Source organism: Ochotona princeps, chromosome 26, assembly GCF_030435755.1.
Source record: "Ochotona princeps isolate mOchPri1 chromosome 26, mOchPri1.hap1, whole genome shotgun sequence".
NCBI lineage: Eukaryota > Metazoa > Chordata > Mammalia > Lagomorpha > Ochotonidae > Ochotona > Ochotona princeps.
Genome location: NC_080857.1, coordinates 21670729 through 21885068, shown reverse-complemented (window position 1 = coordinate 21885068; position 214340 = coordinate 21670729). Strand labels below are relative to the sequence as shown.

General features: G+C 43.7%; 2 protein-coding genes and 1 pseudogene across 2 annotated transcripts; 1 reads left to right on the top strand and 2 right to left on the bottom strand.

Annotated features, from left to right (window-relative positions):
- Positions 1-673: 673 nt before the first annotated feature.
- Positions 674-122556, bottom strand: SLC8A3 (solute carrier family 8 member A3). Its single transcript, XM_058655231.1, has 7 exons — positions 120711-122556; positions 16097-16200; positions 15044-15136; positions 7137-7261; positions 6560-6659; positions 4295-4570; positions 674-2393 (listed from the first exon to the last, which is right to left on the bottom strand). Exons 1-7 carry the CDS (start codon positions 122492-122494, stop codon positions 2017-2019), a joined length of 2859 nt encoding a protein of 952 aa, XP_058511214.1. The 5' UTR covers positions 122495-122556; the 3' UTR covers positions 674-2016.
- Positions 122557-127161: 4605 nt separating this feature from the next.
- LOC101516418 (small ribosomal subunit protein eS25-like) lies at positions 127162-127539 on the top strand (annotated as a pseudogene).
- A 69753-nt stretch (positions 127540-197292) lies between these two features.
- LOC101519431 (cytochrome c oxidase assembly protein COX16 homolog, mitochondrial) lies at positions 197293-208446 on the bottom strand. The gene is made up of 4 exons (XM_012926805.2): positions 208363-208446; positions 205133-205204; positions 199256-199318; positions 197293-197429 (listed from the first exon to the last, which is right to left on the bottom strand). Exons 1-4 carry the CDS (start codon positions 208420-208422, stop codon positions 197319-197321), a joined length of 306 nt encoding a protein of 101 aa, XP_012782259.1. The 5' UTR covers positions 208423-208446; the 3' UTR covers positions 197293-197318.
- Between the last annotated feature and the right edge of the window lie 5894 nt (positions 208447-214340).

Genomic DNA, 214340 nt, shown 5'->3' with positions numbered 1-214340 from the left:
CATCTTCCATAGCTTTCCCAGGCACATTAGTAGGGTGCTGGATCAGAAGCAGAGCAGCTGGGACTCCAACCTGCACTCATATGGGATAAGCAGGTGGTGGATTAACTGGCTGTGCCGCAACTCAGGTCCATATGCTCCATCTTTCTAACATTAAAACATTCTTCCCATTAAAACATCTTGTTCTTTTGGTCCCTCTGCTTCTTGTAAGTTCGTGTTTTGACAGGTGACAATTTCATGAAGGGTTTTGCTTAGGATCTGGCATACTGGCACCTGAACGTGATGCAAGCAGACACCTTCCCCTCAGCTGCAGCTGCTTCAGGAAAAACCCAAGGTGACCCCCAGACCTTGTGCTGAAGAAACACAGAGCTGCAAGCTGTGGATAGGAGATATAAGTAGAGCTTTTATTTTTTTTTTTAAACCAACCCAACATTTCCACTGGCAACTGTCAACATAGCTTATGACACAAGCACTGTTTCTTTTTTAGTTATTTTTTTCTTAAAAAAGTGTTTAAAATTAAACAGATGTTTTCTTAATTTATTTCCCCCCTTATAAAATGTATGTATGTCGATGCAGAAAAGCTGAAGATCCGTGGGCAGTGTAGTGTCGTATGTGTGTAAATGTGTGTGTGCATGTGCTATATGAGTGTGAGTGTGTGTGTTTTAAAGCCAAGTCCTTTCAAGACCTCTTGGGCAAAGCTCTGTAGGGCATGGTAACCTCTCTTTTTATAAACCCAGGACCCCCTGGGGTTATGGCATGAGATTCCTCTTGTGGGGGCAAGGAAACACCCCACAGGTTGGATAGAGGTTCATGAAGTTTAAAATCAAGCAGGAAGATGGAAGAGATAAGGAAGTTTGGTTCCCACCTTGGGAAGATGCTTGCAAACACGACCCTGGGAGAGGTCATGTGGGTGTTTGTATCCCTTCGAGAAACACAGCCAGCTTTCTTAGAAAATGGCACATGAGGGCGTGAGGGAGCAGCCAGCCTGTCATGCTTAGAAACATGGGTGTTTCACATGGAACATTACCCCTTTTGGAAGATCTCCCTGGCTGAACACGTCTTCTCTCTTGCCTTGGAGACAACTAGAAGGCCTGTGTCCTTTCTTTTCTCGGCTGCCCTCTCTCTGTTATCATGTGCCTTCCCTATTTTTGTCCTATCTCTCCCACGGGGCGGGTATTCCTGCAGAAGAATACACATACAGACACGGAACCCAAGGAGACAGACAGAATTAGCAAGGCTTGGGCAGGGAGAAGGTTCAGTGCTGTTAGCTTTTGGCTTGATTTCCGCGCAAGCATATAGGGCTCCTTCTTACGTCCCCCTCTACGGGGGTGCACCTGCTGACATCTAGCCAGTCACCACAGTTCCCAAGGAACTCAGAGATAAAGAGGCAGGGCGGGGCAGGACCTCACCTGAGCCAGGGGACAGCTTGGGAGAGTCGGAAGGCGTGTATTTGCAAATCCGTGCCCCTCTCGGCTAGCTCAGAGCAGCAGCCCCTCCACGATGCCTTGGACACTAACATGAGAAAGACAACATGGAAGGAAATGACAAGCCACACCGGATATAGACAAAAAGCAACCACGAGAGTGATTCCAAGGACGAGAGAACTGTCAACCAGCCGCACGGCCCTGACTTATGCCCATGTCTGGTCAGCGCAGTGCCAGAATCATGATGAATGGAATGGGCTCAGTGCCCTCAAATGAATGACAGGCCAAGGGATAACCAGGTGGAAGAGGAGGCGGTGAAAGGGTGTGGGTGGGAGGATGAGGTGCAGGTGGCTCTGTTGCTGCTGTGGGCTTGTGTTTAATCAACTGCTTTGGAGAGTGGGTGCTGCCTTCCTTGGCGGAATAAGACTTGGCCCTCTTGGTGCACTGCCAGGGCTTAGGTCGGGTGGATTCCGGGGCTCAGGGCCAGCTGCTGCCTCCCCAGGGCTGCTCATCCTGGAGAGGGCACGGGTCGGGCCATGCCCTTCCCTTTGGAGAAGTTCTAGGCCTGCCCTGCCGGGAGGCCTTGCCATGTGGCTCAGAACCCCTTGATGTAGCAATAGGCCTCCAGCGTGGCGAAGAGTACGTACAGCAGCCACAGGCTCACAAAGAGCCACGTCGTGGCCAGCTTGCAGCTGCGGGGGCCCCCGAGCTCCCCGCCCAGGTGGGGCCGCCGCCGGTACAGGAGCACGCTGATGCAGACGAACGCGAAGATGGTGAAGAGGGTGACAGAGAAAGCCAGCGTGCCAGCCGACACGTGGAACTCCTGTCCCTGCATGGCCCAGTAGATGGCGGCCACGGACCAGGCCAGGCCAATGCCCAGGAAGACGTTGACGGCGTTGCTGCCCGTGACGTTGCCGATGGAAGCATCTGCGTACACGTCCTGGAGGGCGGCAGCTTTGCTGGCAAAGGTGTCTACAAAAGCACACATGGAGACGAGAAGGAGCGCTGAGAGGTGGAGGGAGAGCCACCGGTGTGCACCCCCAAACCCCCTGCCAGGCAGGGCGAAGCTCCGCCCAGGGTCGAGAAGGAAGGGCTTGGGGAAGGAAGCTACTTCCAGCTGTGCCCAGGCAAGTGCCATCAGTGCTCTGGGCTTCACCTGTCCTTCTTACTGAGTTTCTTGTCCTCTGACAGGAAGAGGGCTTGGCCATCCCATGCTATCCCCCCAGAGGGCCTGGGCATCCCCGGGAAGTTGCCTGGAGGAGGGACCTGATTGTGACCGTCACCAGGGGTCAGTGCTGAGCAATACCAATGGATTCTGCATTGGAGCAGGCTCTGGATGATTGAGAACAGAGGTCACGCTGTGGACCTCGATGCCCACGTGGGGAGTGAACCGGGGACTCAGGGAAGAGCCCCTGGATCTCTCTCGGATTAGCTTGTCCTCATTTGCTACTCTGTTGCTAATTTCTCTGATCTCCCAGAGAAAACCTCCAGCCCCTTTTAGCCTACAACCTTGCTGTTTGATCTCTGACCGGCCTGTTGCTCCATCTTCCCACATCTGTTTTTTCCACATATCTGTTCCCTTCCCTTTGATAACTCAGGTCCCTTAAGACTTGGAGGACAGACACTGCAGGGCGTTGCGTGTACAAAGACTTCCCTGAGTGCTCCGGTGCCTTTCCTACTACCCAGTGAGCTTCCAGGATGGCTGATCTTGTATTATTAATGTCCAAACCACACCACTGGTCTGTGCTAGCATTTGCAGAAACGGTTTTCTTGGAGTATGATGAAGTTACACTCCAGAAGAGTATGTTTCTTGGTATAGGAAGGGTCCCTTGCCAGTTCAACCAGCAGAATCCTGTTGGGTAAGAGTCAGCCTAACCTTCTGGGAGGAAGACGTGGTTTCTGTTTCTTTGCAGGATAACTGGGATAGCAGGAGTTTGGGGTTCATGTTATGGAAAACTCAGCCAAATTAAGTAATGACCCAGGGCAAAGGCAGACTCTCCTCTGCACCTGCCAATTACTCCTAGTATGTCAGGTCCAGCTCCTACACAACTTCTCCAGGCCCCAGACTCCAGGCCCAGATGACCGAGGTCCACTGTTTTGTTTTTGATACAGCATCTTTTCTTCATAGAACTCACCAAAGTGGTTTTCATTTTAGTACTGGGCACCCATACTCACAGTAGGGAAGGAAGCACGTTTGTCTCACCTCATGATAAGCCCAAGAAACAGCACCAATCCTGTGTCAGGCATCATAGGTGCTCAGTAAACACTTACCTACTGAATGAATCAACAAATGCCTATTCTAGTTTGACTCTTGGCATTGCCAAAGGAAAACCGACTGTGAGAGGACAGAATCTTGTGAAACTCCCTGAGTTTGTCTGGGATATGTCGCACACTTACACATGCTCTTTCCAGCAGAGGAGGGGGAGAATGCTTGCGGGAAAGTCTGTTGTGACATCTCAAGCCCCTCTGAGACCACCAAAGCAGACAGGAGGAGACAGAAACCTGTTTTCCTTGTGGCCCATTTCTGTAACATGGAGGTTAAGAAATTGGCCACTTAGGCAGGTAGCTTCACTCTCTGGTTCTCAGTTTCCTCATCTGTCATGGAGGAGCAATAACTTCCCTACTTACTGGAGTTCTGGTGCACACTGCCAGGACACTGAGCACATGTAGCACCTGCTGCATTAGAAGTATTTAAGAAACGCCAACTATCATTACTACTACTATTTGTCCAGTTGGAGTGGAGGGCATGCATTAAAGGGCAGGAGCACATCTAGAAGCTCCATTAAGGCCAGATCTAAGCTGGTGAGGAAGGCAAGGCAGAGAGGTCATTAAAACCAGGCAAGAACCTCTTTGCAAGCCCTTTTCATGCTCACCTGGCACAGAGGTGCCAAATGCCACAAACACAACAGCTGTGACTGAGTCCTTGAGACCAATGGTGCAGCCAAAGTGGGAGGCCAGGTCCCCAATGATGGCGGTCAGCATGCCGATGATGAGGATGGAGACGACGAAGCAAGCCCATCCGTTGCAGTACTCCGTGGGGGGCACGCAGGCAAACAGCACCTTCCAGAAGACTGTCAGGAAGTGCATGACATAGTCAAAGCAGGAGGGTAGTCTCTCCTCCCCAGATTCGTCATCATCATCATCCCCTGCTGCAGACAAAACAGACACGCCCAGAAGGGCAGAGAGGTCACTCAGGAAAAGGTCAAATCCAACCTTCACGGCAGGCATCCCTTTGTGTTCTGTATAGCCCATCAGGGCCATGATGTCTGCACCAGCAAAGAGCTAAAACAAGGAAACACTGTGGCCACTATGATTATAGACAGCCCAGTCACTGGTCAGTGTGGATTCAGAGTGCTAAAGGAGAATGGACCAGAGCAGGCAGAAAGAGGAGAAGCAGAAGAAGGAGAAGGAGAAGAAGGATAAGGGGAGAGAGAGAGAGAGACTAGAACGCAGAGCAGGAGGATAGGAGGATATGACATGTTGGAGAGAAGAGAATGGAGTCAGCTGCATAGGCAAAAAAAATCAGCTGTGTGTGCCCCTCTTTTCACTGGGCCTTTTCCTCAATTTTCTGGTCTGATTGCTGAGACAACTGTCATAATTCTGGCTATGAGCCATTCCCAGGGGGACAGCTGTCACTCTCGATCATGGAGGTATACCAGAGGGCTGGTGCTAGCCTGCAGACATCCCACAGGACAGAGCAGGGAGTGATGCTCGTTGTCCTTGCCACACCAGGTGGGCAGGGTTGCCCCTTCAGCCATCAGGTGGAAGAGGATGCACTGACACAGGGCAGCCTCTGTCATGTTTGTGCAGAACTGGAAGGAGCTGGGCTTTGAAAGAGTCAGGTCACTTGGATTCTAACTCCAGCTTTGTTGTGAAGAAAATCTGCACCCTGGAGTGCACCACCTCTTGTTTCTGAACCACAGGTCCTTCCCTCTGTGGCCTACCTTCTGCTTAGTGTCTCGTCAGGGGTGCAACCAGGTCATCAGAGTGGAATGAGAAAGATCGATCTAAGAAGTGGGGCAGCAGCGGTGCCAACAAACCTCCCCCGCTGGCTGTGCTTGCACTCTGGCTCTGGGGCCTTGGGGACGTGACCCTGTGGGTTGCTATGACAACGAAGCCTCATTGAAAAAAAAAAAAGACAAGGCCAGTAGTGCTTGGCAGTGCAGAGGGCTCCTTGGTACTGACGGCCAACAGAGCTGGTGCTTGGAGAACTTTTCTACTCTCACTCCAAACCCATCTTTAGGCCTCAGGGACTCCCAGATGTGCTGTGGGGACCCCTTAAGGGACCTGTCAGCAAATTCCAAAGGGGAAATCCAGAATTATCCAGGGTGGAGGTTTGTCTGAGAGTCAATGTAAAGCACTTTATAAATGCCTGGCCATCTCATCCTTAAATCAGAGTGGTTCCCCACTTGACAGTAAAAGGAGGGCCAGGGTAATGACAGGAGGGAATGAGGGAAACTAGAATTCATAGAGCTGTCTCTTGTAACCAATCCCACACCTTTCTGCATTCCCCAGAAATAGTATCCTTTTGGGATGAAGAGCCTGAGGTCGGAGAAGGCACTTGTCCTCATTCACCCAGCAGGAGCAGGATTTTAAGCCAGAGACAGCCACAGTCGTCTTGTTATTCTATGGTTCTTCTCAAAGTGACCCAATGAAGCAGGCATATATCTGGGACTTGAGCCAGGAAGATTGGATGCACAGACTTCCAGGAATGGGCAGGTTCTTCCTTCTTAAGGGCTATCTGCTTCTCCCAGTCAGGTCACATTGAGGCCTCCACCCTCCTTGAAGAAAGGTTATTTACTTGTTTATTTATTTGAAAGGTAGAGTGGCAAAAAGGAAAAGAAAAATAGAACTTACATCTACTGGTTCACCCTCCCTGCCCGTACCCTCCCCACCACCGCCAAATGCCTACAACAACAAAGGCGAGACCAGGAAAGGCCAAGAGCCAGGAATCCCACCTGGGTCTCCCTTGTGAGTTGTCAGTAACCCAAGCACTGAGACCATCATCTGCCACCTCCCAAGTGCATTGCCAGGAAGCTGAATTGAAAGTGCAGAGTAGCAGGTTTTGGGACGCAGGTTTTATCAGTAGTGGCTTAACCCACTGTTCCACAAGGCCCACTCCTTGAGGCCCTTCTTACCTGCACTGACGGTGATAGCCTCCATGAACTGATCCCGCCAGGAATGGGTTCCCACAACCAAGGCCAAGTTTGTCTTCCTGATCAATTTATCCACTGTAGTCTGTCAGGGAGAGGAAAACTGGGAACCATGAGTTTAGAATGCTTGGAACCAGTCAGGAGATGCCATGTATTCAAGGGAATTCTAGAATCATGCATGGAATAGTCTTAGGTGGTATCTTCAGGGACAACCCTGTTCCCAATTTCTTTGGTATGACTTTACTTTGGATGTTTAGACTAATACAGTAGAGAGTAATGATAAGATGTCAGTAAACTTTGTTCTGTAGTAGCAAGGTTTAGTAATACAACTAAGCAATATTGATGACTCTTTTTATTTCCAGCCCACTTATCCAACATTCTATTGTATTTCCTTACAATATGCCTAGCAAACAAATAGCTAACATGGTTATAAATTGGGAAACCGAGTTTTGGGGTAGGTAAGTGATTTGTTCAGTTTTAGTTTTACATATTCCTTGGTGAAACTCCAGATCTTCTGCCTCCCACCCTAATTAATCTAGTATTAACATCACTGATGCCTGACCTTGAACTCATAGGATTCTTCAATGATGACCTCTAGTTTAGGGTGTTCACCCAACACTGGCTTTCCCATCTCTGCTATCCTCTTGGCCTCCTCTTCTTCCATAGTCAGCTTCCTGTCTGTCACCTCTGGGGGGGAAAAAAAACAGATGCATTTTAACACCTTTTCTATTCCCTTGGGAGTTCTATACCTCAGGACATTAGGCATGGGCAGTGTGTATTAAACAAATAACTTTTGAGAATGAAGATTTTATGCATTTTTAGTGTCTCCTCCTATGAAGTGTCAGGCTAGTTTATGACCAGACCATTTCATGAAGATTTCCTGCTGGCCTGGGGGTAAGCTTTATTCCTTGTTTTATACCTGAGTGGCTAACCTATTCTAAAGACATTCCAGGAAGTAGTACCAAGTGAAGATCCCCAGTCATTCAGTGGGATGCTAGGGAACTGGGGCTAAAAACCAAACCAAACCAAAACAAAATAAAACAGTACTGACTTTAACTATTTTAAACTTTTGGTCCTATTTGTTCAACTCCTTTAATGCAAGTGTTCTGGGAGGTCTAGAAGCACATATATCCAAAGGGAATGTCTACTGGTTCACATTAACATCTGTTTCTAACACGTTGGCACTATCTTCTCTCCAAGCAGAGATAGGGGATGTTTCAAGGAATAATGACATTTCATACAAGTGAATATGAGCCTCACAATCAGAAACCTGGAAGAGTTCTCAAAAATATTTCATGTGCTCCAATGAAAAATTCCCAAATTTTCTATATGAGCCAGGCACATTTCTTCTGGAACACAAATATGTATCCAAGAAATTTTTTAAGCAGGTTTCTTCCTTTATTTGAGACCTTCTCTGTGTCCCTTGGCATCTTGACTCATTTACCAAGGGTTGGTTCTCATGTTGAGCAGTTGGAAATTCTTTCTGCTTCAGCTGGTGAGTCCATTTTAACACCACTTCACCACGAAGACATGTTTTCTGGATTAGAGTGAAATAGAGATTGAATCTTTTTATTCCCCTTTGATTAGAAAATTGCTCTTGGCAGCCTGTTTCTTTCAGAGCTCATTTAAACATCTTCCCATCCAAGTCCACATCCTCACATGCAATTAATTCTTTTATTCGGCTCCTTAATTACTTTCATTCCATACAGTAAGCCTCCCAGGGGAATCCTCTAGTCCTCAGATAATCTCAAGGACAAAATGGGTCAGAGGCCAAGAAGTTCTTTTCTCTCCAGCTGGAGAACTGGTGAAGTGAGAGAAGGCATAAGACTCAAGCTTTTGACGTTGCAAGGAAAGCAATTCAATGAAAAAACTAGAAGATAATGGTATATGTTACCAAGCAGGCTTATTCTTCATAGAAGGATCACCCAGTTGACCTCAACACAGATGTTATGTGAATGTTTGAAGTATTCCTGAGCTGGTTGTTTAACTCAATGTCTTGGCACCAAATACAGAAGCAATCTTAAAATGCTTGGGAGCTGTCCATGGTGCTGTCCTCTTTCCTGTGCTGGTTGCCATTTTTGGAAACTATTTCTCAAGGATTTTTGCCCTTCTGTGCATTTCCAAACAGTAGCCTTTAGTAGCCTGTATTCATGATAAACAAAATCTGGAAGCAAATATGGATGTATCCAGGGTTCTGAGTCCAACTAGAAACCAGACTGCAAGCCATCCTGGGAAAGTCCCATAGAAAAAGCACATGGATCTCTTAAAAGAATTGCACCCTCTCATTTTACCTGTCTTGGAAGTGTCAATATTATTTCACTCCCCTCTTAATTCCCCCATGTCATAGTTTACATGTGCCACAAGCACTTTACCAATTTAATGAGCTCTCCTGTGACATAAAAATGTACCTGTCTAATCCCTTATCCAGCTATCAATATAGCACTATATCCATCTGGCAGGATATTGATCTGCCTAGTGACCTGTTCACCTCTGTGGTGACAGTTGGTTTTTCTGATTTTCTACAAAAATCTCTTTGACAAACAACCAATCCTCTTATCTTTGGGGTCTCCCATGACCTCACAGAGGCACTCTGCATGTTTCTGCTAACTGATTGACTCATGTACCTTAAAATCAACTCTGATTTATTGTCTTGGTTTGCAAACCATTCCTGCCTTTGTCCCTTTTTGCCACACACATGGCTTTAAAATAAAATCCAGCTAATTTTTGGAGAGAATAATACGTCTTGAACTTAAAATAAACCACAGTAATTCTGAACATTTGTTTATGTGACTCCTCAGAATTTCAAGTAAAGAGAGTAAATAACAGGCAATCTTGATGTTAAGATGGAAGAAACATGTTCTCAGCTCTAGGAATAGGAAGTAAGGGAGAGGACAGAGTATGAATGGGATAGAAGGCTGAATAAATGTTGGAAGAACAAAGAGCATGCCAGGCCAGACAAGAATAGTTTCCCGTGAATGTTTTTTGCAGATATCATCAGAAAGAAATGGATAATGCTCACTCCAAGGGCCCTAACTTGGTGGGGTATCTCAGAATGAACATATTTACTCTTCTCTTGTCCCCAGCAGGCATTGTTAATTATGTTTGTCTGCTCATCCAGGAAAACTAGAGGAATGATTTGAGGTTTCCAGTGGATTTAAAAGCCTAATCAAAGACTCTTAAATGAAAGACTTACAGATTGAAAGATCTAGGAACAAGTACTGTTCCTCCACATCCATTTTAGCTTCTACCGGGATTTGCAAATATATTAAAAAGCCTAAAGAAGAATAAATTAAATCACAGTCTTCATTGTGTGTAGATATGTGTGTGAGATGGAGGTAGCAGTTGGAGCAAAAATTACTAAGTAACAGCTCAGGCAAGAGGACAAGTAAAGTGAAGAAGAAAGGCTATGTAATGAAATAAAGACCCTGGGAGAAGAATGAAGCATAGAGGGCTGGAGGTAGCTTGATCCTGCTGATATAAAAAGGAAGATGAAATAAATGAACAGTAAGAGTTGTCTACATTTCTTTTTAAGGCCTCCAGGAAGCAAATGCGCCCCCCACGCCCCACTCATCAACCCTTCTGAGGTTCACAGAGGAGACAACAGAAGAGCCTGAATACAATGTTTTGCCTCTTAAGGGATCTTAACTTTTTTCTACATTTCAAGAGTTATAAAGTATGTTGAAATTGTCTTGTGTAGCCCACTCCACCAACATCAAGAGTTATAGTTTTACCATATGTGCTGGGCATGCTTTCCTAACTGCACACACAGCTGGATACCATGTACAATTGGTTTCCACCCATGGAAGTATGCTCTCAAAGTAAGTGTATATTCTACACTGGACCTAGATATCCATGAGGCTTTCTCTAGAATGAATCCTATGCAATATTTAGTTCCAGCCAGAACATTGCCTCCAGTTCCCGTAGCATTCTAATTCTTCTTCTTGGCCATAGAACATATGCTTTTAAAGGCCAATGAAAAATAATTCAAAATTATAACTATTTCAGTCTTAGCTGTGAGAAGGGATAGATCTCCCAGGTCTATCCAGATTCTTTGAAAAATGCTTTTTGTGTTTTCACAGTTCTCAAATTATTTTCTCCTAGACCACTCAGGGTTAAAACATTTTCTTTCAATTTCTATCACAATATTATTAGGAGAATACAGTTCTGACTGACCTTCTTGGCTTCAACAACAGGTGATGGCAGGTGAGCTATGATGTAGGAGAAGTCTACAATCCACCATCTCCTTGGAAAATTTCACTTCTCTTTCTGATCTCAGAAAGGATCAGCTATGCCTTTGTAACCACATTCACCAACAGAAATTATATTCAAGGAATTGCCCAATTCTGCATCATTACTTCATGTGGAGAAGTAAACTCTTACTTGTTGGAAGAGCATGCTAAATTAGCTTGAGCCTGAAATTCCTAACAAATAAAGGACAGCGGCCTTAAGCCAATCAATGGGATTGGCAAGAACTGAAAAAGAGGAGGAAGGCACCTCTTACCTGAAGATAACAGGAGTGCTGCTTGCAAATGGATATCAGAAAAAAAAAAAAAAGGAAAAGAGAGAAAAGAAGAGAGCATTAAGGTCCAATCTTGACACATCCTCACTGTGGCTGCTGGCAGTGAGAGGAAACCAGTGAGCTCAGCAGATGAAGCTCAGCCGCCACATGCAAAAGAGCAGCGTTGGAAGCGTGCGTAGCAGCAGCAGCAAGAGGCATGGCAGCTGAAGAGGCTGGCAGGCACCAAAGCCTGCAGTTACGAGTTTACCCTGTGTCTTCCCTGTAACCTGAGGGTTAAGGGTGGAGGAACAAGGATTGGGGGAATCAAGTGGATGAGGCCAAAAGCAAGTTGTTTACTTGTGATCTGTAGTTGGTAACCCTGCTAGAGCAGCTGGTTTATCATGGCAAATATCACCATGGAGCTTCCATGGGAACTTGGGTAATGGGTTGCAATGTGCAAGACTGGGACAGTGCTCAGTTCTGTGCTTTCTATCATTGACCTCATAGTCAGATCTTGCTCATGGGCAATAGTGCCCACAAGGCTTTCATGGCCACTAATGCCTTCCTGGCTACCATGCTGGCTAGAACTTGAATTCTCTGTAAAAGAAAAGTTTAGTGACATATAATTCCTGCAGAATATTTTATCTGAATTGTTGGCATCTTCTGGAGTTTAGGGCCAAGAACTTTTACCATTTTTGTGTCACCTGAGTCTAACATAGTCCTCATGCTTACTAGCACACAATAAATATTTGTTCTTCAATGTTTATTTTGGAAACTGCCTTTCCAAAGAACCTATGGTGCTGCATTTCTGAATAATGGTCTTTTTGTTCCAGAAAAGATAAGCTAAGTTAGAATCCAGATATTACAGAACAAAAAAGTTGTCATATTAAGATCTGTACGTAGGATGAAGATTAAAAATGTAAGACTCCTAAATGGAATTGGAAATTGAGCCAGACACACTCAACACAGGTTGTCCTGAGTGTGTACTTCAGTTAAACTCTCCTAGAATTCAAGGTCTAAATATAAAAGCAAAAATTATTATGACATACTACCTTTTCATCTGAAGGATATCTTGGTACAGTCCCTCATTTCTTGGCTCTTGTCAGATTAAGATCTATAAACACCCTTCTATGCACTCCCAGTGCAGGTGGTGACTGACTGAGATTGATGAGGAAGATGTGTGTGCGTGTGTATAGGGTGTGTGAGTTGTTTCTTCTAAGACTCTCTAGGAATGCAACTCAGGCCTGCGGTCCATCATTCCATATCCACAGCCATTGAAGTCACATGTAGACCTGGAATCCATGTGGAAGAGTAAGCACAAAACAGTTGACTTTTTCTGATGTTTCTCATCAAAAAATTCCAAGAAAGATAATAAGTCCAACAATCTCCTCACTACATTGAAACAGATAGATAGATGATAGACAGGTAAACATAAAGACAGCTTGTTTCTTCTGGTCCTTTTATGGGCTACATGAAAGAGCCCAGAGTTTTGGCCCTCAAGTTCTGGTGGGGATCAGAGGCTCCTAGGCAGACCAGATAAGGTCTGTATCAAGGCACCTAGGCAGATCAGATAAGGATGTCTTTTACCAAAAGGTGCCTGATAGTCTGGTTTTCACTCAGAGGTTCCTCGCAATGCCTGGATCATCCCTGAAGCAGTGAGAGATCCTGAAAGTAGCTGGCGTAGTATCATTCTCTGGTCATTGCATCCGTGAATCCAAGTCTCCCCCCTCAGCCATTGTAGATGGATCAGCAACTTCCAGGCAGCCCAACTCTAAGTGATGTGATAGCTTGAGGGGTTTCTTCTGCTGCTTCTTTGAATATTTGAAGCTGCACCTTCTGCTGTATTGGTCCTCAGGGCCAGGTGAGAATCTTTTATCCCTTCTCAGACACTCCAGAGGTGAGTACAAATGAACGTAGTTCTTGTTAGTCAGCAAACATCTGGGCAGCATGTCCAGGTAAGCACATGGAGGTAGCAAGAAGAGAAACAACCAGGCCCCATTTTGGGGATGAGATTTTCCTGTCTCATTTGAGAGTCTTTCAGTGTTCAGCTCCATCTCCAGAAGCCTTGGATAAATTGCTCAATGTTGTTCTCAGAAGTTTGTGTCTCAATTTCAGGCCAACTGGGTTGCCCTTTCATCCCTCCAGTATTCCCTTCCCTGGCTTATTTGGAGTTCTTAAGCTCACCTCTGAAGTCTGCACTGTTTGCCAAGAATATAATCTCCTATTTCAAGTCTTTTTTTTTTTTTTCCTTCTTCCAATGCAATCGTCATTTCACCATGCAGAGTTTATGTCACTTTGACTTCCCAAGACTCTCCCAGGCAGCAGAGATAATGAAAGGTAATTTCCGCTGTACCATCTCTTACTCAGAGAACAGCAGGGCATTCTGGAAATCTGGAAAAGCTATTCATTTGCTTTTGAGTCTAGACAATCTGGTTTGACACCCAAATCTGGAAAGAACTGAAGAAGGTGAAAATTAACCTTCCGGAAACAGAACAGGAGGCTGTGACATTGAGAAATTTATTGGCACCTTCCATCCTAGTATCTTGGTCACTGGGAAGAGCTGGGTGCATACCAGAGAGCTTATTGGAATCTTTGTCTTCTCTCCTCTACTTACCTTGCCTTCTCAAAATAAGGCTTCACCAAGGCATGCTGATACTTCCTTGGACAAAGAATAAAATCAATAAAGCAGTATATCCTCAAATGGGGAGTGACTGTAGACATTTCATCTCATTAGGCCTCTTCAAAAGCACCCGTCTTTATCTCTGTCCCTCAGCTGCTGGTAGAAGACATTATGGAAGGCACAAGAGTCTCCTTACTGGTGGAACAAAGGTATGGATGAGGATGACTGCTTGGCAGAGCAGTTAGATGTCACTTGGGACGACCAAATCCTACTTCAGAGTGCCTGGATTTGAGTTCAGTCTTCATTTCCAACTCCAACTTCCGGCAACCTATGTTGAGGATCTGAATTGAGTTCCTGTCTCCTGGCTTTGGTCTGTCCTTTTCACACCAACTCCTGGCATTTGGGTCATAAACCAGTGAATCAGAGACCTCTGTTGGTGTCCCTGTTTCTCTATGACTTCAAAAATAAGTAAATGTTTGAAATAAAGGCATGGGTGCTTTCCTTCCAGCTGCCCTACTTGTGCTACTTGCATTAGCACCTGAGTAGCTGGAACTGTGAGAACTGATGAAGCTGCTCTACAATGGCCTTGGAGAGTTTCTGCTTCTTAGCAATCATGGAGTTAATCCACAATGAATGTGGAAATGAAGTAGAGCAAGTGCTGAGACACCTTCTGAGAATATTCTTGGCGACAAGACCTGGAAGATTGGCAGGAAGACAATGGAGGAAATGGAGACTTTCTTTGGCAGGCAGACTGATGGCAGGAGAGAGAGCACTGGAGGAAGGAGAGGACTTCTGCCTCCAGGTATGTCCAAGCCACTATGGGCAGAGAACAGGCCAGCTCTGCAGAGTGGCCCAGCAGACAGAGATAGCCAAGTGGTCAGGTGGATCTGTGAAGAAGGCCCATAAAAGAGCCCTTTGGAGCATTGTTGCTGAATTCCTTCCATGTGGCTTTGAGTGACAGGCTTTTTGCTGCTCCTTGTCACATGACCAGAAAGTAGTTACAGGATGACCATTGTTTTGGGACCAATAGGTGAATTTCACCACCCCAGTCTCTCTAAGACTCTCATCACATTCTGTGAATGTCCTTCTCTTGGTATTTCTCAGGAGCACTCTTTCTCCACCCCACATCTATACACCACAGTGACCCCTGCAACATTTCCAATGTAAGGGTTTCTGATCATTTTCTTTAAGGAAAGAAATCCTTCCTTACATGTGCTCTGGCTGCAGCATGGTCAGCCTCTCAGGGACAACCAATGGCAGGTAATCTGAGGTGTGTGTCTCAGTGAAAGGAGGTGAAGCTGTTCTCTAGTGTGGGATAAGGGTGATTGTGGGGTCTGGGTGACATGCTCACTTGTAGATGTCAAGCAAAAGCAGGTGTCCTTGAACCGTCCAGCGCCTGTCTCTCGGGTGTCAGCACCAACTACACCATTTAAAGTTCTTTCTCCTGTTGGAAAACCCACAAGTCAACGTGTCAGCATGCACACTGTTTTTCCTTTTCCAGGGCTCACTGGCTAGGGGAATTACCATGCCTACGGTTACTTCTTCCCATTGCAGACTCAGTTTTCTGCTTTAGAGGCTGCATGATCCTAAGGCACTCTACTCTGGGCTAGGGACAGAGGAAGAGTGGGAGTATTTAGGGTAAGGGAGATGTAAGGCAAGGGTAATTCAGGATTCCAGACTGCACGGCTACCCCAGAATCCAGCTGCCTCATTGTCTCTGACAACTGCTATATCTCTGCATGTCAGTCTACCCAATTGTGAAATACTCATGTAATGCACTTACCTCCACAAAGGGCAGAGGGACCTGCAGGCTGCCCTGCAGGAGAATAACCTGCTAAGCATTCAGTGGAGGATAGGGAATACAGCAGATGACTGGCAAAGCATCATCCAGTCCCCAACCCCAACACCCCCACCTTCAATCCAGGCCACAGGGCACAGGGTGGCAGGGCAGGAAGGCAAGACAGGGCACAGACATGCACAACATCTCATTCCTTTTGTTTTCTTATCCTCTCCACCCACCAAGGAGTTTTCACATTTATAAGTGACAGTATAAGGGTGGGGTGCTAGGGTGGGGGTGCAGAAGACAGTAGTGGTGAGGACATAGGATAACTACAGCAAAACATGAAAGTAACTCATGAGGGCGATAAGGAATTTAGGCTGCAGTGCTGCCTGGAAGGCGGGAAAGGAGGAATTTAGAAATAAACTGAAGTTCAAAAGGCAGAGATGATACCGAAACAGGGTGAGAGCAAGAATACAGGAAGGAAAAGACCCAAAATATCTGTTGGTCAGGAGAAAGCAGAAGGGAAGAAAAGGGGGAAGAGCGAGAGGTAGTGGCTTTTTTTTTCCTTCCGGTTTGTTTAAATTGCTTGCTTTTCTTTTTGTTTGGTTTTTAAAGAATCTCACACCTGATATTCCACGTTCCATCCATTTCGGTTCACCAAGGGCAATGAAGAAATTCTCTTGCCTTTCGTATTCCTCCTCATCTACTATTTTAACCCTTATGGTCTTCCTGTAGGGACAACAAAAGAGAGAGTATGTCGAGTGGGTCGGTAGATTGCTCATTTACCTGGAGCACAGCCTTTCAAATCATTCCCCATCGTTCTTGGCACATGCAGCCTGGTCCCGCCATGGAGGCTGTTGATAGGGTAATGGTGGATTACGCTGTTCTGGTGTAAAAAAAATGGGCTTAGCTTTTCTTGTCTCCTTGGTCATAGTTGTTCTTATGGCAATAGGGGTAGGAATCCAAGAGGCAGGGAAATGTGGGCAAAGAAAGGGCGTTGGAATGGCCAGGAAGGAAATGGGAAGACTGGAGGGAAGGAGGAAGGTGATGGTGGGGAGGAGGAGTTGGTTTAGATCCTGCTGAAGGTTAGGAGGAAGTGAGCTGGAAAGCACATTCCATCAGGTGTCACATGGTAGCAGTGGCATTTTTTTGGGCAATAGATAGACCAGCTCTCTATTGGGAATCACCCAGGTTCCTTCCATAACAGGAAACTGAGCAGCAAAACCCAGGGCTTGTGTCCCTTATTTTTTATGTGAGTGTCATAACTAAAAATGTCAAAATGTTTATGAAGAAAAGATACCAGAGTTACAGAGTGAGAGAGAGGGGAAAAGAAAAGAGATGGCATCATCTTTCTCATTGTTTATTTCATAGGGAGTGTCAGTAGTGGGAACCAATATAAAATACAAGTATGTGTGAGAGTGTTTGAAAAAGTTCATGGAACAGGGAGTTTAAAGATATGTTTACTTTGGTGCAAAAGTTATTATGAAAATTCATACATAGTATTTTCCCCTGCCATGTGCATTTTTGATGAACTTCTGGGCAATCCCTTGTATGCATGGATTTCAAAATCTGGGGTAAACTTATTTTTACTGCATTTTCCACCAACTTTTTCAAACGCACTACTAACCACACCATGATATAGGATAGGACTATCCTTTACCATTTACACATGAGGTACTCTTGGGAAAAAATGTAGAGAAAATCATGCAGGTCATCAAGTTCTGAATCATCTTTGGATTTATATCATGGGGGGGGGTTGGTATTCCAGAGGCTGGTTTCCTAAATGCTGAGAACCATGAGTGTAGGCCACAAGCTGTTGAAGGTTTCTGCTCAGTTCTGGATGTCTCAAAGCACAGGTGTTTTACAGCTAAGCCACCCTGCCAATCAAAAGACTACCCGGAGAGCATGACTTGTCTTCAAAGACTGGCTCACGGCTGGCCCAGGCCCACTGCCATGTGGACAGGCTGCTGGGTAGGCCTGGCTTGCCTGGCTCTTCCTGGAACCACAGTGGTATCCATGGTCCTAGGAACAGTCTGGGATTATTTTCTGTTTCCTATTTGCCTAATTGCCTACAATGTTAATGGTTTCAAAAATAACAAGGAGGTGCTGATGGCCAGCAGCCTGAATGTGCTCTCAGCAGACCCTTAAAGGTTTTATGTTTTGAAGATGCACTTGGATTTTCTACCCATAGAACAACAGATTGATTAGAGGTAGTTTGCAGGGCTCAGGACTCTGTGTATTTTGCAAGTCCATTTTGGGGTTATCTTTCAGATACTTTATTGGCATCTTTCACACCGCTCAGTGGATCAAAGACCATTGCTCTAGGGGAAATTTGGGGACTTTCTCTCTGGGCCCTATACAGAGGATCTTGAGGGTGGCTACAAATGATGAACCTGTTTTTTTGCCGATAAAGACCCCACTGTGGGTGAGCTGAGCATTCATGGGCCTGGCCTGGAGGGGCAGGATAGGGAAGGGGCATGGTCCCAGAGGATTTCCTGATATGACAACTAGATGCTAGGGGGTATTTGGGGTCATGTAAGGTGAAAGTTAAAACATTGTTCCTTCCAGTCTGAGAAGTCCCACAGACTCTTGGTGGAACTTCCACTCATATCAGAACCCCCATTACCACTATTTTAACTCCCTGCCTCTACACCTACATGCTGTTAATAAGGATGGCAGAGTTAAGATCTGCAACTCAAACCTGTGCTCTGAGCATTTTCGTGGTCAGAGCAAGAAACCAGCTTTGACATTCAGGGTGTGACCGATAAGATGGCACCTCAACAGACTTGCTTTGGAGAGTGGGAAAAACCATCATGCAATTACACTTCCTGGACTACAAACTCAGTGTTGAATGTAACTGCCACGTGGACACTGATGGGAATCCATGCCAAGGGTGTGTTTCCCACTGCTGTCCTCCTGCCTGGTACTGTGCTAATTAGTTATCTTCTTCCTGTGCACTAAGCCATTCAGGAGAAATGACAGCCTCAAACACAACAGTCCTAGGAATCTAGGTTTATCTCTGTTTCTCTCTCTCTCTCTCTCTCTCTCTCTCTCTCTCTCTCTGTGTGTGTGTGTGTGTGCCCCCCCTCCCCAGCACCACCCTCACTCCTCATACTCATTTTCTCATCCCAGAAAAAATAACCATTAGTCTCCAACATCCTTATTGTGCATACCATGTGACAGGCTGGTAGGTGTTAGGATTGAGCTGGGAGCATAGAGGAGAGGAAGAAGTGAAAAGATAGCAAGCGAGAAAAAAGGGATTGTGAATCAGAGAGGTAAAAGACAAGAGGAGAAGGAGACACACAGATTGGAGAGAGGAAGAAAGAGAAGAATGTTAATGTTAGTGTGGAGGACAGGGTACTACACCTTTCTGAAAACTCATATCCACCATGCGGGGGCCCAGCATCTCAATGAAGTAATTCTTGTTTTTCTCATACGCCTCACCATCAATTACCTTGATGTGAATTGTTTTGCTGTGGATGGAAAAAGAAGTATCATAAGCAATGAACAGAGAGGGGGATGAGCCAGCAGAAGACACAGGAAGAACAGGAAATAGCAAAGAGATCCAGAAAGGTTCAAGTTATCCCAATACCACCTAGGCCCTGGAGGTGAGGGGCTATCCCGGGCCCTCCCACCTCGCTGGGCTCCTCTGGGCTTCGTATGGCTTCGTGGTGTGTTCGCACTTGAATACTGGAAAGAAAACTCAGATTTCATGGTCCAAAGCTCCATGATTTCTCACTATGGATTGCTGTGTGACCTTGGACAAATGCTTTCACTGATGTACAAATGAGACAAATAACGCTTCTATCATCTCAGGACAATTGTAAGAGCAATGGCAAAATAATAACACAATCATTTCCCCTTGTCTGCTGGGGCTATGTTCTAAGATTCCCAATGGATGCTTAAAACCCCTGATAATACTGAATCCTATTACTACACTTAACATTTTTTATTTTTTTTCACGTGTACATCCAAGAGTACTTGAAAAATTCATGAGAACAGGCTTATTTTGGTGCAACAACTTTACAAATCTATGCATAGTTTTTATTTAAAGATTTATCTTTTTTTATTTGAAAGGCAGATTGATAAACAGGAGACAGAAAGATCTTCCATCTGCTAGTTCACTCCCCAGATGGCCACAACAGTAGAAATTGAGTCAATTTGAAGCCAGGAGCTTCTTCTTCCAGATCTCCCACGTGGGGGCAAGAGGCCAAGAATTTGAGCCAGCGTCTGCTGCATTCCCACGCCATAACCAGGGAGCTGGATGGGCAATGGATCAGCTGGAACACAAACTGGCACCCATATGGAACGTCGGTGCTGCAAGGTGGAGGACTAGCTTGTTGAGCCTCCATGCTGCCCCTCCCCCAACCCCAACTACAGAAATCTAGGCATAGTTTTTTTCATGAACTTTTGGAAGACTCTTCCCATGGTCTGGATTTTGAAACTCTTTTTGCACCAAAATAAACTGGTTTGTAAATTCCACTTCTCGTGACCTTTTGGAAATACTCTCATATGTATCTATGACAAGGATTAATTTATAAATTAGGCATAGTAAGAGATTAATAGCAATAACTACTAATAATATAGACTAGTTATCACAATATTCTGTAATGAAAATTTTGAAGACTTAGGAAATGCATTTCCGTAATTTTCCATGCCATGCCTTTGGAATGAGGCTGGCTGTAGGTAGCAAACCACAGAAAATGAAATAAAGAACAAAGACCACTGTTTGCTTGTACAGGCTTGGGCATTTAATCCTCTCAAAATGCATAGCTTTCTTATCCCTCCTGCTTTAGGGACAAGGCAGGGGTGTTTGTCTTTTTGAAATCAGTGGACATTGACCCACAAGTTTTATTTTACAGCAAGGAAGGGGCACACCGGCCTTACCAGTGTGAATCTTACCAACATTTTTCTTTTTCAGTATAGCAGCGATTTTGCCAGGGAGCCAGGATGGCTGTTTGATCCATGTTGCACATTCTGCTAATTTACAACAGACCTCAAAATCCAAAGAAGCTTGCGCAGCCACGTAGACCCAGTAGCTAGACTCACTAGTGCTAGGCACTCAATTACACTTAGTTTCTAAGCCTTAACAAGAACCTCAGGACTAGCAATACATGCTGAGCTATATGGTTAATGTAAACATTAAAACACTTTTAGTGTTTCTTTCTTTTAAAAAATGTTTCTGGGGGTCTGGTACAATAGCCTAGCAGCTAAAGTCCTTGCTTTGAACACACCGGGATCTCATAGGCACATCAGTTCTAATCCTGACGGCCCCGCTTCCCGTCCAGCTCCCTGCTTATGGCCTGGGAAAGCAGGAGAGGATGGCTCAAAACCTTGGGACTCTGCACCTGCATGGAAGACCTGGAAGAAGCTCATGGCTCCTGGCTTTGGAAAGCCAGCTCTGGCCGTTTCAGTCACTTGGTGAGTGAACCATCAGGCAGAAGACCTTCCTCTCTGTCTCTCCTCCTCTCTGTATATCTGACTTAAAAATTAAAAAAGAAATATATCTTAAAAAAAATGCTACTGGGCCTGGTGTGATGGCTCAGTGACTAAATCCTTGCCTTGCAACTGTTGGAATTCCATATGGGTGCCAGTTCATGTCTCAGCTGCTCCACTTCCCATCCAGTTCCCTGCTGATGGCCTGGAGACAGAAAGCAATAAAGAAATAGCACAATTCCATGGGACCCTAAACTCATGTAGGACACCTGGAAGAAGCTCCTTGGCTTCGAAACAGTCCAGCTCCAGCCACTGTGGCCACTTGGGATGTAAACCAGAGGACAGAAGATCTTCCACTGCTTGCCTGGACTTCCTCAAGTCACCACTAGAGCTTTGAGACTTCACAGAGCCTCTGTTGTCCATACAGCTGATGCTGCAGAGTCAAACCTGGGTCTTCAGCTCCTGACATGAACGCAACAGCAGTGACTAATGGGCTGCACTGTCTGGCACTCCACTATTCACATCAACAGACTCCAAACCTTTATCACTTGCCACATTCACCTGGTCACTGAGAAATCTGGCTCATTACCATGGAGAGCAAGACTATATATCACCTCTGAGAGGACACACTTGCCTCAGTATTCCATCTGCAAGGTAATGGAGACCCTGATCTGGGTTGGGATTGCATCTCTACCTCTCATGAGCTGGGAGCTGATGGGCAACCTGCTAACACTTGGCGAGTTCATGTGTAAAGCGGATTAAGAGTAACACCTACTTTGTCATGTTCCTAAATGACATCATGCAAGTAAAGCACTTTGGTAGGATGTGTATTCCACTGCAAACACTTCATAAACAGCGGCCATTATTAGGAAGAGTAACAATGACCTGGAATGGTGGTTTGAGAGGAATATGGAAAGAAATATCACCAACTTCAGCCAGTGTGATCCCAGATAGGACAGTCAGGTCAAGAAAAGCTTGAGTAAAACAAGATGCTAGATCCCCAAGGGGCTCTTAGAGGGGCCTGACGTGCCAAGAATGGTAACACTGAGACACTCTTACATTTTTTCAAAATCTGGTCTGTGTTGTCAGCAACAAGCTCTGCACTGGACCAACATGTGCTATGAAATAACCTAGCTTGGTTTGAGCTTTGGTGAGCACAGAAACAGCAAAGGAGATGTCACCAGCACGTTAACTGAGGCCACGAAAAATGAGGACTGGCACTAAGGAGCCACAAGAGGGATGTACGCTGGCTGGAGCAAGGAAGAAGGTGGATGAATGGAGGCTGGGGATAGGATTCCCCTACTGCAATGGCTCCTAAGGAATATACCACATCTGTTGGAACTGAAGGTGTCACCATGCCTGGAAGAAAAGGAATGTCTACTACCTTTTGAAAAAAAAAAAAAAACAAGGAAATTCTCACGTCTGTTCACATTGCAGGGAGGCCACAAGCACATTTAGCAAGTGCGTCCAGCAGTGTTGCCTTCTCTTCCCAAATGGGTTCTCTCAGTCATTGGCGACATCATTTACCAAAGGGCTCAGATCCTAACCCCAGTGTTGCCACTTCTCTCCGATTCTGTTCTTCCCCCCCCCTCCCAGTGAGCCTGTCCTACCTCCAGGAAATAGTCTGTGGTCAAGAGCACCATGGCCAATCCCTTGTACTTTGTCACCACCTCACTGTTTCAAGTCCTTATGGCCCCACTTCCGATTCAGCTCTCTATTAATGTGCCTGGGAAAGCTGCAGAATACGGCCCAAGTCTTTGGATCCCTACCACCCACATGAGCGATCCAAATAAAGTTCCAGGCTCCTGGCTTTGGCCTGGCCTCATTCCAGTCATTTGAGGAATGAACCAGTGGATGGAAGTTCTTTCTCCCTTCCTTTCTCTCTCTCTCCCTCCCTTTCTTCCTTCCCTTCCCTTCTCCCTTTCTCTGTAATTCTACTTTTCAAACAAAAAAGTCTTTAAAAGATAGTTTCATGATTCTGCCTTTGCCCTATTTCATCAGTCCTCCTCCTACCTTATGGCCAGGCATAGCTATTAAAAGTGAAATCCAGGTCCTAGCACAGTCCCTGTTCTGGAATATCCACAGAGCCTTTAGGATGGCCTGTAGGATCCCATATGGTCCAGCTGGCATTGATCTTTGGACCACGTACCCAGACCCCTGTGCTCTGGGTGCTAGCCATGCTACTCCTCTTCTTCATGTTAAGTTCTTTCCTCATGCTGGTCCCTCTGCCTGGGATAGTCTTCACCCATGTTTGTGCTTATCTTCATCCTTTGGGTTTCCATGTAAGTGTTACACTCCCAAAGAGGTCTTTAGTGGTCACTTTATCTAGAAGATATCTCCTCTACCATATGGATCACATTCCATCATGTTGAACTGCTGGCTTCCTGAGTGTAGCTAATGAGTTACTTGTTCATAGCCTGTCTGTCCACGAGGAGGGGGAGCTATCTGTCTTATTCATTACTGTCATCCTGGCACCTGGCATTGTGCGTGGCACATGGGAGTCCCCAGTCATGCCTTGCTCAGCAACTGATGGAATTTCTGTCATACCTGGGTCTTCCTGAAACAACTCTAGCTTTTTATAATAAAAGAAAAATGTCATTAGGGACAAAAATGTCATTAGGTTACATGGTGGATGCTGAAGGCTTCTTGTTGGGACAAAGATATTCAAGTCCAGGATCACCAAACAGAGACCCTCAGCTCATGATAACTAATGTATTTATTACACTAGTGATGGATCTAATTTGTTGGTTCAGGTGGACTAACTTGCTTGCTTTCTGAGAGTCAGAGTAAGAGCTCCTATTCTGCAATGGCTCAAAGCCCTGAGTCTCAATCCAGATCTCCCATGTGAGCAACAGGAACAAATTTCTTGAGTCCTCACTGCTGCCTTCCAGTCAGCAGTAAGTTGATGGCAGCCGCCAGAGGTGAGCATTGAACCCAGGCTCTGATAAAGGACATGGGTGCCTTAACAACTTGGCCCCAGGTGAGGGCTTTTGAGACCACTCCTGAGTCCTAGTTCTTCCTCCTGGCTTGGTGGTGATAACTGAAGGATTGTGACAACAGATTATCCCAAGCTGTTACTCCTAGACGCAAGGCTGCTCTTAGAGGTTCTAGGTCTGAACCTACCACTTTGCTGAGCCTCTTGCTGATGGAGGTGCCGGAACATGCAGTGCTCCCAGCTGTGCTGCTTGGGAAAGAGGCCCCAAACAGATTCCCACTAACAGTTCAGAAGGGATCAGGAAATGTATTTCTGAGCTGCCTGGCTGACCTCTTGGAAAATTGTTTTTGAATTGAGGACACACAATTCCAAATCAGTCCTCTGATGCTTGGGTACAGCAAAGGGAGGTGTTCTCTTCAGTACCCTTGAGTTCTTTTAGCGTGAACCAGGGAAAAAGCAGCATTGATTAGTTAGAGTACATAACACATTGTAGATGGACCCTGTGAATTTCACTTTACACAGAAAATAGGAATCTAAGTCAATTTAAGTATCTGAGGGAATCTCAATAAACTTGTGAGAAAAGAAAATTAAAATGTTTATTTTGCTGCAAAAAATTGGAAATCTCTGTAATTTTTCATAATATGCATTTTCCATGATCATAAATAATTTTTAAAATTTATATTCACTCTCCTTGAAAGGCAGAGAGAGAGAGAGAGAGAGAAAGAGAGAGAAAGAGATCTACCGATTCACTCTCCAAATGTCAACAATGGGCAAAGTAAAAGCCAGGAGGCCTGAATCCAACCTGGGACTCCCATTTAAGTGCCAGGACTCCAACTACCTGAGCCATCACCTCCTGCTTCCCAGGATGTGTATTAGCATATGAACTTGAACCAGGTAATTTGACATTGGGATGTAGGTATCTTATGGGAAGTTTTAACAAGTGAACCCAACTCTCGCCCCTCCATGAATTTATTTTTGAAGAGCCCTCATACATGTTTTCATTGTGTCTGGTACCACAAGAAGGATGTTTTCATATCCTTCTTCCACTGTGTTCATAAAGGTGTTATTTTTATAGTATGCCCATTTTAAAAAATGAGAACTAGGTATCCACAGATATTAATGAATTTTCTCAGAGTCATTCAGCTAATCAGCAGCAGAACTTGGATTTCAGTTTATGTCCCTTATTACCCCTAGAGTTTATTTCCTACGAGCAGGTGGGTGAGCTCTTGGTGCCACTGCAGCTGCAATGCAGGCAGCATGAACAGGTAATACGTGAATCTGCCTCTGCATCATTGCTGGCTTCCTAACCCTTTGTCCTACCCATGCTAGAAATAACCCTAAATGGAGTTTGGGCTTCTGGATTGGTGCCGGACTCTTCCCTCCTGGTTCATACTCAATGGCTCTTCAATGTATCAAGAAGGGCTCCTTTTGTAAAGCCAGCTCCAGCTTACACAGCTTCTTGGAGCCAGGGCAGTAGGACAGGGCCTGGGGAGGAGCTGTAAGCCTTTATGTGAGAGTTCTCAGATGTCTCACATCTCCTTGTTGGCGTCTAGTTTTAGTATCCTTCATCATTCTCCACAGGTTTCAGTTACTCTAACCACTTCCCTGGCCAGATTTCTGACTCCGTGATCTTGGACAGAAATGCTCCCATCCTGATCACACCCTGAGAGCCCAATGCAGACACTTTAGTGAGCATGTGAACCACTCTGGCATACTACCAAGGTGTAGATCCTGACACTGGGGTGGAAGCTGAAATTCTGCATTTCTAACAAGGTCCTGGGGTGTACACATGCTGGGCTATGGCCCAAGACGCCTTGGAGAAATCTCTGTTAAAAACAGACCAAGGCGGGGGTAGGGAGAGCCAGTGCAGTGGCCTAGCAGCTAAAGCACACGCTTTGAACACGCCGGGATCCCATATGGGCACCGGTTCTAATCCCGGCAGCCCTGCTTCCCATCCAGCTCCCTGCTTGTGGCCTGGGAAAGCAGTTGAGGACGGCCCAAAGCCTTGGGACTCTGCACCGTGTGGGAGACCCGGAAGAGTTTCTGGCTCCTGGCTTCTCATCAGTGAAGCTCTGGCTGTTGTGGTCACTTGGGGCGTGAACCATTGGATGGAAGATTTTCCTCTCTATCTCGCCTCCTCTCTCTCTATATATATATCTGACTTTGCAGTAAAAATAAATAAATTAAAAAAAACCAGACTAAGGGATCTAGAGGCTGGGCTAATTAGGTTAATTCTAACACTGCATTTTAGGGGGACACTGAAGTAAATATACCCTGAAAAGGATGATTAGCATGGTGAGGTGTTTAGAAACCAGATTTCAAATTGATTTACTGGCACGTGCAATGTGTCCTTGGTGCTAGGCACGGGCCTTAGAATTTGACTTGCATTAAGAAACTGAATCCTTACAAGAAAGCTGTGATACAGATACCTAAGTGCCTTAGGAGGGCAAATAGAGACCTTCCAAAGGGTTACCTCCAGTGCTGAGCTGGCCAACCAGCTTCCTGTGAAAAAAAAGAACCCTCGATTTTAAAGCTGGCTTTCAGTGGTTGGAAATATTCCCATTAATATCAATTTCAAGCTGCTAATAATGTTAACAATCAACTTGCGAAATTATTAAGCATTCAACAACCAGCTCTTGGGAATAGGAAGGCAACTGTTTCAGTATACCACTGACACTGCCAGACTCTACCAAAGTGTCTGAATGAGGTTATGATGGGAAAAGGTAGCTCTGATGAACTTGGGGTGGGTGAGGGTTGCAAGCATTTCCCCATACGTTAGAGGGAGACTCAACTCAGTAGGGGATCTTGCTTACTTATTCTCAAAGGGGAATTCAATCTCCAATCTCCATCACATTGGTCCTGCACAGCTTTCAGCTGGGCATGTGACTTGGTTATTTGCAGCCCTGTTTGGGCCTCAAATTTGTTCTGACTCACCCCAGGAGAATGGAGTGTGGGAAGAGAGGAAGATCCATAACTGCAACCAACACTCTCCTTCTTCTAAGTCAAGAGAGAAAGTTAAAAAAAAGTCTGAGGACAAATGGTAGCTGTGCTCTGAGGTTGATAAATGCCCCTCTTGAAAAGGCACTGAGGGCAATCTATAAAACCATTTTTATTTACCCTTGTGTCTACATGCCTAGCTCCAAACAGAACAAGTGGACACTTCTCTGATTCATAGCGTTGGAGATACTGGGTCTGTCTGTCTTGCTTTCTCTCTCTGCTGGGGATCTCATTTTTAAAAGAGGGATTTGATCCAGGAGGAACGAAGACAAGTTTTTATTGTATAGACAAGTAACCTCAAGGCCTAAGGGGGCAAAAATGTTCTAATAATTAGGAAGAGAAAGTAGCTGGCTCTGCAGGACCTGAGCCTAATACAGTCAAAGCTCCTTGCCTTCCATCTTAATTCCCTGTCTGCTTGAGCATTTCCAGAGCCTGTATTTCTGGTGGATAATTGCTAGAGATCCTGCCGAATAGCAAATCCAGGAAAGATTGCTATCTCTAGGTTGGACGGACAAAATCCTTCAATTAGAGACTTAACTACATGGAAGATTAGCTGATTCTATAGACATTATCTTGAGTGACTGACTAAATCGGGGACTGACTATAGCAGAGCTCAGCACTGCACAGCTGCCCTGGGCTCCACGCGCACACTGAGGGACTTCAAAAACATCATGGAAAAGCAGCATTATAAGAACAGTTGATTTGGGTGCGAGTTTGAAATCCATGCATAGCTTTTTCTTAGCATTTTCATGGACATTTTGAAGATCCCTTCTATATATGGATTTCAGGGTTTTTTTCGCACCTAAATATATTGATGCTGCAATTCCATTTTCCGTAAATTTTTTTTTTTCTGAAGTGTCCTTGCAGAAATCCATGGGTATCCTGCCCCTGGAGCTGTGCGAAACAGTGGCTGTCGATGAGGGAGCAGCATGCAGATTACATGCCAACCATTGGGATCAATTTGGGAATACAGAACTGGGAAGAACTGTCCTCGACTTCAAAATGACCTGCTTTCCGGCTCAAGGTTCTTCCCTTCTTTTGCCAAAGAGTAGGTTCTTGTTTTCTCAATGCTTAAAAGAAAAACAGAGAGGAGGTTGTCAAAGAGTTGGAGCTCGGAGGCTGAAATCCTGGTTCTAGCTCAGCTGTGGCAGCACCTGCTCTTGGCTCTCACATGAGCGTCTAGCCTTCTGCTGATTCCAAGAATCTTGGCGCTAGAGGCTGATAGAGAAGAGCAGATCAAGGACTGGGATTAAGATGAGACAAGTGAATCTCAGAGGCAGATTTCAGGGTGCACTAATAATCCTGACATCACGATAAAAGCCATAATGTGAGGTTTTTCACAAGCTAGAAATAATGCATTAAGAATCCTCAATGAACAAAAATCAAAATTTTAACTAAAGACGGGTTCCCACCCTGAACTTGCTTAATTTACCTCAATCACCTCACCCTAATCCTACCCTGGTTAGGTCACTCTGGTGGTCATTTGATGCCATAGTGGAGAGCAAGTGAGATTAGGAAAAGGCTGGAGCTGTTGCCTGCTGCAGGTTTTCCTAAGCCGTTTTCCCTTGCTGAGCCTGTGCAAACATGGCAAGAAGTCCTATATTTCCAATGGGATATTTAGGGGTAATCACAGCAGCAAAAAACTAAAACCCTCATGTTTTGAAACTGTAGGTCTCATGCAACTGTGTATTTGTGTTTGTGCGAAATATATATATCTATGTCCATATACAGACAAAGAGAGAGACAAAGTCTATGGGTGAGGCTATAATGTAAATACGCTCCTGGTTCACCCTCCCCCCAGAACTAACCTTTCAGCCCATCAGGAAGCCAGGTGACTTTCTCATCCCTTTAGTCTACCTGTTCATCACTCTTCAGCCCTCCTGTTCTTCCTCTTCCTCACCAGAGGAAGGACCCACCCTCAAGAGCCCCACTCCCACATGTCTGTTCAAAGGTGACCAGATCTCCATGCTGCTCCCCATTCTCAGACAATAGGGAGAGCGTGGGAAGAAGGTAGGGTGTCTTCTTCGGGGAGACTGCCTTTGAACTGTGTTCTGGATGGGTGACAGTGGCCCTAGCTTCTGCTTCTCTGCCTTTGTCAGGCTTCCGAGGGCTGCGTGTGCTCTGTCTGCCACCACAAACCCCCTCTGCAGGGATGGCTCCTCTGGGCCATTCCACCCTACCCAAACACGGCCATCTTTCACCTGGACTGTCGCAACAGACCCCTGACCCTTCTCCCTGTTTCCAGTTCTTGTACCCAGTTACTTTCCATTCTCCTCTCAGCCACTAGAGAACGTTGCCACCTTTTTGAAGAAGGTCATGCAGTACATTACTCTCACTGAAATCCTCAACAGATTCCTACTGCTCTTAAGATGAAATTGAACTGTATAATTTAGCTGAGGAACTCTGAATGTTTCCACTACTCAGAGTCATCTGGAGAACTTGCCCAAACACAGAAGGCTAGGTCCCCACCCCAGCGTTTCTGATTCCACAGGTTTGGGGTGGGCCCGAGAATCTGCATTTCTGATAAGTTCCTGGTTGGTGGCAATGCTGCTGACTCCAGAATCTCACTGATGAGCACTGCTAATCAAGCCCTGGAAACAGCCTCGTTTGCCTGCCAACTGCTTTTCCATTCGTCTTCCCCTGACTACCCATACCCTACCATCAGTGACTTCATTGTGTTTTCTCAAATGCAATGACCATGTTCCTGCACCAGCTGCTTCCTCTGGCCTGGAAATTTTCTTCCATAATCCGGTTCATTTTAACTGTATCAGATCAAAGACCACTCCGTTTTCTATCCAATCTGATCTCCAGAAACTATCCATGATATCATGCTGCTTTATTTTTATCTTGTATGTTTTTCTGTACAGTCCGCCAGAATAAAAACTCGTGAGAGCAGAAGCTTGCCTCTTGACCAGCACTGGGAAGTCTTTCACACACAGATCACATATGTATTTGTTCAGTGAATGAATGGTTAATGTATGAATATCATTAAATGGCGGATCCAGAAACTGGGCCCAGTGCTGTGTGACTTTACAGCTTGGGCTCAGCACTTAACGCGAAACCCCTGATGGGGAAACTGAGGCTCTCTTGCTGGTCTCCTCGACCCCACTCCTACACACACAAGAGCAATTCAAAAGGTTAATTGGAAATAAAAATAGAAGTTTATTTCAGGGTAAAACAAGCAAAATCCTTGCTCATACATCCTGCTCCCTTTGGAGTATTGCTTGGGCTTTCTGTTTTGAAAATACCATTTTTTTAAATGAAAAGATCGTTTTACTAGTTCCCCTTTTCATGCCCCAGAAAGTCTAAACTGCTTTTCTTAGCCTTCAAGACATGCATGAAAGGAGTCACCTTGGCTGGAATCCTGTCTCTGCTGTCACTTCAATTATTCAGTTATAGCTTTTGCCAAACACATTCTTCATTGTTCCTTCCTGTAGCTGATGCCATGAAAATAATTATCCATCCCATCATTTAGTTGTCATGAGCATGGGCCTTATAATCAGGAATATCTGGATAAAGTACCTACAAGTTTTAGGACTTGTGGTAGGTTACTCTGTTAGCCTTGGTCTCTGGATCTGAAGATGAGTACCATAAGAAAACCTACCTTGTAAGGGCTCTGAGAAGATCAAATGAGATATCGTAGTTTGATAACTGGCATAGATGAAGTAGTCATAAGTGTCACTTGATTTGATAATGGCCTGTTAAAGTGACAACTGTAACAACCAATAAGAAGATTTTCTTCTTGCTTTCAGGACTGAGTCAGAAGAGTGAGATAATTTGCATGTTTGGAAACAGACAGGGTATCTTCTCAACTTCGTGGTCTGGCCTGAGGAAGAACTGCAGACCAAGGGGTATGCCTGGAGAGATACTGATTTTCCTCAACATCTGTCCTCATTTTCATAGCACTGCATGCCTTATCCTGTCTCAGGAAGTCTGAAGGCCCAGAGGTTGGATGAAAGGCTTTTCAAAGGGTAGCCTTCCACATGCCATCCAACATTCTATCTGCTCTCCTATTAGGCGGCTGCAGAGCTCAGTCATTTGCATAGTTAAACCCCACTGGTTGGAGACAGCGGGATTTCAAGGGAGTGTGTGTGTGTGTGTGTGTGTGTGTGTGTGTGTGTGTGTGTAGCGAGCTTATGGTGTCAAACTTGCCACTCTGAGGGTCCCCAGCCCTGGGCAGCCATTTCCTTCTAGGCTCACCCTAGCTGATGGAGGAGCTGCTACCCCTTTTCTTATCACAGATGTCAAAATCTGATTGTGTGGGTTCAGTTCCCATATCTCAAGTTCTTTCCTTCCCCTGGCTCCCCTTCAGTAAACCTATTCCCATTCTCTCCTGGCTGGCAGGGGGAGGTGGTGCAAGACAGTGTTTCCTTTTCAGGATACAGCTGCTCTCTCTCCAGGGTCCACCTCTCACCTCTGTCTGGGGGCAGAAGGTCTATGCTCAACACATATTCCAGGAAGGACGTTCACATATCCCCATCCTGTAGGAGGCTCTAAAACAAGCTTGGGAAAGCCTAGGCTTAAACAAAGGCAAAGGCCAGCTGACAGGAACCAGCCCAGAAAACCTCTGGCTCCCTCTGCTAAGAACATGTTTGTTTATATGGCACATTTGTGGCTGTTGCCTTCCCGATGGTGTTCAGGGCATGGAACAGGCAGACGGAGTTGCTCACCTGAATCATAAGGCAGTGACACTCCAGGGCGATAAAGGAAAACATAATGACAGGGACAGTCATATAATACATTTTCAATTCTACATCTGCCCAGAGGGCCCTTAATCAAGGATTTCAAAGCACTTTCCCCAGATCTTGCCCATTCATCTTTACCACATCCCTGGGAAGTAGCTGGCAGGTAGGAAGCAGAGCACTAAAAATAGAGAACTATATCATTATCTTTGATGGGAACACTATGTATTTAGACAGCGTTTTCTCTGAAGAGCTAAAGGGCTCCACACACATTACATTATCTAATTCTAACTCATTCATATAACATCCCCCATATTGGCTGCCTTGCAGGTACTTCGGAGGGTTTTGTATCTATAGAGATTCACAATTTGAATGCCTACTCTCTGTTTCCACTTCTGTATAATTCACAGGTACTTCTCAGGGCTGTTCTTGCTCCCCTTAAGTAACTAATACTACCGTAGTTCCATTACCGTGCGTTTCTAGACAGTACCAAGACACACATATTCCCAGCTCACACACTCAGTTTTATATCAGGGATGCCAATAGAAAGAAGATATTAGAAATTTCCTTACTGTCAGTTTTCATTTGGATCTAGTTTGTTTGGGTCTTTAGATCTCACTGTATGGTTACCTGATCAACTTTAGGATTATCATGAAGATACAGGTAGAAGACAGACATGCGGGGGCAGCAGTCATACAAGTCCATGGCTGAAGCTAAGGTACTAGTACAGCCTCTCTGTTCTGGGAAATGCACATCACCTTTAAAATTAATCCAAAAAAATAAAATTAATCCAATGGATTCCTTTCCTTTGCAAGCGTGTCTTCCTCTTGTTCGGTGGTACAACCTGTATAGGTGGTACCTGTCACAGTTATTAGGGATCCATCAATGAAGTAATTATTTCCCTATTTGTCATCTAGTCTCTGCAAGTGCAGGGGTTGCATTTGTTTTGTCTCGATGTCACAAGAGTTGAGCACATGTCAGCTGCTTAATTAAAATATTTATTGAATGAATGTGTGATGGTATGAGTCAGTGAGCTGTCTCTTGATGAAGGCCCTTCTGCAGCAGTGTTAGGAACCGTCTCAGAGCATTCTAACGGCCCCCACCTCTACTCCACACCATAATATGCTCTGGGAAATTCAGTCCCACCCACACTCCTCATCATGCTCCTTGGCTCTCCAGGAACACACAGGAGCTGCAGGTAGATGCTGAGTATCTGGGTTAGTCTCATCCAACATTTTAGTTGAGCTCTGAACTCATGCCTATCACCTCATGCTCAGTGAAATCTTTCATCTGTGGGAGCAAACACATACATTCAAGGACACCAAAACCTAGCTGAAAAGCCCAGCTCTGTTACTTGCAGCTGTGTGACCTTAGCCGTGTTTCTAATCTCTGCTATACTGTGGAGGGGATACCATCCTCATCAGATGATTAGGAGCTTAAATGAGAAAGCACAGGCAGTAAGCTTGAGAAATGACTGCTCTTTTTCTTCCCCTTGACCCCTTCTTTGACTCATTCTCCCTCCTGGCTGCCAGTCATTGCTTGGACACTCCTAGTTGTCACCCCCTAGGTTTTAGGCTCCATGCTGGAAGTGTGGAGACTCAGACTATATTTAGATACCTTATCTCTTTTACTTTTTTTTACACTGCTGTGTTGCTATGGTGATGGTGGAGTGGGGGTGGGGGAAGGGGTACAGTTTGAAAGGAAGGATGAAGCTGAGCCTGTGGGGCTCTGACAACAGGCTCTCCAAGGGTCCTTCTCTGTGCATCAGGAGATGCCGCAGGGGGAGGGTGAAGGAGCTGGAAGTAAAAGCTTACAAGAAAGGACAGCTGAAGAGGATTGCTGAAAACTGCTCACTCCACAGGGGACAGACACAGCCTCGACTTCTGGAGCCTTCCTCCAATGGCTTCTCTATCAATTAAGCCAGGTGTCAGGAAATGAAGTGGAGGAGAGGAGGGACATCACATCAGTTTTTCCAGAGGTTGGAAGATGCTCAGATCTGACTTCTTCCCAGGAAGAAAGTACCATCTTCAAGCCATGCTCAGGCTTGTCATGATGTGAATCCACAGGGGAAACCAAAGCCACGCAAGGGCAGAAGGGACTCTATGTACTTGCTGGATTTGAATGTGGGCACGGCAGCTCTAAGCTGGAGATAAAAGCCTGCACTGGAGTCTGCTCCCAGACTCCTAAGGCTGTTGCTCACACAGCATTTCACTGGGTCCTCAAAATGGCCCAGATGAAGCAGGATCATCTTTCATGAAGAAATGCCACAGAGAATTGGCCATTTGCCACTGTCACACAGCTGGTAAACAGTAGAGCCAAGAGTTAGGCTGCCTGGACTTCAAAGCTAATGTTCTTTTCATGATACTAATGACTACCAAACTCAATTTTTCTTTAAAGCTGAAGAAAATGTATGCAAAGAAAGCTCACTGAGAAACACAACTAAAGAAAGCAGAGAAAAACTAGAGATTCTTTGACAGAGGATCCAGATTGGACAAGAATTTGGGAGTTTCAGGTAAATACGAGTTTAGCTGTAGACAAACTGGCCAATTTGACTTGTGAAGCTGGGAGATGGAACAGAATTGCATCACCCATATCTCATGTCCTATCAGAGTCCTCTGACTCATCAGTGGCAGCCCATGGCCATGCACTCCAGAACAATCAGGCTGGATTGCTTTGCGGTTTTCCAATCATCACTGGGGATTCTGAGCCCAGGGCTATAGTCTTTGGGAATCTTACAGAGGCCTTGGTGGGGTTGTCCTGGAATTGAACAAAGCTGATGTCAAGTGGAGAGGCTCTGCATGCAGGGGAGTGAGGGCAAGTGCCACCTTGAGAGCCCAGAAAGAATGTTAATTAGGTAGAAAGTCCCAAATCAGTATGTGAGAAAATTTACTGGCCATCTGCAAAACAGCCTGGTACTGGTATAGAAGCAGAAAGGAAGCTCAATGGAGTACAACAGAAACATCAGAAGGGAGCCCACACATGTACAGCTGTCTAATCTTCAACAAGAAAACAGAAAACAACCCAAGGAAAAAAAAGGTCTCTTCAATAAATGCTGTTGGGACAACTGAATAGCAGCCTGCAGAGCTAAGAAACAAGACCCCCATCTTTCACCATACACAAAGATCAAATCTAAATGGGTAAAGGATCTAAACCTATACCCAGAAAATATAAAACTTTTGGAAGAAAATGTAGGAAGTACTCTACAAGATATAGGTACAGGCAAAGACTTCCTAGAAAAATTATCAAAAGCAAAGGGAGTCAAGACCAAAATAAACAAACAAATGGGACTACATCAAACCAAGAAGCTTCTGCACAGCAAAGGAAACAATCAACGAAGTAGAAAAGCAACCAATAGAGTCAGGAGGAAATCTTTGCACATTACACAGCAGATAGATAACCTATATCTAGAATATACAAAGAACTCCAGAATAATCATAACCACAAAACGAACAAACCAGTCAAGAAATGGGCAAAGGAAATGCGCACTTTTCAAAGGAACAAATCCAAATGGCTAACAGGCATATGAAAAAATGTTCAAGCTCCCTAGCAATGAGAAATTCAAATAAAAACACTGAGGTTCCATTTAACTTCAGTGAGAATGGCCCACATACAGAAAACTACCAACAGTACCTGCTGGTGAAGATGCAGTTAAAAATGAACCCTACTGCACTGCTGGTGGTATGGAACATAATCAGACAACTGAAAAATCACCTACCATATGACCCAGAAATCCCACTTCTAGGAATATAAGGACCTAGTATATGAGAAAGCAACATCTACACCTACGTTCATTGCAGCACCATCGATAATTGCAAAAACATGAAAGCAGCCTAAATGCCCATTAACAGAGGATTGGATAAAGAAACTGGTTCATCTACTCTACGAAATACTACTCAGCTATTAAAAAGAATGAAAACACAATCATTTGTAGCCAAATGAGCCAAACTGGTGACCATTATGCTAAGGTAAATGAACCAATCCCAAAAGGTCAGATATCATATGTTTGCTCTAATGTAAGGTAACATCCATCAAAAATACACAGCAACAACAACAAAAGGAGAACAAATGAACACATGTAACCCCACAATCAAAGGATGTAACAGAAACTAGACTACCAGGAATCAAAGAAAATCAATAGAATGTTTTTCTACTAAGGGATGAAGGTAGATGCATACCTAATTTTAAGAGAGTGTGTCCTGGTGCTGCTCAATGCTAACATGGCTGGAGGATGTTTTATACATCTTCTCAGCAATGACTATTTCTTGTTTAAATTTGCAAGTTTTACGATGTCAAATCTAATTATTTTTCCTGTGAACTTAACTGTTTTTCATTTCCTAGTTATATGTATCTTCCTCAATCAGTTCTTGTGATTCATTAATCCATCATCCATTAAAGACTGATTACTTGTAAACACCTGAGATTGTTAATGTCCCTTTTACCACTGTGACTGCTACATCTCATGAGTAATGATGTTCTGGTTTTTACTGGAATTTCTTTAACACCACATGGGTCATGTGCTGACATCTATTCCTACATGAAGGTTCTTGATACTCTTTTTCACCACTCTAACAATACATTAGTATTTTTGTTGCATGTTCGTTAACTTCACGTTGAGGAATGTGTACACTGGCTCTGTATTTAAGGGGATGCATAATGGAGGTGTAGTGGAAACTGATAAGTTCAGAGATGGAGACAGAGAGCAGTGTGTTTCTATGCATACAGAATAATGATGGACTCCCCTTGAAATGGTTGAAGATGTCCTGACAGTTGGATGTTGGACTCTTCAACATTGTCATGCCCACATTGTTGGGAGACACTTCAATAGCAGCATGATGGATTTAGGAATATTCATGAAAGACACACATGTAAAACTAGAGGGGAAATCAGTGGGGAGGGGAGGGAACTTGGGGAGGAAGACAGGAAATCTCAGTGCCTATTAAATTCTCCCCTTATACATACCAGCTTCCTATTAGCCACAGTGCTTTGCACAAATAACTTATTTGATCCTTTCCAGAATCCTATGAGGTGCTAGTTACATTCTTATTTTGCACATGAGGAAACTGAGGCCGTCAGAAGTTATTCTGTCCAATATCACCCAGCTCGGAAGGGACAGACTTGATCCCCAGTGGTCTTGTTTCAAGACCCGTGCACATTCTTCCTTCTCAAAACTACCCAGTAAGATACAGCTTAATTAGGCACCTGTGATGAGATTTTCTAAATACTATTTTCAAGTCTTTTTTCAATTATTTTTTTGAGGGGATGACCCCATTTAGTGGATGTTGTTGGGTAACCCAGCACCACACAAGGGAGGTGAAGGAATGTCTTAAGGGGGTTATTTTCCCAGTTTTCACCTTTGATGATTCTTGCTCTTTCAGCAGATTTTATTTTTAAGTTGTTCTTTTAGAAAATTTTATTAAAACAACAAAAAAGACTGAATATATTTCTTACGTAAACCAGGCCTCCAAAGCAGAACTGGGACCCCATCCTCTCCAGCATCCCTCCCTGGTGGCTTGACTCACAGCTCTTCCTCTTCAGAACCCAGTCACGTTTCCCGTCTGTAGCTATCACTTGCACCGAGCACCCACGACTTTTTTCTTCTCCTATTCTCAGTGTCCCATGAGTCCCCTGGAGACACGGCCATGCCATAAACCTGTCTCTCCAATGTCAGGCAGAGGGCAGTTAATTTAAGCCATTGAGAACTCCAGACAGGTATAGGCAAGTTGAACTGAAAACAAAAAGCAATCAAAGAGAGCCAAGGAACTCTGGGCCCACAAAGAGGTAAGTACAGAATCCACTAGCTTACTAGACAGTTTCAATCTGAGTGGAAATGCTTTGGAATACTTCCCTCTACTCCCTATTTACACCAGCTTTCAATTTCTATGACTTTGTCCTGGGGTCAAGAACACACAGGATTGGAGACCCAAAGGAGACCTGGTCCAGAACAGCTCACTGTCTGAGCTGATGCAACAAAGGAAGCTATGTGATTCTAATCCTGAAGACTAACCTGACTCCTTTTATCATCTTCTTCCGTTTCCAGCCACATAACGCTCAGTCTTCAAGAATCCATGCCATAAGCATGGTGCTTTCTGATTGAGATGTCTTCTCTTTGGACGTCTCTGTCGATTATGAAATGCTTTCCCATATATGACCATTCATGAGTTTCCCAACCACCCTGTAAGTTGGGCAGGGCACTTATCAGGGATATCATATTGTCCATTGCTGAAAACAGAATTATGAAGTTTTGAAATATCTTGAGCTACTTCTTCTTCTCTCCATTATAAATAAAAATCCTACTGGAGAATCAGCTGTAAATGTCTTGTGTTTTGGAGAAGGAAGACAGAGGAAAGTTGCCCTCTTTTCATAGAGCCAAAATTAACCAAAATTAACCTCTGCAAATATCGAACCATATTTCTTGTTTCCAGTCTGTCTACCACCAACTTCTAACCACTGAAGGATTCAGAGTGCCAATAAGCCTTTGAGGTTACATTGGTCACTTGGCTTTACAGAATAGTTCCATTCGATGCCCAGTGAGCCCCAAGCAGTTCCACCCTCTCTTAGCTGAGGGAAGTGGGAACTGAAAGTCAGGAGCATCAAGGAATCTGCCCAGTTCACACGGCTAGGCCAGGCTCATGTCTTCAGATCATGAATCCAGGGATCTTTCAATACTCTGCTTGTTTTCCCTGCCTTTGAGCTTTACCCAATCCACATCCAGGCATTCTGAAAGTAAGAAAAGCAAATGGGCAGAGTGCTTTATGATACAGGAGGGAAATTATCAACAGAGATCATGAAACTAGACTGACCTATATTTGCATGTCTCTGCCATTGGTAGCTAGATAACAAACACTGGGAAATCTACTTCGATTTCTTTTAAATTTCTATAAGGGGAAAATTTTTCATATATTTCATATATGCAGTTTTTAAGAGAACATTCATTCCTCCTCTTTTCCTTTCTTTATGTTATTTTAGTTTTTTTACTTCTTTAAACTTCTATTTTCTCATTTGTAAAAGGATTAAGTGAAGATATCCTCTTGTAAACAGCTTAGCATGAATTACACAATATATACTCACTGCTGTGTGGCTGTTGACAACGACACAGACATGAATCACTGAACCTCTTTTAATTAAGATTCTAAGATTGAATCATCTTGGGTATCTTTTTTAAAAAGAATTATTTAGTTGAAAGTCTGAGTCAGTTAAAAGAAAGAGGGAGACAGAGAAATCTTTTGTCCACTGATTCATTCCTCAAGCAACTGCAATGGCTGGGGCTGGGTCAGGCAGAAGCAAGGAGCTTCATCATGTTTCCCACATCGGTGCTGGGGCCCAAACACTTGGACCATCTTCTACTGCTTTCAAGCACGTTAACCGGGAGCTGGATCAGACATGCAGGTTGCCAGGACTCTTACTGAAGCCTATATAAAATGCTGCTGTTGCAGGCAGAGGCCTAAGCCATTACACCTCAAGGCTGACCCCAGGTCTTGGCTGTTTTATTAGATGAAGGTAGTATCTCACATGCTTGGATATTTTCTCTATTTTTCAAACTTTCCTATCTCATTTCCTAAAAGGGATCATAATGTTGCTTCTTAAGCAGAAGCTCCATTAGGGTGACCTCAAGGCTAAATGCTGACAACCTTCTTGTCCTGGGGACAGAAATTCCCAAAAGTGGATGGTTACCTTTTCACCCTACTGATCATTCAGCCAAGCTGAACACATTTCTTTCTTTTCATTTTCCCTTCAGACTCTGTCTAGTCCAGTTTTTTACAAAGCAAACTAGTCATTGAAATGATCAGACAGAGAGAACACTCAGCATTTTCCTCACACACACATACATTCAAAGTGCTTTTCCATTTCACCCGACTGTTCAGTCTCTAGAGGGAATGTGGTATCCACAAGTGTGGCTTGAAGACAAAGAGAAATACAACATTTTCTGGAATGTCTATATGTTTACTGGGGACTGAGAAAAAAAACTTGAGGAAGAAGACAAATGGGGTTGGACAGAAATTAAAACAAAATAATACACCTGGATGGCAGGCTTTGAATAACCTTAAGCTTTCAGGTGTCTAGAACTGTGTTTTCCAACTGGCATTCACAGTTCTTCATGTAGGAGAAGCACAGCAGTGATGCCAGGGACCCTGAGGCAGGGAAGAGGCACCTAGGGTTTGCACATGATTTATAAGGTACATGATGGAGAAAGACGTGGCCAGACAACATGTACAGTAGAAGAGAGGTGAGAAGGTGAGAGGCATTCTGGAGTGTGAAAATTCAATTCCACTTCCAAATGGATATTGGATTTCTAAAGACAAAGTATGTGATAGGCACTAGGGGCAGAGCAAGTTTTAAAAAATGTGTAAAACATTGTTCTTTATTTCAGAGAGCTTGGTATCAGGTGAATTGGCGAAAAAGTGACCTGGAACTCTTTATAGCCAATTCATAGTCTACAAATCTCTTTTTGTGGCAATGTCCCCTGAGTTCTAGGCCTAGGAAAGAGTGGATTAGTTCCTTATTTCTCACACTGAGACAAAACAAGCCAAACCATATACAAAGCCATACAGTAGTAATTATAATAGTAAGAAGCAGAGGATAATTTCCTCTTGGCTCCTGCAGTCTCCTTGGGCACTACTGGTGCTGACATGAAGGTGAAATACTGATCCGATTTCTCCTGCACAGCAGTGTTGGTGGCTTGTGTGGGTTAGCATTCACTGCGATGGGTCCCCAGGCCTTTTCCTTATCTTTACCTGACTTATCTTCCTATCTATGCTGATTCACATCAAGCGATCTCTACAATAGGTCCTGAATAGTGTTTGGTGCCTAGTGTCTATCAGGCATCAGAAGATAAGATCTTATACAGAGATGAATAAAATTATTTCCTTGTCTTGAAGAATTTGCAGTCCAAGCAGGAGTAACCACGCCCCTCTGGACACCCACATCCCCTATGTGTTTCTGGGTTAGCATCTTGCCTCTACTCTCAATTCCAGCCATCAGGAGGCAGCAGTTGATGGCTTCAGTCATTGAGTCCCTGATACTTAACATTGGAAACCCAGATTGAATTCCTGGCTCTGGAATTCAGCTTGCTCTGGCCCTACATGTTGTGAGCATTTTGGAAGTGAAACAGTAAGTGATTCCTCCCTCCTCTGTCTTTCTCTCTGTCTCATCTTCTCTCCGCCTCTCTCTCTCTTTCCCTTTCAAATACATAAAATTAGAAGAATAATTTTAAAAACAATGTACACCTAGTGGCGGAAGGCAAACATGTAAGCAGAAATTAACACAGTAAACTCAATCTGATCTATGAAACCAGGTGAATACCATCAAAGGATTTGAAGTTGCTGTACATTCTGCACCAAACGCTTCTTGATAATAGTAACAGCCAATATTTACACTGCAATTAATACATTCTAGGCACTGTTATAAGTGCTTTATATATGTTAACTCATATAAAGTGTCCCAACAAGGTATGCAACATTATCACTCCTCTATAACAGATGATAAAACTAAGGCACAGGGAGGTGAAGTCATTTGCCTAAGGTCACATAAACTAATAAATGAGAGAGATGCAATCTGAACTTACCTGTAACCTCTATACCACATGACTTTTCAAATGAGACAATAAAAAATTCTTCTCAATGAAACAGAAGGAGCTTGTACAGCCAGGAGCCTTGTGGTATAGCAAATTCAAATGCCATACTAACATCCCATGTGGATGCCCAGCTACTCTACTTCCTATCCAATTCCTTGCTAATGAACCTGAGAAAACGGCAGCACATGGTCCAAATGCCTCCCTGCCGCCCACATAGGAGACCTGGATGAAGTTCCTGGCTTCTGGCTATAGCCTGGCCCAGCCCTGGCTGGAGATCATCTGGGAAATACACCAGCAGATGTCAATATCTCTCTGTGTCTCTCCCTCTTTCCCTCCTTCTAACTCTGCCCTTCAACTAGATCTTTAAAACAAGGAGTTTGTGGCCCCAGGTCTCTGATTTCCTTACAACCAACCTTTGCTAATTGTTTTTTGCTTACCAGACACTGCACTAATTGTCTCATATTAACTCATGGCAACCCATGGGGAAGGTGCCAAAATGCCTCCATTTTATAGGGGAGGGAACGGAGACTCAGAGAGATGTAGTACATGCCCAGACTCACACAAAGGGAGAGGAAGCTTGAATACCAACGCCACTTCACCTGACTCCAAGGTCAATGCCTTCCCTTGACATGCCTTTCTTCTGTCAGTGTGATGGGTTAGCTTTGGTGCATCTCAAGAATAGGGTAAGTGCCTCTACTGCGGTCTCCTAAAACCACACATGCCAACTGGCTGCCCTGCATGAGATGGGATCAGATCCTATAAACCAGTGCCCCTGTGACAGGGACCGGGGCTGCATTAGGAGTGCTGGAAGCAAGAGAATGGAGACAAAACTACATGTGGCCCTTGTGGCTTCTGACCTTGACTGACTCTGACTGGAGCTGGGGTGGGAGGCAGTGATGACATCATGTACCACGGGCACCACTATCCAAAGCACAGGCATCTCTGTCTTTGACAATTATTTAAAAAAAAAAAAAACAAAGAAAAACAAAACAAGCAAAAAACCCCAGAAAATCTCCAAGGATTCCTACCCATCTAACATTTTAAAAATTGCCAGAACTGTCCAAAGGGGGGAATAATTCAGGATCCATTTTATCGGCAGATGTCCTGGCCAAAGTCCAAGAGAGTATTACTGGGAGAACCATCACAAAAATGAGAAACGAGCAATGGTTTGATTGGATAAGAACAGGTGGACAGGCAGATGGCACTCTGAAGGAGCACTGCCTTCCTAGGGAGGCTCTCCGGCTGCTGTACAACTCCCATTCATCTTCTCAAGCTTCCTGGAACAGTGGTGGCTGGCATACATGATCTACATGCCGACGGCTCAGCAGTCAGAGAAACGTTGTCTCCATCAATGGCTGCCAAGGCCTGTGTCTAACGGTTCAGATGCTCACCATCCCACCTCCTTTATCTTCATTTTTTCAATTGCTCTGCTGTAAAAAAAATATATATATCCTGAGAGCTACAATCTAATTCTCTTCCTGTCTTAAGCAGTTATTCTATCAGATATTCAGTTTCATTTCTTGGATGTACAGAAAAATCTCCTAAGCTGCCATTCACAATTTCAGCTCCCAGGCAAATCAAACGAATTCAAAACAATGATTACAAGAACTAAAAGGGGGAAAAAAATCAGCCACACCTCTCATATGCTTTGCAATATAGAATTTGAACTTATTGAACTATCTGTCATTCCTATTTTACACAAGATGGACATAGACTAAAACTTTGCAGCTATGTCAGGTAGGAGATAAACTAACCAGTCTTCTAATTCATTCAGCATCAACATATGCAAAGAAATATGCTAGAAACGGACTAAGTAGAAATCAGATTCTCTGCTAATTGTGTATGTGATCGTTAAAGAATGGGTGCTACAAGAAGTGTGTAGTCAGTGGAGAAAATCATCACTTATTTACTAAAGAATTCTTGGAAGAGCTGGGATGAAGATGATCATTAAGAATATATAAGGAGGCCAGTGTTGTGGCTTGGCAGGTTGGACCTGCCCCACAAGCACTCCATTTGGGGACCACTGGCATTCCTGTTGCTCCACTTCCCATCTAGCTCCCTGTCATTATGCCTGGAAAAGCACTGAAAAGATGGCCCAAGTGCTTGAGCTCCTGCACCCTGGATGGACTTCCAGGCTTTGGCCTGGCCTGGTCCCGGCTACTGCAGTCATTCGACAAATGAAATAGCAGATAAAACAACCTTTTTCTGTCTCCCTCTGTGACTTTGCCTTTCAAACAAATACATCTTTTTAAAAGGAATACATAGAGATGGACTGGGCCTTTGACCTAGCAGTTAAGACATGAGTCCCATATCCAAGTACTTGGGTTTAATTTTCAACTCCTGACTCTAGCTTGCTGCTCATGTGAACCCTGGAAGGCAATGGTAATGGTTCAGGTAGTTTTATTCCTGCCAAAGGTGTCTCTCTTTCTCTCTCTCTCTCTTTAAAAGGAAATAAGAATATGTAATAATGTAATAATGTAGCTGAGATGAAGAAGCAGATAGAAAGATATGAAGTGTGAAATTTTGGGACAGGAAAGCAGGTTATGCCCAGCAGACAGGGTAGGATCCTGTAGCTAGGTTGTGAGGACCAATAATAAGGCACACATCTGATTGATCGTATCCTGAGAGCCAATTAAGCCTTGGAACAAATTCTAGATGGACTGCCTCAAGAGTCTAGTGTCCACCACCTATCTCCCTACTGCTGTTTCTTCCCTAAGAATTGCTATAGAAGCAAATTCTTCAGAGCTGTGCCATTAGGATACCACTGTCCTTCCTGCTGCTCTCAAGCGCTCCCTCTACTCCCATCAGGCTAACATCCTCTATCCTCCTGCTTTCTGTCCCCTGAATCTTCTAGAATGAGTCATTTTTCCAATCTTGAAGACTTTGCTACCTGGATCACAATCTTCTGGCCAACGTGCTGGGTGATGTGAGTGGTCCAAGATGACGAAACATTCCTGATGGTCATCCCCTCCATCTTTTCATTTCAGCACCTTCACCTCTCTAGCAGCTTGTACTCTAAGCCTTGTCACCTGGAGCTGCTACACTGCTAAGATATCAAATTCAAACGTCCTACATCAGAACCAAAGCAGCATCTCCTCTGCTAACCCTGCGGTCAGTGGATCATTCCCCTCTCCGTTTACTCCTGCATCCAGGACGCCTCTCTGGACTAATGCCACTTCCAATCAGACCCCATATTCTGCTGCCTTTATCTAATTTTATCTCACTAATAATTTTTCTTCTTTTCATTTCCTGCTAAAACTCCCCATTGTTGCTCACTGTTGCCTCCGGCCCAGATTCTGATGCCAATCTCCCAACTCGTCTAACCAACCTGATTGGTGACTACTCAGCTTCCTCCTCTGACATAGCTGTAATCATTTACTCAAGGTACAAGTCTTAAAATTCACTTATTTCAATTTATTTGAAAAACAGAGGGGTACAGAGGTAGACAGAAATCTTCCATCCACAGACTCATACTCCTAAATACTTACACAGAAATTTCATGTTCTGAACTCCACCTGGGTTTTCCATATGAGAAGCAGAGAACCCAGAACTTGAGCTGGGATGTGCATCAACAGGAAGTTGGGACTGAAAGTGGAGCTGAGACGCAAACCTAGGTATTCTGATACAGAATGTAGATGTCCTAAGTGGTGTTGTAACTACTGCTTCAAAATATGTCCCCTTGGGCCCGGTGGCGTGGCCTAGCGGCTTAAGTCCTCGCCTTGAAAGCCCCGGGATCCCATATGGGCGCCGGTTCTAATCCCGGCAGCTCCACTTCCCGGCAGCTCCAGCTCCCTGCTTGTGGCCTGGGAAAGCAGTCGAGGATGGCCCAAAGCTTTGGGACCCTGCACCCGCGTGGGAGACCCGGAAGAGGTTCCAGGTTCCCGGCATCGGATCGGCGCACACCGGCCCGTTGCGGCTCACTTGGGGAGTGAATCATCGGATGGAAGATCTTCCTCTCTGTCTCTCCTCCTCTCTGTATATCCGGCTTTCCAATAATAATAAAATCTTAAAAAAATATATGCCCCCTCAAAATTTATCAATGTTTTTTTCACTGTCCTCCAGACTTCTTAGCATACTACAAGAGGCTCTTTTCTGGAATAATGCTACTTTCTCTCTGTGAGTTTTTACACAGCTTCAGATCCCAGATGACACCTTCTCTGCAAAGCTTTTCCCAACCCCTGAGACTAGAATGGTGTGCCTGGGTTCTTCCCCAGCACCCTGTGGTGGCCTCTGTAACAGCACTCACCACATTCAGCTGAAACCTCTAGCTCACAAGGCCATCTCCAGCACCAAAACATGTTAGGTTTCTAAAACATAACATGATGTCATGAATGCTTATGCAATACATCCATGAATGAGTGAGCATATGAAATGCACGAATGGACGAGTGAGTGCATGAAAAGTCAGACGAGAGTGGAGCATTCTGAATGCAGAAACAGGAGGTCAAAGTCCAAGACAAACTTAAAGTTTCATACTGGGTGAAGCAGATGGGTATCACGAAGTAGTGGTTACACAGAGGTGCCTTCAGAGAAGGGGCTGTGGATGAAAATGGCCCTTTCACTCTGGGTGTGTTGACTTGGAGAAAGGTTGTATTTGAGGGAACAGAGCTCAAGAGGCACAGAATTGAGCCTTAGAACAAATGGAAGTATCTTGGAATCCATCCCATAACTGATGTCTTCAGTATAATGTTTAGAGAAAGGATTTTCCATATGAAGCTTGCAAATTATCCAGATAATTCGAGTCCAAATGGGATTTTTTCCCCTTAATTTTCTGGATAATTGCCTCCATTGTTTTTGTTGTTACAGTTTTACACTTGACACATAATACTTGCACAAATGCAGCGCACTGTGTGTTATTTTGACCCAAGCATACAATCTGCAACAACGAAATCAAGATGACCAGCACACTGAGTATTTTATTGTGAGTATGTGTGTGTGTGTTAGAAGCATTCAAAATCCTCTCTTCTGGCTATTTGGAAACATACAGTAAATTGTTGCTAAGAACACTCCCCATGTTTTAGATTTTGAAGTCCTGCTGGGATGCATTTTTCTCCTTTAACTACTCTTCCTCTCTCTCTCTCTCTCTCTTTTTTTTTTTACCATAGTTTGATAAATCCAGCTGTTAATTACCTTGCTCCACAACCAGGCCATTGTGACTTCCGTATGCTGCCTTTGTGCAGCATGATGCTTGTTTTGCTACAGGCTGCTACTGTTTTCTGTCAAAAGATAATTTCTTTGACTATCGATTCATCCACATTTTAACAGAAATATTCTTACCTGTTCTTCCTGCTGCTTCCTCTACATTGATTTTCCACGAGAAATTGCGTACTCTAAATTATCTTCTCCATTGCAAGAGAGCATCTAAGAGTCCTAGACATAGCACATGGTACATGCACATCCTTCTGCCTCCTGTTGAACTGCAAAAGCTCAGTTCCTGTTAGCAGATAAAAGTTCAGTGTACTGGCTCTTCCCAAGGTTGACCTTTTACCCCCAGCAGCCAAAATCAACCAACATTTTCTTAGATGTAAAAGGTTTAATTTAGTGAAGTCACATTGATCTTCCAGGACTGAAATTAGAGAAACGAGGACATTTCCTGAATCTGATCATGTTCTTTCCAACCAAAAACAGAGCCAATAAACTTCTGGGGAGGATTGGCATATGATGGCTCTTATTCTGAATCAAGACAACATACTAACTTTCTGATTCTTATGGAATTACTTCAATACAGCCTTGATGAATTTGTCCAGCTGGAAGTAGGTCTACTACTGAAACATGAAACTGCATCTTAGTTGTGTGAGCTTCTATGTTGAAAATCAGAGATCAGAGCAACACTTTCCTTTGCCCTAAGAAGTAGTCCCTAGAACAGTCATGAGCTGTTATGATATTTGGCATCACTTATCAGCAAAACGTATAGGTTTACTCACACTGCTCTGTATATAATTCCAGGGGCTGAACTGGCTCTGCTCCCCCTGAAAGCACATGGACTTCAGGTTACTAACCCTAGGGCTATGGGCTAAAGAGCAATTATTGATGGGTGAGGATTTCACCAAGCTCAGAATGTGCACAAGGCAGCTGCACTGCAATATGAACTGCTGGGCAGTAGCCTCAACTCCCAGCTGGAGCTGCACAGCCTTCCGATAGCCTAACCCAGCATGGCATTCATTGAGTGGACTGCCATCTCTTTCAGTAGGATATTCTGTTTTCTACTCCTTCTGTTATGCACTTTCATTTTTACAGTCGAACTCTGATTTTATGATGAAAACACAAAGTGTCCCTTTTAATTATTTTTCTTACATTCATTACAACTAAAATAAGCCAGGATTTTTTTTAAACAGGAGAGAGTGTGGAGAGATGAGGAGGAATATGTACCTGCATTCAAGAGCCCCTCTTCACACATCTCTTCCCCTCCTTCCCACAACCCCCTGCTCTTCATCTTCTCTGGGCATATATTCCCTTGACTCCCACATTCCATTATTAGGTCTCATTTCATTTTCTGGGAGCTAGTGTCTGAAAATCCTCTATCAGTTCCAATCTCCCGAGTGCCTAGTATTTATCTCATTCCATTTCACTTCGCACAGATCTGATTTTCAGTTGTTCACATTCCCTTGAATCTTAACAGGCAGCGTGGTACTTTTGATCATATGAGTCACCATCCCCCTTGCTCTTTTGTAACCCGAGGCAACATACTCTCCCTCCTCCAATAGCTCTTTTCAAATTTAACTGAACTTTGATTTTCCAAAGTCATATATAAAAGCACGACCCAGTGGATAGGCTAGCTTAATGGCTACGAATTCCATTCTATACCACCAACGACTTTGCCTACTGCATCTTCATCCTCATAACAGAGATTATTAAGATTTTATATCTGCAGGGAAGTTCATCAGTTCCTCTCCCTTCCCAAAGGCATAAACACCACTGTGTTATGGACGTACAGCTTTCACGCCAACACTTCTCACCACGCTACTTGCTGTTCACTCCTCACGGCCCTTTAAAATTTGTTCAAGTAGCTCTTCAAATCTGCTCTAAATATTTTCACAGTTTCTTGAGATCCTACCTCCACAAACGAGACTATTCCAAAAACTTCATGAAAATTCTGAGTTAAAAGATAAGCTTATTTTGGTGGAAAAGATTTTGAAATGTATGGTTTTCTTCATAATTCACACTTTCCATCAACTTTTTGAAGGCCCCTTTCCCCAGCCTCATCCCTAGTGTACTTCATGATTTCTGGTCATCCTTGGAAACTTGAGTTTCAAAGTGTCCCTCAGTTCCCTCTGCAGTGTTTTCCTGATGTCCCTTCTTCACAGCAATCCAGTCATACTGGGGTGACCTTCATTGGGCCTCTTAGGGCTCTTGTGCAACTGCAAAGCTTCTTGACACTACATTACAGCTGCTGACTTACCTTTCCATGTCCATAATCCCACTGGACCCACAACTCCTAAAGTCAAGAGCAGTGTGCTGTTTGTCACGTGCAGCGTCGGCCTCCCTTCTTCACCCCTGCCTGTGGCGCATGTTCATCCCATTAACTCTATGGTTCAACTGGGAGCTGCCATCTCCTGGCATACCCTCCTCTCCTGCAAAGGAAGAGGTCTCAAGTGTTCTCAGATACAACAGGGACAATAATTATCCAATGTTTAAGCTAAAAATGTAGGCCTGATGAATGTTGGAAATTCTTACCTCCAGCGTGGTAGAAGAATCCAGCCCCAAAGAAAAAAAGCATGGAGGGAAAAGAAAGAATCCTGCGGACACACAATCTCCTGGTTTGGGGCACGCCCAGATTTCCCGAGTCATGCATTGCTTCTGTAAGCCAATGAATACTCTTTTACCAAACAAATGTAGGTTGAGTTTTTGCCATTTGCAACCAAGAAATCCTCCCAAGAAACAGCGATCATTTTATTCACATCTCTACCTCTAAAACTAATTTAGGGTTTGATATTTTATGAGAGCCATAAATGTAACCACCATAAGTTTAAATCCTGAATTGTATCATTATAATGTGCAATCAGGCACTGAGGTGAGAAAAGAGGTTATTCCAGGATCAAATTGTGAGGGTCACACTTTAGAGCTAAATAGTTGGTAGTAACTCCATTTAATTCTGTTGTATTTGGTCAAGCATTCTATAGAAGTGTGGTTATCTCTTCCGTAACCAAGAATAATTAGCTTTTGTTAGGTATAGCTCTGAAAGAAAAAAAAAAAAGATGTGGTGACTGCAGCCTGCATGTTCAGTGATGGGCTATTTGATTACCCAGCAGACTTCCTGTTGGCTTGGTGCACAGAGTATTGGTTGTGGGAGATGAAATGGGCCCCATTTTCCATATACACCATGTGTCTCTCATGCCTCCAAGGACCATGGAGAGGATGAGATGCGAGAACACAGATGGAAACACCTGACTATTGTTGGTAAATGCTTCTTGGGGGTTCGTACTAGGTCCTCCTTCAAGCTGAGAAGCCAAGGCAGAGCTGATGGGCCTGCTTTGAGCAACACATCAGCTGGCCTGACGAGTTTCCTCAAGGAGCTGAGGTAAGCCTCCTGACGTCTGACATGCAATTTCTTTTGTTTCTGTCCTCCTGGCTCAATTGCCATCCAAAGTTTCTGGACACTTCACTTTCAGTCACTGCTTAGAAATCCTCTCAATTCGGCTCTTGGTTATGAAAAATGGATCTTGAGTCTGTGTCCTGCCTATGTGTTCCTTATCTTGGAACACATTCACTGGTACCTGCACAAGGACACGAGACTGAGCCTTGGAGGATGCCCGACAGACTGTCCCAGCTTGTGCAATGTGTAGGGTATCTCTGCAGAGTGCAAGCAAACCCAAGGATAACAGCTGGCTGGGTGGTGAGGCCAGAACAGGCAAGTAGCCAGAGAGGCCCCTAGTAATTTCGGTTCTGCTTCCTTCCCTGCTGATAACTTGTCTAAGAAGTTTCCAGCAGCTTCCCAGGCAACTAGGCTGGAAAGAGACATCTCTGACACTAAGGAGGCAGTGGTAGAAAGCTGAAGGGGTTCAGATCCAGCTCTGCTGCCAGCTAGCAGTGGGAATTCACACATAGAACACAGCCTTGTTGGGTGACTGTATGCAGATAATAAAGTCCACATTACAATCCGAAAGTGACCAACAGTCAGGTAGCTTGTCTGGTACATAACAGATGTTCAATAAATGTCAGTTTTCTTTCCCATCTCAATTATAAAACAAACAGTACCCACTTCAAGATACCATATATTTCTGGGAGAAATTTGCATGACAATTTGAGTCCACAAATAAAAATGTTTCAAAATGAAATCTTGTGGGAAGCACCTATGTCCTTATCTTTCCAACTTGCTGACTCTGAAATTATAGGTTATGCCTTCCCTCAATAACAAGGCAGACATAGCAGGAGCAGCGATCCATCCCCCTGGCACGGTGGCAGGAGTGGGCTTCATTTGTCAGTCTAGCTCAAGACAGACTGCTGCCTGTGGGGAGTGAGCACTCCCAGGTCTCTCAGCTGAGTACAGCTCAGCCAAGCCCTAAGGGCTGATGATGTGTGATTGCCACAAAAATAATTCCCATCTGCAGGGGTTGCTTCCGCTTTCCAAGCACTTTCTCTTCTTTTATCTGTTTTTCCTCTCCAATATCCATGTGAGATGGGGATTATCATTTCCATCTGACAGACAAGGAAATGAAGCAGAGAACTGGAGGACTGAGCGTGGCTACAGCACGGGTTCAGAGGAACCAGACACAGAGCTGTGTCTGTGCACTGGATCAGCCGTGCAACCTCAAACTCTGCTTCCCTTCCGAGCCCCAGTATGCCAGTCTGCCACATAAGTCTGAAAGCACTCACTTCAGGGCCATGTGGTGAGACTCGTGAGAGCTTGTTACATGGTAGGAAGAACTCTGGAGACAGGCCATGTGACAGATTAGCAAAGAGCTGGCCTGGGACCCATATGTCCTCATCCCAGAGCGTCACTTTGGGTGTTTCTGCCTTGGGGCTCCTGACCTGTATCTGCCCTAAGAGGAGTTCAGTAGCTCTTGGTCAGCCAGTACCTTGTTGCAGACTGTACAACAAGGATAGAGAAGAAATCCACTCTCAAAAGTCATCAGGGACAAAGATTCCAGTGAGGTTTCCCTGTGCCTCAGTTTCTCTGTCTGTGGAAAGGACATGAATGACTTTCGCTTTGGACCATCACTTTTGAACGGTTTCTTTACATTGATGGGCCTAGGGCATGTAGCTTCACTCCACTTTCCTGCCCTTCTGCTGGGCTCCTGTCTTGATTTCTCCAAGGAATTTGGAGCTTTACGGGGTGCTTTGAGGGTAGGTATTGTGACATTACCAATTCGGCCACCTCTTGGGGTGCTTGCATCCCATGTCAGAGTGCCTATTCCAGCCCCAGGTATTCCTTGCCATCCAGCTTCCTGCTAATGTGGCCTGGGAGGCAACAAATGATGGTTCAAGGACCTGACTACCTGCCATTCATCAAGGAGACCCAGGTGTAGCTCTGGGATCCCAATTTTGGCCTGGCCCAGCTCTGATTGCTATAGATATCCACAGTGTGAACCAATGCATGGAAGATCCCTCTCTCTCCCTTTCAAGTAAATGAAAATAAGTAATAATTAAAGAATTACATTACAGAGGTGGTATTGCAGCACAGTAGGTAAAGCCACAGCTTGTAATTTCAGAACCCTTTATGAGCACCACTTCATGTCCTGACTGCTCACTTCCAGCCTAGGCCCCTTCTAATGGCCTGGGAAGAGTATAGAAAATGTCCCAAGTGTTTGGGTCTCTGCTATCCATATGGGAAATCCAGATGTACTTTTTGGCTCCTGGCTTTAGCCTGGTGGAGTCCTAACTATTGTGGCCATCTGGGGAGTGAATCAGCAAGCAGAAGATATCTCTCTCTCTCTCTCTTTTTCTCTGTTTGTCTCTTTGATACAAATAAGTCTTCAAAAAAAAAAAAAGATACTGAGAATCAAGATGGCTGAATAAGGTAAGGACACATTTAAATAGAGGATCATTAGCCAGGGTGAAGCAAAGAGGGTGCGATTCTGGGAAACAGGAGAGGACAGACCAACGGTAGAGGGACACCTGGAGACCTGTGGACACAAGGAAGCAGCAGACACAGCTGAATCTCCACCCCATATAATCTCCAGTGACCAGATATCCCAGCAGTGGTCGGTGATCAGTGATCAGAGCTCCACCAGTGGTCAGTGGGAAGAGTTCACCAGGAGCACAGAAACTGAACCCAGGCATAGAACTGGCCACCCTGCTGATTTGCTTAATTTGATCACAAGCAAAAGCAAAGTGGCAGAGCCCAAGCAGGCAGCTGCAGGAACAGGGCGGATTTCATGGCTCACCCCTACCAGTGCCACACTGGGTGCCATTCTGTGTACTGAGGAAAAGACTGTGGGGCTGGAGGGACAAAAGCAAGCTGTGCATGCATTAAGCCAGGAGTGAGCTCATTTCTGGCGTGACACATTGCACTGGTCACACAGGTAAACAGTACCAACTCGGCATCCTATAGGTTCCATCCAAAATAAGTCTGGGTAGCCCTTGGACCTAACAGCCAGCAGGTTCTGACAAGACAAGCACCACTGGCAACACAGGGATTTAGGACAGCTGGTGTCTCCATAATCCCAGACACTGCTAGAACTGAGAGTGGGGAAGGCTGTGCAGACTATGGTGCAGCCGCAGCATAGGATTATATGGGGTGGAGATTCTTATCATTTCTTTTTTCTTGTTCATTTTTTTCTTTTTTATAAATTCTTGAGGTGCATTATTAGATCCTTTATTTGAGATATTTTGATTTTTTATAAGTATCTGATGTTTTAAATGTCTCTCTCAATACTGCTTTTGCTACATCTCACAGGTTTTAATATTTTTGCTTTTATTTTCATTTCTTCAACAAAATTTTTTTCTTTTCAATTCCTCAGTGACACATAGTTCATACAGTAGCATCATTTTCTTCAAGAAGGCTTTTGATTTTAATTTCTTCAGTGACACATTGGTCATTCAGTAACATGTTATTTAACCTCATGCTGTTGTAACTTTTCTATTTTTCTTCCTGTTATTGATTTTGTTTTATGGATTTTATTTAAGGGGATGTACAGTAACTTTGCAACAGAGACTATCATATACAGATGTGAAGATACCATGCAGTCTGCATCTCTATATCCAAATCAAAGATGGATTCCCAGCTAAACTGTTAAATAGATCTTGATTATAGGATGCTGGGCTTTCTGCCACTATCCATACCTACAATGTCACAATATGCTTAAATGTTAGAATGATGGACTTATAATTGTTATGAAGGACTACACTATTGCAATAATATAGGAAAAATCAACAAGGAGGAAGGACTTGGGAAGGAAGGAGAAGAAATCCCAGAGCCTATGGAACTGTATCATAAAATAATAATTAAAATTAAGATATGCAAAAATGGACACCATGGTTGCATAAAACAACAATGTATACACTTAGATGTTGCTACAAGTCTTTCTATGTGCATGAAGAAGCAACAAGAGATACATTAGAGAGAGAGAGAGAGAGAGAGAGAGACTGTGAAATGGGACACGGGTGTGGAGAGAAGAACATAAGAACCCATTTGGTTCTGGGGACAAAGACAGGAGCTGTTGGCCACTCCCCCGTTCCCATTTGCCCTTTTTTTTTTTTTTTTTTTTTTTTTTTTTAAAGATTTATTCATTTTTTTATTACAGCCAGATATACACAGAGGAGGAGAGACAGAGAGGAAGATCTTCCGTCCGATGATTCACTCCCCAAGTGAGCCGCAACGGGCCGATGCGCGCCGATCCGATGCCGGGAACCTGGAACCTCTTCCGGGTCTCCCACACGGGTGCAGGGTCCCAAAGCATTGGGCCGTCCTCAACTGCTTTCCCAGGCCACAAGCAGGGAGCTGGATGGGAAGTGGAGCTGCCGGGATTAGAACCGGCGCCCATATGGGATCCCGGGGCTTTCAAGGCGAGGACTTTAGCCGCTAGACCACGCCGCCGGGCCCCCATTTGCCCTTTATCATGCATTCAATCTTCCTTTGGCTTGACCATCAGTGATTCCTGCTTCTCCTAGCTGCAAGTGATAAGCATAATACATGTGTGGTCTTGAGTGGACTACCTGATTGAGGCAATCATGGTCATTGGTCATTCCTGGTAGTGTCCAGTATTCACAGCATTCAGTCTTGTCCTTGGGTTGACAGAGGCTATTGCTGAACCAAGCCCTTGACAGTGAACAACAAGGTCAGTGAAACTCCAGGTCAGTTGTACAAGATTTCAGCTGAAATATCTCAAACTTTTCCTTAGATGCTTTCAAGCGGGAAGCAATATAGAGTGGTGGTAAAGAGCTCAGATCCCAGAGCCAGATTCCTAGATTTACGTCACAATTCCAACCACCTCCTAGCTGTGTGACTTTGACAAGTCACTCCATCTCTCCATGCCTCCATTTACTCTTCTCCCACATGGAGAGTATTTATGGTACTCAGCTCATGAGGATATTGTAAATCCACAGGTGTGCCACACAGTAAATGAATCCTTACTGTGCTCCCTGCATTATTTTCATGGTCTTAACAGAGCAGAGAACACATTGCAAGGGAAGGCTGTGGCAGTGGGGCTGGGAACAGATTGGGTTTTGTCTTTCACTACTTTGGTACTTTGAGGTACATAAAAAGAAGCTGGTAACTTCAGAGAAAGCTAGCCCTTGAAGTGGAGCAGCTGACAAAGAGATAATCAAAGAGGCTGGCTAGCAAAGAACAAGGAGAGGCAGCCTGCCAAATCCAAGTAAGGCCCTGGCAGCCACCCCTTGGGGAAGTGACTGGAGAGAGAGTGGGGAATTAAATGCTGTCCCGAGGGGAGCAACAGGATTGTGGAACTGCAAGAGGAGAGAAACTCCCAGTGCCTGAGCATGCAAAGCCAGGACATAGCCCTGACAGCAATGCCAGGGTGCCCTGGGGGCTCAGGAGAGATACGGCAATAAAAGTCAATGGAAAGTCAGAATAAGCCGGTGGAAATTTTGAGTGTAAAGGTTTTTATGAATTTAAATACCCTCCTCGGTAAAATACTGAAAGAAACCCACGTCTTTGAAGATGAATGAAAACCCCGCAGCACATCTGCAGACTGCTTCCAGCTCATCAATACAAAGTTGCCATACATGGTCCTGTGCATAAAAATTGTTTAAGACATATGACAGGGGCTGGCATTGTGCCATAGCTGCTGCCTGCAACACCAGTATTCCATCTGAGTGCTGGTGCAAGTCCTGGCTAGTCCACCTGTGATCCAGCTTTGTGTTAATGTCCTGGGAAAGCAGCAGAGGATGGACCAGGTGCTCAGATCTCTGCTCATAAGTGGGAAACCCTATGAAGCCCTGGTTCCAGGTTCCAGCCCTGGATTTCATGGCCATTTGGGAAGTGAACCAGTGGATGCAAGATCTCTCTCTTTCTCTCTCTTTCTCTGTAACTCTGCCTTTCAAATAAATTTTAAAAAATCGATCCTAAAAAATATAACAGGCCAATGACATGCTGCTAATTCAGATGGCATTCTCAAGTCAGGTTGTTTGTTTCCAAGACCTGTCTCCATCACTATGGAGCCCAATGAGGTGAGCAAATCTCTTAACTTCTCTGGCCTCGGTTTCCTTGTATGGGGAATGGAGATGATTAATGTCTGTCTAGTCCATAGAATTAGGGAAAGGAAAAGTGAGATACATCCAGCATGCTTAAAACAACACCTGATTTAGCACAGATTCCACAGAGCTAAGATCTCTGCCTTAGTTTTATCTCTTCCTGTGTTGTTACACAAGAACACACATGTGTGTATGTTCACACACACACACTGACATCACAACCCTGCAAACAACCAGCCATATTTTAATAACTCTGCAGAGGGCAAGTACAGGCGTCATGTTGAACAACAGAAGCAAGAGTTTGAAGCTGCATAGCCAAGGGAGCTGGTTCTCACTCTAGTCATAGTGGATGCCTTCTCTGGACCCCACATCCAGTCTTTGAGCTTGATCTCCAACAGGTTAATGTTGCTGCCTACTACTCTCTGTGCTCTCACACAGTGTACGCCCCGAAGCAGCCCCTTCTCTGCCAAAGCTCAGGTCCCTGAAAGAGGAAATGTGTGAGCAGCAGCAGCAGACAAAATTCCTGACTTCAGTGTCACTCTGCTTGGCCATCTGAGCTTACAGGGAGGCAGATCAGAGGTTCCCCTGACATGTGACCAGGCCAGTTATCATGGCCAGTGTCCATGAGCATCCAGTGGGAAGGAGCTAGCTAGGAAGAGGCAGCCACAGCCACGCAAACAGAGTGCTCCATCCCTCCCAGAATCTATGAAACCCCCCTTTGAGGTTTCCCTTTCCCTCTGGCCACTTGCTCAAAAAAAATTTTTTTGTGTGTCCATACAGTCTCATCCCCTTCCCCCAATCCCTATCTTATTTTATAACTGCAAGGGCTAAAAATACTCCTGGCAGCCATGATCAAACCCAAACTGAGCAAGATGCAGATTTAATGAGGCTTCCATGGAAACAAGATTCCTTTTGCCAGGCAAAAGAATTATCTGCGCCAGGCAAAAAGAGAGTGCAGGGAAGCATGTGGAGAGGAGATGGGAAGTTTGGGTTGGGTGAAGGCCATGAAGAGTGACAGGAAGCTTCCTGGCCCGGCCACTCTTCCTGGAAGGGGTTCAGTCCACGGCTGGGAACTGTACCTGCCAGGGACAGTCAGCCATTCTGGCCTGCAGCCTCCCAGGAACCACGCTGTGCTAGCTCTGTGAAGGCAACCACAACTTTTTCCAGGCTAGGAATAAATATTTACCACTAGAATCCCCTAAACAGTCAAAAACTTAGCAGCTGGTGAAGAAAATGAACGTACATACATAAAAAGCTGCTGATTCTATGGCTCCTGATAGTGCTCTGAAAGTCAGAGTAGAGAGGCAGAGAAAGTTCAGCCAAATGAAGGTGGGCTTAACCTTGCATGTGCTCTGTTCCCTTGAGGAGGTTCCTCCCTTCTGCTCCTGCTGCTCTGGGCTGCTGGAGGCGTGAGGTTCCTGAAAGAATCTCAGAGGCAAAGCTGAAAGCCTCTGGACACAGCTGTCAGATGGACAAATGACCCTTGATGTCATCGCATCAAAGCAGGGATAGTGCCTGCTGTAATCCTGCCACCTCTGCAAACATACCAGCTTCTCACATTCTGAGAAGCATTGTGCACTTGGTTGCAAGAGAGGATCAGCAGATAGGGTCCATAAGTCACGTCTGGTTCAAATCTGACCCAGGAGCTATTCTTGTAAACTTAGTAATTTTAAAATGGTTTTTATATTTTTAAAAGGTTGTAAAAGGAAAAATGATTATGTGTAACAAAGACTGGGATACTGTTTCCCCTTTACAGAAATAATTTACTCACCTCTGGCTTAGAGCAAAGCAATGGAACCAGACAGACAAATTTAGTTTCAAATTCCAGCTCCTCCATGCACAAGCTCAATAACATGGTGGAATTTATTTAATTTCATTGCTGTTCATTTTCCCAACTGCAAAAATAGGCAGGACGCTCCTATCACATAGAGAATGGAGTGAATAGCTCAGCAAAGCAGTCAGCCCTTGTATGCTCAGTAAATGTAGCTAGCATTGGCACTGGAAGGATGGAAAAATAAGTTCAAAATGCTGTGGGGAAATTAACTACATTTGCTTTTAAGGACTATCCCAAATGCAAATATTTTGCCCTTTTGTTTGGGATATGCACCAGATAGCTATCCTCACAACTGACTGATTCAGGAATTTGAAATCCCAAGATTTTGAGACTCTGTGTGTTCCAGGGATTCAGGGACCCTGGGTCACAAAGAGTTTGAAAAGAACTTTGAGGCTGAATATTAAAGCCAGGATCTGCTGCTTACCCAAATCGCCGCCTTACACCATCTGTTCTAAGATACACCAGCTTCTAACACCAATGTTACATTAAGCAGCCTCTGTTGACTACCCTGAAGTCTTCAGAATGCGAAGCAGAAGAAAAATGACCAAGAACACACTGTTAGAAACCAGGTCATTGCTCACGGTGCAAAGTCACCACTCTGCTCCTCCTTACCAGTTGTAACTGAATGAATAAACAAATGAGCTCAAAAGGCCCAAAGAGACACTCACACTGCATTCACTCTCCTCCTTAAAATAAATCTCTGGGCTTCTCAGTCAAAATGGTGCTGATGAAGTTAAGGTTAGGCATGGATCAGCTACCCAGTTTTGCATGGCCCAACATTGAGATGGCATTCCCAGCTTCAGCTGGTTGTCCTGTGCTTCTCTGTGTCCTATGCATCTCTGTGTGGATCACAGAGGAACCTTAGCTCACTCCTAGGGGTTTCTCGATTGATGGCTGAGTTTTGGCATAGTGTTTCTTGGCTTCAAAAAAGGAGAAGTTAGAATATTTGGGATGTACTTTTGCACCAAAAGAACCCAAGCAATTTTATATCTTAACAGGAATGGCAAAGAGCCCCACGAGGCCAAGAATCAGAATGAGGAAACGCTGCTCAGGGTGGAAATTGATGGGAACAAAATGATTGGAAGCATTCATAGAGTTTCCTCTGGGCTCACTGATATTTTCTTAAGGATCTAAAAAGCCAACATGATTCCCAAATGAAAGACTACAAGCCTGTTTCAGAAAGATTATACTTTGTACATAGCCTGAAAAAGTAAGAGTAGAAAGAACTCAAAAAAAGGGGAGAACAACAGGCCCTCTAGAAAGAACTCCTGATGAGATGTCAGGAGACCATTCTTACCGTGTTTGTGCTGTCGGTGGTAGAAGCTTTGGAAAACCATCTGGCATTTCTGTTTCAAAACCCTTATCTGACAATATTCACAATCTTCCTTACAGGGTTTTGTGAGACTCAGAGGAGTTCTATTGGAAATTCCTTTGTGAAAATGAGAAGAAAAAAGGCTCTGCTGTGGGGCAGAAAGATGGAGTCCCAGTAAACAAAGGCAGCCTGGATGAGCCTAGGAGGCAGACATGAGTTCAGTGTTGTTGGGGTTCCCTGAAGGTCTTTGGTTGAGGAGGAGTGCCCAAGTACAGGAAAGACTGTAGGGCCAGCAGAGACCTCTTCTTGCAGGCCCAAGAGCTGTCAGATGGGTACAGGAGGCACTGTTATCAGCCCAATCTAAGCTGTGAGATCTTACTATCTCAGGCAATAGGAAAATGTATAGCAGAATCGAAGACCATGCCATACAGAGCATGACCCCAGGTCTAAATTTAAAACTAAAATGGACTCATCAGAATAAAGAATAAGATTACAGTTGACAGAAACAAAAACATCTGCCAGTAATTTACAACTTTCAGAACAAAAGCCAACACTCTTTAAAGAAATATAATTGGCATATATTATAATTTCTTATATATAAATATAATTTCTTTAAAGAAATATAATTGGTATATAATATAATTGGCACTGTTTGCAATGTTCACCCCAAAGCCTAGTAACTATGCAAAAACAGGAAAATCGGACTTGTAGACAAGATAATGATTACTCAATAGAAAATGACACCGGTATTACTTAGATGCTATCATTAGCTGACAAGAATTTGAAAGTAGTTGTTGCAGAGATGTTTAAGAACCCTAAAGAAAAAATGTGCTCGCAATAAACAAGTGGATGAAGAAGCTTTAAGAAATATGAAAACTATTAAGAAAAGAAGCCAATACAAGTTCTAGGTCTTGACGATATCAGATTGAAAGTGATACAAGAAGATCAAGACATAGGATCCAATCCGAAGAGCAGAGAGGGGAAAAACTGAAAGAAAAATGGACAGAGTTTCAGTGATCTATGGGACAACATCAAGAAGTCTACTTACATATGCTTGCTGCTTCAGAAAGATTGGAGAGGGGCCAATATCATAGTGCATTGAGCTAAACTACTGTCTGCAACGCTGGTATTCCACATCATAGCACAGGCTCGAGTCCCAGCTGCTCCGCTTCCAGTCCAGATGCCTGCTAATACACCTGAAAAAAAGCAGTGGAAGAGCCCAAGTGCTTGGGTCCCTGGACTCATAAGGGAAACAGAAGAAGCTCCTGGCTGGTCCAGCTGCAGCCACTGGGAATATTTTAAGAATGAGTAAGGGGATGGACTAGCATGCTCTCTTCCTCTCTCTGTAAAACTCTCTTTCAAATAAAAGTAAATCCTTAAAAATCAATCAAACAAAGCAAATCAAGAAAGCAGAGAAAGAATAGGGAATAAAAAATTAGTAACTTAAAAATTTCCAAATTTGTTGGGAAAAAAAAAGCTTACAGAGTTTAAGGGTTCAGGGAGGACCAAGGAGCGTGAATACAAAACATTCAGGGCACCATATTTGAAGTGTTGATAGTCGTTGATAAAAAGAAAAATCTTCAAAGCAGACAAAGAAAACACAGGGAAAGAAAGTAACGAACGACCTTTCTTTATAGATCACAGAGGCCAAAAGCCAAAGAAACCCAAGAGTACCCAGGGGAAAGATTCCAAATTAGATGCCACATCCAATGGAAATACATCCCAAACATAAAGGCCAAATAAAGACATTTGACAAATGCAAACAAAGAATGTGTTGCCAGCAGTTCTGCACTAGAGATGCTAATGATAACGACATCAAATGAAAACTTATCTGCCGCTGACTGAAGCAGCCCACAAACAAGAATGAAAGGAAAGCAGAAATGGCATATACGTAGGTAAGAATGAGCTGCTTCATGTATTTTTCTACTCACAAAATTTATAGCCCACATGAGAATGTGAAAGAAAAGCTGAAATACTCTATTGTGGATCTTACAATGCATGTAGCTGTGAGCTATGAGGGTACTTCAGATTGCTGTTGGAAGAAAATGGAATTGAAACATGAGTTTATTTTGGTGCTAAGTAATTTTAAATCCATGTGTGGTTTTCCATAATGCACATTTCCCATGAAATTTCTGAAGGCTCCTTGCATTTGAGACCAATAATACAAAGAATGGAGGGTAGAAAGGAGTATAAACTGCTTCAAGTTTCTAATATTTTATGTGTAGTAATAGATAGTATTTCTAAGTAGATACTGATAAGAATCTATGTAAATATACCAGGATAGCCAATAGAACCAACAGTAATTAAAATGATACTAAAATTTTTTATTGCTTAAAGGAAAGCAATTAATAAGATATTGAGGAATAACAACAAAAGATAAAAGATGAGGCAAAATGACAAACGTAAGCCCAACCATACTAATAAGCATATTTAGTGAGAAGGCAGAAATTGTCATACAGGGAAAAAATAATCCAGACACAATAAACCACATGGTATCTATAGGATAAGCACTTTAAAGAGACAGAAACATTGAAAGAAAAATAACGGAAAATATAAACTATGCAAAAAAATAAGCATGAAAAATTTCAAGTAGTCATTTTAATATCAGACAAAAGACTTAAGATTCATACAAAACAAAAAGAAATATTTGCTCAATGATGGAGGAATCAATTTATCAGGAAGATACTATCATATAATATATATGTCTGTTTTATGTGTCTAATAACAGTTTTGAATAACATGAAACAAAACTGACACAATGTAAGACAGAAGGGATAACAATCCTCATTCATAGATATGTATTTTTAATACCCTTGTCTTAGTAATTCCTGAAATAATTAAACAAAATTCACTAAAGATGACATACAACTGACATTATCAATTACCACACTGCCATTTTAAATAAATCTATACCCGATAACTACAGAATATACCTTCTTTTCAAGAGTACAAGGAACATTGACCAAGATAAACCAACTTGTATGCCAGAAGACATTCTTCTTACGTGAAAGTACTGAAACTTTATAGAGCATACTTCTTTCTCACCTTGTTAACTTTCAGTAACAATATTTTTGTGCAAACCTCAGGGAGTTGGAAATTGTGAACCCCTAAGTAATTTGTAAAGCAAAGAAGTTGCAACCAAAATTCAAATATGTTGAATTTTATAAAAATCAAAGTATAGTAACAAAAATGATGTCATACAGCGAAAGCACTGCTTGAAGTGAAAGTTACAAGTTTAAATGCATGTATCAGAATAAAAGAAAGTTCAAAATCAAGGATCTAAGTGTTGATGTCTTAAACCCGTAGGAAAAAAAATAACAAAAACAAAAACAAGTCAGCATAATGTAATAGGATGAATATAGTTCATCAAGAAGGTTAATAAAACTGACAAATCTCTCTAACAACACATCTTTAGAAAGAAAAAGCAAGAGGGTCTGGTGCGGTAGCCTCATGGCTACTTGCATATGCCGGGATCCTATATGGGCACTGGTTCTAATCCTGGCAGCCCCACTTCCCTGCCAGCTCCCTGCTTGTGGCCTGGGAGAGCAATAGAGAATGGCCCAAAGCTTTGGGACCCTGCACCCACGTGGGAGACCCGGAAGAAGCCCCTGACTCATGGCTTCAGATCTGCTCAGCTCTGGCCCTTGCAGCCACTTGAGGAGTGAAGCAGCAGATGGAAGATGTTTCTCTCTGTATATCTGCCTTTCAAATAAAAAGTTAATCCATAAAAGGAGAGAGAGAGGAGAATGAGTATCATTATGGAATATACAGACAATCCAAGGTAATTTGGGAACATTATGAAAGATTCTATGCTAGCGAATTTAACAATACAGATGACATGGGAAAATTTCTTGAAAAACACAATTCACCAAAATTATCACAAGCTGATGTGACAAACAAAAAAATATATACCATAACAATTGCATTCTTTATTTAAAAAAAAAATTTCTACAAGGAAACTGTAGACCCAAATGATTTCAGGTGATCCAGTAAGCATCTAAGGAAAAAAGAATTCCAGTTTTACACAAATTCCCTCAGGGAATAAAGAAGAGTACTTCTCAACTCATTTTTGTAAAGCATCCGTGGCTCCACGACCCTGACCTTTACAAGAAGCAACTGCGGATCAATCTCTCTCATGACAATTGACACAAAAACCCTTACCGAAGAGTACCAGCTAGAATCCTGCAAGATGAAAAGGTGCTGCTAAGTCAGGATCCCACTTGCATTTTACAGCATCATAATAGTAAGTTGGAGAAGCAGCATAAGTAATTAAGCCATCTTAACAGCTTTAAAAAGCAAAAACATATGATCTTCTTGATAAATACAGGAAAAATGGCAAAAATTTAAAAATCTACTAATGGTAGAAAATAATGTATCAGCAAACAGGAGCTGGAATAAAAATGCTCAATTCTAACCAGGGAGGGCTCGCTTCAGCAACACATACACTACAATTCTAAACAGTGAAATGAAACATGAAGAAAGTTAGGAGAAATAAATATAGAAATCAAGTTAAACCGTACACAATGTGACGGTCTATTTTTTTAAATTCTTGGAGAAAATATAAAACCACTCACTATGACTAAATTTTGGCGAGGATACAGGACACAGAGGTATGAATAAAATATCAACTGCATTTCTACACTAGTAGCAAAGGTCAAAAGCCTAGCAAATCTGATTCCAATAAATGTGTGTAAGACATCTATACCGAAAAATAATAAAACAGCTCCAAGACCAAGTAAAGGCCTAAGCAAACGACAAACACATCACGTTCATGATTCGAAAGCCTGAACACTGATTAAGATTTAAATTCTCTCAAACTGACCTGATAGCCAACAATACGTTTTCTAACATAATTACAACCAATTTTTTAAAAAGAGAAATCTACAGCTAATTCTAAAAGGTGTCAGGAGACGCAAAGGATCTGAACAGTCATGGGACAAGAACAAAATTGGAGAACTCATCCTACTTATTAAAATGTCACATAAATCAAGTCAATAGGGTATTGGCAAAAGGATAATCAGATCAATATAACACAGCAGCAACGTTTTAGTCACCACTGAGGATAGATCGAGAAATATAAGGTCATATAAGAGCTTTTTAAGAAAATTAGATTGGCTTGAGTGCACAAAGAAAATTCTCTAATAAAGAGTAAATCTGGGCTCAGCACAGTAACCTAGCAGCTAAAGTCCTCGCCTTGCACGCACCAGAATCCCATATAGGCACTGGTTCCAATTGTAGCAGCCCCTCTTCCCATCCAGCTCCCTGCTTGTAGCAGGGAGAGCAATTGAGGACGGTCCAAAGCCTTGGGACCCTGTACCCACATGGGAGACCTGAAGGAAGCTCTGGGCTTCTGGCTTCAGACCGGTGCAGTTCCAGCCATTGCAGCCGCTTGGGGAGTGAATCAGCAGACCGAAGATCTTCCTGTCTCTTCTCCTCTCTGTATATCTGACTTTCCAATAACAATAAAATAAATCTTTAAAAAAAAAGAGTAAATCTATGCAATCGCTGTGACCTTTAGTACTATAAGGATAAGGACATTAATTAGAGCTATATCAATATTATGACCCTGACAGTGGTCTTCACCGTTCCATTTCTTAATACCTGTGTAACTTATTTTACATGTGACTAAGTGCATTTTATTTTTAATCCCTCTGTGCAAAAAAAAATCACACATGTATTTTATATTTTATGGAATAAGGAAATGGTCTTGAAAGAATAGAATATGATTAATATCTGTAAATTGAACGTGCTTTATAGTTGCTTTTCAAAACTATTAGTATAGTTTAGTTTCATTTATTGATTGACAAACTGACATTAGTGCCATAAAATACAAGCAAAATCTAGTATTTGCGGGGGGTGTCATGGTATAGTAGGCTTAGTCTCCTTCTGCAGCGCAGGCATTCCAATACGGGTACCAGTTAGTGTCCTGGCTGCGGCAGTTCTGATCCAATTCCCTACAAACGTGCCTGGGAAAGCAGTGGAGGATGATCCAGGGTCTTGGGCTCCTTCAGCCACAAGGCAGACCTGGCAGAAGCTCTTGGTTTCGGAATGATCCAGCTCTAGCTGCTACAGCCATTTGGGGAATGGATCAGCAGATGGAAGACCTCTCTCGGTCTCTCCTCTCTTGTATGCCTGAGTGCACTCTTTCTCTTTGTGTCATTCACACACACACACAACTCTGCCTTTCAAAATAAATAAGTAAATCTTTTTTTCTAAAAAAATGATTCAGAGCAGGTACTTGGCATAGCAATTAAGACACTGCTGAGTTCCTAGGTTCAGCTGTGCTTCCAATTCAGTTTCCTGCTGACAGGCACTAAGGAAGCAGATGATGACTCGGGTACTTGGGTATCTGCTACAGTTATGGGAGATTCTCAGTGAATACCGGTTTCAGTACGGCCCAGCCCCAACTATTGTCAGTTTTGGGGAGTGAACCAGCAGATGAGATCTCTCCCTCCTTTTCAAATAACATGAAAATAAATACATAATTTAAAAAAGATGGAACTGGCTGGAGCCTAATGTGTGTGCCTAAAATGGTGCCAAGATAGAATTGTGATATCACTAGAGCAACCAAGAACTTTATGATGAAGATCTCAGAATTGGGGGCCGTGTTTAATTTAACTTGATTCTTTATTCCATACTAATCTTGATACCCTTGCTATAGAAAGCTGCTGTCCTGCCAGATCGTGAGGATTTGAGGACACAGTCACTTTGCTGCATGACTATATCCCAGTGCCAAGCACAGAAGTTGAGCTACAGGAACCCAGAAGAGGCACTTCAGAAGGGGTGGGGAGGATTTTTAGAAGCATTGAGGCTTCAGCTGTATCAGAACTCCCATGTTCATTGCACCTGGATTCACAATAACTGTACACACACACACACACACACACACACACACACACACACTAAGGAATACTACTCAGTCATAAAAAAGAATGAAATACATCTTAAAGCAAAAAGGATACAACTGAATATCATCATGCTTACTGAAATAAGCCAGTCCCCTCCCCACCAAAAATCAAATGTTGTACGTTTTCCTTTATCTGCAATAACTAATAGAAAGAGTAGAAAAATGTGTCAATCAAAAAGATTGACCCTTTTGAGAACTGACATAGTGTTGAATCATTAACCTAATAGAATACTAAGCCTGTGACTGAAAAGTGAACTGAAAGTACAGCATTGTAAAAACTTGGGGAAAATATGAAGAAAGAAAGAAGGTGGGAGATAGGTTGAAAATGCGGGCAGGAGAAAGGGTAGAGAAGAAATATCCTTAGGCTCCCAAAATGGTATTGTGAGAGGTGTCCACTTTAGATTAACATAGTAATAACAACAGTAATAATAGTGAGAAAAATGTCATTGGTGGAGAAGAACAAAAAGACCATGCCAAGCAAAGGCAACAAGTTCAGGGTCCCAAGAGTCATGTGGCGGAGCATGAGTAACAAAGAATAGGTGGGTGTGAAATCTGGACAAGGTTTGTGGACCAGACTGGGGACTCTTTGATTTTGACATTAATCAAAAAAAATGCTTGAAACCAACCAGTTTCTCTCCAGAAAGTCAGATGACCACACCTATGATGGAGAAGGAACTGCAATGGGTAGACAGCTTCTAGTTTGCTCCCCAGTCTAAAGGTAGAGTAGCGACAGAAAACTGGACAGTCACAGTGGAGCCAGGCTCCTTACAAATCCACAGTGGCTGACTTTCTTTTTTATCACAATCCTTGAACCAAACAGTACATTTTATGTTTGTGTTGTAACAAACATTGCCCACAGCCACCATGTACTCATAGACACGCACATCTATACAACAGATACTATCAGTAAAGGCACCCGAGGCATCTCCTGTCCCAGTGTGGGAGGCATTTGACTTGCCCTGTGCACAGGCCTTGGGTTGTTTCCAGTAGAAGCCAGCCTCTTGGTTCGTAGGGATGCTGCAGTAGATTAATGCACCTCAGTGCTGTCCAGTGAGGATTCCTACATAGTCGTAGCAGCTCAAAGAGCCATAGCTCATCCTTTCATTTAAGCCACTTTCTGCGATAGGATTGGGCATAGGGAAAACTGAAAACTCAGAGAGGCAGTCCTTGCTTTCCATGAACTTGCACTGGAAACGACCCTAACACGAGCTCCCTCCAAGCTTTTCAAACTTGGGGGCTGGGGTGGAAAAGGAATCATGAAAGAGAGTGAGATTCCACGGCAGGTAAATGTTTCCATCTGAAGAATTCTTCTTGTCATTCCCCTCTGTTTTCCTTTCCAAACTTCCCTCTTACTATTCGGTTCAGGCCTTAAAAACTCGTCTCTCTCTCTCTCTCTCTCTCTCTCTCTCTCTCTTTCTCGCCTCTGATGGGGGCTTGGCATCCATGGCTGCATTTGTCCTCTGTCTTTCTTGGAAGTGTTTGCAGTGACTTCCTCTAAGGGTTACTCCAACTCTGTTAGGTGAGTCATGCTCCCTGATGGTGATAGCTTTGCATATTTCATTTACTCTCATATCCCAGTGGAAGGCACAGGCTGGAACACAATAATACCACCCAGTGGATAACTAGGTGGTAGCTACAGCTGCTGCTGAGATCCTCTTCTCCAGCCACTGAGCACCAACCCTGGAAACAAGTCCCTCTGGGTGACCCAACTGAAGGTTCTGACTTAAGGAGAAGGGCTCAGCACTTACTTGCCTTCCTTTCAGTAGCCCTGTCTCCCCTGGACTGGCTGCCGCATCTCTCTTTGACACAGAGACTTCTCCAGACAGACGGCTGGGTTTCTCCTGGAGAGAAATGGCTCCTTTATGAATCAGAGCTCTGTCCCACACAGGATTTGGCAAGAGGACCTGAGCTGAATTGGAGCAGCTGCTGCTCTTGGTGTGGTCCCAGCACACAAGAGTTTATTTAAGAAGCTGCCACCCTCAGACAAATTAGCTTTTTAAATAGCAATCATATTATTTTAGTATGCAAAACTACTTTAAACCTCCCATGTTTCTGACTGAATTGAAAAGAAAATCCAAACTAGTCACAAGGGCCTGCAAGGTTCTCCCTGCCTCTCTGCCTTACCAAGTCCTGCCACACTGGCTTGCTTTCATCACTGTGTCTTTGCTGGGTTCTTTACCTTGGGCTTTTGCAAATGATGTTCTCACCACCAAGACTGTACATATTTATTTGTTATTTAAACCAGTTTTTCCCACTAGACTGAAAATTTCTCATGAGGAAGTACTTTGTTTCTACTGCCAATGAATCCTAAGATGCACAGCTATTGGTATATAGAAATTTCTTAATAAATATATTTTGATTTATGAAAGAGAGAGAAAAACATTCACTACTGGCTGGCTCACTCTCCAAATGCCTGCAACCATCGGGATCGGGTCAATGCCTAAGGAGGAGCCAGACACTCAATCTAGATATTCTACATGTGAAATAGGGATCCAATCCCTTGAACTATCACCATTGCATTGACAAGAAGCTACCATCAGGACAAAGCCAGGAATCAAACCTACACACTCAGATGTGTGTCTTCATTGCTAGGCTAATGGCAAGCTTTTATATAGATACACACACATACACATATATATTTAAATAAATAAATAAGTAAAAAGGACCTCTCTGACCTAGCCAGTTGCCCTCTTTCTCTTTAACACAAAAAAGACTCCTATAACATTCTTGACACAGAAAAAGATTTGTTCCATCTAAAGGCAGTTTTAGGGTTAGAATGCTCCAAGTTATATGAAGTTACTTTTATATCAGGATCATAACCCCTGTCCTCTAATACCTACTGGTTAGCTATAGCTTTAAAATATGGAGACACCTAGACTAAATCTACTCCTGCTCTTTCATAGCTCAGATCTGTGAAACTCTGCCAGATTCTCTAGCTGCCGTGATGGTCCACAAACACTAAACTTAGATCACACAACACACCTGTGAGCTAAAATGGGAGCAATCATCCCGAAGTGATGAATACCTTGCAGACCAAAGGCCTGGCTTAATTTGAAAGGATTGTGCAAACCTTTAAGTGTGATACAAAACAAAGGTAAGTTACTACTCACATTGTTTGTTATCATAAATACTGTTCAACACAGAATAAAGTCTCTGACCAGAGCAGAATAATGACAGTAGGAGGGAGAACATGACAAGAGACAAGAGAGATATATTAAGAAGCCCAAAGACAGTGACATACAAGCGTAAACTCATTCATCTTTTTTGATCCGTTCCCACATTTGTCCAAGGACAATGAATCCTGACCATTTTTGGTGAGGCTCACGTAAAAACATTTGGAAGCTGTGAAACACTATTCAAACATTAGGTGACAGTTGTGATGATGGCGATGATGAATTGGGCTAAGTTTTGAAATATGTCCTAAACAGTGACAAGTGGTGCTATGCATGGAAGAGGAGAGAGAGAGGACTGAGGTGTAGATGCTGTGAAATAACAGGAGAACCCGGGAATCTGAGCAGATAAGTACAAGTGACTAGGGAGAAACAGATCTGCACCTATGTGGTGGGTGAATTTGGGGCCATCTTGAGGTCAGCTTGAGTCTTCTGCTACAGAATTCTCTTCTATTAGCATGAAGTCAACTCCTGCTAGCTCAGATCTCAAGCAGCACTTTGGAAAGCATTCTTCTATCAGCACTGAAGTTGACACTGGCTCAGGGTGAACCCAGATGACAAAGACTAGTTAGCAATCATGGCAAAGGTCCAGATGCAATGGAATGAAAATCTCTTGGGTGTTTTTAGAAAGAAAAGACAACCTCAAAAATGAATCTTCTTGGATAGCATGGAGCTAGAATCCAAAGGATTAGATCACCCATTAGATTTAAGGGATGATGGAGACAAAACCCTGAAAAGTAGCTTTAGATGGCACAGAGAAAAACAGATGTGGAGAGAGGAATTGGGTCAAGGCGGCTCCTGTTTATCCAGGAAGGGGATGGGGGTGCAGAAAGGTGCCAGGTACAGATAGAAAGAGTACAAAATGATATGGGGGAAAGATAGCAAGTCCAACATTAGATACACTGAGAATGAGGTGTCTGTTGTGCCTCAAGACACTGCCATGGCTCTCAGGACGGGGCTAGAGGGCAGGGTGTATGGGGAAACAGTAGATTAGCTCTTAAGTTCCCTGTTACCCTAAAGCCTGGCTGTGGGCTCTCTGGCTCTCTTCATTTGCTCTATTGTGGTTCCAAGATGTGTCTCTCTCTTGGTTATATAAAGGTACATCAAACAGTTTGTGAATGAAGCACATTTATTTTGGTGCAAAAATTTCTTGAAATTCGTGGGTAGTTTTTAAATCTTACACATTTCCCCACAAACTTTTCAAAGATTCCTCGTATTAAGTTTCCATGGGCTACTATACAAAGCATGACAAAGTAAGCGGCTTGAGACAACAAATATTTGTCTCGTCGTTCTAGAAACTGCAAGTTCAGAATCAAGGTGTCAGCTGGGTCATGTTCTCTCTGAAAGTTCTACAGAATTCATCTTTGCTTATTCTTGGCTTCTAGGCATTTCCAGCAACACTTGACATTCCTGGTTCTAGATGCATCATTCCAATCTTCATGTCTGACCAAGCAAAACCTTCTCTTCCTGCTTATTTTTTCTTTTTCTGATAAAGACACTGGTTATACGGATTTAAGGCCCAGCCTACTCTGTTATGTCTGATTTTAAACTTATTACCTCTATGAAGACCCTATTTCTTTCTTTACAAAAAGATTCATTTAGGGGCCTGGCACGGTAGCCTAGCAGCTAAAGTCCTCACCTTGAACGCACCGGGATCCCATATGGGCACTGGTTCTAATCCCAGCAGCTCTACTTCCCATCTAGTTCCCTGCTTGTGGCCTGGAAAACAGTCAAGGATGGCCCAAAGTCTTGGGACCCTGCCCCAATGTGGGAGACCCAGAAGAAGCTCCTGGCTCCTGGCTACTGGCTCCTGACTTCGGATTGGCTCAGCTCCAGCTGTTGTGGCCATCTGGGGAGTGAATCATTGGACGGAAGATCTTCCTCTCTGTATATCTGACTTTGCAATAAAAAAAATTAAAAAGATTCGTTTGTGCACTTATTTCCAGATTTTAAAATCAGAATGAAAGTGAAAGCGAGAGATAAACAAAACACACATGCACACACATAAATACACACAGAGAGAGAGAGAGACAGAAAGAAAAAAGAGAGAGAGGTTTTCCATCTGCTGGCTCACGTCCCAAATGGTTGCAATGGCTAGGCCTGGGACAGGCTGAAGCTGGGAGCCAGTAGATTCAGCTAAGCTTCCCATGTGGATCTTCTGTTGCTTTCCCAGGTGCAGTAGCAGGGAGGCAGCTCAGAAATGGAGCATCCAGGACAGAAACCAGTACCCATATGGGATGTTACCATCACAGGCAATGGCTTAACCTGCTGTGCCCCTTGACTCTATTTCTACATAAGATACATCCTGGCATACGAGGTGGACCTGTACTTTTGCGGAACATTAGTCAACTAAGAACACCAGCTTTTGTGTCCAGTGGAGACTCAAACTTGGGGTGATCTTGAAACTTAGCATCTAGAAGTTGCCTCAAAGGCATGGCTGACCAACCAAGTATGATAGAAGAGAGTACATGATACTTGCTGACTACATTAGAACAAAGAACTCTTCCTACTTGTACTGTTCATCTTTTTTTTTAACCTAGAAAGACATTTGTATTCCAGAAAGGAATGTTATTTAGCCATTCTTACCTCAATGCTGATTCTTTAACATACAGAAAAGGAACCTGCTAAAGGGAAAGGGAGATTAACAATGAAGTGAGTCACTAAATTGCTAACACTATAACCACAGGCTAAGTCAACATGCGCAGATGGAGCCAGAGTTGCTTAAAATTGGTTTGCAAATCCACAACTGCACTATAGGAAGCAACACGTTTGAAAGCATTTCATTAGGTCGCTTGTCAATCTTGATAGCAAGTTCAGAGTCAAATCAGAATTCAACAGCTTAAACTGTTCATGGAATAGGGAACATTTTCTTTTTTCCCTTTCCTGACATCCTTAGGGTTCTGGTAGAATTTTATTCTTGGGAGATTTGACAATAAGCTTCCTGGACTCAGAATGGTCTAAATCATGTTCCTTCTAAGTAGCAGTCATAACCCAGACAGGCAGGCGTCTTCCACTTTCTACCCTAAGAAAGCTTGTGAAACAAATTGCTAAGTTCTTGGATACCGAAGAGGATACCAAGATGGCAAGTCTTGGCTGCAAAACAAACAGACAAAAAAAAAAAAACCTAACCATTTGGGGACCAAATGACATCACACAGCACTGGAGTTTTAGCTCTGTTGATGTCTGAGGAACATCTAAAATTTCAGACCTGGAAGGGACAGCAGGGTCGTCTAGTTCAACCTTCTCATTTACAGATGAGGAAACTGATATGGAAAGTTACTTACTCAAGGTCATTCTCAGCTTTGGGCTGAGCTGGCAATAGACTTGGGTATCTGGACTCATCCTAGTGATATTTAAGGGTATGTATGCAACAATATCCAAAGGAAAAATGTTGGGGCAGTAAAGGAACCCATCTCTCACATTCACCTGTCCTGATTTAACTGGCATTCTCCAATTACCTCCCCTTCACCAACACAGCCCATCCTGCACATTCAAGTTCAGGAATGCGAAGGCTGAAATCGCGAGGGATTTGTTGGCTCTTAAAAAAGCACTCTCTAAACATCCCTTCTCCTCTTCCCCTTCCCTACCATCCTCTGGCAATCCCATTAAAAATAGCTTTCACTTGAAATTGGTCTGGAGATCATCATCAACTCTGCAATTATATAACCCCTCAACTGAGCACATTATCATACCAAGCAAAATCCAAATGAGCTTATGGTAGGACTGCATGTCCTGATGGGAAAGGCAAGTCCCTGATGGGACTCTGCAGGTGTGAGAAGAGTTCAGATGCATAGATTCCTCTGCACCTGAGAAGATTGTGGGAGTAGGGGGTGGTTACGTGCAGTGGGAATGTGCTTCTGGCTTCAGCCTGGCCCGGGCCTAGCCATTGCAGCCATCTAGGGAGTCGAAGAGTTGGTGGGGCCTTGCTTCAGTTTCTGCATAGGCACGTCAGCCAGGATCGGGAGGAGCTGATGAACAAGTGCCTGACAGATTTTCAGAAGATTCTCTACTGAGGCTAACCAAGGATTAACAATCACAGCATCTGAAAGTGGACACTTACGGACCATCTTGTCCATAGATGTAACATTATGGCCTGGGTGTGGCTTATCCCAAAGGCTCATGGGCTGGAGCTTGGTCCCTCGTGTAACACTGCTGAGAAGTGATGGAACCTCTCGGAGATGGGGCCTCATGGGAGGTGATTACATCACTGGGACATGACTTTGGAAGGGACTGATGTTTTGACCACATTTGGGGGTCGCCTCAGTGACTGAGAGAGCAAACTGCTATGAAGTGGATTCACCTTTCTCCCCTAGCCCTCTGGCTTCCTGTCTTAGCATGTGACCCCTCTCTCCTTTTGCTCACTCTCATTACCTGATCCTGACAGCCATGTTATGCTGTAGTAGGGGTCTCTCATCAGATGCAACCATCCAACCTGGAATTTCTCAGCCCCCCAAAACTGTAAGCGGAGTAAGCTTGGCTTCCTTATAAATTCCCCCAACCTCTAGGATTGTGTTATGGCTACACAAAACAGAATCAGGTAAGACCCCTGCCTTTTTTTCTTTAGATGGAAATAAATGGACATATGGGAAACACTCAGCCAGACAGTGGCCAAGTCAAGATTAGCCACCAGGGCACTTAGTTCTGCACCCAAATGTGCTTCGCTCATCTCAAGCTTCTGATTGGGTCATTTGTTTTCTCTTCTCTTCCCCTTTCTGAGTTTGAGAAAGGAGTTATTTCCTTGTTTAGATGCTAAAAAATATCATTTGCAAAGATAAATCCAAATACTAGCCTTTTCATTGCTTGTTATTTGCCTGAGATAGACCGCTGATAAAAAGTCTAGATATTTTTTCTGGAATTACTGCCTCAGTTTTCCCTTCTGAAAAATAGGTGCAGAACTGCGTTCAATCATGGGAAACACTCAGCACAGTTCCTGGCACAGAACGTAGTGACAAGCATCAGTTGCTGTTGTTACTACTGAGCTTACAATACACGGGAGAACAGAACAGCTGTTAGGAATGGTTGCTACTAGCCACTATGAAGCTGCCAGACAGTGCAAATGAAGACAGGTGTGACCAACTCATTGAGCACGTGGCAAGTGAACTCAAATGGATTTCAGCATTTTATTTCCTGGCCCTCCTGCTTGGCAACACTGTGATCTGGGGCAAGCAATGAATTTTTCTAGGCCTCAGATCTCCAACACAGCAAGACAACCAGGTGAGGTCTGGGACACACTTCAGCCCTTGTACTGCAGAAGTCTTTTTTTTTTTAAGATTTTTTTTTTAATTTTTTAATCTATTTTATTGTATTGTTGTTGACAATCTTTACATAGTTAATTACAATTAAAGAAAGAAAAAGAAAAAAAAAGGTTCAGGGGGATAGGGAGGTGGGTAATACTATTATGTCCATATTGTTTCCATCATGTATCTGAGGTAAAGGGGTATATTGAGGGAGAAGCCCCACCCGGTTTCCCACCCACCCCAAGTCCCGGATGTGGGGCATGCTCTGAGATATTTGCTCGAGTGGTGTTAATAGTTCTCCGGTTATGAATCGCTGCCAGTTTCGCTCGATGAGGTCGTCCACTGATTGATATGGTCCGTTATAAAGTCTCCGTTTGCCCCATATTTTGCTGCCAACATATAGCTGAGATGAATGATTGATCTGCTCTGTCTTCTGTCTTTTCTTGATTAGAGTTCTGAGTCCAGCAGTTCGATTGGGGAGATCTCCAAAGAAACTTTGAGGTATTCCCAGACTAGTTTCTTGTATGTTCTAGCAAGCATGGGGCCCGGCACAGTCCATCACCCCGATCAGCTGGTGGTTGCAATTGCTGCGTTGGTTCTGTTTTCGGTCCCGAGTTGCACTGGAACCAATGGGTGTTGCAGTCCAGTCTGGTTCAGTCAGATATACAGAGAGGAGGAGAGACAGAGAGGAAGATCCTCCGTCCGATGATTCACTCCCCAAGTGAGCCGCAACGGGCCGGTGCGCGCCGATCCGATGCCGGGAACCAGGAACCTCTTCCAGGTCTCCCACGCAAGTGCAGGGTCCCAATGCATTGGGCTGTCCTCAACTGCTTTCCCAGGCCACAGGCAGGGAGCTGGATGGGAAGTGGAGCTGCCGGGATTAGAACCGGTGCCCATATGGGATCCCGGTGCGTTCAAGGCGAGGACTTAAGCCGCTAGGCCACGCCGCCGGGCCCTGTACTGCAGAATTCTATGAAAATCTTCCTTCCCATGGTCAGACTGAGGGAAGCAGAGGCCTTGGAAGACCTGGATGAGCAACTCCAAAAGCACTCTCCTTCCCCCCTTTTAAACCAAGCATCTGTCAAACATCCTCCAATGTCACTCTCAAGTTTCCCAAAGGAATGCCCAGGCTTATGTCCACTGGGCAATAGGGAACAATAAGGAAAGGCCGGCAGGGCCCTGAATGAGGTTTGCTTCAAGATCACAGGGAGGAGTGCAGAAATTGGGAACTTTGCCATCGTTGGGGGGGTGAGATGCTGTCTGGGGCTTAATAATACGGCACCTGTGTTTCCTGCATCCTCCCCTTGCTTCCAAAAATGATCCTCTGAGAAGCCAGGAACAGAACCAGACAGGCTAGCTAAGTGGTGAGCACTGAGAGCAGCATGTGTGTGTGTGTGTGTGTGTTTGTATTTCTATGCATAGGTGTGGTTGTGTATATGCTATGTGTGCACGTGTGTGTTGTGAACATGTATGTGTGTACGTGTTTATATGTTTGCGGGGTAGTATCTGTGTATGGATTTTGTGTGTAGATTTTGTGTGATTTTGTGTGTGAGTGTGCATGTACATACATGTGCAGATATGTGTATGTATGCATTGTGCACCGGCATGTGTGTATCTGTGTATGTGCACGGTAGAGTGTGTGTATACAGGGTGAAATGCATGTAAGTGTGTATGTCTGCATCTGTACACATGTCCATATTCTTGGGCATCTGTGTGCTCATGCATGTGTGTAGATGTGTTTGTATCACACAGTGGGACATGCTTGTGTGTAAACAGGATGGAGGGTATATGTGTATGTATATGTTGAAATGTGTCTCAATATGAGTTATACATGTATATGAGTGTGCAAATGTGTACTCTGTGTGTGTGTGTGTGTGTGTGTGTGTGTATAGGGTGGAACAGGAAGGTTCTCTATGGTGCTTGAGGAAGGACAGAGAACCTGAACTCTGAGGATTCTGGCATGTCCCAAATGCAGTAGGTACTGCCCACCTGCCAGGGAGTGGGTTATCTTCCCGTGAAAAGTGGCTGGTTTTCACCTTGCAAGGGCACTGACACATCACCCACTCCACCCTCAATGTCAGGCATACCAATAAGTGTGTTTTATGATTTCTGGAAGGCAAAAATAAAAGAAGCAAAATGGGGGAATCCTATATCTGGGGCTCCCAAACAAGCCTCCCTCATCTCGTGAAAAGGAGGCAGTGGCCATTTCTTCCAGCAGGCATTGGTTCTCCAATTGCAGGAAGAATCTGGCATCAAGAAGGGCACCAGGTTAGCCTCTGCCTTTAGAAGTATGCCCACGAGTGCACAAGGAGACACCGAAGCTTGAGTTCTCCCTGAGGGATTTTCAGGACAATGCTGTTGTGCCACACGCTTGCCAATAGATACGTTCAATCTGCATGCAGAGTCCTCAACAGAACTCAAGCCGAGGCTCAGATGTCACAGCATGAACAAGCCAGTCTGACTTGGTGGCTTCTTAGCGGCAAATCAGGATGTTGCACCACACAGCTTGATTTACAAAAACAAGTCGCCCTGGTCCTCCAGGGCCATAGAGCTGAGCTAGAGCAGTAACCTGCCTGCATGCAAATCTCCTCTCAGAACTTGATTTTTGGAGACCCTCCATACTCAGCAATACCAAGATTCGGCATCCTTAGGTCACTCTTAACAGTCCACAAACTAGACCTCTTACAGGCATATGAATTAATCATGTCTCTTTTGCATTTATTCATTTTCTGTATTTTCTGACACTTTGACAACTGAGGCTTTCGCTGTCCCTTAGAAGTCTGGGAAGAATTCACTTGCAAGTGCACCTTTCATACAAGAATGAATTAAAGCATATCCTTTACCAAGCTCTCACGCTGCAGACCACCACCCATTGTCCCTAAACACCCCAGTCCTGGTGCCATGCCATAGTCAAAACCCATACTGCACAGCTCACTGACATGATTCCAACCAGACAATCCTAAGCCCACGAAGGCTGCTTTTCCCAGTACTGCCTGAGGAAGCCACTGGAGATTTTCTCACACCCTTCCACTCTGGTATTATCCCCATGGGTTCCTGCCTAGTGTGATGTGCCTCCTGTTTTGGGGCATTTATCAATCACATTATTCTGCCCATCATGACGCTCATTTCCTGGTCTGTGTGTTACCGCAACTGGTAAAAATAAAATTCTTGATTATTCTTTAGAGCAGGGTATTGAAAAGAAGCGTCTCCAAATCAACAAAGTCTAAATCCGTGTGCCCTATCTTTTAAGACAGAGCAAGCACAGGGAAGACAACCGTGCTCAGTGCTCCCTAAAGCTGCCCAGTGCTCCCCAGGCCAGGACGTGGCAGGCACATCCCAGACACCTAAGCTTCCTCCACTATTTCCACATACGCTCAGGCTCCCTGGCATTCTTATTCCGGAAAAAGTGTGATTAATAACCATTTACTCCAGTGAACCAACCCAAAGAATCTCTTGGGTAAATCTACTCTCAAAATTTTTCTACCCAGAAGTTGGCTTTCTCAGTTCCGGCCACGTGCTAAGGCCTAAGGTCAAGACTTCATTTCTCTCCCCAGCCAAGGACTGCCTATTCTATTGGTACAATATCTCCACAAAACACATCAGACTCTTCAAGCATGCTCTTCCCATCTCTTAGCCACCTGATCGACCTTTAACAATATAAACTCTCCAAAAGACAACATAAGAGGCCTTTCAATCATCTCCTGTATCCAAGGTTGGAAAAATCCAAGAGAAACTTGGATTGAGGTTTTGCATCCTATATTAGTCTGCTTTTATAGTTTATTTTTGTAAAGTTGTTTATAATGAGTTATTCTTTATTCACTTGAAAGGTAGAGTGACTGTTAGGAAAAGAGAGAGATCACAATGGCTGTGGTATGGCCAGGCCAAAGCCAGGAGCCTGGAACTCCATCCAGGTCTCCCACGTCGGTAGCAAGGACCCAAGTACTTGGGCCATCATGTGTCGCCTTCTTAGGTGCATTAGCAGGGAATTAGATCTGAAACAAAGCAACTGGGATTTGAACCAGTGCTTGGACATGGAAAGCTGGTATGGCAGGTAGCAGTTTAACTTAGTATACCACAACGCTGGTCTCTTGGTCAGCATTTTTGTTGCTGTAACTGGACTACCTGAAACATACTACTTTATGAAGTAAAGAGATTTGTTAGGCTCATGGTCTGTAGATTCAAAGTCCAAGATGAGCAATCCCCATCAGTTTGGCCTCTGTCAATGTCCTTTGTGATGGCAGAGTCCCATCACGAGAGACAAGGAGCATATATGTCTATCTCTATAAAATCACCAGGATTCGCTTATGTAGATGACACCTTGGTTACATAAATCAATATAAAGACTGTTCAGTGTCTATCCTCTAAATACCATAATTAACTTCTATTCTGTTAGTGGCATGGACACAAACTCTTGGAATTTAAACTTCTGCCTGGGGGAGTGATGCGGTGGCACAGCCGGCTGATTCTCCATGTGTAGCACCAACATCACATATGGATGCAATTTCAAGTCCCGGCTGCTCCATGCCAAATCAGCTCCCTGCTAATGGCCTAGAAAAGCAAAAGAGGAAGGGCCAAGGCGTTGGGCCCCTGAACTCAACATGGGAGACCCAGAAAAAGCTACTAGCTCCCTTGGGACCAGCACAAGTCTGGCCACTATGGTCATTTGTGAAATGAACCAGCAGATGGAAGATCTCTCCTTCTCTCCTTTTCTCAAGTAAAAATAAATAAATTTTTATAAGCCTGGAACCAAAGTCACATTTAAACCATAGCAGATTCTATGAATGGAGTCCTCAGAGGAGGTAAATAAAAAGGACATGTGAAGCTACACACACACACACACGATGGCCTCCACAGTGAAATATATATTTTCTGTATAAAGTTATTAAAACTCATGCTTTCATTAAATATGTGAATCCAGCATGAGATTGGAGCTTACTCTAATACCATCTGAAGCCTTAAAGAAGAAGTATTGCTGGGTAATTCATATCTCCAACTCTTCAAGAGCTTGTCAATGGGACACTTGCATTAAATTACTACAGCTTCGTTCTTTCAATTAAGTGTCAAGTAATTTGGGGGTGGGATGATCTGTTCCTGTGTAGCATCTTTTGATTTTAGGAAACCAGCATTTGGAACTTCAAAGCAGCACTTTTTCTCTCTTGCCTTGGTAGCAAGAGCACTTCACCAAAAGTCTTCCCTGCGGCCTGTACACTGATTTCTTTATTAGGTATATAGGAATAATTTGACCTGACCTCCCTACACAGACACTGTGAAACTTCATATTACTGCAATGACTTAGGAAACCTCCTGGAAGAGCCTTGTTATGGTTAAGAGTCACTGGGGACCCTGTCATCCTAACACTCCTACAATGTCCCAGTTGGCAGGCTACCTTGGATTCTTCCAGTTTAACTTCCTCACTTGACAGGAAATGAAGCCTGGGTCAAGAAAATTTCTTGAAAAAGAAAATTTCTGAAGACTAACTGGGCTACTGAGGCCAGTGCATGATTTGGGGCCAGAAACTCCCATGAGTAGAATGCAGTAGTTACACATATTTTCACAGCCTGAAGTTTGGATTTGCCATCAACTCATTTAAACAAACCTGAACGAGCTAAGTTACATCTTTACAGTTAGTACGAATAATAAACAAGAATAATAACCACATGGGGTCATTGTGAAGATTAAATAAAATGATACTTAGCACGCTTCCTGGCAAACAATAAGCTGTATAAATGTATAATTCCATAGCATAGAGTTGTTTCTGGGACATGGCTAGCCAACCAGGGACCACAATTCCCAGCCTCCTTTGCACTCTGCATCTAGTGCCATGTGACTAAGCGATGAGTGGAGGAGTCTAAGTAGAAGTAATGTGTGTTACTAGTGGGCCAGCTGGTTAAGTAGCAGGGACACAGCTTTCCTCCTCTTGTGGTTCAGTTATGCAGGGCAATCCTGTGGCCCCCAAGGTAATGAGGCCACGGTGGAGGAGTGCCCTGCACCCCTGAGTTATGCCTTGAGAATGCCCTGCCCAGGATGTTTCACTTTATATGAGCAAGGCACTTTGGAGTGTAAGCCAGTGTGATCTGGGCACTGCTAAAACAGTTAACATGAAATATACATCACTGTTGCTACTATTCAGACAGGGCACATGCTGAGAAGCAAAAGAAGAAACTGAGGTACAACTTGCAGGGTTGATGGTGGGAAAGGCATGACTTTGTGCCACCCCTATCCGTCCTTATCGTAATCCTCCCTCTGAGGTTTACACTCTCACCTGCTGTGGGACAGCTTTGAACAAAGAGGCAGCATTTGTGCGAGCTCTTGTTCTCTCTAGGGCTAGGTCTTCTGTTGAATGCTAAGAGGATTCTACATGAATGCATTCCTTGCGAGAATGGCAAAAGAATTAGAAATGTTGCAGGAAGAGCAGCAGCTAGGAGTGGGGTTGAGACACATGGGTCCTCATTCTCCCTTGTCCTTTAGCTGAATGTTCTTGGCCAAGTCACATCCCAGTTTTTAACATTATTTCTTTTATTTGAAAGGCAGACAGAGACAGAATCTTTCATCAAATTCTTCATTCTCCAATGTCTACAGCAGCTGGTACTGGGCCAGACAAAATCCAGGAAGTTGAAACTCAACCTGGGTATCCCACATCAGTGGGAGGGACCCAAGTACTTGAGCCACTACCTGCTGCCTCCACGGGCATCTTCAGCAGGGGGCCAGCACTCAAATCCACCCTCTCCAATATGGGATGCAGACATCCCAAGCAGCATCTTACCTGCTGCACAAAATGCCTGCCTTCACAAGACAACTGAAACCTTAGCTTCTGTAAAATGAAAGTCAGGGAGTTTCAGAGGATCCTTTTACTGTAACGTTTGGGGATTTTTTTTTAGTTTTTATTTATTCACTCATCAGACATGAGGCACAGTGCTGGGTGCTAAAGGTAGAAAGATTTTTAAGATACGGTCTCTGACTGCAAGATGCTCCTGGTGTAGAAGGATTTGACTGTCCTGTAGTCAGTGGCAATGGAGATGGTCTTTCTCTGCTGGCACAGTCACTTGCAGGCTTCATTTGCTTTAGCATGAAGGAAGGAGAAAGGGAGGAAAGTATAGCTTCATGCAGCCAAGTGCTCTAAGAAAGGTGCACACTTTGGAGCAGTCCAATATCTGCAACATGATGAAATGTCTCTTGTTTCCCCTGGAAAACCAAAAAGCAATCAGGACCTCCCAAGGAATCCATTTTTTGGTATTCCTTCACTTCACAATGGGAGCAGAGGCCCAGACAATTGAAATCATTCATCTGAGGCTGCTCACATCGGGAGGCGGTCCGGTCCAGGATCCAGGTGCCATCTTCTCGAGTTGGGGCCTTAGAAAGGAAGGACCGCCAACAGCCCACACATTCTGAAGGGCCAGAGGACTGTCCCCCTCTGCAGTGGCACCCCTGCTTCCTTGCTTGGCACTACCTTGGATTTCTCTAGTGGATACTACTGAACAGAGTCTTGGTGCTCCTCCCATAGATGTTGGTCCTAATCAAGGTTGCCATCCACAGCTCAAACCTGCAGTTGCCGAGAAACCTGTGCACCAGTGGCTGCTGCGAGCCTTCCAGACTCAGTTTCCAACAGATGACAGCTTTTCCGATGATGCTGAAAAATCCATGGCTGCAAAACTAGTCAGGCAGACAAACTGAGGTAGGGAGGTGGAGTGTGGATTGTAGGGAAGTGCCAAGAGCTACCTTCTGGTAGGAGGGAGTCATCCTTTGGAGGAAAACAAAAAGCCCCTCACTCTGTTGCCATGGGAACGGCTCAGCCCTGCTGAGGATGCTCTGCAGGAGGCTGCCTTGGAGCAGAGCTGGGGAGGGAGTTTTCTTTCTAAAGAGGACTAATGGTAAGAAAGCACGGATGTGGATGCTTCTGGCTGCTGCAGGACTGGGAGTGGGCCCCTTGCCTGTGGCTCTACACTTCTTTTATTCTCAGTTGGCAAGTAAAGGGGCCCAGGCCCTCAATTCTCTCCAAATGATGGTAGAGCAGGGCTCTGTCGCTGAGGGAGAGCTCTCTCATCTTTGTGGCTATAGTTCTGGGTAGCCCTTGTCTGAAGGAGCCAGTAATGGAACCACGAGGAAGGTTCTGTGGTAGAAGATCTGAGAAAGAGGGTGACCATGGGACAGAGCAGGCAGCTCCACCTCTTCTCAGGCATCCTGGAGTTCTGCACCACCCTCATTCCCACACCAGCCATCCACACAAAGAACAAGAAATGCTGTCACCTGGCCTTTTGTTCTGGTGGTGGTGGTGGTTTGGCTCTGTTTCACAGAAGAATCTCAACCCACTCCCAGGTGTTTGTGAATCAGGCACAGCCCCAGACAGCTCCAGCTTGTCTGCGGAAGGCTCCAAGGGCACGGTTCTAATCTCCGACAAAGATCTTCCCTGGCCTGGCTCTGTCAATTTCTGGCCTGGTTGGCTGGAGCCAGGACACCACTAAATCTCAGAGTTTTCATCTCCTCACCTGCCAAATGGATAGGAATAGCATTTGTCTCATAAGATTTCCAAGTGGACTGTATGAAACAGTGCAAGGACAGCATTCAGCCATGTGCCTGGACCATGCTTGGTATGTAGTAAAGGTAGACTTCACAAAAATAACTAATAAATGTTTATTTATTAAATGCCTGCCTTCACATGACAAACAGGCTGATTAATTCTCTCTTGGAAGTAATACCTTACGGTAGAAACAAAACAAAGGATGGAATGAAAAATAACTGCTGAACGTAACAATATGCTTGTGGTAGGATTCTGTGTGCAATTCATTTTTTTCATTTCTGATTTCCATTAAACAAAATGTTTTAGAAAGTGGCATTATCCAACATTCTGTCTGCGTGCTTTCTGTTCTTTCTGAAAGCCATTTAAGAGGTCTTCAGCATTGCCGAAGTCTAATTAGCTTTCCCATGTAAAATGTTTTCAAGTCTCCATCTCCAGGCCTGGCCTGTCTCCCAGCCTCTGTCCCACAGGACCAGCATTCATTGCTCCATGTGAATGAGCCAGAAGAATCCATAATTGACCACGAGTACATGCTGTATTACTATTTGTGCAGTCCTGCCACACTTGTCTTATTTAATCCTCAAAATAAGCCTGTGATATGACTACAGATATCATCAACCCCATTTCACAGAAGAGTCCACCGAGCCATTACTCCGCTTCCATTTCAGTCAGTGCAGAAACGGCATCACTAGGAATTTGAGTTCAGGTATGTCAAGACCACTTAAGACCAGGATTCCCCAGGGATGGATGTCTGCACACATCTTGCAAGTCAATCGTCCCTCCACCGAGCCAAGGGCATCCTCCGGCTTCTCTATGGTAAAGACATCACCATTTCTTCACTTATCCAGGCCCAGGCCTGGAAGCTTCCTGACTTCTCTTATTTCCTCTGTTACTTGACTCAACCATTCATAAAGGCCAGCCCATACTGCTCTTTTGATGTTTCTGGAATCATCTCCTTCCCTCTCTTCCCACCATGGTCTCTAGGGTTCAGGCCCTTGCCGGTACTTAACCTGATGATTCAACTCTACCACAGGCCTCACTAATTGTAATTTTTTTCCTTTACAGAAACCAGGTCAATCTTACTTACAGCTTGTTCCGTGAAAACTTCAATAACTCTTGACTGTCTGTAAAATGAAATTCAAAATCACTACCTGGGAAGTGAGACCCTCCTTGATCTTCTCTAAGACTTGCTTTATCTTGAATTATTCCTCTATTTAATCTTTCCATTCCAAAATTATGTGTCAGCCCTTCAAAGAACAGCAAAAGGATTTTTCCTAGGTGCTATGCAATCAAAGGATGATATATATCTAGCTTTCTACATGGAAAAGGTTTATGGAATCATATTTGGATTAAAGAACAAAGGTACTGGCCCAATAGTCTAGTGGCTAACTCATTGCCTTGCATGTGTCGGGATCCCATATGGGTGCCGGTTTATATCCCAGCTGCTCCAGTTTCCTTCCAGCTCCCTGCATGTGGCCCAGGAAAGTAACAGACGATGACCTAAAGCCCTGCACCTGTGCAGAAGACCCAGAAGAAGCTCCTGGCACCTGGCTTCAGATCAGCTCAGCTCTGGCCCTTGCAGCCACTTGGGGAGTGAACCAGTTGACAGATATTTCTCTCTGTCTCTCCTTCTCTCTGTAAACCTGCCTTTATAATAAAAATAAACAAAATTTAAGCAAAGAACAAGGGTACTAATATCAATGAACATGACTTGCCCAGTCAAAAGGATGGAAAGTAGAAGATGATGGTGTCCCTTTCTTATTCTTTGCCTCTATTAGTTTGAAAATTTATCTAGGCTGTGATCTTGCTTTTCTTCTCACACTCTAGTTTCCTGCAGCCACTCAACTCACTGCTTTGCATAGGGCAGATGCTCATTAATTAATATTTAAAAATTGATCTGTCAGTCTGTGTACCAAAGTTTGAACTGCAATAAAGTAGGAGCCCCATAGAATAGCTCTGCCTTCTAGCTACAGAGAACTTGCTAAAAAGTATTGCTGTCTGGGCCTCATCTCACTTAGCACTGCCTTCATTAGTCTGGCATGGATCTGGCACTAGTCACTGTAAAGTTCTCCAGGTTGAGAACCTGGACAGGGAATGTCAGAAGTCCTGGTTTTATTGAACAGGTGCATGATCATGAGGACCACTTTATTTCTCTGAGTCTCCGTTTCCCCTTCTAGAAAACAGAGGGGTTTGATTGCATTACTTCTAAAGTGCACATAGGTTCTAACAAGATTTTTTTTTTCATTTTACCACGGATGTGTCCAGAATTAGACTCTGGAAATGCTGGGGGACTTACAGGCCATTATTACATGCTCCCAGACTTAGGAGAGGTGAGAAGCCTAATCCATGACCTTTTATTTTTGCTCTAGTCATGGGAAACATCACTTCTGCAGTCAACCAGCATCAATCAGCTGATGATAATGAGGAACTTAAAGAGGATCCATGAAGTCTTACCCATCCTATTGTGAACATTACTTTAGGACAAGTCTCTAAACATTTATCTAAAGAAATGGTAACTGCTAAAGCTCTTCCTGCAGAAAAAGTTGGGAGCTGCTTGAAATCAAGGTCAAATTAAGACTATTTTGTTTAGAACTATACTAGGGGTTGTAAAGAAATGAGAAAGAAACAAAATTTTGCCCTGCGTCCCTTAGAATAAAGAAATATACACAACCACACACACACACGCATGCGCAATTCATAACTAAATGTAGGTCATTGGGTATTCAGAAGGCATTCAGGACAGAAAAAGATCTCCATTCTTTCCACCATATCTAGCTAGATCTCTTTGACCTTAGAAGGTTGGTGTCATCTACAGCCTACAACCAAGATTATTCCCACAATGAACAATTCCTAGCTACAGTGAAAGGCTCCTAGAATACCTTCTAATTGTTGAGCACAGCAGGAAGGAACAAAAACATCTTCTACCCTTCCCCACATGTCTGCCTTCTATTGCCCTAATAATGGCTCTCAAATGCATTCCTGAGTAATTTCTATGCAAATTAGACTGGAAGGAGACCAAAAAAAAAAAAAAAAAAAAAAAAAGATTGAGGGTGGGGGTTGGGAGAAAACACAACTGAGAATCTAATGTTCTGTTGCCTGAAACCAGAATTGGGGTGATGGTGAGACTATACCCATAAAGGAGGCCATGTGAGAACTTGGCAAAAGTCAGACATCTTGGCCCTACATGCTGAACAGATGGACTCCTTTTTTTTTAACCTGCTCACTGTCTTACCTAAGTGCTTTCTTGGCAGTAGGCCAGTGCTCTTCAGCCGTCTCCAGAAAGTTATCTGTCAACTCTACCGTTTTTCCCCCAGTGAGTGTAAAGTGGTAGCTGAAGACCACTGGTGGTGGCAGCAATGGGCTGTTTAGTGAGCTGAGCCCTGCTCCCTTGGGAACAGCTCCAGAAAATCTCTTCTATGTGCAATACTTAGTGCTCAGTACCAGCTAAGAAGCCCCTTGTGACAGAAGTTGGCTTTGTCACCGAATTAGGAACCTCCTGCCCAACTGTGCAATATGTAAATGGGGGATTTCCAGGCCTTCTGGAGAGGGACTTCCCATGGCCACATACATGGTGGGGCTTCTAGGATTTTTTATGGTTTCTGTGGAGGAATGAACCCCATAAAGTTGGCTTTTGGTCTCTGATCTAGTCATCTACTCCATATCCTCTGGAGCACCTCCACTCTCGGGTGGCATCCCACCTGTGTCCCTCACCCTGATCTCGTCCTCAACTTCAGGTCCCTATTTCCAGCTGCCTAAAACATTGTCACATGGATGTCCTGTGGCCGTCTTAAAGCAGCATGCCTCAAATGGACCTCCTCAGCAACATCCAAAATACTTACAAACTTGCTCCTCACTTTGGACTCCTTTACCTCACTTAAGGCCAGTCTTATCCATCCTGACACAGGATGGCCATCTGTGTTTTTCTTCCTCATTTTCCTTCCAGTGTCACTCAGTGTCTGAATATATTTCTCATCACAAAACCCTCCATAGTTGTCTTCTCCTATCTCAGTGCATAACAATCCAGGTCCCTGTCTTCTTCTCACTGCATTACTGAGACAATTTACTGACCAGCGGCTTTCTTTATGGATTCCACATCCCCACCACTATTATTTATTCATGACCCATATTACTGCCCAATTAATTTCCCTGAAACACAGGTCTGTCTTGTCATTCCCTTGCTCAAAACCTACTGCGGTTATTTCACTGCCAAGGGGATAAAACCTCTAACGCCTTCATCCTGATAGGAACTCTAAGCTCTCTCTGTTGGAGACAAACTCCTGAGTTTTTTCCCTCTATGCCCTGTACCAGCTGCACTGTACCACTCACTCTTTCCTTGCTAGGCCCTGCACGTGCTTCTCTTGGAGACTAATGTCCTCTTTCAACTGAACCTTGACAAAAGCCCCACTTCTCTCTCCAAATTCACTGCTGTAGCAGTCTTCTCCAATCCCTTTCTAACATTCTCAAGCTAATTTGATAACATGATGATCATTTATGAAAATGAGGAAAGAAGCAGAATTACACAAAGTATGCAGAAGAGGAGCCTACATTAACATTTAAAAATTTTTTTTCATCCTTTGTTTTATTTATGTAAGGTGAATAAATTTCATGTATTTCATAATACAGATTTAGGATCATACTGATACTTCCCGCCCTACCCACCCTCCTGCCTGTATTCCCCAGTCTCCCTCCTCCTTTTTGATTTTTTAAAAAAATTTTAAAATGACATGCCTTCAGTTTATTTCAAAATCATAAGCTTAATACTCTGTTAGGTATAGAATTCAACAATAGCAAATAGAGGGAAAAAAAATTCACCATTCCTCAAGAGTTTAGCCAAAGCTGTAAATAATAATCAAATCTCAAGATGTCAATTTCACTCGTACAGATTACATTTATTTTCTATTCTGTCTATTAGTTACCACAGAGCAGGGAAAACATTACCCAAATGAAATGAAATCAGCATATGAGAAATCTGCACTTCTATGCTTATTCACAATGGCTAAGACATGGCCTGGGAAAGCGGTAGAGAGTGGCCCTTGTCCTTGGAACCCCGCACCCAATGGGAGACCAGATGAAGCTCCTGGATTTGGATTGGCTCAGCTCTGGCTGCTGCAGTCATTTGAGACGTGAGCCAGTGGATGGAAGATTTTTCTCTCTGTCTCTCCTTATCTCTGCAAATACGCCTTTCCAATAAAAATAAATACATCTTTAAAAAACATGGAATTAACCCAGACGTTCACCAACTAATGGCTAGATTAAAAAGCATGTGGTATATTCCCACTCTAATGGCTAGATTAAAAAGAATGTGGTATATTCCCACTATGAAATGCTATTCAGCCATTAAAAAGAATGAAATCCTGTCTTCTGCAACAAAATGAATGCAACTGGAAGCCATTAATGTGTTCTCTTTTCATTAATGGGTCAGGCCTGGGCTGTTAAAATGTTTCTTTCCTGTCTTTGAACTTGGTGCCTTTCCTTGGATTCCCATCATCTACCTTCCACGATACCAGCGGGCATAGAACTTTTGCTTCTGCATCAGTTTAAAAGTTGATGTAGAACATGTAAGATTTCTCAACCTAAAATGCCTTAACATTTGTCTGTGTTATCACCATGCTAATGAGCACTAAGGACTCCTCTACTGTAGGTGAGACACACCTTGAAAAGGCACATCTTCCTACAGAAATGCAATTCCCCTCCACACTCAAACCCATCTCAGAATACTCCTTTCAAAGATTGAAAAGGCCCCACTCCGTGCTCTGAGCAGGAGACTGCAGCAGAGCATGACAGGATCAAAACAACCTGACTGATTCTCCTGAAGAAGCTCCCACAGGGAAAACTTGGGGTCCTGGAACCCGACCCTTCTGACCTGGATTTCTGATAGATAGCACGAGAGTAACTAAAACTGAGGTTCTCCCCTGAGGTTACCATTACAGTAGTGACCACTATCCCTGTGAGTCAGACATCTGTGCTAAGAGTTTTATATATATTATCTCACTCAGTCCTTCCAGAAGTCCTAGTGGGCACCATTCTCATTTCACAGAGAAAAAAAATGCGTTCATAGAAATAGAGACTTCGTGTCTCACAAAACAGAGAATTTAGAAAGTTTCAGGCATTGATCCAGTGTTTCTCCCCAGAAACTCTCTGACCCCAAGAGTTCACAGGCTAGTGGGAGTGACAACCATGTACTCAAGGAAATCCAACTTGGTTAAGGAGAGGAAGAAGTTGTCACCTACTCAGTGATCTTAGGAAAAAGAATTGAGGGAACTGGTCTTGAAAGATAGGTCAGACTTCAACAGGCAGAGATGTAAAGTCATGAACTTGCTGTAAAACTAAATGGTACACTCTTCAAAGACAGAATCTGATCTTTTAAGCACAGTTCAGGTCAAGACCTATTTACCAAGAATCTGGTATGCATCTGCCAGACTATATGGAGCAGGTGGGACATGAAGATACATAGGACAAGGTAATTGCCCTCAGATTCAGGGCAAATTTCTTCCTCAGTCACTAGAGGGATTTCTCCCTCCAGTTGCCCAGGGACTGACCTCTCTGGCCCTGCAGATGACCCAGGACAGCACCTGGGGCCACAGATATGAAAGGTGATAGGGAAGAGTATCATACTGCAGAAGAACTACATGTTCCTTACTGAGCCTCCTATGTTCATGTTGGGGATGAGATTTAATAACCTTCCCTGATGTTTAACTCACCTGCAGTTCACCTGCTAATCCTCATGCAACAGTGTAGATGGCTGGAAAGGCAGACATTCTGGGTTTTCCCATTGTTTTTTTTTTTTTTTGGTAGGTTTCTTGGGTTTTGTTTGCTTCTTCCCCCTTACCCCCGTGCATGCACAGATGTATGCCCTTGTGTGAGTATGGGTGTGAGGGGTGGGGTCAGAGCATACGCAAGTGCAATGCTTCTCAAGGTGATCTCCACACTAGGGGAACCCAGACCAGCTTTCGGGCTGTCCTCTGCATGGGGAGGGGAGTTCTTATGTGTAAGAGAGAAACCACACACAAGCCTGGCTAATTGACCTGAATGGCAGGAGCCGCCTCTGGGAATCCCCAGGGGCATCTCTGAAGAGAGCCACGAACACTTATAATACAAAGGCAGAAAAAAAAATAAAAACACGGTCCATCCTGGCGCCCTGGCTGTAAATGGCTCATTTACCCTGGCAAGAGGAATAGAGTTTTAATGACAAATTGTAGGGCTGCACAGCAGGCTTGGTTGTGTGCTGTAAATTATTTCGAAAGAGGCACTATGCCTTAATAAAAAAGAGGATTGCTTTCTGTGGTAGAGTCTGGATTGAGCTGTGGAGTGACAGCTGTGAAGTGACAGCATCTCCTGTCTCCCGCCTCTACCCCTACCTATACCTTGTCACTCCATGTCCAGACCTGCCCTTTCTGCCTCTCGGGCAGTGAAGACGTGGTAGGTTTCACAAACCTGCATTTTCTCTCCTAATGTCAAAAGAAGGATCCAGTGGAGTTTGTTGAGAGTCAGAGGGCATAGGGTACAAAGGGCAACTGTCCATTTGCCCTGTTGAAAGCGTCCTAGTCTCCCTCCATACAGGACTGTCTCACAAAGAAGGAGAAAGCTCTGAAACCAGGTGGGAAAGCTTCAGAGCCCCTTTAGGGGACCAGAAAGCTCACACTGCCAACTGGTTTCAACAAGGTGATCTGTGCGAACAGGTGCCTTTAGGGTAAGAGGCAGGTGCCACTGAAATGCTCACTCAAGACCTACGGCCTGCACTGCATTTTCCTGGCTCGCCTGCAGCTTCATTGAACCACGGGAATATTTTTTGCTATTGGGATATAACTGGAAGTACACTGTGCCCCTTTTGTGACCACCAAAGTACGGAACTGGCCCTGTGTCATCTCTGTCTTTCTTTCCTCTCTCTTTTTCCCTCCTCCTCCCTCCATGGTACTCTTGCAGGTCACTTGTTCCTTATGAAGTAGCCAGGAGATGAAGGATGACCCACACTTCTTCTTGTGAATAAGAACTAAATCTTACATTTTGTGGGCCTGTGAGATCACAGGGTTTACCTAGCTTCTATTTCTATGGCTTGTGCTTGGACCCGTGTTGCCAATTGTTATGTTAGGTAGTACATTCCCTGTTCTACTCTCAAGCATTTGCCTTGTTTGCCTTGAGACTTGGTTGCAGAGAAATGTCAATGTTGTTAGACAGGCATGCATCCCAGCCTTGGTTCTGGCACAGGCTATGAAGATTGCAGACAGCTCACCTGGCCTCTCTGGGCCTCTGTTTCTCTATGTGTAAAACAAGAGCATCTATTTTGTCAGGCTAGGTGAAAAACAAAGCAATCTTTGTAAAACCTTTAAGGCAGTGCTTGACACAAACTAGGTGTACAAAAATATCAGCTCTTCTCTTTTGCTTTCTTCCTTCTAGGCATGCAGTGTGGTACTGCATGATAACTGAGGCTTAATTGGCTCATGAGAATGCAATCTGCAGAATGGGCCTTCTAGGCACTCTTGTATCTAAACATATGACTAGGAAACACAGCACTAGCTGGTGTCTCCTTGGACAAGCTATAATCTACTTCCATGAGTCAGCAATGGGATCTCAGTCATTGGTCTGTTCTGAGGATCAAACAACATGTGTGCTATAAAAATGGGAATATATAATAATATAGCATATAGTATTTATAGTATATATATACTATATATATTATAAGCATATATCTATACATATACTATATATAGATACAGATATATAAATTCATTTGAAAGTCAGAGATTGATGAAGGTCTCTTAGCTACCTGTTCACTCCCCAAATATCCACAACCAGGGCTGGTTCAGGCCAAAGCCAAGAACCAAGAATGCTATCCAGGTCTCCTATGTGGATGGCAGGGACTTAAGTGTTTGAACCATCAGCTGTGGTCTCCCAGGTTACACATTAGCAGGAAGCTGGAATCAGGAGTCTAGCCAAGGCTCCAATGGCACACCATTACAGAATGCAGCATATCAATGAGTGTCTTACCACTGTGTCCAATACCTCCCCTGAACAAGCTAAATGAAGTATGAAACATGCTTGAATGAGTGTCTGGCACTAGTACCCATGACACACAAAAGTTACCTTTTTTGTTTTTATAATGCTCTGACCTTTGGCTAACCTCCCCTTGAAAAAAGCTGTCTACTAAAATTTAAGAAACTTTAAGATCAAGAAATGTTATTCACATAGGGTGAAAAACAAAGTAAGTTCCTATGCCCCAAAATCTTCTGAAGCATTTTCTCCAGGATAGCTCTCATGACTCTTTTAAACGTTTTTGGTCAATTACAAAGAGAGAATCAACATTACAAGAGGGGGAAGGAAAAGGAAAGTATGTTCAGGTATCTAAATTGGATGTTAGCAGTGCCCCTGGTGCACACTCTCATCTATCATGTAGGCATTTATTTAGTGCCGGCTAGGTTCCAGGCACTGGATCAACTACAAAGGCTGGATGAGTCATGATCCTTAGGCCCTGATGTTGACCTGATGACAGACACACAGAGTTAGGAAGTAATGTGGGTGAGAGGACTAGGTCCATATGAAACATTTTAGGGAAAGTCAAGCAATAATGCCTAAAGGAGCCTAGTTGGTGGTGGTATGGTGGTAGTGGTGTGTGAAGACTTCCTAGAGGAGATGATGTCCAGCCAAGGTTTTATAGAGTATTGCATAGGAGTTTGGGTCAAAAAGAGGAGCAAGGCATTCAAGGCTACCACAACTGCACAGAGGCACAGGAACAAACAACTGAATTATGGACATGGAACCAGGTGCTGCGAAGACCTGTGAAAGTGAAAGCATATGGCAGAGAGTGGAGAGCAAAAAGGCGTGCAAGGCAGATGTAGTCTAGGTCACAGAGGATATTGCTCTCCAGGATAAGCAGCTCGTGTGTGTTCTGTTGATGATGGTGGTCACCGAGCAGTTTCAGGAAGGAAGTCTAATTTGGTGGCCATAGGAAGGGTGAGTTTGAAAGGGGACAGAGACCATTTAGGAAGCTATTGTGGTATAAAAGAAGGAAAATGATGCACATCTGGTATAGAGTAGGGGTAGATGGATAGAAAGAAGGGATCTGAGATATCTCTGAGAAAATGTTGTTAGGAAAAAGGATATGGGACCGCACTGGATGCAGAGCAAACTCTTGGCTTAATCTCACATCCTGGATCCAGTGGCCACATAAACAATGATGTTATCAAGCAGGACAAGACACTTCAATGGGAAACACATCTGGACTTGTTGGGCCAGATTTACCTGTCAATCATTCAGGTAGATATGGCCAGCAGGCAACACATTTTTATCCAGAGGAAAGGGCAGCTTCCTTTGCCCACTGCCCCCAGCCTCCAGCAGCCTAGCAACAAAACCAAGTTAACACCAACTCTTCTACGGGGGGGGGGGGGGGGGGGAGGGGGTTTGGCCACTGAGATAGTTCAGGTGCCAGGTTCAAGCAGAGAACAATTAGAGAGATCAGAGAAAAAGGGCAGAGGGGACAAGATCACCGAGCAGAAAGCAGATGCATTAAAGGTTGTCTCTAAACCTGAAGACTTTTTTCAGTAACTAAGCTTCATGGGAAAGCTCCCAAGTGAACAAATTTCCATGTGAAAGAAAAAAGAGATTAGATACCATCAACCTATACCATGCCAAGGAAGAGGCATGGGGACTAGAAAGGCTCACTGGGGACACCCACAGAGCAGGAGTAGAGCCTGGTCCTGGGACTCTTACTATGGAATCTGTTTGGTTGAAATGGAAAACACAAGAAGTTTTTCTTGCTTTGGTGAACTCCCCTTTTGGTGATCATTTCTTGTTAGATCAGAATGGGAGAGAGGAACGAAACCGAGAAATGAACATCTTCATTCAGAAAAATGGCATTGGGAAACACTCCATCCTACCTTGTAGTATTTGCGGGTCCAACCCTTGCACCAGACAGTACTTAAGCTTATTTGTTAGAATCATAGCATGTTAATGCTTTTTACAAAAGAGCTATAGTACAACTGACTCATTTCACAGAAGAAAAAAAATGTTTACTGAGCACATACGGAGCTTGTGTGTGTGTGTGTGTGTGTGTGTGTGTGTGTTTGCAGTGGGGGCAAGCAGTGACTGCTCTCAGGAGCTCAGAAGGCAAGTAGGAAGGCAACTGAAAGCCCTATGTGCCTATTTCTGCTTGCATTTCAGAGCAGACTTTGGAAATGATGATGCTGGCACTCAGATGTTAAAAGACTAGGTGTCTAGAGCAACCGGTAGAGTTCAGGTCTCTGTTCCCCTGCTGACTAGCTAGCTCCAGCAGCAGAAGTATGCTGCATGTCGGCCCCGAGGGAGGGGAGCCAAACCAGTGAGGGCAGGAATTTAGGTGCTCACAGTCATTTCTCGGCTCCCAGGGATTTACTCCATGGCAGGAGAGACTTTCAAACCCCTTCTGTGGGGCCCAACTCTCTCTGCTGCCCGCCAGTGGCGATGCTCTCAGCCTGTCTCCAGCTACTGTCTTTCTAATTTAGTGCCAGACCTGACACTCCCAGAAAGGCCAAGAAAACAGCAGGAAGGAAACTTTTCCTTCTTCCCTTGACAGACCACTATTCCAATCTCCCAAACCAAACACATGTGTTTTCAAAGTCATACAGCAAAAAAAGAGGCAGCTTCCCCTTGCCCACATCCACACCCCGCAGCAGCCTGGCTATAAAACTAGGTCAATATTGGCCAGGCAATTTTCATGGAACAACCTTCACCATTCACTCAAGCCAAAAAAAAAAAAAAAAGGAAGGAAGGGGGACTTTGGAGGTAAAGAAAAGAAAGACAATTTTAAAAGGCTATCTACAACTCTCTCGGGCTCTTGGTTTAGGCAGACTCACCCCTACTCAATAAGCTGAGCCAGCAAAACTGACCCCAGGTTCTATGGGGGACTGTCCAAAGATGGCAGGCCCTCTTCCTTCACTGTCACTCCCCTGCAAGAGGACTGGCAAACTGGGTGGCAATACCCTCATTCAAACAAAGTGCACTGAGGCTGTGGGAAGCTTACAGTGAGCATGACTTCGGGCAGAATCCATGCCAAGATGCCACCCTTGATGTTCTCATTTCAAATTTCTGCATTTGGTTGAGCTGACGGACTTCAACCCAAGAATGCAGCGGAGATACAGGCTAAGGGAATGCTGTGCTGGAAACCCAGGTCTGGCAGAAGCAAAACTTCGGGGTTCAGGAAAGCCACTGCCAGGAATTCAGAAGAAGTTGAAGAGTCTAAGACAACTGTCTCAAGAGAAGGTCACAGTCATGTGGGTCAAGATCAGGGATTTCTTCTCGAATACAAGTCAGCCTTTTGCCCAGATCTTATTCCACGTGAGGTCCTTAGCTTTATGTTTTTCTCTCACCACATGGCACTTGAGTTCCCTCCTTTCTAACCAGACTCTTTGGAACTTGCTACCTTCTGATCCCACCACGTGGCCCTGTGGGCAGTTTGCTTAGGGGGCTGGTCCTGTTCTCGCCAGAGATAGAACTAACTGAGGCTGTCCTCACAGTCACTGAGAGAAGTGTAATGCCAGGACACTCTGCTGTGGCTCTCGCTGCTCTGGCTGTCCTGAGCATGTTCTCTCTGACTTCCTATCTGCCACTTTGTTTCAGCCTCCATACATGGTTATTTGGGGGAAAACACATCCCTGCGCTCCCTCTCATAGGGATGCTCACATTTTACTGAGAAATAGAGCTTTCAATAGTGGAAAGCAAAAGTAAAATGGTGCTGATTGGTGATGATGGAGAGGTGGGGAGTGCTTCTAATTTTCATCCCTGCATTTGCCCAATGCCTTCCACATTCACACCATCCCCAACTCCACACCTGATCTTCTGCAAATCTGCTCCAACAAAATAACTGACACCATCAAGTCATCACAAACAAAGGAAAAAGCACAGATATCACTCAGTCCTTCCTGATCCTCACCCCACAGCTAATCCACAGACACGCTTTGCCACTGTTTTTCTACAAGAGATTTCTAAACCCCATCTGCCTGTCTTATCTCTACTGCTACCACGATAGGCTTGCACTTTACAAGTCACCCACAGCCTCCCCACACTAAGGAAATTGTCACACAGCAGCCTTGAAAAACACACAGCTCATCTTGCCATCTACCTGCTGAAAACACTCAGGATTTGCATGAACAGTAAGCTCAAGCTATTTACTGTGATGTTATAGATTTATTTGTATACTACAAGATTATGTGGAAATCCCAATCCCTAGTTCTTCAGAATGATGCCTTATTTGGAAATAGGGTCACTGAGGTAAGGTGGGGCCATGCTGGAACAGCTTGGGTCCCTAGTCCACTACGTCTGGTGCCTTTATGAAAAGGTGACCATGTGATAACAGAGACACATACGGAGACACTCAGATGATGAAGAAGGCAAAGAGCTGAGCTATGCAGTCACAAGCCAGAGAATGCCAAGGCTTGCTAGCCATCTACTGGAAACTAGGATTCCCCCTACAGGTTGCATAGGGAGTGTGGCCCTACCAACATCTTAATTTCACACTTGTAGAACTGTGAGCTGATGCACTACTGTTGTACTAGGCCGCTCAGTTTTTGGTGCCTTATTAGGGCAGCTTCACGGATTCTAAGAACCTATGTGGTAAGTCTTTGCCTGCCCCACTCAACCCTTTCCATGCCATCTTGCTCTCACACCTGCCACAGTGGAATGTTGTGAGGTCTGTGTGCACAGGTCTTTCGTCATACAGCATTGTTCTTTCAGCTTTTCATGCTACTGGCATCTTCTTAGGATGTGGATTTTGCTTTAAATGTCACCACTTTAAAGATCTTTCTAGCCTATCCTTACTACATAGACTCAAAGCATCCTATATAAGGGCTTAAAATGGGATTGTTGTTCTAAGGTGAGTTCACAGCCATTAGTTAGGAAGAGTTTACCAAACATCCTTGATCTGAAAAGCTACTTTTTTATTTTTAGCTGGCATAGGGTAATTGCACATTTTTGCATGGTACAATGTGACATTTCAATACACGTACACTGTATGTAATTATCAGATCAGGGTAAATGGTATGCCTATCACCTTAGATGATTCTCATTCTTTTGTGTTGGAAACAAACACTACTAGCTAATTTTAAATATTCAATTAATTGTTGTCAACTATAGCTATCCTATTGGATAATAGTAGAAGATGAGGCATGATTCCTGCTGTAACTGCACCCCTGTACTCAGTAACTATCCTCTCTCCATCCTCCTTTCCCCACAGACATGGAAGGTACTCAATGAGTATGTTCTGAATGAGTACAGGAATGCTGTTATGTGAAAGTACATCATGTTTGTAATCTCCCTTTACTGAAGGAAGGAAGCAAAGTCTCAGGGTCCCTCCTATGAAACACAGGATGAATCAATGTGGGTGACAGCATACCTTTCTAAAATCAGACAAAGAACCAGAAACCAGGCCACTAAGACTCAAAAGGTGTGTTTTTTTCTACTGGCTCATGCTGAGAGTATCATGAACATCTGTTTATAGATCAGATTTTTAAAAATTAAGTTATGTTTTTAAAATACTAGGGAGCTGGCCAGTTCAAAGAACCCAATGCATCAAATGAGCAACAATACTGTAAGTCAGGATTTGTGAAAATCAGCATTGCGGTGATTGAGGGAGTTGGTATCAAGGCACAAGCAGGATTTCCACTCTACAAACACAATGATGTCCTTATACCACCTGCCCAGAAGTGAATGAATTTGCAATATACGGTCATGCTTCCATCCCTGGCTGGGGGTTAAATGCCAAAAACAATGCTGTGTTGCAGAAAACAACCCACCACCCCTATCAGATTTGAGAGTTGCTAGTGACTTTCTTGGAAATCTCCCCACACCTTGTTAGTTTGACTTTTTTGAGAAATGGGACTAGCATCCTCAATTCACATCTTTAGGGAACAATTCACATGGCCTGTCTTTGAAGCAAGTCTCTGTGCTCTCCATGCTAGGCAGTGACTCGCTTTCACAGAGTCTCCATCCATCACTCCTCTTAATTCTCACCATATGCCTTGCCTGTTGCTCCTCAGGAAGCAGAAATGGTTGGCAGATGTTCCCTGAGATCTCGGTTGCACGAGTGGGGTGGATGGGGCATCAAGAAAGAAGCAGTCCTGCTCATGTCACACTGCCCTTGAGCAGATGAGTAGCAGTGTAATGGGATGCATCCCTCACCTTGAATATTGGCGGGACCTTTCTCAACAGATACTGGGAAAAGCATTTTCATTCACTAGAATGCAAGCTCTCGAGTGCAGAGCTTTTATCTGCCTTGTTCCCTGCTGTGTCTTCAGTACCTGGTAGACAGCAGGGACTCAAATCATCTTCATGTATTAAAGGAATAACAGAATAACCAGAAGAGTATGTGTCATCCACTGAGCTGAGAAGCAGCTAGGAGGTGCTGGCACCCTTCCTGGAACCCCTGGTTTCTTCCTGCACCACGCACACAGCTCTGCCTGCTGCACTGCTCATCTGGTTCGAGCAGACTGAGCTCTGGTTTGGACTTCTCCCTTCATTACACCAGCTCTGAGCTAGAACACAAGGATTTGGAGCTCTGTATCCAACCACCATCTCTTTCCTTGGTCTCTGTACTTGAAATTGCCCCAAGTATCCCAATTTGGAATTCAGAAAAGATGGTTTCCATGGCTGTAGAACAAGCTTCAAAAAACATGCAAGTGGGCATGCCTCGGCTTTGCCTTCCAGACTCCCAGGTAGGTTAAGGACACAGAACAGAGAGGAACAGTTTCTGAGTTTTGTTTATCTTTCTATGTTGGGACAAACAGATGGTCTTGGCCACCTCAAAGGTAAAGCAAAGAGGAAAATAATACAGCAGGCCTCCAATTGGCCTCCTCTTAGAAAATACCTGCCTAGGCACAGTGCTAATATGTGTTCCATATTTAACACAGCTTTGGATGGCTCTTTTCCTGCTATCCTAATATTGGCAAAGAGCTGAGGCAAAGAGGCCCTCAGTCTCTCCAGACTTATAGAGTGAACAATCCACAACTGAGGACTGACAACCTTCTTTGGAAGTAGCAGAAAGCAGCTGAACTGGCTCTACCACTCTCACCATCACTCCGGTAACTCCCTTCCTAGCCTGTAGAACAGGAACTAGAAGGAACAGTGCCCAAGCAGTTGACTAGCAGAAATAGTTCGGGTTTCTGCTTTCCCTTTCATGAGGGAAAGGAGGTAAGTGTCCCTTCTCATCCCAACCAAATCAAGTAAAGGGCCAAAGTGGTATTGTTCAACAAGATTAGGGGTGCCCAGGTAATCACCCAGCTGGAAATCTGCACACCTACCCTTTTTTCTGTTGCCATCAAGAAGAGCAGAGCAGAACGCTGAGTTCTTAGAAGAACTGATGTACTCTCATGAGTCTGGAGGCAGATGAGAACACAGGATTTAAGGACCTGCAGCTCCTTGATCCATAGCAGACCTGCTGCAGCAGCCAGTTGAACAGGGGAGGAGGGACGCTCCTGCAGAAAGGGCCTCCAGAAGATGGTCCCCAATTTCAGCTACCTCTACATCTCTTAGAGTATGAAAGAGGAGCCCAGAGGCTCCTCCATGAAGCCAAATGTAAAGACCAGAGGCTGGAGAAGAGGCTGAGACCATCCAGGCTGCTGCAGGACCAGGCAAGATGATCCTTAGGGAGTGAGAACCTGGACAGATGGACCTGACCTGAAGAAAGTATGCTTGTGCCCTTTAAAAGAGCCTACAGTGACCAAAGGCTATAATGAACCTAAACACCATTCCCAAACAGCCCAGATATCAGTTGAGCATAAGTGCCAAAGTGAGGGATGACCCCTGACATTTCTTCTATTTGCCCTTCCTAGCCTAAAACACCAGAGAAATTACAGCACAGATGGGATCCTAGGAGGAGGTGTTCCAGAGGCTACTCAAAGAATGTAGGTGTAGGGTCACAGTGCTGGTAGAAGGGACAGGGATGTTGACTCAACAGCCTCCAAGTGCTGGCATCCCATATGGACATAAGTTCATGCCTATGCCCTGGAAAGGCAATGGGAAATGGCAATAAGCCCTTGGACCTTTGCACTCACATGGAAGACCCAGAACAAGCTCCTGCCTCCTGGATCAGCCCAGTTCTAGCTGTTGCAACCATTTGGGGAGTGAACAAGCAGATGGAAGAACTCTCTCTGTGTCTCCTTCCCTCTGCAGATCTATCTTTAAATTAAAATAAATAAATCATTTTTTTAAATGTAAGTGTGGGCAGGCAGTCAGGGATCCAGTAGTACACCAAGTCTGAAGTTCCCCATTTGCCTACACATCCCCTGAGTCATGAATATGCATAAGATCAGAGGAGGGAGTTTCAAATTACCTTTGAGATTGGTACTTTAAATAGATGGACAGAATAATTTTAACAGCACAAGTTGCAAAGAAATCACACATTCTGCTCAAGCTATCATCTCAGAACAAGCTTGAGGTATATACTCCAGAGAGAACATATGACTTTGAAAAAAAAAGGAATGGAAAAGAAAGAAAATTGTTCCACTGTTAGGTTTTCTAAGTTCAGACTACCTAATAAATGAGTAGCACCAGTATTCCATCAACAGCCCTGTAAGGTGTGCATGTATAATCCTCTCAAGGACCAGATGAGGAAACCCAAGGCTAAAATAGAAAATAACTTGCCAAAATCTACACGAGACCGATTGTCCATGTCCCCGGTTCCTATAAAGCATTGCTTTTTCCACTTATTTCTGTGCTGAAGTTCCGAATGTGTTCACAGGCAGCTGCTGGGGAAAGGGAGGTTGAGAGCATGCATTAGGGATGCAGCAGCAATAGATTTGAGTGTTTGCTCCACTTCACCTGGTAGGATTCTAGACAAAATGACTCAATGAGTCTGAGCCTCACTTTCTTCCTCTGTAAAATGAGAACAGTACTTCATAAGAATACTTCTGCATTTCGTCTAGCAAATAATACAGGTATACATGAATCACTATTCCACCCCTTTCCTAAAAACCTAAGTCAAAGTTCACCTTTTCCTTTTGACTCTCTATGGCATCCTTGAGATCCTCTCACTGAACCCTTTATCTGCACCTCCCAGAAATGACTTGAAACTGCTCTGCATGTGAGTACTGCTAGCTTAATTTCCATCTAATTGCATCTCCCCAATTAGACTAAAGTCAACCTAAGGACAGGACCAAACACACTTTTCTGGGTACTATAGCCTCAAGCCACACACCCAGCAGGGACAGGTAAATCAGTGCTTCTGCTGGAGGACTGCTCTTTAAATGGCTTGGAAAACCTGAAGCTGGTAGACAAGAACAGCATGATGGTAATGATACTGATAATAACAACTAGTTTATGGAGCACTTGCTTTGGGTCAGGCACAGAGCCAGCTGTGTTAAATACACTCACGTATCCTCTTCCCATCAGTCTTGGCTAGAGGATGGTTTGTTGATGGGTGAAACTGTTGGCTTTAACTAACATCAGGAGCTTGCTATTGTACAGACACTGCTTGATGTAGATACAATGTGTATTATCTTATGCAAAGCTTTGTGGGAGCCACTAATGCACAGGAAGAAAAGTAGGCAGAGACAAGTTACGGTACACTACTTTTCACGTAGCTAGTAAGCAAAAGAACCTGGCTTCAAATTCTTGAGACTTGTCTCCAAAGCACTGTCTAATCCTTGTGCTCCAGCGCCAACAGATTAGGTGATCTGCCAAAAGGCTCGTCAGCAAACAGACTTTCCTTAGACTTAGTGGGAAGAATGGTGAGGTTTCAGGTGAAACACCAAAGAAATAACTTCCTACTCTCAATGACTACCTTAGATCAGTTCATGGAACCTACCAGAAGTTAGATGCTATCATTTTAGTAATAACACCCTCCAGGAGAGCCATTCCTGCCACTCTCCCACACTTTCAGTGGCTTAGTATCCTAAGAGCAGCTCTCTCTCCTTCTCTGTGGCTGACCTCACAAGGCAGCCTTCTTTCACCTGGATATCAGGTCTCTATGAAAAGGGTGTCAGTAACCCTACCTGGGATGACCAGAGAAGCCTCACGAGAGAAGCAAGCCTGGTACACAGTGCAGTCTGTGTAACTCAGTTGTAGATTGCTCAACAGCGTTGAGCTCTGTGGAGACCAAAGAGAGCTCCAATGTCAAACAAATCATGGTTTTCTGTTTTCCTTTGGTGCAGAAAAGTGTGTCTAGAGGGTGGTGGAATGGTGGTGCTGCAGGTGCTCCTTTCTGCACACACCGCCACTACTGGCTGGAGTGAACTCCAGGTTAGGAAGGAAGGATGAGTTCCAATGCCACCAGCACAGAGGCTAACGCCAGGCTCTCAGGAAAGTGGAAGGGAAGCAGACAGGCAGTCCGGGGAGCTAGCTCATCTCAAAGCGCTGGAAGGAGAAGTTCCATGCAAGGTGTCTTCTGGAACACTACAGGGGTGAACTGCAGGACCATGGCTGCCTGGACTAGCTATAATCCTTCCCCACAGGCAGAGGGTGGCAGGAAAAAGAGCATCCTATTCAGTAACCCACATCCAGCAGCAGCCACCTGGGTGTGATCCTTCCTGACAGCCTCTATGAACATGGTTACAACAAGGCGTGGCTGGGGAAGTTCAAACTCAGTTCCCTGTACTGGGAACCTGAGTCTGCAAGGAGGTCAGCAGTGGTGAGCCCCTGGGCTCAAAAGGCTCTCCCAGCATGTTTTCCCTCTTACCACGGAGTGACCAGCACCCTCAGGCTTGCTATCAGCATTGACTCCATTTCCCATTTCGAACAGTGCTCAGAAGAGTGGTGAAATGTGTTGGGAGGATGATTATTCTTCAAAGAGGCGCAGCAAGGGAAATGGAAAAACAGCCCTCAATGCTGACCCTTGCTCTAGTTCTTTTCATTCACACACACCACACACACACACACACACACACACACACACACACACACACCCCTAGGACAAAAACCCCTACTTTTGTTTTTTAATACATTTTCATGTTTGTAAAATGTAGGTCACCTGAGTGCACATTCCCAGCTAGGGTCAAGCAAGGTGACACTCTGGCTTTGCATTTCAGCTTTTGTGTTATAAACAAAATTTTTTTGCACACTGTTTAGTGCTACATGAAATACATAGCCCTAAACATTATGATTTTTTTATTAGTTGTCTTACTGTTTAAAACAACTCCTGGGGTCAGCCGCTGAATCCATATAAGTGCCTGAGGTTGGGTCCCACCTCTGCTTCTGATCTAGCTTCCTGCTAATGTGCACCCTGGAAGACAGCAGATGATGGCTCAAGAATCCTTTGAGTCCCTGTCACCCTCATAGGAGACTGAGATAGAATTCCTGCTACCTGTCTTTAACCTGAACCAGCCCTAGGTTTTGCAAATATCTGGGGGAGTGAACCAGGGCTTGAAAGTCCCCCTCTCTCTGTGACTCTTCCAAATACTAAAGTAATAATTCATGACCTAAATATCTGTGAAGGTACTTAGTTAGCAGCAAGTGACCTTTAGAAAGATAAAGTAAAATAGCCCCCAAGTGTAGCACTGATGTGCTAGCTACTGCCCCTCAGTGCAAAAGGCCATGAGATGCCTTCGGTTGGATAAGGTTCATTCAGGCATGAGCACAGCCCTTTGCCTGTGAGTTCAAAGTCAATGAACCAACAGCATCTATGACACAGAAACGGGATTGTGCTTTGGCCAACTTATTTACTGATCAATGGAGGAAAATGTGACCCAAAGTTCTCAAGAACTCGACCCTGTACGTCCTTCACGAGCAATGCTTTCATATTGACTATTTCAGTGTTTACTGCCAATGTATAGAGAATAACCATTATGAATCCTGAAAACCAATTACACTTTCTGACTTAATGTTGGCTGCTTGCAATTTCAAATCACAGAGTCTCAAGAGTAGGTGCAAAAGTGTTGCCTACCTGTGATTATCACCTGCCAGCCCTGTTCACTTTAGCGTATTTTTTACTCTTTGTAAGAACCCTAGATAGTGGGTCTTGTTGCCTGTTTGGCTAGGTAAGGAAACTGAGGCCTTCAGTAAATTAGTCAATTTATTTGCGACTGTGAAGCATGTGAGACAGAGTCCTAATGCAGCCCTCAATTCGCTTCTCTGCTTCCCATATCCACACTTTCAATCAGTCCCTTCCCTCAGTTGTGAATACTGTGGTGATGACAGGCTATGATCATGCTACATACAACAATGAAGGGATTCTGCAGATAGAATTGGAATCTCCAATGACTGGACTTTAAGGCACTGATTTCCCAGTGGGCCTGAACTAATAAGATGAGAGACTGAAAAAGCTGGAAGATTCTCTGGATGACCCTGACAGCAAGACATGAATTCTACAGCTGCAAGGAAATAAGTCTTCCCAGCAACCACCAGAGCTAAGAACAGGACCACTAGAATCAGAGAAGACCACAGCTGCTTTCCAACTGCAGCTCAGTTGTGGTCCAGGCTGCTGAGAACCTGAGAGACAATAAATAAATGTTATTTGTGGTCATTAGTTATGCAATGGTAGAATACCAATACACATAACCAAGGAATAGCAGATTCAGGTTTAAACACAGGCCTCTTTGCATCCAACTGGTATTCATCCCCTTGATTCTATGTTATCTATGATTCTTGCTTGCTTGGTTTGCACAGCAGCAATTGGTGGAAGTGGATACTATGCCTTTCAAAGAAGGAAAAATGAAAAAGATTCAGATAGAGTGGCTACAGCCTCAGCCCTAAAACAAAGATGTTCTCTTTAAAAGATAGTGCACTTCTCAGTGTTGGCAGATGAAGAGTGGGCATACATTTTCTCTCATTTTGTTCAGGAAATAACTAGAGGTGTTGGGGGCAGGGAGGAGAGGGCAGCAGAGTTCACACAGGACAAGCTAAGAGCTCTGGATCCCAGTGTTGGGCAAACCACACAAAATTACAAATCTGTATTTTTAATGTTCACAATAGCAATTACATGTGCTTCAGCCAGCATGCAGAAGGACAAGGCTTAACTAGTGATTAAACCAGGGCTGGGTAAGCGGTCAGCAGCACGGCAGAAGCCAAGCATGCTGCAGAGAGAGACTTCTTAGGCAGGAGGAAATGTAAGTGGAGCCACTATACAGGCACAAGTCCAACAACTGAGTGTGCAGCGCCAGGAGGGGCCGAAGCTGTGGTTACATTCATGACCCACCCATGGGAAACTGTAGTATCGGGCTCTGCACAACTGTAGGAAATATGAAGACCTATAAAATCCAACCCTGATCTTCACATTTCTGACTTTGATTTCATAACAACCTGTGCATTAAGCACAGGCAGAGTGATCAGGGCCAGGATGGGGTTGGACCACCGGAGGCTGAAAGTGCAGTTCTTAAGTACCACACGTCTGTTTTAGAGCTTAGCAGGTGACCAAATCACAAATATTAAATGGATGCATTTTATTATTCAGCAATTCATAATGTGTAAAAAATAAGATAAAGGCAGGGTGAATCATTTCCAAATTCAAGGATTCGAAAAAAAAAAAGGAATAAGGTAAGTGTTTAGCCTAGTAGTTAAAATATTTTCTTCTTTTAAATTTTTTTAATTTTACTTCTTTCATTGTTATTATTATTATCATTTATGATACAGTTTTATAGACACTGGGATAGCCGTTATCCCCTCCCCAAACCTCACCCCCTTCACTGAGATCCCCTATATTATTACTGTAGTATAGTTCTTCATAGTCATAAACATCATTGTGCACAGAAACAATGGCAGAGAGTCCAACATGCTATTATCAAGATATAGTAAACAGTTTCATTGGGAGTCCATCCTTGGTCGGGAAGTAGAGATGCATACAGCATTGTATCCTCACATCTAGATATGATAGTCTCCATTACTCTGTTACTATACATCTCCTTTTTTTTATTATTATTATTATTGGAAAGCCGGATATACAGAGAGGAGGAGAGACAGAAAGGAAGATCTTCCGTCCGATGATTCACTCCCCAAGTGAGCCGCAAGGGGCCGGTGCTGCACCGATCCTATGCCGGGAACCAGGAAACTCTTCCGGGTCTCCCACGCGAGTGCAGGGTCCCAATGCATTGGGCCATCCTCGACTGCTTTCCCAGGCCACAAGCAGGGAGCTGGATGGGAGGTGGAGCTGCCGGGATTAGAACCGGCGCCCATATGGGATCCCGGGGCTTTCAAGGCGAGGACTTTAGCCGCTAGGCCACGCCGCCGGGCCCTATACATCTCCTTAAATGAAAAGCCACAGTACAAAACCAACAACGGGAAGAAAAATAGAAATTTACAACACCGTGAAGTTAAATAACATGCTACTAGGTATGACAGTCTCCATTACACAGTTACTATACATCCCTTTAAATGAAAAGCCACGAAACAAAATCAATAACAGGATGAAAAAAGAAATTAACAAAACCATGAAGTTAAATAACATGCTACTGAATGACTAATGTGTCGCTGAAGAAATGAAAAAGAAAATCATGAACCTTCTTGAAGAAAATGATGCTACCGCATGATCTATGAGTCACTGAAGAATTTAATGAAAAAGAAAGTGTTTTGAAGAGATTAAACAAAAAACTCAAAAAAAACATATAAAAAAACTATATTTCAAAATCCATGAGATACAGTTTCCGCTGATCTTTGTTGGTAAGATATGCCTCCTGTAGGCAACAAATAGATGGGTTTTGTGTTTTTAATCCAGTCTACTAATCTATGATGTGTGATTGATGAGTTTAAACCATTAACATTCAAAGTTAATACAAACAGGTGGTAACTTTGTCCTTTCATTTTAGCAATGGGTTGTTCCTTTAGTCTTCTGTTCTTATTTTATTGGGATGTTCTTCACATTTGCTTTTGGTTTTAGTGGGTGCTATTCCTCTTTGTCAAAACAACACCTTTAAATATCATTTCTAAGGCAGGTTTGAAAGAGGCATATTCTTTTAGCTTTTCTGTGGAAGGATTTTATTTCATTTTCGAAGACAAAGGAAGCTTTGAGGGGTACATTATCCTGGGCCAATAATTTTTTTTTCAGAACCTGGAATATGTCATTCCATTTTCTTCTGGCCTATAGAGTTTCCTCTGAGAGGTCTCCTGTGAGTTTAATTGGCATTCCTTTAAATGTCAATTGATTTTTTTCACGTGCACATTTAAGGATCTTTTCCTTATGTTCAAGTGAAGAGAGCTGGATTATCATGTGTCGTGGTGAAGACTGCTTTTGGTCAACACTGTTGGGAGTTCTGTGCACCTCCAGGATGTTGTTTCCCAATTCTATCTCTAGATTAGGAAATTTTCTTTTATTGTCTCATTAAATACATTTTTTTAAAGATTTATTCATTTTTTATTACAAAGTCAGATATACAGAGAGGAGGAGAGACAGAGAGGAAGATCTTCCGTCCGATGATTCACTCCCCAAGTGAGCCACAACGGGCCAATGCGCGCCGATCCAAAGCCAGGAACCAGGAACCTCTTCCAGGTCTCCCACACAAGTGCAGTGTCCCAATGCATTGGGCTGTCTTCAACTGCTTTCCCAGGCCACAAGCAGGGAGCTGGATGGGAAGTGGAGCTGCCGGGATTAGAACCGGCGCCCATATGGGATCCCGGGGCTTTCAAGGCAAGGACTTTTAGCTGTTAGGCCACACTGCCGGGCCCATTAAATACATTTTTAAACCCAGCTTCTCTTTCTGCACCTTCTGGGACTCCCATGATTCTTATATTTGGCCTTTTAATAGTGTCTTTCAATTCTTGAATACTTTTTTTAGCCTGATCCATCTCTGCTTCCATGTTCTTACAAAAAAATTAAAATGTCTCAAATAAATGATCTAATCATTCATTCAAGATGCTTTTAAAATGCCCACATTCCATATTGGAATACCTGAATTCAATTGCAGCCTATAATTGGTTCCAGTTCCTGCTGATGCAGACCCTGGGACACAGTCATGATGGCTCAAGGAGTTAGGTTCAGACAGCCCACCTGGAGACCTGGATTGGTTTCTGGCTCCAAGATACAACGTCATCTGAGGGGACATTGTGCACATTTGGAAGGTGAATCAAGGTGAGGCATTTTTTGCCTACTTAATTAAAATTTTAAAGATTTTTTATTTGAAAGGCTGATTTTGCAGAGAGAGAAGGAGAGACAGAGAGGTTCTTTGACCTGCTATTTCATTCCCCAAATGGCTGCAGAGGCCAGATTGACACAAAGCTTGGAGCCAGGAGATTCTTCCAGGTCTCCAACATCAGTGCAGGAGCCCAAAGACTTGGGCCATCCTCTGTTGTTTTACCAGGTCATAAGCAGGGAGCTGTATTGGAAGTGGAGCACCTGGGACATGAACCGACACTCATATGCTACAGTGTACTGTCCCCAATCTACCTAACTAATTTTACAATCATAAGTATAGGACCCTGACTGAGAACACCAGGATCAGATAGCAAAGTGTTTAATTCTTAAATCACTCAACCTCCTCTTCAGCGATGTCAGGGGAAAGGAGAGAACAGTGCCTTCCACAGTGTGATGAGTGAATTGGCTCATTAAGGGCAGGGGATCCCTCAAGAGGAGTCCAGAGGGGCTGGTTTGCACCTTTTTTTTCACGTGAATCCATAGCCGTGACTCCACTCTGAATTCACATTTTTTCCACTAACACTACTCAGTCATCAATGGCTCTAGATGCTCCACTGTTGCTCCAGCCATGCCCACTGGCCCTCTGGAGTCCATGATGTAATTAATGGAGTTGTTCTATGTTCAGAGGGCCCGGCAAAAACCCACATATGCACACCCTTGAGCTAACAAAGACTTTTGCTCACCCTCCTCCCAGAGCTTGCCTCTCCCTCTCCTTTCATTCTATATTCTCCGCATCCCTTCTTTCTTCCCCTTCATCTCTCAAACATGTCTGATAAAATCCACATCAGGATGCATAAGCATCAACCTCAAGGTCACCTTTTGCCCCAGCCTGGGGCTGCTCTCTCCTCAGGGGAGCAACCTGTCATATTTCCTGACATCCTCAAAGGAAGCCCAGATAATGGCAAGTTCCTCCACCTTCCTCCAGACAGCTCTTTGACTCTTTCTGTCTTGAGATCAACTGTCTCTTCCTAGAAGTTCACCTCAGGCTCAAGGAGGGAATATGCGGGGGTCTTCAGAAAGTTCATAAATAATGGGAACAATGAAAAACTATGAAGAATTTGGGCACCACAAGAAACTTCACTTTTAATTCCGCTTTTCTACAAGCCTTATTAGTCTCCTTGCACATAACAGAGGAACCTGAGCAAAATGCTTGCCCAGATAGATCAGAATGGTTGAGACATGGCCAAGATTCCACTAGCTACTAAACAACCAGCATATGACGTTCTCATTGTAATTGAGCGTAGGCACTAAGCTAAAAGGTCTTACTTGGCATGACCATATTCAATTCTCTCAAATACCATACGAGGTAGGTAGTGACTTGTCAGCCTATGAAAATGAGTCAAGTGAAAGATTAACTTTCTCCTGGTCACATCACCAACAGGTAGTAACTCTGTCTGTCCTGGTCCATGCAGTTAACCATGCTGTTCTATTAACCCCATGTGGGGATTGGATTCAGCCCACAGCCTTGCTCTCACTCTTCCTTTATGAGTGATTTCACCGTGGCAATGATGAGGCAAAAAAAAATCTGTCTTTAAACTGCCTGACGCTCACTCATTGTCTCCTGTGCACCCACCAGTGCCGCCACGGTCTCCGTCACCTTTAGGAGGACCAACAGCATTTTCAGTCATGCCTCACTCAGGCCTGCCTGCCTCTGCAAAGGAAAGCAGGTGATACAACCACATCCCTAAACAAGCAGGTGACTTACATACAGCTCAAACAACTGGGAACTTCCAAGGCAGAAAGGATTGGAGACTAGAGTCTTCTTTGCCCTCCAGTCACTACAAAAGGTGGGGCAGCTCACCACTGCTCCAGACAATTACAGCAGCTCACCACTGCTCCAGACACAACAGGCACCCCTCCCCACACAATCCAGCATTTGCATCCCCCAGGAAGGACATCCACAGTGACTCTAGGACGTGCATTCCCACTTCCCACAAGCTAAAACAGAACTCAGGCATAAGCCTTATCCGTCACTCTAACAAAGCCCGGGAAGACTTTGGGAGACTACTAGATTGGGACCAGGAGATGACGGGGACTCCCAAGCATCAAGAATAGTCCTTGTCTGAGCACCCTAGAGTAAAGAATGGAGTGGGACTGAAGAGAGCCTCCCTTAGGCAGACCTGTCCTGCCAACAAGAACCCACTGCAGAGATGTCTGAGTAAGTACTGCAAAAAATGCACAAACTTGCACCCAATCTGCTAAGATTAGCTGTGTCCCAGGAACAGGGCTTGGGCAGTTGCAGAGGGCAGCTCAGGGCAGTGGCATGGGGCTGCAATTACAAGGCCCAGGAGGACATAATTACACACTCTTGGGAGGGGGTGTTTAACCGAATTATGGGGTGCATCCTGAGCATCATAGGTGGTCCATAATCAGAGCAGCTGGGCAGCAGACCCCTTTGCAGGGTGGGAGCATCGGCTGGGGTCAGGCTGTAGAAGAGATCAAGGATGCTGTGGGTCTTACTGAGACTGGAAGAGGATAAAGGAAGTGAAGAGTGGAGCATGGCCAGCACACTCTGGCCCACAGGCTTGCCAGGTGTATTGCAATCCTAGATCTCTGAGTAGCTGCAACTTGGAGACAGAGGACAGGAAGTCATGTGTCAAGAGTCCACGCATTTTGTTCATTCATTGATTCATTCATTCATTTGCTAGATACTAATTGTGTCCCCAAAGTGTGTACAATCCTGCATGCTATCATCTTGAGGTGAGTTACAATGCCTAATGCCATGTAAAGACTATGTAGGGGCTCGGCAGCGTGGCCTAGTGGCTAAGGTCCTTGCCTTGATCCCATAGGGCCGCTGGTTCTAATCCCGGCAGCTCCACTTCCTCTCTATCTCTCCTCCTCTCAGTATATCTGACTTTGTAACAAAAATAAAAAAATATATAAATCTTTAAAAAAAAAGACTATTTAAAGACTTGTTACACTGTATTGTTTCAGGAAGAATGACAAGCAACAAAATCCATACCTGTTTAGTACAGATAAGATTTTTCTCCAAAATAGAGTCAGTCCGTGGTTGGCTTGATTCATAGAGGTGGAACCCATGAATATGGCAGATCAACTGTAATTTGCAACACTAAATTTCATGTTTTATACAAATACCCTATGTCTTATTGTGCAGGAAAAATAACAACATTGGTAAGCCTTTCCAGGCGTCTGAACAACAGTGTAGCCCAGGGAACCAGCACCGTTTCCATTCTTTCCAGAATAGTCTCTTCTCCCTAGGGAGCTACTTTCACCTAAACAACCTTCAACAGTTAATGGCTATCATCTCCAAAGTCTGTTCCTCTGACAGCCAGCTTTTGGCTGTGTTCAATCTATACATTCTTTAACTCCCCCAGCCCCCAAGCACAAAGCCTGATATTCTTCCAACAGTCCATACAGATTAGCTGTAGCAGCATTATCCTCTGCCTTGGCTACAATTAGATTAACTCATTAGAGAACTTTCAACTCTCTTTTGCTGTATTTTGTGAGAAAAAAAAATAAAATGGAACTCCATTCCGTAATTAGCAAACATTATTCTAAAATGTGGGTTCCATGGGGCGGGGGGGGGGGGTAGAGGGGGACAGGTATTGAAATTGGTATGAGGCAGGGGGCTGTATCGGTATGTTAAGGAAACCTGCCGTGTCAGGAAGCAGTTTGAAAGATCCTAGTCGTATATGGGAATCATCTGCTTCTTACGTTCAGTGGTAATTTATGTCCCTGTGGCTCCATCCAAGGAACAGAAGAAGGTTCTGCGTAATGTAGCATAAAGGAGAGTGATTCATGGAGGTTTTTCTCATTAGAACTGCCCAGTTTCATTCTCAAGCATCTCAATCAAATGAATATTCCCATTTTCATTTCTTTGTAAGAATTTTTTTGAAAGGCACAGTGACAGAGAAGAAGACACACACACACACACACACACACACGCACACACACAGATGGAGAGAAGTGGGTGAGAAGTGGGTGATCTTCCATCCACTGATTTACTCCCCAAATGGCAGCAACAGCCAGGGCTAACTCAGGTTGAATCAAGAAATCAAGACCTTCACCCAGATCTCCTATGTGGGTGGCAGGGATCCAAGCACTCGGACCATGATCTGCCTCCTCCTAGGTGCACCAGCAGGGAGCTGGATGCGGAGCAGAAGACAGAATTCTAACCAGCACTCCGATACAGGACGTGGGTGTCCTAAGCAGGGACTTGATCTGTTGCACCACAATGCCTAACTCTTCTTTATTCTGTGAAGTTCTGTCTCTAGTCTCAGGTTGGTGGAACCCTGTCTGTTTCTTCCACCTACAGCTGAGTTCAGACACAGCCTCATAAATTCTAAGTTGGCTTGTGGACAGACACTACTAGCTGTCTGGAGTGGACACCAAAGGAAATCCTGTTTCCAACCCAGCCTTGTGCACCTGATAGAGCCATACATAATGCCAGAAACAGATGAGAACACTTGGGCTTCCCAGGAGGAGCGCCTAGCAAGGCTTTGGGTTACAACCCTTAGGATCACAAGCAGGTGTCTGTTGGCTGCAGCAAAGTGCAGCTGACCACAGGGGGTGGGGTGAGAGCCTCCAGGGCAGCTGCCATTCTATCCCTGGCAGGCACAAGAGGGAGGGAAACTTCTGTCTTGGTCTGGAATGCAAGCTGTCCTGGAAACCCAAACCCCAGAAAAATGTTTTGAAAGTGACTCAGTACCCAAATAGCACACTTGCAAATGACAGCAAATTATCTTCTGATTCTTATCTCCTCCAGAGGACAGATCAAAGAAAGGTTAAAAAAAAAAAAAAAAGGGACAAATGACCCAGGTAGCCCTGAAATGGGACTGAGCATCACCCACTAGCAGGGTTTTCTGTAGATCTGAGCAGAAGCCAATCCGACATTGGCTGTGGAGTTTGAGATCAGCTTGTTGCATCTGATTGGACATGGGAGCCCAGAAGGGGGCCCATTTCTCCCATTCTCCAGCTTACAGCTCCAGCACAGGCCACTGTAAAATCAGCGCTCTCTGGGGATTGTACACCTGTGCCAGTTTGAAGGTGAAAGGCATGGGGCTCCCTTCGAAGAGACATTGCTCAGCACTTATAGATACATCTTCTTGGAGCTTATCACAGCATCCCCACGGCCACTTCACTTTTCTATTCCATTATCCAGTTGTGGCAAATTAACTGGTGTGGGAGGAAGGGGGTACTTGACACAGGAAAACCAGCTTACATCTAGCCAGTGGCTTTGACATAGACTAGAAATGTCTTTCCAGGTAGGAGCTGAAAGCATATATGGAGAAGTGGGGCAGGAGACAAGACTGTTGGCCTGACTGGTATCATTGTAAGCTGGAAGGAACAGAGAAGAAGAAGACACACAGAGAACCAGAGATGTCAGAAACATAGACCACGGGGAAGGAGAAAGAGAAGGTGGAACCCAGAGCTTCGGCATCTCCAGTGGCTTCTGAATACTTTTGTCCCAGCCTAGGCTGCGTCTTCACAATCAAATCTTCTTGCCTTCACATACATCAAGGAAAACACGTGAAGTGAAAGAAGAAAGAGCTCCAAAGTGAACAACTGGGTTTCTGGGAGGTATCCACCCCTACTGCAATCATGAAGTGAGGGCTTTCTTGCCCGAATGATGAGCTTTGTTGCACAACACTTGCACAGCTACTTCTCTATTACCCAAGAACATCGTGGATCAGATGGGAGACAGAGGGCAGCCCCCAGCACAGTCAAGAAAGGGAGTATCAGGAATAAAATCCTAAGATGAGAAGATGCACATGGAATGGAGCAGAGAAAGCAAAGATGCAGCAATAACACTTGGAAGAAAGAGAGATTCTTATCCAAGAGAGAGTCCTGGTGGCTGAGGACGCCCTGCACCAGCACAGCTTAAAAAAATCAAGGTCAGGAGGGCAGGTGGGAATGCACAGGGAGCCATCCAAAAGGTTGGCGAAGCAGGACTTAACAGACTGGAAAAAGGTGGATTATTGGATCAAGATGATGTTTGGAGTCATCCACAATCCATAACCTCGCTAGCAGCCAGATTCTGAGAATTACATTACAGTCAAGAAGCCCTTATTTGGAGACCTAATACAAAATATGGTGTCAAGCATATGAACCCCCACCCACCAAATGGTAATTGAAGTGGGCTCAACCAGGCATAGGTTAGCCAAGATGTGTCTATGCTGAGCTTGGCTATGGAGGGTAATAAAGGGGCCAGATTCAAAGCTGAACTTAAATACACACACATATCTAGTAGTCATTACATTTTCAGAAAAAAAAGTTTTCCTCCCTATTTGCACTAAATTGCACTCTCCACTTTAAATTCTTCTCTAGCTAGCCTGATAATTTCTTACTTGGGTACCCAGTAGGTGGTGGGGTGGAGAGAGAATCCTTATGAATGATAACTCTCATGTTACCTGAGAATATTTACCTAGTGCTTTTCTTCACGGTGACTTAGCAAAAATACTCATTTGATTCTTGCAAAAATGTTTCCAGGCTGTGCAGAATTTAAATACGGGGACATTGCTGCATTTGCAGCTCAAGTTCTCTCTCTTCACCAATCAAGTATGTGTCCCTGGCTCTACGCCAAGACTTCCACCTGAGTTCTGCAAACACAGAGCAGTCTCTCTTGAAAATAAAAACAAGGAAACAATAGCTTGAGTGGTTGGAGACCACAGTTCTGACCTCCACCCTTGAGGTAGGGTGCATAACCAAAGGATGCAGGAGGAGTGATATTCGTGCTCCAGCCAAACACATGTGGGAAATAAATGAGCAGGAAGGTCCTCCTCACTCACCAACCTTACTTTGTTCTGGTAACCTTTGCCTTCAATCTTGAGAAGGAAGGAGGAACTTGGCTGCAAGGGCCAGAAGCTTTAAGAAAGAAGAAGAATAGCAACAAGACCCAGGGCAGGATGTCAAGCGACAGCCCTTCGTTACTGTTGCCTGAAGCCCCAGTTAGCCGTTTCCAAGCAGCACAAAGTGGAGGCTTTGAGGAATAAGCTTTCTAGTCCTCGGAGTGACTGACCAAGAGACTGTCTCTAACCATAGAACCTCTTTCTCCTCAAGCTTCCCCCCAACCATGTTCTCCCAGGTGGGATCTCTGACCCTGCACCACTGAGAGATCACTCTGTAAGTAGACTTAGGGAGGGGGCACACTATACAAGCAGTGTGGTTAAGTCAGTGACAAGAGCTGCCTACTTCAGTGTTGCCAGGGGATGCTTACCCAGGAGGGCTCTGGCTTTCCTGGAGATTTCTGCAGATATGTAAGGTTCTCAGAAGATCTGGGCTACATTGTGGACCTGGAGTTGTAATATGCTATTCTCTGACATACTTTTTTTTTTTTGACACTTTTGAGTCAAACATAATAATTGTACATATTTACTAGGTCTTTGATTTAACAATCTCAGAAATTGAGAGAAAAAAAAAACTGTATTGGAACCTAGGGTGCCTATGGCCATAATACTCAGAGCACGGTTGGCATTTGGTCTAGTGGTTAAGACACCAGTGTTGTGCATGGGGAGTGTCTGCATTAAATTCCCAGCTCTGGCTCCCAATCCCTGCTTCTCGCCAATGCATACTCTGCCAGGCAGCAGGTGATGGTTCAGATAGCTGGGTTCCTGCCAAGCACGTGGAAGAACTGCATTGGGTTCCTCACTCTTTGCTCTCAGCGCTGAGATTAGCACTAGTTGTTGCAGGCATTCGGTAGTGAACCAGCAGGTTGAAGTTCTCTCTCTCTCTCCCTCACTCTCTTTCATTTAAAAATATCCATATAGCCTTCACTCACTCCTTTGGACGTAGACACCTGGGAACTATGTTTGCACTGTCCTACTTGAGATGCGTCACCGCACTATTAACTACCCCCATCCAACCACTGACCCTAGAGACTGATTCTCTCCTCAGAAGACATCATTGCCAAGGACATGCCCCCTCTGAGCTGCAAGTTCTAGCAATGGACTGTCTACTTAAAAGCAGGGAAGAATCTTATTTCTGGCCTTGAAGATGGAAGGAAAGAGACAGGGAACAATGTAGTGGGGAAGAGCTGTTACCGTCTCTAACCTGCCTGGGGCTTGGGGCTTGTCTCAGGTTATGTGGGATGATCTACAGATAAACCTATCCCTGTGTGTCTGCCAAGAGAAGCTCCCCAGAGGAAACTGTCCAATGCAGTCACATTGGACAGTACACAAATTGTACCATGAGAGCTGTCAGTAAACAGATTTCTTGGAGTAGAAACATTACAGAGAAAGCAGTCCTGGAGGGAAAGGGCCTGCATCATTTTTGAAAAAAAAATAAAACGAAAATAACTCATTAGTGAATGGAACAAGGTCTGAAATGCAGCTGATCAGCACAGCCTCAAAGCTGTCCCAGCTGTGCATGTCTCTTTTTCTTGGTAAAGAATCAACTTAAAGAAAGCTCTTAAAACAAACAAACAAACAAAAAACATGTCTATGGACTCAATATTTTCCTTCCTAAGCAGTCTCAGGGTGAATCAATAATCACACTATGTTAGCATTCCTAGTTAAGACATTTGTCGCATGATGCTTCTGGATTCAGACTTCTGAAGCATCTTCCACCCAAGAGCCTGGTTCTTTGCAACCTTTACTGATAGATAAAAATAAAATGGAGAAATACAAACCAGAACTGGGGGGTAACAATTAAATAATCACTTTTAAAATCTTTCACAGCCTTATTATAAAATAAAAAGATGAATTTTAATATTTGAAAGGCAGAAAGATAGTTTCTCAATCTGCTGATTTTCTCTCTAAATGTCAGAAACAGGCTGGACTGGGCCAGGCTGAAGCCAGAGCATGGAACTCCATCCTAGACTCTCACATGGGTGCAGGGGCCCAGTACTTGGGCCATCTCTTGCTGCTTTCTTAGCTGCGTTAGCAGGTGCATCAAAACCAAACGTGTGGGACTGGAATTCTTGCTCCGATATATGACGCCTGCTGATGACTAAGCCCACTGTGCTGCAACAGTGGCCCTCAACCCTAACTCTTTCCTGCTATAGAGCTGTGTGATCTTGGACAAACCCCTTTCCTTCTCTGAATCTTGGCTTTGTAATTTGTGAAACAGAAGGTCATATACCTTCCAACCTTCACATTCTGATTTAGTCTGCAAATGTACAGCACCATCAACACTTCATTCTTCTTTTAAAGAGGCCTCTGCTATAGTTAATTATAGTAGATACCGATATTTGCATATTTGACATCTGTGGCTTTGACTATTCCCAGAGACCCTCAAGGCCCGTGAGCTGCCATCATCTGTTATTTTGCAATGGCATGCTGTGATCCTGGAATGGAGAAGCCAATCATTTGTCTAATGAGTGATATTAGCATGCAGACAGAAGCCATACATCTGTGAGGTTGTGTTATTGTGTGCTAAGTCTTAAGGGTCATAACTCCCACAATGTACTGTAGGGATAGTCCCAAAGGTAAGTGTTCTTCTAGGTCTTGAAGACGTCAGTAGCAGCCTTGTCAAATGTCAAGGGTTTATGGTGGCATGACTGTAAGGTAGCGACCCCCACTGCTCTCATGAAGGTGACTTCAGAGTGTCCCACAAGGCAGGGAGCTCTCCTCTCTCTCTCACTGATCTGTCTCAGCCATCTTACTTTGATTTCTCTAGTTACCTTCATCCTTTCCCCTGAGGGTAAGATCCTTGAATGCTGAAATGTTGTCTTGCCTCACTCAGGTATTTATTCCCTGTGTCTAGCAATGTATCTAACACAAAGAAAATATTTTTAAAATGTTTGTTAACTGAATTGTTTACCTTCTATGAGAAGGTTCTGTGCTAAAGGCGCATTTTTTAATGCATGTTTTACATTTTACCACGCTCTTGCATGACAGACACTGTTATTTTTATCATTTCAAAAAAAAAAGAAAAACACTAGGACTTGGAAAAGTGCAATGACTTCATTCAAAATTACTCAGCTGGTGAATGATGGATTCACATCTGCCTGTCAGACATTAGCACTCAATGCCCATCTATCCCATTATGCTACTAAGGGCAGCGTTGAAGAAGCAAAGCATAAAGCCGAACAGGTGATTTCACGGATCCAATATTATTAGCAGAGCCCCAGCCTGACTATATGATTTGATTATATTTAGAGGGATATGGTGAGAACAAAATATTAGGACACTACCAGGCTTGGTAGGCAAATAAAGAAACCTAAAGGGGTAGGGACTAGAAAATGGAATTGCTCTGACTATTATGTAGCATCTGTCCAACTACCCTGAGGGTTCAATTTCAGTTTCCAGATTGATATTGCAATTAGCAGGGCCTCAGGGCAAGATCTGGGTTTTTGCTAGACTGGGGTTCAAAGTTGGAACTGGAAAACAAATATTCATGATTAAATTAGCTAGTCACTTGAAAAGCCATCTTCTCTGCATCTCATTATTTGGTCAAGAGCTTTAAAGCCTTTCCACTCCAAGTTGGGACAGGCAGCATCGGAAGCTTATTGCAAATATAGAAACTCAACCCCCAGCCAAGACCTCCTGCATTTTGGCAAGATCCCTGGGTGACTGATAAGCAAGTTAAAATTTAGGAAGCAAGACTCCAGAAGACACTTTCAGGTCCTTTCTGGCTCTAACATTTTATAAGTTTAAGTTAGGACTATCTGTGGTAACCCAAAACCAGCATGCTCATTTATTAGGTTTTCACAGAAAACTAAGTAAACCGACCATTTCATCAGTACGTTCTGAAGAGTATTACTGTTAAGCACTTCATTTGTCCAACACATAACATCCACCAGATACACTACACACAACTGAATCATCATTATAGCTCTCCTAGGTTGTTAAGATTCCTGTATACATGGTCTTGGACATCTCTCCCCACTTCCGCAACAGCATCAGAATTCTCATCTCGAGTACTTAGAACCCATGGTTTTTCTGCTTACATAACACTGCTTCAAGTTGGAAAATTACAATTTTAAAGTATTAAGGTCAGAGCTGCAGAGTGAGGACAGAGTAACGGGTTCTGGATTCATCCTTCTACGACAAATAAGTCTCAAAGGGTAAAACAGTACTACAATCTAAAAACATAATGCAAAGGAGCAGATGTGAACACAGAGTTGTTCACCCAAGCTCAGACTACGTGGATTAGCACCTTAAACTTCTGGATATTGATATGCGTGTAGAGTGAATGAACACTCATTATTCATTTATACCAAGATACTGCACAAACTGAAATCCAAGTGAATGTGAGAAAGGCTTAGTCATATCAGAGATCACAAGTATAAAAATTATTATTAAAGGAATAGGGAAACTGGAACCCAGTCTCTGTTCTCTCAAAAACCACCTTGCATGCCAATAGTAGGGAGGGTACCCCATGAGCGAAATCCGGAGGCTGTGGGATTATAGCAAATCGTGTGGCCCTGTTGTCATATATTGTCCACTGACACTGCCACAATTACGTGTGAAATTTTGTCTTCCAGGCAAGGGCCTGTCCTTCATTTGTATGCATACGCTCTCTCCCCAGAGCATATATAAATGGACAGTATTCTCTGAAAGACACAGGTTTCTACTTACGCTAACAAATGATTATCCTTCCCAGCAAAATGACTAAACAGAGCCCTAATAAATCAATTTGTCAACGGCTATTTTCCTTCAGGAGACAATATCTTCTGTTTCATTTTTGGCTTAATACAAATATGACCTACGCTGAGTACATGTGTGTCTGGGGTAGACAATCCTCGAGTGGAAAGGAACTCCAAACACATGTGACCCAGCCTCTTGTCCGAACAGTGTTTGGCATTCCCACTGTGCACACGAGACAGTGAGATTCACAGCCACTAAATGACTTGTCCAAAGTCAAATCCTTTGCAAGAATCTCCTGGGTCCCTCAGCCCTGTGCTCAGTGGAACCCCACCCTTTTTGAACAAGTTTCTCTATGACACTTCTTGCTCTAGTCTAATGATCTACCTTTTCTTGGGGGACCTTCCTTCTCTCTTCTAGAAGTTGCAGGGGTTCATGTCTGGTTCTTAATGCAGTTCAACATCATATTCTTTACAACATCTCCTGCGTCTGCCTATTGCTTGTGGGAACAAACAGGAACTCAGAGGGAGGTTGCCCTTTCTCATTTCCATCCTGCTCAACCACTCTAGACAGTCTGGCATCTTATAAGCTGCAAGTCCCAGAGGGAAACAATCTAGTTTTCTTTTTCAAAGCCCTCTACCTAGTAAAATAACAGAATACCCAATGTGCAAAAAGATTTGATGGGGAGGACCCTTAGGGTAACCAAGGCAACGGAAGCCCAACACTTGGAGTTTCTGAAGGAGTATCTGCACCAGTAACCTGGGAAGTACTTCAGGAGAGTCCTGGACTGTGAAAAGATGGCCACACAGGTAGATATTGTCCAACAATTAGTAAAGGCTTTTCTCTCCCTGCTTTGCCAGATTTCAGAGTTTAGAACCTAGACTACAGGCAAGTGGCCACCGCCCTGGGAACTCAACTTCTGCAACGCATCTCCAGCAGTACCCAAGCCATACAGGTTATTCTGCTCACCTCAGCTGGGCAACCTTGCATTGTCAAACACTATATGGGCATTTAAAGATAAACAATCACACAATTTCCAGATTGAAGGAGAGGTGCCTTTTATCTTTTACCCAATTGTAACCCAACACCAGGGGCAAAGCCAATGCCATTTGCTTTCTCAGGGATGTCCTGAGTGAGCTCCTCCTCCCACAGAACAGAAAAGATTAGCTTCAAAGCAAAGGCAGGAAAGAGAGACCTAAGCAGTTGCCTAGCTCCTGTGTAGCCATGGAATCCTTCAAGATCTATCACAAAACTGCTGTCAACTCACACGCCACCCAAGCATCATTTTGAGTTTCAGGAGATGTCAAGATGCCCTATACCCAAAGGGCCCGTCACCAGATTCTTTGACCAGTCACAATATAAAGAGTGAAACCCGAAAGAGGATTTGGAAGCACAATCTGGCTGGCAGGGTCTGCTTATCCTGCATACCTGTGATAGGAATCAAAGGTTGACGTTAGCACAACATAAGCAAGAGTTTTCAAAGAGTGCAGTGGAAACACAGAAAGAAAACACAGGAAGTGGAATGCGGGAGGAGAACACCAAAAGACTACTTACATGGTTTCATCATTCTTGAATTCCAGCTCCCCATAAGTGTCTTCGAAGTCCTCACCACCACCCTTGGCTGTCCCTTCTACTGTCCTAAAGGGAACGATGACTGTGCCCCGGGCACCTGATGTCCGCAGAACCTTGACCTCCATAACACCAATGCTCTCACTGACATGAACAGTATCACACTCAAATGTGAAGATGCCTGCATGGTCATCATCCAAGATAGTCACTGTGGCCACACAGGGGGATGCAAGGACAGCTTGAGGCAAGGGAAGATTGTTGAGCATGACTGGAGACATCCCCTCCTCCAGCTGCTCCTCCTCAAGGCGGACATTGCTCAACCGTACAAAGAAGTGTTCATCTTCCTCAAAAATGTCATCATCAATGATGCCCACAGAGAACTCCTTCTGTGTCTCTCCTGGCTTCAGAACCACAGTGCCCTCTGTGAACTCATAGTCAGCTCCGGCATTGGCAGAACCGTCCTCAGTTTTGTAGTCCACGTACATGGTCTTGGACATGTCTCCCCCTTTCCTTACCACTGTCAAGAGTACGGCCCCACAGTTCTCCAGGCACTGGTAAGAACATGGGTCAAAGAAGACCTTGCAGATAAAGTCCTCAGGCTCCTCAGTGTGCACCTCAGTGATGCTGGATGCCTTTTTGGCTTGCTCTGCTGCATGTTTCTTCAGGATGTTGCCTGCACCAGTCATCATGCGGGTGGCCTGGATCCGGTAGAAGGCGCGGCTCTTCTGTTGGTGGGAAAGAGCATAGTAATTGGCCATCTCCACCAACTGATCTAAATCCTTCTCCGGATGCTTTTGCTTCAGATCCTTGAGAATCCGGATCATCTCTCTGCGAGATTCATCCACTTCCTTCCCTTCCAGGGGTACCAGATTCCCATCCAGGAAGTGGGAATTCATCATTTTCCCATCCATCTCAATACCCTTGGGGTGGTCACCCTCTGTCTCTATGATAATTCCCCGGTGTTTATCCGTGCGGTACCTTTTGTGCATGTATTTGTAGAACAGCAGTCGTTTATCTGCCACCCAGGCCAGAAGGACACACACTGGAAAGAAGAAGAGAGTGAGGAGACCTTCCCAGACCTGGACCACACCAGGGGAGAAGACCGCCAGGATCATATAGAGCCAGATGTAGGCAAAGATACTCCAAGCAGCAGTGACAAAGAAGACTCGTAGGTGCTTGATCTTACGTGTCTCTCCATCAGGGATCACATAGATACAGATGCCAATGATAATGAACATGTTGAAAGCTGCACTGCCTACAATGGTGGACGGTCCCAGATCCCCAGCAATGAATCCATGACCACACACCTCAATTAAAGAGAGGAGTATCTCAGGAGCAGAGGAACCCAGGGCCATAAGAGTCAGATTGGAGACAGTCTCGTTCCAGACCCGAATAGTGGTTGTGCTGGTCTCTCCATTGGGCTTCTTGATAGTCACCTCCCTCTCTTGAGAGGTGATGACTTCAATAGAGGCCATAAAGCGATCAGCAATGATAGACACCCCTAGAAACATGTATATCAGGGCCACAAAATACACAATGACCCTGGCAATCTTGTCCCCAAGGGAAGGGTTCTCCGGATACCAGATGGGTAGGATGACACCCTCTTTACAGTCCGATGACCCTGAACAGGATTCATTGTTCTGCCCTGTGCTGGGCACATCTCCTGAACCACGAGCCTCTGCCCGAAGACCATTCAGGAAGAGCACAAAAGTAACCAGCCCAAAATGGAGGAAGGCAGAGGTGAGAGGCTGCAACCTTAACCACGCCATACACAAGACTTAGCCACTGGCTTCCACCGCAGCACCAAGGGTCCTCCTGACAGGCCAGAGACCTAGAAAAGAACAGAGAGGCAGGAAAAGGTATGAGAAGATGGGTCAGCAGAGGGTTAGCAGGTTTCCATCAACACAGTGTGATGCTTCACCTTGAGTGACATGAGGTTATCTTACTTGGAAAAACAGATGATAATGTATGAGAGCTGCTCCATCCTCAATACCATCTAGTGAGGAGACTCAGTTAAAGAATGGCTTAAAACAGCTGAGAATATTGGCAATAGAAACACAAGTGGTAGCCTTCTAGTGTCACCTTCCAATCCATTGCAAACTGTGAGTGTCAAGAATCAACTGAATACAGGCCACAGATGGCCTGCGTCTTCATCCCCACTGAAGCTGTTTCCAGGGTTCTCAGCTTTCCTTGTCAAACTCCAGAATTTTGTATAAGTTTGTGGCAAAGGTACATACAGAACTACATTTTAACAGGTTAGTCTCTCAAGACTACTTTGGGGCCCGGCGGCGTGGCCTAGCAGCTAAAGTCCTCGCCTTGAACGCCCCGGGATCCCATATGGGCACCGGTTCTAATCCCAACAGCTCCACTTCTCATCCAGCTCCCTGCTTGTGGCCTGGGAAAGCAGTTGAGGACAGCCCAAAGCTTTGGGACCCTGCACCCACGTGGAAGACCCAGAAGAGATTCTAGGTTCCCGGCTTTGGATCGGCACAGCACCGGCCGCTGCGCTCACTTGGGGAGTGAATCACCGGACGGAAGATCTTCCTCTCTGTATATCTGACTTTGTAATAAAAATAAATAAGTCCTTAAAAAAAAAACTACTACTTTGTTGTGTATGTCATTGAGCTGCTTAGGTTAAAAACTTCATCCCCAAATTCAAAACTTCTGGGAGCAAGCAGATAGTTCTGAGTCTGGGAAACCAAATCATCACAAAGAATACTACCTGAATTGTAGTACAGCTGTGGTCCTGTCCGTTGTGCCCAAGGTTGAGTCCACAACAGCTCTTAACCCCCACCCCAAAGAAACGTACTTACAGATGGATCAAGCAGTCCATTACAGGAGGATAAATGTTAACTGGCCACGCAGATCGCCAAGTCAAACACGCAAAGGTTCAAGCAATACAAATTACTATTAATAAAGCAAATTAGCTATGATCTAATAGGACAAGATTTAGGGGTGGAAAACAGCCTAATGTGCTGATCTCATTCCACTAAAAGTTGAGTACAAAGAGAGCGAAACAAAACACAAATAGAAGGACCAGTGTTGTACCACAGTGGGTTAAGCTGGTGCCTGCAACAATGAAATTTCATCTCAGTGTGCTAGTTTGAATCCTAGATACTTGCTGCAATCCAGCTCCCTGCTAATGTGCCTGGGAAAGCAGTGGAAGATGGCCCAAGTAGTTGAATTCTTGCCACCCATGAGGGAGACCCAGATGGAGCTCTAAGCTCCTAAGTTCAGCATGGCCTCTATTACAGTCACTTAGGAAATGAACTAGTGGATAAAAGACATTCTCTCTCTCTCTCTCTCTCTCTCTCTCTCTCTCTCTCTCTCTTTCTCTCTTTCTCTCTCTTTCTCTGTGTGTATAATGATATATACCACTCTGCTTTTTAATTTAAAAATTTTTAAATAAAAATGCAATTTAAACGATAGACTCCTGTTTCCATTACTGCCTGACTGAGATAGAACAAGAATGAAAATAACCACACACTAGGAATCTGCCCATTTTTCTCCAGCTACAAACACACAGGTACTTCTGGCAACAAAGAAATGGTGTTTTGCATTTATACAGCAAGTTTACAGATTCTAAGTCCTGTCTTTCATATCTGCTCTGCTTCTCCACTGTTCCCATCCCATCCACACCATTGTGTCAATCTGCAAGCCTGTCCTTCCCTCCCATTCATCATCCAGCCCAGCACCAGTCTGTTGCCTCTCCTCCCCTCTTCAGCACCACTCCTCACCTACTGAATCTGCCCCCCATAGCCCTCTCTCTGAACTCACTAAAATCCAAGAATGGCTAGTTCTCAACTCTATTTGGCCTATACAGACATGGTAATATCCAAAAACAAATTGAGGTATACCATCCCTTACTTGAAACCCTTGCTCTTGCTAGAAGAACATGCATCGCATGAACTCCTTTCTCCTCTTTCCCCTCCACTGTGCTCGCTCTCCTTCTCTTCCTCCACCCAGCTTACTACATTTAAATAACAACGACCTTCATTTCTTCTCTTGGATTACATCAAGTTGTTGTCCACCTCCGAACCATTGCATATGTCATCATCCATTATTTCTTCCCACCCTTAATGGTCAAATCCACAATGTCAGGGTGTTTCCAAAGTCAAGGCCAGGAACTAAAATTCTTCCCTGCATTTCTCCAGGGTGGGTGAGTGTCCAACCTGCAAACGAGGATCTTTGTGTTCATCACAGTAGGAGAGCTTTGCCAACCTTAAAAATGGATGCTGAGTATCTTGAATCACCCAGCTCCTCCACAGTCATCCTCATAAGTACCTGGACTAACAGGAAATGTGAGCCTCAGCTCTTGTTTGCCATTCTGGGAAACCAAGTTAACCCACAGAGTCAGTTAGCAGGAAGGTCTTCCTGGCTACAGTATACAACCTAGCACACAGTATCCCAAGGGAACATGCAATCTTTGATCACAATCTTAGAGAATTTCAAGAAGTCTAACACAGTCCCTAAATTCTAGTCAGAATTTGTTCACAAGATTGCTATGTATTTTCAAAAGAAATGACTGTAGTTTTGATAATAATTTTTTTTAAAGAAGACTGATGCCTGAGGAAGCTTGTTTGGTGACTACATTCATCCATCCCAAAAATCCCCATTTACTGTGCCCCCACTCACTACTTAGGGCACCATGATAAACAGAGGAGACATGGTCTTTGCTATAGTTCACAGAATAATACATGAGTGATGCATTAACTAACTTCACAAATGTGTAAATTCAGGGTTTTATAAGTGCCACAGAGAGAAAACAAAGAGGATATAGAATGTAACCCTGATTAATGGGTTCACTGCCTCCAGGAGAATTCAAGTGGCTCAGGGTCTTTATTTTCTCTGGGCCTAGCAGACAAGGTTTCTAGGAGTGAATATGCTATCACATGGTTAGAATCAAGTCAGTTAGAAAGCTTATTTTCCCTGGGAAAACAAAGGGGAAAAAAACAAGGCAAGAAGGTAAGGAGGTTAGTAAATGCCTGAATACAAGTTTTGGAACTTTAGATGAAAAATTCCCTGTGAATTTCCCGTTGCTCTTTCCATTCCTTCCAGGAAATAGTTTCTGGCTGAGAGAGGGAGACACAAGAGATGGCCTCTTCCACGACAAAGTCAGTGATCTTTATTTGGTGCCACTGCTCCAGGCTCAGATACCAAGAGAGAACCCAACCTCTTGGTGGTCTTAGAAACCCACATGGTCTTAGGCATACTCAGGCACATGGCTCAATTTGAGACCCTTATGGACCACCTCAAATAACAATAATAGATATGCTAATGATAGCAAGCAACATTTGCTTTGATTGCATGCATAATGCTAAGTACATTCTCATGTAATTTTCGTAACAGCCCTAACATATCACTAATGTTTTTATCCCTATTTTATGTTTTGGGAAACTTGAGTTAGAGTTAAGTCACTTCTTAAAGTATGAAGCAAGGAAAAGTGACATGCTGATGACATAAAATGTATGGTCATAATCACTCCATTTTACAAAGATGTTTCACTTTGTAGTAGAAACCCTGTGGTACACAATCAGCCTCCTGTGCAATGTGAACTCAGGAACCATGTAACTCTCCCCTCATAGAAGAGTCTAGCATTGACAGAATATACCAGTCCCCGGGCTTACTGGGGAAGTCCTGGCTGCATGCTGTGGTCTCCCACCTGAATTCTCTCTCAATTGAGTTTAACAAACACACAAAAAGCCTATGATTTGCTCAGCCTGGTACCAGACAGCAGTGGGTGCAATGGAAATCAGACACGGGGTTTGTTCTCAAAGGAATGAGGGAGAAAGACAAGGGAGACACACAGACAGACATCCTTCCTGTAAAAAGTGGAGGTAAGAACAGAATGATGGGGGAGCAGCGGGCAGTCCCTGAGCCAGCCTGGAGACTGAGGGAGGCATTCAGAGGGAGACGAACCCTGAAATGAGTCTTCAAGCATGAGTGAGCATTAGTCAAAGAAGAAAAAAGGAAGTAGCAAGGGCATTCAAGTCAAAGAGACTAGCCCAAGCCAAGCAAACACACAGAGACACGGGAAAGCCAACTGTGCTCACAGGATGATGAGGAATGCTGGCTGAGGCAGGAGGCTCAGAGAATGAGGCTGACTGTGGAGAAGGCTCTTTTGTTCGTAGCTGGTCTTCTAGGCCAGGTGGAGAGGATAGGATTTTATCCTAAGGGCAGTGAGAAGCCTGTGATGGGATTTTAAGCAGGAGACTGACATGGTCTGATTTTGTATTTCAGAAAAATCAATTTGACTAAAGGGTTTAGGATGGCTGTAAGGGAGACAGGACTGGAGCAGGAAGATCAGGTAGAAATCGCTTGCAAATGGAACAGAAGCAGGAAAAGAGGGGGGCCCGGGGTAGGATCTGCAGCTGATCCTCCACTTCCACACCAACTTCCTCTCAGCCCAACTGACCACTGCTCTCCGCACCTCGCCATGCCACCCCAGGAAAATAAAAAGAAGAAAGATGTCAGGAAAATGGCCAAAAAAGATAAGGACCCCATGAACAAAATTGAGGGAAAAGGCCAGAAAGAAGAAGTGGTTCAAAGGAAAAGTTCGGGACAAGCTCAACAGCCTGGTTCTGTTTGGCAAAGCCACGCAAGACAAGCTCTGCAACAAAGTCCCCAACTACAAGCTCATCGTGCCAGCTGTGTTCTCAGAGATTCAAGATCCGTGGGTCCCTGGCCAGGGCAGCCCTGCAAGAGCTCCTGAGTAAAGGGCTTATCAAACTGGTTTCAAAGCACAGAGGTCAAAGTAATTTACATCAGAAACACCAAAGGTGGAGATGCGCCAGCTGCTGGTGAAAATGCATGAAGCGGTGAGAACCCAGGAATTCAGGGTGGAGGAGGTACACAGATGTTCTTCACAACGCTTCTCATTCTGCTTTTAAATTTTTTTTACAGGTCTAATGAATTGGCAAAATAAAGCCTTATTAAGTAAAAAAAAAAAAAATGGGGGGCTCTCTTCTCTTTCCAGCATTGTTTCTTTGTATGCCCCCATCCCTCCCTGGGACTATTTGCAAGGTGTCTGTGTTCTCAGCAGTGGCTCCTGACATCTCTTCATATCACTTGCAAATTAATTAAAGTCACTGTTCCTCTTCTCTTCCAGATCATTAATAAAACAGTGCCACCAGGCCAGACTGAGCAAAACCCCCTCTTCCTACACACTCCACTTTCTCCAATAGGAACACTTACCCAGGGCTGTCAGCAGCCTGAGTGACACCATCCTGCTCTGCTTCTGAACCTGGGCCCCTACCCCAGCACCCTGGCCAATTTCCATCAACATCCTCGGTGCGGCCCAGTTGCCCTCACTCTGGGGAGTCAGCCAAGTTCAAGCCCACTCACTCCTGCACTTGCTCTGCATAGAGCAGGGGAAAGTCAGCACAGATATCTGATTTGCAACACCACATTCTCCAAGAATCATAGCAGCCAAACTCCCTGCCTTCTCAAGAGAAGGAACACTGTGACCTTTACTGCTTAGAGAGGTTCATGATCCCAATGGGAACCTGGACCCAAAGAAGAAACAGGATGACGCAGAATGCCTTTCCTGCACTGTCATTCTTATGAGTCTTCATGTTCAGGGAGCAACTACTACCACCATACTCATGTCTAAATTATTCATTTGTCATTTCATTTATTTAAGAGGAGAGGAGAAGGGGGACAGAGAGAGAGAAGAATTGCTCATGTGAGTGACAGAAACTCAACTACGTGATCCATTCCCTGCTGCTTTTAAAGGTGCATGCATTAGCAGAAAGGTAAAATCCAAACTCCAGCTGGAAGTTGAAGCTTAGGCACTCTAACACAGGATGCGGGCAACCCAAGGGACATCTTAACCACTGTACCAAACACCTGTCCCATGTCAATGGCCAATTAGAGCTCACAGAGATTGAGTACTTTGCCCACAATCACAGGTGAAGGGCAAGCACCTCATCCCTATTAGTTTCCCTCCACAAGAACACATGGTGGTGACTGCTGCACTTGTATAGTACCCTTGACTTAGAGATCCTTCTAAGCAGTGGTCCCCAGAGGGGGAGAGGGAGTCTTTCTAGATGAGGTCTCCCCTTAAGTTTGAAGGCTCTAGACACACCAAAGCATCATGGGGCAGTGGAAGACTCTGCTCCCTTCCTCCCATCAAAAGCTGGAAGCAAAACTTTCCTCCCAGCCACACCTCTATGAGACGTTGAAGAGTGGGTGATCCTTTGGGGGATCAGTGTCCTTATCCATAAAACTCAGGTCAGGTCAGAGGACCCTCTACAGTTCCTGCGAGTCAAAGATAATTTGATTGTAGTGAACCACACATTGAAGTCGGGGTAGCCCAGAGCTGTGGAGAGCCAGGACCGCATAGATTGTGGGTTCTAAGGGTCCAGAGGACATAAGAGAGTGAGTTAAGGGAGGAAGAGTGGTAGAAAGACGGCGCCAAGAAAAAATCAAGGACAGCCTACATTCTGGCTTTGCCAAAGCCCTTGGATCAAACCCATCTCTTAAATGACTGCTCTTTGCCCTGTTTGGGCCAAATGCTGTGCTCGCTAACAAGTGAGGGTCAGCCATGAACAAGCTGCACCTCATCCCATCCCTGCAGGTTTATCTTCAGATGACGATCAGAGACAACCCAGCAACTGCAGTAATAACTGATTACAAGTATGTCCTGGCAAGGAACATCCTTTTCTGGTCATGATCTAGGCTCTCATGTTGGTGGCTCTTAAGTTAACTCCATCCATGTGGGCAGTGGCTGCAATACAACCGAGAATCATGCAGTAGAATGCAAGGTGAAACTCCTCGCATACTGTTCTTGCTGCTCTAATCTCATGGAACTGTTTTACGTTACCTTCCCTGAGGCCCCTTAGACATTTAACGACGTGGAATCATGTGAAAGCATCAGGGACAGCCTCCTGCTGACATCTCCCCGGCACCACCACATTAGAGGAGAAAAGATCCTTAGGCCAGGGTACCAGGAGTGCATCAGGGATTTAAAAATATATAACAACAACAAGAATCACATCCGTTTATCAAGCACTGCTCAATCTATGGCTGACACCACACCAGGATTTTTTTTTTTTTTTGAGAGATAGAGATCCTATTGGTTCACTCTCCCAACTTCAATACGTCTGTAATGGCTCAGGTCTAGGGCTCCCATATATGTGGTTGGACCCAAATACTTGAGCAAAGTAAATCCTTTACTCCTTGGGTTTTGCCAACATGCTGATGCTGACCACCACTGAAGCACTGGTTACACCATACTGGACTTAATCTGTTGACACGTCCATCTTCTACACTCTTCTGGAAGTTCCATGTAGCCCAAGTTTGGTGTCTTGTAACAATGAGTGATCATAATCAATGTAATCCTATTGAGAAGACTAAGTAAGAGGTTGGGCTTGACTTCATAACCTCTCTGCTTCTAAACTTCAATGATTTCTAAAGCGTTCATCTAACTTGGGGAAGTCAAGGACTTGGCCCCAGCAAGCCCTTCAAAGATCTGAGGAGTCACAAACACTCAAGAGTGGACCACGCACTGGGAAAGGAGCAGGCTTTGCTGAGCTGAATTAACTTTTGCTTCTCCCACTGCTCCACAGCTATAGTTAAGACATGTCCTAATTGGAGACAGTGATCAAACCAAGCAGATTCTGGAGATGGCTGCAAGTCATAACCAAGCCGGGCGTCTAGGTTCTTCTGCTCTAGAGCAACATCCTGCAGCCTGTGAGAGGACCCTAGCTTAGCTGTTGATGTTTTTTTTAACAACAGCTCTTCAGTTGATTTTGAGATAGGGCCAAGGTTGATCATTCTGAGGGGGAAGAGAGCAGCCTGACGATGACATCTACGTCTCAGGAACTCAACCCACTGGAAGTAGGAGGAGGGCACTACGAGGCCCTGTCATCCATTGGTCAAAAACATCCTACCTTCCTGGACTCAGAAACAGCACTGATGCCCCCCTCCCCCCACATATAAGCAGATGTTCCTTTTATTTCTTCTTCCATTTGCTGTCCACTTGATTTACCCTTTCAGCAAATATAAAAGTGTTCCCTTATTGTTGCAGGAAAAGGATGTTACTCGTCCATTTTCAGCAAGACATGTTTCTATTTTTTTTTCTTTCAGGGATGATAACATAAATCAGCTTCACACTTTTCCAGTCTGTTTATGCACCCACTCACTCACCCACTCATTCATTCATTCCTTCATGCATGCATTTGTATAAAACCCTGCCAATGTGTCACAGATTGACTTCCAGTGAGTTATGATGAGGTTAGTATAATTTCTTCCAAGTTCAGCTTTTCCCCACATGCTTAAAAAAATGACAACGTAAGTTCCAAGAGAGTAGGAATTTTTATACCACATTTTGCACCCTCAGGGCCTAAATTAAGACTGTGTATACAGCAGATGCTAAGTATATACTTATGAATGAATGGATATCCTGAATAAAGGCACAAACATAGCAGGGACAATATCTAGTGACTTCTTCCACACTTGGCCATGTTCAAATGGAAGCTGGAGAGCCATCTGTCAGAGATGCTGTGAGTAAGGTTTTTTTTTTTTGTCCAATTTGAGTAATATCGGCAAAAGATAATCCCCCTTGAGAAGCACACATTTCACTGGAGAAGAGAGGCAGAAAACCAAATAATTACAACAAAACAAGCATTGGATTTCGAAGCATGTGCAATGTGCCAAGAATGCACATGAAAGGGAAAGCTAACACTGACTGGGTTCATCGGAACCAACTCCATGGGCCAGGTGACATGTGATTTCGGATTTGAGGAATGAACATGAGCAAACTGAGGAGAAGCCAGTACACCTCAAGCAAAAGGCAATGGGGAGAATGTCTGTGTTAGAGGCCGTGGAAGCATGAATAAGTAGATGAGTGAGCAGTGTGGTTAGAGTACATGGCACCTGACAGCAGCTGCACACAGGTGAGGAATCACTGGCAAAGGGGAACTGGGGCGTTATCTCGGAGGCCATAAGGAACCACTAAGTGTTGTCTAGTCACAGGAGGGCAACCCAGAGCAATGACAGTGAACAAAAGCAGAGAAAGATTAGTCCAGGTCTGAATCTTACGGTACCTGGATGAATATAGTAAACAGGACTGCAGAGGAAGGTATGGAATTCAGATTTATCAAAATTAGAACCAATATAACTTGGAGGCCAACAGAAATAGAAGATGATGGTGAAACAGGAAGGAAATGGAACACAGCAAGGACCAAACCACCTCTTATACCTTCTTCACCCCACCAGTCTTGGGAAGTTCCTCTCAATTCAGTTTTAAGCCCAAAGAAATAAAGCTAAAACAATCCATACAAAATCATCCAACTCACTTCTCTGCTTCGTTTCAGAACGTCTTCTAAGGGTGGGACTATTGAGACCAGTGAATGGGCTTTGCAGGTGCAGAGCCGGAGGTCCTTGAAATTCTAAGGGGACAGAGTGTGTAGACTCAATAGCCAAGGCTGGGAGAAGCTCTGGGGTGCACTGATGGAGCAGGTCTGCTCCCCACCCTGAAGGATCACATAGATGAGTGCCTACGATCAATATCAAGGGCGTGGTGCAATAGTGTAATGGTTAAGGTCCTCGCCTTGAACGCACCAGGATCCCATATGGGTGCCAGTTCTAATCCCAGCAGCTCCACTTCCCATCCAGCTCCTTGCTTGTGGCCTGGGAAAGCAGTCGAGGACGGCCCAAAGCCTTGGGACCCTGCACTTGCGTGGGAGACCTGGAAGAAGATCCTGGCTCCTGGCTTCAGATCGGAGCGGCACCGGCTATTGTGGCCACTTGGGGAGTGAATCATCGGACGGAAGATCTTCCTCTCTGTCTCTCATCCTCTCGTTACATCTGCCTTTCCAATAAAATAAATAAATCTTTTTAAAAAATCAATATCAAAGTGAAAACATGGGGTGGGGAATTGTGATGACTGCCTGTATCACCAAAGTGGTGAAGCTGAACATCTCATATCTCCTTCAAAAAACAATGTCATTTCACACAGAAGAAAATGAATCTGCAGAACCTGCCGATTCTATGAAATGCTTCTACTTAGAAACACAAAATTTTTCAAAGACACCAAAAACTGAAATTATCTCCAAGTCCAGGGTGCCTAAAGGAAAGCCGGAATCTATCCATTGATCCACAAAAGGACGTATTTGTTAAACACTTAGTCTGTACTAATCAAAACTGCAAGTTCTAAAGATTCTGCCTGGACGTGATCTTGGGCTAATTGAGTGCCAAGTATGTGTCACACCATGTTCTAACTATGGAAGATTTAAGATTATCTCTCTTGCCTGGACCACTGCAATGACTGTCAAGCTTGACCCATTTCTTACAGTTTACTCTCCAAAAAAACAGCCAGAAGCATCTTTGCAAAATATATAGCAGATATTTCACACTATTCTTTGTGTCTCCTCTCTTCACAAACACCTCTAACCCCCTACTGATTCCTCTTTTAAAACCTAACATGATGGCCTTATCTCCTCTCACTTCATTTTTCTCTGTCCACACTCCATTCTACCTAAGATACAGTCCTCTGAATTTCTAGAACATGCCAAGCATGTGCCTGCCTTAGGATTTGGCATTTACTCTGCTTGAAACATCCTCACCCTAAATATCCACGGAGGCTACGTTTCCATTTCTCAAATGCCACTTCTCAGTCAGGCTTTCCTGTCCATCTTACGTAGAGGTGACCTGACCCCAACAGAGCTCTGACAAATCACTTCTCATTTTCTTTATCCCACACTTCGCTTGCTTAAACTGTCACTGCGTTCATTCATTAACTGGCTCATCACCAAATATAACATCAGTGTCTCAGTGAGAACCTGGCACCAGGTATGGAACCTAAACATCCTATGTGAGACACAGGCATCCTGTTACACCCAATATTCACCCTGCCAATCAATAATATAGCCAGGACCAACCCTTGGTCCTTCGGCTGCCAGAGGTCTCCCTCTTAGTACAGGTCAAGAAGGACTAACAGAAAACAGTTCCTATGACCTAAAAGAAATCAAGGGTAGTGTCAGAGGAGTGAGCAACCCAGCATAGCCAGGGGCACACACTGTCCTGCCCTTTTCTGTGCATAACCACTGGGCCCCAGCTTGTGAAGTTACCCATGGAGAGAGGGCTAACACCCCTCGACCCCACTGCCCTGCCAGCAACGGAAAGTGGTGGTCGGCTTCCTCTGTGTACGTTATCCCTAGACCATTCTCCAGGAGCCTGGTTTATTTTACTGCCATTTAATTTATCCTAATTTTTCAAATGCTGAAACATGAAATTAAATTATATGATTCCCTGAATGAAGAACAAATGGGATCTGCCAAGACATCAAAAACCTCTCTTTGAGTCACGGTTCCATCAACTCCAGGGGTGCACTGCCTCCTCTGTCACAAGAAGGTGCCAACAGCAGACTCCCCAAACTCCCAGGAACTGTGCTTCTCCTCACTCTCTAATGAATTGCCTTGCACTTCCTTCCACGGGCTTGAAAGGTTCTGTTCTTTCCATCTTATTGGGGAGTATGAGGATACAGCCTGGGTGGGCAGGGCCTCTGGAAAGACCTAAGCAGAGGTGCTGACTTGGCTGTGACCACACCTTTCCGTGGGAGCTCTGGGGAACGGCAGAAGCATTGGATAGAGACAGCACAGCTGGAGTATTTGGGGGACAAACACACCTAGACATTTGCTGAATGCCTTGAGTTCTGTAGTGGCAGGTGACTGAGAGGGACCAGCTCTCAGGCCCACTTGGGTTGCTTTGGAGGCCAGACATGAAACCAGCTGATTTAACTAGCCCAGTTGACCTCTAAATAGCAGGCACATTTTCAAGGGGTTTTAGGTTACAGCTGGAAGCCTCTGAAATAAAATATATTGGCAGCACTGAAAGTATTCTTAGCAGGAGGCAATCTACAAGAGTCCTTAAAAAGTTCATGCACATGCGCATTAGGAAAAAGCTATGCACAGATTTTGAAAAATGTTTCGCATTAAAATAAATTTATATTTTTATGGAGAATACTATTTATCTGAGAGACAGAGACAGACAAAGAGATATTCCACTGGTTCACTCCCAAATGCTTGCAACGGCCAGAAGTCGGCTGGGCTGAAACTGGGAACTGGGAGCTCAATTCAGGCTCCCCATGTGGGTTCCAGGAACCCAATTACTTGAGTTATCATTGCTGCTTCCTAAGGCGTTCACTAATAGAAAATCAGAGTTAAACCCCAGAGGCAGGAATCAAACCCAGTAATTCCAATGTAGGAGGGCAGACAACTACTGCACCAAATGCTTTCCCCAACCCCCAGTTTCTATTTTCCACGAACTTTTTAAAGTACTTTGTATATGCTATGGGATAAGACAAAGAACATAGAGCTTACAAGTCAGGAGGGACACATTCTTAGAAGTCAACACATCCAATCCAAATTGTGATGGATCAAGAACTCAAAGCATAGAACGGAGATGGGTCTTAACCACGATTGTCAGAATGCCAAGAACTAGAAGACAGCCTCTTGTAACCATTACACAATGCTGCCTGTTGTCCTTCATTTACCTTTTATTAAAATGATTTCTTTGTTTATTTGAAAATCAGAGTTACAGGTAGAGGCATGGAGAAACAGAGAGGAAAAAAAGATGAAGAAATCTTCTCTCCAATGGTTCACTCCCAGGATGGCTGCAACAGCATATAGGCTGGGCCAGGCCAGGAGCCAGGAGCTTCATCCAAGTCTCTCATGTGTGTGGCAGGGGTTCAAGCACTTGGGTCATCGTATGCTGCTTTTCCCAGGTCATTAGCAGGAAGTTTAGCAGTTGGGACTCAAATTGGCACGCACTTGGGATATTGGTATTGTAGATGGCAGCTTTACCTGTTATGCCACAATGCCAGACACCCTGATCTGCTTTTTAAATTTTATTTATTTATTTGAAAGACAGAGCAACGAGGAGGGGGGAAACAGAAACAGAGCTAAACATAAAGATACAAAATCTTCTATCCCTGGTCCACCCCTCAAATGCTCACAGCAGCTAGGTCCAAGCCAGATTGAAACTAGGAGTCAGGAACTCCAATCTGGTCTCCTAAATGGGTAGTAAGAATTCAAGTACTTGAGCTATCATCTGCTGCCTCCCAGGCAAATTAACAGGAAGCTAGGTCAGAAAAGTAGTCAGGACCTGAACTGGTTCTCTAATATGGCATGTCAGCATCACGAGCTAAGGGCTTATCCGCTGTACCACAACACCCAATTCTTGGGTCTTTTTTTTTTTTTTTTTTTTTTTTTAACTCCATCACTAGGTCCTTTCATAATAAATAATACAGGTCCACAATTCTGACCTTGTTTCATGCACCTTAGGAGTGAAGGAGATATCCATTCACTTCTTCATTTTTCATGCATATTCACTGAATTTCAAGCACCTTACAACAGAGTGAGAGAGACAAAAAATGCTTAGTCCAGGACGGGAAGTAAGCCACTTGCAAAACATTAAAAATAAAATCCTGCACTTCAGTGTGAAGAACTCATGAGAAACAGATGCTGTGTTACCAAAATTTAAAGGAAGAAGAGGATGCTTTCTCCACGAAGTCTTTGCATTTGTAAGAAACATCTGAGCGGAACATTGCAGAACAGCTGGGATTCTCAGGATAAACTGGGTACAAAGACTTGTAAGAGGAAAAAGCTGGTTTCCACAGGTGACCACATGGCTGGAAGTGCCCTGGGAGGCAGGCCAAGGAGGGCACTGAATTACAGGAGCTGGAAAAAATGAGAAGCCTTTCAAAGGGTTTTGTGTAGCAAAGTGCTGAGTTTCAATGGGAGGTGTAGGAGGCAAATCTTGTAACAGCGGATAAAATGAACTAAAGGGGGAGGATGTTAAAATTGGGAAGAAGTAGTAACTACTTCATCAGCTATGGTTAGGATTAAATGGAAAAATCAATGTAAAGCACTTGCAACAGAATGGCTCACATGTGGTAAACACAGATAAGATAATGATGAGGCAAATAGGTTAGGAAATATGCATTTTGAAAGTGGTAGTAGGAAAGGTGAAGAAGCAGCTGATCTTAAAAGATCTTCAACAAAACTTGGGGGAAAAGGGACAGCATCCAAGAAAACCTTAATGCGGTTGAGCCAGGGTGACTGCAAGTTTGCGGGTGTCATCAATAAAGTCAGAAGTCAGGAGGGGCTGCCTCTAAAGGCAAAGAGCGTGTCTGGTCAACAAAAATGCCATTTGCAGAGTTGATGGGGCATTCTGTTGGGTTGTAGCATAGGTGACTGGAAACAAGACATTGGGCTTGGCTAACAAGAGTCGTGAACTGTGCATACATTCAGTAACCACTGAGGGAGCCTTTGAGGGATGATGGAGAACACCACAACTGGGAGAGATGAGAGAATGTTGGAGCCAAAGTGGAAAAGGAATTTCTTACAGCAGGTGGCAACCTGAGAATGCAGGGTTAAAGAAGCCAAAAGAAGGATATTTTAAGGAGCTTATTATCTGGTAAGCAGGGAGAGGAAGAAAGCAAGAATAGGAACAGTCATAATTAGGGGAGTGAGAAGTCCATGGAGGATGTAAGCTGAGCAGAAAGGGGAAGACAAGTGGGAAGAGGCTGAATGAGTGAATGACTAGGAAATACAGACTGAAGGTAATTCAAAAAGTTCCAAGAGTTTGTTGAAGGCAAGATGGGGAGAGGGGACTGGACGAGCGATATTCCTTTTAGGATGGGATTTATGAAGGGATTCAGTGTCCAAGGAGCAAGAGATTTCAGATAAGAGAAAAAGCCTGGGGCAATTTAGGGCAGGAATGGCTTCATGAACTCCAGGAGAGCTCCAGGAGAGCTCCAAAGGCTCTCCCCCATGGTTAGGAACAGGTAAGGATGAAGAACCACTGGAAGGTTGATAACATTCACACTGTTCAACTGTTGAGGGCCTCTTTTTTCAAATGAGTTGGAAATCCCCTCTCCATGGAAGCCCAGGCCAGGATGACAGACTCCAATCCCATTCCTGGATCCAGTCACACATGACCCAACATCCCTGTGTACAACCAAGAAAGCTCTGCTTGTCATTCCAAACACTGAGCAGCAAATGCTACCTGATCTGTTCCAAACTGTGTCTTAGAAGAGAGGGAGCTGTTCTCCTAGTGGATGTGACTGAAGAGCATAGGCACACATTCTAGATTGTGGAATTAACATTTATTCACTCTACACTGGTTTTTTAAATTCATGTACGTGCGCATCTAATACATCTGGTTGCTATGGATGGAAATCTCCCTAGCCTTCCAAGAGAATCTTCATCTCAAAATGTAGAAAGTTGAACTTGCTAGACAGCTTGTTTCAACCTTGTGAGGCAGCAAGTATAGCATACCCTCTGGTCCCTTTCCTCTCATTTCCTAAAATTCTCTGCCCAGTGGTGGGTTTAGAAAGTTCATTCAGAAAACAAACAAAAAAAAGTTTTTATTTCATCGAAAAAAAAATTAGTATAATTTCTTCCTCGAGGGGCGATTTCAGTTTGCAAGTAAAACAGAGAGGGAATCCTTCACACATACACACACACAAACACACCTCGACCCTCTTAAGTCTTGCCTCCCTCTGCCAACATCTCAGTTCCAAAAACTCTAAAATGTACGTCTAACCTCCACCTCACAGATGTAAGTCTTCTGAGGTCCTACCCAGTGAAAATTTGGGGGGGGGGGGAGTAGAAGTCCTTTAAAGCAATTCCCCATGGTTCTTTAAGATCTCCCTTCCTTCAGTCACTGGAAAAGAGCTCTTACAGGGTGGAAGTCCTCGCATAAGGACCTCTTCACACATCCACTTTCTCCTCCCTCCCTGCCTTCACCAGTCTGCTATACTGACCAGCCCTTATAAGTCCTCCCGCCTACAGAGAAATGCTCTTTCCACAGGCTTCATGTGAGCTGGCATTTACCTTCCATGGGCAAAAAACACTTTCCAGAAACTGCCTGTTCACCAGTTGGCATTGCCTGCTAGAATGTTTGTTTACGAGGAAAAGACAACTATATTTTATTTGCCTCTGTGCTTAACACATACCTAGCAGAGTGGGTGGTTGCTGAATTTTTAATGACTACAAGGCTAATAGCACAAATAAATGGGTACTTTTCTGAGTCTACCGTATTTCTGAATTTCACCAAATAACTGAACCTGTCGGCAAAAGCTCGCAGGCTTGAGGGAGGGGAGGATTAGGCCTCTCTTCACATTGAACCTTCATGATTTGAAGAGAAGTGAAGCTGTATGAACACACGGGTGAGTGTTCGGCATAGCAGCTACCTAAATGCCAATCCACAGCGCCTGGATTTGAATCCCCGGCTCTGCTCCCAACTCCAGCTTCCTGCAAAACGCACACACTGGGAAGCAGCAGGTGGTGGTGGCTTAAGTACTGTGGTGCTTGTTACTCACGTGGGAGATGTGGACTCAATTGTGGGCTTCTGGTTTTGACTGGTCCTGGCTAGCACTGCCATTTGGGGAGTGAATGAGCAGTTGCACCATCTCTATCTGCCTCTGCCTGTCTCTGTCTCTCTGCCCTTTAACAGCTATAAGCTTTCAAAACAAACAGAAAAAAATGCATAACAATATTCCCTCAATCTGGACTGTGGGCATGCCTGGCCCACGGAGACCTGGAAACAGGGAGCATAAACACTGTCTGCAAACAGTTTCAACAACTCTATTCAAAACTCTACGAGGGATAGGGCAGGACTGGGACAAGAGCACAGTCCATCGGCTTCAGGGTCCAAGCCCACAGAGGACCACAGGGGCCAGCTGGCTATTTTCCCTTCCCTAAACACGAGGTCTTAGAGAGCAGTGTAAAGTGGGTAGCAGAAAAGGAGAAACAGAAGGGAAGATGCAGCTTATCCTTCCAATTCCTTTCATTCCACCAGCATTTACTAGACCAGGCACAGGGCTAAGCTTCAGAGCTGCCGTCTTCCCTGCCTTCATGGAGCTTAGCATTGAAGGCGTGTGCCCAGAATCAGTCATATAAATAAACATAATGTGCATCTTTAAATTGCCCCCAAACAGAAGGTTCAAGTTATGGGGATATAAATTCAAAGGCATCTGGCCTGAGCAGGGAGGATATGCAGAGCTTCTTTAGGGCAAGAGCCCACCAGCTGACAGTTGAAGGGGGAACAGCAGGAGTATGTGAGGGGCGCTGGAAGGACCAGGTAGCATGTCAGATTAGAGGAGACTGGACCAGAGGCCATCCTGTGGCCAGCAAGATAAAGAAAAAATAGCCTTAGCCAAGTTCAGTGTTGCGAGTCTGTTTCCTCTCAATCAGGTCTCTGTCTTTCAGCTTTTTTTTTTAATTAATCAATTATTTTTTTTAAGAAGCGGAAGCTAGGACCTGCTTTTGTGTGAGTAGACTGCTTAAGGGAACTGGAGGGTGGCAGTGAGGGACCGGGGCGGTCAGCCCACATCTAGAAACCTCCAGCTCGGCTGGACCGTCAATCATCCTCATTTGGACAACTGCAAGGCATGCAGGGGCCCGTTGCTCTCAAACTTGGATGCAGCCAGCCTGGCCTGCAACAAAGAAAAGGCTGGCGGGAGGCCAAGCGCCCAGACACAGCGAACTGATCCCCTACTTCAGGAAGAGCATGGCGCAGCAGCTATATTTGAAAACCGAGATAAACAAGAGCTCAGCTCCCCTAGACAGAGCACAACAGCTGTGGGCGATTAATCACACGCGGCTGCGAGTCACCAGGTCGCCAGAGGCCCGGAGGTTTCCCTTTTGGTGCCCCCACCAGAAGGCCGGATGTGCACCCATCACGTACCCACAGCGCCCCGCCCCGCGTGCCTCTGCGCTTCGGGGTTGCTTGACCACCCAAGAGCTCAACACCTGGCACCCAGCTGCGGCCAGCATTTCTGATAAATTGCACCCAATTTCAGTTCTTCTGCCCCAGAGACCTAAGCACTGGGGGTGGGGGGTGGGGGGCTCCTCTTTTAATCATCAGGAAAGAAAGAAAAAGAGAAGGGGGAGGAGGCGGACAGCAAGCGGGTAAATTTATGGTACTGCATTAAAAGCGTTTGTTCTAGTTAAATCCCCTCCCTTCTTCACGGTTTAAAAATAAAAGACAATTAATAAAGACCAAAACTGTGTTGTTGCTGTTTTAAACCCCGGAGCAAATCGCTTTCATCATCTCTCCCAGTGTCTCTGGTCCTCGGGGCAGGTCAGCCGGGCTGCAGGAGCAACGCTACCCTCTGCGGGGGTGGGGGACCATGGCGGTGCTGTGTGTCCGTGTGTTGGGCGGATGAGGATAGGATTACTTCTAGACTTCGCTTCTGCGCGGGACTACCCAGACCCATCGGGATCTGGAGAAGCCCCCCTCTCCCGTGCCCAAGGGCCGCGGTAGGCGGATGTACCTGGGCTGCGGTTCCCTACCCGCGGCGGCGGAGTCCCGAGGCTGGAGGTGCGCGTGCGTGCGTGTGTGCATGCGGGCGGATGCGCGCCGAGTAGCCAGCGCTCCCCTCTTAGCCCCCCAACCCAGCAGGCACTCACAGTCCCAGGAGCGCCACACGCTCTGGCACAGGCGACACACACACACGCACACACAGGCGTCCGGGGCGCCACAAAGCGGGCGGCCTCCCCCGCTAGCGAGCGAATGCTCTCTGCTAAGCCCGCAGCTCACCATCCGAATGGGCACGCGTTCCCGGTGGCCGCTTCCTGCCCACCGCTGCAGACACTCGCTCCGCCAGACAACACCCCCCCCACACACACAACCCAACACTGCATACACACCGTGCACTTTCCGGGTGTCCCCCTCCCCTTCTTCTGGCACTAAACCCACAGGAGACACTTTACATGGGCCATCTTGAGAAATAACTTCACTCACAACATTATCCACAACCAGGGACCTTCCTGGGGATATCCCACCCCCGACCAAGCCCCTACGTCCCTCTCCTCCGCCACCCGCCGGGGGGGAAGGGCAAGAAGGCTCACCCCCATTACTCACCGTTTCCTCTCCGCCTCCCGAGCGGAGTGGGCAAGGGAGGGGGATGGGGGGTGCTGGGTGAGGAAGGTGCGCGGTGCCCCCCGCCGCCAGGCGCTCAGCGGCCGCAGAGGCTCATCGCCCCCGCGGGCTGCCGGCCGAGCGCAGCCGCGTCCGGGGCATGTCAGTCCGCTGCTGCCGCCGCCACCAGCCCGCCCGCCAGGCTAGAGCTCTCGCAACCGTCAGGGAGCTGCGGGGCAGTGCATCTGGAGCGCGAGGTCTGCACGGCCCCGGGGCTGGGGCCAGGGCGAGGAGGCCTGAGGTAGGGGCCCTCCGCGCCGATCCGAGGACCGGGGAAAACCCGACCTCGCGCGCCCGCGGGCTCCCGTACGACGCCGGGAGAGGCCCGGAGTCCCGGCCGCGGACGGCAGGGGATTCCTGCCGGGAGGGGCGGGAAGGCGAGCAGCTCGGCGCGCCCTGGCGGCTCCGAGGGACCCCGGCTGGGGCTCGCGGCCGCGTCGCCCGGGCTTTCCCGGGGTGGGAGCGCGCGGGCTCTCCGCCTCACACGCCGTCACCGCGGGAGACGTCTCGGCCGCGCCGCGCGCTGAGGGGACGCGCGGAGGGGCTGGTTTCTGGGGAGCCGAGAGCTTTGCCCATTAAGCTGCCGCAAGAAGCCAAATCAAAAAGCCAATCTCCAAGCCTCCAAAGCGAACGTCACCCTATCAGCTGGGAGGGAGAGCCGCACCTCTCCACGAGCCGCGCGTCTGCAGCGCTCCGCGCCGCGGGGCCGCTTTCACACCGCTTCCCGCCGGGCCACAGGGACGCCGGAGCCTGCACCGCGCTACGTCTCGCGCCCCGCACCACAGAATTCGGACCCCGCCGCCGCCCACCCCAGCGTCGGTGCCGGGCGCCACCCTGCCGGCAGCCGTGAGGAGACAGCGGCGCGTCCTGACCTGGATTCCCCGGACTTGGGAGCTCCAGGCAGCAGGCGGGCGGGCGCGCGGCACCCGGCTTTCCCCCTTGTCCTCAGGAGACGCCGCCTGCGATCCCGAAACTGAGTCTCCAAACACTTCTGTGGTTTTTTAAATATAGCAGGAAACGCTTACCCAGGCGGGGTCCACCCAGGCCTGGGGGAGGAGTTGAAGGGGCGGAGGTTGGCAGTGGAGGGAAAATAAAACTCTTTTTCTCCATCATCCCCCCCCCCCCCACTACCCCCTTACTCCCGCCCCCACCTTGTCTCTTCTTGGTGCAGAATTCAGCCTGTCATTTTCTCAGCCCAAATCAAACAACAGCTTGTGAGAGATGCTTGGGTGAGCGTGCTGGTATGTTGGCTTTTGGGGTTTTTAAGGCTAAATATAAGAGGGGTTGCCTCCCAAATTGCCGCTTACTTTGAGCTTGGAGACTGGAGGAGAGACGGTCCTTTGATGCAGGAGGAGAATTAGGGTTTGGGGCTTGGCTGGAGCCAAGTGTACACACATAGCCCTACATCAGATGCCTGGAATTGCTGCTATATTTGTCAGGCGTGGTCCTGGAGGCAGGAGGGGTAGACAGGCCGCTCCCAAAGTGGGGTTTCGTGTCCCCAGTTGATCGGAGGCACGTTAGGCACCGTTAGGCGTCTACACAGAGCACAGTGGCTGGCCTTCTGTGACCACACCAGACCAGTGCACCAGGGACAGAGATGTAAGGGCCCTAGTTTGTCTCCTGAGACCTCTGATGGGTGAAGCTGGGGAGTGAGGATAGCGCGAACCAGAAGCACCAGTGGTGCTGCGAATGCCTGTTAAGTTGGCCCTTATCATCCTCCTAAAACCCTGCGACAACTACTGGCTCCGGGCTGTGGGCTTTTCCCCAGGTAATGGGATACACTTGTTCCTTTCGCAGTTCCAAGGCTGAGTGCTGGATGTGTTCGGTTGGAAGCCTTTGGACTGCACAGTTTTACAGGCCTTGAATTCAGGGAAGAGTTGGGACTGAGAACTGGCTTTGCAGAGCTTTCCATCACCTCTGAAGTTGGGCTGAGTCCTGGAGCCCGTGGAGGTCCCTGCTGCTGATTGGTCAAGACCAGAAAATGGCTGGTGGGCATACACATTGATGTAGCTTTTCTCTGGAGGGTGAGTTTGGAAGGCATTCAGAATGCCTTGGAAAATGTGAGTCCCTGAGATGCAGTCATTTTCCTGGTAGAAATGCTGTGGCAATTATGGATATGTGCTAACATGAAGTTATGGAGGTATGTGCGGTAGTGTTAGTAACGGGAAAATGGGAACAATCTTAAATTTTCAACAGAAAGAATTGGTGGAATAAACTGAATTATAGTGCCTTAAGGGTGAGCTTACTACTACAAAAATGCTAGTGCAACATTTCATGTATTGACATGGAAAGTTTTTCATGAGATGTTGGTGAGGGGAAACAATGCCAGTTTGAACACGTTGTTATACTCACAGGTGCATGACTAACTGTGTATGTGTGCATGCGAGTACAAGCTCTGGTGGCATACAAATGTTAGAATGATGGTGGTTCACCCTTGGTGCTGGAATTTGTGGTGATAGTCATTTTTTCTCTTTACTTCAGCTTTACTGCAGTATACTTTACACAAAATAAAACTCATCTGTTTTAAGTACATATGTTGATGAGCTTAAGTTGAACACCAACCACAATCAAGACAGAGTATTTTCATCCTCCTCCCACTCCCAGAATTCTCTCCAGCCTCCCTCATGGGGCTACTTCTCTCCTCTCTACAAGCAATCGTTCATTTGCTGTCAGTATAGATTGGTCCTACTTGTTCTAGAATTTCTTTGTTTTACTGCTTTAGATCTATTGGTATTTCTCCAATAAACATTATCTATTCACCACAACTGCAACAGTGACAACAATAAGTACTTAATTGGTCCTGGCACATTTTTAGTAAAACTCTCCAAAAAATCAGACAGCTGCTGAATCTTCCTCTTGAGCCTGAGCAGGCATTGCTGGGTGGGAAGGTTTGGAGAAGTGAGGGACTTAACCAAAGCCTGTTCAATCCAGCTATAGGCAGAGCTGACTCCTGTGGGTTTTGTGAGCTCCGGGTAGGCAGGCTTAACAAAGCCCAACTCCACACTCTGGGCTTCCGCGTCCACTCCAGCAGGATGGAAGGAAGAACTAAGACCAGGGTCATGATGTCGCATGCATCCACCTGTGGAGCCAGCATCCCACAGAAGTGTCAGTTTGAGTCCTGGCGGCTCCACTTCCAATCCAGCTCCCTGCTGATGACTTCGAAAAGGCAGCAGAGGGTGGCCCAAGTGCTTGGGTCCCGCTTAGGAGACTCAGAAGCAGCAGACCAACCCAGCTGCAGCTGCTGCAGCAATTCTGGGAGTGAAGCGGTGGATGGAAGATCTCTTTCTGTCTCTCTCCTCTCCTCTCTGTGATCTGCCTTCCAAATAAAAATAAATGCAATGCTAGAAAGAAAGAAAGAAAGAAAGAAAGAAAGAAAGAAAGAAAGAAAGAAAGAAAGAAAGAAAGAAAGAAAGAAAGAAAGAAAGAAAGAAAGAAAGAAAGAAAGAAAGAAAGAAAGAAAGAAAGAAAGAAAGAAAGAAAGAAAGAAAGAAAGAAAGAAAGAAAGAAAGAAAGAAAGAAAGAAAGAAAGAAAGAAAGAAAGAAAACATCCAGCCACCTCATGGCATTGTTGTGAGGGAGATCACAGTTTCCAGTAGAGTAACTCCCAAATGCATGTAACTTCTCTCCCCCTTACTTCATCTCTTGCTAACCCTGCTTCCCTCCTGCTCCAAATGTCACAACCAACCTTTCCATGGTTATAAAATCTCAGACTTCCTTGGCCTCTAAGCAGTCTTACTTTTTCCTTCTGATACACAGATGCAGGGTTGGGGAATATTCATTTTTCTCCACTACTTCAGATTTACCACATTTCAGAAATGTGTAAAGAACTTTTGACTAACAGCAACTATACGTATTGTGGGACACAGCATGACATTTCGATACAGGTACACACTCAGTACCGATCAAATCAGGCTAATTCACGTTTATCTTGTTATTTCTTTGGAGCGCCTCTCTTCTATTTGCTCAGAAAAATATATACTAGATTAGAGTGAGTTATAGACCCCCTTCTGTGCTGTGTAACACAGCACACTTATTCCTGCTGACTCACTGTGGTTTGATACCTGTTGCCTGCTCCCCCATAATGCCCGGCTTCTCCAATTACTATACTATGGGTCCTTAACTTCCACAGACTTGAAAGAGAACATGTAGCAGTTTGCTCTCCATGTCTGGCTTATGTCAACATAATATCCTCAGTTTCATCACCTACCACTTTTTTTCAAATAAAAGGCTTTTGTTGTTTTTTTGTATGAATGAATATTATTCCACTATGTATATATACCACGTATTCTTCATGTATTCGTTTGTTGATTGACACTTTGATTCTATATCTTGGCTACTGTGAATAGTGCTGGGACAAACATGGTAGTGCAATTATTTCCTTGACAGAATTTCATTTGTCTGCGATATAAACCCAGTAGTGGGATTACTGGATCACTTGGCAGTTCTATTTTTAAGTTTCTAAAAGATCTCTCAGCTTTACATAGTTACTGTACTCATTTATACTCCCAGCAACAGTGTGTAAGCATTCCCTCTTTTTGCACCCTCATCAGCATTTGCTACGTTTGTTTTTCTAAGGGTAGACAGTCTGAAGGGGTGAGCTGATATTATAGTTTTAATTTGCATTGCCTTTATTACTAGTGTTATTAGCTGTTTGTAATTCTCTTTTGAAGAATGGCTGTTCATATCCTTTGGTGTTTTTTTAACTGGGTTGTTTGTTGTTGAGTTTTTTAAAGTTCCTTATCTATTCTGGTTATTTCTAGCTCTTTGCTACATTAATAGCTGGGAAATATTTTCTCCCAGGTTTTGCCTGTCTCTGTATTGTTTCCTTTGCTGCTCAAAAGTTTCTTAATTTTGTGTGGTTTCATTTGTCTAGTTTTGCTTTTGTTGTCTGTATTCTTAGGGTCTCATTCCTTGCCCCCCAAAGATCTTTGTCTAAACCAATGTCTTAAAGTATTTCCATTTTGTTTTCTTCTAGAAATTTTGTATTTTCAGGTCTTATCTTTACTTTTTTTTTAATCTTGAGTTGATTTTTGTATGTGGTGGAAAATAAGGAATTTAACTTTTCTATATATGTATATTTGATTTTGCTACAGCCATTTGTTGAAGACGCTGTACTTTTGTCAATGAATATTCTTGACACCTTTTTAAAATATCAGTTGGATATTTGTGCCTAGAGTGATTCTGGATCTCTATTCCATTGATTTTTGTCTTGATTTTTATACTAGTACTATACTGTTTTAATTATTATTTCTTTGTAGTATGCTTTGAAGTTGGGTGTTGTGATTCTTTCTCTCTCTCTTTCTCCCGCCTCACCTGCTCTTTCCTTCCCTTCCCTTGGATCTTTTTGGTTATTCTGGGACTTTGGTGGTTCCATGTGAATTTTTTCTTTTTGCATTCTGGAAAGACTATCATTGGTATTTTGATGGTGGTTGCATTGCTTTGAATACTGTGCTCTGTTTGTATAAATTCTTCCAATCCATGAATATAAAATGCCTTTCCATTTCTCATATCCTCCATGGTTTCTTTCATCAGCGTTCTGTGATTTTCGTCATAGAAATCTTTCATTTTGTGTTTGAGTTTATTTCTAAATATTTTAATCTTGTAGCTATTGTGAAAGAAATTATTTTCTTGGTTTCTTTTTCAATAAGTTCACTGTTAGCATATAAAATCCTACTGTTTTATGTTGATTTTTCAATCTGCTGAAGTTGCAGTGAAGTACTGAATTTGTTTACCAGTTCTGCACACTTTTTGGTAGTAATTTAGGGTAGTCCAGGTGTAAAATCATTATCAAACCCTGTCTCCCCAAGAACCTGGTGTCCTCATAACCACAAGGCGGATTCTGGGGACAACCACAGCCACCCTCGCCACCCCACCCTTTCCAGGCCATGCCCCCTTACTCAAACTGCATACTAGCCCTGGCTCAATCTAGTACAGTGTCCAGGCTGGAGCTGAGTAGGGACTGCACTGGGAAGGGGTCGGCTAACCCTGCAGTACGTGGCTGTGTGGAGCAGGCCTGGATGCCTGAACCTAGCAGGAATTCTTCTAGAAGAGAAAGAGCACGTGTGGTCTGAAATCATGAATATTTGACTTCCTCCTGTCCAATTTGGATGTAATTTTTTTTCTCTAATTATGCTTGCTAAGCCTTTGCATGAATTTTGGGGAAACAAGTCCTATTATACCCACAACAAATAGGATTTACTTTCTTTCTGGGAATATACAAATGAGTCATTACAATGTATTGAAGAGTGATCGTTTCACTTGCAATGTCACCTATGGAATAAATTGAGTGTTTGCATGTGCATAGGTCTGTGTGTTTTAAACATTTACCTATTTGAAAGGCAGAGTTTTATATAAATAGACATAGATAATGATAAAGATTTAGATATAGATGTAGGTCATATAGATAATGATATTGATAAAGATATAGATATATGGAGGGGGGGAGAGAGAGAAGGCAGGCAGAAAGAGAGATCTTCTGTTCACTGAATCACTCTTGAAATGGCAACAAAGGCCATGGCCAAGCCAGGATGAAGCCAGGAGCTTGGGAATCTACCCAGGTTACCCACCTGAGTTGTAAGGACCCAGGCACTTGTACCGTCTTCTGCTGCAGCCTCAGGAGCATTAGTAAGGAGCTGAATGGAAAGTGAAACAGTCTGGACTTGAACCAGCACCCAGCTGAGATGCCAGCATTGCAGGCAGGGGTGTAATCCACTCTGCTACAATGCCACTCCTTGTTTCTACTCTGATAGCCACATCATACTCTTCTACTTTTATTATAGTGTGTGATAAATCTTAATATCTAGCACTATCTTTAATTTGCTCTTCTTCATGAGTATATTGATTATTTTTGGCCTTTTGCAACTCTACATAAAGTTTAGGATCATTTTATTAGTGTTCACAAAAGTACCTGTTGTGGATTTCATTAAGATTGCATTGAAATACAGACCAATTTGGAAAGCATTGACATATTTACATGTTTTGCTGGTTTTCTCCTCACACAAGGACCTTGCTCACAGATGTCTTGCTTTCAACTCTTATTTCTGCATTTAACATGGTCTCAAACACAATGATAATTAGAAATGGGGTATGTGAGAATCTCTGTTCTTTTTTATTTTTGTGGAAATGCATAATGGCATAATAGCACCAGTTCTAGTCCTGGCAGCTCCACTTCCTATCCAGCTCCCTGCTTGTGGCCTGGGAAAGCAGTCAAGGACTGACCAGAGCCTTGGGATCCTGCACCCACGTGGGAGCCCCAGAGGAGGTTCCAGGCTCCTGGCTTCGTATCGGTGCAGCTCCGGCCGTTACGGTCACTTGGGGAGTAAATCATGGAAGATCTTCCTCTCTGTCTCTCCTTCTCTCTGAATATCTGTGTCTCTCCTTCTCTCTGAATATCTGTGTCTCTCTCCTCTCTGTATATTTGACTTTCCAATAAAAATAAGATAAATCTTAGGAAATGCTTTGAATATCTTCTTACTAACCATGATAGTGATATTAAATTCCTTTAATACATTGAATTAGATTCCTATGGCTTCTCTAACAAATTAATACATACAAGTTCCTTACCTTGTAGTGCAGGGTATTGAAAATCCAACACCTAGGCCTGGCTGAAGTCCTTGCCTTGAGCGTGCCAGAATACCATATGGGCGCCAGTTCTAATCCCAGCAACTCCACTTCCTATCCAGCTCCCTGCTAGTGACCTGGGAAAGCAGTCCAAAACAGCCCAAAGCCCTGGGATCCTGCACCCGCATGGGAGACCCGGAAGAGGTTCCTGGCTCCAGGCTTTGGATCGGCGCAGCACCAGCCATTACGGTCACTTGGGAAATGAATCATCGGATGGAAGATCTTCCTGTCTGTCTCTCCTTCTCTCTGTATATCTGACTTTGTGATAAAAAAAAATAAATCTTTAAAACAAAATCCAACATCAGTCTCACTGGGCTGAAGGAAGGTGCTGATGGCCTGTCTCTTTAGAGGTTCTGGAGCAGAATCCTTGGATTGCTTCTCTGAATTCCAGAGGCCATCCACTTAACGAACACTCCCCTTCTTTATTGTCAGCAATGTTACACCTCACTGATCATTCTTCTTTAGTCACATCTTCCTTTGACTACATAGTAAGAAAGGATCTTTAAGGCCTCTTGTGGTTAGAATGAGCCTACCTGGACAATCCAAGAAAACCTCCCAACTCAAGTTCTTTTATCTCATCTTCAAAGCCCCCTCCACTCTTTTTTTTTTTTTACCATGTAAGAAATATTCACATGTTCACAAGATTAGCACATAGATGATTTGGGGAGACCATTATTCTTTTTAAGATTTATTTATTTTTATTTGAAAGTTAGATTTACAGAGAGATGTAGAGGGAAGGTCTTCTCCATCCGCTGGTTCACTCCCCAAATGGGTGCAACAGCCAGAGCTGAGCTGATCCACAGCCATGAGCCAGGAGTTTCTTCCAGGTCTCCCATGTGGGTGCAGGGTCCCAAGAACTGGGACCATCCTCTGCCTCTTTTCCAGGCCATCAGCAGGGAGCTGGATGAGAAGTAGAGCAGCTGGGACATGAATCAGCCCTGTATGGGACCCTGGCACAACATGGTGGAGAATTAGCTTCTCCCCAACCTTTTTTTTTGAAAGATTTATTTGTTTTTCTTGAAAAGGTAGATTTACACAGAGGATGAGAGCCAGAGAAGGGAGGCCATTATTCTAGGTAATACTAGGTATAAAAATATTTAAGTTGAAGTCTGCGTAGAACAACATCTTCTCATTTCAGTATGACAAATTGTTTTTTTCCGAGGGATCTGTTTATTTCTTATGTATATAAAATTTATTAATGTAATATTATTTATGATGGGCTTTGTATTTCTGTAGTATCTACATTTTTAATTTTATTTTTCTTTAAATTTTTATAGAGGATATTCTTCCTGCTGAACCTTTAATGTTCACTTATTTAAAGAGAACAGATTTCATATATACAGTTCGTGCTATTTCAATAATTATGTCCCATTTCTCTATTTAGTATTTAAAATATTTTTTTAACTTCGTCAGTTTTTTCTGAGGTATGATTATTGTCTGTTTCCTTGCTTATTTTAGTATATATCTTATTTCTGTCATCCTTTTTATGGCTCTGACTTATGGTTCTTTCCCTAGTTTCTTGAGTCATTGAGTTTTAATCTTTCTACTTTTTAAAAACGGTTTACTTTTTTTATTTGGAAAGCAGAGTGATATGGAAAGAGGAAACTTCTTCCATTTGTTGGTTCATCCCAAAAATGTTTGCAATTGTCAGGGTTGATTAGGCTGAAGGAATTCATGCAGGTCTCCTTCATCATTACCAGACATCCTAGTACTTGGGCCACCATCCTCTGCCTCCTAGGCACAGTAACAGGAAGCTAGATTGCAAGTGCAGAGCAGCCAGGACCCAAAGCAGGTACATCTGTGTGAGATGTTTGTGTCCCGGTGGCTGCTTAGCCCCTGTACCAGCCCTCCTCCTTCTTGTCAGGTACTTGCTTGTAGAGTTTTAGATTTCACTCCAAGCACAGCCCTATAATACATTTCTGTAGGCTGTAATTTCTTTATCTTTTAGCTAAAAATACTTCATACTTTCCACTGTGTTTCTTTTTGTTTTAACACATGACTCATTTGGGAGGGTACTTCTAATTTTTTTCCATTAACTCATGAGTCATTAGGAATATACGTCTACATTTCTATCCCTTGGAGATTTTATTTTCTTGTTATTGATGTCCACTTTAATTCCACCGTAGTCAGAAAATATTCCCTGGTATGATTTCCCTCTTTCCAATGTACTGAGTCTTGCCTTATGGCTCATCATACTGTCATGTGTTCCATATGCCTTTGAGAAGGAAAATGTATATTCTGTAACTATTACATAATGTGTTCTGTGCATCAGGCAGATCAAGTTTGTTATCATCCAAATCTAATCACATTTTTTTAAAGATTTATTTATTTTTATTGGAAAGGCATATATACAGAGAGGAGGAGAGACAGAGAGGAAGATTTCCCTTCCGATGGTTCACTCCCCAAGCGGCCACAACAGCTGGAGTTGAGCCAATCCGAAGCCAGGAGCCAGAAGTTCTTCTGGGTCTTCCACACGGGTGCAGGGTCCCAAAGATTTGGGCCGTCCTCGACTGCTTTCCCAGACCATGCCACAAGCAGGGAGCTGGATGGGAAGCAGGGCTGCCGGGATTAGAACCGGTGCCCATATGTGATCCTGGGTGTGCAAGGCGAGGACTGTAACCACTACGCTATCACAGCGGGCTCCTAATTGCATTTTATGTACATTTTTTCTTAGTTTCTGAGAGAGACATGGTAAAATATCTTGCTCTGATTGTGGATTATGTATGACAACTTGTGAATTTTATATTTTGAGATTGCTATTAGGTTAATAGCCACTTGGAATTAATGCTATCAAGCAATGATTCTTCAAAAAGATTTTTCTGATATTAATGTAGCTACAACTTTCATCATTTTAGCTAATGTTCATATTGTCTTTTTCCATCCCTTCACTTTCAACTTTTTTGTGTTCTTGTACAGACAATGTGTTGCAAGTAAGTATTTGCATGGTTTTGTTTATTTGGGTTTGGGGTGCCCACTCTAATAATATTTTGCATGAATTCAGTTTGTACTTCATGTAATTATTGACATATTTGGGCTCAATTCTGCCATCTTGCTCTTTGCTTCAATCTTTTCTTCCTAACTTACTCCTTTCTCATGCTCTTACATCCTTTCTTTGAATTAATCTTATTTTTACCACTTTACTTCCCCCTTTGTTTGCTTGTCAGTTCTACATAGTTCATACTGCTTTCTTTGTGATCAACCTAGAGCAAAACAGCCCCGTGGGCCAAGTGTGACCTACAGCCTACGTTGGTAAATAAAGTTGTATTGGCGCTCAGCCACACTCATGTATTTGTATATTATTTGTAGTTATTTTAGTAGTTGCAACAGAGATAATATATTGTATAAAGTAAGAAATACTTATGATGTAATCGTTTACAGAAAAAAAAAGTTAGTCTCTGGTTTAGATATTACCCCATATACCCTTTCTTAAATCTAAGGTTAGTTAACCAAGTGAGTAGTCAGTTGTAAATGTAAAGCTCAGTTGCTGAGCTCTCATTGCTAATTTATTTATGTGCTCAAATTGATATTGTAAATTTCCCTTTGATTTTAGTCCTTGTCACTTTTACTGTGATGTGCCTGGAATTGGTTTTCATTGAATTTCTCTTGTTTAGATTCTATGTCATTTGAATGCATCATTTCACATCTTTGAGCGATTTTGCAAATTTTAAGTTTAAATATGATACTGTCCTATTGTCTCTTCTCGTCTCTTGGACCTGCAATCTCATTATTAATTACAGTTATTTTGAAATCTGAATTTGGTATTTTAATCTTACGCCTCCCCCATGCTTTCCTTCCTTTCCCCATCAGTACTATCAGTGATGGAGATAAGATTTAAAGTAGAATTTCGAGGGACTGGCATTCTAGTGCAGCAAATGCAGCTGCAACTTCCAACTCCAGCACTCCAAACCCAAGTGCTGGCTCCAGTCTCAACTCTTCTGTTTCTGATCCACCTTCTCGTTAATCCACCTGGGAAAGCAGCAGATTATGGTCCAAGTCCTTGGGCCCCTATACCCACGTGGTAAACCCAGATGAAGTCCCAGCTTCAGCTTTGTCCAATCCCACCCACTGTGAATCAGCAGTTGGAAAATTTCTGCTATCTCTGATCTCTGCTTATCATATAAATAATAAATCTTCAAAAAAATTAAAACTTTTTAGTTTTAGGCTTTGGAGGTATTTCTAGAAAAATAAGCGTACAATTTGAAAATATTTGCTGTATACCAACATTTATACTGATGGTTTCATTTTATTTTTCTTATTGTATTGACTGTATCTTGTCAAACAGTGTTGAGTAATAAAAGAAAATAGTCATATTTTTCTTAATATTGACTTCGGTATGACTGGTGTGATTTCTTTCTCTTCAACATATAAATTTGGCATATGAATTTTTACTTCCAAATGAATCGAATTATAGAAATTTGTTTTAATTTGGTTACAGTTCAGTGTATGTACATATATATTGTTCAGTGAATATATAGTTTATCAGAGTACCTCAAAAAGTTCATGGAAAATCGAATTAGATGTTATGTTTATTTTGGTGCAAAAACTTTATATTGCATGGAATTTTTCATAATCCACATTTTTCTGAGAACTTTACGAAATGCTTTGATTGGATAATCTTTTATTTTTTTTCTCTTCCTTATACCTATGATTCTGTCTCTACATCAAGAAATAACCTAGGGCTAACATTATGTTTGTTACACCTGGCATGTGCTTGGGACTTAGAACTCGTCTTAGTTGCTCTTTTCTTGTTGCTCTTACAGTAGCTGAGAGCCTGAATGGTGGTTCCCAGAGGCTGGGAAGGAAGGAATGGGGCAAGGTGGGTCGATGGGTAATAAGTGACCGTTCAGAAGGCAAACCAGCTCTGTGTTCTGTTGCCCAGAAGGCTGACTACAGATAATAACTTAGTGTGTGCTCCCAAAAGGTTTTAAGAAATGATTTTGAATGGTTTTACCACAAAGAAGTGAGGACATAGTCTTACTCGGATCTGAACATCACACAAACAATAAGTGTAGCAAAACATCATATGAAGCCCTGGAAGTGCATGCAATCATTATGTTAACTTTTATTCATTAAAGGAAGCATTCCTCTCTCTCTTTTAACTTGGGTTTGTTGCTACCTAAAGAAATAGAGCTTTCTTTTTCCTTTCAAATTTGTTTCTTTGTTTCATGTTTCCAGCAAGCCCTGGTTTCCATCTTTGGTGCCTGAAGAGAGAGGAAAAAATGGACATGGTGGTGTCTCTAAGCAATGATTTCTTCCTGGGATAGCTCCACCCACAGGATCCAGTACTTCTAGGTAGCGGGAAGCTGTGTTTTGGACCTTTACTTAACAAGCTTCTGAAGGTCCCTGGTAAACCCCGACTGTGGTTTCCAGAAGCCCCTTTTATGGGAACCACCTCTCTGTCTCTAGGGTGCCCCTGTTCACCTCATTCCTGTCAGGGGATGAATAGCAAGCAGGACAGGGATTGCAGACCCAGTGGCCCGGCTGAAACTGGGGGAGTTGGTAACCTCCTCATTGCGCTTCGTCCTGTACCTGCCAAGCCTCCGACAGGCCTACTGGACGGTGCTGGAGGACAGAAATGATCCACTTCTTCCTTTCCCTATTGACCCTGGAGGCCCTGAAGACCTTCAGAATGTAATCAGCTTCTCCATGGCCATGTATAATTTTACTGAGCAAATACGTACTTACTTGGTAGTTGTATAGTATTTTAAAATCTTAAATTAGGTCCATAGATATTTTCTCCTTCAAAAGGATGTTATAGGGACTAGCACTGTGGCACAGTGTATAAAGCCACTGCCTGTGACTCTGGTGTCCCATACAGGCACCTGACCAAGTTCATGCTGCTCCACTTCTGATCTAACTCCCTGCTAACATGCCTGGAAAGAAGTGGAAGATGACCCAAGTGCTGTTTCCCCTGTACCCTTGCAGGAGACCCAAAAGAAACTCCATGTCATTCAAATAAATAAAAATAAGCATTTTTTTTAAAAGGATATTGTAGTACACATGGTTAAGCTGCTACTTGGGTACCCACATATCAGAGCATCTAACTGGATCCAGCTCCCCACTAAAACATCTAAGAAGCAATGGGTGATGGCTCCAGTACTCGACCTCTGCCTTCCATATGGGAGAAGGCAATATAGTTCTTGGCTCTGATCTAGTAGCCTTGATTGTTTTAGCCTTGTGGGCCGTGAACCAGCAGATGGAAGATCTCTCTGCCTCCTTCCCTCCTTCTCACTTGCTGTTAGTTTGCCTACAAAATAACTTCATAGGGCCCAGCACAGTAGCCTGTGGCTAAAGTCCTCACCTTGCATGTGCCGGAATCCCATATGGGTGCCAGTTTATATCCCGGCTGCTCCACTTCCATTCCTGTTCCCTCCTTGTGGCCTGGGAAAGCAGTCGAGGACGGCCCAAAGCCTTGGGACTCTGCACCTACTTGGGAGACCCAGAAGAGGCTCCTGGCTTTGGATTGGCTCAGCTCCGGCCGTTGGAGCCACTTAGAGAGTGGATCAGCAGATGGAAGATCTTTCCCTCTGTCTCTCCTTCTCTCTATAAATCTGACTTTCCCATACAAGTACATAAATCTGTAAAAAAAAAAAACAAGTAAAGAAATCTTTTAAAAAAGCAATTGATCTTCAAAGGTAGATACTGTCCAGCTTGATGGACATGGAAACAGAAGCCCATAAATAAGCAAGTGATTTACTCTCAGACATATGGGTAGTGAGAGTGGTGGGGCCAGAACCCACGACTCTGACTTCCGGCTCAAGAATTTTTTTCTTTCACCAGGTACTCCTTGCTATGGAGAAGTTATGAAGTCTCTGCTATTCTTCATTTGCTAAAAAAACAGACCATGTTTTGCCATTTACAAGACATTCTAAAGCAAGACTGCTTTATTTCTTTAGGGAAGAAATTTCAGGGCTGTGTGAAGTGTTGGGATGGATACAGACTGTTGGGAGATTTTGCAGTGAGGGGGGAGCCCGTTGTGGGTAACTGGATCTCCACCCTCGGTCACATGGCACATCATGGGGTCCAGAGAAGAGGTCCTGAAGAGAAACAGCAGGATTGGGTTATGATGCAGAGACATCCAGGCCCAGGCTGAGAGAAAGGAACCAGGTGAGAACAAAAGTGAAATGAAGTGAGATAAAGGCGGAGGCTGTGTTGCGTGGGGCAGATATCATGGTAACGAGGAGAGACACAGGTCCCAAATGCCCGGTTGATCGTAGCTTGTCTCCCCACTGTAGGGCTGTAAAGTTGCTGCCAGCTGCCCTCCATCCCTGAGGTGGCGACAGATGACATGCTCCTCTGTTCAGTGGTTACACAGTGTTTCGTATGGCAAGCTGAATTAGGGGCTGGGCTGCCCCTTTCAGCAAGAGAGCGTGCCTACCCCTATGGTGCTGTGGTTGTAATGGAGAAGATAGGGTTTGGAAAGCAGTAAACGGGAGTGTGTGTTTAGGGAAGTGAGCGATAGGAAGAAAACTCAAACGAGGTGGGGTGTTACAGAGTTGGATGAGGGCAAGCATGTGGTGGAGGTGACTTAGAACCAGTTTCAGGGGGAGATACTGGGAACTGAGTGCTGCATAGCACTGAAGCATTAATCCTGCCCCCACCCAACAGATGGAATTGGAAGGCAATAAGGTGTGAGTGAGGATGTGGGTGGGGCTGATAAGGTGTAACTAGTTAGACAACATCGAGGCCAGCTGCATACGATGCCCTACGATGTAGTGCTGTCTCTTCCACTGTGGATTTGATCTGCCTGCTTTCCTGGGGTGCACTTATGGCATCCAGGACTAGGTTGCAGGCTATAACCCCACCCGGTTCGCACAGACAGTTGGGACACCACCCCGTTCTTTATAAAAGCAGGGGAGCTCTTTCCACCTTGGAGCACACTCAGCTGCGCCACCCTTGTTTTCACGCTGCATCATTGACCGGTCTGAGACAGACCTTCCCAATCACAGGCAGCGTTGTCTGTGTTTTCTCTCTGTTATGAACAGTCCTCTGACCCACTCGTGTTGGGTACTTCTCTGTGGGCTATCCTCACGGTGTGGAAATGTGTTTACCTCCTCACTGCTAAATAAATCCTGTTCCTATTTACACAGAAGACCATCTTTATTAGCATTTCTGCCTCTGCAGGACACAAACCTGGACCAAACATGATTCTATCTGCTGCCCACATCAGAGCCTTCGTCACAGGGGACAAAGAGACCAAGGAGTTCTTTGTGTCCTGCCTGTGTGAGGGTACAGTGAGAAGGTGTCGCTCAGAGGCCAGGGAAGAGGACTCTGCTGGAATTGAATAGGCCAGCACCTGCATCTTGGTTTTCCCAGCCCTTGAGACTATGGTGAAGAAGAAAAGAAACCACCATCTCCCCAAGGCCAAGGGAACAATGGGGATGTTGTTAGGAGCAGTCGGGAAGCCCTGCTGCTCTGGCTGCTGCAGAAGCCTGAGCTTGGGGAGGTAGCATGACTGCTTCTTCCAGAACGGCTTTCTACCTAAACGCTGAACCTTTCTTCCTCTGGGTCTAAGGAGTTCTCTCGATAATAATTGGTTGTTCCCCTTCCTGGGAACTTGGTTGCTCCCCCACAGGGAATCAGGCCTGTGATGGCGTGTTTGCTACAACTTAAAAGTTAGCAGGGCTCAAAATAGCTGTCTGGACTGCAGCTGAGTGATGTTTTTTGAAGTTATATTTTACTTTTGATAGGTGTATAATGGTTATACTTGAACCCAAGGAGATCATGTACAGGACAGTAATGGACCTGCTAAATTCCCTGGAGGCCTAGGAATGGTACCAGACCAGGCCAAAGAGGCCTGGAGTGCCTGGCCAAGTTTCTCCCCTGGGAAATCATCGCCACACTCCGAGCGTTGATCTATTCGTTATTGTCATTTCAGCAGTGAGAGAGGCATCATTCTGTGAAAAAGAAACAGCCCTTGGAAGATTTACTCCTTCCCAAGTTAGTGCACAGGCCAGCTGCTCTAACATCTTCTGTGACACTGACTAAAAAGGAAGGGAAATTAACGATGTTTACCAGAGAACTTAGGGAAGGCATATTTGTTGTTTGAAAATCAGAGCTGCATGAAGGAAGGTCACCCGAATACCACCACCGCTGATGACTGTTAATAAGGGACCCAATTTTAGATGATTGTGTGCACATATCTGGATATACTTGATACCATTTGATAGTTGCAATCTTGTATCCTAACATTTAAATTTGGCATTATAATCCCTTTCTCATGGGTGCTGTCTTATTTTTTTAAGATGTATGTTAATGATTTGAAAGGCAGAGCTACAGAAAAGCAGACAGAGAGAGGGAGAGAAATCTTCCATCTGTTGGTTCATTTCCCAAGTAGCTGTAATGGTCAGGACTGGACCAGCTTGAAGCCAGGAGCCTAGACTTTCATCCTGGTCTCCTACATGAGTGACAGGACCCAAACAGTTGGGCCATGTTCTGCTGCTTTCCCAGGTAGATGGATCTGAAGCGGAGCAGCCTCCCTACACTGCCTTTGAGTTTGCAAACTGGCTTCGGTGCTGCAGTGGCACTGCAGCAACTACTGCAGGGGGAAGCTGGACTTGCAGTGCCCAACTTGCTTGTAGCTCATGCTGAGGAACGCGCTCACCGTCTGTCACAATTATTGTGACTGTCCTTCGTGGTACATGTATCCTGACCCTCCCTACTAAGTTGAAACTCTTCAGGGATCGTAGGCTGCTTTAAGACTGACATTTGACACGCCTGCTTCTAACAGAACCTCACAACTGTGACCGCCTGTTTTCATTTCCTCGTGCAGAGCCTCTTGGCGATGCTTCTAAGTGGTCAGGCTATCTATAACCATTTAATAAGTTTTGTCATTCCTGCGATTGCTGTGGATTTGTCCGTAATTGGTACTAAAGCAGGAGCCGTGAGCAGAGCTGACTCACTCTTGGCCAGTCCTAATCAGAGCGTGTTGAAGTGCTAACTTGACCATGGTTTTCCTCTCAGAACCCAACAGCAGGTCACGCAGCAGGTCACGCAGCAGGTGAGAAGCACATAAGGTTGGCTGCCCAACATCCATCTCCACTTTCTTTTGCCTTGGTCACAGTAAGAGTGAAAAATCAAAAAGGGCTCCAAACACTAGAAATAAACAGACTGGAAAAAAAAAACATAATTTGTGATGAATCTAAACCTTTCTTGGGACTCTTAATTCTCTTTACTAGACGGCCACATTTCAGCCTGACACTGTAGCCATGTCATTCATTTCCCACCACGGGCACAGTAGAAAAACTCAGCAAGTTTTCATTCCTGATGAGCAGAAGGATATTTGCCCTATGCCACTCTTTCTCATTTATGAATGACGCATGATAACCCAGTGCCAGGAGCTGTGGCAGCCATTTTGTGACAATGAGACAACAACCACGAGAATAAAAAACAAAACAAAACAAAACAAAACAAAAAAACAGCCTGCTAAGGATGCTTGAGTTGAAAAGTTTCATGGTTTTTTGAGTTTCAGATTGACTCTGAAACTGTCTGCTTTAGAATCAGAAGAAGAAAGAAAAGAAACTTTCTTATAGATTAAGGCATTCTTCCTCACAAGTGGACCTGTGCTGGTGGATGCTTGCCCTGGATGGCCAACCAGTGAAAGGCACAGCTTTTCTGCAGGGAAGCCCCAGTATTGGGGCAATTGCAAAACTTGAAACCAATACATTCATTTCAAGAGTTGGCCAGTGGGAAGAACAGGATGCATTTGCGCTTTACATGGTGGAAGGCAGTCTTTCTGGGAGATGCACATGTTTATATCATAGGATGGGACAAAAGGAGGCAGCTAGAATTCATAATCCATCGTGCCTTGAGCACAAGTAATGTAATATGTTAGAGATGAAAAAACAAAGAACATCAGATAGTGCAGAACTAAATTGTTATTAGTGTAGCAGGGCAGCCATTATCTCACAGGATGACGCATCGAGACAAAGAAAATGAGGGTGTTTGTAGTTTTGCAAAGGCATAGGGCTTACCTGGGGAAAACGCAGGTGTGCAAGATAGAAACTAGCTCAGTATAGGATAATGATTAAGTAAGTTTGCACAGTGTCAGGCTGACCCACAGCAGTTCCAAGCACCGGCCAATAATGAACCTTGCTATGGGGAGTATAGGATTAGGTAACATTCCAACGGATGATAAAACATCCAACTCCGGCATCGGATCTTCCAAAATGCCAGCCTTGCACAAGGCTCTTGCACATATACAAGGGGCCTTCTGCTTTATGTCTCTCTGAAATGTCTGCCAGGCATCCGCATCGGTAATACACTACTTAATGTTGTTTTTCCTTTTCCTTTCTTTTTCTGGCAAGTGCAAAATATGCTGGCGCTAGTACTTATGGTTTTGACATCAATCAACAGGGGAAAAAAAAGAATTAGAGTCATGAATGATACTCCTGAATGTATAAGTCATACTTTAAAAAATCTGCTATTTGAAATTCAAGTAGAACTAGGGATCCTATGTTTTTAATATGCTAAGTCTGGCAACTCTCCTGGCTTGCCAAGAGAAAACTTGAGAAGAATACATTAAGTTTTTAAAATCTGATGGCGATAAAAGTCAAAGACTGATGGAAAATGGAAAAGATAAACATCAAACGTTGAAGGTGGTCATCACTAAATGGTGGTATTTCAGTGACTTTAACTTACTTAGGTTCTTACTTGCTCACATAAATATAACATTTCATGAGAACAAATACATAGATAAGGATAGAAGAGTGTGGTTTCAACAATGAAGAGACCTGAAGCATCTCCTTAAAAATATGCTGGTCGCTTGGGCTGGGCTGGCTAGGCTGTAGCCCCCACCAGCACGAGCTGTGTAAGGGCCAAGCACCCACACATGCGTGAGATGTGGGTCTGGGAGTAGCCCGACCAGGGGAACCTGGGAAACTCCCCTAGTGGGTCATAGTTTCCACTGATGAGCATGTGGTTCAGGCCTGAATGTTGGGCAGGCTGGGCAGGAGGAAAGTTATGACATCAAAATATATATCAGTAGCACAGTGTAAAATGAAAGGAGTTGATTTAATATATCATGGAGACTAAAACCCATTTTGCTAAAATTATGTGTTTAAAATGTGTGAAACCTATACCTAGGTTTAGATATAATTATTTAAAACCAGACTTTCTAGGTTATTTTGGAGTACCTTAAAAATGATCAGGTTTGCTGTCAATCCTGACTGCGGTGGAAAGTTGAGTTTACACTTTGGAACTGACTTAACCCATCTCGATGCTGTGGGCCATGCTTTGCTCTGGGGTGCTTGAATCTGAGCTACCTCTGAGACTGTAATTTCTTTGCTTTGGGGGTTCAAGGTGAAGATAGAAAGAATAATGTCCGTGTTCTGTGTAAATTTTGAGAGCATTGCTTTGCCCAAGGTTGTGTTGTTCCTGTGGAAGTTATTGCTGTTCTTTTTATTATTATTAATTATGGGCAGGGTATCTGGCACTGAGAAACCAAAAACTGCAGAAAGGGCACGAGACAGGATCCTCCCTTGCAGGACTGGCTGTGTTTTGCTCAGCCCAGGCTGGATGATTGATGTCCATGTGTGGAATTGCTTGGGAGAGAATAGCCTTGCAGGCCTAGCTGCTGAACCTTTGTATTGGGATCTAATTGTCTGGTTGAGCCCTTATCCTTGAGACTAGAGGAATGGAGCATCCGCTATAGTAATTACATAATAGGGAACACTTAGAAGTGCCAAGGTGTGGTTAAAGGATTTTACCTGAATTATTAAATGCAAATATTCTGGGTCCAATGTGATAACTTAGTGGCTAAAGTCCTCGCTTGCACGTGCTGGAATCCCATATGGGTGCCGGTTCATATCCCGGCTGCTCCACTTCCATTCCTGTTCCCTCCTTGTGGCCTGGGAAAGCAGTCGAGGACAGCCCAAAGCCTTGGGACTCTGCACCTACTTGGGAGACCCAGAAGAGGCTCCTGGCTCCTGGCTTTGGATTGGCTCAGCTCCGGCAGTTGGAGCCACTTAGAGAGTGGATCAGCCGATGGAAGATCTTTCCCTCTGTCTCTCCTCTTTGTAAATCTGACTTTCCCAAAAAAATAAATAAATCTTTAATTAAAAATATTCTATAAGATGATGACCGTTATTAGCTCCAATCTGTAAAATGAATACATTTAAACACAGAGAAGTTGATTCATTTGTCCAAGGTTACAGGGCCAGGAAGCAGCCGGGCTGAGAACAAAGCCCAGCCTAATCCCAGAACCTTGTTCTAGATCGTGATGCTGTGCCACAGGTAAGGTCCTGAGTGAACTTTCTGGATGCATGTGCAATGGAGAAGGAGAGCTGGGCCAACTGGAAGTGACAGCCCTGAGGAAAGAGGAAGCTCCGGGTTGGCACCTGCTGTGATCAAGGGACACGGACTGGGTACTGTCAAACCATGTTCCTTTTCAAAGAAACAGGAATTTGGATTCTTACGTGAGGATGTGCAGTTTTTGCAACTCACCATTGGCCAACACATGCACATGAATGCACACACACTCATAACCATAGACTAGGAAATAAATATGAGATAAATATGTTGAAGAGAAAGGGCACTTTTGGTTCCATTATCCTAAAAAGGAGAAATAACTGAGAAAATGAATTACATAGAAGGCAGGAAATATGTTGTTTAATATCTTTGAACTTGTATTATTACCTCATCTATAAATGGGAAGTGAGGTTGGGAGAGGTGGTAGCATTACCCATCTCACAGAGCCTAAGTGGGAGTTGAACTAAGTGTTGAGTGGCAACATGGGACAAGGCCATATCAGGTCAAAATAAATGCATATATGTAACAGATATTAAAGTAAGCAACATATACTTATTATGTATGCTCTAAGAGTACTTTCAAAGTTCATGGGAAATAAAATTTAAAGCTCAGTTTATTTTAGTGCAACAAAAACGATGAAATCCAGGAATCTAAAATCCATACTAGTAATTATAAAAATTATGTATAGATTTCAAAAATGTTTGGAAACAAATAAGCTTCTTTTAGTTCCATTTTCCCAGGAACTTTTTCAAGTAGTCTCACATTATAATTATAATTACACAATTATGTTTTATCACTTTAGCAAAAAATGTGAAAACAGGTGTTACTTGAAATTATACATCATTTTGTATCATTTACCTTTCTATTACATTTATGCTGCTATCTTTAAAATAACAATAAGACTAACTGGTGGAAGAAATAAGGAACAATTCATAGCAGGACTAATTAAATAAATCATACATATAAGAAAAACATAATATTTTTATAGCATTGCTCTCTGTACAGTGACATAGGCAATTTGCTTTAATTCCTGCTAAAACTTGCCAATATATCCCTAGACTTAGTACACTTTTTGATAATCATTTTATTGAGATGGAATTCAGGGAGCAGCCAGGACAGTAACTGGGGCTCATATGGGATCCTGGCATTGCAGGCAGAGAATTAGCTTGCTACACCATCATGCCTGGCTTCTGGTGTGCCTCAGTTTCCACCTTGTGGTTCTTAGCATTAATGCAAATTGTGGTATATGTCAGCACTTCCACTAAAACAAATGAACACTATTCCGTCACATGAATATATCACACTTTGCCCATTCATTCATGGGCATTCGAATTATTTCCACCTTTGGTTGTTATAAACAATACTGCTTAAGCATTTCTGTACAAGTGTCTGTGTGGATATATTTGAATTTCTCTTGAGTACGTATCTAGGAGAATATCTATGTTTTGTGCCAGCTGTTTTTTAATCCTTTGCGGTACTGCGAGGCTGAGTTTCAAAGTGCTGAACTTCGGTTTTGTTATGCCACCCCTCAGCAGTTTGAGACGTTCCAATTTCTCTACCTCTTTGCCAACACTTGTTGCTATCTGACTCTTTTATGCTGGCCCTCTGAGGGATGCGAAGTGGTACTTCCCTGTGGTTTTCATTTGCATTTCCATGATGACTAGTGACATAGAGCATCTTTGTATGTGCTTTATTAGCCATTTGGGTGTCTTTTTTTGTGTGAGATGTCTATTCAAATATTTTGTTTCTTTTTTCATCAGCTTGTCTATTTATTTTCTTATCTGTTTTGAATTTGAGAGGCAGAGCGGGTAGATCAAGGGGTTCTCTTCTGCTGATTCACTCTCCAAATACTTGCAACAGTCCTGAACTGGGCTGGGTCAAAAGTGAGATCCAGGAACCCACTGCATGTTTCCTACACAGTAGCAGGAAACTCCCAAGGCCATCAACTTCTGCCCTTTAAAGAATGCATTAGCAGAAAGCAAAGCTGGCACTTCAACCCAAACACTCCGATAGGGAATGTGGATGTCCCAACCTGGCATCTAAACTGTTAGGGCACATGCCCGCTCATTTCTTTTTGAGTGGTAAGAGTTCTTTATAGATTTGGAGTCAAATTCCTTATCAGACACATGATTTTCAAATATTTTCTTCCCTTCATTGGGTTGCCTTTCATATTCTTCATGGTATGCTTTGAAGCACAGAAGTTTTTAATTTTGATGAAGTCTAACTTATTTTTTAATTTGTGGCTCATCCACATGGGATCATATCCAGGAATGATTTACCAAATCCAAGGTCATGTGAGTTTTAAGGTCTGTCCTCCTACATTTAGGTGATTGGCCCATTTTATATGAAGTAAGAGTCCAACTCCATGTTTGAGTTGTGTGTTATCCGGCTGTACCTGCATTATTTGTTGAAAAGATGATTTTCTTCTCATTGAATGGTTTTAACACCATCTGTAAGTTGACCATAGATGTTTATCAATTGTACTAATATGTTCTAAGATAAATAGATGCTCAGACTTCATAAAAGGATTCTACAGGTTGATAAAAATAGAAAAAATGGATATTTCTTATGTATAAGACAAAAGGACAATGACATGCAGGTAGAGTGGGAAGTATCACAATGCTCCTAGAGGTGCACTGTGAAACATCGGAAATGCACTCACCTTATGTAAGAAAATAATCTAAAAATTTTTTTAAAAAGTTTAAAGTAGGGATAGACTAATTTCTGGTGAATATTTTTGACTTCCTTGATTGTTCTTCAGCAATACTACTGTGAACTGATTGTAGTCTTTAGAAAAACTGTTATTTCTTTGATGTGATACCAAGACTGAGTAGTGAAACGTCAAGCAACTTGGACTTGCAGCTCTCCTCTTAGCAAGGGCCTATTTACCCTGAATCTGAGTGCCAAGCAAACAACCTCTCCAATGAAGGCTGTGAACGCGGAACAGCTCGGATCTACTTCCTACCAACAGCAACAGTTTTAGATTTACAAGAAATACTTTCTAGCTCTCCAAAACTGTGTGTCCAGGGTATATCTGCCTTGTTTCTACTGCTTTAGCATAAATGACTAATTCTTTATCAATTAAATATTTTCATCTGTGAATTCAATGTATAGGAAATTTGTGTCTTAGGCTTCCATCTTAAAAAAAAAAAAAAAGAAAAACATAATCGTCTGAATCACATTGGGTGCCACTCCAAGTTTAATTTTTCTTTTCTCAAGGAAAATGGTTTTAAAGCACAGGAATAATCTGAAGTGAAATTGGAGTTCAAGTAGATTATGAAACAGTAAAGAAAATGACAAGTCTTGTTGAACTTGGCTGTGTTTTCTGGTTTGCTTTTTTTTTTTTTTTTTCTAGCTTTGAAACAGCAGCCTTGGGCCCGGCAGCCTGGTGGCTAAAATCCTCGCCTTGAACGCGCCAGGATCCCATATGGGCACTGGTTCTAATCCCGGCAGCTCCACTTCCCATCCAGCTCCCTGCTTGTGGCCTGGGAAAGCAGTAGAGGACAGCCCAAAGCCTTGGGACTCTGCACCCGCATGGGAGACCTGGAAGAAGTTCCTGGCTCCTAGCTTCGTATTGGCATAGCACCAGCCCTTGTGGTCACTTGGGGAGTGAATCACCGGACGGAAGATCTTTCTCTCTGTCTTTCCTCCTCTCTGTATGTCTGACTTTCCAATAAAAATAAAAGAAATCTTTAAAAAAAAAAAGAAAAGAAAAGAAACAGCACCCTTAAGATGCAACAATGGATGATCCATTACTATGAACTTAAATCTTTGTTTCCAGTACCAATGGACCAATGGAAACCAGACAGTGATTATAAAATGTAAACAATTTATGATGCTTTCATTTGTCACTAAAAGCAATGCTAATTTTTACAAATATTATTTAAAGGAGAAAAAGAGAGAGAGAGAGAGAGAGAAAGAGAGAAAGAGAGAGAGAGAGATCTTCCATCAGCTAGTTCATTCCCAAAATTCCTGGTTTGGGCCAGGCCAAAGCCAGCAGCCAGGAATAGCATCTAAGTCTGCCCTGTGGGTGGCAAGGTGCCAAGTACTTGCACCATGATCTTCTGTTTTCTCAGGCACATTAACAAGGGGTTGTATCAGAAACAGAGCATCAGGAATTCGAACTGTTGCTCCTGTGTGGGAGGCTGGTATGGTAGCAATGGCTTAATGTGCTGCTCCACAGTGTCAATGCACCTAAAATCAATGTTTCTCAGCTCTTATTCTTTCTGGTGTGTTATATGGATTTTTTTTTTTTTAACTCCGCCGTTCCCCTACCTCTAACTTTCCACACTCATCACTGAAAATCAAGAATTTTCTTCTAGGAGAGGAGTTTCCTGGGACGAACAGTCACAATACCCAAAGCAGAATAATCCTGGGACAGTTTGTTACATTATTCAATTAAATAAACTATGTAAAGTCCTTTGGAAGGTTACTAGGTTTCGGTAGTGTTCAGGAGGGCCTTGGGAAGTTGAATCTGGATTTAGAAGCATGGGGATGCTAAGCGTTCTCCTCATTATGCAAATGATTTCATCATCCTATACGGAGGCAGGAAAGGAGTTTGGGACACAGGTGCCCAATAACAGACTCTGAGCAGGTTCTAAACTTGTAGCCCTGTTTTGTTTGCTGTCTGTTGAACCTCTGACGATTAGTACATAAAGCAGTCACTAATTTTTCTAGGAAGACCAGTAGCAAGAAGACAGCAGTAGGGTAGCAAGGTAGCAGGGAAACATCATGCTGGACGTGATTCTTAGCACACTGAACAGAAAAAAAAAAAACAGTTATTACATATTTAGAGTGGTAGCAAGACCCTGCAGAGTAAGCTAGGCAAATAAAATTCAAGAGACTCACTTAAATTTGAGTTTTAGATTAACAGCAACCAGTTTCTTAAAATATAAGCACTTCTAACATTTTGTTCAGAATGTATAAGTCATACTTTAAAAAATCTGCTGTTTGAAATTCAAGTAGAACTAGGGATCCTATGTTTTTAATATGCTAAGTCTGGCAACTCTCCTGGCTTGCCAAGAGAAAACTTGAGAAGAATACATTGAGCTTTTAAAATCTGATGGCGATAAAAGCCAAAGACTGATGGAAAATGGAAAAGATAAACATCAAACGTTGAAGGTGGTCATCACTAAATGGTGGTATTTCAGTGACTTTAACTTACTTAGGTTCTTACTTGCTCACATAGTTAATATAAGATTTCATGAGAATAAATACATAGATAAGGATAGAAGAGTGTGGTTTCAACAATGAAGAGACCTGAAGCTTCTTAAAAATATGCTGATCGCTTGGGCTGGGCTGGCTAGGCTGTAGCCCCCACCAGCACAAGCTGCAACTGGGGGTGATGCCCAGCCGGTCCAAACTACAGCACCCACTGGCAAATGCCAAGGTGAGACGGGCTATGCCAAATGGACCACAGTGCTCAACCAGCACACATGAGACTCGGGAGGTAGGGAACAAACACAGTAGGGAGGTTGCATGGGGCTCCCCTGCTGCAACATTACCCCTGCTGGTGAGTGTGAGGGCAGGGATTGGGGACAGAATGGACTGGGCAGGGCTACAGCACCTGCTGGCCTCACATGAGCTGGATTAGGGGAAAGCCAGTTGGGTTGACTGTTCCCTTCACCCACATGGGAGACCTGGAACAAGCTCCTGGATTTGACCTAGTCCAGTCAAGGCTATTGTGACCATCTGGGGCGTGAACCAGAAGATGGGTAGAAGATTCTCTCTGTCTCCCTCGCTGTTTCTCTCTCTTCTCTTCCTATAACTCCTGCCTTTTAAATAAATAAACCTTTAAAAACAAACAAAATTTCCTGAAGAGCATCCTGGTTGTTCTTGGCACTTTGTTCCTCCGTAGAAATTTCAGAATTAGCTTTTAATATCAGAGAAACTGTTGTTAGGATTTTCGTTGGAATTGCATTGAACGAATAGCATCAATTTCAAAGAAAACTGACATCTTATGACACTGTCTTACAATCCATGAACACAATGTAGGTAAGTAATTCGCTGAAGAGTTATAATTTCCTAGCAAAGATCTTGTGTGTCTTTGTTGGCTCTTTCTAAGCATTTTCATTCTTAAGGTCTTTATAAATACTGGTTTGTTTGTTTTTTTACTATTTTTCCTGTTTCTTATCACATGCAAATTAAATCATTCTGTTGTAGTTGTAATCATCTAACAATCGTCTAGATGCTCCTATCTAACAATTTTCAGATTATTTTGGGTTTTCTACAAAGAAAATCATATCCCCTGTAAACTATGACTTATTTACTTCTTTCCAATTCTTATGCCTGTGCTTCTTTGCTTGTCTTAGCAGACTTGGAACTACAAAGGATGATTAATGGAACTGGAAATACATAACCTGCACCTGTAACAAATCTTAAGGAGGACACTGCATTGGTGCAGAGAGAAATATGACTTTGATGTAAGTTTATTTTTGTTATAGAAGGAAATTTCCTTCTATTTTTAGCAGGGCAGTTTTCTTAAGGTCATGAATGGGTGAATTTTAAGCAAGTTATTGTAATGCTTGATCTGATTATATGGTCTTTTTTTTTCTTTTATAGTAGTGTAGCATTTTCAAATGCTGAACCAACTTTACATTAACTGGCATAAATTCAACTATATTATAATATGCTGTCTCTTTCAATGGAGGGATGTGAAAAAAATATGCACCTGTACACACGTTTGGATGAGGCTTACAAGCAGCACATCCCTCTGTTAATGAGAGTCACCTCTGTGTCTGCAAGGGGAGTTGGAAGAAGGTAAGTGTTCTCCTATTCTTGAGACCCCTGCGGTGCTTTACAGTATAGTGTCTTTTTGCAACATTGCTAAAATTAACTTGCCAGTATTTTAAAATTCATGTTCACAGAGAGTGACCCATAATTTCATTTCTTTCTCAGGTTTAAATATGATAATTCTCTCTTAAAATGTATTTGAGAATATTCTCTTTCTTAATTATCTGGAAAAGTTAGGATAAAATCAGATTTGTCTATTTCTTGATTGCCAGGAATAATTATCTTCAGATACCATCCTAGCTTTTTGTTCTTTTTAGGAAGATTTATAACTGCTCATTCAAATTTTTAATTGATATCTAATGAGATAAATTCACAAATAGTTATAGAAGAATAGCGAGATTCCATGAAGGCATTATCTGGGTTCCCACCAGTGGCGTGGCACAACATCCCAACCAGGATGTTCGCATCAATACACCTCAAATCTTTCTTCAGATTTCTGCAGCTGTAGTCTGTGTGTTTAGTTCTAGTCAATGTATCACATGTTCTCACCACTGTAGTCAAGACACAGGACAGTTTCATTACTACCTTTCTGCTACTCTTTCTAGAAACACTCATCATCCCCCTTGCTCCTCTGTTTCCAACACCAGCAAACCACTAACTTGTCTTGCTTCTGTTGTTCTTTTCCAGTTGGTTGATATTCTATATGGGATTATACAGTATATGTTAGTTGATGGTCAGTTTTCCTCTCTCAGTATAATCTCCTAGAGATCCAAGTCATTGTGTGTGGGGGTAATTTATTCCTTTCTGATACTGAATGATTTTCCATGGTTACACATATCAAAATCTGTCTCATCATTTCTTTGTTGAAGAACATCAGAGTTGTTTGTAGTTATTGAATGTTACAAAGGAAACTTCTAGAACCTTCATGTACAGCTTTCTGTGTGACATAGTTTTGATGTCCAACATATTCAAGAATGGATGCTCAAGAGTGTGGTTATTAGGTGGTAGAGTAGTTGTATGTTTAAGCAACTGCCAGGGACTGACATAGTGACACAGTGCTCTAACCCTCCACCTGTGCCACCAGCATCTCCTATAGGTTCCAGTTCTATTCCTGACTGTTCCACTTCCAGTCCACCTCCCTACTTATGGCCTAGGAAAGCAGCAGAGGATGGCTAAAGTCCCTGGGCTCCTGCATGCATATGGGAGGACTAGAAGAAGCTCCTGGCTTCTGGCTTTGGACTAGCTCAGCTTTGACTTTTGAAGCCATTTGGGGATGGCTTTGGGTCATCTTCTACTGTTTTCCCAGGCCACAATCAGGGAACAGGATGGGAAGTGGAGCAGCCAGGACATGAACTGGTGCCCATATAAGACCCCAGTTCTTGGAAGGTGAGGAGTTAGTCACTGAGCCATTGTGCCAGGCCCCTATGTCGCTATTTTTTATATGAACTATTAAAATATGTGTATAGTTTATCTTATTGTGGACTTGATTTGCATTTGCCTGATGACTAATAATGTTGAACATCTTTTTATGTCCTCATTTGCCATCTGTTTATCTTCAATTAATGTTTATTCATATCTTTTGCACATCACATTTTCTGATTGGATTGTGTGTGTGGTTTTTTCTTAATTTTAGTTTTGAGAATATTTATAACTCACAGATGTTCATCCTTTTAGAATGTGGTTTGCAAATATTTTCTCCAAGTCCATAGCTTGTCTTTTCATCTTCTTCACATGGTCTTCCGCAGAGCAAATATTTTTAATTTTTCAGAGGTACTGTTCAACAAGGATTCCTTTTTGTAGATCATGCTTTAGTGTCAAGTCTAAGAACTCTTTGCCAGGCATTAAATGCTGAGACTGTTTTTTTTTTTTTTGCCCATTTCTGTTTTTCAGAAAGTCTTATAATTTTACATTTTATGCTTAGTTTATGATTCATTTGAGCAAATATTTATATTAATTATGAGGTTTAGGTGAAAATCCTTTCTTAGTCTTCTATTGTTTTTTTTTTAAAGATTATTGTTTATATGGAGAAAGAGAGAGAGAGAGAGAGATTTCCATATACAGGTTCATTTTCAATAGCTAGGGTTAGGTGCAAGACAGGAGCCAAGAATTCCATCTTGGTCTCCCAAATGGCAGCAGGAAAATCCAAGCACTTGGGCCACCATCATCTGCCTGCTCAGGTGCATTAGCAGGAACCTGGATTGGAAGCAAAGTAGCTAGGACACTCCAATATGAGTTGCAGGAGTCACACTCAGCGTGGTTTAACTCTCTGTACCACAATACTGGCTGCATTTCTGAGATTTAAATAGGAATTATATTGAATATCAGTTGAATATCAGTTGGGGAAGAATTGATATCTTTCCATCTTGAGTTTTCCATTTTGTGAACATAGTAAGTTTGGCCATTTAAGTGAATTAATATTAAGTATGAGTATCAATTCTGACATTTTTCTTTTTCTTCAACGTTGGGGTGGCTACTCTAGGCCTTTGCTTCTGCATACAAACTTCAAAATACAGATTTCAATATTCACAAAATAAGGGCTGGCATTATGGTGCAGTGGGTAAAGCCACTTCTGTGTCACTGGCATTCCATATGGGCACTGGTTCGAGTCCCTGCTACTTCACTTCCTCTCCACCTCTGCTCTGCCTTGGAAAAAGCAACAGAAGATGGCCCAAGTACTTGAACTCCTGTCACCCATGTGTGAGATTCAAATGAAGCTCCTGACTCCTGCCTTCAGCCTGGCCTATCCCCAGTCATTCAGGCCATCTGGGAGGTATGAACCAGAGGATGGAAGATTTTCTGTCTCTCCCTCTTATCACTTTGACTTTCAAATAAATAAATATATCTTTAAAATATTCACAAAATAATATGTTAGGATTTAGTTTTGGATTCCACTGAACCCACACAACAGGTTGAGAACAACTAACAGATTTCATAGAGTCATGATGTCTAATTACTTTTATACATTATTCAATTCAGTTAGCTACTATTTTGTTGAGAACTTCTGCAACCATATTCATGAAAGGTAGGCCTTTTTTTATAGGCTATCAATTTGCTTTTGGTATTAGGGTAATGCTGATCCTATAGAATGAGTTAAGAAGTATTCCCTCTGCTTCTATCCTTTGAAAGCAGACAGAATTTGCAAAATTTCTTGCTTCAGTGTTTGGTGGGTGACCCCATCTGGTGCTTACTATTTTGGATGCTATTAATTACTAACTCAATTTCTTCCATGTGTACAGGCTTACTCAGGCTGCTATTCTTGTGTTGTTTGGTAGGTTGTAGCTTTCAAGGAATTGGTCTGAGCCATCCAGAGCATCTGTGTGTGTAAATCTGTTCATAGCATATTTTTCATTTGCTTTTGATGGTCATGAATTCTCTAGCAATGTTCTTGCTGGTATTTTTAATTTGTGTGTTTGCTTCTTTTGTCTCAATAAATTGTATTGATTCTTTTAAAAAGCAGGGGCAGGTATTGTGCAACCGGCTAATCTGCAGCTTGAGATAACCACATTCGGTGTCAGAATGGCTGGGATGGAGTCCTACTTGCATTTCAGATCCCAACTTCTTGTTAGTGCTGTTGGGGAGCAACAGATGATGGTCTGAGTGCCTGGATTCCTGCTAACCAGACGTGGAGCTTCTGGTTTCATTTTGTTCAGTACTGGCTGTTGCAGGCATTTGAGGATTACACCTGCAAGTGGAAGATACCTCTCAATTTGTCTCTTTTCTGTCATTCTGCCTTTCAAACAAATAAATAATTAAAAAATAAAAAGAGCAGCTTTTCGGTTCATTGCTGACATTGTAGTTATGGACAATGGGAGACAGTCCAGCATTCTATTGTCAAGGTTTAGTATTAACTATACTTCATTGGGAGTCCATTTTTGATTTGGAAGTAGAGATGCATGTTGCATTGTATCGCTTGAAACTGGGAAGCAGAGAATGATTTGGGAGTAGAGATGCACACTTCATTGTATTGCTTGAAATTTAACTCGTGTTATTTACATATAAGTATTTGAGGATTTTCTAGCTACCTTTCTATTGTGGATTTCCACAATTTTTGTTGTCCAATAGGAAACTGCTGTGGTTTGAGTCTGGCGCAAGTGTGTATCCAAAAGTTTCAAGTCTTGGAAGCTCAGTCCTTGGTGTGGCAATGTTGGGAGATGGGGGAGCTTCAAGTGCAGATAACTGGGTCCTTGGGGTTATCCCTCAGAAGGAATTAATGGTAGTCTCATGGAGTGAATTAGTTCCTATAAAAGTGGGCTATGACTTTAAAAGTGCCTTGAACTTTTCTGGAATCCTGTCTCACCAGGTGATCCCTTATTCTCACATACACTTCCACCACTGTGGTGCCATTAACCCCAAAACTGGAAACTAAATAAACCCCTAAGAAATTGTCAAGTCTCTAACATTTTGTTATAGCAATAGAAATCAGTCCTGCATTGTATGTTCATCCTTTTTAAGTGTAATTTCTACCTCTATAATAGATAGTCTATATATTTATTTTTAAGCAAGTTATCAATTAAAAATATAATACTAAAATGACTTTCCATGGAATTTCATTCATAAAATTGCTGTGATTTTTTATATGTATTTATTTTGAATTTTTGAATTATGTGGTACAATTTCTTATTAGCTGGGATTCCCCGCCAAACTCCCACCCCCGCCCGACAGATTTTCCCCATTTTACTACAATGGTGTAGTCCTCATAGGGAATCATAATTTCATCATCTCTTATTTAAGTTTACTCCAACATTGCTGTACAGACAATGTCAGACAGTCAAGCATCCCATTGTCCACACATGTCCAACAGTTTCATTGGGAATCCATCCTTTGTCTGGAAGCAGGGATGCATGTTGCATTATACCCTCACATCTGGATATGGTAGACCCCAGTACTCCATCACTATACATTTCCATAATTGAGAAGCCATGAAACAAGGTCAACAACTGGTATGAGTTAGAACAACAGCCTCAACAACAACAACAACAACAACAAATTACAGCACCATGAAAAAAAACTTGCCACTGAGTAACCAACACATGGGTGACAAAAAGGAAATACAAAAGTCTCTTGGGAGAAATGATGCCACCACGTAATTCATGAAGCAAAAATTGCTGTGACTTTTGTTATGCTTTTAGTGTTTACACTGAAAATAATGCAAATATTTTATTTATACACTGCCAAGCACCACACTTCATGGTGTTCTTTAATGACAGTGTGTTCTGTCTTAGCAGGTATTCTGTGTGAGCCTTAGTATGACGTGTGCTGTGCTAGAGTGATGCAATCATAGATATCACGTACACCCAGCTGATTGATGGAGTTATTGAGTTCAACTGTGTTCTTACTGATGTTCCGTTTGACAGCTGTTGAATTGCCAAGGGGAACGGCGGATCTGTCTGTTTTCATTGTACTGCTTTCTTCCAGGTGAGTTTTGACATTCTGCTATCAGGGCACGTACATTAAAAACTGGGATACCAGAACTCAGAGCAGTAGTCAAGCGGCTAAAGTCCTTGCCTTGCACACACCAGGATCCCATATGTGAGCCAGTTCTAATCTCAGCAGCCCTGCTTCCCACCCAGCTCCCTGCCTGTAGCCTGGGAAAGCAGTGGAGGACGACCCGAAGCTTTGGGACCCTGCACCTGCATGGGAGACTCAGAAAAAGTTCCTGGCACCTGGCTTCAGATTGGCTCAGCTCTGGCTGTTGTGGCCACTTGGGGAGTGAATCAATGGACAGATTTTCCTCTCTGTTCTCCTCTCTGTATATCTGACTTTACAATAAAAGTAAATAAATCTTTAAAAAAATACAGAAAAAAAAAAAGACTGGGACATCTTCCAGGAGATTTTTTCCCCCTAAACGTTATATAACAGCCCTCGTTATCCTTGATGATTTTATCTACTGCCTGAAGTTAATGTAATTCCAACTTTCTTTAGACTATTGTTTATATGAGTATCACTTTCTATCCTTTACTTTCACTATGTCTTCATATTGAAAGTGATTTTCTTGTAGACAGAAAGAAGTCATTTTATATGCTCTAACACTATATATTTTTATCTGTATCTGTCTTTCAATTTGTGCATTTAGACCACTGATGTGTAAAGTGATTAATGATATAGTTGGGTTGGTATCTATCACTGTTTTCTATGTGTAGCCCATGATCTTTGCTCCTATCTTGTGACTCACTGTTTATCCACTTTAATGGTATTAAATTAAAATTTTACGATTACATTTTACATTTCATAGCATGTCATTACATATTTTTAGTTTTTACTTCAAGCTTAAAATATACAATTGCAAATAATCTGTCTACTTCCAAATAACACTGCAAACTTCTCAAATAACACACATATATTCTAAAAAATTCTTAAGTTCTCTTGTGCTTTGTGTCATTGTTGTCATTCATTTCACTTACATATCAGCTATAATCACTGGACACAGTTACTATTATAAATTAAGAGTAAGAAAAATAAGCTCTCACTTGGTTTTATTCTTTCTCTAATACTCTTAGTATAACAGTTTCTGGCTTACATCATTTAGCTTCTGTCTGAAGAAATTTCAATATTTTCTTGCAAGGTAGGTCTACTGCCAAGAAAGTTTTTCAGTTTTCATTTGAGAAAGTCTTTCATATCCTCTCCCTTTTGAAGGATGACTTCACAGAACATTCTAGGTTGAATGACTTCTTTCACTCAGTATTTCACGCCGCTGTCTTTTTGCTTGCATGGTTTCCAACAAGTTGAAGCGAATTCTTATCCTTACTCCTCTGTAGGCAAGAACCTTTTCCCCCATTCTGGTTCCTGCTGTGACCTGTGTTACCTGTGACTACCTGTACAGCGTAGACTATTGGCACCTGTACTACTGGTGTTCTCTGAGCTTCCTGCAACTGTGTTTGATATTAAGTTTGGGAAACTTTTAGTCAAATATGTCATCTGTTTCCTTTTTCTCTTTTGATATTGTCATCACATGTATGTTACACTTTTTGCTCCTGTCTCACAGCCCTTGGATCTTGCATTCTAGCTTTTAGTCTTTTTGCTCAATTTAAAAAAATCAATATAGCTTCAAAATCCAGGTATTTTTTCCTAAGCTTTGTCCAATCTATTAATGGATGCATCAAAAGCACTCTTTGTTTCTAATCCATATTATTTTTTTTGTTTATTTGTATCTCATCTTTGTCTAACTGCCTATTTTTAGGTTAATGGTATTATTACCAAAAAGTTAGTCAATATTTTCTTTATTAGTAAGAGCTTAATATATAAACCTTGCTTGTAGTTTGTTGTGGCCTTTTTAACTTTGTATTCTATATTCCTAAACTGCAGCCCCCAAAATCCTAGTCTGTCAGATTTGGGGTGAACTGCAGTCACACACATTTTAAAGAAAAACATCCTGTTGTCACTGTCAATCACAATCTGAAAAACAAAAGGCCATTACAGACTGTGGTCTCATAGGTCGTTCATCAAATCAGATAAAGCTGTGTGACTGCTGACTTCACATCACAGTCGTGTTGTTCCTGCTCCCTCTTTCCCCTATCCAGCGGTTATAGAGCCTCCTCATTATTTTGAACACGAAACTGCCATAGAAGGCAAGTGTAGAATGTTTTTCTAGAAAACATACTAAATTGGGCCCAGTGCGATGGCTCAGCGGCTAAATCCGCACCTTTTAGGCGCCAGAATCTCATTTTTGTCCCAGCTGCTCCACTTCCCATCTAGCTCCCTGCTTGTGGCTTGGAAAAGCAGCAGAGGGCGGCCCAAAGCTTTGGACCCTGTACCCATGCAGGAGACCTGGAAGAGGCTCCAGGCTCTTGGAGAAAAAAAGGCTCCTGGCTCCTGGCTTTTTAAAAAAAGTTTTAAAGAGAATTGAAAGATGATTGTATACTATAAAATGACTAGCTTTATAAAAACTAAAGAGAACGTGAATAATATATTTTAAATGCATATTGAAACATATGCATATGTGCAAGCTATAAATTCTATATATTCACAAATATGAGTAATTTTAATGGAATTATAATGTGCATTTTCTATTAATTTTTTTAAGATCACTCATCTAGAAACAAAAGTATGAATAGAAAAAGCTTAATGGTAGGCTATATATGAGTAACAAAAAAATTAGAAGGCTGAAAACCAATTCTAAGGAAACCATGTAGTATAGAAAGAGAAGTGACACAGAGAAGAATACCGTAAGATAGGTTTAAGAAAAATCCCAAGTAAGGGTTAGCCTAAGTATTGTGAGGGCTTTGAGATAGCACTGATAAAGGCCACAGTCCTCGAGATGGAGACAGATGACCTCCAGACGGCTGAGAGACAAGAATCTTCAGATTCAAAATTTCCAAATCCCAGGGGGACAAATTAAAGGACCTTTGCATCCAGGTGAATTATAGCATATTACAGAAAAGCAAAGTAAAAGTTGTGAAAGAAGCTGGAAGGAAAGGCAAATTAGGTACAACATAGCGGTCTCTTAACAGCTGTATTCTCACAACAATAGTACTGTCAGACAGCCAAATCACACCTTCATAATCTGAAATGAAAACCTAGAATTAAGAACTCAGGAAGAGCAACCTTCCTCCAAAATGGGAAGGTGGTGAAATAAAACCTCATCCTGCAAATAAAAATAATGTGCTCCCAGCAGACTCTCAGTTGAGGGGTTCTAAAGGCTATGTCTGTATGTGATACGTTAAAAAGTCAACTAAATACTACTACCCAGGGTTAACGGTGATCTAGTCTGTACTGTACTCCCATTTGAACCACATGGGTCATACGCTTGCATGCATTTCTACAGGCAGACATTGGACACTCTTTTGTGTTACCCTACCATCACATTAACACCTCTGCTATGAGATCAACAACACTATGGAGATGAAGGCTCACTATTCATTTTACATAGTTTTATTCCTTCTTTTTTCCTTCTCAACCTGAGGGGGACTGTAGTTAAGGGGAGGTAAAATGGAAGTGCAGTGGGGATAAGTATGTACATAGGCAGAAACAGAGAGAAGTCTATCCCTGTACTTGCAATACAAGGATGGTCTCACAGCCAAACAACAGGTAAATCCCTGCATCGTGGGGAGACACCTCAATGGCAGTATGATGGACTTCTGAGGGCACTCGGAAGACACCTAATGAAAGACTGAAGAGGAGAGCAATAGGGTGAGAGGGAAAGGGAACCCCAATGCCTGTTAAACTGTGTCATAAGATAAAAATAAAAATGGGAATCAAAAAAGATGGAAGGAATAAATGTAGTAAGCAACTTTAGAGATCTGGAAGAAGCTCCTGGCTCCTGGCATCGGATCGGCTCAGCTCTCACCATTGCAGCCATCTGGGGAGTGAACCAGCAGAGGAAGATCTTTCTGTCTCTCCTTCTCTCTGTAAATCTGCCTTTCCAATAAAAATAAAGAAAATATATGTATTTTAAAAGTGGTTAATGAATGAAAGAAACTGAATAAATACTAATCATATAAGAGAATAGTATTAATATTATCTACTTGGGTATAAAATTTAAATGATAAAACGAATATTCTGGGAAATATTACATAAATTGGGAGTTGCCAGAATAAAATTCTCATAACGTCCTTTCCTTATTTTGAATTTTGTGCTTTGCTGCTGACATTACTGCAGCTGTTAATGCTCTTCTTCTGATTTGCTTTTCCTTTAGGAAATGAGGGAAATCTTGAACTTCCTTTCCTATTTGGAAGTTAGTCTTGACCATGAAACCAGCTTTGATCCCATGCTATTTCCCAGAGAGAATACTGAGGATGAGGTTTGAGTGACCATCCTCCTCTTGCCACCATGACTAGTAAGTAGGTACAATTCCTACTCAACTTTGACATTTTGTAATCCAGAGTGAATCTCTGGGTATTTGTGGAAGCTTTATTATGTGCTGTATAACTTGCTTTATCTCAACAGAAAGAAATGTTGCTACAGGAAGCAATGAGCAAGTAGCATTTTGAAGGTGAGAAAGATACAATGCCAACATATGTGGTAAGAAGTTATTTGGCCTTAACCTGGGAGGCATATTATGGTATCCAAGTAGGTTATCTGTAGTTCTCAGTCAAAGAAGTTGGAAAATAGATTTTTACTAATGAGTGTTGGTTGTTGTCTGGTTAAGGCCATTCACTGTCGTGGAGAGCTCAACTCTGCCTTTCCCAGGGACATCTAGAAGAATCGAGTCACTTGGTACTAAGAAGGGTACAGGGGACAGCTAGAATAATAGAGCTGTATGTGTGAGAAAGAAAAATCTAGCACCTACAAAAGAGCATCTTATACAGAACTGTGGTCATGGTTACCAGCACAGAGAACAGGTTAGAATTGGACAGGAAGTGCGTTCACACTGGGGGGCGGGGAGCAGTTCTATTACAAGAACAAAGAGGGCCGGGAATACCACCACATGGCCTGCGAGAGAGCTCTGTTGCCCTCCAATTCAGATGTGGCCAAACATAAAGGAAGACATTTCTTGAAAGGTAGAATCAGAGCCACAGAAATTTAAAAGGGAATCCCTCCACCCACACTCTACATTTCATCTAGGCACACTCACCCCTCCACAGGCACAGCACCTGAACAGTATTTGCCCAACAGCATTTCGAAATTGGGACTGGCTAGCAACTGTGTGTTCTCTGATGCTGCTTCCCTAACAGCATGGGCAGTGCCTGTTTCCTCACTGCCTAGCGAGTGCATTTGATGATCGCTGCGTGTCTGGGGGCTCCAAGACTGTCAACAGCAACCGCACCAGGATCTCACACAGAGATTACTGTGCATCTACCCTGCCCCAAGGTGTATGGGAAACCTGACTCTGAGTTGAGCTTCCTAACAGGACCGGACAGGGTGGAGAGGGCAGGGAGAGTGCATTCTCTTTTGAGAGGGGGAGTATGTATATTTCATGGGAGAAGAGTGATCCCAGTCTGTGGTGAGGAGCAGGACAAACTGTGTGGGCATCAGATCTCCCCATGACCGTTTCAAAACCCCTTCTTCCATGCACACAAAAGCCTTTCGCTCCTGCTGTGATTTGCATGTTGTGACCAAACTTTTGTCAAATGCAATAGCAGCAGGCATGATGCAGTCTTTTTGGGGGGGCAAGACTCATTTAAGTGCCATGACAAAGGATTGAGTTCTTCTCTTGCTACTTTGCCCAAATGGCGGCCCCACCTTTAACCTGTAGTGCAAAGGGAAAAATAGGGGCCTTTGCTGTTCTGAACTACTGAAAACTTGGAATTATTCCCAATGTAGCTTATCCTAATGGATACTGGTATACCAGTTAAAATAGATAGGGGCATAGCTCAATGGTATATAGAATGCAGAATGTAATTCCAAACTGTTAGAGGAGAAAAATATGAAGATTTTTTTAAATCAGTAAAGAACAGCACAACATGGAGGGGGAAGAAATATGAAGAGCAGAGTAGCATATAATCTAGTAGAAATAAACGTAATCCTATTCATCAGATTTGAAGGGTTGCTCTGAGCTGACAGGTGACCCACACATACTGGTGACTGTCAGAATCTAAGAATTATTTCTCACTCACATTAAATGGCAGCCTTCAGTAAGTTTTAGGCGCTAAGTCTGGGACCCAGAATAAAGCAGCGGGCTCAGTGGGGAGTCAGCCACTGTGGCAGAGAATAGCTCAGAACAGCATGGGAGCTTCACAAGGCTGTCTACCTAGAGGGGCACGTTTCTGCTTACTTCACTTGGCCAAGTCTGTTGAAGAACTTACATATTCATGGGTTAAGCATGAGACTACTTGAGCAGGGACAGACCTTGTAAAGGGGGAGCCGTTACGACTCTGGTTAGTGAATATTCTGATGCTTTAATAATCTACCACGCCAAATATAAAACTGATCCCAACTAGAAGAAATTGGGATAAGGTGGAATGAAAAACAATCCAGTTCTGTGTTCCCTGATACATAGGGATATGGAACACGTGAAAATCAAAACCTGGACAAAACAGACCAAGAAAATACAACACCAAGAAAATACAACACCAAGAAATCGAGTGTATAGGGACAGTAATTGCAGACACAATAGGCTTTAAGTTAAAAAAAAAAAAAAGCACTTCTAAATATACAGTCACTCCATAAGGATAAAAGCTTTAATTCACCAGGAAAATATGAATTTTAAGCTTGTATTCACTTAAGAATGGTCTCAAAATATATGGACAAAGTCACCATCATAGAGGAAGATTTTAACTGATTTCCCATAATAAGTGAAAGGAACAGGCCAAAAAAAAAGGAGCCATGAGGAATCCGTACAACACAGTCAATAAGCTAAATGTAAAAGGCATATCAATGATGACTACACTCAACAGCTGGGGGTTATATATTCTTTTCAAGGTCAAAATATTTAAGATAGTACCTGAGACATGTCTTAATACATTTTTTTAAATTGGCATCATGTTGACTGACCACAAAATTAAATTAAAAATCAATAAGAAAAAGATAAATAGAAATATCCCCCAAGTGTTTAAAAATTTTAAGTTGTCTTTGAGGGTCGGGAAAAATTCGTAATGGAAAATCAGAAATTTCTAAAAGCTGAATATTGCTAAAGTCTCACTGTAAGGAAAATGGATAATTGTATGTTCCTACATAAATCCAAAAAGATAGGCTCAGAATTAAGTACCCCAACTTTGGGCAGTGTGGGGGGGTGGAAATGAATGAACTGCAGAAAACAGAGCAGACATGGTCAACTGTTTGATTAGGAGAAGAATTGCATCTCTACATGAGAAATCAGTAAGGGGATGAGGAAGAGAGAATCAACTTGGAAGAGAGAATCAAGAGCGTGAAGTTATGGACTCCCACTACTAGAGCTGGTCCTGATGTGTGAAGTGGTATGATTCCTTTCTTTATTACCCACACTCCATCTGCCTGAGCCTCAGCTAGCACTTCTGTTGTCCAGGTGGCTTTGCTGATGGCGTCACCAGAGGGGTATGAGATTTCGGCTATCATTCCGTTATCCAATCACAGTGTTTCTGCTCATCTCAACAGATACGAGGCAAATTCAACTTTTCAACATCTGGCACAGTAACAGTGGTTAACATATTGACATCAGAATTAGGTAAAGGCCAATGAAAGAGTAAGTTGTGACATGGATATGAGAATAGGTTTTGTGTGTGGGGGTGGGTGGGGGTGGGTGTTACGTAGAAGTAAGCCAAAGTCAAAGTATTATTGGACTGAGATGTGGCTATGCCCTGAGAGTGAGGGAGACGTGCACGCTACAGACTTGTTCCAGAGCTTATCATTAGAAGTGAGAGTTGTGGGCCCAGTGCAGCAGCCTAGCGGCTAAAGTCCTTGCCTTGAAAGCACCAGGATCCCATATGGGTGCCAGTTCTAATCTCAGCAGCTCCATTTCCCATCCAGCTACCTGCTTGTGGCCTGGGAAAGTGGTAGAGGATGGCCCAAAGCCTTGTGATCCTGCACCTCTGTGGGAGACCAGGAAGAAGCTCTGGGCTCCTGGTTTCAGATCAGCTCAGCTCCAGCCATTGTGGCATTTGGGGAGTGAACCAACAGATAGAAGATCTTTCTCTCTCTCTTCTCTCCAGAAATCTGCCTTTCCAATAAAAATAAATGTGTCTTTTTTAAGAATTAGAAGAGGATCACAGTTGTAATCACACCTTAAAATTAAGATCATGAGAAACATGTGTAAGCAAAAAGGTACAAATTCTTCTTGGAGGAAACTGTTGGGCAGGAAGTCAGAAATTAGCTGATGCGTGTGAGGAGGCCTAAGGAAAATAAAGCATCAGCGGAAACTGGAAGCACACTTGGGAAGCAGCCCAGTGTTTTACACCACAAAGTTTTGTCTGTTCTCTGGGAACCTTACAGGCGATTCAGCCTTCCCCACCCGCGCCAGGGAAGCTCTGCAGGGGAATCCACTGAGTAGCACCAAACCGGTGCATTTCCCAAGGAAGGAACCCTTGTAGAAGCTCTTGTGCCCAGTGCCAGGTGGGCTCCCCCTGCTGACAGCCTTGAGTCCTGCAGCCTTGAGAGGAATGTTACCTGATTCGCACTCAGCAAGAGAGGAACGAAGGAGAACCGGACCCTGTTCCCTTTTAAGCCGGAGTCTGAGTATAGACTGTGTACTTATCCCTCGGCTCGTTCCTGCCCCATGACCCTGGCCCGTCAGCTGTAATCTCCACTAAAGCATGAACCTTGCTTTCCCCAGTCTGAATGACTGGGCTCTCAGATGCTGTCTGGAGAAACGGCGATTCCCTCTGACGGATGCCATACCTTATTAAACCTCGCCAGTTTGCCGACCGCTCTCTCTGTCTCACCTCTGGATTCTCTCTTGTGTGAAGATGAGAACCCATCCCATCCATCTCAGCTAGCAAAATTGTAACACTTCATTGAATGTGTGTGTGTGTGAGTGAGTGATTCAACACTGAAACAATGTCAGTTCTTCTCAAGTGGATTTATAAATTCAGTTCCAGCCAGCAGCTTATTTGTAATTTCTGCAGAAGAACAAAAGGTCAAGAATAGTTATGACACCTCTAAAGAAGCCGAAGAGAGCTGCGGTCTGGTTTCCTTAGATGCCAAGACTTATCGCTGAACTGCAGCCGTAAGTCAGCCTTGCACAGAGACAGATGCACAGAAAACTCAGAAACAAAACCATTTGTCACGCAAACCGGACATAGGACAAAGGAGCTACTGCAGATCAGGACACTAAGAACTCTTTGGTAAGAGTTTTTATTGGCATCGGGAAAACTGTTTATCCAAATGGTAAGATAGGAAAATGAAATGTAAATGTTTCAGGGCCCTTCAAAAATTGCATTTGTCACCATCCAAAAGGGTTAACGCTTGCCATGCAAGCGTTATCGGGAAATTCCACTCCTGGGCATCCATGTTGGAGCTCACGGACTAGGACATTCATAGCGATATCATATCTCAGATCTAAATGTAGGGGATGGAGCCAGCCTTGTCATGCGGCACCATCTCATACCAGAGCACTGGTCTGAGCCAAGCTGGTTGGCTCAGCAGCCTGGGGAGGCAGGGAAAGGTAGCCCAACGGGCTTGGGCTCCTTCACCCCTGCGGAAAACCTGGATGGAGTTCCAGGCTGCTTCCAGAGCTCCTGGCTTCTGCCTGGCTCAGACCAGGTGTTGCAGCCGTTTGGAGAGTGAAGCAGCAGTTGGGAGCCCGCTCCTCCTGTGTCCACCACTCTGCTTTCAAATAGAGAAAGAACTCTTTTTAAAAAAAGCAAATAGGAAGATAAGGGAAAAAACTGAGCAGATCTAAGTCTATATGTGGCTTGTGAGCAGTGGATCTAATACAATAGAGAGAATGAATGCATGAAGCTGCATGAATCAACAGGAATAAAACTTCTAATGATAATATTGGGGACGAAAGTTTCCAAAAATAGCATACATGTACATAAATTTTGCTTCTATTGAGTTTACGAACATGTAGTATTTGTGTATATCTCTATGTAATTTGTAAATGTTTATATTTGTGAATAAAATGTAAAAATAAAATAAATGGAGTAATAAGCAATAAAAAGGCTCATTAATACTCTATTAACATGGGATGTGGTTGGTTCAGGGAGTGTGAGGCATGAAATCTGGGAGAAGTTCAAATGAATGGATGTTGTTTTATTTCTTAGGCTATGTGGCAGATCCCAAACACTTATGTTTTTGTCTTATTGTTCCAAAAAAACATTTTAATAATCTGAAAGACAGAGTGAAAAAGAGGGAGATGGAGAATCTTCTATCCCCTAGTTTGCTCCCCAAATGGTTGCAATGGTCTGGCCTGGACAAAGCCAGGAGCCTAGAACTCCATCCAGATTGTCAACATGGGTGATGGGGTGACAGGGAAAGCTTCAGTTGCTCTTCCAGGAGCATTAGCAGGGAACCACATTAATGGGGCAACCAGGACACAAACTGCCACTCCACTGTGGAATGCCAGCCTCACAGGCAGTGGCTTAATCCACTGTGACACAACACTGGCCCCTGTTGACACTTTTTATTTGTCTTTCAGGTTGTTGGTTTTTTTCCGGTTGATAATGGATTGAATGTTTGTGACTCTATGAGATTCGTATGCCGACACTTGATCCCATTGTGGTGGTATTTAGAGGTATGTTCTTTTGGAAAGTGATGAGGGTTCTGCCCTGGGAGTTGGGATTAACAGCCTTGCAATAAGAGGCTCTGGACAGCAGCCTGGTCCCGCCGTCCGTTCTGCATGGGAGGACACAGATTTCATTCTCTCCACCAGGTAAGCATGCAGCAACACAATCTGAGAAGCAGAAAGCAGCTTTCTGAACCAACTCCCCAGCATCTTGATCTTGGTCTCCCAGCCTCCACAACAGTGAGAAATAAAATTCTGTTTGTTTTGAATTACCCAGTGTACAATCTTTTGTTATAGCCAGCAGGAAAGCACTGAGGCAGCTACTTTTATATTAAAAACATACAAATTAGCATGCACATATTTCTTTGCTACATTAACTACTTAGTAAAACTGTTGTGGACACTGTAGAGTCAAGATGGGCCCCCATTCAAAATATGGTTCAGAAGTACAGTCCCTCCTGCTGAGACTATGAAAGGGTTAAGACTCACGTCATGAGGCTTTCCAATGAGGGCAGGATAACCCCCAAGCAGGCCCAAGTGCAGCTTGAGAAAGCAGAGAAAGAAGATTGGCTTGACATTCTTAGGAGGGCGTAGGACTGCAGCAGGAGTTCCCAAGCAAGGTTTAAACTTCCCACTGATGCCCAAGAAGACATCATCTGGACTTTATTTTCATCTTGTCCGTATTTGGGACAAAACGGGAAGAAGTGGAGATAAGGTTTAAAAATATCAGATTCAGACATCAAAAACATAGACTCTATTGCAAAAAAAAAAAATCAACAAAATTGCACAGGTAGCAAAAGGGAACATCTGTCGCTTGGAACTCACGGTCTGCAGAGAGAGAAGAATGTCACCTTTCCCTTTTAGAAATTCCCATTTATTTTCTCCCAGGAATAGCCCACTAGAGGAATAACTGTGGTCAAACTGTTAAACGAGGAGGCAAATTCAAAGTATTTACCCTGCACAGAAGAAATCAAATGTCAAGGGGGATTATTACAATAACATGAAGTTAAATGATGAGCCCTGTGGAGTGAGAAGGGTGAGAGTGACTCATGATGTTTAAAATTTCCTGGGGTTATACTGTGAAGACCTACCTGTGGGGCCACGTGGGTTATCTGGCTGAGCTCCAAAAGAATAATTCATTTTAATATCATGGGAGTGAAGAAATCCTGCATTCTTCCACTCACTTGTGGCAAATAAATGCCATCCCAAAACCTTCTCCTTGAAGCAGGAGTTTGATTCCTACCGAAAAGATTCAGACAATGAATTCTAAGAGTACCATCATTCCCGAGCCACCTACTAGGGACTGCTGTGGATATCAGTGAAGAAGACCTGACCTCTGCTCTCTGGAGGCTCACAATCTCCTGACTTACGTTTGTACAACTGGAGAGCAAACCTGCAGCCCGAGGGATGGTTCAAACAACAGGACGATTAATCAGATTGCTTTCAGTACCAAGGAGCTCAAGAGTACCATTAGGAACTCCTCATGCATGGTGGAGGGACAGGCAAAAAACTTAAGAGAATTCTTTAAAAAAACAAGTTCGTGGTGATGGGGAAGCTCTGAGAGCACAAGGCACAGAGCTGGGGGCGGAGAGGGAGCCGGCTGAATCACCAGGCGTTCATGGAGACGGGACATGTGGGATTCATGAAGAATGAGAGGAGGCTTGAGTTCAAACTGAAATTGTCTCAGGGCTTTTAAGGACAGAATTATGTACCCTGAAATTATATGTTGCTGGCACAAGTGAAATAAAAATCCCTCCATATAGTTCATCTGTAGGGAAGTCTCCTACACACACACACACACACACACAGACCTTTGTGGAAGGCTGTTTTGAATGAAAATAATGGAAATAGGTGGAGTTCAACACGTTTTAATGCATAACAATCAGATCATCATCATCATCATCATGTAAAAATACTTAGGTATTAAACGGTGTTCTAAACTCTTACACTATCATATTTAAGTGCTTTACAGTGATTATCCAATAATGCTCAATGACGATCTGTAAGATAAGCAATAATATTTTCACCATGTTGTAAATTAGGCACTAGAAACACAGACAAGTTAAGCATGTCGCCTAGGACCACGTAACAGCCAAGAAGCAAACCTAAAACCCTAATTTAGGCAGTCTGGTAAACAGGGGGTGGAAATGATCTGCAAACAATGCATTTGGTGGAACAAGAATGTGAAGTCAAGGAAGTCTCACAGAAATTCATGGAAATCCTACAGAGAGATCTGAAATGCCTACAAATCAGCAGTGGTTTAAATTACAGATTTTAAAAGATGGGATCACCCGCAGCCTACTAATCAAATCTCTCTCTCAGACACATACTCACAGGCACTATTAGAACTGTGAGTTTCTTTATTTTCAGCCAAGAATTCATAAATAAATACAAAGCCCAGTATCTGCATTGCTTAATACCTCCCCATCCGACCATCAGCTCTGTTCCAGTCCTTGTCCTGCGAGGCCCCAGCTGAGGCTGTCGGGCACCGTTTCCTTGGCTACACACTGACACACTCTGTGCAGTCCCAGCCTCAGAAGAGGTCTCTCGCTGTCTGCCCTGGATGTCAGCCTGCCTTTTAGAGGCCTCATTACTTCTACCCCACAGTGTCCATGTGCAGGACCTTGCAAGCAGTGTCCAAGGTGAACTCCATCACAGCCGGATCTTTGCCCCCACCTCTCCTCGTCACCAGACTCCCCTGCCCTCGTGTCATTGGCCTCCGCTCTCCTGTCTCAGGGCAGTCTGAAATCTTCCTGGATGTAGCCCTCATACCCTGGGCCTCCAAGAATCATAAACTAAACATCAGAATCAAGAGGCAGAATCTGGGATCATTTTCACTTGAACCCCAGTTTTACTTCCGTAGAGATGCAACCCATTGGATCTCCTTCTGTTAGCGTGTTTTGTGTGTCTGTAAATATTTGATATGATGTAGGCAAGTGGTTATACACACACTTATTTGGACCACAGTTGAGATGTAAGACATCTTACTAAGTTTTTAATATAAATTTACTCATTTCTTTCTCACCAAATGAAGAGAATGATGCCCACAGGATTTAGGTATCTTGCCCAAGGCAGTAGATTGATGCCAAGCTGAAGCCGACTTCTCTTATGAGGTGTTCTTTTTTGTAAGATCTATTTATTTTTATTGGAAAGTCATATATACAGAGAGGAGGAGAGACAGAGAGGAAGATCTTGGGTGAAGGGTCCCAAGAGCTGGAGCTGTGCCAATCCAAAGCCAGAAGCCTAGATCCTCTTCCAGTTTTCCCACGCGGGTGCAGGGTCCCAAGGCTTTGGGCCGTCCTCAACTGTTTTTCCAGGCCACAGGCAGGGAGTTGGATGGGAAGTGGGGCTGCCGGGATTAGAACCAGTGCCCATATAGTATCCCAGCACATGCAAATCGAGGACTTCAGCCACTAGGCCACCGCACTGGGTTCATGAAGTGTTCTTTTCACTGTCATCAATTGCAGCAGAATATATAACCCAGGCCTGGCTACATGCTTGGTTTCATGTACTGCTCAAAGATCTATGGGAAATAATTCTATTAGATTTTTTTGGAGTTGGAATGTATTCTTACTGACCTGATGGTGAAGTGGTCAAGCTATAGTGAGGGAAAGCAGGCTTCCAGCAGTGGTGATGAACAGACATCCTGGACTGGCTTAGCAGTGACCCCCGAGCGGGAACAGGAGTGCATCCGACGCCATGGGAGTTCACCATGGGTGAATACACTCTCACCCAGCAGTCACCACCCTCTAAACAAGCACCTTTGTTCCCAGGGGAAGAAGAGGATGTGGGAGACATTAAGTGCTGTTCCACTGAGCATAAACAACACACCGTCCTAAATAGCTCAATGTAAGAATATGTTTCCTGACAAAGAGAGGAGATTCAGAGACACGCACTCTGAGTGGCAACACTGGGGACGGTAGGAGGCTGAACCCTAACCAGCCTCAGAGGCTGACAGTGACCCAGTGCCAACTCGAACCAAGGATGCTGGGAGAACTGGTTGACAGAGGACCAGAGATGTGCAGAGGGGAGTGTGAAAGCTAATAGAATCAAGATGACCACAGCAAGAAATTGCAGAGCAAGGACCTCTGGAGCCTAGCAGTTGAAGCTGACATCTTCCAGAACAGAAGGAAAGTTCTGGGGATGTTTATGAAAGATGAATGGGGTGAGGGTGGGGTCAAAGCCCTACAGTTTGCCCGAGGGGGCCGCAAAAAGTCAAAGAGCAAACTGCTCCAGCCGGGTTATCCGGGTCCCCAGCTGGAGCAGGCTCAGGCCCATGGAGGCTCTGAACGTGTGCATTTACATGTGCATTTGAGAGAATTTCTTTCCATGGAAGAAAGATGCTTTAACCTCTTCCTTCTGCTAGATGTTTCCTTTTCTGTAAGGCAGTTACATCAAGATCCCTCTCACTGGGCCGGGTGCGATAGCCTAGTGGCTAAAGTCCTCGCCTTGAACGCGCCAGGATCCCATATGGGCACTGGTTCTAATCCCAGCGGGCCCACTTCCCATCCAGCTCCCTGCCTGTGGCCTGGGAAAGCAGCCAAGGACGGCTCAAAACCTTGGGATCCTGCACTCGAATGGGAGACCCAGAGGCAGCTCCTGGCTTCAGATCTGCTCAGTTCTGTCCGTTGCAGCCACTTGAGGAGTGACCCAGCAGTTGGAAGATCTTTCTCTCTGTATCTCCTCTCTGTATAATATCTGCCTTTTCAAAAAATAGTTCTTTTAATTTATGGAAAAATGAAATCAAAACCTAAGTTGATTTTGATGCAAAACTTGTGCATTTTCGTACAGCTTTTTCATTATATGCATTTTCCATGACCTTTCAAAAAATCATGTGTATAGGTTTCAGAATATTTGTACTAAAATAAACTTTTTTTAAAAAGATATTTTTATTGGAAAGTCAGATATACAGAGAGGAGGAGAGACAGAGAGGAAGATCTCCTGTCCGTTGATTCACTCCCCAAGTGGCCGCAACGGCCGGAGTTGCGTTAATCCAAAGCCAGAAGTCAAGAGCCTCTTCCAGGTCTCCCATGTGGGTAAAGGGTCCCAAGGCTTTGGGCCATCCTCTACTGCCCCTTCAGGCCATAAGCAGGGAGCTGGATGGGAAGTTGGGCCACCGGGATTAGAACTGATACCCATATGGGATCCCCATGTGTACAGGAGCTGCCAGGCTACTGTGTTGGGCCCCTAAATTTATCTTTTTTTAAGATTTATTTATTTTTATTGCAAAGTCAGATATACAGAGAGAAGACGAGACACAGAAAGGAAGATTTTCCATCCGATGATTCACTCCCCAAGTGACCGCAAGGGCCGGAGCTGAGCCAATCTGAAGCCAGGAGCCAGGAGCTTCTGCTGGGCCTCCCATGTAGGTGCAGGGCCCCAAGGCTTTGGGCCATCCTCGACTGATTTCTCAGGCTACAAGCAGGGAGCTGGATGGGAAGTGGAGCAGCGGAGGATAGAACCGGCACCCATATGAGATCACAGCGCATTCAAAGTGAGAACTTTTTCTGCTAGGCTACCACGCCGGACCCCTAAACTTATCTTTTAATTCAACTTTCTACAAACTTTTTGAGCTGTTCTGGATGTGTGTGAATAAGCTTCAAGATGATTTTAGCCCCTCAGCCATTAGAATTGTCTTTATACACTGAGGAATAATTATGAGAAAATGGGTGCAAATATAGGACCTATATTCGGACTAAACCAACGCAGTGGGAGCAAACAGGTGGTAGAATGGAAAGGGATCTACCTGGGGGCTCTGGGGAGGAATGAGGCTTGGGAAAGAAATCTAATTTGGTTTTAGAGATGGAAATGAGAAGAATTACAAGTGCCTATGACGGAGTGCTAAAAACACAAATTAATGAACAGATTATAGCTAACCATGAGAAGGAAAATTAGAGCTGCAAGCTGGCAAAACAATGGAAGCTTTAATGGAAGACCACAGAATTTTCACACAGTTGGCAGTGAGCAGTGGAAGCCATACTACAGACCAGTCGGAAGAGGTAAAAGTGAGAAACCATGAGTTCCAGGAACTTGTGCGTCAGTGGTGATATTAGCAAGGGGAATTGAGAAATGAGGAGGGAAGAAGCTGAATGAGAAAATTCATAATTGTTTTCAAGAGGCTCATCAAGAAAGGAAAGGAAAAAATTATTAGTGGATACGCGGTACTTTAAAATCTCCTTTTATGCTATTGTGTAAAGCTTACTAATATGTACCAAAGAAAATAATCTACCATGAAGATAAGATGATATTAATTATGCAACATTTAATCTGTATATTTTTAAATACACTGATATTTGTATAAGATTCTTACATAGGAATAGACTTAGTACATGTTCATTCTAGCACATCGTTTTGTTGGGTTCCAAGTGCTATATTCAATATTTGCTGTCTGCTTGACTTCAATTGTGCCAAAAAGTTAATTAGTATATTTGACAAGCCACTGCGGGCAAAATTTAACATAAAGTGGCCTTTGTACAAACAGAGTCAGGCTGGAAAGCTTAGATCATATTCTAAAGCTTTACACTAAGATTTCTACAAGGAACTATAGAAACAAGACAACACAGCTGCCACTTTGGGACCCCTATCATTGGGCCTGTGTACACTGCTGAGTGCGCACTGTCTCTTCAGCTCAAATAAATCTTGCTCCCAGTCTTGCCCTTTATCCGTGTCTCCGTTATGAATTCATCTCAGATGAAAAAAAATTAAAATCTGGAACAAATACAGCTAGGTAACCCTACTAGACCTCAACAACACGTTTTCTTGACCAATTGTTACTCAGCCCTCTCCGATAGACCTTCAGCCAACAGAAATTCATCCATGCTGTCTGTAAGGACAGAATTCAGCCCATTACCTACCTGGGCTTTAGCTCTACTTAGCTGGGCTCCCTGGTGGTTAATCTCATTGATTAGGGAATACGTAAAAATCTGGAAAAAATGGTCCTCAGGGCCTGCCTTGGAGGGTTATTTTTCAAATGAGATTAGTGTGTGAATGTGAGGGGCATGAGGTGAGATGACCTGGCTTCCGTGTGGATGGCACCATCAATTGTTTGGGGGAAATCTGCAGTGAATACATATAGAAAATGAACTGGTCTCCAGCTCTGAGGGTTGGGCACATTGAGCTCCCACCCTGGAAGTCAGCAGCCGGCCGTTGGATTCCAGGACTTAGACCAGATGATTTCTGAAAGCTGAGCTTCTCCTACACATGAACTGGTGTAAATTTTAAAGTTTTGGTTGTTTCCTCCTTTCCCCTGCCAACCCCCCACCTAAAACACACACACCCCAAAACAAAACCTGCCTTCCCACTGAGCACATGAGAAAAACTAATTTTTCCAAAAGAAACTCCCCAGGTCAAGGGAAATACTATTTGCAGAGACAGCATTCCATCCCAAGCATGGGAGCAGTCAGGCCTCACAGCAGCTTTCCAGAGCCGTTGTCCCAGACAGTCCCTTCCAACGCACCAGTCACCAGGAGAGACTAGGTGATGCATTCATGTGTGTGTTTAGGTCTAAGGGACCATAAAGAGGATTCAGGTATCACTGCCCAGGGGCACCTGAGGCAGAGTAGACCTGCTTCCTTGTGATCAATATAGCAAGACAAGGAAAAGAGAGCGGAGAAGGAGTCGGAGAGTAAGACAAGAAGCATAAGGGTAACCGGAAATGGTAGACAGAAGAGTCAATTCCAGAAGACACATGTGGTTTGTAGTTGCTCAGAGCAGCACATGCAAGAACATGCTTTTACCTGTAGCTTCCGTTCATGGGGACTAGTGTTTAGTTCCACTGGGCTACAGGTAAGGTGTCAGCTGCTCCTTGGAAAGGCATCTGTGCACAGAGAGAATGCAGTATCTGAAACAGCCAGAGTGATCCTCCAGCCCAGGGACCAACTGGCCTCTGAGTCTAGAGGGAGAACAGAAGAATCCTTCAGTATGACACTCCCACCCTCACCCTTCAGGCATTCTGGATCTCCAGAAATGGCTAAGCTACAAATCTGAACGCTGTGCGATTCTAGAGTGCCCTCTGGTGGTCTGAAACGGGCCATTCAAGGCTGTGTAGGCGAGGAGTGATGGCTGTTGGCAGTATCACAAACTAAGTACTCCAGCGGGCTTCACACTCACAATCTAAAGAAATTACTCAAATATCATCAAACATCCTATTTTTCTAAAAAAAAAAAGATTTATTTATTTTTATTGGAAAGTTATATATACAGAGAGGAGGAGAGACAGAGAAAGATTTTCCATCCACTGATTCACTCCCCAAGTGACCACAACAGCCAGAACTGAGCTGATCTGAAGCCAGGAGCTTCTTTCATGTCTCCCACGTAGGTGCAGGGTCCCAAGGACTTGGGCCATTCTCAACTGCTTTCCTACGTCACAAGCAGGGAGCTGGATGGGAAGTGGAGCAGCTGGGACACGAACTGGTGCCGATGTGAGATCCTGGCACATACAAGGCAAGGAGTTAGTCACTGAGCCACAAGGCAAGGATTTAGTCACTGAGCCATTGCTTTCCTGACCATAGTATAGAATCACTTCATGTAATAGAAGTGAGCTTGTTTGCAGAGGGATGACTATGCTGGTTTATAGGAGCTAAGGGAAACAAATTGCTGTGACCATAAAAGCAAGAAGTTTTGAAGAGAAGATCAAAAGAGTGACTTACAGAAGTATTGGTATGGTCTAGACTCGGCCTACGGAGGTGACTAAGCAAAAGGATGGGGTGTGTGACACAGCTCTTAGGTATTCTCTGGAAGAGAAGCTTGATAACTCCAGAAGAAAAAAAAGAACCCCAAAGAAAATTCTCAGTGAAGAGTTTAGAATTCTTAGAACTAAAACTTCAAAAAGTTTGAAAACACAGATCCCAAACCAAAAGGTTTCCATTAACACAGAGAATCGTTCATTGCTCATTATGAATTCACAGACCAATCTGTGATGGAAGTGACAGGAGCAGGCATGACAGCACAGTGCTGGTGAAGCCAGTGCCATGGTGCCCACATCTCCCGTCAGTGTGCCTCATCCAATCCAGCTTTCTACTAATCCAGCTGGAGCAGAGCAGGTGACGGCCCTAGCACTTGGGTCCCTGGCACCATGTGGAAGACATGGGGGGAGTTTCTGGTTCTTGGCTTTGCCCTGGGCCAGCACTGGGTGTTGCGGGTGTCTGGGCAGTGAAGCAGTAGATGGAAGATTTTTCTACTCTTCTCTCTGCTGTCAGCTTGCACTTTCGCTCCACTGACATTTTGCATTTCAAGTATCTTTAAAACTTTTACTTGTTAGAAGAAAAAGCAAAATTAGAAGTAGAAAGAAGAGGAGAATATAGAGGCGGGGGGAAGGCAAACTAAGCCAGTATCCACATATTTTTGCAAAGAATGACATTTCAAGAGAAGCTTCAGGGGTGTTCTTTAGATTTTCCAGAATGGACTCTTGTCCTAAAGACTGACATTTCCACACACTGTCCCTGAAGATTTCCCAGTAGGACAAGACATGGAAGTGAAGCCATATCACTTATGATGTCGCTTCCAGCATCCCGGGTGAAGAGAAGGTCTAGACTTCACAGGTAGCTGGTCAGGCCTTAACGCCCACCTCATTGTCCAGTCAAGGTCTATCTGCCTTTCAGTAGGACAGCTTCCTCTGGGTTTGCAGAGGGACGCTAATGTCTGTCCCTTGTTTCAGGCCCTGTGCATTTAATCTGCTTGTTAGATTTGTTTCCTCCACCTTGAAGCAATGCAATTCCAGGGAGTCCTGCATGTGAAACCTTAGATGGAAATCGTTTCTGCTAGTGGCCCTGCAGTCCTCTGGAGAGACCACCTTTAGCTGGAACCCTAGCTTGACCACGGGCCCCACTTTATCCCAACTCAGCTAAAAGAAGCCAGAACACTCATGCTAACCCCTGACAGCAGCCAGAGTTCCCGTAAGCAAAAGGGAGGGAAGGTGGGAGCCTGGACTTTCAGAAATAGGCCAGGCTAACTCTGTCTCACAGCTTTTTGCCAGCAAGTACACACTAAACAAACAGGAGTGTCCTTTGTGGCAAGCAGGCCTACCTCTATCTTCCCACTAACTAGACAGGGATTTGTAAGAAAACCAGAAACAAAACAAACAAAACAAGCAAAACCATGCTAACAAAATATATTCCCAAAGTAACACTGCCTCATTTTGACCATCTTTTCTGCTATGGGCAATGTTTCTATAATCTCCTCTTATTCCCACAAACTTGGTGCTTCTATGCCTACCATTTACAATTAACACAGATCAAAACTTTTACAGGAACAATAACTGTTATACCGCAAGCCATCATGCAAACAAAACAAGACTGCTCTTTTGCAATCCACGCAATCCAGAGCATAGACACCCTACCCAACAACATCATCCTCCAGCAGGAAGCAGCCAAAAGCAACCAGCACCCTATTCCATATCTACACTCAGAGTTGGGATCAATGGGGCAAGGACGCAAACCCCGGCCATTCTCATCTCAGCCATTAGGGCTCCTGACTTTGGATCAGTTCAGATCCAGCCGTTGTGATCATCTGGGGGAGTAAACCAACAGGTCTTTCCGTCTCCCCTTTCTTCTGTAAACCTGCCCATCAAACAAAATAAATATTATCTATGAAGAGAATTTTCTGGGCATATGTATCTGTGTGACCATATGAGTATTCCTAGAAAACACTGCCTGCAGTGCTGCTTTCTGGCACTAACCTTCAGGCAGATGGAGCTTCTCCTCTTGCCTATGCCAGTAGTTCTCAGGGTGGCGGTTTCTCCTGTGAACCTCAATTCTCTGACACGTCAAAAAAGAGCTGATCTTCAGCTTTTCAACTTTTTTGTTAGGATGGTAGAACTTCCAAGTTCCTTCATGTCAAACTGCAAACCAGATACCCCTCACACTGCCTTCAACTTTTCCAGACTGCTTACTGCCTCCTGCCCATCGGCAACATGCAACAGACATAATTTGTCTATATCCTTGCCAGCATTTGGCATGGTCACTTTTTGAATTTTAGCCAAATACATGCATAGTAATTTCTCGGTGCGGTCTAAATGACTGTTTTCCCAATGGTTAATGATGTCAAAAATCCTCCCCAAGTGCTTGCCGTCTAAATATCCCGATCAGTGTAATATCTCAATGTTTCAAAGTACTTCTTATATTTTAAATGTGAGTCTTTCCAGATAGGTGGCTTTACAAATCCTTTCTCTCAGTAGGTTCTGTTTTCTTTTTAACAGTCTTTATGAAGCAAAAGTTTGTAATTCTGATGAAGTTAATTTGTCAAATTTTCCTTTTATGATTTTTCCTGGTAGGTAAGAACTTTCTAACAGGATTGTTTCCTAAGCCCAGAAACTTTCTCTTATCTTTTCCTATAGTTTTCTTTGCATTTGAATTAACTACCCATTTCTGAGATGATTTTTTTTCCCTATGAAATGCTATTACTCACACAGTTGACTTTAAGTCTTATAAATAAGGCGTACTTTCAGTCAGTATTTTCCACATTACAGTAATCTGTAGAAAATAGAATTTTTGCATCTATGTAGAATCACATACTATATGATTTTGGCTTACCTAGGAATAATTTAATTTTTAAATAAGCATAAGGGCATAAACAAATCTTCAGGTAATGCTCTACAGATGAATTAACCAATGCATTATATTACAAATAAAGACTTTTATTAGACTGTGGTCACTAATATTTTCTTACATAGGTTTGGTACAAATCAGTTTGATTTTAATGAGAACTTGGATCGAGACCTACTATTCTCATTAGCAATCATGGCAAAGTGACAAAGTGTTCCCTCGTGGCTGCTGGAAAGGGGATGCGGATGGTAGGTGGAGCACAAAATCACTCTTCAATCTTCACATTTTTATTGAAAAGTGCAAAATAAAAAGAAATAGTAATTTTCATTTGCAAATGAAACAGCTGAGAAGTATAAAGACTGGAACATAATTTTTATCAAAATTATCCACTATCAGATTATTCATATCCATTTGACCTGATGGTAACTTTTATAATTTGCTATCTGAAATTCGTTTTTCTACTGGATTTGTAACATGATATTTTCATTTTTGAAAAATCAAGAGAATCAAGTTTTCTTAAGCGTTTCTGGATTTCGTCCTTGGAGGAGGTCAGGATCTTCCCAAGGTCTGGGTCCTCGAATATTCTTCCAGTCATCAAAAGCAGAGTCCTTTATTTTCTATTGAACCACAAAAACAAACAAACAAACAAACAAACAAAACAAGAAACATACATTAGAAAAGTCCTATGGCTTTGGTTGGGACATTACTGAATAAATGAAGGAAAATAATTTAATAGGGCCTCAATTATGGCTTCAACTACACGAGTATAATAATTGAAGAAATGCTGAATTTCCTAGGATTTAGAGCTCTACTTGCTTACCATTGATTTTTTTATCCTTTCATTTTTTAAAAAATTCACTTATTTTATGATACAGTTCATAGGCTCAGAAACTTCCCCACTCCTCCTCCTCAAGGCCCCTCTCTCACTGATTTCCCCTGTATTATTACAATGGTATAGTCCTTCAAAAAGAGCTGTGAGTCCATCATTCTGTCAAGATGTATTTTTAACAGTTCCACTGGGAGTCCACCTTTAATTCGGAAGTACAGGTACATACTGCATTGTTATCTTCCTATCTTGATATGATAGTCTCAATTACAAAGCTCTTCTAGATGAACAAATGCACATGCATTTTTACCTATGTATCTATTGATTTTGTATTTCACATGAAGTTTGCCTTGTATCAAAGAGAGCATAGGATATTTGTCCTTTTGGGATTGGCTTATTTCATTGCGCATAAGGGTTTCTAGTTGGGACCATTTTGTTACAAATAGTAGAATTTCATTCTTTCTGATTCGCCATTGATATTAATGCCTATCTTTTCCTACATAATAACAGAATTATTAAAATAGAGTCTACCTATGTGTTTTTTAGAACGCCATGAAAGGGAAGAAGCTGGGAACATAAAAGTATAAATCTGAAGGCTGACTGTAGAAAGGAACAAAGACCCTAAAGTGTTCCAAAGGGAAACAGAGACAGCGATGACCTGTCTTTGCCTGGAGAATGAAAAACACTTCACCCACAGCTGCCATGAGGCGAGGTCTACTGGGCAATTGAAAGTGATTTCGCTGCAGCTCGCTGGTCCTCCTCGGCTGAGCCCGCAGTGTCGCTCAAGCGCGGTAATGAGGGCAGGACGAAAGGGAAGAACGTGCATGAGTGCACATCAAAGCTTCATGGAAATGGAATGAAAAATAATGAAATCCTTCATATGAGGGTCTTTCGAAAGTTCATGGAAAAAGCAATATTTAAAAATTGTGCATGGATTTAAAGGGTTTTATTTTACTAAACTAAATGTATCTCTTAATATCTCATGAAAACTTTCTGAAGCACCCTTATACTTCTCCACTCTTTGCTAACCTAATAGTAACTTTCCTAATCTCTTTTGATTATTCTGAAATAGCTGAGTAAGCTAGAAGAAAGCATAAAAAACACAAGACAGTTCAAAGACAACGGCATTAACACAGCTTAATGAACACTTCGATACTAACCATTAATCTCTGACCAGCTAGTCGGATCATCTTAAGCAAATGATTGAAGCTATCTGTGCATTAAGTCCCTCATAAGTAACAATGTAAACGACAGGTGGGGTAATGTACGTTGGTTTTCTTTTATTACCAAACCTTTCATAAGATCATTACAGGCATGACATGAGTACTTATATGAGTAGCTTTTAGAAAGTTCATGAAAAATACATATTATTACTCTTAAAACTCTTCCTAACAAAATCATCTTTAATTCCATTATTGACAAAATTTTTGAAGTATCTCCTATATTTACCAGTAGCACAAGTAATGGGGAAGCAATGAATGAAAAGCTGTATAAATTTTACTTACCATTTTACCAAGAATCTATAATTTTTATCTGTGCTACTAATAATTTAAGCTTATCCTTAGTCAGACAATCACTGGCCAGAATTATAAAATCAAAGACAGTAACACACCATACCTCATATTCTGACTCTAAAGATACTTTATTCATTTTTAGTTTCTTTTCCAATTCAGGATCAATCTGCAGAAAAGAGAAATTAACATTTACTTAAATCCACTAGATTCAATTTTCAATTTTAAAAGTTAGAAAAGAGATGGCTGAGATAATATGGCCAATACAAACATAAGCAAAATCTCCAACGTCCACCACAACTACATAACACATAATGATAACTAATCACCACCCACTAGCACAACTAATGTACCATTACAGCTAACAGCAGCTGTGTTCACTAAACACCTGTGACATGCTGGGCATTTTGATGAACATTACTCTGCATAATCTTCACAAAGCTTGTGAATATTATTTTCCTATTTGTGAAGATGTATTTTATATATTTGAGAGGCAGAGTTATACAGAGAGAAGGAGAAACAGAGAGAGATCTCCGATCTGCTAGCTCACTTCCCAAGCGACCAGCACAGCCGAGGCCAGGCCAGGCTGACCAGGAGCCAGCAGCTTCGTTCAGGTCTTCGACACGGATGACTTGGGCCATCTCGCACTGCCTTCCCAGGCATACTAGCAGAGAACTGAATCAGAAGTGGAGCAGTCGATACTTGACCTGGGGTGCCCATGGGCTTGCTAGCACTGTATGTGGCACCTTAACCCATCATGCCACAATCCAGCTCCAGTACTTTTTTCTTAAAAGAATGAAAAGAAGGGGCTGTTGCAATGGCTCAACTAGCTTATCTTCCAGCTTCAAGCACCAGAATACCATAGCCAGTTCCTGCCTCAGCTGTCCTACTTCCCACACAGCTCCCTGCTTATGGCCTGGGAGCAGTAGAAGATGGTCCAAATCTTTGCAGCCCTGCATAGGAGACCAGCAAGAAGCTTCTGGCTTCGGATCAGGTTGGATTGGCTCAGCCCTGGCAACTGCAGGCATTTAGGGGAGTGAATCTGTGGATGGAAGACCTTTCTGTTTCTACTTCTCTCTGTAAAATCAACCTTTCCAATAAAAATAAACAAATCTTAAAAAAAAAAAAAGATGAAAAGAAGTACTCATAAAGTAAAAAGAGGAATGAAATATGAAATAGACTGTTTCATCTTAGGAATGTGTGCACAGGGCCCAGTGCAGTAGTCTAGCAGCTAAGTCCCTCACCTTGCACACACTGGGATCCCATATGGGCACAGGCTCGTGTCCCAGCAGCCCCACTTCCCATCCACGTCCCTGTCTGTGGCCTGGGAAAGTAGTCAAGGACAGTCCAAAACTTTGGGATCCTGGACCCACGTGGGAGACCCAGAAGAGGCTCTTGGCTCTTGGCTTCGGATCAGCTTAGCTCTGGCCGTTGTAACCACCTGGGGAGTGAATCAATGGATGGAAGATCTTCTCTGTCTCTCCTCTATGTGGATCTGCTTTTCCAATAATAAATAAATAAATAAATATTTAAAAGCTTCGGATAGGCTCCGCTCCAGCAACTAAGGCTGCTTGGGGAGTAAGCCAGTGGATGGAAGAGCTTTCTCTATCTCTTCTCCTCTTTGTATATATCTGACTTTCCAACAAAAACAAATAAATCCTTAAAAAAATAATAAAGAAAAAATGATACCACAGAAGATACACAAAATAGGAAATAAAAAGCCAAAATATATACAAAAAGTGATCAATCGATGGAAAATTGCTTTAAGTACGATGGGTATTTTGATGATATTAATACTTTCAATATATAGGAATTTGATTTTAACAGATAATTTTGTACTATGAATGTTTACTGTTAGTACCAGGTGTGAAATATGGCTTTTTGTTATTGTTATACTTTTGTTTTCAAAAGATTAATTTTTCTGGCCGAAAGTCTTAATTATTTTAGAGGTAATCTGTGACTACTTTGCCATGCGTGTGTTTTTCCTTTCTTCCTGCGTGTTGCATGAGGAAGATCTTCTGACTTTGTAGGTGAAACATGCTTATGCTTTATTGTACAAGAAGTCTTATGTTTTTAAAGCAAATAAAGGTATTTAAAAAAAAAAGGAAAATGGAAATTCATAACATGATAACAATTCATAGCACACTGAATAAAATGTTTATGTTTTAAACTGGGTGTCATGATGCAGCGGACTAAGCCTTGACTGGACACCCGTATCCTCAGACTGCTGCTCAGAGTCACGGCTACTCCGCTTCTGACCCAGCTTCCTGCCACGCCGTGGATCACGGCCAAGTACCTGAGTTCTTGCCAACCATGTCAGAGATGAGGATGGAGTTCCAGGCCCCTAGCTTCCACCTAGCCCCATCCTCGGCTACTGTGGGCGTGTGGGAAGAGAACCAGTAGATCAAAGATCTCTGTCACTCCGTCCTTCAAATAAATAAATCAAGCCTAAAGGAAACAGACAACACCATCAGCAAATTTTTGAGGCATTAGCAGCAACAAATGTTGGTAACAGTACAAAATGATGAGGCCATTTTAAAAAATAGTTTGGTATGATCAAATAAAGCTTAAGTATGACACATACACTCTGTGACCTCACAATTCCTTCTTTGTACTTCACAAGAAAAAAATTCACAAGAAGAACCAGTATCCTCAGAGAACCATTATCCTCTGTAGTCAAAAATTATAAACCAGCCTACTTGTCTAAGCGTCTATTCAGTACAGTGACTAAATAATGACAATCTGTGAAACAGTACATGATGATGAAACACCTTCAGCACAGCAATGTATGGCACCCCAGATGAAGTCCAACAACTATTTTTGTACATAAGGCTTTACTTGGGCATTGTCATGTTCATCTGCGGAGGTTTATGACTGCTCTTGTACTATACCAGCACAGCTGAATAACCTGGAAGTTCAAAGAGCCTAAAATTACAGTCAGGCTCTTCACAGCACAAGCTTGCTGAGTAGCAAGAGAAGCAAACACAAAGGAAAGCCTATATAATGCCGCTAACAATATTTAAAGTAAGGAAAATTAATCATAGGCATATATTCCAAAAAGGCAAAAGGAACTAAACACTCCAATGCAGCAGGGGAGGGTGCCACAGGGCAGGAGGGACAGGAAAGGAGCAGACGGCACACTTCTGCAGGGTTCCTCATTTCAGTTTAGGAATTCATTACATTGTGCATGTGAAGCCAACACACTCACAGGTTTCTGTACATGTGTCACAATACAATTCAGATAGCAAAATGAAACTAATGAACTATAAAAATACCAGAATATATATGTAAGGGAAAAAATACAAACCTACGACTCTCATACATTTTAGCTCAGAAAACAGCAAATGACCCACACAGTGTGGTGGCAGCGCGAAAAATGGCTTGTATTACTGAAAAATAGTGCATCTAGACTTTGTGTGATTTTAAAGGCAATTTTCAGTCCTGATTTAGACTGCATACAATAATTGTGCCTTACCAGGAGATATTAAAATCAAGCTAGGATGCTAATCTACTTTGCAACATTTTTATTCATTCTTTTTTTTTTTTTTTTGAAAAGCAGAGTTATGGAGACAGATCTTCTATCCACTGGGTCACTCCTTAAATGGCCACAATGGCCAGGGCCGAGCGGATCCAAAGCCAGGAGCTTCTTCTGGATCTCCCACATGGCTGAAGGGGCCCAAGTACTTGGACCATCCTCCACTGCCTTCCAAGACCATAAGCAGGGAGCCAGACTGGAAGTAGGGTTGCTGCAACTCAAACCAGTACCCATAGGGGATACTGGCACAGCAGGCAGAGGCTTAACCTACTATGTCACGGTGCTGGTCTCGTAATATTTAAATAAACCATCTTCCTGTGTCTATTTCTGTATAATAGGATTTAAAATGTGTTCAACGACATTAAAGTAATTTACAAAACAAGAAGTAATCAAAAATCTCCTAACACCTATAGTTTATTAGAGCTTAAGAGATAAAAACCACAGAGGGAGGGGTCTATAAAAGCAGAGCTGGGAATTGCAAGTCATTTTTCCTGGGTTCACTTGCCAAACCAGCTAGCTATAGGGTAAGCACCACCAGTTCACACTAGGTAAACAGTTAACACTAAGGGCTGACAGAGGCGTCACACAGGGCTTCAGCGACAGACAGAGATCGGGGAAAGCACAACAGGGACCTCCCTAAATTTTCAAAGGGTGTAAAAGAATATACAGCTAGTATGAAATTTGCTACAAAGTAGACCTGAGTTTTCTACAGTCCCAACCAAAAGCTATGCAGGACTATGTCTTAAGAGTAGGAAAAAATAGGGCCCAGCATGATAGCCTAGAGGCTAAAGCCCCTCACCTCATGCGCACTGGGATCCCATATGGGTGCCGGTTCTGGTCCCGGCAGCCACACTTCCCATCCACCTCCCTGCCTGTGGCCTGGGAGGGCAGTCAGGGATGGCCCAGGGCCTTGGGACCCTGCACCTGTGCAGGAGGCCCGGAAGAGGCTCCAGGCTCCCGGCTTTGGTTTGGCTCAGCTCTGGCCATTGTGGCCGCTTGGGGGTGAATCAATGGACAGAAGATCTTCCTCTCTGTCACTCCTCCTCTCTGCATATCTGGCTGTAATAAAATGAATAAATCTTTAAAAAAAAAAAAAAAAGTCCAGTATTTAATAATTAAAAAAAAAGAGTATTCAGAGATGGAATTGTATCAGCACAGTCATCCTTCTGAACAAAGGCAGGTGCCAGGGAGGCTGAAAGGCAGGTCTAAATCAGGACCCTGAAGCTGACAGGTGCCTCAGAGCTGAGAGGGAAAAGACAAGGTGAAAATCCTGGAAGCAACTGGAATAAGCAAAAAAAGAGAGAGAGAGAGTCAGTGCAGCCAAGCCAAGTGGGCCCCTGTGCCAGGCAGCAATGGATGATCCAATTAGAGAGCACCCATGGTTGTCAGGGACTGTCATCAGGAGAAAAACAGGACAGCCAAGAGGAACACCAGGTGAATTATGGCACACATATGTGACTTCACACTAAAAAAACCAAACGCTGTTGGACTCGGCCCACACGTCAACGGGTGCTGACACCCAGCCTGGTCTCGCCAGCCCCCAGCCCCGACTTTCCCAGGCCACAAGCAGGGAGCTGGGTGGGAACTGGAACAGCTGGGACATGAACTGGATTCCATACGAGATGCTAGTGCTTGAAGGGGGAAGATCAGCTAATTCAGAATCTCTGCCAGGCCCCACTAATGTTACTTTTAAAACTAAAAAAAGGGACCTGGCAGAGTAGCCTAGTAGCTGAAATCCTTGCCTTCCACGTGCTGGGATCCCATTTGAGCACCGGTTCTAATCCTGGTGCCCCGCTTCCCATCCAGCTCCCTGCTTGTGGCTGGGAAAGCAGTCGAAGAACGGCCCAAAAAGCCTTGGGACCCTGCAGCCACAAGGCAGATCCTGAAGAAGCTCCTGGCTCCTGGCTTCAGAATCAGCTCAGCTCTGGCCACTGTGGCTACTTAGGGAGTAAATCAACAAACGAAAGATCTTCCTCTCTTGTCTCTCCTCCTCTCTGTATATCTGACTTTCCAATAAAATATTTAAAAAAAATAAGAAAGGGAGGTGGCATTTGGCTCTGCATGCCTAGGATCCGTCCTGGAGTGTCATGGGCTGAGCGGAATTCACAGCTCATTACCAGCTCCTCGCTAATGCATACCCGAGGAGGCAGCAGATGACGGTGCAAGTACCTGAGTCTGCACCACCCGTGTGAGTAACCCAGACTGAATTCCAGGCTCCTGGCAGTGCTTTGATCCAGTTCCAGATATCTGAACCGGCATGTGGAAGATACCTCTGTGTGTGTTTCATACAAAATTAAATAAATAAAAATTGCATCCTCAAAAGAGCAAAGATCATCTTCAGTTTTGAAAAGCAAGACAAGACCTTGTGGTGTTGTGATGACTGCCTGCCCCTAAGCCAGAGTACACCTAGGCAACAAATACCTAACACACCCCAATTACAATTCTTACTTTGATCTTCACAGCATCATATCGAATTTGTGAAAATTCTCGAAGCCCAAAAGAACCGCCAACAATCAGCAACTAAAAAAAGCAAAAAGAGGAAATAATTAAACAAGATAACACAAAAGGAATGACTGACGCATGTCACCGCAAATTTTAAAAATACTGCCCTTGAGTGAAAGAAGGCAGTCAGGAAACGCCACCCACTGCAGTGCTGTATTAATACTAAATGCTCAGAAGAAGCAAACCCATAGGTAAAAAGTAAGTACACTTGTGGATGCCCAACTTGGCTGAAGATAAGGGAGATGAGCAGATGTCTGTCACTGGTTATAATGCTTCCTTTAAGGCGATAAAAGTGTTCCAGGGCCTGGCACAGTAGCCTAGCGGTTGAAGTTCTCGCTTTGAAAGCACCGGGATCCCATATGGGCCCTGCTTCCCATCCAGCTCCCTGCTTGTGGCCTGGAAAAGTAGTGGAGGACGGCCCAGAGCATTGGGACCCTGCATCCATGTGGGAGACCTGGAAGAAGTTCCTGGCTCCTGGCTTTGGATTGGCATAGCACCAGCCGTTGCAGTTACTTGGGGAGTGAATCATCATATGGAAGATCTTCCTCTCTGTATATCTGACTTTGCAATTTAAATAAATCTTTAAAAAAAAAGTGTTCCAATGTTAGATTGTAGCAATGGCTGAGTAAATGAGAACACTAAAAACAATGGAACTGAACACTCTGAGGCCTTCCATGTGGGTGCAGGGACCCAAGGCCTTGGGCCATCCTCTGTAACCTTCCTAGGCCACGAGAAGAAACCGGATCAGAAGTGCAGCAGGGCCTGGCACTGTAGCCTAGTAGCTAAAGTCCTCACCTTGCACACACTAGGATCCCATATGGGTGCCGGTTTGCATCCTGGTGCCCCGCTTCCCATCCAGCTCCCTGTTTGTGGCCTGGGAAAGCAGTTGAAAATGGCCCAAAGCCTTGGGACCCTGCAACTGCGTGGGAGACCTAGAAGAAGCTCCTGGCTCCTGGCTTAGGATGAGCTCAGCTCCAGCCATTGTGGCTGCTCGGGGAGTGGATCAGCGGACAGAAGACCTTCTGCTCTGACTCCACTTTCCAATAAAAATCTGGCTTTCCAATAAATACAAATAAATCTTAAAAAAAAAGAAGTGCAGAAACCTAGACTAGAACCACCAACCATATGGGATGCCAGCTTTGCAGGTGGAAGATTAGCCTGCTATGCACTGTGTCATCCCCTCCACTGAACACTTTAAACGCGTGAGGTTTTTCGGTATGTAGGAACCACACCATTACTGGTAAGATAAAGAAGGCAAAATCTTAGGAATAACCTTTAGTGTGGAAGTCTAAACAACATATGTTTATCTTTCTCAAGTGATCTGAAATAAAAGCAAAGGAAAACATTATTAGCATACATTTGCTATTCCAAGGCCTCTTCTCCATGCTGTTAAATAAAGATTACATGAAGCATTGGTTTATCCAGGAGGGGAAGCAATGTGAACTTGAAGATAAAATAATACTGTAATGATGGCATTTTTGATTCTATATATAAAAACATCTCTTGATTTCCTTCCAGTGGGCTTAAGTTTCAGAGCCCTGGAACACAGCATCTTTCTCTACAAAACTGTTCACAAGTTGAGGGCTCATACTCAGAAGCACAGTCCACTAGGTTTAGCGCACACACGGAGAGCAGGCTCAGGAAATACATGCGGAGGGAAGTTACCCAGTACTTCCCAGATCCTAAAAAAAACACAGGGAAACAAATCTCTAGAAGATGCTTTCATGCACAGGGATTATGACCTTGGTTTGATGAGTCTAAAATAATAAGAACAGAATCAAACTGGTTCCCTTTGGGACACGCTGCTGTTCACTAAGCAAGCCACACTGTGCGGAGTGATCTGGAGAGAAGACAGTGTCGATGCCCCCTACATTCTACACGACTGCCCTGGCTATGTTATCTTATCAACAATCACTTTTGAATATTTTATTTTCATTTTACTTAAAAGGCACAGAGACATACCGGTCCCATCCATGGTTCACTCCCCAAATTCTGGCCTGCGATAGTCAGGCTTGGGCCGAGCTGAAGCCAGGAGCCTAGGGCACAAGCCAGGTCTCCCATGGTGGAGACAGGGACCCGGCTACTTGTGTCAATATACACTGCCTCCCAGGGTGTGCACGGCAGGAAGCTAACATCGAGTCAATCCCAGCCACTCCAACAGGCAATGCCTTTAACATTTTCCCAAATACACATCCGAGTTATTTTTAAGCTCTTTAAAACACCCTTTCCTAAACATGATTTTAAAACCGCAGCCATCAAAGATAAGTGAAAAGAACCATTCCCTTTCCAAAGTCACGCCTTCCCTTTAGTCCTGCTCAATGCTAGTATCTTTGCTTGTACTAATATTTATACCAAAGTAACAAATTGGTCCTTATTTTTTTTTTAACAGCCAGTGTTTATGAGCTCTACCGACTTTCGCGTGACCTCAAAGCTTGTGGATATCAGCCTGAACTTGCCTTTTCACATCCTCAGGGGAGTCCACACCCATTTTCAGGCAACTACAGCCTCTTTCCAAGGAGCCACAAGGCAGCGACCACCTGGGGGCCACTACCAGGTTGCAAGCAGCGTGCTAAGTATTTCATTTACGTTCCTCACCGCACAACCTTAAAAGGATTTAAAGCTGTTCACCAACCAGGGTACTTCAATGTTCATCAGTACAGGGAGAGGCTCCCGAGGCACAGTTCAACACAGGGCTCTGGACGGACACGGGACGGGGAAGGGGAACTATGCAGCGATCAGCAAGCTCACCTACTCCTCCACCTGCTAGTGCCGGGCTCCCATAAGGACGCCGGTTCTAATCCCAGCAACCCCACGTCCCATCCAGCTCCCTGCTTGTGGCCTGGGAAAGCAGTCGAGGACGGCCCAAAGCCTTGGGATCCTGCACCCGCGTGGGAGACCTGGAGGAGGCTCGTGGCTCCTGGCTTTGGATTGGCTCGGCTCCGTAGTGGTCACTTGGGGAGTGAACAAGCGGATGGAGGATCTTTCTGTCTCTCCTCTCTGTAAACCTGACTTTCCAATGAAAAAAATAAATCTTAAGAAAAATGACCGCAGGGGACTAGAGAAGACGCCACGGTCATCAGAGGACGGAAGGTGAGGGAAGACACGAGTGCCTGCAGCAACGACGGCGACGGTGACCCGTCCTCGGTCACCGTGACCGCTGCCCACTGCCCACTCACCAGCATGGGGACTCCGTACCGCAGGGTCTTGTTCCTGCGCCAGGCGCGCCTCACCCACATGACGGAGCGGTCCGGCCCGGCTGGCCCTGCGCCTGTCCCCCGGCCCCGCTGGCCCCGAGCTGCCGCCCGCCCAGAACGTCCTCCACTCCCGCCCTTCCACCGCGCGCCGCTTCCCTGGCCTCGTCGCAAAAACTTCCGCCAGCCCAAAGCAATCGATCCGAGTAACATACCCGCGCGTCGACCCGGAAACTACGGCAGCAGCAATTTGGTTCCGGAACGCTCCGGCATTTGACTCCAGTTCGGATCAACATCCAATAGAGACAGAAACCGTTGCCTCAGTTCTGTCTTCACTTGTAACGGGAGCTGTGTAAGAGGCGCAAACACTGAATCTGATCTTTTTAAATATATATATTTTATTAATTACATTGCATTATGTGACACAGTTTCATAGGCTCTGGGGATACCCCAACCCCTCCCCGTACCCTCCCCTCATGACTGAATTTGATTTTTGACTAAAGTCTTCTTAGAACAATAACTGGTAAATGATCCTTTGGTAAAATTAGCTAAAAATAGTAATAATTATCTCTCCTACCTGCTTCATCAGGATTTAAATCATGCAAGTATTTAGGGAAACTTTTGTAAATAATAATAAATTCACTTAAAAATTTTTTAAACACAACGAAAAATAATACACTAATCTTGGGGCCAGGATTGTGCTGCAGTATGTTAAACTATCATTTCTGATGCCAGCATCCTGTATCAGGGTGCCTCGTTAGAGTCCTGACTTCTCCACTTCTGATCCAGCTGTAACTTTTTGCATCTGGGAAGGGAGCAGAGGATGGACAAAATGTTTGTGGCCCTGCCACCGATGTGGGAGACCCAGATGGCGTTCCAGGCTTAGACCTGGCCAGCCCCTGACCTTTGTGGCTATTTGAGAGGCAAGCCAGAAGATATAAGATACGCTCTTTCGCACTCCTCCTACGAGACAAATAAATCTTTAGTCTTGTTGAGAGCTTTAGCATTAAGGTTACATTTTAGTATTTTGGTAAAAAACATGGAAATACCAGTTACTTCTTGTTTTAGTTTATTAGTGCTCTAAAATTTTTTAATGTTTTATTTTTTAAATATTATTTACATAACTGAGAGAGAAGCACACCTATGTGGTCCTCTGATTTAGGTGGAGAAGGACAAGTATGGAGGAAGGTGCCTGCGACAAACGTTTCAAGGTTGCCGCGTTTGTTTTCTTCTCCTTTGCCCACAGGGGAGAAGGGGGAGGGAGCCACTCCTTGCTATCAAACTGCATCAGCACCCAAGGAGGAGGGATGGTCACTTGATGATACCTTAGAGGCCCTGATGTGGGTTAGTGTTCCAAGGACGTTGCATGAGTGGTTTTGATAGTTCTAACTAGCTGGTTTCATTGATGCAGGGTTGAAAAGATCTATCCAAAGTCTATTGGTGGACAAAGTCCGTCTTAGTGTACTCACAGACCCAGGAATATGCTCTAAAGCTTGGGCAGGAGAATTATCTAACCTGTTCTGCTTTGCATCCTCTGACAAGGCAGTACACATATCCTGCTGGCCTACATGAACATGTCATGTCCCCTGTGTGCATCTGGGCACGCTGTCCACACGTCCTCTACAGAATCTACCCCTAGATCTGCAATGGAGACTGCAGCCAACCCTCACATGACCCAACCCTCTGCTGCAACACTCATGGTATGAAACGACTCCAGGTATGAACTTTGCTTCTTTAAGCTGTGTAATAGCAAGGATAACCAATATAAATTATCTTTTCCTATTAAAGTTAGTTTGATGCAAACTAACTTAAGCTAAAGGGCAACAGTCTATTCTGGCAAGTTCTTATCCATCCTGGGTTCAAACCTATGAAACTACTGATCAAATGTCCACCATTTCATCTAGTTTTCTTTCCTTTTCTGTTGTTCTGTCAAAGGTGCTACCCTAAAATGCCAAAAAAGTAAAAACGGTATTTAATCCAAGGTCTCCAAAACATGGTGAAACAGAGTGTAGAGCGTGACAAATTCAACAAGTTTTTATTGAATGCTAATACTGGCTAGGCACATTAATGTTGCAAATGGTATTAAATAATACAGTTTGAGATTGTAGTGGACTTTGATGGTTTGTTACCATACTTAACCTGCAGTGGTATTCCCTAGATTATATGGTTTTGTGTCTACTTGACTTCCAAGTTGCTATAGGGCGCTTATTTGATCTTAGAAACAGACTGCTCTTTACATCCAGGGATGCAACGTGACTTTAGAAACAAGGTGGAAAGAAATCAGTATGAAGGGCTCATAAGAAATCTTACAAAAATTGACATGACCTGGAGCAAAAATGCACATATATCAAGTAATAAAGACTTCTATTCCAATCAGTATTTCAGGAAAAAAAGATTAAAATAAGACATGGTGTATCAACTTGCAAACTTGTAAACAAGGAAAGAGATAATCCTATTTTCTATAATTAGCCAATGAATTTGACAAGTATGGCAAATGTAAAGCTCTTCTGTACACGACTCTATTGGCTAATGACTAACTTGCCTTTGAAAATGGACTTCAGCCCTCTCCTCTTTCTTTTCCCCCTGTAAAACAAGAACATGAACAGAGAGCAAAGCTTTTAGAACAGGAGCTAGTGTTTGCTGCAACTTGATTTTTAGAAGCAGCAATGCTTTAACTAATTTTTTAAAGTTATCAAGCACATCAGGTAAGCAGATCGAGGGATGTGCATTTCTTCAGTGGATGGCAATAACATAAAGCAGCTGATGATAGTCTAGAGTATGGTTCCAACCAGAATTCCTTACACACTGTCTCCTAACTGCCCTTTCAATGTTAGTGCTAGTTTTAGAAAAGATCTGAGGTTACAATAAAGCAATTGGGATCTAGCCTAGGATAGCAGCCAACTGTATACCTATTATAGGTGCAAGGCAGAAATTCAGAATTCAATTGTCCACCTCTAGATGTGAAAACAAAATCTCAACATTAAGATTATCCATTTTCAGATGGTGGAGCTGAAAATGACCATCTTCCCATTTCTGTATCCTGAACACTTGGCAGGTAGTTGGCACTCACGCACTGTTTGCTGAGTGAAAGGGAAAAACGCTCCCTTGTCCAAAGATAAAATGTCATTGATCTACATTAACTCTACTTCTATACATTCATGATATTTCTCTAAGTGTTTCATTTCTTTAAATATATTTTTAGGTTGCTTACTGACACACATCTACTCAGAAAACATGTCTCTGGAATTAATCTCAGAACTTCCATACGAGAGGATTTCAAATTAGGCCTTAGACTGAGAATGCTGAGTGGCAATCTCCCAATTTAAATCATCATGCTTGCAATACCCTTCATGTGTCGATCAGTTCTTTCGGTCTTTATTCAAAGATCAAATCAAGAACTGAAATTTTAAAAATGATATAGTTAACTTAAGCCAGCTACACAACAGACTGACTATGGTTAAATTATGTCACATCTGTGAGCCTTACTTTCTTCTTACACAGATTCATGCGATATCGTTTCTGGTCCCTACATAGCTTCAGTTCTTTGTGACTCAGTTTTAAACAGTTGCACACACTGAAGCGCAGTCATGCATTATGCCAGAGATCTACTGTTCTTAACAAATGAGGAGTTAAAGAAAGGACATTTCACTTCTTACTCCATGTCTATACTTGAGAAATAGCTCCAAGAACTGGGCTGTGAAGTTCTTGATGTTAGCTGTAGCCATGTCTCTTTTAATAATGTAAACAGCATCTAGGTCTAAATGCCACAGAATGTATTCAAATGAGGTTGCAGAATGGAATGATTGATGAGCTTTATTCTACTATTGCCTGAGAATCCTATCTGATTTGATCTGCGATGCAGCCTGGGCACAGGACTTCTACCAGTGTTCCAGGTAATTTTATCCAAGAAAAGGCAGGAACCAACAGCAGAGTTGTGAATCTCAAACCTAGTAGGAGTCAGAGTCACCTGGAGAGATCAGGACAAATACACGGCGCTAGTCCACACTTAGAGCTTCCAACTCGGGTCTGGGAATGGAAGCCCAGGCTGTTTTCTCAGGTGATGCTGATGCCCTTGCGCACTTACTCTGCTTTGAGCACCAGTATCAGGGAGGGAATATTATGAACGCTGGCATCCGAGTTTAAATATTGATCTCATCATTACTACCAATGAAATCTTAGGAAAGTGATTTATTGTCTGATCTTTACATCAGTTCTTAGGTCTCATTTTGAGTTATGAGGTATGAACAAGTATGGTTTGGTAAAGTTTCTGGTGCAGCATGCAATAACAAACATCAAACTCCTTTTACCATCACACATGGCTAAAAGTGGAATTATGTTAGATCAATAGTACAGAAGTTAAAAGTGTAGAAAAAATTGGAAAAACAGTATCTTATTGGAATTATTTATACAAACAGAAAATAAGTACAGAGAAATGTTAAGCATCAGCTCTTAAAAATTCAGTTTCAAAAACTGAACATAATAATTTAGATGGTAAGAACATCAGATACAATCTATAAGTCAATCTATAAATAATGAGGTTTTTTTGCTTCAACCTGCAATAGATTCTCATACCTCATGTATGATTATTTTTCATAGAATCGGAAGAACTGAATAATCTATTTGCTTCAAACAATGTTTTGGTCTTCAAAGAAAATCTAAATCATCAAAGTACATCAGAATCCATTATCAACCAAAGAAAACCTTTCTACTACAGATGGAATAGTTCTCTAAGTTTACATATACCAATCAACAAAACATTAAATAGCCCTCTCTCCTGCTTACCATGTTGCTTCACACCTTATGTCTCGAAGTTTTCTTGGGAGTTAATGTCCAAACCCTGAGGTGACTTCTGCGAGGTTATCATGCCCTCTGCATGTACTGTGGCATGTCTGCAGGGACGGGATTGGGAGGGGGAGGGCACAGAGGCTGTACCTCCACGGGGGGCTGCCAAGAACTGAGACACTGACAGAGCCTATATGATGTGTCCGTCCGACTGAGCAGCTCCGGTCAAAGGGGTCACATCACGCTTTGTTGAAAGCGAGTTTCTCCCTGTACCAATAGCTGGCCCAGAACAGGGTCTTACTGAATTTTTTTATTCAGAATCGTGTCCTTTCCAATGTAGTCTGACATCATTATGAAAGTTTTCTTCTGACTTCCTAACAAATCGATGGTCATCTGTGTATCTTCTTTGTTGCTGCATCATACATGCATGAAACCATTTTTTAGTATTGATTACAATTATTACATAATCTGTTTTTAAATATTATGAGTGAACAGCTTACAAATTATCTTAAAATGGGACATTCCCAAGAGTCTTCTTGACTTGTTCCTTCTCTGTGAAACTTTTTCAAGTGCCCCAATTAACTTCTCTCTTTTGCTATCTGCAATTTAAATTTAATACTGACACACACTGCCCTGTCTATGTGGCTAACTCCATCTTAAGTATCCTCTTTCCAACTGGAATTAAAAGGCCTTTTAGAATGGAGGCTTTGCATTTTACTCTTTTGTAAAAGTGTCTTGGCAAAGATAATTTCCAAACAGTATTTGGCAAATGACTGTCAGATTCTTTGAGGTAAAGTCATTGTAATGTTGCTGTCAAAATGGTACAAGGCTTAGAGTTTGACCAGTACGTTTGGATAATTCAAATGATTTTCTTAAAGCCAAAACATTAACCTTGGTTCAGTTATCCTCCGTGCTTTAAAACCAACCTAACTACCACAAGGACATGATGCTTCTCACCTCAACAACCACCTTGGCATCCTCTGGAATCCGTACCTGCCTTCCAGATTCCCCATGAACACCTACCAAATTTCCCACACTCTAAAACGCCAGTGATCTCTTTCCTCCCCTTTCCTGAGAAACAGTTTATAAGTGGAAGGTCACCACAGGGCTGAGTTCACATCCATCCTCTGGAAAAGCAGTTCCTTCTCACATTTTGCCTGACACCAGAAACTTTAAAAAGC

Coding starts and splice junctions, on each gene's coding strand:
- SLC8A3 (XM_058655231.1), bottom strand. CDS start 122,494: ATGGCGTGGTTAAGGTTGCAGCCTCTCACCTCTGCCTTCCTCCATTTT. Junction 7,262..15,043: donor CTTTTGCTTGACATCTACAA/GTGAGCATGTCA, acceptor TTTCCCCCCCAG/AGGTGACAGACAGGAAGCTG. Junction 4,571..6,559: donor GGCTATCACCGTCAGTGCAG/GTAAGAAGGGCC, acceptor TTTTGTCTGCAG/CAGGGGATGATGATGATGAC.
- LOC101519431 (XM_012926805.2), bottom strand. CDS start 208,422: ATGTGGGTGAGGCGCGCCTGGCGCAGGAACAAGACCCTGCGGTACGGA. Junction 205,205..208,362: donor GGTACGGAGTCCCCATGCTG/GTGAGTGGGCAG, acceptor TGCTTTTTTTAG/TTGCTGATTGTTGGCGGTTC. Junction 197,430..199,255: donor CTTTAGAGTCAGAATATGAG/GTATGGTGTGTT, acceptor GTGGTTCAATAG/AAAATAAAGGACTCTGCTTT.